At 38.6% G+C, this 259,895-nt stretch overlaps 3 protein-coding genes and 7 pseudogenes across 5 annotated transcripts; 2 read left to right on the top strand and 8 right to left on the bottom strand.

The window, feature by feature from the left end:
- The first annotated feature begins 11,343 nt into the window (after positions 1-11,343).
- On the top strand, positions 11,344-22,561 carry GGH (gamma-glutamyl hydrolase). The gene is made up of 9 exons (XM_053467230.1): positions 11,344-11,608; positions 15,595-15,709; positions 16,544-16,594; positions 18,259-18,343; positions 19,674-19,812; positions 20,240-20,346; positions 20,912-21,002; positions 21,224-21,361; positions 22,122-22,561. The coding sequence occupies exons 1-9, from the start codon at positions 11,344-11,346 to the stop codon at positions 22,238-22,240; spliced, it is 1,110 nt and encodes a 369-aa protein (XP_053323205.1). The 3' UTR covers positions 22,241-22,561.
- Positions 22,562-31,501: 8,940 nt separating this feature from the next.
- Positions 31,502-201,708, bottom strand: NKAIN3 (sodium/potassium transporting ATPase interacting 3). The gene is made up of 6 exons (XM_053466574.1): positions 201,355-201,708; positions 110,794-110,931; positions 109,877-109,957; positions 78,578-78,775; positions 40,033-40,093; positions 31,502-32,159 (listed from the first exon to the last, which is right to left on the bottom strand). Exons 1-6 carry the CDS (start codon positions 201,406-201,408, stop codon positions 32,146-32,148), a joined length of 546 nt encoding a protein of 181 aa, XP_053322549.1. The 5' UTR covers positions 201,409-201,708; the 3' UTR covers positions 31,502-32,145.
- LOC128498182 (uncharacterized) lies at positions 129,625-129,743 on the bottom strand (annotated as a pseudogene).
- On the bottom strand, positions 129,895-130,013 carry LOC128498170 (uncharacterized; annotated as a pseudogene).
- Positions 130,118-130,236, bottom strand: LOC128498242 (uncharacterized; annotated as a pseudogene).
- LOC128498194 (uncharacterized) lies at positions 130,388-130,506 on the bottom strand (annotated as a pseudogene).
- On the bottom strand, positions 130,661-130,779 carry LOC128498254 (uncharacterized; annotated as a pseudogene).
- On the bottom strand, positions 130,928-131,046 carry LOC128498230 (uncharacterized; annotated as a pseudogene).
- On the bottom strand, positions 131,194-131,312 carry LOC128498267 (uncharacterized; annotated as a pseudogene).
- Positions 201,709-213,606: 11,898 nt separating the features above from the next.
- On the top strand, positions 213,607-256,441 carry LOC128496778 (aspartyl/asparaginyl beta-hydroxylase-like). 3 transcript variants are annotated; one of them, XM_053466568.1, is made up of 20 exons: positions 213,607-213,910; positions 231,137-231,283; positions 233,121-233,165; positions 233,781-233,849; positions 243,710-243,790; positions 246,128-246,199; positions 246,713-246,772; positions 247,579-247,650; positions 248,199-248,774; positions 249,245-249,274; positions 250,230-250,280; positions 250,611-250,664; positions 251,158-251,181; positions 251,549-251,584; positions 251,668-251,703; positions 252,272-252,307; positions 253,093-253,143; positions 253,923-253,961; positions 254,695-254,739; positions 256,003-256,441. In XM_053466568.1, exons 1-20 carry the CDS (start codon positions 213,871-213,873, stop codon positions 256,008-256,010), a joined length of 1,572 nt encoding a protein of 523 aa, XP_053322543.1. In that variant the 5' UTR covers positions 213,607-213,870; the 3' UTR covers positions 256,011-256,441. The 3 variants fall into 3 exon arrangements, with proteins under 3 accessions (XP_053322543.1, XP_053322544.1, XP_053322545.1); XM_053466569.1 differs by lacking the exons at positions 243,710-243,790; positions 246,128-246,199; positions 246,713-246,772; ... (11 more) ...; positions 254,695-254,739; positions 256,003-256,441 and adding exons at positions 237,989-238,033; positions 239,249-239,293; positions 240,854-241,197 and having other exon boundaries at positions 213,640-213,910; XM_053466570.1 differs by lacking the exons at positions 233,121-233,165; positions 243,710-243,790; positions 246,128-246,199; ... (12 more) ...; positions 254,695-254,739; positions 256,003-256,441 and adding exons at positions 237,989-238,033; positions 239,249-239,293; positions 240,854-241,197 and having other exon boundaries at positions 213,646-213,910.
- Positions 256,442-259,895: the final 3,454 nt, after the last annotated feature.

Genomic DNA, 259,895 nt, shown 5'->3' with positions numbered 1-259,895 from the left:
GTTTTTTTTGTCAACATTTTTATAGCCATGTGTATCATTTGTAACTGATTGCTTGCCTATTAATATTTCTTGCAAGGAAAATACATTATAATTGTTTTATATGATGTAATATACACTACCATATTCCTGACGGTGCCTGTTTTTACAGATTTTTTATGTAATTCTATGCAGATCTAAACAATGGTGCAGTTTAGAGGTTTTTTTGTATTTTTAATGGATATATTTGGTAAAACAGTTAAAATATTTTAATATCTGAACAAAACTGTTTCTCCAGTGCAGGAGGCAATTAACACAACTTCTAAAACTAATGTTTAAGCAAATGTCTATAACATGAGTTTCTTATTCTAACTAAAATTCCAAGAGAAAAATGTTGTCCTGTATAATAAATAAATTAAAAATGATTTTGTATTTGATCATTGCATTGGTATTGTGCTGTCTAACAATGTTAAATATCCGACTAACTTTTGTTGGGGTGAACACGTTGGGGCGCTGTACTGAATGAACTTTTTTTAGTTTAAAAAAATAGAGCTTTTGAATAATTTATTAAAGCAAAATTCTTAATTTTTTAGTAGAGCCCCTAAATGTATAGCAGTTTTACTTCACACTGAAGGTGGTAAAGGCTAATACGTAGGAATGTAAACATGTATGGGTTAAGCATTAAGCTATCCTGAATGTAAGACATGACCAAGGAATGAATGTTCTTATCTGCTGTCAAATTCTATGCTGTGGTGTGTAATCAGACTAAATAGTTAACCCTATGTTCATGGGACACCACTCACAGGTTCTGTGTGTGAATGAAGCAGCTTTCCCAAGCAGTAAAAAACGGAGAGAGGCAGAGTGACATATAGGGTGGGTCATAAGGCATTTCTGGGGGGCAGAGTGGCATATGGGGGGGTATAAGCCATATCTGGGAGGCAGAATGGCATACAGGGGGTATAAGGCATATCTGGGGGGCAGATGTGCATAACTGGAGGGCAGGTTGGCAAATAAAAGCAAAACATGGTTTACATGGGGAGTTAATATCTACTAGTAAAACATTTTTCCTATAGGATAGTCTTATTCTATATATTTCTTTTCCTAAATTAATATTCATATTTTGGGGGGTTGTCTTATAATCGAGCAAATACGATATTATTATTATTGCTTTTATTTATATACAAGTTTAAAGCTGTTACGGTTTTATGGAATCTTCTAGTGCTTTAGAGTAATTTAAAATTCACATAAAATGTGTCTTTTTGTAACATTATGACATGTACTGTACCAATATACCCTGTATTTAGATATTTTCATATAAATCCATGGAATCAAATTACATCTCATCTGTCTGTTAATGTTTTCTCATCTATACATACCAGGCTGGTGGAAATAGACAAAAAACAAATTTAGTTTAGTCTAATGGAAAAAGCCCTTCGATCCTCATCCAAACCGAAAGGGCAAGAAACAAAATTCATTGTCAGAAAACAAATGGCCTAAAAACTAAATTAAAGATTTGCCCATCTTGTTTTGGTCAATTTGCACAATTCTAATTTTGCCAGTATAAAATGTGCACCTAGAGGCGCTCAGGAAGTAACAGAGGTAAGTTTTCATATGTAATTCTCCTAAAAATAAAACATATTTTACACTCTATCAGATTTCATGTGCTGTCTGTTTTTTCTACAAACATTTCTGTAAACCAATGTCATATCGTAAAAAGTAAATCATATTGAGACATTCCTTAAAATGTATCCATTTGCCAAAATGTCATGTTATTTTCTGCCACGAGACACTAGGTGAAAGGATCAGCCATTTCTCCACACAAGCAATGAGAGACCACATTGCATCACGTTAAAGCACAGTCTGTTTTACTTCAGTATGTTTTTCCAAGTAAAATACACTTGTAGCAGTTGGGATGTCCACATCAGACCCCGATTTGAATGTGTCCTTTTTAAAAACGACAAATGCTATGCAGCAGTAGAGTTAGAGGGACGCAGCAGTAGAGTTAGAGGGACACACCAGTCAACATATGCCCTTAATGCATTTGACAGCTGTGTGGTCCATTTTGCAAATGCATGGGGCGATTCTGCAGAATCCCCTCAAATGCATTTGCCCCTTTCCCCACCCCTACTTAAATGCTCCGCGGAGGTGCACTCAGCTGCATGGAAATCAATGCACATAATGTATTTGGTGCTGGCTTTGGTAAACATAGCGTAAAGCAGTCTGTTTACACCCCTGTACGCATGAGTAGGGCTGCAACTAACGATTATTTTAATAATCGATTAGTTGGCCGATTATTTTTTCGATTAATCGATTAATCGGATAAAAAAAAACAATATTTAATAATTTAATGAAATGCCCTGCACCCACATCCTGCCCTGCCCCCACCCACACTCTGCCCCATCAGTTTCCCACCCTGCAATCATATTCTCTCTCTCTCTCTCTCTCTCTCTCTCTCTCTCTCTCTCTCTCTCTCTCTCTCTCTCTCTCTCTCTCTCTCTCTCTCTCTCTCTCTCTCTCTCTCTCTCTCTCTCTCTCTCTCCATACGTACCTCCGCTACCGAATCGTTCCACTTACAACGTTCAACCGCAAAACTTTATTCAAATCTTCATCGTTGACGCGCGTCACATCCGTCATTACGTCATTACGTCATTACGTAACTTCAAGCAGACGGACACTACAGAGCTCTGCAGCGGGAACGCTGGCGGAGGTAAGTGAAAGGAGCCGAGCGCTCCAACGACGAATCGATCACTCGATTAATCGATAACGGAAATCGTCGACAACGATTCCCGTTATCGATTATTATCGATTCGTTGTTTCAGGTCTACGCATGAGTGAAGTCTTCTTATTGATTTCAATGAGAGTACTTTCCTGCCACTGATTGGGTGCTTAACCACTTAAGGACCAGGCTGTGTTTTACCTTTCGTACCCTTTGGGACCGAGGCTGTTTTAACACTTTTGCGGTGCTAGTCGTTTAGTGTGCCCACACAAGTTATGTGTTGTTTTTTTTCAGGACAAGAAGGGCTTTCTTCAGATACCATTTGTTTGATCATATTATCTAACTTCCCATAAAAAAAAAAGAAAAAAACATTTTCTGACTTCTACCCGAAAAAAATCTTTTACCCAAAAAAGCTAATGGAAAAACCTGCTAAATAGATTCTACTATTTGTCCTGAGTTTAGAAATACCCAATGTTTTTATGTTTTTTTTGTGCTTTTATTGGGCAATAAGTACAAGTAGCATTTTGCTATTTCAAAACAATTTTTTTCCAAAGCTGGTCATTCTGCCTCATGTGCAATTTCGGGTATCTTTGAAGCTGGTCAATGCAATTTACCCCATCAAACCATATAATTTTGAAAACTAGACACCTCAAGGTATTTCAAATGGTAGTATTTAAACCCTTTCCATGCATGAGATTCTACCACCAGCCTTTGGCACAGTTTGTGATAGTTTTGGTCAGTCTGTGCCTATGCCCTATCTTTGAGCCTGGCCACTTTTTTTTTCCATATTTTTTTTCCCCATTTTTTTTTTTTATATTTTACTAATCACATAGCGATTAGAAAGCTGTGCTCTATTGACTTGCATGGTCGAATACAGTACCTTTATTCAATCTGCAGACCCTCTGGCGAACTTTTCCAAATTTTTTTTTTTTACAGGACGCGCCGCCATCTTGCGAGTGGCAAAATCACTCGCAGTGGCAGTTGTGACCACTCTCCGGAGCAGTCACAGCGCATCCTGGGGCGAGTGTTCAGTGTCACTGAATGTCTCGTGATCGGGGCATTTTAGCAACACCATTGAAGTTTAGGAGGTGATCTTTGACCGCCTCCTAAACTTTTAAAATGGGCATCCGCCGCCGTACAGTGTATGGTGGATGTTGACACCCACAGGGAGAGGCCAGATATGGCCCATGATGCCAATCTCAGTGTTGCTGAATGCCTCAACATAGAGGCATTACAGCAACACCGTTTAAGATCGTAGATCGCTTTCTAATCTTGTTTAATGAAATGACATGTCAGGCACGTCATAGGTTGTTAAGTGATCGTTTTTTCGTGGCGTGGTTGACCAGTCAATGGAAGTTAAGGGGTTAAGCTGTCTCTTGAGTAAAGTGCTACATGCATGGGTTTGTTGGGTTGTTTGGGGGTAAAAATCAGAAAAAGGAACACCGGCACTCCATGAAGACAGAAGTAATCAAATAAATGTATAATAATATAAGAATATCTTTTATTTGGATGCTTGATCCTATATATATAAAAATATGATGAAGAAAAAAATTATATAAAAAATTATACAAAAAAAGAAATGAACAAACTAAAAAGAGTACAATGAATATCATACCAGCCGCAGAAAAAGAGAGACCACTTGGCGGGTTTCGCCACGTTAATCAAACATTTAGTGAAAATAAGTGAGAACCACCTGATAATGATAACAAGAATAGGTCTAATAATGTTTGTTCATTTCTTTTATTTGTGTAATTTTGGATATATATTTTTCTACATCATATTTTTATATATATGGGATCAAGCATCCGAATAAAAAGATTTTTTAGATTATACGTTTATTTGATTACTTCTGTCTTCATGGAGTGCTGGTGTTCCTTTGTCTGATTGATATCAGTGTTGGAGTGGATGCTCCTTCCTGCTTGAGCAACCCTGTGGGATAGCTGCTTTTGCCTTGCTTTTTACTGATATGGTCTGAGCTGGCCCTTTGTTTGTTATGTATGAGGGGGTTAAAGGCTACATTTTGGACATGCTCAATTCAGTTTTTCAACTTGAAATTGATATTTTAAAAATTGTATTTGGGATAACTTTGAAGCTGGCCAATGCCAACAAAATATTTTTGAAAACTAGACACCCCAGGATATTTCAGATACTGGTATTTTAACCCTTTCCATGCATTAATTTTACCATATAATAACGTTTGTGGTAGTATTTTTTTGTTTTCTTTTCACACACATTGCAATTTAGCCCCTGGTATAGGCCACAGCCAATATGTATTTAACAACAACTCCTGAGTACATTGATATCACCTGTGCATTGGTTTGTTGGGGTTAAAAGGCCACATTTGGGAGGTGTTTTTTTTGGGGGGTTGGAATTTTGACATCTGGTCCCATGTCCTATTTTTAACCTGGCCAACTAGATTTAACCAATCAAATAATACATTTTTGAAAACTAGACACCCCATGGATATTTCAAGTGCCAATAAGTTTAACTCTTTCCAGGCAACGTTTTTGTGAATTATAGTGCTAATTGTACTACTCGCTCATAAAAATAAATGTGATTCTGGGCCCTGATTCTATCTGTTGAGAGCTGGGTTATCCTAGCCCTCCATCTGTGAAGGATGAGAAGTGCTCAGTACAGTATACTTGGTAGGCTGTGCTGGCTAGTTCCCTTGTAAACAGCCATTGAGTAGCAAACCATACCCCAAAGGGTGATTTCCCCCTGTATTTGTGAGGGGGGCTGCTGCCACCAGGATTTACCACCATAAGTATTGTTGCCTTATACAAACACATCATTCACATAGACTTCTAAATTAACAATGTTTAAACTGGGTATATTGTTTATACTTAAAAACAATGGGTATTAACAGATAGGAATCATACTGCTGTTTATAAATTGTTTACTGTACTAGTATGTAAAAATAATTTGCCCCCTTTTGAGATCTGGTTACAAAAAGTGAAGGTAAATTTTTTTAAAAAATCAAGTCCTACAGCTGCAGTAGTGAGCTGCCATCTGCTGGTGTAAATGTGAAGTACTTGAAAAGTATATTTTTCTCAAGTAATTTTTACACCCTTGATGCCAGGTGAAAAGTCAGTGAAGAATATACTTGTAATATGGCAAAATGTGTGAGAGACAGCACATGCCGATAGGTGTAGGATAGCTGCCTGGAAAGTCCAGTGGCAGGCAGGTCATGTTACTTCCATGCACATGACTTCTCCTAGATAGACTCACATGTATGGCAAGCCCCAGCAATCATCAGAGAACAATTATTAGGGAATGGTGCAACATGACTAAAGAATCAGAGATAGGCAAAGTGTCTGCACCAGTGTCCACGGCAAGGTTTGTGAAGGTCCACAGAACATCATTAAATTGTCCACCAGAAACTATTGTTTAGTTTTCATTTATTATTTTATTTATTTATTTATTTATTTATTTCACTTTTTGAATTGAGAGAAACTCTTAACAACAATACCCCTGGCCAGTTTAGCCCAATTTTATCCTACCAACTGTACGCTCTCAAGTTTAATTTGATCCTCAGTATTGTTATATGTTCAGGCCAAAGGTTCATAGCCCTATGTCTATACAATATCACTCATAACAAGTCCATCATTCTACAGTGAGAAAGATTATTTAAAAGTGAAAAACACTCAAGACAATTGCCAACATAAAGCCTCCTCTTTCAAAAAAACATGGCAAAAAGGCTTAGGTCTGCAAAGTTGCATCTGGACAAACCACAAGACTTCTGGAACAATATACTGTGGATAGACGAGACCAAAGTGGAGATGTGGAGATGTTTGGCCAAAATGCACAGTGCCACATTTGGTAAAGACCCAACACAGCATATCCTCACAAACACTTCATACCAACTGTCAAGCACGGTGGTGTAGAGGTGATGATTTGGGTTTTTTTCCAGCCACAGGACCTGGAAACCTAGCAGTCATTAAGTCGACCATGAACTCCGCTGTATACCAAAGTATTCTAGAGTCAAATGTGAAGCCATCTGTCCAACAGCTAAAGCTTGGCCAAAATTGGGTGCAACAGGACAACAATCCCGTGCACACTAGCAAATCTACAACAGAATGGCTGGCTGAATAAGAAAAGAATCAAGGTGCTGCAATGGCCCAGCCAAAGGCCGGACTTCAACCCCATTGAAATGCTGCGGCGGGACCTTAAGAGAGTACGCACTATTATTTAATAACTTGTAGAACCACCTTTAACAGCAATACCTTAAAGTAATCATTTTCTGTATGGCTTTATCAGTCTCTCACATTGTTTTGGGGGAATTTTGGCCTACTACTCTTATTGTTGCTTCAGTTCAATGAGGTTTATGGGCATTTGTTAATGCACAGCTATCTTTAGGTCCCTCCACAGCATTTCAATCGGGTTGAGGTATGGACTAATTTTTTAAATTAGTTTTTTGGTAGTTTCTAGTGTGACCCCAAAACGTTATTCACTGCTACCGCAAAGTAACACTTAAGGTTTTAAAAATAACTAAGGAGGCTTCAGTGACCCCGGCAATACTCAAACTCTGGTGTGATCATGCCCCCCATGTTATTTCAAATGTACAGGTATAGTATAAAGTACTGATAGCTAGATGATCCACTGTTATTTCTTAGGCCTTGTTTAACCTATTTTTCCTATCATTCTGAAGGTCACACTGTCAGTACTAAGAACATCTTCATGTAATGATTCTACTATAGAAACACCATATTTCTCAAATCATGTAAGATTTTTATGGCACCCAGGACAGGACATCTGGCATCCTCTGAAGATGCCCTGCTTGGGTACTCCTTGTGTTCCACTGATGGGCGTAGGAACCGGGGGGGGGACAAGGGGGACAGATCCCCCCCAGCAACTCATGCGGTAGGAACCCCCCAATAGAAACGCCGCAGGAGGAGAGAGAGGGGGGCCGAGCGGTCGTTTTCAGCAACCGATCGGCGTCCTTCTGTCTCCTCTGCTCCCTGCCGCCACCTGCCTCAACGCTGCCCCGACTGCAGTGGTGGGAGCGTGAGGCGTCTGTCTCGGTGCCGAGGCTTTACGCAGTGAAGCTGCGCGTATCGCAGCAGAGCAGCGAGACAGAGGCCTCACGCTCCCACCACAGGACTGCAGGGTAAGTGAACTACAAAGGGGGGCAGGGAGAGGGTAGCTAGTGAGAAGGGGGGGTAGGGAAAGGGTAGCTAGTGAGAAGGGGGGTAGGGAGAGGGTAGCTAGTGAGAAGGGGGGTACGGAGAGGGTAGCTAGTGAGAAGAAGGGGGGGTAGGGAGAGGGTAGCTAGTGAGAAGGGGGGGTAGGGAGAAGGTAGCTAGTGAGAAGGGGGGGTAGGGAAAGGGTAGCTAGTGAGAAGGGGGGTAGGGAGAGGGTAGCTAGTGAGAAGGGGGGTACGGAGAGGGTAGCTAGTGAGAAGGGGGGGTAGGGAGAGGGTAGCTAGTGAGAAGGGGGGCAGGGAGAGGGTAGCTAGTGAGAAGGGGGGTAGGGAAAGGGTAGCTAGTGAGAAGGGGGGTAGGGAGAGGTAGATAGTGTGAGAAGGGAGGGTAGGGAGAGGGTAGCTAGTGAGAAGGGGGGGTAGGGAGAAGGTAGCTAGTGAGAAGAAGGGGGTAGGGAGAGGGTAGCTAGTGAGAAGGGGGTAGGGAGAGGGTAGCTAGTGAGAAGAAAGGGGGTAGGGAGAGGGTAGCTAGTGAGAAGGGGGGATAGGGAGAGGGTAGCTAGTGAGAAGGGAGGGTAGGGAGAGGGTAGCTAGTGAGAAGGGAGGGTAGGGAGAGGGTAGCTAGTGAGAAGGGAGGGTAGGGAGAGGGTAGCTAGTGAGAAGGGAGTGTAGGGAGAGGTAGATAGTGTGAGAAGGGAGGGTAGGGAGAGGTAGATAGTGTGAGAAGGGAGGGTAGGGATGGGGTAGATAGTGTGAGAAGAGAGGGTAGGGATGGGGTAGATAGTGTGAGAAGGGGTAGATAGTGTGAGAAGGGGTAGATAGTGTGAAAAGTGTGAGAAGGGGTAGATAGTGTGAGAACGGGGAGAGGGGGGTAGATAGTGTGAGAAGGGGGGTAGATAGTGTGAGAAGGGGGTAGGGAGAGGGTAGCTAGTGAGAAGAGGTTAGGGAGGGGTAGACAGTGTGAGAAGGGGGGTAGGGAGAGGGTAGCTAGTGAGAAGAGGTTAGGGAGAGGTAGATAGTGTGAGAAGGGAGGGTAGGGAGGGGGTAGATAGTGTGAGAAGGGGGAGAGGGGTAGATAGTGTGAGAAGGGGGGAGAACGTGGGGATCTGATGGGGAGAAAGTGGGGATCTGATGGGGAAAATGCTGCCCCTCCAGTTTTTTAGGGGTTCCTAAGCCCATGGTTCCACTGGTTTTATAATGGGGTCTGGCTAGATTTCCAGATAACATTTATGACAGGATCTGGCCTAAGAAAAATATATATTTTTTCTTATTCATGTACTTGTTAACCCTTAAAGAAAGGCATTTTATATAATTACATATACACACATATATTATAAAATATTAGGAATATATGTACCTGTATAATACACTGTTATAACTGTTTTAACTCAATTTTGTAGGATAAAATTAAGTACTTGTGTATGGTATGCACTCACTAGGTCACTGGCTTATAATCAATATGACAGATCAATGATTGGTGACTTGAAGAGTCATTCATCAGATAACTTATTGAGTTAAAGGCTGTTCAAAATAAAATAAATATTATAAAATAAAATTGTTACCGCTATCAGTTCCCTTGCAAGTGACAAATTTTGGCCACTGACATTGATTCTTTGTTACTCACCCCAATTCACAATTTCATGCACCGTATTTGCTCGATTATAAGACAAGGTTTTTTTCAGAGCCTGTATTATAATCGGGGTAGTCTTATAATCAGACCTCAAATAGAGGTCTGACTATGAGACTAAGATCCAGATCCCCCGCAGCGCTGCTGGGGACCTGGATCCTCCTGTCTGGTAACCTCCCCCCCAAACTTACCGGTGCTTCTGACTCCCCGGTGTGTTGTCCGGGAAGCGTGTAGACATCTACACGATTCGCGTAGGCAACTTCCGCTGCAGCCGTGGGTGCGGTTAGCAGCGGGGTTGTCTGCGTCCAGTCAAGCTCTACGAAGGTGCGATCCCTAGCCGTCCGTTCATACCACCTCTTCTGTCTGCCCTGAGCTCTCTGGAGATTCTCCTTTACTAGAGTCGTGTATCTCTGGAGCCTATCTTGGAGTCCCAATACATACGTTCCTTCGCAGTGTTCGAACCCTCCGGCCATATAACAGCTCGAAGGGGGAGAACCCTGTGGACTCCTGCGGGACTTCCCGGTAGGCAAACAAGAGATGAGGCTGGTGGCGCTCCCAGCACTTGTGCTCTGCGGCAAAGGTCCGAAGCATCTGCTTCAGAGTGCCATTAAATCTCTTGCATAACCCATTGGTTTGCGGATGGTACGGGGAGCTATAAAGGGGCTTAATACTGCGCAACTTCCAGAACTGTTGGGTTACCTCGGCAGTGAACTGCGAACAGCAGCTCCTGGGGATACCCCACCTGGGAGAATATTTGCAACAGCGCCTCCGCTATGGTTTCGGCTTGGATGTTGCTTAATGCTACAGCCTCAGGGTACCGGGTGGCATAGTCCGCCACGGTGAGTGTAAATTTCTTCCCCGTGCGGCTTTGCTTAGCTAACAGGCCAATAAGATCTACTGCAACCCGGCTGAAGGGTTCTTGCACTATGGGCAGGTGCCGTTATTTATCTTACAGATGATCCCCTCTCTTGCCTACCCGCTGGCAGATCTGGCAAGTGCGGCAGTAGTCCCTAATGTCCCCGGAGACTGGCGGTAACTGCCAGTAAGGATGACTTAGAAGAAATGTAGGGAGCATAGGCGATGATACTGGGGAGAAGTAGCGAATGAACAGGATGGTCGGCAGTGATGCAAAGAAATACAGACAAAGTGATAGTCCCTTCTGGAGGGGCCGATAGATCTAATGTGCTTACAAGGAGGAGAGAGACGGGCATGAAGAGCTGTCAGGGAGTGTTAAGGGGAAAGGTGCTGCTGAACACTGGGGGATAGGGAGTAAATAAAATAGACATGTAAGAGATAAAAAGAAAGGTAGGGGGTACGCCAAAGAAGGAAACAGAGAAGGAGGTTGCAGGTTATATAGAGAGAGAAAGAGAGTAATTAGGAAAAAGAGAGGCAAGAGGTATAAAGAAACCAGAGAGGGAAAAAGGGAGTGAGAAGGAAGGAAGAAAGTGAGTGTGGGAGAAACATAAGAAAGAAAGGGTAGAGGATGGAGAGAGGAAGGGAGAGAAGAGAGTTATACGTAGAGACAAAAGAGAGAGGGGAGCCAGCTGTTTCATTAACAAAACAAATTGGATTATATTTGTGAGGCAACATAAAGTCATCAGACTAGGCAGAATATGGATCATAAAATCAATAATACAGACATTTTGGGTTAAACTACCATACAAAAAAGGCTCCCGGTAATGGCCCAGCAAGGTGCAGTTGCCCCACGTCCCTTGGCCAAGCTCAGCCTAACCGTTTGCCGCCTCAGGTCGGCCTATGTAAAGCCAGCGGCTGTTATCTGTGCGAGCAGGGTGGGGGCCTGTGTGGCTGACACACTGCTAGGAGGAAGTGCTTTTTCCAGACTCCATTTCTCTTCCTCGGTTAGTGACATAGCAGGGCTCGCTGATGCAATGCGGACTTTTTGGTTGTGACTTCAGGAGGAGGAGGGGATGCCTCGTACCTCTCTGTCACACAGACGAGTCACCGCTCTCCGGCTGTTTCTCCCTCCACTGGCCGGCAGGATTAAGGAAGAAGCAGAGGTGTATTAGGCACTTAGCCGTCATGGGCTCGGCTGTGTTGCTGCTGCTCGGCGCTTTGCTGCTGTCTTCTAGGTCCCGGGCATCATTTCTATATGGCAGCGTCCACACTGCAAACCCCAGACCCATCATCGGTAAGAGACCCCGGGCATAATGGTAACAGTCCCGCCAGGGACCCGCGATGGGAGGTGCTTGTGGCGTAGACTATGATCGCAGTATCTGCTGTCTGCCCTGTCATTTACCACCTGTTTATAGATAAGATTCTGGGTGAAACTGAATGTCTGTATCGATATAGTCAAGGAAATGTGAACGATGTGTAAACAAACACACCCGGTGGAACACCTTCTCAAATATTAGCTGCATTGGTAAACAATGACTAGAGATCCTTCAAGAAGAATCTGCTTTTTAGTCACAGATAGACATTTTGTTTTCATTAGCACATATTACAAAAAGCTGTTGTAGTGGCTTTATTTATTTTTAAACTGTACTTGTTTTTGTCTTCAGCTTTAACAGCAGGAGAATTTTCCAACATGTCATATCCTGACATCAAGTTGGTGTCCTGACTAAATGATGTCATCACTTTCGCTGGGTGGCTTCCATATGTTTGTGTCATACACAACAGACATTAGGCCGAGGCCTTGTGACATCATATGTAGATAATTCAGCAACAGGGGCATGGGATTGAATGCTTTTATCCAATGAATGGATTGATTACCTGGAACAAAAGGGTGACAAGTTGTCTTCTATAACTTGGGATTCTTATTAAAAAATATACCATGCAGGAGGAAATGGTTCTGATTTAATATATCAATTAGTACAGCTTTTTCACAGTTTTGTTTTCCATATTTTAATAATGTAATAGAGTAGTTTTATTTTAACAATTAGAAAAAGGCCTGAATGTGAAGGAAAATAGGAAACATCTAGGATTCTTTATGAACACCTATGATTTCAGAGGATCAATAAGTAGAAGTAACACTATTACCCGCTTTACTTCATAATAGCTAAATGATTTTTTATATCACACTCCCAAAACCTAGACAATGTGGAATCTGGTCTTTTTCATGCCTTAACTGTTTTTCTGTTGTACCTTTTCTTTTATAAAGTAAAACTGTGTCGGTTGCATTTGGTAGAAAGGAAAATTTGGAAGACTTTGTCTAACAGAACTATTACTGGGTCGGCGGAGCTAGACCCAGATGGCAGATATGGTAAACTAGATGGGTAGGATGTGTACAGGTGTACACATGTTGGCAAGCTTCCAAGTTCCTCCCTCTCTTGGAGAACCAGTGATGACCTGCCCATACCATCACCGCAGAAACCTGTTAGACAGGCTTGGTTAATGGTGTGAGCAAAAAGTAGAGGCTTAGTAGCCCTGCATTTGTGACGCAGGTAACCGTGTCTATTAAAAAACCCATAACTGTTCCTTTAATAATCGTTTATGGAGAAAAGCTTTTAGTAGGACACTCAGTTGCCTGAAATTACTCAGTGGCAAGTAGATCATCTGTAAGACTGTGTTTTTGCTCATAGATGTAGAACCTGCAATCTAACTTCACAAAAATAATCCTTATCCCTTGGCAAGATGTGTTGAGCATATGTATAGAAATATGTGTTTCAGCAAAGGCATCCAGAATTTTTTTTCAAAGAACAGTGTTAAGAAACTACTACTTACACTGTTGTTTAGTCGATATTGGCACTTTTTCACTGCTTTTATTTGTCTTCTTGGATGGATACCTATTTTATCAGCGTCATACATGCCTCACGCGAGCACTGACTCACGGAGGCTGCTCATTTGTATATGCCTGCTACTTTATTTCTCTATAGTTTTGCACATCAATGCACATGTATGGTATGGCAAAATGTTTGCTTCACATGTTCACTTGCACTTTTTCTTGTATGTGTGAAATGTATTTCTGGGAATTTTTGCGCTGGAAAATGCCACAGTAAACCTGGGTCCCAAAAGCCTCGGTAGTGCATGGGTGGGATGTGCAGTTTTGCTGACACCTCTCTTCAAAGACTTCAGTGGATTCAGAGGGTTTCCTTTAGGCCTCAGCTTCAGAGTAAGGAGTGCTACCTCAGAACAAGAAGATTGGGGGTCTGGTTTTCGCTGTGGACCTACCACTTTAAAGCAACTTTCACTGACCTTCACATGACTAGATACCACATGACTGACAACAATAGCAGCTTTAAGGCCTACAAATAAAAGAGCTTTATTAGATGGAAATGAGTATTCTTTTATGCTAAACTACATTACTGTTTATAATGTTAAAATAAAAAAAAACACATTTGTTTTTCTATAGATATTCCCTTTTTTTGATTTGGAGGGCATAACAGATGCTGGACCCCCATTTAAGGAAAAATATGGGGACTGCATTTTTATATTAACTTGCAGAAGTTAAGTTGTAATATTTTGTATATTCACCCTTGTGTTTGCATTTCTGTGTGTATTAAGAATGACTCACTCTCTGGTCTACATTTAGGTGTTCCTTCCCTAATCCCTTCACATTTGTTGTGTATTTGCAGTTGATAAATCTGGTGCTAATGTTGTATGCATGATCCCATGCAATTATATAAACTACGCCCAATCCCAATAAAGAGGGTTCTATTGCATTCTGACTGGTGTGTCATGTCATGAATGATGGTACGGTACTTTGGGAGACTCTTTGTCCGTGGAGGTGCACCTTTACTCTGAGAACCAGACTGACTACCCATCTTGTAGCTGGCTTCCTCCACGTGAAAATCAGCAGTAACGGCTGGGAAGTCCCGCTAGGTCCCCTGGTTCCTTCTACACTAGCGGCAGCTGTGAGATCTGATACTCGTCCCAAACGGTCCAAACCACGACCAACAGAGTCCCGATGGACCCCCAGTATCCCCATTAATGTTACCGAATAGACGATGGACTCACCCTGAAACAGTTAAGACAACAAGACAGTAACACCACTAGGGTTGGCGCACTCAAGATGGTGGACGCTGTTTTCAAAGAAGAGTCCCATCTACTTCAGCAGATTGAATTACTGTGGTGTAGGACAGGAGAACCCCCACGAAAGTGAGAAGTAGTTGGATGTGGGATGCCAGAACCTCATTCAGAGATGCAGTCTGTGATGCCGAGATGTGGGACGCCAGATCCTCATAACCAGTGGCCAATGGTAGTAAAGGGATGTGGGGCGCCAGAGCCTCATGCCCAGCAGCAGTCAGAAGTGCCAGGCTTCAGGGCACCAGAGCCTCATGCCCAGCAGCAATCAGAAGTGCCGGGATGCGTGATGTCAGAACTTTATACACAGAGGCAATCTAAGATGCCAGGATGCAGGGTGTCTACCTTTGCTCATGAACCATACTGAACAATAGATGAGCTAGTTTCCTTAGTTATAGCAGAGCTGGCCCTTTAGTGTCCTGTCCCTGATTTATTCTCAGAATCAATTTGTCCTCAGTAAATACACATTTTTGTAGTTGGAGTGGACTTAAAACAGTGGTTTGTTGATTAATGGGTGGAATAGGCACAAGTCAGTGGCTGTTAAGATCGTGCTACTTTGCTTCCCCTAGTGCCTTTATAGTAATATATCAATACAATTCTTATTCTGTATTATTGACAATAGAGCCCTATTTATTGTGTGCCAACCATGCAACCTACTGAAAAAGTGGACGCATTATGATTTATTAAAATAAAATAGTTGAAGATAAGCGTTATGCTTGTTTTTTTTTTTTTTTCTAAAATAGTATCTCTACAACAGGTCACAAAGTTTACAGTCTTTATGCACTGCAAACAAATACCCTCTCCATAGCTATAAATTAGCTGCAGTAATTATGTGGTAACTCACTAGTAAAATGTTTATCTTTCAAGGACTTGGCATAAGAAGTGACTTTGTATTGCTGGAAAAAGTTTGAACAAACAGTTTGGCACTGAGAATTGATTATTTTTTTGTGTAAATAAAAGAGAATTTTCTCAAGCATGAGATGTTATGTAGTTCAGTAAGTCATGAACTGGCATTGGTTCTAGGTGCTCTCATCACAGACAGTAGTATTTCAAAAACATCCATAAAAGTTACGTATAAAACGAAATGATTATTATATTCTGTTAATGGCAAAAAGCGTATATTTTTCTGAGGCTAATTCTCCATTTCCATTACAGGGATATTAGCACAAGAGACCCACTTTGAAGAGTTACAATCCTATGGAAAATCATACATTGCTGCTTCTTATGTGAAGACACTAGAATCTGCAGGAGCAAGAGTAATTCCCATAAAGTAAGGGTGCGCTTCAAGTCATTCTAGACAAAAAATATTTACATTACTCACCGGAAAACTCGGATGCACATTCTGAAAGTGTTATACTCTTACATTCAGACTTTATCACAGCACTTCCTTGCAGTAGTCATGTTAATTGTCAGCCAATTTGTATGTAAAGGATTTTAGGACAGGGCACCAAAGTGCTAAATATCTCAAAGCATAGAAATTGACAGCAGATAAGAAGCATTTGGCCCATCTAGTGTGCATGTTTTTCAGGATAGCTTTATACCTACCTCACACATGTTGAAATCCACTCGCTGTGTTAGCATACCTGGGTTTTCCCAGATCTACAAAGTTCCCAGATAGATGTATTAGCCTCTACAACTTCTGATGGGAAGTTTTGATATTTTGTTACCTATACAGATTCAATGTTACTTTGCCATTTCTTTCATTCATCACATTGCTTATTATTACTATGATGGATCTGTTTTTTGAGAGTAGTTGTTTTAGTTATATAGAAATTGTTCTTACTATTCTGCTGTGACAATAAGCATAGTGGTTTAGTGAACAGGCTATCATCTTTATCAACAATGAAAATCTGTCTTAAACAGAAAGCACATTTTATTCTTTTATTTTCCATGTTTTTGTCGGGCTGAGTGCACTTAGTATTTTTATTAAAAGTTGAAGAATGAAGATATTTATTCTCATCAGAATTGAGAGAACACAATACTTGCTTTATTTTATGGTGTGTGGTAAGTCCACTTGAAGTGGGGTGTAGCACTGAATAATTATATTGCATGTGTGTGTGTGTGTGGAACTACCTATTTATATTTTACCATTATCTTTTTAAAGGCTTAATCTTCCTGAGGAAGAGTATGTGGAGATATTCAATTCCATTAATGGGTATGTATTGAAATCCATTTTCACTTGATTGCAGATAGATTTATTTAATTTTGCTTTGTGAAGTCTTCCAGAATTACATTGCTATTTTTCCAGAATGTCTTGAAATACTTGCCGTTGGAGAGGGATGAATGAGTACCCGTGTATTTTATCGACTCAAATTACTTCTAGTTTACCTTGTAATAAAGAATACATTCACATTGTGCATACCCTATTATCTTGTAATTCTTCTAGACAGATGTTGTCCCTTCAGAATAGCTTCTTTTCTGCAATTGGCAAGTATGACATAAATTTGTTTATATTTTCTATGGTCATTCCTACTTGCCAGACAAGGCAAGTGAGCTTTTTACTTAGCTAGCACTATGCAGATGTACAGTAAATTATATTGTGATCAGTTGTGTACAGTAAATTATATTTAGTCAGAGGTTGAATAATAGAAACTCAGGGGACCCGGATCCTCCACTCTGGCAACTGGTGGGGGTCTTTGCAATGCGCGCAGACAACCCCCGCTGCTGCCGGCACTTCTGCCAGGGCTTCTATGGAGCGCCGGCATCACATGAGCTTCCAGTTCTCATTCATAGAAGCCCCGGCGGAAGTGCCGGCAGCAGCGTAGGATGTCTGTGCGTATTGTGCAGACCTTCACCGGCTGCCCCAGTACACACCAAGGAATCTGAAGCACGGGGAGAAGTCTTGGGAAGCACTGGTAAGACTGGCATATGGGGGTATAAGGGCTTTCTGGAGGCAGAGGGGCCTATAGGGGGTATAAGGCATTTCTGGGGGCAGAGTGGCATATAAGGGGGTATATGGCATATCTGGGGAGCAGATGTGCATAGCGGGGGGCAGGTTGGCAAATAGGATATAAAAAACAAAAAAGCATTTTTCTCAATCATAGTTTTTATTAAATATGAAAAAATAGTTTACATGTGAATTAATATTTACTAGTAAAACTTTTTTCTTATAGGGTAGTCTTATATTCAGGCTTTTTTCATAAATCAATATTGAAATTTTGGGGGTCGTCTTATAAGCAAGCAAATATGGTAATTTAGCAAAGCATGAATTTCCAGGATAGCTAAACATTTCAACTTCACTATGCCTTATGAACACCAAGACTCGTGTGAGCTTCTCCAGTTTCGAAGAGCTTGGTTGGTTTTGTATACTATACATGTACTGTTGAGATTTTACATGTTCAGTTTATTAACCAGTGTTGGTCCTTCTTAATGAATAGTGAAGGAGCTGAGTGGTTAACACACTTGCAAAATTACTGAATGGCCTTCATGAAGTCCAAATCTGAATTGATTTATGACTTCATCTCAGATAGTCCTGCTTTGTGGTTTTTATCACACATAAATAGTTTCAAGTCATATTTTAATGATGTCCAGTAAATCCCACAATGGATCTGCACGTTTTTCTCTGTATTGATTAAGGAGTTTTTGTGTTTCTGTTGTTATGTAGTCACAGCTCCTTGGCAACATTGTCATCCTAAAGTTATGGTTCGCAACATTTCTTTATATTCAAAAATGTTTAGAAATTGTGGTTTCAGTTGTTTTGGATAATTGTTTTCTGTCTCCATTCTGTCTAGTGCATCATTGCAGTTTTTCTTCAAGTTGTATACCTTCTTTGAAAATGTGTTCTAAATGCTTTGCTCACATCGGACTTGTTACTTTCAGAATTCTTCTCCCAGGTGGTGGCGTTGACCTTATACACTCCGAATATGCTAAAGTGGCCAAAATATTTTATGACTTGGCGCTAAAGGTAACACGTTGTTCAAAATCAGTATCTATGTGTACTATAGAATTGACCACAAGTGAAACATTCAATTTTCTTCTTTTAAATTTCACCAAAGAACAATATAAACTTAAAAACTCTGAGCCAAATTTCTCAATCTCGCTATTATCAGGTTTAAGTCTCTATTTAGTACATGAAAATGAAACTAGACATTTTGTTTTTTGTCGTATTTTAACTAGCCTTCCCCCATGTGAGCTAGATTTGTACATGTTACTATTTTATTAAGGCTAGGTTTCCACTTGGGTTTTTGTCCGGCGTTTTTTTCTTGATGAAAAACGCCAGGAAAACTGCCAAGAAAACTGCCACTGCATTTACCTGCGTTTTGGCGTTTTTTCTGCAGTTTTTTCTGGCGTTTTAGCCTTTCTGTGGAAATTGCTTTTTTTGACCTTAGGCAGTTTTTCCAGCCTTTACAAGTTAGAAGTTTCACCCAGCTAAAAGGGATTAGGATAAATGGCAAGTATCTGCCCTCTCCTGATGTCATTTACTTGGTAGACCCTTTTGTCTCTTTTCTGTGGTTTGTAAGGCATGCTTTATTTCGAATGTCTGCTCCTCTGGGAAGATTGGCCCCAAATGATGGTGCAAATTGTTTGCTGTTGCTTTTGGCACGCAGGATCCAGTCGCGTATCTTTGTTTGTAATGGCATGTTTGTTCCAAATGGTGTAAAATTCAATATGAACCAGTCCAGGACTTGTGTGAAACTGTTTGTTTTCAGCCTATTTCTCGTAGGACACACAGATACTGGGTCCATCCTCTGCATTGTAACTGTGGAAAAAACGCCATAAAAAACGCCAAGGCAATAAACCCACATGGCTTTTTCATGGCGTTTTTTCTCTCCCATAGACTTCTATTGGAGAAAAAAAGCCAAGATTTCTTGCAAAAAACGCCAGAGTGTCAACATGCTGCAATTTTTGAAAAACTGCCACAGAGCCCAAAAAAGCAGAAAAACGCCAAAGAGGACTGAAAAAACGCCAAACAGAAAAACGCCAAGTGGAAATTGCATTTTGCGATTTCCTATTGAAGAACAGCTAACATCTGGCTGCAGCCGTTTTTCACAAAAAAAACGCCAGGTGGCGCTATTGGCGTTTTTAAGTGGAAATCTAGCCTTAGTGTGATCCTAAATTATAGCACAAATTGCATAGTATTGTCCTTAAAGGTACTATCAGGTAATTGTTTTATTTACATATTCCTTTTGCATGGTATCATTTTCTTCCTCTCCGTGCTTGCCTCTACTGAAAGCAGGAAGCATACTTAAGCTCAAGTATGGTAGCACTTTAATATACTTTTTGTTTCCGTCTAGGCCAATGACAATGGTGACTATTTTCCTATCTGGGGCACGTGTCTAGGATTTGAAGAGCTAACATACCTTACAAGCGGAGAACTATTGCTGACTCTGACTAACACCGAAGATATCTCCTTGCCACTGAACTTTAGTCCAGGTAGATACTTATACCTCTTGTGTTTGTTTTATGATTCATGAAAAAGTGTGTACATGTGTGTGTACAAATTACATTTGGTGTGGTGGAAAGTGTTAAACTTCCTCATAACATTAATTAGGTATAGTTTGGGTTATAAGCTTGATATAATTCATCTTCACATATGTTCTGGGATTTGCAGGACTTTATGTTTACTAACTGTGACACAATTATTACCTGTACCTATATACAATAATTTATTTATATATATGTACATTACTGTTGTTTTTATATGCATTGATTTATATTATGATAAGTTAAGACTTAATACTTAGCACTTAAGACTAATACTTTTTATTTAAGCATGACTTCTAATGTGCATTAGTGTGTTTCACATCTAATTGTTTATTTTTTACCATATAATACACTTTTATTTCTTTATTGATTCTAGATGCATTAAAAAGCAAATTATTCAGCAATATTCCAACAGAATTATATAATGTTCTTTCCAAGAAACCTGTAACTGCCAACTTTCACCACTGGAGCCTTTCCATGAAGGTATATTTCATAAATCTATTTATCCTACTACATTGCACTTCGTTCAACTCAAGCACTTTACACCGTTAGTGAATTTGACACCTGTCACTAAGTAACTTTTACATATTGCACCTAGTATCCCTAATTCTTGTGCTAGATTTTAAAGTGCAGGCCAACCCTATATTGTACTAGTGATTTTCCAGTGCAGATGTTTGGAGACAGGTGGATGTATTTATAAAAATATGAAGTGCTTAACAAAGAGATGAATTTTCAGTTAGCTGTAACCAGGGTTCATTAACTATTACTGCCACATTTCACTTTCTGTTTTAATTTGAATTCATAGTAATCACTACTGGGGTTTTACACCTCTCTCTTAAACTCTGCCTAGAGGTATGCAAAGTAGTGTTTATTCAGTAAAGTAGTTGGCCGAAGAGTTGTAGTTTTAATTCATTGACTTCATTAAACATAACAACATTTGTCTTTCATGAAACAATGAGCTGGCCCTGAATAATGCATATTTCAGTCAATGAGCTGATTTTCTTGGAATCACCAGTAGTTTGACTATAGTAGTTTTTGTTCCCTGCAGAACTTTACAGCCAATGAGAGACTGAAGAAGTTCTATAATGTTTTGACAACAAACACAGATGGCGTTGTGGAATTTATTTCTACATTTGAAGGTATTTTTGGAAAAACCAATACCCCCAATATAATTATTATCGTTTATATTATACTTCAAAATGTGAAAAAACTTAAAGGAACAATTCCTGTCAGCATAAAATACACTGTTGTATAGAGTCATGCAGTAAGCCTAGTCTCCAGGCTTACTGTATGGTTGCCTCAGTGTCAGTTGTGAATACAATTTTTAATATGAAATTTTACTGCCTGATTTCTTTTTTAGCGTACCATTATCCAATCTATGGAGTCCAGTGGCATCCAGAAAAAAATCCATTTGAATGGAGGAAAACATCTGACATCTCGCACACAGCTGAGGCTGTGCATGTAGCGTTTTACATGGCTGACTTCTTTGTCAATGAAGGTTAGTAATACAATGGACTATATACAAACTTTTTTTTTTATTATTATTTTTGCTTTTCTTTTTTATTAATATTTAGCAATGTGAGTTAGAGAAAGAAGTCCAAAATTATATAGCAAGGATTTGTGATAAATGTGTAAATTAGTAAAATGTTTCAATTTGGAAACATGAAGAAACATTAACTACTGTACATAAGGAACCTTGGAAGCATAATTAAAACCAAATGAACAATACTTGTGTGGGCAACAGTTAAGAAGAAATACATTTAGCAAAACATGTTTACAGCAGATATGCTGTATACCTTACAGTTTTAAGACTTCAGTCTATATTCAGGTCAACAGAGTGCTTTAAAGTACCGGTAAACCATAAAAAACATTGAAACATTAATTTTGAAATTCAGAAAGCAGCTTGTACTTTTAACATTATAGGCTACTTTTCCCAGCTGAAACTGTCTGTGAAAGTTGCTGCTCTTAGTGGTTTTTAACCAGATTTAACTTGATTACTTACCTGAGAAATGAATGTGTTTTGTTCCATGTTTCTGTTCTGGAGACTAGCTTTGGCATGTTGATTGTATCTCGGTACACCTAATTCTTCTTGTATTAAAAATAGGTTTGGCTGTTTCCTCTGCAAAAACGTTGTTAATACTTGTTAAACAAAATTGTCTTTGTTAGGGTAAAGCAGGTTATGCAGTTGTTTACCTGTTTATTACACCTTTGGGACATTGTCATAAAATATTCATTCAAGTGTTTTAACTCTTTTACAGCGAGGAAAAGTTTACATACGTTTTCAAAAGAAGAACAGGAAAATGAAGCTTTAATCTACAATTATTTCCCAAAGTACACTGGAAATATATCTGTCTTTGAGCAAATGTATTTTTTCTGATGTTTTAAATGTGCTTTTAATATAGTAGTGCAAACAATGCTACGCCTTTGTTTTACATTTTTTATTATTGCTAAGTGTGAAAATAATTAAGATACTTTTTTGCTTTTCTGTGAAAGACCATTTATTCCAGTTAATAGCCAGGCTAAATTAAAAGCAGCATACAATTTAATGGCATGTATAATGACACCGAATGTAAACAAGTCAAAAGTTTATAGGGTACACCATGTTGAATGCTGTATATTTCCTGTGGATATTATTTATTCTCTATCTTCTAGTCACGCTTGCAAAACAATGCCAATAAATATTACTGTTTACTTCCTCGCTTGCAGACCCCTCTACAGTTTTCTGTCAAAAGTGTTGGCAATCAATCACGCAAATTTATTAAAAAATGTATATATATATTTATATATACTATGTATATGATTTAAATGTTTACATCTATAAAATTGGCGTATGTTTATTCATTTTGTTTATTTCTGCATAGTACACCTCTACCCTGAATGTTCTCTGGTAAAATATTTTGGTTTTACAGTAGTATAAAGTAAGTTTAAAACAGGGGCATACAAATTAAAAAATGTAACATGCAGTGAGTAAAGCGATCATTTTTACAAACAAAATTCTTTATACAAATGAAAAGAAGGTCTATTGGCCTTTGCTGCACAGCAATGTATGTACTGTCAAACCTTGCAGCATATCCAAGGACGCCCATACCATGCCTAAATTCTTATTAGTAGAACAATAAGCAGACTAGATTTGGACGTATTTGGAAGTAGTATGTTTGAGCAGAAGTAGAAAAACGTACTCCGTAACTATAGGAGTGAAGATCTAAGTGAATCTGTTGTGCTATGTGGGCAAACAACCATGTAGGCATTCAATGTTGTGCAATACCAGATGGATGTCTAGTTGGATATGACATGTAGAGTTGAATCAGAGAGGGTCTCCAGATTTAGGGGTCTACTCCTAAAATCAGGTTTTATGTATTGTTCTTTGTGTGTGTATTTATGTTTTTCTGCTTGCCAGAAGGGATGGGTCCACCATTATGTTTGACATATATTTAGATCATGGTTAAATGCCTATCCATTAAGATTCAAGGATTGATTTTGCCCTATAAACAGATAATTTATGATTTCCTTAGAAAAGAGGCTATTAACGTAGTCTTTTTAGGAAAGATTGATAATTTGGGATGGGGTGGAAGACATTTTCCTCTTGTCATTCAGGCCTGCTTGGTGGCTATTGTCTTCTCTAGCTCTATACAGTTAGAGATAAAATTCCAGGATAATGAGGGCAGATATGTCACAATAGTGCAGAGTGTAAATAACGTAATTTATACTTTAGTAAATGTCTACCTTACAATTTCATTTTTATCTAAATCTGGAAAGAGTTGAAAAGATTAGAGATGGTATCATTGCTATAGACTTTAACTGTTTCTCTAACCCAGTGTTGGATAAAAATTACCCAGTGGTATGGATAAATCTATTGTCAAACAGGCAAGACCTTTGAATAATATTAACATTTAATCTGTTTGACGTCTGGCACATATTTAACCTGTTGGACAGGGATTTTACTCATTTCTCCAGAGTCCATCAATCATACGCTAGGACTGATTTTGGATTACACTTTAATTAAACAGACAATAAAAATCCATATGAGTCATACTATCTGTGCCTTCGGCATCTATAATGTCTATGTTTACTAATACAAATGCTAGAATTGTGGGAAAGAATCTGTGCTCTGGTTCAACCTCAGAATCGTTACCAGACAGGGTTATCCCCTATCACCCCTTCTATATATCATATCAGTTAGCTTTAAATATAAGATACAGTATCCAGATTAAAGGATTTCCTCTTGAACATGAAGATTTAAAGTTGTGTTTTATATGCAGATCATATCCTGTTTAATCATGTTTCTTTAAGACTCCTCATGCGTGAAAGAACATACTACAGCAAAGTCTCCAAAATGTAATTCTAACAAAACTGTTGTACAATTTGAATAAACTATATAAGCAAGTGCAAAATGAAACAAATTCTATAATTTTAGTCATTCCATTAAAGACTTTAACTATTAAGCAATTACATTTTCTAGTAATATTAATAGAATTATGGAAATTAGGTTTTTTTAGCCCTAATCATACCAATAAACATATGAAAGAATGGAAATGGGGTAGCATAAACATCCTTAAATATTATGTTCTGCCCAAATGGACGTGTCTCCTTCAAATTTCATCTGGAAGGGAAAAAAAAAAAAAAAAATTTACTAGTTTTCATGGTTGAGATTGCAAGTTCGCGTAGGGAGGTACATGTTTCCCTCACATCAATAGACAGAAATACCTTAGAGACATAAGAGATCAGGGTCTTCTCTTGAGGCAACTTATTCCAATTTCATAAAAAAAAAAATAATGTATCTGCATAATTTGTTTTAATGATTGACTTAATAGAAAACAGTATTGAGGATAGTGTGCTAAATAACTGGAAGAATAGAGGTATCAAGTAGTTAAAAGATCTCTTGAAAAACCTTTGTATGAAATCCTCCTAACTAATGCAAGAATACTATAATCATACTGTCAAATTCAGAGATTTTATTTTAAATATCTCAGAGTGAAACATTTTCGGAGGAAACATACAACTATACAAACAAAATAGTGAGACAGCTTCACTTGAACGTACAGTATCTTTTGCCAGGAAAAAGTCTACAAAACAATTTTTAAATGTGCCTGTCTACAGTACACTAGCAATTGCCAAATGGGAAAAGATTTTAAAAGATACATGTTCCCATTGGAAACTTCATGAATAGTTCGCAACCTCTCTCTTGTAGAAACACATTTTAAACTAATGAGTAAATGGTAGTTAGTAACAACCAAGCTCAAGAATATGGCGGAGATGTGGTGAAGTTGTGAGAAGGTTAAGAAGCTCTGGGGTATTCCTTTGACCTGTTTCATAGCTACTAAGATTGTAATAGCTAGAGATTGGAAAATAAATCATCATTTTCCCCAACAACTTTTATGCAACCAATTATTTTTTAATACAAAATGTAAAAAGGGATGTCAGTCTAACAATTCTTACCTTTTTCCATGAGGACCACCAACTCAATCCAAATGATGAGGCCCGTGAAGGCTGACATTTTTTTCTTGGTTTGGTGGATCCCTTGTACATAGAAAATGTGCATCTCTTTACATGATTTGAGTACAGGATATACCTCATTTTTATTTTGTTTGGACTTGAGTTCTTTGGTGAGCACTGCAGCCTCTTTACTGCTTTTTGGCACTTTAACCTGGGTTGCGCTCACCATGTCACACAAGAATTTAGCTGGTTCAGGCATATAATGGGGGTAACACATTTAGTTTTTATTTAATGTAGTGACGTATTAATTTAGTTTAACAGCAGAGCCACCTAGTGGAAAAAAGTGGTAACTGTACCACATATATAATTTGCATGTATTTTATACTGACAGATACCAAAACAACAAAAATTTGCATACTTAATGCATCAAGGAGGTTTTAATATAGACAGGTTTATGTCCTAATGTTTTGCTAGTAATGATTTATAATGGAGTTATTGCCAAAGCATTACCCTAATCTTTTCTGGTTTGTCTGTTCATTTTTTCAGTTTTCAAACCTTTTTGTGGGATTGAGGAAAATTCAGTCAACAACTTTCACTTTAAGAAGGATCAATTTATTATGTGAATGCGAACCATTGCAAGAAGGAAAACATTAGTACCATATGCAATCACAGTAATTAATATAAATTCATACATACCTGAGAAAGGTAGAATGTAGTATTCTTAGAAATCCATATAACGTTCCCAGTGGGGACAAATATTTAGAAAAGATATTGGGGGGACAAAAAACAGGGAAACAAGCTTGCATACCTTGACAATATACTTGGCCCAGATTTCTCATGTCTTCCTGAGGAGAGTGCTTTCCAGAGGCGGCAAGAGTAAGGAGTACTGGTTCCAGTTTAACTATCATCTGTCCACTTACGAAGAGTCCACTGGGGATGAGGCCACTGCAGCTACATTTCCAATCAAACTTGTTTCCAAGAGAGGCCTAAGAATTTACAGCGATACCTCACAGGTGTTGGATAAGATGGCTGCATAGAGGAGAGATATGTTTCACAACTTGTCTTAACAATTGCAATTAAGCTAGACAAGAGGGCATCAAAGTTAACCCTATAAAATCAGTATGGAGAGAGGCAGGTTAGACATATCAGGTGAAAACAAGAGGTTAAAGCAGGGGATGGTGGATTAGATGCAATATGTTTTTACATATATTTTAAATACTACACATAAAAAAACCCTCCAGACTGTAAAGTACCTTTTGCATGAGATATATCACTAAGCACACTTTATCACTACCAAATGTTTTCACTATTGGTCTTTTTGTGTGGTTGAGGGAAACAGCAGTGCTGCTGGTGTGTGGCCGCTGAATCAGTAGCAAAAAGGGGGAGATCATAATCCACAATTTAAACTGGTACCAGCAATACAAAAGTTTAAAATCATTTTTTACTATTTTTTTTATTTTATTTCAACCTATTTATGGTTAGTGTAAAATAAAAAAGTGTCTCCACAATCTGACACAGCAGCAGTAGGGTACGTAATGGGGGGCGGTCTGCCCTGGGTGCTGCTCATCAGGGGGGTGCCACCATGCTGGCACCCCTCCAGAGACGGACAGTAATGTCTGCCGCTAGAGGAGCAGACTCGGTGAATCTAGGGAGCGGGAGGTCTGTTAATGCAGATCCTGCTTCCTTGCGATGCATGTAGCAACTGACAGAAGAAGAGCCAAGAGGAAGAACGAAGAGAAGGAGGAGGAAAAGGAGCTGTACCGGGAAAAGGTAGGAAAACATTCAGTGAGAGTGAATTAGTAAATGTGGATTAGTAAATATGGATTAGTAAATGTGTGAGAGTGATGGGTGTTATGCTGGACCCTGTACCATTGCCATTCTTGTTCATTATATAATTATGGGAGTTATGCTCTAACGTACATCATAACTCCCATCACTATATACTATGCCAGACATTACATGAATATGAGTATGAGTATACGAATGAGTGAATTAATGTTTATGAATGAATGTTTGTGTATGAGTGTGCGTGATAGCACACTCATAAGTGTGGGGGGATAGCATGACATAGGGAGGCTGTAATCACACTCCTATCATGCCCAGATTCCAGCATGTACTGGCAATTATGCCGCACAGTTGTGCCACACCAGTGCGGGGAACTCTGATCTCTGACAGCCGGGGAAGGTCTGCGCGATGGACGCAGACAACCCCTGCTGCTAGTCACACCTCCTTCCGGCTGCAGCGTAAGTTGTCTACGCGAATCGCGTAAACATCTACACGCTGCCCCGGCTACACACCGGGGACTCAGAAACACCGGTAAGTAGGGCGGGGGGTCGAGACAGGAGGATCCAGGTCCCCTGCAGTTGCATCTCATAGTCAGACCTATTTGAGGTCTGATTATAAGACGACCCCGATTATAAGACGAGGGGTATTTTTCAGAGTATTTGCTCTGAAAAAAACCTCGTCTTATAATCGAGCAAATACGGCATCTATATTTGTAGCCCTTCTGTCTATGTAAAACAGTGTTCAGCAACATCTCCTGAGTACAATGATACCATCCATGAATAGGTTTGCTTGGTTGTTTGGGGGGTAAGAAATCACATCTGGTCAGTCTGCACCTATGCCCTATTTGTGACATCTTTGAAACCATATTTGAAAGAATATCATGAAATAAAAGTTTTCATTTTTTTTATTTCTCAGTATTGTGAATTTAGTATACATTTTGTAGCCATAATGCCATTAGCGTTACAGCTCACTCTTTGATCCAATATTACATTTTAAGTTAAACAGTTTTGATCAAATATTCCAAGTTTTGTTTTATATTTGGGTTTTTAAAGAAAATGACTGAAATTTCCTACACAGATCACCAGGTGGCAGCATCACTTCATATAAATTTGTCTTGTTAAAAGTTCTATTTACAGCCAGTTGTGCTAAAAGTATCAAATATTTATGTTTAATGAAAATTCCAGTAACAAGTTATTACTGAAAAGATAATCAAAATCTGCAAGCAAACAAATCTTTAACAGCGAAGCTTTTTCAGATATAGCGGCACATAAAAGGTAAATGATTACAACATATACTTGTGAACAATTATGTCAGTATCTCATTGTGGATTGGAACTAATATCTATTTTGTTTACTCTAGCAAACCCATTCCTTAAAACCAGTATGTATTAGGACAGAGTTTCAGCTGTCACTCAATGCTTAGGGCCTCCACTACATTACTGATGTCTATTACACACTATGGTCTCATCACTTGGTCCCCATTTACAAATGGAAACTTCATTTTGGATGTCACTGTAGGAGAGTGTTTGGGTTCCAATGATCATCAATCAATGTGTTTTAATATAAGGACAGAGGTTGTGTTGCACAGCACCAAAACTAAGGTTTTAGAATGGCAAATTTTTCTAAAATGGAAAGATATGCAGATAAGCTTTTGTTGACTTGGTCATATTTAAGAGATGTACTGCGAAAAGGAGAAGAGCATTGCTTTAAACTTGTTAGAATGAGAGTAAAAGAAAACCAATGTGATACCCCGCAGATATGGCACAAATATCTGGTTCAGTTTGCCAATGGTTTTGCCTGGACACTACAAAGTACTTTTAATAACTTTGGGTGTCCTGGAAAAACCATTGGCAAACTTATTTAACCAGTCAGTATTGACAGGAGTAGTTCAAGGAGATTGGATTTTGGCAATTGTGGTATTGCTTTACAAAAAAGACCAGTTAGTCTTATGACATTAGTTGGCAAAATAATGGAAACTGTGCTAAAGGAAAAGTTTGTTCAATATCTGGATGTAAATTGATTCTAAGAATAGAAACAGCAAATTGAAATAAGTCTTTTGACTGGGTAAAATAATTGAGTAGAGAACAGCTCTTGATATAGGCACTGTCCACCTATAAATACACTGAAGCTTTTAGGTTTAGGTGTTTGGGACACATACTTTTTAATATTTTATTAGCAATATTACAAATGATCTTAATGGTAAGGTATGTATTTTTTGCAGATGATACAACAGGGTAGACATTCATGGTGGACCAAATTTAATGTTGCTAAATGTAAAATAAGACACTTAGGCAACATATAGCACTGAGGGGACTGAGTGGAGAGTCATTGACAACTGAAGATTTTGAATGTATTACTTAGGACTTCAGGTAAGCAGCCAGGGCAATAAAGCATTGCAAATAGCAAGCATGGTGCTGGGTTATAAAGCTGGAGGTATAAGGAAGAGGGAGGTGGTTCTGCCACGTTACAGATCTCTGGTCAGAACACACCAAAAGTAATGTGTTCAGCTCTGGAGACCCCATTTCCAGAAGAGTAATGACATTTTGGAGAGAGATGGAAAAAAACAGAGACGTGATAGAAAAATGTAAATGCTAACAAAGTACAAATTGTAAGCTTATTACAAAGGAGGAGAAATGCTAGAGGAGGTCATAGTCTAAAACTAAAGTCAGAGGTTTAGATGTAATTTAAGGAAGTTTTATTTTTCTGAGAAGGTGGTAGATAAATTGAACAGCCTCCCATCAGAAGCGGCAAAGACTAATACTAGAGAGGAAATTTAAATGGGTTAGGCATCTATCAGCTATCCTGAATCTAAGACAAGATCAAGGAATGATTAAGACCTGAGTCTTGCATCAGGAAAAATGGGCAGACTAGATAGGCTAAATGGTTCTTACCTGCCATCAAATTTTATGTTTCTATGAATGAATTGAATACCAATGAGCAAAAGAAGCATTACCAGTTTGTTTGAAGGACAACCTTTCAACTGCAATCAGTGCAAGCCTATCACAAAAGTAATTGGGTTGTCACCCTGGTGTGACCTGTAAAAACAGCTATGATCAAGAATGCCCTTCTGGATGCACTTTGCAAGGGTTTTCTTTTAGCAGCATCAACAATAAACAACCAATTTACATGACTTAATCACAAAGATTCATTATCATAAGCAATTTATAACAAATAAATGAATATGGTCATATTGGCCCAAAAGAAGTTTGGCCCAACAAGAGTCTTTAACCAAAGGGGATCCTTTTTATCGAGCCACATAGAAAACATAGTTACATATACTCAGAGGTCTCTTCTAGCATCAACAAAAAATAGACCTATTTGGCACACCTTCAATGACTCCACGTTGTAACAAAGGAACCATAACACATATAAAAAATAAGTAAAGTGCAGAAACATACACACTATAGAATATGTTAGAATCAAAATGAATAAAAAAGATCTTAGTGTGCGCACGCTGGAGCCCCACACTAGACACCCCTTTGTTGTCAATCAGTAGTAAAGGCAGTTTGCTGCTATAGTGTAGTGGAAGCTATAGTGTAGCGGAAGCTTATTTCAAAGGAGACATTTTAGAATAAGAAACTATAGTTTGAAACGAGAGTGTCTGATTTTTAGATTGTAAGCTTATGAGGGCTAGGAACTTTGTGTAAATGTACCATAATGCTAGATGGCAAGCTCACTTGCAGGGTAAATTAATATTTGTTATGAATGTTTTTAACCACCCCATTTAAACTGTACAATGCTGCATAATTAGTTGGCACTTAATAAAAAATAATAATAACGATAATAATAACAATAACAACAATAATAATAATAATGTAAGAAAGTTTTACTTTACTGGGAGGCTGGTAGCCTCCCATCAGAAGTGGTCGATGCTAATAAGTAGGGTATATAAACATGAATGGAAATACATAAAGCTATTCTGAATGTAAGACAAGACCAAGGACTGATTAACGTCTGATTCTGTACAGCAGGTAAAATGGGCAGACTACATGGGCTGAATGTTTTTTAACTGCTGTCAGACTTTATGTTTCTATATTCCTGGAAATTGAATTTACAGCAATAATCCACTAAATATATGTTAGGGTCTTCAACATATTCTGACAGCATTAATCATGGCCAAGTTATTGGAGTGTTTAAGCATTTAAACTGTACATAGAAAGCCTATTTAGTACATTTACATTAATTTAGAAATTATGTAGTCAATGCTTTCAAAAAACACTCTCTGGGTATTTTTTCTGTGCTGCCAACGACTCTCTTTGGGAGTTTACAAAATAAGAATAAATACCTTTTCAGCAAAACTCACATATTAGTATAATTAGAGAGGAATATTTATTTTTACATCTCATATACTGAAACATCTAAAATGTCCACAACATTGAGCCAGTGTTTTCTACAAAAAAGACAATTATATTATAAAGTAATCTATTGAAAATGTTTATTTGAATTTGAGGTGGGAAACACAAAACAAAATAATAATAGTAATAATAAAAAAAATGACTTTTTAAATATTTAATTACGAAAACTATTTATATACCACAGATACTAAATATCATAATTAAGAACACATGTAAATCCATGTAAAGAATGGATAACAGCACCAGTTTCTTGTTATTTGTATTTATAGTTCTGTATATTTTTACTGTTCCACATTTTTAACTATTGGTTATTTTTATACATTCTGGAAGCAATCACCTTCCGTTACATTAACAGCAATTGTGTGAATAATACACATTTTGTTTCACATTATATCTAAGTTTGTGAAGAAGAAAAAAAAATGCCCAACTTCTGTACCAAGAAAACCCTTACACATATCCATTGGTTTCATGCTGCACATTATAAAAAAGAACAATTCAAAAAGTGTACAGTTTCAGTGTCCAATTAAATTCAATACTGAAAAAAGCTCCATCCAGTAAATGAAATAGGGAGTTGTGATTTTAAATAGTGTCTCCTGCAAAATATGCTGCTGAATCAGGTTGTAATCGTTGAAAAAATGTGATCTCTTCCATGAGATGTTTTTTTCCAGAGTTCAAAAACGCCACTGAAGTTCTTTGTAGCACTACCAGCTTCATTTATGTCGACCTAAAGGATGTAAAAAAATGCACATTAACAACAGAAAGAAAAACTATTTTAAAACTAGGTTTAATGGCACACCAGAAACAATAATAATTACAACTTTGTATACAAATGGTTTAATGTCATTTTTTATAATGTTCTTAAAAAGCTTGTTCCATCGATTATGGGTTCCCTCGGAGATTAATAGGAAGACCCGCCATTTTCTGGTGTCAGATTAATTTTTTATTTTTTTTAATAGTGTGCTGTTTTCTTTTTTTTCTACTTTCTAACCTAATATAACGTTTTCAGGCAGTTGTATACATTAGTATGTGTCCTATGCCCAATATACTAACCCAACATCCTGACTCCATATTATACTGCCTGTTACAAGCAATACAATGACCCATTACCTAACCAGACATTCTGATTAATGAAGATCTATGGAGGAAGGGACTACTTAGTACTGTCTATGAAGGAAGGGACTACTTAGCAATGCTGTCTTTCATCAGGTCCACAGCCGGCTCATGATTTCCTTTGGACACTGGTAGACATGTGCAAATCTTTTTGTTCAACTAATTAAATTCCCTGCCCATTCCGTTCGATTGAAAATTCAAGGGCATTTTTAATTTGGGAACATATTTGTTACCCTGTGCCCGCATTCACTCTCACTACCCTCCACTTCCGCTTCATGCCGACCACTTCCACATCTTCATTTTCTATTATCTCTTCTCTTCTGTCTTCGATCTTTAATCTGCTATCTTCTTTCTCCGTCCGCATCTCCATTGACATAACCCGTCGAGGACTTTCAACAAAATGATGGTGCTTGTGGTGATGTCTTCTCACCAATCCTCCAATCAGGGAAGAGTATGTGACTGAAAGTGCCAATTGAGGGCAATATAGGGGAGCTTGTGGTGACATAATCTCCCTGATTATCCAATCAGTGGAGAGGATGTCACCACAAGCACCATCATTTTGCCCTCATGTAAAGATCCCGCCAGGTTATGTTTCCATAGATGCGGAGAAAGAAGCTAGAACGGAAAATAGAGAAGAGAAGGGAGAAGATGAAGAAGAAGATGTGGAAGCGGATATGGTCAGCAGAAGCGGAAGTGGTCGGCAGAGAAGGTAGAGAAACATTTAGAGAGCAAGAGAGAGAGAACGGGAATGAGTGTGAGTGAATGTGGACCCATTCATTTTGGACGGTCTGGCCTTGTTTTCGGTGCTTCGTACGAACTGCGGAATGTACAAAAATTTGGTAAGTTTGCAATTCATGCGAATCCGAATGGACAAGTTTAGAGACCGGGTTGGAATGAAAGATATCACTATAATTATATGAGTAATGTGCATATTTGAGAACTTCCCAGAATTGTCCCCTACTCTGAGCTTGCCTTCTCAGGAAGCAGAGTCTTAAGGAAGCAGGCTAAAAGGAGGTGGAAGGGGATCAGGGCACAACCTAGGAGGACCAAATACCACTTTCTTGCCCTTAAAAATACTAAGATGTCTAGTACTCATTTCTTATTTTTTCAGCATCAAAACAAAATCTTAGTTCATATAGATGGTATGTGTGCTGCCAACTTTTGCATGCATGGGACACACAGCTTAGCACATTTGTATACTTCTAAACTTCCTAGGGTAGTCTATCCAGAGCTCCCCTTCTTCTGGATAGTGGCTTTTTGAAGGGGCAGGAATGGTCATTCCTAAGAGCAGGGCTAGCCCCAGAGAGCCTGTAGTTAATGGATAGTGGACAAAACAGACTATGATGATCACACCGATCAGCCATAGCATGACCACTGAAAGGTGAAGTGAATAACACTGATAATCTTGTTATCATGGCACGTGTCAGTGGGTGGGATATACTAAGCAACAAGTGAACATTTTGTCCTCAAAGTTGATGTTTTAGAAGCAGGAAAAATGGACAAGCTTAAGGATCTGAGTGACATTAACAAGGGCCAAATTGTGATGCTAGACGACTGGGTCAGAGCATCTTCAAAACAGCAGCTCTTGTGGGGTGTTCCCAGTATGCAGCGGTCCAAGAAAGGAAAAGCAGTGAACCAGCAACAGTCACAGACGGCCAAGGCTCATTGATGCACGTGAGGGGCCCATGTGGTCAAATCCATCAACCGTGCTACTGTAGCTCAAATCACCAATATTTATGAAAATGCTTCCTTCCTTAATATAATTCCATGACAGTAAAATTTAAAAGCGCTTAATGACAGTGGTTGATCAGTCCTTATTGTCTGGCTCAGTAAAGAATTTCTGCTTTCCTTACTCCCACCTATGACTGAATCAAGCAGAACTATATAAATCTGAATGTTTTACCCTTTTAACTGTGAAAAAGCCTAAAGCACTTTTATCTTGAACATAATTTTAGAGGAAACAGCATGACAAAGCACCGATTTCTGGCTTCTGGGAACAAAATTAAATAGCTTCCTACTTTAACTTGTTGACATATGGGCAGACTAGATGGGCCAAATGGTTCTCATCTGCCTTCAGATTCTGTGTTTCTATTTTTGTGATTCTATTAAAAATTATTGCTAGAAAATGCTGCTTTAGCGTCCTAATTTTTTTCAAATATTTTTATCAAGACTTCTAAATCGATTGGTTACAGGCCTGCAAGGAGAAAGGCAAAATGCTCTATGTACTGCACAGTACTGTAATTTGTTCTCTTTTTCTTTGTGAATCGTGTATGTGTATGAGTGAAACAAGGGAGGACTTAAGTTGGCTCGGGCAGAGATATAAGTCAGAGACATTTTTTAAAGTCAATACATAGGCTTTTACCACTTTTCTAATCAAGGGGTGTTTATCACAATTTAAGCAAACATGATCAACCAATTGGACATCTGGCTGAGCTTCAGCCCACCCCTGATTCTTGTGATGGGTCTGTAACGGTGGAACACCAATCCCACTGTAAACCCAAGAAAGAGTTAAATAAAAAAGAAACCATCTTAAAAAATGTTTATTAATCATATAAAATGTCTAATACGCTGCAAATCACCCTGCTACACATGGCTCTAGAGATCCCCAAATACTTAGCATTCCATTTGTAAAAGATGTTCGCCCCAATAAAAGCTATCAATTTTTACTAAATATTCCATTTTCTCTTGGGCTCATATTGTAATATCTAGGATTTCAATGAAAGTACTGAGAGTGAATGATAGATGGAGATTTAAGAAACCACACATTCAGTTGATATTATACGTATAAAACAATTATTCTTCAAATTTTTAATATATACACATAAGAAGCTGGACAGAAGTCATCACGCACATTGCCTAACACCTGTACCCACATGGAACCTTAACCACATTTTCTGGGAACATTGCCAAAAATGCTATTTAAAGCTTCTGACTCTAACAAAAGTGATATCTTCTACCTAACAATCCTACCCAGAAAATGTGTGAGGGGGATGGGTGACTCAGCTACAGCAGGGTTAATGAATCTTAAAAAAATTTCAGAGGTTTTCCAGTCATTAAGGTTTGTTTCATTGGGGGCCCTCCTCCTTATCAAAGATTTGTACAAAGCATGAAATAACCAACATTTGTTAACAATCTGAATGCACAAGTCTTGTTTTTATGTCAAAAGATCTACCTTTATCAATAGGGAAAACAAGTTACACACAACTGAAAAGGTCATTCTGCCTAAGTGGCTGGCTAACAGGATTTGAAGAATTATCTTAATCATTTCAAATGTTCAACTGTTTAATTGAACAATTATTCATAATTCCTTCCTACCTAATGAAGATTCAAGCGTCAGAGCGTTAACAGACTAACTTTCAAAATAACTGAGCTGAAATAGTAATTTAAGAAAACCCTCCATAATTTTATTGGAACATTTGGAGATAACTACACCATGTTGGAACAGAGCACAATCTTACACCATCTGGCACAAACTGAGATACTGTTTACAAATATGTTATGGCCCATCAACTTCTCACTAGAGCATAAGATTTTATTTTACAGGACTGATGAAATTATTAATTCATACACACATCCAGAAAAGCAGATTTTTACACAATGACATCTGAGTAAAACATTCTATCATATGTTGACAGCAGAAGAATGCAATTCAGAGATGTCTTATGGATTTGGGTGGCCCTAAGCAAATTATTCAAGTGGTCCCCTTAAACCCAGATAACATCCCAAATCACTACCTTGGATAAGTTTCATGAAACTGAAAGTAACACAGCCAGAAGGGCATTGGCACAAAAATCGAGAGCAGCAGGCCCAGACTGGCCATCTGGCACACCATGCAAATGCCCAGTGGGCCACTGGTTGACAATACTCCAGCACCCGATCTGATGCTGCAGTGTGCAGCCACTGGCTGGAAATGCCCGGCCACATGCTACGGGAGCAAAAGGTGGCCACTTGCCTTAAAGTGCCAAGTGACTCGTTATCTCCAGTTCAACCCTGCAGTACAGCATCGTTATTGCTTCCCTTCACCCTCTTGCATGTCCTCTGCCTACTAACCTATTTAAAATTCATCCATATTTTTTGTTCTACTTAAATTTTAGTATTATTTCAAAACAGTGTGGAGATTTTATATAACAATAATTGTGTATGCTTTTTTAAACTTTACTATTATTCTTGTATTGCTACCTGCAATGAATAGGATTATTTTCGATCTAACAATCCTTTCTGACTTTTACAGTTTATTTGTAATTACCTAGAGCCTAGGAATTGTGATACATTTCTAGTTGTTATTCTTCAATATATAATAGCTTTCCCAGGGGCGACATTTTCTTTTGTTTTCTTTAGAATATAAATGATTTGGGTAATGCAAGACATTTTAAGAAAACATTGCGTGTTAGTGTGAATTTGTATTCTTTAATTTTAATAATAATAGTAGAAATCTTCTCCATCAGTATAACAACAGTTCTTAGATTGAATAGAAATCTGTGTTTGCAAAAACTATTTTTGTTTGTTATTAAACAAATGAAGAACGAAAGGAGAATTATCAATAAGCATTGTCTGTAGACAAAACATGAATGCATACATTTTTCTACAAAATTGATTAAACCGTAAATTCCACAAAAAAGACTGATGGTTTGGAGTCTATGTGTTTCCATCTAAAATCAGATTAATAAATGTTTACAACATATCTGTCCAGAATACTCCTACCTATCTCTAATCAACAAAAATAATAAATGGAACATTTTGAAACTACATAAAGAATTGGTTACATTTATTTATTATTCCTTCTGTGTCTTCCAATTCTGCCAGCATTTTTTCTAGAGGACTTTTGTACCCTTTAGTTATCTGACATAAGGAGAAGGCAACGGTAGATTGAAAGGGTGTACTTATTAGTAGTAGGAAATGCATATTGTTTGCTGTTTATATGTTTCTTAATACAATAGCTGTCTTTTCCACTGAACCTAGAATCCCACAGGGAGTTAATTCTACCTTCACAAAAAGAGAGGATCACCTGGTCTTCTTGAAATTAATTATAGCATTCATTTCATTTATAACTATCTGTTAATGTGTTTTTGCATGGAAAAATCAGTTAAGCATCTCAGGGGAATCAACAGATCCTACAATTCCAAGCCGAAGCCAAGTGCACTATGCTTCCAACTCCTGTTTAGTTTAAGCAACTAACTGCTGGATTAACATTGTGAATAAGAATCTATGTTAGGGTTCTTCAAAACATTCCCTATAGTCATCAGTTATTAATGTTAATATCTGGTTATTTAATCTGGATACGAGATAGACATATTGATAGTCAAGCCTCTTGTCCAGACTTATATACTGCAGTATATTGTGCCTATCCAATCAGAATACATAATTAAGAAAAATTGTGTATATTTATGTTTTCAGAGGCCACAATGTGCTTCTTTAACAATCATTTTCTCTATCCACATTAAGATGTGCTGTTATAAAGTAGCAGCTCTTGATTTAGAGCAGCCCAGTTTATATCCAATAACACTTGCATTATGTATTTATAAAAAGCTTTAGCTATGTATGTTATAAGATGTTTAGCCTTTATCTATTTGAGCCCCTGCTGATGTTGTACGTTTGCCCACTGACATGATCAGTCTATAACTTTAATGGTAGGTTCATTTGAACAGTGAGAGCTAGAATAACAACAAATAAATCCAGAATAATGCATTTTAAATAAGTTATAAATTGATTTGCATTTTAGTCAGTGAAATAAGTATTTGATCCCCTATCAATCAGCAAGATGTCTGGCTCCTAGGCGTCTCTTAAAGGCCAAGACCAAAGAGCTGTCCAAGGATGTCAGGGACAAGATTGTAGACCTACAAAAGGCTGGAATGGGCTACAAGACCATCACCAAGCAGCTTGGTGAGAAGGCGACAACAGTTGGTGCGATTATTCGCAAATGAAAGAAACACAAAATAACTGTCAATCTCCTTCGGTCTGGGGCTCCATGCAAGATCTCACCTTATGGAGTTTCAATGATCATGAGAACAGTGAGGAATTAGCCCAGAACTACATGGGAGGATCTTGTCAATGATCTCAAGGCAGCTAGGGCCATATTCACCAAGAAAACTATTAGTAACACATTACGCCATGAAGCACTGAAGTCTTGCAGCTCAAGAAAGCACATGTACAGGCCCATCTGAAGCTTACCAATGGACATCTGTTTGATTCAGAAGAGAACTGGGTGAAAGTGTTGTGGTCAGATGAGACCAAAATCGAGCTATTTGGCATTAACTCGCCGTGTTTGGTGGAGGAGGAATGCTGCCTATGACCCCAAGAACACCATCCCCACCGTCAAACATGGAGGTGGAAACATTATGCTTTGGGGGTGTTTTTCTGCTAAGCGGACAGGACAACCTCACCGCATCAAAGGGACGATGGATGGGGCCACGTACCGTCAAATCTTGGGTGAGAACCTCTTTCCCTCAGCCAGGATATTGAAAATGGTCGTGGATGGGTATTCCAGCATGACAATGACACAAAACACCCGGCCAAGGCAACAAAGGAGTGGCTCAAGAAGAAGCACATTAAGGTCCTGGAGTGGCCTTGCCACATAGAAAATCTGTGGAGGGAGCTGAAGGTTTGAGTTGCCAAAAGTCAGCCTTGAAACCTTAATGTTTGGAGAGGATCTGCAAAGAGGAGTGGGACTAAATCCCTCCTGAGATGTGTGCAAACATGGTGGCCAACTACAAGAAACGTCTGACCTCTGTGATTACCAACAAGGGTTTTGCCACCAAGTACAAGTAGTAAAATTTTAATCAAATAAACTTACCATTAAAATTATAGACTGATCATGTTTTTGTCAGTGGGCAAACACAAAATCAGCAGGGGATCCAATATTTTTTCCTTCACTGTATGCATGCTAATGCTAAATATTAATTCACACACGCATGCTAATACCATACACTAATACCCACACACTCATGCTAATGGCAAATACTAACACACACGCATGCTAACAACCTACACCGACACAAACACACACTCGAACGACATATGCTTATACACATTCTCATGGCTCACGTATATGCTAAAACCATATAGTTACACGCATGCACACCCTGCCATCATAGAATTACACACACACTCAGTCTAACACTATACACTTACACATATATACACACACACTTCCTTTAACACTATACGCTTACACATACATACAAACATATACACACACACACTCACTCTTTTTTTCATGATCACTGCATGATCTATTCTTCTGTGTATTAATTCACTTGATGAAATTTTAAATGTGGCATTTTATAAAATAAATTTGTGTATCACACTCTTGTCCAAAAACACAATTCACACAATTTATATTGTTGGCTTCCGTGTTAAATTCATCCAAAGTTTACACCTTTTTTCCCCTTTTGTTAAAACCTAACCTAATGTGTGAAGAATGACTGTACTTCTTTGAGCTGAATAGCCTTTACTAATGATAATTCCACATGAAATGGAGTAGTACTTACAGATGTCCTCTTCATCTGTGAAAACACTGATCACATAACAGGCATACACAAAACCAACGAGCTGTGTGGGGACAAGAGAAAGAAAACTCTGTTAGTAGGTTATCATTAAAGAGGTATTCACAAGAAGCATATAGCTCTACACAGCATTTTACATTTCACTTGGCATGAATTGTTCATATGTTGGTAACAAATTTACAAAAAGAGAAGCAAGATAACTTTCTATAACAAGCACATATTTGAAAGCTGTTTTTTTTTTTTATTCTATAGAACTTCTTTATATTACCTGTTTTCACAATGCATAAATAAATCGGTAGAGAGATGGATAAGGTACAATATGAAAGGAAGCACCCCATAGCGCCCACAACTATACCTAGGGGCACAACACATGCCCTTATAGGCATTAGGTACAAGGGACCCCTAGGTTTTAGGCAGTCCCAAGGCTTATTGGCACATATGGGCCCTCTGAAATTATCCATAATCTGTTAATTATGTTTGCATTTTTTTATCAATATCACTATGTCTTGATGTTATTGATGCATCTAATTGCATTTTTTGCATAAATTATGATATTTTCTTTCTAAATATAATTTACTCTGTTTGCCCTGTGACCTTTTATTGTCATATTTTGTTATTTGAATATATTCTGGTGATTTATTTTGCTTTTGTTTGCATGATTAAATCATTAAGCATTCAAACATATATGTTATTGGTGCATAAATATGGGATTTTGACCTATATTGTCCTTGAAGACTTAATTACAAGCCAATCCAGAAACTGCAGCATATGGCATTTGATATATATCAGCGTGTTTCAAATATCACAAGTAAAGGGAATACATAAGTTTCATTCTGGAAGGTTAATACTTTACCATTTAAAGACGCAGCATTAAATTGTTCCCAAAGGTAGTGTATAAAAAATTAATCTATTCTGGAAGCGCATTCTTCTTCTAAAATACTCATTGGTCATGGACAATTTTGTGCAAAATTCATTGCACTGGAAAATAAAGAACATTTTTAACTTTGTGTAAGAAACTCATAATTCCCAGTATGTGTATTTATAAAATGTCCTTTAGATTTGCCCCAATACCTTCTGTTTCTGCTTTAATATGTTATTTTTACGTACAACGCTATGTAATCTGTTGGTGCCATATAAATAAATTATAATAAAATGTCGGTATGCAAACGTTTCTCAAACATTCTACAGCAGTTTAATGAAGCAAACCTAATTCTCTACTGGCGTGTTTCTCACTGAGAATTATGAAGAAGCTAATGCAATGGCTGAGAGCACACAAGGCGCAGGGGAAGCAGAATATGCTACAAAGCCCTTTAAAATGTTGAAACATTATGTACACAGGGCCCATCCAGAAGGACCAGAAAATATAAAAAAGTGAAGGAGACAAATAAAGGTGAAGTGTTTGATATTAATCAGAATTTAACACCATCCTGTAAGGGTCCTTGTGGATCCTGGACAATAACAATATATTTACTGCCATTGACTTTCCTTCTACAGCTGTCTGCAACCATAGCTTCATACCTAGACGCTTCCCAGGGCAGGCTACTGGAGCTCTCACTCTTTTGCAAAAGTGGCTTCAAAAGGGGGCGGGACTCTCTGCTGCATGGGAGGGACTAGCCCCAGTTTTGGGTAGGAGGGAAAGTGGGCGGGGTGTGAATAAATATTGCGCCACCTACCCTAAGAAGTGACCTGGAGACCCAGGGAAGCAGTTCTTCACAAAAAGACTCTGAGTGGAACTAAGAGAGTTCCAGGTTTGGTTCTGACAAAGGTCACAGGCTGGCAGCAAGGTTTACAAACAGTAGGTCAAGCAAGGGTCAAAATGCAAAAGGTCAGATAGAATAGCAAAAACACACTCTCTGGGGCAAGATAGCTATACAACCGTGTAAAAGGGCAGGTCACTTTATATATATATATATATGGAACCCCCTTATTACCAAAATCAGATGAAAGGATGAGGTATCCCTTTAAGAGGTGTGCACAGGGTGCGAGAGCTAGAGGAACAGAAGCTGATGCTGCTTCCTTGAGTTGAGTGATGGGACTGGCGGAGTATGACACCTCCAGCGAGGTGCTACTGTGTAGTGCAGGGCATGGGTGCCGACAGTCCACCCCTTTGTTACATTGCCTGTGTTGTCCCCCACAAGTTCTTACAACTTTGTAGTGGTCTTAAACACAAAAAAAAACGTTATTCTATTTTGTATTTCAGTCATATTAGCAACATATATTTTTTGTACTATAATCTTTCCAGTGTTATTGTTTTTAACTTATGTTTTCCAAGTAATCTTGAAATCTTTTACAAGTACTGTAGTTGAACTGACACCTGAGATTTATTACATAAAACTGAGCTGGGATTTCCTCTAGGGTGCTAAAAGTAAGAAAACTCTCACACCCTCTAAGCTCGAAACAAAACTCCATGCAGAGGATAGTTTCCGGTTCCCAGTATACTAATCAAAATGGCTATCCTGACAATGGCAAAGACAGTACTCTACTAGGTTCACTACAGAACCTAGCCACAATGAGGAAAGTATCAGGCGTGCATGAATCATTTGCATACTTACTATCACACTCTGGTAGATGCCTACTTATTGTTCGTTTGTGACACCAACTACTTTATTCCTCACTATGATATCTATTCAATAACTTTAGTTTAAGGTAGATAGGCTAATGCAATAATGAGTATGAATAACTGACATTTTCTGAACATTTAGTAAGCAGGTCTCGTTACCCTAACCCTAACCTCTGAATTATTAAAAGTTACCCTCTTAGTGTTTTCTTTGGCGAAATTGGCATGTGATACATCAATGTTGGAACATATGCCCCATTGAAGGCCTGATAAGTGAGGGTGAGCTGTGCAGTGAAGGTATGAGCACAGATAAATAGGTAGAGCTGGCCAGAAAGTAGGGTAGGTCAACTTCATGTCACCCCCCCAACAAGAGACTAAAGAGCCTCTAGAGAAAATGCGTGGATTACCATGGGAAAGTGGAGAACAAATTGCCAGAGGCTGACTGACAGCTGCATATCACATATATCATAATAATTATGCAAGATGAGTTCAAAATTTCAAACTTTTAATTCAGTAATACTAAAATATGAGTTTCCTACTCAGGGCTCTTTGTTATAATGAAAATAAATAGAATTGATGGACAAAATAGTAAGAAAGTGACACACTTTTTCATTAAAACAACAAACTGATTTGTTACAGTTCATTTTATATCATTACTTGCTGTGTTACTTTGTGTTATTTTCTTAGTGCTGTGTCCATAATTTCTATTTATTTTCGCTGTAAGAAAGGGTTAGACTAGCAAAGCTGGTATTAGCTGGATAAAACATTTTATAGATTATTAGCTATTATTTATAATGGCATTGTGAAAAAAAACTTTATATGACATGACAGGTGATATGGCTAGTTGATGTAAGTTACATTGAGAAGAGTTCCTCCTGGATATATTCAAATGATAGCATATAAAAATGCAAATCTGATTAAGCAACATAAGGCAACAAACAAAACAGTACTGCTTCCCTTCTGCTCATCCAAAGTGCAGACTAAATATTTGAATACATTTATACAAATAACCCTAAAAGATAAAACATATATCACAGATATGTGCATCCAGACATATCCATTCAAGTGATTGGCAAGTAGTCAATTCCCATTTCCTTTACAGCTGACCCCATTAGCTTGGAAGCACAGAGATGGAAAGGCAATGTAAACCTTGTTTCTTGTTAACCTTCTTTAAGTATCGAGAGCTTCGAGGTTATTATAATTACTTTATAGGGTAGGGCATCAATAGCAGTAAAAAGATCTACATGAAATTTAACTCTATGGCAAACCATTTACAAAAAACGTTCCCTAACGTGCTCTGTTATGTTTTATTTTCAATATAAAATGAAAGCGAGAAAGAGTAGGTTGTGTCATCAGAAGCATGATGCATGTAAAGGTATTTTTTTTGCACTTCTGTCACTTTGTTTTTCACTTGGCTAATACCATTTATGTCTGTATACTTCTTGTCAGGGCCCTCATACTGTACAAGACATTTACTGCTCGACCTAGTGCTGCAATGTCTTTTGCTTACCGTACTAAATTCTACAAAAATTTCCAGAATGAAATGAAGAAACAACACTACATAATTCTATCAGTAAATTCCACAGTGACAGCTCCAGAAAGCAGTTGCTCCAACTCCATATGTCTGCTCAGCATTTTTTTTTATTTATGTTTCTTTGTTTATTAAGGACAGCAAAAATAACCAAACGTATTACACATTATACATTTTTAAGACCTTTTATTCAATTCTTAGGTATTGCAAAACTATGAAATTATAATCTTGGGTCTTCAAAAAATCAGGAACAGCAATATACTGGTAAGCTGAGATTTTATTTACAAGTGAACAAAATAAATATCCTAACAACAAAATAATAAAATAAAAGGCTAGCTCCCAGTTGGAGCACTCTCTGACCTAAACTGGTTTAGAATGAGCAGCGTAAATGTCCCATCCAGGGCCGGCCCAAGACAAAATGCCGCCTGGGGCGAAGTTTAAAATGCCGCCCCCCCCATTATCTACCCTTCCTCTCCCTGCCGCCCCCCCCCATTAGCTACCCTTCCCCCCCTCCGTACTAACCTTTCAGCAGTCCTGCGGTGAGTCTCCCTGCTCTGTCTTGGTGCCGGCTTGTAATGCTGAGCGCCGGAAATGACGTAATCTTCTGGCGCTCAGCATTACAAGCTGGCACCGAGACCGAGGTAGAGGGCTCGCAGAGGAGAGAGTGAGGGGCACCGAGCGGGTACTGAAAACTTGGTAAGTGAAAACCACTCGGCGTCCCTCTCTCTTCTCGGCTTTAAAAAAAAAAATAAAAAAAATGGCTTGGGACGGCAAAGTGTCGCCCCTTCACAAGTGCTGCCTGGAACGGTTGCCCCACTCGGCTCCATTGTTGGGCCGGCCCTGGTCCCATCTTTATCTGCCGTCAGACCCAGCTAACTTCCATCAAAATCAACAGAATTGGTCTTTCAACACCAAGCATGGATCTGTAGTTGGATCAGTCTCTCTCTCTCTCTCTGTCTCTCTCTCTCTGTCTTTTTTTTAAACTCTCAGCATAAGTTACCATGGTAAAAAAGTGAATTATCCACTTTTAATATCCAGAGTTACAAGTGAAAATAAGAGATGGCGTGAAAGCCCTGCACGTCTTTTTAATCTAATACTGGTGAATATTGTAGCACACTTGCTCGCGATATATTTTAATGTTATCATCACAGTAATTACTGCATTCCATCTTACATTCCCTGGGCACGTTAATACAATATTTATGCAGACAAATTGCAATTGTGTTACCTTTCAAGCCTTTTCCGTAGCCATTAATATTGCAGCACTTCAGAAAATCTATTCAGTAATCATGCTAATCACTAATTTGTTGCAGTTATGAGTAGGGCTTCATTCTGCTTTCAAGTATATTTAAGCTTATGGTTTTACTGCTACTATTAATGGCAAATTACTGTGATCCAGAAAATTATTTTCTTAACAGTCAACAAAAAATACTTTCTTTTTAATAATAGATTTGGACCGAATATCAGACTTGCCGCTCTCAGCGGAAGCCAGACTCACTTGCAGAGCATAAGTACAATAACATGGAGATTTGTTTTTCTTTTTTTTTTGTGTGCTTTTTTATGTCCTTTTATTTGCCAACCTGTCCCCCAGTTACGCACATCTGCCCCACAGCTTCCTAATCTTCACCCCAGATATGCCTTATACCCCCCATATATACCACTCTAACCTCCCTGATATGCATTATACCCTCTATATGCCACTCTGCCCCCGGATATGCCTTATACCCCCTTTATGCAACTCTGCCTCCCTGATATGCCTTATACCCCCTATATGCCACTCTGCCTCCCTGATATGCCTTATACCCCTATATGCCACTCTGCCTCCCTGATATGCCTTATACCCCTATATGCCACTCTGCCTCCCTGATTTGCCACTCCCTCCCAGACTTGCCTTATACCCCCAATATGCCACTCTGCCCCCCAGATATGCCTTATACCCCTCTATTTGCCAATCTGCCCTTGATATGCTTTATACCCCCTAAAGGCCCCACCAACTTACTGATGCATCTCCAGACTTGCCCCATGCTCCAGACTCCCTGGTGTCAAGTGGGGGCAGCCGGTGGACGGCGCTCAGTCATAAAAGCCCCAGCAGAAGTGCCGGCAGCAGCGGAGATTGTCTGCAGACGTCCACCGGCTGCCAGACAGGAGGATCCTGGTCCCGTGCAGTGCTGCAGGGGATCTGGATCTTAGTCTTATAGTCAGACCTCTGAATATAAGACGGGGGGTCTGGAACCACCAATCATGTAGCTAAGTAAACACCTCCTGGAAAGGTATGTACTGGACTACTACTAAAGGGTAATAGAAAACTTCACAAATCTGCATGTCTTAGGACTTGCTCACAGTCAGTTAAAACCTGTTGTTTAAAAGGCATGGCAGGGAAAATGTTACTATTGATTTTACTTTATTTGCAGCATTATCTTGCAGCGATTTAAAGTTGATATCATTGTTCTGTTTTAATCTTTCTCTGTCACCATTCCTCATCTGCTGTTCCACTCCATTGGCTCCCCATCAAATCCTAACTTTTGACATCCACTCCATTGGCTTCCCATCAAATCCTAACTTTTGACCTACATAGCCCTTATCATGTCTGCTATATCCCCCTATATCTAACATCCATTACTTCTTCTCATTCCCATATTCAGGATTTCCCCTATGCTGCACCCCTTCTCTGGAATTTGTTACCCTATTCCGTCAGAATGTCTCCTTCGTACAGGACTTTCAAAAACTCTCTTAAAACCCACCTTTTTCAAGCATACAACCTTCCCACCTAACAATCTCAGCCATCATCCTAATCAAGCCATCTGAACGACCAACAACCTCTACAGATCATCTGAACCCTTTGAACTCCTCCCCATCCCAGCAGTCCTCTCCTACTGTTTGACCTGCCCCTCACCCACCAACTAGATTGTAAGCTTGCAAGAGCAGGGTCCTCTTCTCTTTCTGTACTAGTTTGTTATTGTGTATGATTAAATTAAATAAAATTATTTTACTGACTATTGTAACAGTGCTACGGAATCTTATGGCACTATATAAATGTAAAAGCAAACACATACAGATAGTGGGGTCTACTAATCTGAATGCAACAAAAGAAATTGAACCCCTGTCAATGTGTCATCTCATAAAATCAAATGAAAACGTCTTAAAAATAAAACTTCTTAGTGCATATTGCTTCCATATAATAACCTATCCTCATTGAAAACCAACTGGTCTTTGATTATTCGGACAATCATAAGGTACAAATTCTAAATACTTAGGGGATCAGCCATTGTTTTCTTTAGAGGAGACTAATGGCAAGTCAACCCCCATCAGAAACAAGTCACTAGGCCAATCTAAACAAAATATCTATAGTCAGGTAGCTCAACCTAAATCAATGGATCTACAAGGCCATTTCTGCCTAAAGGAGACCTGCAAACACACAACCCAATACATACTATGTCACTCTCTACAATGGCTTCATCAAGAAGAACATTAACTCATGTATCTCTATTGCCACACATTGGGAACACCTAAAATTTTAAGGCCCCTGCATTGTTGGGGCCTATGTGATGTCTCCATGTTACCTTTTAGACCATAGGTAGAATGCTGAATTGCTTATTTAAACTTAAGACCTAAAATTTTATATCACAAACAATATAAATATAATATTTCCTAAAAATTTCTGTTTCATCTTACAAAGTAAGGTTATACATTTGTTTTTTGTATATCTATTTCGAGCCAAGCAGTACTAGATTACAGTTTCAAATGCATCAAATTACATTTCTTTAAATCACAAGACTATCTATCAGGGAATAAGTTGGAGTTTTATTGCTACAAGAAAAAAAAAATCAATCAACGTCTTCAGCTGCAAATCTCTTTGTACTCTTCCCACTTAACTATAATCCTTAACATTTCCAAGTGAATCATTTTAGAGGCCTATGTTGTTAAAACACTACGTGGAATGAATGATGATGGAAAAAAAAATACAATGCTAATGTGTTTTGGAAACCAACAAGGACAATATTAAAAGTAAACAGAAAAACTGTGGTGCATTTAGAAACTCTTCTCTTTAAACTGAAACAATAAAATCATTATTGTAAAAACATTTTAGATGTCTTCTTTCTTGCTGTAAGCTACAGTTTCTCTTCAACATAATATATCCAGAATGATCCCCTAGCAAAATCAGTTCCCTACAGCTGGTCTGGCCATGTGGGTTTTAGAATCTCCCCCGGAGCAAGAATTCATCCAGCATCTTGGAGCTTTTTGTTACAAAGATAATATTAAGCAAAAGCAGACTGTTTTAACAAAGTATAGCCTCCTTGCTATCTACAACACCCCACTGAAACAGCACCATATCTGGGAAGTCTCTGCGTTGGATCCAGGCTCTCTGGGTGAAGCCCTGCTACCCTGGGTCTTTGGGCCAGTTTCTTAATTTTTCTCAGTATACGTGCTACGTGGCTGTGTCTATTCTTCGTCTACTTTCCCACCCACAAAAGGCACTCTGCGGCTAGCCCACGGCCACATGCAGGACTAACGCTGCCCTGCGGTTAGCGCCACAACACAAAACCGATCCCCTACCGAAGTGAGAGCTCATGGTAGCCGGCCCTGGGAAGTTCCCAGGTATGAACACTATATAGTACTACAGGTAATAACCTTGTCACAGAGAAAATTGGAGTGTGTTACAGGGAACGTAATTTTTTCAAACTATTTTAACTTTTTTGATTGCTTTCCAAAAAGAGACAAAGTTTGCAGGAAAATCGATACAAATCAATCTATTATTATGGGTATATTGAAGCTGTCTATTTATTCATTGATTGGAATTCTATTGTTAAAAATGTTGAACTAGAGTTTTGGTCATCATAGAAACATTTCCACAGCAAAATAAATGTATGCCAAGCTTTTTTTCCCAGCCATGCACCACCGTATCAGGCAACTATGGGAATGTGGGTTTAACCCAGAGTCTCTGGGCGAAGCACTGGTCCACGGGTCTCTAGCCTAATTTTTTCTTCATGGTAAGGCAGCCATGTTTGGCCACAAAAGTCAAATATTCTGTCAAACTAGTGTCCTCTTAATACCAACTGCCTCCAACAGAGTGCTGGTAACATCTGAAATTAAACAGGACCTATACTCAGGTTCCATCAGACATTTGTTAGTGGGTTCACACACCAGAGCCTTAGAAATTTTGCATTTTAGTCACTAGCTTCTGCTGGGCAACCCATCATTTTTTAGAAACACGTTGATATTATCTTACACAAGTTTAAATACAACTAAATAATTACAAACAATTTGGTAGCAATAAATATAGCTTAGAATTGTCTAGGATCATAAAAGGTACATGCGATAAAGGCCATAAGATAGGACTACAGCGCGTAAAGTAATTCCATATTTAACTAGTTGAGTTACAACTAGATACATTATCGTGCTCTCTTTGAACAAATGAAGTTAAACTCTGAGAAAACCACAGTAAAGCAACCTCAGTTAAAGATATACTATAGATGAATAGGGATATACTGAAATATGTATACATATAACCAGATCTAACCAGATTTTATCTACATAAAATAGATTCAGTATAGCTTCATCTGCCAATTTTCTGTGCCACCTGGAGATACCTTCCACAACTGTGATATGTGCAATAATCTGATGAACATGTATATGTACTTGAATTTACATTTCAGTGCTTATCGCATTGTCTGTTATAACCCGAAGCAAAAGCTGCCAAATGTATTCCTTGGTTTCTCATAAAAGACAATTGACGGAACTATGATGTGTATGCAATAAAAATCACTGTCACTATATAGTTGTGCTCAGTTTACTAAGGTGTCACGCACGCACATTTTAATCATCACGTTTATAGGACAGTTCCTCTTCACTTGGTACTATTCACTACCCAGTGGGACAGTTACTTGGGGCAGCCTGACAGTTCCTAAAAACCAGTACTGTTCAGTAAAAAACATGACAGTTCCTTAGTATGGTTAACAACAAATGGTGAGGTGGCTGCGTCATAGTAATCCAAAATGAAGATACCAAAAATGTCCAAAACTAAACTAGGGGTGCAGGCATTATTGTGCAAAGGTTGGGGCAGCTCCAGCCCAACTACCTCTTCCTCTGCTAACATACCCCACCAAAATGTCCAGCTTTGGGCACCTGAAATGCCTGACGGTATGGGAAGGTACTTTTGTGTTGCTTCTGATTTAATGATCATTTAAAAAGAATAAATCCACAATTCATGCTTTTTGGGTAATCCATATATTTATGACTCTAAATGTACGCATACATTTACATATAGCATATTACTGTTATGTGTGTCATATTTTGTTCTGTCATTTGATGTGAGATAACATTATGATAATTATGTTATTTTGTTTGCTCTTTCATGAGAGATTTGCTACTTATATTGGCTCCTGTTGCTTAGCAACAACTTCCTTAAGATTCATACTCTTTAAGTTTCCTTAAGGTATTTAAGCAAGCATCTGTATATTATAATCTTCATGAGCTCCCGTATGAGGTCCTAAACATTACATATAATTGTTATTGTTTAAAGTGGCCCCCAGAGGCCCTCAGATCACTTCTTATAAATTGGGCTAGTGTGCCGTAGCACAAGAACACTCACTTAGCACCAATCACCTCTAATTCAGAATGTTTTATTTAGATCATGTGGAGCATTTTTCAGAAAATCAACTTTCAGACTGACAAATTTGTTGTTGCACCCAATAATTCACTTAATATGTGTCATTGCTTAATATCAGCGGATGATATTCCTAAATAATTTCTTATATCCCCCTGTTCAATGCTATTAATTAGGGACCAAATCTTGCTAATGTTTTAGGATTTCGTTCATGAAAAGAATATTTGTCTTGGAACCTCAGACTTTAACACTTCTTTTATATTGAGTACTTGAGAGCCTCTTTTCGTTCTCTTAACAATAATGAAGTAATTCTGCCTTGATAACCAGAATTTATCATCTTGGGTGGCTATTTTCAGTATGCATAATCAGCAGGCGATGACGGGCGGCCCTGGCTGATGGCTGCTATGTTCGTGTAGGGTGCAGCTGAGGATATCCACCCGCTAGCCCCACGCTGTGGAAACTTGATCTGCTGATGGAGCAGCACACGGAGAGTATTTGACAATGTGGAAATGTATAAACATTCTATTAACCATTGACACTTGCAGCATTCACATATCCTTAGAACTCTTTATGAATGTATCAATAAATTGCCCCGTGCCACATGAATCACATTTTTTCATATATATGTCATTCAGAAATACTGTCAGCATTATATATATATATATATATAGAGAGAGAGAGAGAGAGAGAGAGAGAGAGAGAGAGAGAGAGAGAGGTATCTCCAGGTTTAAACTTTGTATAAAGTGGGTAAGCCAGTTCAAAACACATTATATATGAGTAAAAAGCAGGGGAGGGCTGGCAGCCTAAGGCCTGGGGGGAAAGTCTAGTCAACTGGCCCATTGCACCATCAAAGCGGCTGCGAGCGACATTGAAAGTGGCCGCTGCGCGGCAGTCACTCCACCAGCGCCTAATGAAATTAAAGTGGCCGGCGTGCACACACCGCATGCCTTAGCTCTTCATCACACCCCTTTTAAGACGTGGGAAGAGGAGCTGAGGAATGGCCGTTGGGTCTGACAGCCGCATGATGCAGGGGCGTACCTAGAGTATTTGGCACCTGTGGCAGACCCTGTATGTGGCACCCCCCCACACACACACATACACACACTTTAAAACTGCATAGTTTCTATGGTTAGGCAAACATTGACAGGCGTACAGCAAAATTGTTAATATTATAAACTTAGGGATTACGCAGCACCACCGTCAATGTGTGCCTATACATTGAGCCAGACACTGACAACCCCTATCACTATATACTAAGCCAAACATTGATGTGGTGTAGGCTTACCACTTTAGTGACTGGCATAGTATATAGTAGGGATGCACCGAAATGAAAATTCTGGACTGAAACTAAAAATTCAGCATTCACTTAGCATGATAGGAGTGTGATTGCTGTTATATATATATTAATACTGTCATTGAATTATTCTGTCCAATAAAAGTGTTAACACACCGAAGTTGGACCAAAAAATAAGTTATAACAGCAATCACACTCCTATCATGCCTAGGCAGCCACTACATGCTGGAATCTGGGCATGAAAGGAATGTGATTACGGACTCCCTATGCCAAGCTATCCCCCAACACTTACACATCCATGCTATCTGAAACCCTCATTCACAAACATTCAGCATAACACCCATCACTCTCACACACTTACATTCAGCATAACACCCATCACTCTCACACACTTACATTCGGCATAACACCCATCACTCTCACACACTTACATTAGGCATAACACCCATCACTCTCACACACTTACATTCAGCATAACACCCATCACTCTCACACACTTACATTCAGCATAACACCCATCACTCTCACACACTTACATTCAGCATAACACCCATCACTCTCACACACTTACATTCAGCATAACACCCATCACTCTCACACACTTACATTAGGCATAACACCCATCACTCTCACACACTTACATTCAGCATAACACCCATCACTCTCACACACTTACATTCGGCATAACACCCATCACTCTCACACACTTACATTCAGCATAACACCCATCACTCTCACACACTTTCATTCGGCATAACACCCATCACTCTCACACACTTACATTAGGCATTACACCCATCACTCTCACACACTTACATTCAGCATAACACCCATCACTCTCACACACTTACATTCAGCATAACACCCATCACTCTCACACACTTACATTCAGCATAACACCCATCACTCTCACACACTTACATTAGGCATAACACCCATCACTCTCACACACTTACATTAGGCATAACACCCATCACTCTCACACACTTACATTCAGCATAACACCCATCACTCTCACACACTTACATTCAGCATAACACCCATCACTCTCACACACTTACATTCAGCATAACACCCATCACTCTCACACACTTACATTAGGCATAACACCCATCACTCTCACACAATTACTAATCCACTCTCTCCTACCTTTTCTTCTTTCACTCTCACCTTTCCTCCTCTTCTTCTTCTTCTTCTTCCTGTCCTGTGCACTGAGAGCGGAAGACGGTGGGCGTGGCTTCAGTGTTGTGCGCCGGGATTTGACATCAAGTCCCGGCGCACAGTCACAGTTGCCGTGCGCACCGTTTCCGGAGGCGTGCCGGCATGGTGGCAGCCCTCAGATGAGCGGCAGCCGGGGCGGACCGCCCCCCCCCCCGCCAGGTACGCATGACGGCCGCATTCAATCCTGCTCGCGGCCGCTTAGTTTTTAACTTTGCGGCCGCAGCCGCATTGAATGCTCATCTGCCGGCTGTCCGTCCGGCCCACCGGCCCGGATTTAGGGCGGCCTGGGGGGCAATTGCCCCCCTGCCCCCCGGCCCAGCCCGCCCCTGGTAAAAAGTGTGTATTTACCATTTATAAATATAATATAAATATGATTAAAAGTAACATACTGTATAAAATTGTCAAAAAGAGTAAGATACGCGAAACGAACAAACTGAATAACTTATATATGTGTTAAAAAGATTTTAAATTTAATGAATTTATTTCATTAAGTTCTTAGGATATCTAATAATCAAAACAGCAATTGATTTCCCGTTCCCGACTAATTTCCAGAGACGCTTTGGTTCCCATTTTCCAGTACACGTCGCTCTTTCTCAGAAGGCTTACAAAGTTTCCATCCCTCATTCCAAGTTTACAGTGCTCAGCTCCCATTAAGGTGAAAAAGTTAACATCACCTCCTAGGCATTTCTGAAAGTGTCTGTTCACCGAAGATCCTCACATCATTGCAATTGATGTCTGAGACATGCTCTTTAATCCTCTCTGTAGTGTTCTACTTGTGCGACCTATATACTGGATCTTACGCTGTTAACACAGAACACAAATCCCCTCCTCTCCCAGAATCGGTAGGTAGAAAACTTGAGGTTAGAATATTATTTAGGGAACATGCCTTGCATGTAATTAACTTGATACTAGTTTTACCATTAAACATAATGCAAAGTTGTTGTTTTTTATCAGCTTTCAGAATAGGTACATTTTTTGGACTATATCCCTTATTTTGCCAAATGCTATGCTGTAGTCCATCACAAAAGACAGATAATCCTTTCCATCACACTCACTTTCCATCACATCCTCAGAGATGACCATTCCGATGTATTTAACTTAATCTTTATTAGCTCTTTGTTTTTTTTTATTTCTTCCTGTTTTAGAAGAGGCTACCCTAACAAAGTGGGCCTATTGTTTACCTAAAAGCATACTTTATCGATTATCTTTAGAGGGTAGCCTCGAACAGTCTCACTCGTAAATTCACTGCCTGTCTTTTAAAATCAGAATTTAAGGAGCAATTCTGCCTCAGGCGTAAAAACTCTCCTACAGGGATATTACGTGTTACATGTTTGGAATGGCAACTAGAATAAAATAGAACCGTATTGTCAGCTGTGGACCTCCTATATCCGATAGTAATAATCTCACCCTCATAGTTACAAGAGAGATTCACATCCAGAAAGGATATATTATCCAAGGCAAAATATTAGAGTCAAATAATTGTTATTAAGGAATTCTATATATTTTTGATGGGAATTCTCATCACCAGACCAAACGAATCACAGGTCATCTATATATCATGCATACCAGACAATATATGATCCATAGGGTTTAGCATCCCCAAAGACATTCCCATTAACCTAGGAAAAGCTTGGCATATTCACACAGGACTCCGATACAATACTTTGCATTTACCGGCAGAGGACAGAAATGACCTGTTTGCTTATTCAAATATTTTTTTACTAAACTACAAGGTCCGATACCCTTTTACAGTAGCACCTGGCAATTGCCTTAACTCTGCTAATAAGCCATATACCAGCATGGTGAGCTGTTCTTAACAGACTTTAAGGAAACAAAGCCCCTCCATCTGTTGCAAATTAGACTTTCCATCCCTTGAGTACACAGCACTCAAATTAATAACGCAACTTTAAGAAATTATGTTTCTCTGTATAATTATATGTGTAATTCCAGAGTATATTTGGTAGTTAACATTCTTGTGAAATATAAGCATAAGAAATACAACAAGCGTCATGTTTGTCCTTATTTTGGGCTAGAAAGCCACACGAAGCACTGTAAATGTGCCTGTAAATGTTGTATTATCACATTTAGTCTTTGCTAATAAAAATTCTACATTTTATTCCGCTTCTTTGTATATAGTTTATTGACAATGGCCACAGTGGCAGTTTACAGCTGAGAGGTATATGAATGTTTTAGCAACATATAATTATTCATAAGCATAATTACATAATTATCACCCAGCAATTCCAGCTTAGATCTTCAAACAACACAAGTGATTTTTTTTTAAATTGAAATAGGAATGTGTGCTTTGCTGTATTATTTTAACTCATAGAACTGTTAATGAATAATAACTGATATATTATTCAGGAAGAAATATGTTCAGTATATCGGACTTCTCCAAGTTGAGTTTGAAATTGGATACTAATACTGTAGGCTTCTTTTTGAAGAAGTGTTCTAGCTGGGCCTCTTGATCCTCAATGACCACCGAGTCCATCAAAATGTACTCATTAAGCCTCCTAGCGGTGGTTGCAGATGGAGGTGCATGGACCCACAAGGTTACCAGTGTGTGATCCAACACGGTTGATTCTATCTCCGTCCATGACAATGAACCCAAATAGTAGTGCTCCACAAACAAGGCATCTATTCTGGAGTAATCCCTCTCCCCTGGATGGAATGCCCTCCAACAGCCCAAAAGCCTGTTTTAATGCAGGAGGCAATACAAAGGGATTTGTCTAGAGATAAGGACCTGGATATTACAGGTGAAGTCAATTATTCTTCAATTTGTAAGACATACTTTCTTTCTACATTTATTCAAAGTATTTTTCTTTAAATGAGATGTATTATTACTACAAACAAAAAATATACTATAATAGTATGGAGGGTTATTTTTACAGTTTACATTTAACTATGATATTAATTACTAGCAGAGTTCTACAGAATTTTTCCTTTTGAAATTGCATAGTAAGAGTTGCTGTAGGATTTTCTTATTGGTAAAACGTGATGTTCCTTGAAAGATAGTGGTAACATACTCTAGAGATTCCACTACGGAACCTTTAAACGCATTACACCTGTTTTAAGAAATGCTTCCATTCTATGTCCCTTTAAATTATTTTGATTCTTTTGTTCCATTACAACGTTTTGACACCTTCACTTATTAACAAGGTTGGGAAAGAACAACAACATACCATTAAGTGAGTTATGCAGAATTGAACTATAGGGTAAATCCCAAATTATATTTATAAACAAAGAAAACATAGCTGTTTTTGTTGGTACCCATGCACATTCTTATTTTGTCCCATCTATCAGTACTGATCATAAACACAATATACTGTTCATATCAATTTTCATGTTTTGTACACAGCTACAGAAGAACTAACTAACAATATTGCTATATTAGAAACTTCTACATGAACCCCAAAACAAAACACCCATGATAAAATGTCTATAACATGAAATAAAATTTAGCTCAACATTTTTCATATATAATATAGAATATATATAATAATAATACATATTAACGGCACATATCAGAGTCACAAATATATATGCTGTGCACAAAGCATTGTGACGCTACAGAGGATACGGTATTAAACGTCTAAGGAAACATAGAATAAAGACACATAATCATTTAGAATAAAGACACACAGACAATCTCCATATAAGTTATTCAAGCCACAGTCTGAGTGTTCAGAAGGACAGGCTGAAGACTGAAGGTGACGGGGTGAATCTCAGCTGGAGCTTTGAACTTCAATGTACAATATGATTTGATCAAAGCACCTTTTTGTGTAAAGTCTGAGGCTTTCTTAGAAAACTCCAATATTTTTTTTCTCTCGGATACAGAATCAATTTCTATATGATGTGGCTTCTGCCATTTAGCTGAATCCTCTTGAGACAATATATAAATATATAAAACAGCATTTCAGTCAACAAGACTGCTAAGAATTCTCCAGAAACAGAATTTGACAGCAGAATTTGACACCATTCAGCAAATCTAGTCTGCCCATTCTTTCCCTGCTATCATAGCCGGGGGGAAAAAAACACTATCCTTCTAGTCAAACCAAGCAAACGCATCAGTCAAACACCACATCAGCCAAATACTAGGAAGTAAAGCATTAAATGTGAAGGGTAATTTCCAAACCTTGCACAAAATCCACCCATGCAGGATCATTAACGTGTACAGTATATGATGGCTGGAGTGTCCCTTTAAAGGCTTTACCTTTTTTTTTGTTATTTTTAATTGATTCAACTTTCAGGATACATAATAAAATTCTATTCTAAGGCTTATGTCTTAACTTGTTTAATATAATAGTTTAATCAGTAGCTGGGTCAAAAGCTGGTTGAAAGGGTTGATAAAAAAAACCTTCTTTAAAATCTCTAAATCTCTTTAACAACTCCAAAGGTACTTACCCGCCTACACTAGCCATACTACCCTTTGGCACACTAAATGCTTCACGCAGCATATTTGCAGCATAGTCCAAAATACTGTATATTAATGACTAATGGTACATAAAGCGTACCAAATATCAGAGCCCTATGTATTCCAAAATATATTAACCCTGCTGATCACATTCCACCCTTTTCTTCAAACTGATCGGGTGTTTGTGGCAAAGCTTATATTTTTCATTAAGTAAACTTTGTAAGCTTGGCTTTATGTTTTGGTACATGTAACTAAAACATATGGAATAGAGGCAGAATTTATGTAATTTACACTTCGGAGTATTTCCTATTAATCAAATTAAGTTATGTAGGTGTACTTACCAAAATCCTTAAGTTATAAAACTCCAAGGTGAAAAAATAAACACTACAAAACAATAATTCTCCCCCTGCATGATGGCAGTGGATTGCTGGTTTCAACGGTACATGCATATATTCTGACAGCAGGATCAAGTTGATTAAGGACAAATTACATTAACTAATTAGTGGTGCCAGGGTGCAATATTTCTTTGGTGTTCCTTATAACTAAAAACACATACTAACAAACAAACTCGCAAGATACATTTACACTTAAATACATACCCTCCCTCCTTTCCCTTGCGCCATTAACCGTAGGCCTTGACATGCTATACACTGACACATAAACTCACTCTAGTATCATACACTAACAAACACAAACTTACACCAATGCTAACACACACTCACGCTATTACCTTAGACTAACATACACAAACACTCTAACATCATACACTGACACTTGTGCTAACACTATACATTAACACCCATGCTCTGACACCACATACTAACAATCGTACTTGTACTAACACCATGCACTAACAAACACACACAAACACCATATAATAACACACACCAATACTAAAACAGACTCATGATAACCACATACACACACACACTAACACCATGCAGTAACACATACATACACATGCTAACAGAATGCACTCACATGCAAACACTATATGATTACACAAACATGTTAAAAATAATATACTCACAAACATGCTAACACCCTAATCTGTCAATAATAAATCTAAATATAACAGAAAATAATAATACATAATGTACTCTAAGAAGTGGTAACTGGGTGAGAACTGATAATACGTGTAATACCATTAACTGCTGTGGGGCAGTAGAAATCAAAATAAACTTGTCCACCTAGCCTAAAGTACATTCCGTAAAAGCAGACTCCCTCCTCTATCCCTGCTAGAAACAACTAACTCAAAATGTGAGAAGACCTCACTGATGCTTGTCTTTAAGATTCTTTACATCCAAGCATCATGTTTGAGGAATATATATTTACAAAATAAAAAGAGTAGGGATATACTTTGTGCTTAATCAAAATAGCATATGGGCATATTTTTATTACATATATTGCATATTATCATATATTATTTCTGTTTTATTTCTGTTATAAACATGGAAACCTTACAGAATAAATACTAGCAAAGAAAATCACACATAATGCCACATGAAAAAATGGAATAAAGTAAAAAATAGGATTTTAATAGTAAACCACTGAATAGGATTCTTACCACATGGCTCTGCTCAAGGGAACCACTTTTGTTATTATTAGATTTTATCTTTTACCAAGCAGGCAGTGCAAAATCAAGTCTTTTGAATCAGCGCCATTATAGTAAAGAAGACACATAAAAAACATTTTACTGCCAGTATTAACACAATGAATGTATGACAGCTTGGCACCCTCTAGGATAATAAGCACCTTGTATGAAAACTGATTTCACCACAACCTTGGCTCACAAAAATACTAGTACTACTATTACAAAAATAAAGTCATTGTTGTAAGTCTGTATGTTTACAACAAAGCACTACCAATGCTATATTTATCCAAGACAATATTCTGAAGGTAAAATATTTACAAATGATCATATATTTTGTCAACTAATACATCTGAAACACCTCTGTTTAAGGAATTTATTAAAAATTGAAATGGAAAAAAGTACTACATATGATTACTACTAACTACATGACAGAGCCATTAGTATAGAATTCTACTGTTAATTCACATACTAATGTACATAACACAAAGTATAACTTAAAATACACTAAAAACAGCCACTTTGCTCGAAAATGACCTCAAAATCCCTTTAAATGTTTCACCGAAACAAGAGTTTTAGAGTCTTTGACTTTATACCACCCACACAACGTAGGATGTATCAAATAGTTTTCATTTGCACTTGTAGCGAAAACATTTGTTCCTTCTAGAATGCATGTATATGTTCATTTAAAAGTGCTCTGTTATAGTGCATCTTCCTGTCATAAGTGTCACCTCTTAATGATGTCTTCTGGTGAAAACGGATTTTTTTCTGGTAACTCTTAAATTCGCCTATGGAAGACTGTACAGAGAGTAATGTGTGTGTGTGTGTGCTGATTATTTAACATCTTCAATGCTGGACCGGAGTATAAAAACCTCCATTGACCCCAAGTTCATAATTGGCAGTATTTATAGAACATTTACTGCATATAACAAGAAGAAGGAGGGCACCATTATTTCCCCCTTTATATTATTAGTCGATCTTCATTGGTGATTACAATTTACATAGATATTGTTTATATGCATTTGTACAATAAAAATGTGTGTTGTGTTTTTTTTTTAAATTATACTTTTGAAGCAATGCTGGCACATGCTAGAGGCTAGGGGTATAAATACGGAAAGGTAAAGGGATACGCCAGCCATCAAATGCACTTTAACAACCCTTTTACATTTTCATGAGGTCCCCTTGCTAAGGCAAAGTGTTTTGAAGAATCCTTCCATATGCATTTGCCTTCTCCTTTACCACTCACTCTTTCCCATGGGATTTGTTCAGGCAGACACATGATATACTTACAGCCAGTTACAAGAGGTAACCCCTATGTGCATTCATGGAAAGTGTTCCCATTAATTTCAATGATTGAACCTTTCTGCCACTGCTTGACTACTTCAATCAGTCTAACAAAAATTCTCATACTGTAAAAAGGGTTTTAAAAATAACCCTTACAACAGTGGCAATTTCTGTTTAAAATACATTAAACACGGGCAGTTTAGTTATTTATTTATATTGATTGATTGATCACGTAATTATCCCCTAAGCATGCATGAGAAGTAAACATCACAGCAAGGGACAAATGCAGATCATCGGATCAACAGAGAGAGACCGGGTAGGAGCTAATAAGTAAGTGAACCACAATAAGCCTTAGTTGCATCTCATGTTATGAATGATGGCATTGTTTTGTTTTAAGATGAAGGTGGCAATTTTTCTTAAACAGATTGGATATGAGGAGTGAATGAGGGGCTTGAGTCAAGGGTGACCCCAAGACAGTGAGAGGGTAGGGATGGGGTGATGATTGCAACATTGACATTGAAGGAAGGACGTTGAAGGAATGCTAGTATTAGAGAGGAAAGATAAAAAGTTCCGTTTTGGAGACATTTAGGAATGATTTAGACATCCTGTTAGAAACAGAGGCAAGGCGGTTAGTTACACAATTTAAGAGGGATTGAGAGAGATTGGGAGGAGATAGGTAGAGCTGAGTGTCATCAACATACAAGTGGTACTGAATGCCAAATTATTAAATTAGTTTGCCAAGTAAGGTAGTGTAAAGTGAGAATGGAAAGGATCCTTTAACTGGCCCTTGGGGTACACCAACAATTGCTAAAGGTGTGATACGAATAGTAAGATATGAACCAGAAAAGCGCATTGTCATGAAGAACAAGACTGTAAAGACTTTGAAGGAGAAAAGGTTGGTCCACAGTGTCAAAAGCAAACAACATCCAGAACGGTTGGCAAAGAGTAGTTGTCCTTGGATTAAGCAGTTATTAGTGTATTAATGAGTATTGCGATTATTAGGCAGCTATCACATTTAATCGGGCAATGAAGGATTCTCATTTGTGGCTGGTAAATCATATTTATTTGCTCTGTGCATTGGCCGTGTTAGTTTTACCTTTTCAAGGTGTGTAAATTAAGTTTTGACCATTCCCTAAATTTCTAGACTTACTTTTTGTTCACCTGACTGACTGAAATGTACCGATTTAACACACAATAATTGTCTACTGCCCCCACTGAATCCTTGAACTGCAGATATTTCCATTTCTTTTTGGTTAGAGTAAGAGTAACTTAATGAAGATCTCTACACATTTATAGTGCTAATTTGACTTTAATTTGTCAGTTACTTGGATCTGAACTGGATACACAGAGGTTTGCTTTCCTTTTATTACGTGCAGTGGTTTAGACTTGGAATCAGAGTTTGCCATATTGTGACTCTGAGTTACATTTGCTAAATGCGTACATGTCTTTGAGCAGTTAGTGTTCATTATTCGTATTTGTGACCAGAGAGCTGAATCATTTACTGTTGAGCATGTGATGTTTTTTTCTTGTAAAACGGGTCATCGAATCTAGCCCCTGGTTGTTCTAATCCCTGGTTGTAATTTTCATGGACCAGATATTTAGTAATTAAGTGACTGTTATAATTAGTAATAATATCTTATTTTATTGTTTAATACATAGCACAGTTCATCGATATATTTCCCTAAAATATCTTTCATGCTGAATAACTTAATTACATTTTCTTGATTCATTTTAACGTCCCTGACAGGCCTGTCATTTCATTTTTCTTCAATAACAAGCAGCATTCTTTTATTAACACTGAATGAGGCTCTGTGCTGGTATTTGTTAGCTTGCAGGTGTAAAGGAGACCTTATTTCCCTACGCATGAAGATGAAAGTTAGTTAAAGTTTCCAGTGTATAGTCATAGTATTTAACAGCATACACAGAAGCAAAGGTTGGAATACAGCACTTAGTAGTGAGATGGTGCACGAGCCAGGGCACCACCAAGTCCTTCAATATATCCAAAATAAAGAAGCAGAGGCTCAGCACCATTTGAGTGCTGAGCCTCTGCTTCTTTATTTTGGAAGTATTTAACAGTAAACATCTGATTTTAATGATTGACTGTAGACAGGGCCGGACTGGGACTGAAAAGCAGCCCTGGAACAATTTGGAGACCAGCCCCATATAGTTTATCTCACGGTGAAGCTCTTATACCCACACGCACCCCTTATACACACCCGAGTCACACTATGTGCCATTCTTTTTATCTCATTATTTGTATTAAAATGCCAGAAAGCAAAAGTGTTAAAAGGCCCTAATAAATGAAATACATTACACATAATGGGATCAAAACATTTACTACTGCGAACATTTTTAGATGAAAGAGTTCCATTTTATTCAGTGGAACAAAACACTGATCACATTATTCTTCACGATATTCTGGTAAGAAACTTTTATTTCTTTATTAATTCATGTAGACTATTTTTTTCCATATTTAATAAAAGCTATGATTGAGACATGTAGGGGTTAAAAGGCATATCATGGGACAGAGTGGCATATAGTGGGTATAAGGCATTCATGGAGGCAGAGTGGCATGAAGGGGGTTAAAAGGCATATCATGGGGCACTCTGCCTCCAGAAAAGCCTTATGCCCCCTATATGCCACTCTGCCTCCCTGATATGCTTTATACCCTCCTATATGCCACTCTGCCCCATAATATGCCTTTTAATCCCCTATATGCCACTCTGCCTCCAGAAATGCCTTTTACTCCCTATGTCACTCTGCCTCCAGAAATGCCTTATACCCCCCATATGCCACTCTGCCTCCCTGATATGCCTCAACCCTCCTATATGCCCCTCTGCCCCGTGATATGCCTTTTAACCCCCTTTTTGCCACTCCACCTCCAGATATGCCTTTTGACCCCCTATATGTCACTCTGCCTCCAGAAATGCCTTATACCCCCCATATGCCACCCTGCCTCCCTGATATGCCTCAACCCTCCTATATGCCACTCTGTCCCATGATATGTCTTCTAACCCCCTATATGCCACTCTGCCATATAGGAGGTTAAAAGGCATATCATGGGACATTTTTGTTTACTTTATATGGCAAGCCGATCCAGCTTGCCATATTAATTAAAAAATAATATATGCCACTCTGTCCCATGATATGCCTTCTAACCCCCTATATGCCACTCTGCCATATAGGGGGTTAAAAGGCATATCATGGGACAGAGTGGCATATAGGGGGTATAAGGCATTTCTGGAGGCACAGTGGCATGAAGGGGGTTAAAAGGCATATCATGGGGCACTCTGCCTCCAGAAAAGCCTTATGCCCCCTATATGCCACTCTGCCTCCCCGATATGCTTTATACCCTCCTATATGCTCCTCTGCCCCATGATATACCTTTTAACCCCCTTTATGCCACTCTGCCTCCAGATATGCCTTTTGACCCCCTATGTCACTCTGCATCCAGAAATGCCTTATACCCCTATATGCAACTCTGGCATATAGGGGGTTAAAAGGCATATCATGGGACAGAGTGGCATATAGGGGGATATAAGGCATTTCTGGAGGCAGAGTGGCATATAGGGGGACACACTTACATACACACACATGCCGATTTTTTTTGTTCTTAACAAATACAAAAAACATACAGTACAAAAAATACATTATTTTACTCACCTTCTACTTCTCTTGACTTCTTGGCAGCTGCACACCGTTCTCTATGCTGACAGGATGCCACTGACCTGACATCCGGTGCTGCAGCAGTCTGAGCGCGAGGGGGCGGAGCTTCCACCTCACGCTGCTCCCATCGTTATGCAGCCATCAGACTGCTGGGAATGTAATCTAAACGGCCGGTGCGTGCTGATGCCGCCGGCCGGAGCTACTTTAACACTTTTTTTTTTATTATTCATATGGTAAGCTGGATCGGCTCGCCATATAAAGTAAAAAAAAAAAGTATTAAAGCAGAGGCGGCCGGCGGCATCAGCACGCATCGGCCGTTCAGATTACATTCCCAGCAATCTGATGGCCGCATAGTGATGGGAGCAGCGTGAGGGGTGAAAGGTCAGTGCGAGGGGGCGGAGCTTTCACCCCTCACACTGCTCCCATCACTAGACGGCCATCGCACACGGCTGCTGGGTGCTGATGCCGGCCGACCGCATCAGCACCCAGCGGCCGCTTTGATTAGATTTCGGGCAGCCTGGGGGCAGCTCAGCGGCTGTCTTCATGGCCGCCCAGCCCCCGGACCTTCCGGCCCACCGGGAAATTTCCCGGTATCCCGGTGGGCCAGTCCGGCCCTGACTGTAGAGGTGGAAGAACACTTTCGCTCAGTCTAAAAACTGCATGAAAACATGCTGAAACTTCTGTAAGAAAATGTGTTCCAACAGTTACAACATACTGTTTAGGTCACAACACACACATGTGTTCCAGAAGCAGGTGTGTTACTAGGTCTCCAAAATATCTCGAGCCAGAGCCAAGGCACATTTGATAGAAGGGGAGGAAAGAAGCTCACATGCTTGAGTGGACATATAAAGGTTTAATATGATGATGCCAACAGAGCCGCCCTTAAGTGTTCTGGCGCCCTGTGCGGACTACTCCTCTGGCGCCCCCCATGCCAAAAAAAAGAAAGGAAAAAAATCTCCCCCCTCTGCCCCTTCTCACTGCCTTGCCCCCTCTGCCCCTTCTCACTGCCTTCCCCCCTCTGCCCCTTCTCACTGCCTTCCCCCCCTGCCCCTTATCACTGCCTTCCCCCCTGCCCTTTTTTTGTTCCACATGGTTGCCTTTCTACATGTCTTTTTGCCTCTTACTGCATCTTTCTGTTTTTTTTTTCTCTCATACTAGTTCTTTTCACATTAACATGAGTAAAATTGAATTATTCAAGAATATTTTATATAATAGTGGCTACAAAACTATTTACTGCAGGCATAAAACAAAATAATATGCAGAAACAAAGGTGTTATGGTGAACGTTACCTCTCTAAACTAAGGCATTTTGTAGACCCTTTCACAGAATTGAAGTAAATTTTAATGCAAATTATTTATACAACAATAATTCATAAACTACCAATCATACTCAGTGGGTAATACGATAATATTAAAACAGATTCTTGAGGAATACAATTTACTCATATAGAGTTTAGACTTTTAACTCTGGAAGTAAACTACAAAAATATCATCAAATTATATAAAAAGCTTTACACTTATCTTAAAGAACTAAAACAATTACATTACTGTAGATGTATTATAATATACAGTATATGCTGTCTGCCTTTCTGAATCTGTAACATAGTCTTGAGACTAATGCCTGGGTAATAAACCTGAAAGTTATAAATCATATCTGTTTACTTAGTTGAAATGTTGAAATCCAATTTCTGCACTTTATTGAATTAAAAAACAGCACTATTTTTAAAGCTACGGTGCATTATTAGTTTTTGGCCATTATTGCATTTTTTATTACTTCGCCTGACAATCAAAGAAAACTCTTACCAAGATTTAACACATTATTGTATTTATATGTATGGCTTTTAAAAAAAATTATATATATATATATATATATGTTAGGGTAAAATGAGGACTAATGGCTTTGCTGATCATCGCAGGATCAGCTTGAAAAGCTAGAAGCTTTCACCCTTTAAGTACCTAGTAAGGGGCTAGACAGTGATTTTTATTGTCCACCCTTGTGGCACCCAAAGGTTGCTTCGGAAACTCGGGACTGTGAATCAGGGAAATATAACCCCCAAGGTTTAATAAAATACTCCCACTCCACTCACAGGTATATCTTGACTAGGTGATGACCTACGTCTGTGCATGTCGGGGAACCTTTTTGCTCAATAGAGTGATCTACCCTCAGCTATGTGGAAGAGGAGCTGCCGCCTCACTTAAACCTCCCCAGTTATGAACTGGTGCCCTTGGGCTAGGTGTACTAACCCAGAATACTTGTCATTCACATTCAAATTACTCATTTAAGTTGATGCATGTTTCAATTATGCAAGTGGTAGTTGAGTTAGAACTTAAGACCCAACGCATTTGCAAACAGGATGGTGCATAAGTGCAAAGGTGTGGGTAACTTCTGTTCCATAGAATACAGAAACATAGAATTTTACAGCAGATAAGAAACGTTTGGCTGATCTGGTCTGTCTATTTTTCTTACGAGAAGACTAAAGCTTTACTCAGCCCTTAGTTTCATCTTAAATTCAGGAACATTCAGGAAGGATTTATGTTCCATTTATCTACCACCCTCTCAGTAAATTACACCCTCTCAGTCTCATTACACTTAAACCCCCATCCTAGACCAGTCTTTGCCCCAATATATGGGTGTGTGTGTGTGTGTGTGTGTATATATATATAAATATATATATATATAGATAGATATAAAACAACAAACAAGGAGGAAAATATTAAATATATTTTGAATATTTCCCCTTGAAAGCCATTATACTAGTAGCTAAAATGAAATGGTATAGCCAATAGCACTGCCTTTCAAGAAGAATTAGATCAGACTAACTTGGAAAATAATTATAGTAAATGGAAATGTAGAAATACCTACAAAGATGTAATCTTAATAAATTATAGCCCCATGTGGTTGAGGAAAAACACTAAGATACATGGTTAAGTCCATGAAAAATATCAAAATTCACAGACTGGGATATTTAAGCGAAGTATATCACTTTTGTAACGGATACCACCTGCTGCTTGGAAACAGTAAATTAAATTTTGCTTGAATATTAACCTTAGCTTTCCTTTTTTTATTAATGTTTCATTTTATACAATAGAAGGCTTTGAGGTGTCCACTTCTTCATGCTCATGTCTCCAGGATATCACCTATAGTGTACCTTCACAATTGTTCAGAGAGCCATACAAATCTATGCTTTTTATATCCACTACCTGTGTTCTTAAAAAATCACTCATTCACCTGAGATCTCCCTATGACCCTTAATACAATCAAATCATCTCCTTTCCATGCAGTGCCTCAGCTTTAGTCCCTTTCTCCTTTAACCTCCTCTATAAATGGTAGGCTCGTTCTTTATTGCTCCCTTTAATGCATTATTATTACTATTTGTTGAGTTATATAGCACCATCATATTGTAAAGGGCTGTACAATGTATTAATTTGTACTTACAGATACAAAAAGTAAGGCATAGGAGGGCATTATAGAGAATGGGGCAGCCACTGAGAAGTCCTGTATACATGCATGAGAGGTAGAGTTCGAAACAAAGGGCAGACTATGATCATCCGGCAAGCAGAAATGTCAGGTAGGAGGGTATTTGGAGAGTGAGGAGATTTAGGTAGGGGAACCACAATGAATCCTAAAGTGTACAGGGAACCAGTAAAGACACTTACAGAAGGGAGTTGTGTTTGTAGTGCAACGGAATGTAAGGGGTCAAGATGGATATGAGATAAAGCAGCTAAGACAGAGTTGCAGTAGTCGAGACGGGAGGTAATGAGTGCATAAACAAGAACATTAATTGCATCTGCTATTAAGAAGTGATGAATGGGGTCAATTTAAAAAAAAAAAAAAAAATTGATGTGACGGGTGAATTATAATATGGTGACACTAAGACAATGAGCATGTGGGAAAGAGGTGAGGACAGTACCAATGAAGTTGAGTGAAATTATGGAAGGGATGGTAGCGCTAGAGGAAAGGAATACAATAAGTTTAGTTTTGAAGATATTACATTTTAGAAACAGAGGCTCTGCAGTTAATGACACGATCTAAGAGGGAGAGAGATTGGGAGAGGATAGATAGATCTAAGTGTCAATGTGTTTCACGTAACATAAGGAAAGCCTATCTTGGTTTGATCGATGGAACCTTACCCGACGAGGCACTATCCTGTGAATACCCACATTGTAGACAGGGATGAGACCTATAATGCATGGACCTATAATGCATGGTCAGAACACCCAGCCAGTAACAGCACCAAGTAAGCGAGGTAAAGAGACAAGCTTGGGTCAGTAACAGATAGAGCAGTGAAGTTAGAAGACGAGCCTGGGTCAGCAGTGGGTAAATAAAACCAGGCGAAGTACCACAGAGCAGATGTACAAATGAGACAGATGAACAATCTTGTGTCAGAACTAGAATAGCAGCCAGAAATGAGAAGGGAACAGGGAAAATGGGAGCTAGGAAGAGGTGTATGATTTAGGATACTGTAGGATTGAGGATTGGGACTAGAACAACTAGAACAACTGAGCAACTAATTGAGGAAGCCAGGGCCCTAAATACTGTCCTAGGAGGCACTCCTACCAGAACTGGGATGCGATCCCTTTAAGAGCAAAATACTGCCAGTATATGTGCATGTGTGCGTAGTGCTTGCTGCAAAGCACAGGAGAAGGAGACTCACTGACATCTTCTCACAGCTCGTGCTCGTCAAGGGACCATTTGAGGATGTCGAGGGACCTTAGCCCACTGGTCCCCGTGGCAGAGGTGAATGTAGGTCCTGACACATTGGCATACAGGTGATACTGAAAAAACAATAAAAGGGGTGCTAAAACTGACAGTTGGGGAACACCAACTGAGAGGGGAAAAGATCCAGAAAGGGCTTCTTGTCCAACACCACTGCCTTACCTCACAAATTGCCAAAAACCTTGCTCCAAAATCTTGGGAAAGCCTTCCCAGTAGAGTGGAGTCTGTTATAGCTGTAAAGAGGAGCCAACTCCATATTAATGACTATGATTGTTGAATAGAATGTCCAACAAGATCATATAGGTGTGATGGCCCGACACCCACATACTTGTGGTCATATATTAACAAAAGAATGTGTTACTCAGGAAAGAATGTTGCATTTTTTAATTATGTAGTTGTAAAATTGTGTCAGTATGTGAATTTTTGTTGATGGTAGAAATTTGCCAACTGTTAATGATTTTTGTGAAAAGTAATATTGCAAGCAAAGAAATTAGATGCCAAGTGCTTCTCTCTCGAGCATATGCTTGAGCTGTAGATATATACTATATATATATAACCATTAGATTTTAGTAACCTGCACTGTAAATTTGAGATGATATTCCAAGAGCTTTAGTTTTGAACAGTCTAAGTTTCTATACTGTCTACAGACCCTGTGTACCAATGCTTGTAACTGGTCTTTCCCACTTTTGTAAACATGCTCTATAAAATAATATAGTTTTTTCACAGTGTAGTGAGCAGATGCAGCTTACACAGTAATACAGCAAAACATACAGTCTCTAAGCAGTCTCTAAGCATTTTGAAGCATATGAAGGAAGGGAATTATATCAGAGAGACAAGATAATGATGAAATAATATTACTCCTCTCTGTTTCACCAATTCTATCATTGAGAAGTACAATAATCAGCAATAACAACCGAAACGGTCTGAGCTGGAAGTCATTATTCACACATGAACAGACAATCACAATGGCAAGTATGGGTATACAGTACTATATTATTGATGCACAACCATTCAAACCGTGAAAATGTACTATTCACGCAGTAGCAAAAGTGTCAGAACTCTGTTGGCCTCAATGCTCCAGCATGATCATTACCGTGAAACACAAAAGGAATTATGATTATACCTGTTGTTCCACGATCATCTTTCTTTTTTGTAGAAAAGCATCTTTCAAATGCCTTCCAAAATGTGCAAAATTAATTCAATTAAGTAGACCTGTGCAAATAGACCTAGAACGATTTTTCGTTTAGGTTTTGGTCTGTTCTTTTTCGGACAACTGCCATTCTAACTGCCTATCTAAGTAGTAAGTACTGAACTATAGTAGGAGAGTTACTATATATGCTAGGGAGTCTCTGCTATTAACTGCTGTCATTTTATGTCACTGAATGTATCTTTTTGTAACCAGAACTAATCAGTTTATCAGTATGCAAGCAGACAATTTTAGAATAACTATACTGTTATTGCTATGAAATTACACTCAGCTGTCTGTGCTCACGTGGCTTGAATTAACCAATCAATGATTGCTTTAATACTTAGGCTACTTTTATTCCATTTTACCTTTTCACAATAGTGAAGACCAGAGAGATGTCTGCGAGCATCAGAAGTGCTATTATCACCAAAGATAATACTGTCTTGGCATCTCTGTTTCAACAGTTTGCAGTGATATTAAGAACCTCCTGAGATGTGATGGGAAGGGGCAAATGGGTCAAAAAAGCCTTTGAAGGTTAGTGGAAATTGTATAAAAAAAACACCATGCAAGATATCGACGCAGCTAAAGATCGACCAGGAGTGATGTTTCAACACCTATTATATGCCTCATACAAAACTAATAAGGCCTTTATGGGCGAAGGAGGATTTCACTGCTGAAAGCAATACATAAAGGTACTGGAGGCCTTTAGTGTATTAATGGAATATGCCAGAAGAAGAGACCAAGCTTGCAATCCATTGTGTGTCCGTTAGCCAATAAAGGTATCATCTTTACCACATTTGCTTATTAGTTCATAATTAAGATTATCTTATTTTTAGCTTTGTATTTTTAGATTAGTTTAAGGGGAGAGGAGTCCCTTTCTGTTAGGAATCTTCCCATCTTAGGAATTGTATAAAGGTAATACTCACGTAAGAACATTTTAGAATCATGAGATATGTGTACATTTTGTTTTTTACCAATATTTTATGTAAGAAAATAATTAAATAGCATAAGATTTTTTAGACTTAAATGCTTTATGTTGCAGTTTTTATAAGTCAGATGTTCTTTTTTCTGAGAAGTTGAGACGGGTAAGCAAAAACTTGTGGTATCTCTAACTTAGACCAACCCTCCAAAAGTATGTCATATCCACTTTTGTTTTTGACTATTTTCAAAAGCATTTTGAAATCTACAATCAGCGCTATTCTCATTTTATCTGTGTGCAAGTTGCTGAGTGGGCCTGGCTTTACAGAAAATAACATTGTTCAATAAACAGTGATATCACTTTTAACCCCTTAAGGACAATGGGTGGTCCCTAATCCCATTGAAAACAATGCATTTTGAGCCCGTACATGTACGGGCTTTGTCATTAAGGGGTTAAGAGTACTTGAGACTGTTGGATGATTCACCTTAACACATTACAAATTAAACACAAACTAGGCACCCTCAGAAAATTAATTAGGCAGTAGAGGTGCGGGTTACATCTTAAGAATTAATCTCATATCCTTGAAATTACCTTGAAACATGTTTACAGTCACTGAATGTGCTATACGTTAAGCATTAAACTAATTAGAAGGCCAATTTGTGTTACCAAAAAACCATGTTTGAGCTAAGCGGCTCCAAGAACACATTGGACGGTGATATATGAAGAACCCTTTTCTTAAAAATTGGAGAAAAGACAATCTTTAAAAAAAAAATTCTTGTAGAATAACCAATGCTTGTTTCGGCGGAGCAGACCCTCCCACCATATTCCGCAGTACTAGCTCAGCACATTGAAGTACAAATTATTATATTAAAGAATATCTTTTTTTATGGGAATGGAGGTGGCTAAAGCACGCTTAGTTACAGCCTTTATGGGAAGATAAACTTAAAATTTTACCCTCCTGTATTCTCCATTTTTAGGTAGTTTATCCATTGCTGTTCCTTATCCAAAATAACAGATGGACTATTTGAATCACAATATAGTATTGGGGTGGTAGAGTGTGATATTATGTCAGCTTCTTTTGGGTCTTTTTCTTTCAATTTATGAATTAACTTAATTTATGAATATTTAATCGGGTAAGAAGTAGGTCTTCCATGGTATCATCTGTCCATAGAGGGGAATCCGTATTCCTAGTTCTATACCGGTTATGGAAATACCACAGCAAATTCTTTATCATGCCTATTCTTACACCCACAAAGTCCTTTGATATTAATAGGTTAATTATGGGCTGTCACTGTTTGTGTAAAACATATTATGGAACATATAAAATGAAACATATAAATGGAAATACTACTACATAATTTTTTTACTTCTATCTTTATTTGCTTATGACACCGTGTTCAATATATATTATATCAAAGAAAAAACTGTTATTTCCATTTCAAAACTGCTGAGTGGTGAATTTCAAGTACATTTATTGGAGAATATGGTAGCTTTGTTTCATCAAGAACACTCCAGGGTGCTCTTAAACTTGGGAGAGTAAGTTAATTGAAAAATATTTTGTCTGGTAGACATATGTCAGCACAATAAAGGGAACAATATTTTAGGAGCAATTCCACAGTAAGACCAGTATAAACTAAAACCAACATTTTTTTTAGAATCCATTTGCATGTTTAATCAATTGCACGAAGCTTTTAGATTAAAGTTTGTTTTCCAGTTTATACAGATGGTAGGTTATAGCGCTTTCATGTGTCTGTGATTTTCCACATAATATACCTTATATGAGATGATGTAAAATGTGGTCTTTCAGCCAAATTTGAGGAAGATACAGAAGACTCATTCTACTGTCTGAACTAAAAGCATGTGTTATTAGTGATGTATCAATCTATTTACAGTAAGAATAAAGATAATTCTGCTATTTAGTTTGGGTCCCTGGGGTGGAGCATTTTGGAGAGAATGGTCGGCCTGTGCTCCACTCCATAGTTTACTTGCAGCAGGTGGGGAGTCCAGTCCAGGTGTTCAGGATCACCCAGGTAGGTAATCGCCTGTTGGCAATGAACAGCAGGAGGTTGCTACAAAGTTTCCCTGTGAGGGATTCAGTGAAGGAGGACATAAGCAGCAGAGACACTACATTTCTCTCTACAAGAGTCTGCTGAACTATTCCTTACAAATAAAATGGTCTGTGCTTTATTTTGTTGGCAGCTGGTAAAACGTCCAACTATAGTCAGTTACAAATGTTAGTGCTCAGAGAGCAAGGCTTTTCTTTTGTTTATTTTATATTTATATTTTGTTTGCCAGGCCTTATAATAAACAGGACTGTAATTTCTAAAGAAATATAACCTCGTGTGTTGTTTCCAACGCTAAGACTATGCGGCTATATAATCCCAGCTCACATAATATATACACACACACACACACACATATATATATATATATATATATATATATATATATATACACACACACACACACATATACATATATATATATATATATATATATATATACATATATATATATATATATATATATATAAATATATATATATATATATATATATATATATATGTATATATATATAAAATACACATCAATCAGCCATAACATTATGACCACCTGCTTAATATTGTATAGGTCCCCTTTTGCCACTAAAACAGCCATGTGCCATCGAAGCATGGACTCTACTAGACCTCTGAAGGTATGCTGTGGTACTTGGCACCAAGACTTTTGCAGCAGACCCATTGAGTCCTGTTAGTTGCGAGGTGGGCCTCCATGGATGCATCCTAATGCCATGTGTTCTCCAGGTAAGTGAAGCACACGGTCATCCATGTGATGTAAAAGAAAACATGATTCATCAGACCAGGCTACCTTCTTCCATTGCTCCACGGTCCAGTTCTTATGCTCGCGTGTCTATCGTAGGCTTTTTCGACAGTGGACGGGGTCAGCATGGGCACCCTGACTGGTCTGCAGCTACGCAGCCCCATGCGCAACAAACTGTGATGCACTGTGTGTTCTGACACCTTTCTATCAGAACAGCAATGTGAGCTACAGTAGCTCGTCTGTTGGTTTGACCACACTGGTCAGCCTTCACCACTTTTCTTTTATCGGACCACTTTTGATACTGACCACTGCAGACCGGAAACACCCCACAAGAGCTTCAGTTTTGGAGATGTTCTGACCCATTTGTATAGCCATCGCAAATAGGACCTTGTCAAAGTCGCTCAGATCCTTACCCTTGGCCATTTTTCCTGCTTCTAACACATCAACTTTGAGAACGAAATGTTCATTTGCTGCCTAACATATCACATCCACTATTATTATTCACTTCGTCTGTCAGTGGTCATAATGTTATGGCTGATGGGTGTATGTACTAGACTTGTGCATTAGTATTTGGGAGAACATAAAAACGAACATGAATGTTGCGTTTTCATGGTTTAAACCGAATAACGAATGAATGTACACAAATAAGAAGACACACAACACAAAGAATCTTCGTTTCTTCGTGTTTGTCTTTGTATATATACTAAGCTAGCCTATTAGTTAAGACAAAATACCTAAATATCTACTAGCTAATCTCCCTGGTCCATTCCAAGTCGTTGCCTCTAACCTATCTTAAATCTTCAGTAGTATAGCAGGAGTAAATACAGGAATCTGTAGGATCGTGACAGGATTTAAAGGTCCGTAAGAGCGACTTTATTGGTCACTCGCAGGGGGCTCGTTTGGCATCAACCAATGAAGAGCAGCTGCCTTTGCCATTCACATTAAAGAATGAATGGAAAAGGGCAGCTGCTTTTCATTAGTTGATGCCAGATGAGCACCCTGCAGGTGACCAATGATTCGCTCTTACGGACCTTTAAATCCTGGCCTTGGCGCCATTTTCCATTCATTCTTTAGTGTAAATGGGAAAACTCCCTTTTCCATTTATTTTTTTGTGTGAATAAGAAAAGCAGCTGCTCTTCAAGGAGCTGCTCCTCATTGGTTGATGCCAGACGAGCCTCCTGCTGGCGACCAATAGAGTTGTTCTTACGGACCTTTTAATTTTGGCACGATCCTACGGATTCCCCTATTAACCCTACTATAATAAGGAAGACTTAAGAAAACAAAGTGAAAAATTAATATGAAGAACGTATATACATATTCCCCCGAAACGAACACAGGGATGAGCAAATATTTGTAGAATATGAAAAATACTTTCTAAACAAATAGTCTATTGGTATGTGCTATAAGCAAATGTGACTGCAGTCTATTTGTTCGAGGTGGGTAATTGAAACATACACCTCTTAGAGCAGGCATGTCCAAAGTCCGGCCCGCGGGCCAATTGCGGCCCGCGTTCCGGACTGATACGGCCCCCAGGTGAGCCACGGGACTTGGCGTCATCAGCCGGCGCAGGGAGAAGGAAAGCGCGAGATTTGGGCTTTCCTTCTCCCTGCGCCGGCACACACAGCCACAGGGGCATCGGATGAAGAAATTGTGTAGGGGAGGGTTAGATTTCAACCCTCGTCTACAGTAACTTTAAACAGGGTTGAAATCTAACCCTCCCCCAGTAGCGTACCGAGCGGGGGTAATGTCCGCCGCTGGAGGGCAGGCTCGCAAGGGAGCGGTATCGGAGGTCTTTAACAGACCACCGGCTCCCTTGAGTGATTTTAAGCCGGTTCAAGGATTTCCCTTGAACCTGGCTTAAAATCACTCAAGGGAGCCGGAGGTCTGTTAAAGACCTCCGATACCGCTCCCTTGTGATCCGCGCGGCAACAGCTGTTGTGCGCCGGGGATTGTTGTCAGATCCCGGCGCACAACACTGAAGCTGCGCCCACCGCTGTCCGTGCCCTCTGAACCCCGTGCCCTCGGAAGAAGAAGGAAGAACTGAAGAAGAAGAGGAGCGAAGAGCAGGAAAAGGAGCTGTAAGGAGAAAAGAGGAAAGGTAGGAAAGCATACAGTGAGAGTGTATTGGTGTATGTGTGTGGATTGGTGTATGTGTGTGGATTGGTGTATGTGTGTGGATTGGTATGTGTGTGGATTGGTATGTGTGTGGATTGGTGTATGTGTGTGGATTGTGTATGTGTGTGTGGATTGGTGTATGTGTGTGGATTGGTGTATGTGTGTGGATTGGTATGTGTGTGTGGATTGGTGTATGTGTGTGGATTGGTATGTGTGTGTGGATTGGTGTATGTGTGTGGATTAGTATATGTGTGGATTAGTATATGTGTGTGGATTGGTATGTGCGTGTGGATTGGTATGTGCGTGTGGATTGGTATGTGCGTGTGGATTGGTATGTGCGTGTGGATTGGTATGTGCGTGTGGATTGGTATGCGTGTGGATTGGTAAATGTGTGAGAGTGATGGGTGTTATGCTGTACCATTTCCAATGTATTTTTCATTATATAATTATGCTCTAAAGTACATCATAACTCCCATCACTCTATACTGTTCCATACAGTGGCAGAGCTGGGAGACCGAGGCCTTGCACCCCCACCGCAGGACTCCTGAAAGGTAAGTGAACTTCAAAGAGGGAGAGGGTAGATAGTTAGGAGGGGTAGATAGGGAGAAGGGAGTGAGAAGGGGTAGATAGGGCAGAAGGGAGCGAGAAGGGGTAGATAAGGCAATCATACTCCTATCATGCCAAGTCTGCGAGTGCCTCCTGGAATCTGGGTATGCCTGGGCATGATAGGAATGTGATTGCTGTTAACAATTATATATATATATATTGTTATTTAATTGTTTTGTCCTATTTTGGTGTGTTACTTACTTTAAATAAAAGTGTTAGATTTTTTTATGGTGTGTGGGGGGGGTCATATTCAGTTTCGGCCAGGTAGTTTTAAAGTGTGTGTGTGGGGGGGGGTGCCACATACAGGATCCGCCCCGGGTGCCAAATACTCTAGGTACGCCCCTGCCCTCCCCTACACAATTTCTTCATCAGATGCCCTTGTGGCTGTGTGTGCCGGCGCAGGGAGAAGGAAAGCCCAAATCTTGCGATCTCGGACGTCGCTAGATTTGGGCTTTCCTTCTCCCTGCGCCGGCACACACAGCCACAAGGGCATCTGATGAAGAAATTGTAGGCAGTGGCGGAACTACCGGGGTCACGACTGCGACCGGGCCCTGGAGTTCTGCCAGTCAGTGGGGCCCAAGGGGTGCCGAGCGGTTGCTGAAAACGACCGCTCGGCACCTCTTGGGCCCCCCTGACTGACAGAAATCCAGGACTCCTCTGCTCGCCGTCGCTGCCACCGCCGCCTGCCTCTGCGCTGCCCAGAGTGCAGTGTTGGAAGCGTGAGGTGTTTGTCTCGAGTGCCGGCGCTTCACGCTGAGCGCCGGCATATGACGTCATATGCCGGCACTCAGCAGTGAAGCGCCGGCACCCGAGACAAACGCCTCACGCTCCCAACACAGGAGTTGACAGTAAGTGACCTACAAAGGGGAGTAGGGAGGGAGTGGGTAGATCGTGAGAAGGGGGGGTAGATCGTGAGAAGGGGGGTAAGGAGGGAGAGGGTAGATCGTGAGAAGGGTAGGGAGGGAGAGGGGAAATTGTGAGAAGGGGGTAGGGAGGGAGAGGGGTGATTGTGAGAAGGAGGGGTAGGGAGGAAGAGGAGAGATTGTGAGAAGGAGGGGTAGGGAGAAAGAGGGGAGATTGTGAGAAGGAGGGGTAGGGAGGAAGAGGGGAGATTGTGAGAAGGAGGGGTAGGGAGGAAGAGGGGAGATTGTGAGAAGGAGGGGTAGGGAGGAAGAGGGGAGATTGTGAGAAGGAGGGGTAGGGAGGAAGAGGGGAGATTGTGAGAAGGAGGGGTAGGGAGGAAGAGGGGAGATTGTGAGAAGGAGGGGTAGGGAGGAAGAGGGGAGATTGTGAGAAGGAGGGGTAGGGAGGAAGAGGGGAGATTGTGAGAAGGGGGGTAGGGAGGGAGAGTGGAGATTGTGAGAAGGGGAGGGAGAGGGGAGATTGTGAGAAGGGGGTAGGGAGGGGAGATAGTGAGAAAGGGATAGAAGTGGTATGCCGTTTTCAATAAACTTTGCATAAAATAGTTAATTTGCATTTAATTTTAATGGTTCAGAAAATGTCAGGCAAAATGGTCGGCCCTCGCACATGTTCACTTCATCAAATCTGGCACTCTTCGAAAAAAGTTTGGACATGCCTGTCTTAGAGTATAACTATTTTTATACCAAATGTGACAGTTAATGTTCTTCACAAATAAACTGCCAGTGGTGGTCTTGATGCCCACAGTTTTGTTAGCAAGCCTTAAAGTAGGTAAAAGTTGCAGAATCCACCCCTATGATAACACTGTTAAAATCAATAAAATACATTTTTAACCTTACAGATTCTCTCACTTCAAAGTCTCATATTATCCAAAGCTCTTTCAAGAAGAATTTATGCAAATTTCCCTTCTGCCTCAAAGCTGCAGCTTGAGAAACGCTAGGGTGGGAAGTGAAAAGGTCTGCTGTCATTTGGGCAAGCCATTTCCTAAAGCAGATTCATTCATCGTTTGGTCAATGCATCAATGTGTTCATGTGACAAATATATATATATATATAATTATATACAGGAGGATTTTAGCAGAAATTTACTTACTGAAAGCAGTATTTGGACAGCACTGTGGATGACTTCCAAGTACTGAAACTCAATCATACAATTTGTCACTGAGATAAATGAGTGGTCTCCAAGGGTCCTGCTTGCTGGAGGTGGCACAACTTTCCGTACGCAACCCGGTCCATGTTCTCTCCACCATGAACGATGGATGGAGATGTTAAATGTCATGAGATCTGTATCCTGCAAAGAAGATTTAAAGAAACTCAATATTGATTACAACATTCCATTGCATACCTATTATTCCATATATATTGAGTGATAGAATATTAAGGCTAGTATCGTCTAGGCAGAGTCGGATTTAATAACTTTTGGACACAGCTTGGACATTGATTACTTTATTTGACATTGACCATAAATGTTGTAAAGGTCAAGATGCTGCAAAACAGCTTGTGTTATTCCCATGACTATAATTATACTAAAAAGTGTTGATGAAAATGAATAAGCATAATCACTTTTTTTTACTTCATATCTTCATAACTATGGAACCCCTTATAAATCTTTAAAACATTTAGTTACCTGTAACTTTTGATGTTAAGATATAAGATAAGATCATGTTCATTATATATAAATACTGTATATAATGTGTCTGTATAGCTACCTCCCTCAACTTCTACTTAGTTAATCCACCTGTAGAAACTGTCATAATGAAACTCTCCATTCTTTTTATAAATTTCTGCTAACCACTTTATTTTATGTTTATGTCATTAGATGAATTATTGTATTTAGGATGGTCACTTTATGAAGATCACTATGAACAATGCTAAGCATCGGCTGGAGAGATAGAGTGAGATAATCCAAAACACCAGGGATGTATCTAAATTCAAGCAACCATAAAAACACATCACCTTTAGATCCCTTTTATACTCTTTAGGCACCGTCTGATTTTTTGGGGCAAATCTGTGCCCCTCCCTTCTAAAAATTAGAACTTGATGTTACATTCATAGAACAATTTATATCCTAGGGTGACCAAATATACTCATTTCCAGGGGACAGTCACTGGATAACCACAAAACACATCTCTGTTTATTATTTCAGGTTTTACGGGACAATGACTGTTGACCTTTTCAAACTCATATTGTGTGTTGGTGTTTTATATAATTGGGTAACTGAACCGAGCATGGCCCGTGAGTCGAAGCTGCATCTGTCAAGGGAAGGTTAAGTATGCAAAAATGCTAGTTACTATTGTTAATATTTATTACATCATACTTAGTGATATTTCAAAATAATATATTAAGAAGCACTTTTCCAATGAGGCATGCTTATGTCTTTAAAGGTTGAACGAAGATGTTTGAGACACTAAATTAAATATTTGCCACTCTTACTTGACCTCTAATGTCTTATTTCGCAAAATAGAATCACTAGCATTCTGCGTGCTGATAAAAGCTAAACCACAAATCAATAACTGCAGGCTTCAAAAATCAATTTGGCATACAAGCCAAAGCTTGGCTCCTCTTTAACTTCTTGGAAACCTCTGTAAAAGATGGTAAGATGCCATCAAAAAATCTATTACTGCATGAATTTATTATCATTTACAGGAATTTATCGGAGAGAAATCTACACGAAAGTTAATGGGAAATGGAAGCAATGAACCTCATAAGGTGGCATAACAGTTAATATTACATATAACTAACAAGACATAAGATAACCTGGTGTGGGTAGTTTAAAAGGGGCATGTCATCTCCCCAGTGCTTATTCCAACGGAATTAAGTACAGAGTCTTAGGTTAGGCACTTACCAAGTATCTGTCAGCTTGAGCATACAATAAATTCATTTTATTTATTTGTTCTTCGAGTTTGTCATTTATTTAACAAAAAAAGTTTTGTGCATAAAGCCAAGCTGCAAGCCATTACTTAAATATGCTAATATCAACATTTCTACTTTTAGGGAATGCAATGCATCATAATGTAATATGGTGGGTGGCAGCAGCATATTTAAAACCCTTTATTTTTCTTGTTCTGTGAAGCTGTTTTTTATTAGCAAATTGGTATTGGCACTGCAGATACATTGAAACAACTATAGTATTCATTATTCATACGCGAACAGGCTAGTGTGAGAAGATCAGAGGTGGCATTTGCTGAGTATTCAGGTAACATTTGCTTTGTGGTTACTGAAATGTGGATACTCAGACCTGCATTAGCCTTTTTCTTGGAGGCATTTGATTGCTTGTCATCTGATGCCAAAGGCAAACATCTTCTCTTTTTACAGCAGGTTGCACAGTTCTCATAACAGACTTTTGGATTTCAGATTTTTTTTATGTCTGGAAACTGTCCTAAAGAGATTTTTCATTTTCCTTTTTTTGTTTTATCCTGCCAACCATAACATGCAAGATTTGGTCTGCTAGGAGGTCTTCTTCTCTTGCTGTCCGAAAGCATTACATAGATAGAACGTACAGTGCAACTAGCTGATTTAAAATTTTGTAATATTACAACAAAAGATAGGAAGGCCCTCAAAAAACTGCAGAAATAAATGTATTTAAGTCTGTGAAAAAGGTAGCTCTTGATTTATAAATATTATATATAAACATATACCACAAAAATCACTCAATATATGTTATTATTTAGTTGATAGAGGGGAACCATGATGCTTACAAAATAGATTAAAATAGGTAAACAATAGGTAATATAGGCAAGGGCTGACACCTTTGGCACACGTTTACACAAACTTATACACTCACGCTAAAACATACACTCACATAATAATAGAGCCCTTCAACAAAAACTCAATTGAAGTGACACTTCAGCCATTATATGCAATCTAGTGCATGATAGCTGAGTGGTACCTTTAAATGTTTACATTGTTCCTCCTTCAAATGTAGAATTTCCTCATGTACATTTGCTCCTTTCTCTCTGTATGAATGTAAAATGTATGTACAAAATAAAAAAAAAGAATATTCTGCTAAAAAAACAAGAAAACAAACATAATAAACATGAACTGTAACCTTTAACCCATTTATGTCTCTTTTGATTACTTAGGATGTATTAGTTAGTTCAAGATTTTTGAAGCAGCAGTTAATTTCATACTCTTCCAAAATAATTATAAAAGAAAAAAAATGTTATATGTCACCATGACATCACAAGCATTCAGAAGATACAAGAGAGATACCAAAGTGGATCTCTAACCAAAGGTGGGACAATACCCAACAAAAAAAAACTAAACAATAACAAAAAAGGACAAATATTAAAGCAATAAAAATATATAAGTAAATAAATACTAGACTTGTGCATTTGGATTCGTATAAAACAAATTGACTGTTTCGTGCATTTGTACAAATCTTTGAAAACGAGGGCGATCCCTCATCCCTAAAACATACACTCACACTAATTCTGACATACTTACTCATAGTCAGTTAACACACATAAAAATGCATGCTAACACACTCAAACACGCACATATATACTATCTCTCTCTTTCTTTCTTTCTTTCTTTCTTTCACTCACTCCCTTACCTTGAGCCTCGCGTTACATGACCCCACTGTTTTCCTCCCTTTACAAGTGGCCTGCGCCCCGCTGCCCCCCAGGCCATCCCTGAATCTACCACAGATTAACTAAAGTATCAGTTTTTGTAGCCCTTCTTTCAAACTATTTTGACTTTGCGGCAAAAGAATCGTCTAACATTCTCACTACAGAAGAAAATGGTTGAAAAAACATCAATTATGTGGCAAAAAGCTCACAATGGAGCCAAATACCTCACAAAGTTTTATGCAGTTTACACAAATTATTCCTATATAATATAGGTAAAATAATATTCTTTACATGGTATTTTTATATTGTTTTTAGTGCAATTTCCACATAACAAAGGAGATATGAGGCACTCTAGCGTGTGCATTTATCCATTATTTCACATGAATGCACAACATATACTCTTGGTTCGCAGAACCATGTACTATGTCATACAATGAATGGGCCGCTAAGCTGATGGATGTCAGTTGTGATTGCAAAAGCGTAGTTTTGTGCACCACTTCAGTTACGAGTAATACAAATAAATCGAAAGACAAAAATCCCATACAGGCATGAAAAGAACCTTACCTCATGTACAAAAAAGTCAGTGAGCTGGACAATCCGTAGGTATAAAAAGTTACTTTTATTAAGAAATGAAATAAAAAGTAGAAGATTACACCAAATGACACAGAACACAGGGCAAATATCCCTCAGCAGAGTGGTGGTTACTTCTGACGTGTTTTGTCCAAGATGCTGGACTTTTTGATAGATCAGTGTTTGTAGAAAGTTCTTTTCATGCCCATATGGGATTTTTTCTTTCAATGTATTTGCAATATGATGTCTTGAGGCATTGTACCCAGTAGACAGCATTTATTACTGTGGAGCTGCTGCACTTCATGTTAAATTAAAGTAATACAAGACATGAATTTCAAAAATAAGAAATTTCAAACCCACATTTCAAAGACAATCCCCTGCTTCTCCCTTCCCATAAGGCATGGAAGAAGAAGATCGAGTCACCCTCAAATTGCAGTAGCGGTATACTCTATATCTGCCATTATTGAGCAACCCTGCCTTCGAGGAGGCCAAAGCGACATGGGTCTTACATCTATATACTAATTTGCAGACTGCACATAGCTCTCAATGCTGTGCTTACACCAGTGCAGACATACATTTCAAGGCCTGAATATAACATGATTTGCATACCTTCAACTCCAGAGTTATATAACCTCTGTTACTAAACATTTTACACAAACACACTGGAATAATGATTCCGATAAAATAGAGGTGGAACTCACTACATTATTACATTATTACCCTATATAAATGATCAACACTTCATGCACCTCAATGGAGCATGTGGGGGATTGGAGCGTTGGTCAACCTTTCTACATGAACTTGACAAAATTGACATCTATAAGGCTGTCTTGCAATGGGGCAACATGCTTCCAATGGCCTCCTACACAGAGATGTTCTATAAAACGGTACATGATGCATAATTAACACCTGACAGAATGTTTAGATTGGGTGTGAGGGAGAATGATTGCTACCCCGAATGTGCATCTCCTAAGGCCAGGGCCGGCCCTATAATGGGGCAGACTGGGGCAATTGCCCCAGGCGGCACTTTAGAAGGGGCGGCACTTTGCCGCCCCAAGCGCTTTTTTTTTTTTTTTGAAGCGGATGAGAGAGAGAGAGAGGGGCACCGAGTGGTTTTCGCTTACCCGCTCGGCGCCCCTCTCTCTCTCTCCTCTGCGGCGAGTCTCCCTGTTCGGTCCCGGTGCCGGCTTGTAATGCAGAGCGCCGGAAGTGACGTCAATTTCCGGCGCTCAGCATTACAAGCCGGCACCGTGGCAGAGCAGGGAGACTCGCCGCAGGACTGTTTAAAGGTAAGTACCGGGGGGGGGGGCGGCGTTTTAAACTTCGCCCCAGGCGGCGTTAAGTCTTCGGCCGGCCCTGCCTAAGGCACATTTCTTTCACTGTTTTTGGCAATGTCTGTGTACTTAAACCTTTTGGTCACAAATTCGTACGCATCTCACTATAAATAAAATTGCTAACTTCACACTAACCCAAAAGTTAGCATAAAACAACCATGGGACCAGATATCTGTGAAGCTGATTCATATGAAAAATATCGTGCAATGCTGGATGAGACCACCAACTCTCACTATAGTTAAATCCAAATGATATCATTTGCTCTGCATAGATTGGGTGGAGGCTACACTAGCTATAGAAAAAATACAAATTTTTACTATTTGGGGGAGTTAAAATAACTCCTTCGATGTTGAATTGCGGGTTTTGGTGAATACCATCTTTTAATATACCTCATAGTACAGCCTGTAATTATTACAGCTATTTTAATACCCAACAACCCATAATACATATTTTAGATTTCCTACACTTCGACTGGACTGGAGCGTCATGACAATGGGTGGGGTGCGGTCCTATTGGTTTATACTTTCTTTTCTCTGAGACAAAAAGTATGATGTTAACTATAAAGGGAACATAGGATACTCAGGTTTTACTTGGTTGACATGTTGTTTCAGTTTTCATGATTTATCTTATAAATACAATGTACTCTATGCTTTACAGATACAGTATGCAGTCCATTTTTCATCTCTTTTTATATTTATATAATATTGATAGTTGAAACCTCAAGGCCCTCCATATAACAAGGGTTAACCTAATTAAACTTGAGGGTCAGTTCACTTGCTTTGGGAGAATTATTGTATCATAAGAAAAGATAGGACATGGCACACAGTTGTAATGTTTTACATTTATTGGTCGTCACCGTATCCAATTGTATAACCATGAAAACTGCATACTATGGAAAATAATACAAATGTTTTGAAATAAAAGTGTGTTTGTAGTTTGTAACAGTAAAATATCTGCATGTACTAATACAAAGTCAAAAGGCTTTAGTGCCTTAAATCTGATTAGTTTTCGTTATTCACTCATTAGAAACTGTTGAGTAGATGCAATTTGAAACTGCCTTGCAAAAGTGTGTTTAACTAGGGTTAATCCCATTGCCATAAAAGCAAAGGCTGTCAAATGTAATGACCTATGAGAGCTTTGATTCTCCAAAGGATTCATATCGATTTTTGCCACAGAGAAAATCTTGTACAAGTCTTAGAAACTAGAAGTACTTTTAAGATGTGTTTTTATTAACCATTATGAGGGAATGTGGCAACATGGAAAGAAGTAATGTTCAATCTTAATTTGCTGATATTTTTTCCAGTTGTACCAATATATTTTACTTAATGGTCAGCAGATATTTTTTGCAAAATTAGTATTAGCACATAACACAATAACATAATAACAGACCCCTTCAACAAAAACTCAATTGAAGTGACGCTTCAGCCATTATATGCAATCTAGTGCATGATAGCTGAGTGGTACCTTTAAATGTTTACATTGTTCCTCCTTCAAATGTAGAATTTCCTCATGTACATTTGCTCCTTTCTCTCTGTATGAATGTAAAATGTATGTACAAAATTAAAAAAAGAATATTCTGCTAAAAAAACCAAGAAAACAAACATAATAAACATGAACTGTAACCTTTAACCCATTTATGTCTCTTTTGATTACTTAGGATGTATTAGTAAGTTCAAGATTTTTGAAGCAGCAGTTAATGTCATACTCTTCCAAAATAATTATAAAAGAAAAAAAATGTTATATGTCACCATGACATCACAAGCATTCAGAAGATACAAGAGAGATGCCAAAGTGGATCTCTAACCAAAGGTGGGACAATACCCAACAAAAAAAAACTAAACAATAACAAAAAGGGACAAATATTAAAGCAATAAAAATATATAAGTAAATAAATACTACACTTGTGCATTTGGATTCGTATAAAACAAATTGACTGTTTCATACATTTGTACGAATCTTCAAAAACAAGGGCGATCCCTGATGAAACAGATTGCAAAATTTGCCTACTATAGATGAGTTTTGTCTCCCAGTCACACATTTTCTGGAACAGTGGCCAGTAATTACAAAAAAGTTGCTTTATCTGGAGTCATACAGGCTTAAACAAGTTATGATTAGCATTTTTGGCAACATTCTAAGAAAATGTGGTTAAGGTTCAAAGTGGGTACATGTGTTAAGCATTCAGAGCCCAATCAATCTAGTAGGTCCTGCTTTTTAAGTATTAGCAAATGCAAACTCCACAGGGAACAATCAAGGTCAGGGTGCAAAAGGTTACCTACTGCAAAAGAAAAAAGGGCTTCTGTTGTTGAAATGCCAGACATTAGAAAAATCCTATCTCAGATCACTCTAAAATTAAATTTTTAGGAATAGCTTTAAAAATCTCAAGCAAAGTACCAATTTATATTACAAATGTGCAAAGATGAGGAAAAGAAAAATAAAGATCTCAGGGGTTCTGTGGACCACAAGTTACGTCTAGTGGGAAGCTGTTCCGCATATCACCAAGTCATCCTAACATTAAGTACATTAAGTATAACTTTATTTTATTAAATAAAAGTAAAAACCTCAGAAGGACCGTAATTAACATGCAACTAGCAATAAACCATTTCAGCGTCTGTAAATAAAGCTGTGCATGAATTTACCACTACAGACAAACAAGGCTTATAATAATATTTAGAGAAACTTCTATTGCACTACACCCCTTCTCCTGTGTTTTCTATGCATCAGTACCCTGCCTTGCATACTGACTTGCATGTAGAAAAGCAGCTACATAAGGTAAGTAAGCAGGTGGGGGAGATACAAGGCAGGGGTAGGGTGAAGAGGCACAGAGAAGACTGGGGGGCAGAGAGAGAAAAAATTTTTGTTTCTGAATTTATAAAAGCACCCAAATTTATAAAAATGCCCCACTACAAATTTTCCTAAATTTGCCTAACTGCTAATTCTAGGGGCTTCATCGGATAATTAAAGATAATAAAATACTTTGTTTGTTAAAAAAAAATGTGTGTTCTGTCTATAATTCCATAATTAGGCCCATCAGAATTTTCAGCCCCAGGCACACAAATCCTTTAATCCAGCACTGCCATTGTGCTTATTGAAGTGATTTCCTGGGTGCAAATGATAAGAAAAATCAACAGAGCAAAAAAATGGAGCTGCACTAACAGGTCTTGCAAAAAAACCAAAATTTTATATTAAACGGTCAACTTTTTTATTAATCAGATTAAGGTGACCATAGATTCACATGTTCTATATGCTGTTGTATTATTTTTTGAAGCTCAACCAATTTTATTCCATTTTCTGCTGCTTTCGAGATTTATTGATTTAAAAAGCTTTTATGAGTTCATGAGTAGATATGATTTACAGTGTAAAGTCAAAATGAAAAAAATGAAACAAGGTATCAGATGACAAGCAATCAAATGCCTCCAAGAAAAAAAAAGGGCTAATGCAGGTCTGTAAATCCACATTTCAGTAACCACAAAGCAAATGTTACCTGAATACTCAGAATAGAACATGCAGAACACAAAAACATCAGAAATGTTTTGCATCACGTTCGACAGAGTATTACATTTGTCGAAATAATGGGTCTAGTTCAATGTGTCCCATAAAATAATAATAATATAAAACTGTTCACACTGCAACACACCAATTAAAATTTGTTTTAACACTTACACTCCTAGAAAGAAATGCCACATATACCAATTTTATTATACAATAATCCCACTAAAAATACCCTAAATACCACCATGCATTAAATCAAGACACAATATACATTTTTTTTCCCTGTATGTACTTGCGCCCCAACGATTTACACAATATACAAATTACAAGTAAAAGTAGGAGACATGAACATTTTTTGTTTTTTTTGTTTGTAATTATTTCTTGCAACAGGCTACATCATATCATTTCATGACACATTTAACTTCTTAAAACAACACAGTTAATGAAATGTCAAAGTCAATGCAGTCCTGGTAGAGTTGGGACATTGTGTCCACAGGGTCAATCATGGCACTCTGCGTGTACCTCTGAAGCACTGGTTCCTGCATGTGCCTCTTGAGATAAATATCCATGTTATTGTTTTAGATGTGGAGAGGATAGTTGCTGATGCTGGTGATATTGGCTTTCCTAGGTCCTCTGGCAGGTCTCCTGGAACAGTTTGTTTAAGGTTATGTGGATGGGAGAAGGAGAAGACTCTTGGGCTCCTCGCATCAAGTTCTTCTCTTTTACATGTGAACTTGCAGTGGTCTGGTTTTCTGAAGATGCAGCAGGTGTTGAGAGGTGATGGAATGCCAGCAGCAACCAAAAGTAATACTGTTATAACCTAGGCGGTATCCGAGAGGAAAATCCTTGGGACAGAGCAGTGACAATGGGCCCAAGCTGGATGTGTAATAGAGCTATGGTCCATAGATTGACAGGTGCTAAAAACGCAATGTAGGCAGCAATTACTGTGGTGCTAGTTGCTGTAAATATTTTCCACCAACTTTCACTTACACTCTTAGCTCAGTGAATACACCTGTCTTTCTGAGCTATTGTTGAAGCGTGCCTCGGCAGTCATTTCTAGCGGAAGGCTTTTCATCTGTTCTATGTCATTATTTTTATTTTAAGACAAATTCAAGATAAAGACCATCACAGGCCATTGTCAGACTACATGATATTTTGGCATCAAAAATACTTAGCAATATTGTGTATAACTACAGGTATACAAGGGAAATTTAACAAATGAACAAAGGTATAACAAAGCCCAAAAATTTTTGTAGTTTACTTTATCACATTTTCTTTTACTGACCTACTGGTTTGACTCACAGTATGAAATCACATACTACAAACATATATTACCATACAATTATAAAACGTTTAGTCAATCATGTACTTTAATATAAAACACTTAATTTATGTAAAACATTAAAACAGGCTTATAAACCATACAAGCTTCCAGCAAAAGGTCACCTAAAATGTTTTGTAACAAAATTCACTCAAAGTGTTGCACAGTACTTTGTGGACAAAATTTGTTGATCCTCCTTGCCTAACTGCTCTATTTCCTAAGATATACCATCTGACCAATATTAGACATCACTGGAATATGTACAGAATATGATACAGTATTATATAATAGTGATATGTATTTCCTTATAATATAGTGACTAAAATGATCTCATTCACGCATGATCCTCGTAGTAAAGGAATCAACCAATTCCTGGTAGTGAAGGAAATAACCAATTAAATTATTTACACAATAACAATTACACAAAGAGAAGACATTTCTAAATTCTATGAACTGATACTTAAATGTGAAAGTAAGACCTTATAGTAATGTTTCTGTGTTATATCCATAATGACTACTTGTTACTTTCATTATGAATGCCAGGTAAAACAGCAAAAAGGTGTTTTTTTCTTCCTCAAGAAATGACAAATTACATTCCCTTCAAATAAAAATATTAAAATAAAACTAAAGCCTATGAATAAAAGTACAACAGCACTATGGAGAGAGTAAAAAAGAAAACATATCAATGATTTCTACCCCTGGGGAAATTATGTTTGCAAATGTATTCTCTGCTTTTCAAACAGCTATAATTTTCATAATATATTGGTTTAAAATCAAGGAATGAATTGATGTTCAAATTGATCTTAAGATATGGATTTTATAGGGTATCAATGTCACAGTAAGCACTTCATGTAGTATAAAGACCCTATCAGTGACAGCAAAGAAAAGTGAATAGCACAAAAATAATTGTGCCTCTATTCATTGTCTCAGAATCATATAATACGTTTTGAAGCAAAAAATAAACAAAAAAAAGAAATATCAGATCTTTTCCTATTTTTCCAAGCTAACAAAACTTAATTTCCCCTCTAACTCTATGAAATTACAGTCAGTTCTTTTATCCTGCTCTGTGGAGGATATTTTTTGATAGATGTTTTACTTAGATGGAAATGAGAAAAAATAGTACATTTATTTTTGGTAGGAAAAAAACACACAAACACAACTGCAATTTTACTTTTACAAATATATACATGGAATGAGGAACCAATTTTATAGTCTTTTGCTGAATACCAGAATGAATTCCTATAAAGATCTAAAGGGTAATTCATTATTACAATAAAGTCCTTTTTTGTACTTCTAAAAGTATGGTAGTGTAATTTACTTGATGCAGACAAAAAATGGAAAGGTGTATTCCTGCAATGCTGCTATTAGCAGGAGGGAGTGTCCTTAATTAATAGCCAAAATAATCCATTAGAGCCTAACCGTGAGCTGTGTTACTAAAGCTCTGTGCTCAAAACAGGACTGTCTTTAATACAAGGATAAAGTTTAACACATTTATTTTAGGGGGTGGCTACTGGTGTGGTAGGAGGCAGGGCTTTACTATGTCACCTAGTGTTCTATTGAAAGCTATTTATTTACCTAAGGGGTGAATCTCTGTAAGGGGCTATGGGCTAGCTGGGGAGATCATAGATCTCCCTCTTACCAGCCCAAAACTAATGCAGAGCACTGGGATATAATGCCATATCCCGGCACTCAGAATCAGCGGCATCCATAGAGGGGGCCGTCCGTCCCGTTTGCCACTCACTGCCTCACCACAATCTGTTCCTGCCCCCCAGTCCGGCACTTTGTGAAAAAACTTTGCACCGCCCAAGGGAGGCAAGAACTGAGCGTGGTCACGTACTGCAAGCTACAGACTGTGCAAAGAAAATCTACTGTTGAGCTGTGGGGAGTGAGGGAAGGAGGGAGAGGATAAGGGGGGAAACAGTATAAGTGTTTGTGAGCATGCATGCATGTATGTATTTTTGTGTGTGAGCATGTTTGTGTATGAGCATGAATTTGTGTGTGAGCATGTTTGTGTATTTCTTAGCATGGATGTGTATGTGTGAGCATGGATGTGTTAGTGTATAAGCATGTATGTGTAAGTGTGTCAGCATGGATATGTGTGTGTCAGCATGGATGTGTATATGGGTGTGTTAACTACGTCTTTTAGCATCACGGGTGACAACTGGAGCAGGAGTGGCAACGGAAGCGGCCTGAACCACAGGCTGTTGAGGGGTTGGAACCAGATGCGCAGTGTTAATAAGGAGTGTTTGGAAGGCTAATGCAAACTGGTCCATGCGCTGGTCCACCAGGTCCAACTTAGAAAATATGTTTGGTACCAGTACTTTCTGGAATAATGGCCCTTGTGTACTGTAAGGGACCAGGAGCCAGACACAGACAACGTAACAAAACCAGAAGACGTCATATTTAGCGTGCTATGGGTATTGTCATCAGCTGAGTAACCCTGATAGTATCCCTCTCTTAACAACTCCCCCCACCACAGGAGGGTCCAGGCTTCTGGGGAAAAGTGTACAACACCTGATAGTGCCATTCAGTCCCCCATTCAAGTGCAAACCAGGCCTAAACCTGCTTAGCTTCCTAGATCAGGCATATTCACAGTGGCACAGCCATAGAGATCAGCCAGGTAACCCTGACACCTGGTTAAAAATGGAAGTCCACAGCTGCAACATACCTTGTGCTATCCCAATTCCCCCCCATGCCTTTTGACTGGAAAAAATGTTAATTTAAGTGTGTCACTCAGATATCATATGCATTAAGGTGTATATGATGGCTCAAGCGTTCCTTTTTTGTTCAGATAAAATGTATTACATTACAGTTCTTTATAAAGCACTAGCAGAATCCCTATTTCACAAAGACATATTAGTACGTAACAAGAGGGCGCACGCTTTTGAAATCTTACAATTTATTGGATTGTAAAATTATGGGATACATAACAAATTTAAAATTATTTTATTTTTCAATGTATTATCTTTTTTATTCATATGATATAATTCTGAAACTTTTTTTTGTTTTTAAAATTTAACATATAACATATTGTAAGCGCTTCCTATAACATATCTGAAAGTGAGAGAAACCTTAGTCTTGCATGCTGTACATAGAAGTGGCCTAAAATGCAAATATTTACAGATTTTGCAAAGAGTTAACAACTTAATGCTTCAGGTTAATATTAAAATAGTCAAAATACCACTCTCTTTTATTATATTACAAATCTTGCCTATGAGAATGGAGAGATTGTTAGCTCAGCCTATTATTTAAATGATGTTTCTCTGCTAGCTTCAGGCATTAGCCGCTGCATCTTTAGTGTTTTAAATATATGGAGGAGAACATATGAAAAGAAACATAAGCTTCTAAAGAGCATAGATGTAGATTCATGTTACATTAGGCCTTTCAAATAATAATCAAGGTGCTTGTTCCACTGGCAAAATATTAATTGTTCTTTCTAGTTTGTTAAGAAAACTTAACAACCTATTAGTGTCCGCTTTTGTGTCACATGACAATTAAATGTTTCTAGAAAAAAAAAAGTTTGGGAATGGTTTGCACAGTGAATATTACAAAGAATTATGTTTTTAGTGGTCCATTTAGTAAAAAAAATAATAATAAAAAAAATAAGTGGGATGGCAACTTGAAGATCAATTAATTTTAGAACATTTTGAAAAATTCCAGATATAACACTATTATAGCTTTTGTGTACTGCAGCTTATAAGCACTGCATGATACGCAGACAAGGAAAACAAGACAGTAAGTGTAACTATAATTAGGTTGTTGGTATGACATCTGCAAAATAATTTAATTATGTATTACCTTCCCAGGTCAAATTAACAATATTGTAACTATGCTGTTACACAGTTAGTATTCTCATTATTGTAGATGGGAATTACATAATTATTCTTTAATCCATTTACTATGGATTTCTCTATGGTTAGTTAGCTGCCATCTTCTGGCCCTTTTTGGTAATGCACTTATCACACATTTCCTTTGTATGTAAACCACACCCCTGCTCTCTAGTAATGCACTTCCTGTATCATGGCTGCTTGTATCTGCCACATGTAACAGGGACACATGTATTCTGCATGCTAAGCTAGGAAAGCATCATCTTTTGACCGCATAATACTGAAATCCATTCATTCTGCTGTATTCAGTTGTTTGTTCTACAGAATAAACCAGCTCTTGGATGAAAACCGGTATTGGTGAGTTCAGCTATCTGACAAGGATTGCCCGCAGTGGTTATATTTGCTTATTCAGGCCAGGCATAGAGGTCTTACAAGGGATAGATCGCTATCACAGCAATCGGAGTCAGAATAGTAACTTTTATCACAGTTTTATAGCTTGGATTAAAAACAAATCCTGGAGAGTCCAGTTTTACGCAAGTTTTCGTTCAAATTATTTTGTCCTATGATATAATAGACTTGAAATATACACAAGATCCTAAAACAACTAGCTATCTAGGAATGGATACTGTTAACAAAAATGTTAATGCATTGAAAACATGATTTAAGTTCTACCTCCTCTTGAATCTTTGGATAATTAATTCATCAGAACATAGAGGATTAGGTTAATTGGGATTAAATATAATATTAGCTTGTTTATCTGGATGCACAACATAATTTCAGTTTTATACTATAATTCATTTCAATTATATCTGTAATTTGCTTTCACCTGTGGATTTTAAAAGCACATGGTTTAGCATAAATTCACAAATTTGCAAGTGAAAAAAGAAAGGTGTTATCCATCACAGTCTATAAAAGGTCAGAGTACATGTTTTTCATTCTGCATTTCAAAATAATTGTGAGATGCACAGAGTATTCTTTACGGGGAATCTTAAAGCAACTAATTCTTGTAATGATTTGCATTACAAAATTGTCCTGAGATTTCTAAATACATTTCTTTATTATTTCTTGTATTATTGGAATATGTTGATGGACATTGTTTTTTTTTTATTCAATCATAATTTGATTCAAGGACCAGTGGTCAACAAAACCATTTATGGTGGTTCTCGGAAATGCCATAAAAAGTGTAGGTTGCCTTTATTAAAATGCTTGTATGTACTATATATAGAAAAGAAAGCAGAACCACTGGGAATGGGTCATGAAGTAGAACATTATACCTTGCATTAACTTAAAGTTGTTATCGTACATGTTTATTTTTAGCATCGAAAATTTCCGTAGGTAAGATGTCATAAGGTTTCATACTTTTATAAAGTGGTCCAAGACATAGCATTTGACAATCTTTGCTGTGTTATGTTCTAATGAGTTAGAACACTGCTGGGGCACAATGTAAGGATTTTTGTACTTTAAGTCCAAAGACAGCCTAATTTAAAGTTAACGGGGAGCTATAATGTTCTAAATTTTAGCACATAGCAAAAACACGTCTACTGATTTTTTTCCAAATGATGCTTAAACGTTGCCACAAGGTTGTGGCAAGTTCTAAAGATACCATCCACTTATAAGAGGAGGTTGGAATGTGAAAATGGTAAGACACTGATAAGGAACTAAAGCTTCACACTAAAAGGTCTGTGAAAGCCACAACAACCCATTCACGGTTTAATGGCCTAAATAGGACTGATGTTGTTATGAAAACTTAAACTAATTCAGAGTCTTTAATGCATCACAAAGCAGTGTTTCACTGTTTGAAGTAAGGGTGGATAAAATACATTGCACTTCACTTTCACTTTGTGAACATCAACTCTCACATTTGCTAGTGCTTTAAATGCACAAGAAATACATGATCCTTTAATTGCCTGGGGTTCTATATAATATTGTTTCAGATTACCCATAGATCACTTAAATAATCTTAGTAGTAGTGACATGGCAATTTTCCCCTTAATATTGTATTTATCTTGTATATCAAGGATCCCTCAACCCCAAGTATATACTTATGATCTACTACAAACATGTATATAACATGTTGAAAAAAAGACATTTTAAGGATTAATGTGTACTTAAAAATTTTATTTTGAAGTTATGTTCTATGTGTATAGCTTTCTAAGGAATAGTTGAGCTAGAATCTGTGTTGCCACCCTTTGCTGAGCTCTTTCCTGGACATTGAGTGGTTGAGCTTATTATTTTTATTATTACCTTTTATTTATTAAGTGCAAACCAATTACGCAGCATTGTACAATTTAAATGGGGCAGATACATAACAAATATACATTAAATGGGGCAGATTCATAACAAATATACACTAATACATACAGACACATCAGGAGTTGAGAACCCTGCCTGTGAGCTTGCCATCTAGCCTTATGGTACTTCTTCTTGGCAGGAATGGTGTGCTTTTAGTGCCCCACTTGTGAGCTTACAATCTAATGAGTAGTAATTGAAACAAAAGGATGGATGAAAGATTGTTACAAGTGATAGCAGTGATTTTAACGGAGACAGCTAAAATGTTTGGTTTAGTAGAGAGAAAGGCAAGGAGAGATAGTAGATAAGAAAGAAAAGTGAAAAAGTAAATGAGACAGGAGAAAATAAGCGCATATAGCACAGTGAGGAGTAAGAGAAGCGAGAAAGAGCAGAAAAAGTGCCGCCTCTTCAAAAGTGCCGCCTGGGGCAATTGCCCCACTCTGCTCCATGGTAGGGCTGGCCCTGGTTTAACCCATAAAATGTCTCATTCACAAGTGCAGAGATCAGAAGGAAGAATAAGTGGGACAGGGTACAATCATAGTGCACCAAATGCTTTAAGGTTCACAGAGTGTATGAATAGAAATAACATGAAATGTGTGATATTTTAATGTTGTTTAAGTTAAGATTTCAAAACACATGTATGTACAACACTGAGAATATGATAGGACTATTCTAGTTTTGACATTAGTGGTAGATGTTTTTTTTATTTATATAGATGTCCACACCTCTGTTACACCAAATGTTTACCTTTTAACAGTACATAAAAGTAGCCTTATTTAACTGATGAGTTGAAGTGATTATATGATGTAACAAAAAGCCACAGTTAAACAAGACCATTTTAAAATATTAATTCTCTTTATTGCTAGACTTGGCATCTCAACCTTAGAACTCACTGTGTCTATTTCAGACAACTTTAAAGAAAAATAAGAAGAAATATTATTATTATTATTATTATTACTTTCAATTACTGTTATTTCTGTAGGCTAATCCATGACTTTAAGCAATTTTCTCATATTATGACAGGCATAATTAATTGTCCGTCCTTTATTGCTATAACAGCTTACCTCAATTGAAGCAATTGAAAAAGCATCAAAGAAAATGGCCAATGATCAAAGACTTATTGAATTCCTAGCCACAAATGAGTACTTCAATATATTACTAAATCAATACATGGAAGAGAGTGAATTTGATTTCCTATCTTTGGAATGATGCCATGTACTAATTGTTAGAATTACACTTTCCTGTGTTTGCCTGTGTTGCCTGTATCCAGTAGGCACAGTCACTGTGATAGCCTTTGAACAGTAACTTATCTGTGTAAGCACAATGCAGGATGCGTTATAAAAATCACATATTTTACAATATCCAAAGTTTTCTATGCGGATGATTTGTAAGTAAAATTCACCTCCTAAAACAGTTATTTAATATTATTGTGATGTTATCTTAAGGCTGTCCCTGCTTTCCATTAATGTGACGAATTCTGGATCAAGAATTACAAGTACCTAACCTAAGCAAATCATTTTACTACTGGTACAGAGCTATCAAACGTCATTCATTAAGGGAAGTATAAAAAAAATATAAGTACATGGGGATTACTGAGATTGAACAATGTCAATGGGAAAACTGCTCAACAGCTCTTATGTTTCTCCATGTGAAAAATTACAAAGTATATATATATATATATATATATATATATATACTGCATATTTATTGATTTTACATATGGTATGAGTGCTTTAATTGTCAAGGTGCATAGGCATGCAAGATAGCCTATCATAGATGCCAACACCCCCAAATTATTCAGCACAATCGAGGTGGCAGTCCCCCCCCCCAAAAATCAATTTATTGTGGCTTAGCATGCACGTATTGAAACGATATGAGGTGGGCAGTTAGGCTGCTTAAAATTGTTGGCATAAAAAGCAATCATTGTATTTCAAAACGGGACAAAGGCCCCCCAGGTCTTGCGAGAAAATACGCATATGTACTTTCTACAACTGTCCATGGTGGTATATGTTGGACATGGCTTTACTTAGGATTTGTGATCTATTGATATTTGTTGATGTGATTAAGTAATGCATTTAAAAGAACATAGATAATGTAATTTATTTTTTTGCTTCACAGATTATTGTGAATTTCAGGTCTGCCCTTTATTGGTTAATGCCAGAGGAGGCCCCTGCCGGCTATCAATAGAGTCGCTCTTATGGACCTTTAACTCCTTTTCACTTCGCAGGTGGCGTTTCGCTGTCAGGAGTTAAAGTTCTGTATGAGCGAGTCTGTCATCAACCAATGAAGAGCAGCTGCCCTTCATTGGTTGATAGCAGAGGAGGCCCCTGCCGGCCACCAATAGAGTTGCTTGTACAGACCTGGCCCCAAATGGCATAAAATGAAGAAAAAACAAACACGAAGAATGTACATGAATATTCGCCCAAACTGAACACAAGAACAGGTGAATATTCGTGGAATACGAAGATTTTGTCCCCCCACGAAGACGGACACAAAGACGAACACGAAGAGTTGGCCAGCGCCCAAGTCTAATATTAACCCTTTCCTCAACAATTTACATCAACATTCCTTCATCACACTTTTAACTCTTCTGCATAACAATCCTCTTCCGGGCACTATAGAGAAACCCGAATGACATTCCTTTGCATGCTATCTAATACAAGATCTTATTGATCTTTTCTATTTGCAGAACAACAACTATAGTTCTATAATATTACAACTAATATCAATTCACTCCCTGTTTTTTATGTGATGAATATCAATTACTTTTAATGTTTGCCCTTGAAAGCACAAGGATGGATACACCTACAAAGATGCTGTAAAGTTAGAAGAAAAGAAATAAGGTTTTCATAAAAAATGAAAAATGTATAGTTTAAAAAATCTTTATTTCTTCAGGTTGATTCAAGCATATATGACATATAACACAATTTATATTAATGACATATAACACAATTTATTTTCATTTCCACAAATGAATATGGTGCTACCAATTCAGTATTAAATGAGTTGAAATATAAAAATGGCCAAAACCTGAAAGATTTAAAAGCTACCAACTATAAACCTGTATACAACTCAGTTGACCTATGCTTGTTGACAAAATTACTGCACCCAGGCATTTCTCATATTCCAACTGGAATACTTAGAATGTTTACAAACACCATTGATGGATGCAAAAGCTGTGGCCAATTAGGGGACTACTTTTACAAATAGTTGGCATGCCAAAAAAATACTCATACTTGACTTAAGAGATGGAGACCAACATTAAAGTAGGGAGCTATGCCTCAAATGTTAATGAGACAAACAGTTTTGATCTGCTTTGCTGTCGGTATCTGCAAACGAATACATGGAAGTCAGCCCCTGCCATATGCCAATATTAGTGTGCATAATGCAGTTCATATGCTATATGACCAGGACTGGACTGGGAATATTAATAACTACCAGTCCCGTACTTCATGCTGTGATTATTGTGCACATGGCACACATGTGAAGTGCTAGCTCCAATATCTGAAAAGAACACATTTGTAAATGTATATGAAAACACATTTACTGTGGCCCATGACATCATGTAATGGGCTGGGACCAACTGGGAGAGCACTGGCATAGTCTGACAAATGTGAAAAAGTATGTTATGTATGAGATTAACCATTTTGAGGTTTCTTTAAATACATTACTGAAAACAAAGTTCTTTAAAACACATAAATCACTTTCACAGTATATAATAAAAAGTGATCATAAACTTGTATCGCTCCTAAAATATTTTTTAGAGCTAAACATGTAACCAGGAGGTTGAGGGAGGGGGAAGTATGTGAGCATGAACGACCAGAGAGAAAGAGTGTGTATATATGTATATACACACTAGATGGACAAATCCATTAACATAATGGGACACTCCTATTAATTATTGAATTCAGGTGTTTCAATCAGACCCATTGCCACAGGTGTACAAGCACCTAGCTATGCAGTCTGAATATACAAACATTTGTGACAAAAATGGGTCGTTCTGAAAAGCTCAGTGAATTCAAGTGTGGTACTGTGATAGGATGCCACCTTTGCAATAAGTCAGTTAGTGAAATGTCATTGCTGCTATCACATGGTCAACTGTAAGTGGTTTTACTATAAAAATGAAACTGGAATGGGGATTATGAGCCAGACAATCTAGTCCAATATCAGTGCCTGGCCCCACAAATGCTTTACTTGATCAATGTGCAAAAATGCCCACAAAAACATTCCAAAATCTTGTGGAAAGGCATCCCAGAATAATGAAAGATGTGATAGCTGCAATAGGGGCAATGTCATACAAGTCCCTGTTGGTGTAATGGTCAGGTGCCCCAATACTTTTGTCAATATAGTGTATGGTGTTAGATTGGGGGTATGTGAATCTATGTATGTGTAAATTGATGGTATTAGAGTGCATCTGTATGTATGTATGTGTAAGTGTAGACCTGCCCCTGATCATCATCATTCTAACCCACAATATAATTCATTCCCATCCCATACCACAATCATTATCCCCCAACCACCATATTCATAGTCCCATCATCATTATTCCTCCCCACCATCATTTCCATCCCCCACCATTGTCACCTCAAATAGCACCAAATACGGCACACATATTTAAACACACATTCTCACACTAACATACACTTTCACAAACTAAGACATACATACATGTGTTAAACACACTAACACTCACATTCACACAGACTTATACTAACATACATGTACGCATATACACTAATGCTAACACACATACACATTCATGCTAAGATACTCTCCCTTTAACACACACTTAGACACTATCGCTATCACACACAGAAACACGCTAACACATACATACTCATGGTTACACACTTATATACATACACACTTATGATAATACACACACACTCTAATACAAACTTAAACATTCATGCTAACACACTTACACATGCACACTCATGCTAACACATACTCATGCTAACAGGAAAGGTGGCCAACCAAGAAACAGTCTTGCCTTGTATATAAGAGCTCTATGACTGCAAAATTAGATGAGACTAATGAGTAGTTTAACAAAATATGGACCACAATGGTTTAGTAGCAGCATATAAGATGATAAGCACAATTGCTCTAACTGAAACAAACAGGAGCAGACTGCACTGCTCTTCTAAACTTGATGTAACTAGCTAGAGACAAAGTACAGAGAAGATGATCCAACATACTAGAGATAGAGATCATGCCATATGGACCTCAGTCAAACATACCTGACCATAAAGTATTTTCTAGTACAAGAAAATATATCTAAGGACTTGAAAGCTTATGTAAATAGTATAATATTTTGCCATAGAGCACATGGTCAAATTTTTGTACAAGTTACCATACACACTAACACTCACCATAACTGGTTGAGTAAGTGGTGGTGCTGTCATATAACAGTGTATTAAGGCTACAATAGAACGACTGCAATCGAAACCTTATAGCTGCAAAACGGCTTTCTTTTTTTTTATCAAATGCCCATGCATGCTGCAGGGTATGTAATATACTCTAAAATTATTTTAATTTCATTTTATTGCTTGTGTAAACATAGATGATGCCATATACTTTCCCTATAGTGGCAATCAATATCCCATTTGTATACATTCTCAATAAAAAGGACATTTTAATATATACCAATCTGGCAATTTAAAATTATTTTATCGGGTAGGAGATGGGGGGGATTAGGCAGAAAGTAGAACATCCCCTTCTGATTCTGTTGAGCACTTGGTGAAATGTTTAATCTCCAGACATGTTGCTTTCAACCTTAGCAGGTAGTTTCTTTTGTGTATATGGAACTAAAGTTAGTATTACAGAACGCAGTTTTAATTCAAACATTTTACAGAAGATGACACAATCAGTGAATTAAAGAAAATAATGTTGGGGCAATAACAATGTTTATATTTTTTTTCCATTGGACTCGCATCTGAATCAACAGGCCCAGACACACAAAATTTACAGACATGATTTATATATAGAACTCTGAATTAAATGTACTGTGACAAATGACATATTTACTGCCAATAACTTCAGCTTTGTCAAAATTATTTACAGTTGTATGTTTTCTATCTTCATCTCTTTCTCTTGCTATTTTAAACAAGCATCTTTTGTTAAACCAGGAACGTGTGACAATTGACTGAAGATCATCAGCTCTTAAACTATGCCATAGAGAATGTATTATATAATGTGTCAACCTGACATTTTAAATTAAGAATATGCTGTTCGTTTATGGAGACAGATTTAGTCTTTTCTGTAAATTGCAGCTTGTGGTATTGAAAAACACTGTGGATTGCTGACAAGGGACAATGTCTCTGACTGCAAGGATAACTTGACTTTTACAACTTAACCATCTCTTAAATTATTCATGCATATTATTCGGAGTTTATGCAGTTTGACAGCCATTGATTCCAGAGAGCTCCTGTCTGCATTTTCCTGAAAACATAGTTTTTCTGATAGGAAAGGAAGCATTGTACAGGTTAGATATAAAAGTGAATAGGCATGACAAAGGCATGGAGGACACTAGACAAATGTGACTAATCTGGTTAGATGTGGTATGACTACTTGTCTGCGGTATTATTATTCTCACTTCTTGATTGGGTAAACTGAACTTAAAAACTAGTGACACATAACAATGTTTTTTGGACAAATTAAGCAAGAGGTGAGGAAAGCCCTGCTCAAAGAGCTTAAAATCTAGGAAGAGGTGGCAAATATTACACAAAACCACAAAAAAGTACAAATCACATAAAAAACACCATTGTTTGAGGTGGACCAGGTACACAAGTATATCTCATTTTTAACACTGATTAAATAAATGATATCACAGGATATAAGTACAGAAAGTACAAAAGTGGGGATATGAAAGGTGAGGCCAAGGTAAAGGAGGAGAGTTAATCTGTCAGTTTCCAACCCCATGTTACCATCAGGGGAACCACCCAGTTCCAAAAAATGTAAACAATTACCAGAAGCTGTTAATGCATACCTAAATTACTTTGTGTATGAAAAAACTCACAAAAGATACTGCCATATAGTTTGAAAAAGGCAGGTGGTAGTGCATGGAAAGAGTTAAAATATCAACATCTGCAATACTATGGGGTGTCTAGTTTTAAAACATACATGGAGTATGGGTTAATTGAATCGGCCAGCTTCAAAGATGTCCCAAAAAGTGCATGAAAGAGGAATGACCAGATATCAAAATTCAAAACTGAAAAATGCACACCTCCCAAATGTGGCCCTTCATCCCTCATATACTCACATACTGACAAGCCTATGCATGGGTGATATCACTGTACTCAGCAAATGTTGCTGAACACATATTGTTGTTTGGCAGTGACATATACCAGAAGCTGTAAATTTAAACCTGAAGTACAATGTGTGTGAAGAAAACAAATGTAAAACAATTACTACTGCAAAGTTTGACAAAGGCTAGTAGTAGAATTATTGCATGGAAAGAGTTAAAATAATAGCATTTGAAATATTCTGGGGTGTCTAGTTTTGAAAAATATATGATTTGAAGGGGTAAATTGAATTGACCAGGTTCAAAAATGTCCCAAATAGGGCATAGACACAGGATGTCAAAATTCTAATTTAAAAAATGCACACCTCCCAGGTGTTCCCCTTTAGCCATCAAACAACCAGGCAAACATATGCAAGAGTGGTATCACTGTACTCAGAAGATGTTGCTGAACACATATTGAGTTTTGTTTGACAGTGACATACACCAGAGCTATAAATTCATACCTGAAGTACAATGTGTGTTATGCACAGAAATGACTACCATACATTTTGACAAAGGCTGATTGTAAAATTTGTGCATGTAAACAGTTAGAATACTAGCATTTGAAATACGCTAGGGTGTCTAGTTTCCAAAAATATATGGTTTGATGGGGTAAATTGAATCGACCAGCTTCAAAGATGTCCCAAATGAGACATGGGGCAGGATTACAAGGTTTGAAAAAAATAGTTTTGAAATAGCAATGCTCTACTTGTACTTATTGGCCTATAACTTATTAGAATCTGTGACGGAAGCCTCCATCACTGGGGCCATTGGAGAAGCCTGACTGCCGGCCTCCTCCCTATTGACTATGGGCCCTGGGTTTGTAGAGACTTCTGTGGCTACCCCCAGCAGTATCCTCTCATCACTGGCTGAGGGGATTATCTCCAGCAGACAGCCAGGGTCTGCCACCAGGGAGTGACCGCCATTGTTTTAGTCTAATGTATAAATCAGTCTCCCCCACCTATTGTATTGTTAATCCCGTTACTGCCCCTGTTGTCTCTGGGAGGCAGATTAAGGGGGTTGTTTGTGTCCCAATATCTTGTTTTATGTAAATGTGTTTTGCTGGATATATCCAGCCCTGTGTGTCTAAAATAAATCAGTCTTCGTTTGGTTTTACCCTACACTGAGTCTCGGCTAGTGACTGGGGAACCGGGGAAAGTGTGTTGTCCCAGGCTAAGGGAGCACAAGACAGCGGAGGTAGTCGGTCGGACTAGCCAGCTCCGTGACATTGGTGGCAGCGGTGGGATTACTTCTTAGTCTGAGGGACACTTACTTTCTACCGGGATTGACCGACAGGACGGCAGACTTCGGTCGCCTTGACGAGGACATGGATGTGGTATCAGAATTCCAGGGGCTGCTGCGGGTCATCCTCTCCTGCTACACCACTGCTCTGCCTACAGAACAACACCAGAACCTGAGGCAAGTGGTTCGACGGTCAGTATGGCAGAGGGCTGTTATACGCCGGGGTCAGTGTCTTCCAAGCTCCGAACAAAAGATTAGAGACCAGCGGGAACTACGGATGCCATTCCTGGGACAGCAACCCCAGGAGCAATGGGTATCCGAATTGGACAAGCTGGTCCAGCAGGAGGTGGAGCTGGAAGATCACTATAGGGATCTGCAGTGGTATACAGAACAAGCATATTGGGGAACTGCGAAAGATTGTTCTCCAGAGGGCTATGACTGCGGTGGCCCTGGATTATTATGGGATAGTCTGCAGGAGGATCCGGACTTCGGCAGTACAGCGGAGTGGCGGATCGAGGACATCCGGGATTTCAGGGAGTGGGACCTCCCAGATGCACTAGGACTCAGAGGTGATTTAGACTTTTTAATTACACAGGAGTGGGAACTGGAGAAGGCGTATAAAAAACTGTTCGAACGCGTTCAACAGAATGCCCCAGTGTCCAGGGATTGTGTGGATTTTGTGGATGTGATTGAGTGGTCAGCTAAGGATGTTGACCCAGGCGGGGTGGATGGGACTGCGGTCTCCACCCCTGAGTCAGAGGGATACTGGGCAGCTAATCCAGATCCGATACTGGAGCTGTGCGACTTTACACCACAACCAGATGCAGAGACTGGGGATTTATTTGATTTATTGTCTGAGGATGTTAACCCAAGAGGGGTGGATAACACTGCGGTCTCCACACCTGGGTCCTCAGAATGCTGGGCAATCTGCCCAGATCCCTTAGCCCCAGCTGAAGAGCTGGCAACAGGGCAGAGCGCTGCTGGCTTCTGCCCCCCACCTGCAATGGCTACAGGGAACCAGGGAGATGCGGCAGCCGGCCCTTCTCCCCAGCGGCAGATCACATGTCCGGGAGCGGAGGAAGCGGTCCTCCCTCCCCAGCGGCAGGCCGACCCAGAAGATTCCCTAACCCCAGCTGAAGTGCTGGCAACAGGGCAGAGCATCGCTGGCCTCTGCCCAGCACCTACCAAAGCTGCAGGAATTCAGGGAGATCCAGCAGCCGACCCGCATCCCCAGCTGAAGCAGGGAGGTGGAACAGCCGGTCCATCTCCCCAGCGGCAGAACCTAATTCCGGGACCAGATCAACCTGAACTCCCTCCTCAACGGCAGCAGGAGCACCCGGGAGGGGATGCAGGAGTTATTCCTCCACAGCGGTACACGGGAGATGGCGCAGCCGGCCCATCTCCCCAGCAGCAGCAGGAGCACCAATTTTGGGAGGGCATTAATGGGCCAAATAAACTGACTGACTACGGAGTCAACCCGTTTGGGGTCTCATCCTATGTCAGTCCAATTCGAAGGGGGAAGAATTGTGACGGAAGCCTCCATCACTGGGGCCATTGGAGAAGCCTGACTGCCGGCCTCCTCCCTATTGACTATGGGCCCTGGGTTTGTAGAGACTTCTGTGGCTACCCCCAGCAGTATCCTCTCATCACTGGCTGAGGGGATTATCTCCAGCAGACAGCCAGGGTCTGCCACCAGGGAGTGACCGCCATTGTTTTAGTCTAATGTATAAATCAGTCTCCCCCACCTATTGTATTGTTAATCCCGTTACTGCCCCTGTTGTCTCTGGGAGGCAGATTAAGGGGGTTGTTTGTGTCCCAATATCTTGTTTTATGTAAATGTGTTTTGCTGGATATATCCAGCCCTGTGTGTCTAAAATAAATCAGTCTTCGTTTGGTTTTACCCTACACTGAGTCTCGGCTAGTGACTGGGGAACCGGGGAAAGTGTGTTGTCCCAGGCTAAGGGAGCACAAGACAGCGGAGGTAGTCGGTCGGACTAGCCAGCTCCGTGACATTTGTTATGCACAGAAATGACTACCATACATTTTGACAAAGGCTGATTGTAAAATTTGTGCATGTAAACAGTTAGAATACTAGCATTTGAAATACGCTAGGGTGTCTAGTTTCCAAAAATATATGGTTTGATGGGGTAAATTGAATCGACCAGCTTCAAAGATGTCCCAAATGAGACATGGGGCAGGATTACAAGGTTTGAAAAAAATAGTTTTGAAATAGCAATGCTCTACTTGTACTTATTGGCCTATAACTTATTAGAATCTACTTAGCCAGATGTTTTATTAGCCTTCGTAGACACATAAAAAATTGTTCAAATAAAGTCAGAAAAAGTGTTTTTTTTTAATTTTCACTATATTTTATGATTTTTTTAAATAGTAAATTAGATGATATGATTGAAATAATAATCTAAAAAAGCCTTTCTTGTCCTGAAAAATATATAACTTGTGTGGGTACACTGAAGGAGAGATAAGCAAATTACAGCTAATCACAGGCACTGCAAACCTGTTAAAAAAGCCTCAGTCAAGAAAGGTACAAAAATAAATATACAGCTTTGTGTCACGACCACGGTACAGGTTCTGGAACCGCGCTGCAGAATCGGCGCCTCCTGGTGGAGAGAGGACGCACTGCCACCAGGGCACAGGAGAAACAGGCTGTTCACCACCGAGAGTAACGAGTAGGTGAAACACAGGAACAGTAAAATAAAAAATAATAAAGGTATCCAAAGGGTCAGGCAAAAGAGTAGTCGGGGTCACAAGCAAAGGTCAGGGCAGACAGCAACACAACGGAGGTCAGGTTCAAGCAGGAGTCAATACCAGAGAGATAAATCAGGATACAAACGCTAGTGTAGGCAAAAAGGCACTAACACAGGCAAGGGTGTAGTGCCAAATGAGGGTTTAAATATCCCTCCAACCATACAGATCCTCCTACCCTCCTAATTAGGGGGAGGAGGAAAAATAATAAATGTGGCTTTAAGAGCGACATGAATATTCAATAGTTTAGCTCTCACAGCGAAGAGGCGCGCGCCCCGTCACGATCCCTCGAATTCGCCGGGGACGCACGTCTCTCAGGAGGATGGACCCGGCGGCAGCTCACCGCAACGGCACGAGCGGGGAGCCGACCGCGCGGGCTGCGTCTCGGCGTCCCTGCCGGCAACACGACGGGAGTGGTAACACTTTGTCCTTAAGGGTTTGGAGTGTCAAAGTTATACATTAGGGTTGCCACCTTTTCTTCAAATACTGTATTTGCTCGATTATAAGACAAGGTTTTCTATTCAAGGTCATCTTATAATCAGACCTCAAATAGAGGTTTGAATATAAGACTAAGATCCAGATCCCCCGCAGCGCTGCTGGGGACCTGGATCCTCCTCTCTGGCAGCCAGTGGACATCTGTGCGATGTGCAGTTTAACAGTGCCACAGCATCTCTGTGCCGAAACAGCTTAACAGTGCCATAGTTTTCCCCAACCGCATTGTCAGCTGGGAATTGCTAATTGGTTTTGACATTGTTTTTTCTTTATTTCTCTTTTTATTTACTTTTTGTTTCTTCTTTCCTCTCCCCACCCCACACTTGACACATTCTTATACAGAATTCCTTAACTGGAGCTTACCTGGCTAAAGACTTTAATTTCACTAGTTTTTTCTGTGACTGTATGTTCATGTAAAAAAAAAAAATAATCTCATATAAATAATTATATACCACAAGGTGGTTTTACTTCATTATTTTCTGCATATTTTATGCTCTACAAACTAATCCTATCTGTTTATTAAAATAAAAAGGTCTACTTTAAGATGATTTTTGTTGTTGTGCAACATTCCCTAATCGGTTTAACTGTTGAATATTCTATTGTTTTCAAAAATGATAATTAACAAAAAGAACCATTTGTTGGCAAATTAAAATGTGTGAATTCAATCTGACAAAAAAAAGCCAATGGAAGAACAGTGTGTTAAGTAAACTTAACACATTTGATAGTAATATAAAATAACACAAGTAGTAAAGTAATGTGTACCATTCCAGCTAGCTAAGGAATTGCTATAGTGTATTTTTCATTATTTTCCAACATTTAGCTCGAGGTATTACTGTCAACAAATCAAGTTTTATCGATTAGTCTGTGATAACTGTTTGTCCTAATGATGTATTACATCAACTAAAAAACTGGACTATCCAAATCAGTGTATGGTATAGAGATTTGGAATCTGTCGTTTGAAAGAAACAGTTTCTAGGTCAAAAAGTCCAGTGGTAACACCCCAAAGTACATTTGTAGGTAACATTCTATATCAAACACACACATATACAGAAACAGAATATATAAGTCTATTAACAGATCACAGAAAAGCTCCAGTCAGAAAATGTTGTCGTAAACCCTTTTTACTCTAGTGGCTATATGAAAAAAGACAATAACAACTTTATCCAACAAAATGTGGTTTCTAGCTTGTTGTGTATAATGAGAGTTGACACAAGCTTGATGGTCACAACTTGTTCTACTTTGGTTTAGACAATTAAAACTGGCGAATTGGAGTATTGTTCTTTTAATACAACCAAATGCTGTTTAGTTTTGTCCTTTTCTCCATTTATCATATCTTGAACAGCAGCCAATCTGATAAGCAGGGCTTGCATCTAATTTCAGATTAATAGATATTTAATTATGCATTTAGAGCTTTGTATGGCATATCTTTGGAGACTAAATTTCCTTTCAACCAGAAATACAGAAAATGTGCAATTTGCAACTGTATTGATATTAGACTTGTGAGGTTGGATTGGTACAAATGTTCGGTTTAACAAAATTCACCAACTTTCGTACCAATGTCCAAAAATAAGGACGTTCCCCCACAAAACAAACGAAAATAAAGTAGAAAGCTCTGAAATGTCATTATTTTTTCATCCTCACTCACGCTGTCTCTCAATGTCACCCTGCCTTCTGCGCCAACCGCTTCCATGTCCCCACCCTCTTTTCCACAGCTATACTTCTTGCCTTGCCTCTTCTTGTTCTTCTGTCTTTATTCCTGGTCGACTTCCCCCAACTATCCGCTCCATTGACCTGGCATTCTAAAGAGTTTCTATAAAAGGCCACAGCCTTCATGTGCACCCTCTCCACAGATTGGAGGAATCCGGAAGAGGCTCTTCCCTTTTGCATAAGTACTACACTTGCCCAGAATAACACAGGCAGATCCACAAAGTAGGAGAAGTTTGTGGTATTCTGGCCTCTTGGAGTACTTCCACAAAAGGGCAGAACTACAGTGCCCACCATGGGGACTGCCTTTCCCTCATTCCTCAAATCGCCCGAAAGAGTGTATGCGTAGGCTATGCTTTTTTTTTTTTTTAAGAAGCCTTAGGGAGGGCTGGATAACACAGCGGGTAGTGAGGAGACGCAGATGAGAAAAAGAAGAAAGAATACAGAAGAAGCGAAGAACAAGAAGATGCAAAACAAGAAGCAAAGCTTCTGAAAAAGGAGACGGAGACATGGAAGCGGTTGGCGGAGAAGGTAGCAACAAATTTTGTTTCCAATTGAAAAAGCCCTCCAAATTTTGTCTGAACCGAAAGGGCAGGAAAGAAAATTCTTTGAAAAAATACGGACCAAAAATCAAATGAAAACATTGGCCGTATCGTGTTAAACCAAGATTCCCTTTTACCTCATACTCTGCATTTTCACTTTCAGTGTTTTACATGTTTTTTACTCATGTCATTTATATTCTGAAAAACATGGTATTTTAACACTAGAATATTTAGTTGAGAACATCTCCAGACAGCTCCAGATGGCTTTACAAAATGTATGAAATCACAGCATCTGATTGACACCAATAATTATCTATCAGACGCTTTGTTTATTTTCTGATAGAACTCGTTCTTGCTCGTTATGTTGTTCCTATTTTTGCCACACAAAACGTGATAAACACTTAAATAGGAAACAAGTTCCAGACTACATTTTTTTTACTAAATTAACATTCTCCCCCTGATTTTAAAGCATAAGAAACTCTTTATCCTTTGTTGGAAAATGAAGCGCTTATCTCTTATACGTTTTATAAAGATAATTTTATAATTTGTTGCGATAAAAACATATTATAGAAACACTGACCTTGATGGACGTTAAGAGTCGTTGGGCCTGTCTCGATTGCCCATTTAAGATTCATCCGGAAATGAATCTCCACATTCTAATAATGAGTTTACGAAGGATATACATTCAAATTTAAATCCGGACAGTACAGTTTAGAGATAAAATTATACCAGCGTACAGAAAAATCCAGTAGGTCCAACAATAACACACGTGGTAACATAAGTACTCTTTTTTTCTGTGAAAGTCTGGAAAGGACTATCTTTCTGCACATACAGTAAATATTAAATGTCTCCACCTCAAGGTCTTTAGTGGTATAATATTAGGTATTAATCATTTTTGGTTTGTCTGGAACAAATCATTTCCATGTAGACATTCAATTTGATTAAACAAAGACCAAAAAACCTTACCTTTGAGAGTCCTCCCAATTCCAAATAAAAACAGATTATGAAAACATTCCATGCCACCCAGAATGCTGTCCAAATTGTGTACTAAATGACAGAATAAGAAAAGTTTAAGGGCAGGGGTGGTTAATGCTAAATCAGTAACAAACTGATAGAAGTAATAGAAAAAAAATACATAATGAATCCATTCAACAGGACAGGTTAAAAAACAAAACATTTTTTTAATTCTTTCTCCTATTATTTTTAGTTTATATTATCACTATTCTGTTATGGATTGATACTATCAATTGTCCCATAACCTCATGGGAGTATATACGAGTATGTATGATTAAGGGAATGAGTATCTGTAAATGAGTGAATTAATGAGTATCTGTGAATAAGTGAATGGATGAGTGTTTTTGAATAAGTATATGAATGAGTGAATGAATGTTTGTGAATGAGTAAATTAATGAATATGTGATAGCATATCTAAGTGGGGGAAGGCCAATCCCATTACATTACATCAATATGCATTAGAAAATCAGGAAAAGATGGACATGGATGGTGCGCTGATTCTGTGGCGCAATGGGCCACTTGACTAGGCTGCCAGCCCTCCCCTGCTTATGTCTGCCTAAAAAATTTCTGCCTGGGAAATTTTTCTGATGCAGTATAACTAACTTGTGTCTTGCTGCTGTGCTTAGTCTTGCCATGTTGTATGACTTTTGATATTAGTGAGGTTGTTGGTTCCCCGCTTAGTTTTATTTCTCCTACACAGCTGTTTCTGTTTTTTAATGATTGTGTTTCAAGCTACATATTACATTGATCATTAGCACCTACATTTCTTACAATTTTCCACACCTTCCTAAAACGTTTTAACAGTACGCTGTATATATACACATACAAGCACACACACAACAAAAAAGGTAAAATTAGCTTATACTTACAACTACAATGTATCGTGGTCTATATTGTATTGTGCCAAATAGTCCTAATATCACAACAATTATATGAAGAAAATTCCCAAGGATTGGTGCCCACTGGTAGCCAAGAAAATCAAATATTTGTCTTTCCAATGCTGCCAACTATTATGAAAAAACAACAGAAAAAAGACAGTTAGTTCCTGGAATTCACTCACATGCTACAGGGAAAAATAACACTATTGTTTAGTGACTGTTTTACTACATTATAAAACATCTTTGGTGAATTCACTTTATTCAGGAATTTGAAAAAGAAATATAAAATGTAAAGCAGCGTATTAAATATTAATGTTTTGTGCGGTCTTGTGGATAGTAAGAAGTGCAGGTGCCAAATTTCTCACTGTTTTGGGAATATGACAGCTGCCTTAGGTTCATATTCAGTCAATTGTTATCCATAAAACACAGGTTATTAAAATTAAACGCATTGGTGCATTTCTTCAAAAATTATAGTATTGCGTTTTATTTTCTAGAACCACAATATATCTCACATGAATTTCTTCCAAGCATTAAATCACTTAGAAGGTCTTGTTTTCTGCTCAGTAGTTTTGTAAATCCCTCATAAATTTTTCATTTTTGCCAACAATCCTGCATTTCCCCAGATAAACTAGTTTGTTGGGGTCTTGGCCTGTCAAATTTAGGTCTGCCACGGCTGGCTAAATTCTGGTATATGAGCAGGGTTCCGCAGCGCTGCATAACCTAGTCCACTTTAGACTCCACTCCATTTGTCCTGGGACACCAGGAGCCAAAGTTGGCAAACTTATTTTGAAATATAAACTACAGTAATCATGAGAAGCCTTAACATTAAGTGTTGCCTTTAACATCTAACTCCACTAACACTAATAAAAGTGGGGCACCGGGATATGACATCATATCCTGATGCCCAGAAGTAAGGACAGCGGCGTGGGGTATACGGGCAGACGGCACTGCCCTGGGTTAGGCCTAGGGGTATCACTGGTGCTAGGTCCCCTTTTTAAAGCTCAAATACAAAATAAGGATAAAAAAACACATCTCCACAAAGCCTGTTGGCAATTCATGTCTCATACTTTCCAATGGCATACAGAATTATACAAAAAATAATAATAAACCATAAACAAGTAAATAATTATATGTAATCACACTCATGTTCCTGATATATAGACATTTTAGCTCTTACTGAGGTAAATGTAACATAGGTCAAAATCTGAATGTTAAATAACCAACTAATAAGCAAATCTCCTGCTGTTCAGATTGTATGCTGCTTCTACAAACTTGTCAAATAAATCTCAAGTATCTTTCATTTACAGTTTTTTCTGCTTTCCAGTAGACTTTTAAACAAGGTATATGGAAGTGTTTTGCTTTAAGAACAGAGAGGCAATTGTGATGGATCAGGCTGACAATTTAATTGGCTTAAAGCAAACCATGGTTGTAAAACAATGTATAATAATGCATCTATAGACCATTTATCAGGATAGTACTTCCAGTTACCTTGTGGAATATATTAGAATAATACATAAACACAAAATACCCAAACTGAAGATCAGGAAGGAGTCACCCACAAATATTACATATCCTGATTACTGTATGTGAACACACCACATGAGAGAAGGCAGAAGGAGATGTACTTATTCCAGTTCCAATGACACCACGTCTAAGGCAGTATCCTTGTTCAGAAAAGGATAAAACAGTAGAAAAGGTTTTCTGCCTACAAAAGTCATGTTGGTTTTTAGTTGAGCCTCTGGGTACTGTTACATTTTATTTATAGAGCAGAACTCTGTAATACTGGTATATTATATTTTCATCATAATCTACCAAAGAGATATCTACTTGCTGTGAAGGGAAGAAAAAGGAGAGATCTATACTGTATCACATAATTGAATTCTGAACTTAACTGCAGTCCATGGTCCTGTACCGTATAAATTGTTCAACTGCACAATTACGTGTGTTCTTGTTTAGTCTTTTTGGTGATTCAGTGGTTGTTGATACTGTATGTTTCAGTTTGTCTGCTTACCTAGTATTAACATTTTAAATAGCATCAAAATTAGATACTATGGCAAATTATATCACACTGAATTAGAAGATTTTTTTATTACTGCACCCAGTGGTGTACTTAGGGCGGGGATGGTTCATTCATCAGGCACACAAGGCATGATCCAATATTCTTCACAAAGGGCCAGTCTGACCAGCCCACTGTGAATAATTTTGGACTAGCTCATGGAGGCAAGAATGCAGCAGGGTCACATAATGTGAGGTTATGTGACCCTGCAGTTAAACCTGAGGCTGCTCACACATGTGCGAGCAGCAGAAGAAAGTTGCGCAGAGTAGAGTAGGGAGGTATGCATGTAGGGAGGTAGAGTAGGGAGTATGCATGTATGACTGTATGTACATGTCACGGTTCTATGCTAATTTTAAATGAGAAGCCATTCCTCCCTGTGTCAGGCTGAATCAGCTGATTGCTAACAAGCAGTCTTGAATTCCCTGTGTCAAGACCGACTCAGCTGATGTCTTACAAACTGCCTCCTAATTCCATAGTTACCCACCTGGCTGCTATCAGGAAATTCCTTTCAGGCTTTATAAGCAGCCAGTTCCATTTAATCTTTGCCCTTGTGTCTCTTCCGGATTCCAAGTACATTATATTGTATCCTGTATTCCTGTGTATGACCTGGCTACGCCTGACTTCTCTTCTGGCTCCTGATCCCTGGCTATTGTATACTGACTTCGCTGATCTTCATATTCCTGAACCCGGCTCTTCTGACTACCCTTCCTGGCTACCGAACCCAGCTTATGTTTTGGACTACGATTCTGTACTTTGCATTTGCCTTATTAAAGGTGTCATTATATTTTACCTTTTGTGTCTGTCTGGTTCCTGGTTCCTTACATTACAGTAGAGTTAGTATAAGTTAGTATAAGTGTTTGTGTGTGATCATGTATGTGTATGTGTAAGTGTGTATGATCATGGATGTGTTTGTAAGCATGGATGTGTACGTGTAAGTCTGTGCGAGTATGAATGTGTAAGTGTGTGAGCATAGATATGTTTGTGTAAGCGTGTGTAAGCATGGATGTTTATGTGTAAGCGTGTTAGCATGAAGATGGATGTGGGAGCATGGATGTATATGTGTGCAAGCAAGAATTGTATGTCTGAGAGGTAGTATATGTTAACATGAGTGTGTAAGAGCAAGTTAGTGAGTATGTGTGTGAGCATGTGTGTTGACATGAGTGTGTAAGTCTGTGCAAATGTGTGTAAAAAAAATTGCCAGCGAATATGGGAGTTAGAGGCCGATGGCGGTGCCAAATGTAGGATCTGCCCTGGGTGCCAAATACTACAGGACTCGACAAATCCCAGGCGCCAGGTCGCCATGGCGACTCAGAATTTTGTCCTGGCGCCTAGGTGTTTGTCAGCCTCTTACATCCACACAAAAATGCCCCCGCGTCACCACACAGGGGTGGGGACCTGACACAACATCCCCCTGCTGCCTGATCGCTCCATGAGAGCGACAGGGCAGCGGTAACCCCTTCAATGCCGCGATCGCGGCATTTAGGGGTTAATTCCCGTTTTTCCAGGGGCTCTGCTGCTGGTGGTCTGCCTGCAAGCCCAGGCAGACCAGCAACAGCAAAAACGAGCCCCCACAAGCCCTTTGATGACTCCTGTAGGCATGGAAGCCTACAGCAGTCATCAGAGACTCCCCCCTGCAATGGCTGGTCTATAGACCAGCAATTGCTTCCCAGCTGCCAGAGGCAGCTTCAGTGACAGGGGGAGAGGGTTCTTTGGTCTCCACATGAGTGTGGAGACCAGCCCCAACACCCCCCTGCCGCCCGATCGCTCCATGAGAGCGAGACAGTGCAGCGTTGACCCCTTCAATGCCACAATTGTCTATAACACATTCGTGGCATTGCAGGGGTTAACATTTGTCCCCACAAGCTTGTGGGGACTAAATATCAGTCAATGCTGTGCTCCAATGGAACATCAGCATTGAAAGCGTTAAAAAAAAATATATATATATCCAAAAAAATAATTTAAAAAACAAACAAACAAACAAAAAAAAAACAGCACTGACCTGAAAGTCCAGGGTACTTCCAGGTCAAATGCTGTGAGTTTAGTAAGTGGGCTGATGATCAGATCACTCCTAACCAACTGTTAGTTTAAAAAAAAAATTCTGGCTCCTAACTTTTTTAGCTGGCGCCTAGAGTCACAACAAATTTGTCAAGCCCTGAAATACTATATATATATATATATATATATATATATATATATATATATATATATATTTATATATACATATATATATATATATATATATATATACATACATACAGTGTATGTTATGCATGTTAATTTTAGAAATTAACTAAATCTGTTAATGCTTATTACTGGATACCTTGTGCAGACTGTTGTGCTACCAGTGTATCTTTGCAGTCCCATGTATGTCTTTTGCATATCTTTTAATAAACTGTGAATTGTTAAAAAAACAAACAAACAAACAAAATAAACTATGATTACTGGGTCCCACACATCCTTAAAATAAAGCACAGAGGATGGCCGCCTCAGCAGTAAATGGTGAGGAAAAGCTGGAGTATTGGCTTTGGTCAGGCAAAAGGCAGCTTCCCGCCAAATACGTCACTGGCTTTAGGTTAAAATGATTTGCTGCAAGATATCTCTGTCCTTGTAAGCTGTCAGAGGCAGACCCCATTGTCTATGTATGGTATACATGACCATCAGGATTGCAAAACAACACTTACGCTTCTGCTCTAAAGAAGTTTATTTGCAGTGTCCAGTAGACTTTGTCTTGGGCTTACTTTTGTGTGTTTCTTGATCTATAGCCTTCTGATTCTAGACCTAAATCAGGGCCGGCCCTATAATGGGGCAGACTGGGGCAATTGCCCCAGGCGGCACTTTGCCGCCCCACGCGCTTTTTTTTTTTTGAAGCGGAGGAGAGAGAGAGGGGCACCGAGTGGTTTTCGCTTACCCGCTCGGCGCCCCTCTCTCTCTCTCCTCTGCGGCGAGTCTCCCTGTTCGGTCCCGGTGCCGGCTTGTAATGCAGAGCGCCGGAAGTGACGTCAATTTCCAGCGCTCAGCATTACAACCCGGCACCGTGGCAGAGCCGGGAGACTCGCCGCAGGACTGTTAAAAGGTAAGTACCGGGGGGGGGGGGATTGTAGATTATGGCGTCGGCGAAGTTTAAAATGCCCCTCCCCCCCGACGTCGGCGGGGGGGCGTCGTTTTAAACTTCGCCCCCCCCGACGTCGGCGGCGGGGGGGGGGGCGGCGTTTTAAACTTCGCCCCAGGCGGCATTAAGTCTTCGGCCGGCCCTGACCTAAATATTACCAAAAACAGTGTATCATACCATATATCATATAGATGGATCTCTATACCCCAACAATGGAGTTGTTGGGTAAAGATTTTCAAAGTCTGTGAAATATAGTCATTGTTAAATTAAAGAAGAAGAATTAAACAAATGAAAACAACATACAAGAAGAGCTGGTATTAAGAGCCAGGACCAGACATCATCAAATTCTCCTTCTTCCATCACATCATCACATCCAAAGGACTTGGAGAAGTCAGGCATGCCATTAATAAAGATTATGTTCATTTATGTACCAAAGTAAGTATCAACATATTGTGTGATTCCGTGCAATGGAAAGACATGACATACACATACTGTAATTGCTGACATTTTAGACACACTGGGATAAAAATTGAAAAGAAACCCATCAAAACAGTTAGCAAACATGGTAACAGACACAAGGAAAAGATGGTGATCAGAAGCAGTAATGGCCATTTTAAATGTGTTCCCTTTAATTGTGTTTGACTTTGATTACCACAATGTCCATAATAGTTACTAACTGGCATCTCGCATTGGAACTAGAGCAATGTAAATATCATTTACTTCTCTAGAAGACTCCAGATTTTTGCAACCTATGAAAAAACAAAAACATATCAAGATCCCGCTCTTCTTATGCAGTATGGTGAGTGATAACAAGCCCATTCGAAGCTACTATGAGCATTTAACTTACTCCTGGGCGATTTTAATATTAATGTTACTGTGTAGCTCAACTGGGGTTTTATTTAGATTTTAGTTTTAAGCACGTTATTTTACATTTGGAAAAATAGCTGGACTCGGATACATTTTCAATACCTTAACAAGCTTAGCTATTTGTTTGTTTAGTGATATAAAGTCAAGTGCAAGCAAATGATGTAGTCTCAACACGACACCTTAACGTGAGTAAGCAGTAACACTTTGATTTTATGTTGACGTTTTTCTTTTTATACAAAAGTATGTTTCTAACGAATGGTTTAAACAGAATACTTCACAGAGGGCTTTTGTGTATTTATTTACCAGAATAAAACATTTTATCAGAAAAAAACATCATCAGGATTAACATAAAGAAAATAACTAATGTCCCTGATGTCCCTGTCCAAAGCAGTTCCCCAATGTGGTTTTTCCCATAGCCACACTAGGCCTCTCCTTGCCCTGAGAGCACAGGGGACCTTCTTCTCTCCTCAACAGTCTCCTTAATTCTGAGGTTTCATTGGGTTTAAATGTCCGTGCCCTAATTTAGACACATTTTGTACCTTGGGCTTAGAGTGTTATACACTAAATGACATTTGGCTGCAGTGTGTGCTCAGGGTGCGTTTGTGTTGAGTTAGGATGAGTTAGAGTCCCTCTGTAAAGCAGAGATTTACGTGATTACACAGGCATGTGTTGTCACCCCAAATAAAATATATGCTCCAAAAAAAAAATAAAGACAGCTCTGGATTGGTTTGGTACTTATAAAACAAAATGCAGTGTAATATGTATTTCTGGAACATTTTAAGACAATGTGATTGTTCCTTTAAGGTTTAGTTATAATAATCAGTCCTTGGAAGCTTATACTGGCATGGAGTTGTTTATCACTTTACGCACAGAAAATATAATCTTGGAAAACACAACAGAAGAAAGCACTTTTCAAGCAACATAAAACACATGCTGAGTGAGCATATCTGCCAACAGTTCATGATAGGGTCATTACAAATTGAAGAAGTGACACAAACCTACTCCAAAAATAGACAATGATTAATGTATCTTATTTTTAATGGCAACAGTTACTTTAGCTTATAAATTCTCCATGTCTTGATACCTAAAAAATACCTAATTGACACAGCCCAGCCTAGATGATATAGTTAAGGCAAGCATTGTATGTTCCTTTCAGTTTAATATATAGTATTACACTTCATAGCAAAGTGAGACATAACGCAAGTGTAACTTAAAATATTGCCCATACAGAGAGTTATGGTCAATTGATTGTATTTTATAAAATAATGCTCCGTCCTACTTTACTGCACATACCCTTTGAGACTTTTTCCTATCATCTGTTATACCTGCTATATAAAACAGACTAATTGTTTTGTCAATCACTGGGCTGAATGTACTGTAGATATACCGCGGGTTAATCCTGATAAGAAACAGGTCCCTCGCTGGCTAAAATGGGATTGTTTTGTTGCACACAGCTCTACAGAATGATATTCAACAGTTTCCATCAGTTTCACTCAAAGATGAAGAGGGTGAGCCATGTACATTCTGTGATAGTTCTATCTTACTTCCAAGCCAACTGCTTGATTGAGTGCTCGATTTTCCAAAACAGGGAAATGGTACAGAATTGCAAGAGAAATTGTTAAAATGTATGGGATGGACAAAAAGCAGCGGTTGGACCATGGCCCCCTTTGGCAAATGTCTATTCTCAAGGGTCCATAGTCTTCCTCGGTCAATATAAAAAATGGAAATTTGATATAAACCTAAAAGTAAAGTGCACTGGTTTGGTGCTCTTTACTAAATTAGAAATGTTTGATCTATTTTAAATTAGTGTCAGAGCCATCTAAACATAACTATTGTATGTAATAACACAGCTTGTATGTTATATTTCAAATAAAACAAATAGCCAGGGAATTACTTTTCATTATCTGCTTTTAACTGTTTTGTATGGTTCATTATGTAAAGCCTATAGTGCCGGGCCACTGTTACATTTCTAGATGCATAGCCTTAATTAGACAAATGGGAATGAGTATGCTTTCATTGCTCCAAAAAAAATGGGCTATTTACTCTAATTGCATTGGGATCTCTTAGGTGTGTCCCAGGTCAAATTGGTTAGGCAGGATTTTCATATATATATATATATATATATATATATATATACTACACTATATATCTTATATAATTTTGTCCTTTTGGCATACTGTGTCTAAGCATGTCAGTGAAAGGGTCTCTAAGCTTGATTCCTAGCTGAAAGCTGGGCAAGTAAACACAAATAAAGGACTCTCGGTATTAAGGGAACTGTAAAAACATTTAGCTCTGTGCCTGCTGATATATTATTGCCTATAATATTATTACACTTTGTGCACTCCAGCCCATCAGCCGAGACCCCTGAGATTAGTAAGAGTTATTCTCTTGTCTGTAGCCACTACCCAAACACACTAATTTCATTTAAATGAAAGATTTGTTATAATAAAATGACACATATCCTTGCTTCTCAGGCAAAAAAAACCATAGCGAAAAGACATTTAAATCAGGGACAAGAAAGTGAGTGTTCCCTAGTCTACAAAACACACAATACCTATGTCATCCTGATGTTAATTAGAAAATCAAAATATAATTTGCCATTCTATATTATCAGATGACATTAAAAAGTGTAAACAATGTGTGTCAGCGTTTATTTTTGCTAAATCTCATAGGAAAAAACATGTTTGATATACGATATATAAACACAACGGTTACTGCCTAGAAAACTGCTAGCTGTACTTGAAGATTACCGTTTAAAAGACCTGTGTGTGTGGCATTTAAATAGCTTAGCTAAGTGAAACTATTTGCTTTACTTCACATCTTTGTTAAGAAGCTGTCTGGGCCAATCAGTGTCTGACAGACCCCTGGGATACAGGCTTGCGAAACTACAATTATCTTTACTTGAATGGACATTGAAGTGTGATTGATCCTGGTTTATCTGATAACATGTCAAGATCACAACAAGCTATAGTTGTTATATTTAAATAGCTCTTGAAATAATACGTTTTGCTTTCCAGTTATTTTGTATACTGTAGTAATATAAAAAAAAAAAGCCTAAAAGTGCGAGTGTATTTTTCATTAAAAGAAAATAGTTCAGGATAGTTTTGTTAGTATACACGATATATATGAAACACTGGAGAACAAAATGTAGTGGTCACGCAGAGAGAGACATACATTGAAAATAAGTTCTTAGATACAGCAAATTATTGAAATCAAAAACAGTTTATTAAATGTATGACCCTATGAGAGGTCCACATCGAGGTTCAGTTGCCACAAATAGTACAGAAATAGACTTATTCATCCATAGTGAGTATGCATTATAGTGTAAGAGAGTTATAGTGTTCTAGAGTAAGCCATAGTGATTATAGCATGTTGATGGGACATGAGAAAATGCCCTAGATCCTAGGGATCCTAGGTTAATTCTCATAGGAAATGAAAACACCCTGCTTGGAGTTATTGTCTTGATGCCCATCCATTACTGCAGCACTGCTTTTGAGAAGCCAGAGGTTACATTGTGGCATACATGTATAACAAACTATCCATTCAGTCAACGTGCAGCATGATTTAACCCATCCCTACTGCCCAGTCATGTTTTAATGCTGTAATATCGTGTCTAGAACAAGTTGTATGTTGTGAAGAAAGATGGCCTTTGCCGTGGAATGTTAATAATTTAGCAAAAATCCATCAGTTGTCCCCAGGAGTACTTTCCTGACAAGTATATTGAGTGTATCTAATCACATATTTCTAAAAATGTCCTTCAGTATTGTTGTGCTTAAGCCAAGGATTAAGCCAAGCTTTTTGGAACTAAATAGAGAAGCACTTGTCCTGAAGTCTGTGATTTATTATTTATTAAATACTTTAATATGTTTCTGTGTAATAATAAATGTAATAAAAATGTTAATTTTAATGAAATTCATATCACTCAAAAAGGAAAGCATGTTGTTAATGTCTTTCAATGTCATGGTAAAGATCTGTAATTAGAAAGAATCTACTGTTTTTTAGACTTGTACCTAATTTAATTGTTGTGGATACTGGCACGGCCGATTTATCTCACCATACAGCTCAACTAGCATGTGAACCAGACCAGAACCATAGAAACGGAAATATCTCAAACTACATGGTTGATGAAAATAATTTCTAACGTTAAAAGTAGAAACAAAAATTGTCATCAGTTATTAAACTACATAATGTCTTCAGCACCATGTCATGCAAATAATATTATACTGTGTTAATGAAGACAAATCTAAATAATGGTAACTATAAAGCTTACTTTTCACATAGGCATGCAACTGTAAGATATTGTAATGTACTGTATATCATCAAGGATGGACCCACAGTGGAGCACTTAACTATTAGATAATGCTTCTTTATCTGCAATGCCCCTTACAGAGGTTGCTTTTATAAACACTCTAGAGGATGAACCCCTGGATACTCTGTGGCCAGTGTGACAGTGTGGCAGATATGGGGGGCTTTAAAGGGCTTTCTGGAGGCAGAGTAGCATATAGGGGTTAAAAAGAATATCAGGGAGGCAGAGTGTCATATAGGGGGTTAAAAGGAATATTAGGGAGGCAGAGTGGCATATAGGTGGTTAAAAGGAATATCAGGGAGGCAGAGCAGCAAATAGAGGGTTAAAAGGAATATCAGGGAGGCAGAGTGGCATATGGGGGTTAAAAGGAATGTTAGGGAGGCAGAGTGGCATATAGGGGTATAAGGCATTTCTGGGGTGCAGAGTGGCATATAGGAGGGTTAAAAGGCATATCTGGAAGGCAGAGTGCCATATAGGGGGTATAAGGCATTTCTGGGGGGAAGAGGGGCATATAAGGGGGTATAAGGCATATCTGGGGGGCAGATGTGTATAACTGGGGACAGGTTGGCAAATAAAAACAAAAAATCCATTTTTCGCAATCATACTTTTTACTAAATATGAAAAAATAGTTTACATGTGAATTCGTATTTACTAGTAAAACTTTTTTCTTATAGGGTAGTCTTATATTTAGGCTTTTTCTTTTTTTCCTAAATTAATATTCAAATTTTGGGGGGTCTTCTTCTTATAATCGAGCAAATACGGTATATATCTATGGAAAAATTTAGAAAAGAAAGACATTCATGTGACACAGCCTCTTGAAACTGCCTATTGTAGATAACAGACATCTTCTTTATGGAGAAGCTTTTAATCTCTTGACAATTTGAAACCAATTGTAGTAATGTTGCACTAGTTAAACACTAGGAAGGGCAAAAAAGTCACGTATCATTCCCTTAATCTATAAAGTAACAGAAAGGAGATAAATGTGGCTTTGTTACTCCCTGCAGAACAGAGATGTTACTTTACATCATCAGCGCACAAAGCTGTGCCACTCAGACAGGATTATAACGCAAGGACAAAAGTTCTGTAGAAAAAATAAAAATGACAGCAGCTAACTTGATAAGGAATACAGATGTGCAGTATTTTAGGACTGCTCAGATGAAAAAATGAACGCTATGAACCTACATATTACATTTAAGCAACAAAGAATGAAAAGGATAACGCTCCTACACAGTATGAGCGGAGGGTTAAAACTGAAGGGAAATAATGAGATATCACCCAAATGGGATTTTAATCAACGAATTTGGGGAAGTGATTGGATAAATTATAGGTAAGGTATCACAGACCACCAAGTGCTTTAGATTCAGACATTTCTCTGCATGGGGTATTTATGCATTTTCAATGCAAGAAAACCCTGCAACAATCTGTTTTTCCCATGATTTATGAAAGCACATACTCCTATGTGTCCCTGTTGAGGAGGAACGATCGCTCTTTTGGACCTAATTCCTCGGCCTTCCCAGACAATTTGCTTATAACTTCAAACCACATTGTATTATGTTTTTTAAAGAGCGCCAGCAGAATCTGTATCACTATTACAGTTAACAATTAACAACAACTGATACTATATAATTGAGTAACAAATGTTAAAGAAAATGTTAAAACATACTGGTACAGAAGAATATAGCCTTATTCTTGCAATCTTACAAAATACTAGGAGGCTAAGCGGAAATAAGACAGTAGGAGGGGGCTGCTTGAGTAAGGATGATTTGATTGTAGCAAGGGTTTTGTGGAGAGGTGAGTGGCATGGAGATATTAAAGTTGTGACTGGAGGGAAACTGCAACACCATCTCCCGTTGCACTCAGCAGGTAACACATCTATAATCTGTTATCCCACTTGCACTAACTCCTCAGTATCGAGATGCAACCAGAATGCAACCCCGGCACCCCTTTCTTCTGCGCCCTCTGGAATTCTGTGCAACAACCTCAATACTCTCCACAATCTTTTCGTCTTTAACCACCTCAGTCTCTTACACTTACTGAAACGTGGTAAACACCCTCCAAAACTACCTCTCCTGCTGCTCTCTCTTATGGTGGGCTACACTACCGCCACACACCTAGACCTGAAGACAGACAAGGAGGGGTTATTGTAATCCCCCTCTCCCCCTGCTTCGCCTTTCAAAGTCTGCCACTTATTCCCTCCCTCTCCTTCTTGTCTTTTGAGATACACTCTGTCTATATCTTCTCCCCAAATGCCATGCATGTTGCAGTGATATAAACACCAGCCACCTGCAAACTGCTGTCTCACAATGGACCACCTTCCCACACACCATGATGGCCACCAAATTGACCTAGTGTTCTCCAATCTTTGCTCAATATCTCACTTCTTTTTGTCTGACCACGGTCTGTTAACATGCGGCCCTGATCTATAGTATGTGGCATGCACCGTATAAATTGTCTCTCTTTAAATACTCATTTTATGTAACCTTGTATGTCTTTCTCTTGCTGTGTACTGTTCAATGCTCTGTGTAATTGGAGAGTCTGCTTCTGTACTCCTGGCTTTCGTTGGAATGGGTGATTGCAGTAACAGGTACCTGTTTAATCTTGTCTCGTATAGACAGTCATGTTACTAGACTTGTGCATTCAGATTAATTAGAATTGCAAATTTAAAGAACTTTTGGTAAATTCAGCGATTCGTACAAATCCCTGAAACGATGTTAGACCCCCACACACACAAATTGGATTGGAAAACAAAGCAAAAAGCTCTAAATGTTCGTCTGACATTTATGGGCCCATATTCACTGACAATCTCACTCACTCTCTCACTCTGACACTTTCGTTAACTCTCTCTTTTTCACAGTCTTTAAATGCTTCCTTACCTTTTCTGCCAACCAATTCCGCTTCTGCCGACCACTTCCCCATCTACTTGACCAGGAGGGAACTTCTGCCAAAATGGCAGCATTTGCGCTCTCCAATCAGGGGGAAAGGACTTACTGAAAGCCTCATCATTTTGCCATAATTTAAAATTGGGGCAATATGGCTTTTATCATGAAATTCTTATCCCTGTGCCACCATTTTGTCCTTACGTGAACTTCCAACAGAATTGTTGGACTTTCAGTTACGTCCTCTCTCCGCATTGTCATTTTGCCAAAAAGCTCTTTCTTTGGAATATCAGGGGAGAGAATGTCATGGGAAGCGCCACAATAATGGTGGAACTTTAGGTCAAGTTATGTCCACCGATATGCGGAAAAGGATAGCAGAGAGAAGATAGAAGATAAAAGAGAGAAGATTAAAGAGATAAGATAGAAGAGAGAAGATGAATAACAAGATGTGGAAAAGGAAGCGGTCGGCACAGAAAGCAGGAAAACATTTAGAGAGCGTGAGAGAAAGTGAACAAGAATGAGAATGAATGTGAGCTTCGGGCAATGAATTTCATTCCAAATCAAAAATGTCCCTGATTTTCATCTGAAAAAATAACCAAATAATTTAGAGTTGTTTCTGGCGCATGTGCACATATCTGATAAGCATCCTCTGTTTTTGGTATTTTCTTATTGATTGGTGTGTTATGAGAATTATGTTTAACCCAGTATACTCTATTTAATTATTGAACCAATTAATTTTTTACCTTCCTTATCATTCTCATGGTACTCATCTGCCTCTCAGCTAATAATATACATGAACAAAGGCAGAATTTAAATACAATTCATGTGAAATGTAACAAAATACTAGCATTATAAATGTGAAGGTGAATTACAGTGGTGTTTCAATGTGAATATTGGGTCTCTATATTACTGTGATGAATGTATTATTATGATTTATTTAAGGATCACACTAAACGATTAAATGGATCATACATCTTTGCCAGCAGTATGGAACTCCTGATGTACAAATTTCTGTTGAAGTTAGTTTTGCTGTTTTTAAAAACTATTACGAATGGCATATGGATAGATCAACATCATTTATTCAAAATGTTATTCTCATTATCCCTTGGCAAAACAAAATGCAAATTTGTCGTGTGTAATGGTGTATAAACTTAGCACTTCCAAGTGTTATTTAATGTGTAATTGATCTCATTCTAACTACAGATGGGAGAAAGAACACAACAATAAAAAAGGCTAAGCTCATTACAATGACATGCTTTGTGTAAAATAACTATGGCCCCTACATGACAAAAGGGTAATTGTTTAGAAATTATTTATTATTGGCGTCTATTTTTATTTTGCAGGAATTCACAGGATCTATTCTAAATGCAGTTACTATGTACAATTGTAATACAAAATGCATTTGTATTAATATTATTATTATCTTTTATTTATATAGCACCAACAATTTATACAGCACTTCTTACAATATTATATTCAAGACTAGAATTGACAGACTAAGAAACCCATACTTTAGGTGGAGAGGGCCCTCCTCGCAAGCTTACAATCTTGAGGGAATGGGGTGAGGACAAATATAAGGAACAGAGAAAAGTGAGAGGTAGTGTGGTGGTCACATGGCTGTATCCAGGGACACAGTGCATTTTTTCCAATAATGCAGGAGATGGCAGCAGAGTTTTAGGAGAGTTTTTCATCTCATTGACTTTAATATCCACTATGATGAGCCAAACATAATGAGTTTCTGTTCTAGGAGTTGCTTGGTTGGCTCTCTGTAAAGTATATTTAAAACCCTTTCCTTACCAAGGCTTTTTAGTGCCCTATAAGGTTTTATAATTATGCTATATTTTTTTGCCATTTTTAACACATGCGGGTAGCTGCCCCTCATTGGTTAATGCCAGAGGAGGCTCCTGCCGGCGACCAATAGAGTCACTCTTACGGACCTTTAACTCCTTGTGCGATCCTATGGATTCCCATTGCCGTTAACTCCTGCGATGCTACGTAGACAAGAAAGGCCACAGCCAGTGACTTGTATGGGGGGGGGGCAGGGAAACTAGTTAGGAGATATTAATGATAATTTCGTGTAAGTTTACCCACCACCATATTATTTTATTCTCTATTCGGTTTGAACAACGAAAATGCAACATTCATGTTTGTTTTCATGTTCTCCTGAATACGAATGCTATAAATAACCATAATAATTGTGAATGCTAGTACGCAAAAACCTATACTAAAATATTTTTTTGCAATTTTCTTAGAATGTCCTCTAGATAGTGCCACTGTTGAACAATGACCCAATTCATGTTTAGCAACATCTCTTAATTACAGATATATCCCATATACATATTTTATGTTCTAGAGGGCCATATCCATCCTTTACATAGTACTCTATAGGGTAGTATTTTTTATACTTATGGTTGAAGAGGTTTGTTGGTAGTGAACGGAGAAGGGCATTATCATTTTTACATGCTAAGTGCTAGGACAATGTGATTTTCAGCCACAAATACTTATTCAACAACTCATTCACAAATACTCATTCATTCCATAGTTTACACATATTAATTCAAGAATAGGCATTCATTCACACACTCATTCTTATGTTTGGTCATAAAATATGTGAATAGTACTGTATACAGTAGATATACCATTAGATATACATGCTTGGATCATATTGTTTTTTTTTTAATAAATAACACAATTATTATTAGTAGTAGTGGTATTATCTTGAATTTATAGTTCACCAATGCAGCATTTGTCAAAGCATGTTGTTGAAAAAACATCCTTATAATTAAATGATTTTGTATGGAAAAGTGATTTCATGATGTAAATGACTGTTTAAAAATAGTGCATGTATGATTTACCTTAATAACATAAATTGTGGCTATTTTAGGTGTATATTGTCTGATAAGATGGTACAGACTTTTCATTAATTGAGTGTGAGGTCCTCCCCTGGTGAGAGGACATTACCAAAGGCGTCGCCATATTGCCCTGAGTTCACGCTAGGGAAAAATGACAACAATTTCATTGACATCCTGTCCCCGGTTGGAGGATTGAGGAGAGGACATCACCAAAAGTACCTCCATATTGCCCTGAGTTCAAGTTAGTGAAAAATAACAGCGCTTTCAGTGACATCGTCTCCCCTCGATTTTGGTGGAAGTTCCCGGCGGGTTATGTCCGTAGAGATTGGAGATAGATTAAAGACAGAAGAGAAGAGATGAGAGAGGAGAGAAGATAAAATATAGAAGATGAAAAAGAAGAAGATGTGGAAGCAGAAGTGGTTGGCAGAAGTGTCAGTGATTGTCAGAGAAGGTAGGGAAACATTTTGAGAGAGTGAACAAGAATGAGAGTGTGTTGAGAGTGTAAGTGAATGTAAGCTCACCTATTTTGGACAAAAATTCTGAAGCTTTTTGTTTCCTTTTTGTCCAATTCGTGTGGGGGTCGGGCTAGTGTGTGAAGGTATGTGTTTTTGTATGTGTGTATATAAGTATCTTAGTGGATATGTATGTAAGCATGTTAGTGTGTAGTGTGTAAGTGTTCAGGAAGGGCCCGCATGCCCCTAAAAAAACAGTCAGGTATGTCTACACACAACTCCATGTACAACAAACAATTTCAGACTGTTCACTCTTATTTTGGACTCTATTTGGAACCTATAGAATATTTATATATACTATAACTAAGCTTTTGTTAGTTAGCTGATCCATGGTGCTACTGTATGTGGGTTATGGTTGGAATACAATCTTCTAAATTGCGTGTATACATTGCATATGAAGCATTGTAATTATGTGTAATGTATTTTCAAATTTGCTAGGACTGAGGGTCTGCCAACACATAACAAAATGTTAAATGGAACTGTCATTCATTTAGCAACTGTGTTCCTGCACCATAACCAAATTCGTTTTGATGGAAAAATGCGGAGGAAGAGGAAAGCCTACATTTTATTCATCTGAAACATATATAAAGTTTGACTCGGATACCCTTCCAATCAGCAGGAGACTTCCATCAACAGCGCAACGGGAAATTGAGAAAGGTTAAAGCAACTAAATCACATAAACTAATTAAACAAATTGGCAAACAAACATCTGTTCTTCCTGGGCTACAAACAAAAAGTGTTACATTAAAATCTGTGAGAATCATTGCATATGAATTTCACAGTTACTGTTGTACTTTAACTTCCAAAGTAATTTATTAAAAGGTTAAATTCATACTTTGACTAAACTCATACTGATAACTCGTACCCATACCCTATTCGTCACTGTCGCTGATTATGTTGCATGACCAGAGGACCTGGAGGGGGCTTGGACTACATCTATGTCAAAAAAGTCAAATTTAAACCTCCTTGCAACACCTTTCCACATTATGTACAGTAATATGGTAGCTGAGATAATTCATGGGATTGGATGTGAGAGGACCCCTTCAAGATGCATGTGCCTAAAAGCCCACTTGTTGATCTAAAACATGATTCATAATATTCATAAGAAATCAGGAATCCACCTCTGAGAAACTGAATACACAACTAACTGTTGTCTGTTAATAAAGTAAAACAACATTTGTGTCTAGAATGGTAATTTCCTGCTTATAAAAAGACATTAAAATTATTAAAATCAATAATAAAAAGTAGAAAAATATTGTAAAGATGACCTTTAACCTTTTGGTGAGAAAAAAATGAGTAGCTGCAGACAAAATGATGATGATGATGATGATGATGATAAATACTGACTGATGACCTAGAGCAACTGCTACCTCTCTGCAGTTATGTTGAGATAAAACATAAATTAACATAACATGATGTGTCATTTAAGCATTTTTTTTACATAGTTACCAACGGTCAGGTAAGTTGTAGTAACTGGGGGCATGCTTGGCAGTGGGAGGCTGGGACAAAGATGGCTATGGGAGACTGGAGGCAAAGGCAAACTCTGTCCCAAATTTCCTATAGGCATCTTTGTCACTAAATAGCTTCCCATAGTCCCATGTTTAGTGACAAAGATGCCAATGGGAAACTGGGGGCAAAGGCAAATTCTGTCCCCAGATTCCCATAGGCATCTTTATCAGTAAACATGGGACTATGGGAAGCTATTTAGTGACAAAGATGCCTATAGGAAACTGGGGACAGGTTTAATTAATGGGTCTGTGTGTGTGAGAGAGAGAGTGCCTGAGTCTGTGTGTGTGTGTGAGAGAGAGAGAGACTGCCTGAGTCTGTGTGCATGTGTGAGAGAGAGAGAGACTGCCTGAGTCTCTGTGTGAGAGAGACTGCCTGAGTCTCTGTGTGAGAGAGACTGCCTAAGTTTGTGTGTGTGTGAGAGAGATAGAGACTGCCTGATTCGGTGTGTGTGTGTGAGAGAGAGACTTTCTGAGTCTCTGTGTGAGAGAGACTGCCTGAGTGTGTGAGAGAGAGACTGCCTGAGTCTGTGTGGGGGTCTCCCAAGATGAGGTGCTTTCAGGGTGGTAGGGCCAGATGTATCAAAGTGTTTTGTTTTACTCCTCTTCTTCTGTTGCTGCTGCTTGTCACACAAAGAGAATTATAAGCCCTGGGACAGGACAGAGAAGGTGAGAAGGTTCAAATAAGGACTTAAAGCTTTGATGATGATGACCAAGAAACACATGTAAGAAATCAAGAAGCCTACAACACCTGGTATTCCCAGATGGTCTCCCATCCAGGTACTAACCAGGCACAAGCCTGCTTAGTTTCAGAGATCAGAAGAGATCGGGCCCTTTCAGGGTGGCATGGCCACAGGTGTGAAAATGTTTTGTTTTACTCCTCTTTTTCTGTTGCTGCTGCTTGTCACAGAGAATTATATGCCCTGGGACAGGACAGAGAAGGTGAGAAGGTTCAAATAAGGGCTTAAAGCTTTGATGATGACCAAGAAACACATGTAAGAAATCAAGAAGCCTACAACACCTGGTATTCCCAGGCAGTCTCCCATCCAGGAACTAACCAGGCCCAACGCTGCTTAGCTTCTGAAATCAGATGAGATCAGGCACATTCAGGGTGGTATGGCCGCACGGGTGAAAGTGTTTTGTTTTACTCCTCTTCTTCTGTTGCTGCTGAAGGTTCAAATAAGGGCTTAAAGCTTTGATGATGAGCAAGAAACACATGTGAGAAAAGAAAAAGCGTACAACACCTGGTATTCTCAGGGGGTCTCCCATCCAGATACTAACCAGGCCCAACCCTGCTTAGCTTCTAAGATGAGACAAGATCAGGCACTTTCAGGGTGGTACGGCCACAGATCCGAAAGTGATTTGTTTTACTCCTCTTCTTCTGTTGCTGCTGATGTCACACAAAGAGAATTATAAGCCCTTGGACAGGACAGAGAAGGTGAGAAGGTTCAAATAAGGGCTTACAGCTTTGATGAGCAAGAAACACATGTGAGAAAAGAAAAAGCGTACAACACCTGGTATTCTCAGGGGGTCTCCCATCCAGATACTAACCAGGCCCAACCCTGCTTAGCTTCTAAGATGAGACAAGATCAGGCACTTTCAGGGTGGTATGGCCACAGATCCGAAAGTGATTTGTTTTACTCCTCTTCTTCTGTTGCTGCTGATGTCACACAAAGAGAATTATAAGCCCTTGGACAGGACAGAGAAGGTGAGAAGGTTCAAATAAGGGCTTACAGCTTTGATGATGAGCAAGAAGCACATGTGAGAAAAGAAAAAGCCTACAACACCTTGTATCCCCAGGCAGTCTCCCATCCAGGAACTAACCAGGCCCAAGCCTGCTTAGCTTCCAAGATCAGATAAGATCAAGCACTTTCAGGGTGGTATGGCTGCAGGTGTGAAAGTGTTTTGTTTTACTCCTCTTCTTCTGTTGCTGCTGCTTGTCACACAAAGAATTATAAGCCCTGGGACAGAGAAGGTGAGAAGGTTCAAATAAGGGCTTAAAGCTTTGATGGTGAGCAAGAAACACATGTAAGAAAAGAAAAAGCCTACAACACCTGGTATTCCCAGGGGGTCTCCCATGCAGATACTAACCAGGCACAAGCCTGCTTAGCTCCAGAGATCAGACAAGATGAGGTGCTTTCAGGGCGGTATGGCCACAGGTATGAAAGTGTTTTGTTTTACTCCTCTTCTTCTGTTGCTGCTGCTTGTCACACAGAGAGAAATATAAGCCCTGGGACAGGCCAGAGAAGGTTCGAATAAGGGCTTAAAGCTTTGAGAATGAGCAAGAAACACATGTGAGAAAAGAAAAAGCGTACAACACCTGGAACTCCCAAGCGGTCTCCCATCCAGGTACTAACCAGGGCCAAGCCTGCTTAGCTTCCAAGATCAGACAACATGAGGCGCTTTCAGGGTGGTATGGCCGCAAGTGCGAAAATGTTTTGTTTTACTCCTCTTCTTCTGTTGCTGCTGCGTGTCATACAGAGAATTATAAGCCCAGAATGGCATTTCTGGGGCAGAGTGGCATGTAAGGGGTATAGGGCATATCTGGGGGGTAATAAAAACAAATGCATTTTTCTCAATCATAGTTTTTATTAAATAAAAAAAAAGTTTACATGTGAATTGATATTTACTAGTAAAACTTTTTTATATAGGGTAGTCTTATATTCAGGCCTTTTATTTTTTTTCTAAATTAATATTTAAATTTTTGGGGGGTCGTCTCATAATCAAGCAAATACGGTACATTTTCCAATCTACACTGTGAATGTATTCAATATGGACAAGAACAATACAATGAAGTGGTTTTAGTTAAAACAGATTGTGTTTGTTCATGATTGTAACTTAGATGCAGATCATATCATATTTTAAGACATGTTTCTACATAAATTATGGTAATTCCAAAGGGTTCACTTACTTATTATTATTACTGTATTAAGGGACAATCCTATCACTGTGCATTTTTTAGTAAGTAAAACTGTTTTATATTAAGTTCTTTTCATGTACCAAGAGGTAAATGTAAATCAGAAAAAATGTAATTAAATTAATAATGGGGATCCTGTGCGTAGTTTTTTACTGTATTGATGGCTGATTTTTGTTTTAAAGCTTGATATGAAAAATAATATATTTGTCTGCCACATCCAAAAATATAACATTGCATTAATATGTATTTCCGTGTCTATTTTTCTGTTCTGTTTTCCCTTACCACACTCTGGTTTTGAGGAAACAAAAACCTTTCTAGCACAAGGACTTTTATTTACCACTTCATTTTATATGATGAGTCAAGCAAATCTAAACATATTAACCTGACCTTTTAAATGGCAATGGCTCCTAAAATGAATGTCACTAATATATTTTAAATTTCATCTGTTCATTGGCTGCCACAGGTCAGATCATCCAGGCTGTACATAAATAAAGGCTTCAGTGTTATTTACATCTGGTCACAGCTTGTGGCGTAACACAAACACAGCACATTCCACTGTCAATAGTTTAAAAAAAGGCTCTGCACGAACTAGCAGGAGTAAGGAATGAGCTGTGCCGATACGAAGGGGTACAGTCTAACTCACGGAACCAAAAGGTAAATCAAATTATTCTCAAGGGCACTTAGAAGGATGCAGCTAGAAACCACCCCTATAAATCAAAGAAATACTTAACCCCTTTGTTACCTTATGAATGTACATCCACAAAAGGTGTGGCAAGATTACCTTTAAGATGCACCTGTGGGTCCTGCATTTTTCACAGCAACAAGGATATCTCCCTGCTGCTGCACAGGAGGATGTCTATTGACAGCTCAGATCCCCCTCTGCCAGCACAATTGCATGATCAGACATTCCCTTCCAGTAGGCGTCATTGCTGACACTAACGAGAAAGCCGCTGGAGCACAGGAGAGACTCCCCTGCCAGGTTATTACAAGTATAGTGACCAATAACGTAAGTCCATCGAGCCCTGCTTGCTAATCACAATATCACTTATATATATATATAAGAACACCATCTTTGAATTCAATGGTTTTACATGTCAGAACTTAATAACAATCATCTGTTCTGTAGCAGGTCTAAACAACAGAAAACAATTCAAGTTATTGCTGCTAAAGGTGGTTGTACAAGCATGGCTTCTCCATTTTGGCACCATTTTTGTTGAATAAATCATGACACAGTGTAATATGTCATGTGTTATTGTTGTTATTATGTCCTCATATGTAAAACCATATAATTCAAAGAGGGTGTACTTTCTTTTTCACATAACTGTACATATATTTTAAAGCCCTAATATCCCATTGCTCTAGCAATAGATGTAAAAATTATAACCCCCCCCACTACACTCAAACTCCTTAAACAAAAAGTATTAAGAATACTACCCTATAGGGTACTAAGTAAGGGGTGGATAAACGCATACATAAAAAGATATGTGTGGGGGGTATGTCTGTAATCAGGGGATGTTGCCAAAAAAAATTGGGTTATTGTTAATCAGTGGCACCTACTGTGGAGAAGAAGTTCTTAGCAAAATAGCATTTTAAAAAAATAGTACAGGTTTTTACATGTTTCTATGGTTTTGTAAAAAAAAAGAATGTATAATTGTGTTGGTAAACATGGAAAAGGTGAATCTTGATTTAAAATGAAAAAGTATGGTATGTATGGCACTAAAAATACTCGGTAAGGAATGGGTTAGACTGGTTCTGGCTGCCCATCCGCTTGTATGCTTCTGGCTAAGACCAACTCTCCCAGTCTTAATTAAGGTAATGTATGAGTTTGATGTGTAAAGCCAATATAGTCATATTATAACACCACACGTATGAGTGTTATATATCACACTGAGTTTGTATATAGATTTTACAAGATTGAAGAGGTTTCATTTCACCAACATTGCTTTTGAAGGAGCCTAATTAAACAACTGTATATTTTCTTTCTCATAGATCCAAGAGAACTCTCACCTATATTTCATATCTCATAAAACAAATGCAAAATGTGGCTCAGTTCCATGATACATCAAATTGTGATTTGCAGCAAAGAGAATAAAACCGTCCCAAGCTGTGATCAAAATTACTAATGACTTTGGGGTTTCCATTCAGAATTGATTTTAATTTCTGCACAACCTAGAACGCCTAAAATAAATAATGACATGTAATGCTTTATACTATCAGCTTTATTAAAAAATCTATTGCACTGTTAAGCAAATTACCTGTCACCCTTGTTGCGGTACATTAAATTTTACATTAACAAGAAACTTGCTTGGTATCCTCTATCCCTGCAGCTAAAGCCCCAAGACTTGGCATTAGTAATTGCAATATTAATTTGGAGGTTAATGGACATGCAATGCCATCTGCAGTAACCAACTAGAAAAACCAGCCATTATAAATTAAGCTAATTAACACCCATTATCGTTATTTATATATTTACTTCAAAGGCCTTAAATATTAAACCCGTACTAATTATCTGTAGCTTGGGAAATTCACAACAAAGGATTCATGATATCAATATGTCCTTATCAGGTAATAAGGCAGTATTTAAATTTAAAAAAGGTACATAGAGCTACAATTACTGTAGTAACAGTTTGAATAATCTCACACTGTACAGTATATATAATTTGTACCTGTAACATATTGATTAAAGGGATACTCTAGTCAATGCATATTTAACTACTTTCTAAGTTGCTTCATATTCTTTCATCTAACCTGTAAAAAAAGAAAAGAAAAAAATAGATTTACCTTGAGGAGCAGCTGTAGTTCTGATGCCTCCTCCATGTCTGAGCATTTCATGCCATAGATTGGCTGCAGTGGTAAGTAAGATCTCTGATTGTAATCAATATGAGCACTTTCTGTACATGAGCACAGTGGTCTCATTAGACCCCCCCACACAGAGAATGAATTGAGCCAGCTCTGGAGCTGTGTGGCGGTGTGTATCTTATGTATCCTATATGGTGAATAGTTGGGGTATGGAAAAGGGGAAAATGTATGTGGGGGAATTTTGTAGAAGGGGGGGTCTCAAAACAATTTAAAGTGACTTGTCAGCTATCATATGCATTAACATGCATATGATGGACAGAGGGTCCCTTTAAGCACTAAGTACCCCAACAAAAAAACAAGTTGTACACATTGGATAGATTGTAAAATTCTACGGATTTTCTTGTTGCATGGACTACAGGATACAATCTAACTTTAAGAATTTGATTGAAACATTCTACAGAATTTGATTGAAACAAGCTCACATTTAGTCTGGATTGCTTCCTTCAGAGAAGTAAGCAGGCTCAGCAGCTTTACAATTTTTTAAGGTGGTTTTATGGTGGTTGCAAAGGCATATAAAAACAGAACAACTTTGAAAGCTCACAGTTGATTTGGCAACTAGTGAATTCACCAAGTTCTCCAAGAACCCAAAAGCTTTCACAAGCTCTACGAGTTTTTGCAGTGCAAATTGTGATGGTTTATTAGTACTATGTCTTGTCTGATGAAAACTTTTTCATTCCTTTTTAAAATATATACGTCTGTCTCTTCCATAAGTTCAATGAGTTTGTCTCCTTGTGCACCTGCACACAGCATGGCTTCAACATACAATAGGAAGATAATGTCTGAAATACAAAAATACCAAACCAACTTATCTTGTGTCTGAGCTGAGTAAGAGATGTATATTCAGCTCTACTTCTGGAAGAAGATGTTCAGACCTACATTTTACAGAGCCTGCATCAGCAAAAATTGAGCACTGCAATATTAATATAAAATAAACAGAATCTGATGTACCGTATTAGCTGAAAGGAATGAAATGAACAAAACCGTAGAAATACAATTATTTTACAGGATTGGACTTTGGGATGTTAACACTTGCCCTGCTGATCAGTTGTAATACTACCTGTACTTCTTTTACTTGCCTAGGTAGCAAGCCCCCAAAATGTTTTGTTACCTACTACATCCAGCAGAATATGTACCCAATGCACCCGAGCCAGTCTGTCCAACATAATTAGGTGTTTGATAACTGTGTGTATTCTTTGTTACTGGGCTGTATGGAAGACCGCAGTGTAGTACCACATTTTCTCCTTTTACTTACAACACTAGCTAGTGAGCATTTTATTACATGCTGTATACTTTTGTGATATTATCCTTATTCGCTACATGTAAGTAGAAAACTCATAGCTATGGCTTTTTTCTCATCTAAGTACCTAAATGTGAAGTATAATTGGGTGGAACATCAAAAGACTTGGAGAATGTTTTCCCTTTATGAATGAACCAGAAATTCTCAGCAAGCCCAACAAAAAGATAGTGTTATGTATCCCTAGTGTTCTTGGCAGAATATGTACCCAATGCAGTTTGTCTAACATATTGGGGATTTTTTCATAATGGTGTATATACTGCTTTAATCTCTTGTTATTTAGCTGTATGTAAAATTGTATAAAAAAAACTGCAAACATTAAGATTGTCTTGTTTCATAAAAGAATGATTAAATAAATGGGTAAACTGCCTTAGAGCAGCGTCCAACTTGACACAAATATCCCCCACAATTTGATAATAAGTGCTACACTGTGATATAATGTCTTGGCTTGAGTCATCAGAGGTCCAACTGAAATAGACATTAAAATCCCATTTTAAAATGTAAAATAAGTACATATTTATTTAGTGAAATAACCTTATGAAAGGAACAGCTTTAGGGCATCGTTGCATATTTGACACCTTAGTGTTTCGTAGACTCATCTATCATTTATGTTCTTTGCTAGGACAGGTTGAACATCGTTTTAACCTTTTATATATATGTTCCTTAAATATACTAAGGCTATTCTGTTCTATTTGCAATGAGCTGTCTGTGCCATCGCACACAGAAGCCATAAGTTAATAATAGCTTTGCACAATTTCTCATCTTTCCACACAAATGTCTTACGCTTTATCCTTACGGCTATCAATATAATTTTAATGACATGAAAAGCCATCGCTGATTTTTAACACTGTACAAAGACTGTTTCCTCCAGAAATAAAAAGACCTCAGAGACTCTTAAATTCTGTGGACCATATCCAGTGTCATTTATTTGCTATTATAAAGTCTAAGGCTGTCAGAATTGAAATGGACTGCATGAATGCATATCTTCAAAACAGAAAGCAATTCTTTTGAAGTATCAAGCTGTCCTCTTATAGTGGGGTTTATGTAATAAACAGTATGTTGTGCTTTATCTCACAGGGGAGTTGTTTCTAGTTGGGTTGACTAAATTAGCCCTTTCGGTTCTATCCATTAAAGTACTAGTGTTTGCAAATTTGCAAAAAATGTGGGTTTGCAGTAGCAAACTCGTGTGAGTCCAACTCAAGATTTTACTAAACCCATCTCACATTAGCACTCACAAAAAAAATAATGATTATAAAAAACTTGCATACAGTTGTGTGCAAGAAGTGCATGTCCTCATCTGCAACTCGCAAAATGTAAGCCTTACCCTCACATGACCTCACAAACAACTCCCAGATTAATGACTCGACTTCTTAGATAGATCCATTTGTGATGTAGTTAGTGAATAACTTTTTAATGAATAAACCCTGGTTCCTATTTTGATTAACAATATTGCCTTCAAAAGCAATTGGGTCTATTTATAAAGGAAGACTTGGCAGCAGGGTTTGCAGCAGGGTTGGCAGCAGGGTTTAAACTTCATCAGTAACTGAGTCTATTATTTAAGGTTGGCATGAACATGCTGTACATTTCCTCTGCCAAGGCTGGCACCGTTCGGGAAATGCACATCAGACTATGCATTGCTGCAGGGCAAAAAGAGTAAGCATGATATCACACATGTGAGTGTTGCTAGAACGCACTTCTAAGACCTAAAACCATTGCAGCTATTGTATGATATTTTGTTGTTTCCATCACGTTTATGCTTTCAGTTTGCATTGGGTCACTATTAAAATATAAACTTTAATTTTCAAATTAATGGGATAAATGTTATATTTGTTAGTGCCCTTTACCTCTCTTTATTCGTATTTACTTTATACTCATTACCATTAGTGTTAAGCTGTATCAATGTTGTGATGGGGCCCAAATAGTATCTGTGTTTCTGTATTGACATCATTTGTTCTATTTTCTAACGTATAAGTTGACAGAGGAGTTTATAGGAGAGTTGGGCTTTCAGCTCTGTGAATTTGCTATTATGAGGGGGCATCCCTGACATATGTCTCCAAAACACTGGCTGAGCTGGCTCTGCATAAATGGCCATCAAAGCTATTCTTGGAGACAATGATCTATGGGTTTTACTATTCATAATGTCAAGAGAAGGCAGCGAGACTTAACTGTGACTCTCCTGCAAGCTCTCCAGACAGCTACTTCTTTTTGGAATAAATCCCAAGGAATGTTTAATGACATAATGATACCACACCAATATCATGAGCTGTATATACTTCTAAGGGCTACAGAAGTGGCTTCTGCCTTAGGGGAAGATGTCCCAGCTGGCTATATGGTTTTCAGTTTGAAATTCTGCTGTATTCTCATCCCTGTCATGTATACCAGCTTTTGTTGAATCACATTTCAATAAAATCATACTATTTTTAATAATAAAATGCATTCTATGTTTATACACATACATATATGAATGAATTGAGATATATCAGTGCACGCTACTGACAAGAAATTACTGGGAAAACATAAGTATTTAGCGTAAGTCATGCACAATAGTATTATTTATGGTGTATAAAAAGATCTATTTTAAAAGACACTCCACCAGAGGTGGCACTATGAAATAATTGTACCAATATATAATAGTATCACACATGTAATAAAGTACCAATATATTTTTCCTGTCCTGAATTTATATTGTTATATATGCTGTTTACTTTGGGGATTCTCTTTTTAAGTGATATAGTAAAAAAACGATCAGTTTATGAGTAACATGAACATAAAACTCAAGATTCCTGTTGAGTCATTTTATTTTTATTTGTTAGTGTTTTGCAGTGGTTGCCTCAATTAGACATTTGGGAGATGAGGAGATGAGTTGGTTGATAATCTTTAAATGCCTATTCTTTCTTTATTTGCAATTAAATCTTTGAAGTGTGTGGTTAAATTAAATTCTTTGCTTTAGAGATCGGCATAAAATGTAGGTTATTTAATTACAGCGTATCATTTTCCAATTGAACACAAGAATAATTAGCATAACAAAAGTCATTTTATAAACAATACGAATGGATCTAGGTTTTTGACCATAACTAGTTATTGATAACCTTGATCTACTTACAGAATCACGCAAGATAAATGTCAAGACTTTTTCTTATGATGGCAAAACACCAATATGTCGCAAGGTAATAAACTGAGGGGAACTATAGAATCACAATTATCAATTTTATTACAGACAGGAGGCTTCATATTATGCATTAAATTCCTTCTTTACTACTTCAGCAGCAAAATAGTTAAATACAAAGTTTGGTGGAACAAATAAAAACATCCAAACTTGAAAGACACAATAGAACACTGAGTAGCCAATCAGCATGCAGTAGAGGATATGTAGGTGTAGGTCCCCAACTAATCTCCCTCTTTCTTGCTGCTCAGCTGCACAGATAAGTACCAACTGTTTTTTGCTCTCTGAATTGTATTTTTTACCTCAGTTATGTGGTTTAAAATGCTTTAATTTATTTTCTAATATTTGTCACTACCCTCTGGCTGTTTAATTTCATCCTGCCAGTGGGTGCATGCGCACACGTTCACAGGTGTGCGCGCATTCAATTATACAGTGTTGCTGTTTTTACCAAATTGCTTATTTTGGGTGTTTATACTATTCCCCTCACCCCTACATCTATCATACCCTGTTTGCGCCAATTTCTGCTGCGTTTTCGGGTCCAGCGACTGCTTTCGTTTCTTTGTCAGTTTCATTTCTATTCCACTTTTCTGCTGAAATCGCGTGTGACGTCATACGTCTCGCGGGATTTTGGCTCTAGCTGGTTCTCAGCTAGATTCCCGCCCCCTTTTCACCTCAGCTTACCTCAGGAAAGCTGCACATTGTTTCAACAGCTCCAGAGTGTCTCCTTTTGTTGCTGTTTTACTATGTCTTCAAAGGAACTGAAAAAGGCAGGTGATATGCCCACTCCTGCCTCTATTCCTACACCTGGTTCAATTTCTGAGGCCCATATTAAGGACATCTGGGATAATACAGTCTCAAAGTCTGTCTCCACCGCGGTGGTTTTGGCCATGACTTCAATGCAGGAGTCATTGGTGAAATCTATAGCCTCTGCAGTATCCCATTCCAAACCTAAAAAACACTCCAGGGATAGTGACCCTAGAACCCCCTCAGACCAATTTTGGTCACCTGAGGAGTCGGAATCTACTTTAGCCATAGGCATGAGGAGGTCTGGGAAGGCCACCCAGAAAAGGAAACACTGCTTTCCTCTATCTTCAGACTCCCCCAAACGCGCTAAAAGCCGTTTACATGGGAAAGAAACAGACTTATCTTTGCGCTCTGCGCATGTGAAAGACGTGTCTGACACCCAGACCAAATCTAAACCCTCTGCTCGTGAGGAAGGCAAACGAGCTCAGAAGGCCCATTATAGGAGGAAGCCTGATTCCTTCCATACCTCCTCTAGCAGTGATTCGGACTCTGAAATCGTTTCGCTAATAACCGACTCCTCATCCTCATCCGATTTGTATTCAGACTCCCAAGATCATAACGATCAGCCTGGAAAAACTGAAGACTCTATTCTGGATGCTAAGGGGTTCCCCTTTTTCCATCCAGACCAAATAAAACATCCCCGCTCGGCCGAGTGGGTACCAACTGCTGTCTTCACACTCCTGTCGACATTAACATACTAAGTGGCTGGATGCAAAGGGCAATTTGCTTCCTGGGCAACGCCAATTGCGCTATGTCCGCAGAGCGCAGACGAAGCATCCTTATTAAAATTGACCCGCAGCTAGCCCATATATCCAGTAAAGAACCAGGCTCAGCTGCGGAAGGTTGTTTATTTGGAGAAGCCTTTCTCAAGGACATTAACAAATATGTAAATGTTTTCTCCAATCTGGACAAGGCAAATGCCAGTCTCAAGAAGGTTTTCCACCCAAAAATTTTTGGCAGGGCTGGGAAAAGCAGAGGTCGTTTCCCCAGCCGTCCAAACCCTCCATACCAGACCTCTTCATATAACCCAAGCTACACCTCGTCTTATAAGGGTTATCAAGGAAACTCCAACCATCTCCCTTTCTTCCCACATCGGGGAAGACCCTGGAAAGCACGGGGCCATCGAGGAACTCCTCGTGGAAGATCATCTTTCAGTAAGTATCACTGCTCCCCTTTCTTCCCCCAACAGGCTGGGGGGGAGATTATTACATTTTTTCCCTATCTGGAGTCGTATCACAAACGACTCTTGGGTTCTAGATACAGTAAGGGGTTACCAAATAGAATTCATGTTTCCCCCCTTTCAGGATCAGCTTCCCCATCCAATTCATTTTACCCAACAAGACACTTTGCTGATCCAAGAAGAAATCTCAGGCTTGTCCCACAAAGGTGCTATTATTCAGGTCCCTCTAGACTCCCCTGGTTTCCTGAGCAATTTGTTCTTGGTAAAGAAAAGGGATTCCGGCCACAGACCGGTTATCAATTTACGCACTCTCAATGCCTTTGTGAAATACAACCATTTCAAAATGGAAGGAATTCACCTCCTTCGAGACCTTCTCATTCACAAAGATTGGCTCATAAAGATAGATTTAAAGGACTCCTATCTTACTGTACCCATTCATCCGTCCCATCAACCATTTCTCCAATTCCTCTGGAAGAATACGAAATGGCAATTTACATGCTTGCCATTTGGGTTGTCTTCTGCACCATGGTGCTTTACCAAATTACTCAAACCCGTAGTATCACTACTACGCAGCAGGGGTGTCAGACTCATTATATATCTAGACGACATCCTTATAATGTCTCAAGACCTAGAGACCATCTCTTTTCACAAATCTTGGACAGTTTCCCTTCTCTCAAACTTAGGTTTTATCATCAACAGGGAGAAATCCATTCTATCTCCAACCCAGGAAATAGAATTTCTGGGATTCCTAGTCAATTCACAGTCCGCTACACTGAGTCTTCCTCCAAGGAAACTCAAAACCATAAGGAAAGAGATTTCCTCTATTCTGAACAAACGCCTGATCTCTACCAGATCCCTAGCTCGAGTAGTAGGCCTTTTGTCAGCCTCTATCCAAGCTATTTTCCCTGCTCCCCTCCATTATCGAGCACTTCAACGTTTGAAGGCTCAACATCTCCGCAATGGTCTGGGATATTCAGACGAGATTTCCCTAACCCCAGACACGGAAGAAGAACTACGGTGGTGGCTTCTCCACCTTCGCAGATGGAATGGAAGAGCAATCTTCAGCTCATTCCCAGACATAGTCATAGAGTCCGATGCCAGTCGTTTGGGTTGGGGAGCTCGTTGCGGCTCAATCTCCACCGGAGGGAAGTGGTCCATAACAGAACTCAATCTTCACATCAACTGTTTGGAATTACTGGCAGGGTTTTTCGCAATAAGGAGTTTTGCGAAGGACAAAACTCATTGTTGCGTTCTCCTCAAGATGGACAATATATCCGCGGTTCAGTATGTGAACCGTCTGGGGGGGACCAAGTCCAAACTCCTAGCAGATATTACCAAGACCTTATGGCACTTCTGTCTAGAGCAAGACATCTTTCTCAGAGCAGAATATCTGCCAGGGCTATCCAACACCATAGCGGATTGGAACTCACGTTTTCTCACAGATTCCAGAGATTGGAAACTGAATCCCTCAGTTTTTCTGACCCTTTCAAGCCTTTGGGGCCCATTTGCCATAGATCTGTTTGCCTCGAGACTCAACACTCAACTTTCCCGATTCTTCAGCTGGCGACCAGACCCGGAAGCCGAAGGCCAGGATGCTTTCCTTCAGGACTGGTCAGAAGGGATCAACTATGCATTTCCCCCCTTCTCCATGATCTCCAGGGTTCTCCTCCTTACATGCTCCCAGAGAGCAGTCCTGGCCCTAGTTGTTCCATGGTGGCAAACACAACCATGGTTTCCTCTCCTGTTGAGTATCCTAATAGATTTCCCGAGGACCCTTCCTTTCCATCAGGACATCCTCCTCGACCCAGCAGGGAACTTCCACCCTCTGGTCCTCTCCCACCAGTTACCCCTTGTGGCCTGCCTAGTATCAGGGCAGCACAACTTGATCCAGAAATTTCAGACTCGGCTAGACGTATCCTTTCCGAAACCTGGGCTCCAGGTACCAGAACTAATTATGGATCTGCCTGGAAGCTTTGGTTACTTTGGTGCATGGAACGGGAGGTGGATCCCGTACATTCCAATGTAACCAACATTCTAAATTTCCTTTCATCCCAGTTTGACTCTGGTAAAGCTTATCGTACCATCAATGTGTACAGATCGGCTATTTCCTCCAATCACGCTTTCATCGATGGATTTCCTTCAGGTAAGCATCCTTTAGTATGCAAGCTCATGAGGGGTATCCGTTTCAAACGCCCCCCTCTTCCTAAATACCATCATACATGGGATGTGTCTATTGTATTGAACTTATTGAATTCCTGGGACAATTATGACTCTCTCCCTTTGAAATTATTGTCATTTAAACTAACCACTCTATTATGTCTCATTTCTTTCAAAAGGGTTTCAGATGTCAGGGCTTTAGATATATCTCTTAGACAATATGTACCTAATGGTGTTAGTTTTAAAATCCAGAGACGTACTAAAACTGGTTTACAGTCTGTTTTCTACCCTTCATTTCCACATCATCCGTCTCTTTGTGTTGTTGCTTGTCTCAAAGCCTATGAGCTCAAGACTACATCTCTTCGTAATGTCTCTCTTCCTCAGCTTCTAATTTCCTTTCGTAAACCTTTTCTTCCTGTCTCCTCGGCTACTCTCGCTAGATGGGTCAGAGCCACTATGTCTCTGGCGGGCATAGATATCTCTGTGTTTGGAGCTCATTCCTCCAGAGGTGCTATGTCAACTAAAGCCTTCCTGGCTGGTGGTTCTTTGGCTGAGATACTCAAAGCCGCAGACTGGTCCACTGACTCCACCTTCAAGACCTTTTATTTTAAACCTGATACTCACATCTCGTCTGTGGTGTTGTAATTTTTATATCTAGCTTTAAACATGCATAATATGAAGCCTCCTGTCTGTAATAAAATTGGAGATTTTCCTAACTTGCAGTGCAAGAAAATATAGATTTTATTAACGACAGGAGGCGAATATTATCCCACCTCATTAACCCTCCCTTTATGTCATTTTCTCATTTCAGATTAGTTTATTCTCATCGTTCTTTGTTTTGGAAGTTTGTGATTATCGTCCAGTCGGCAGCGTGAAAGAGGGAGATTAGTTGGGGACCTACACCTACATATCCTCTACTGCATGCTGATTGGCTACTCAGTGTTCTATTGTGTCTTTCAAGTTTGGATGTTTTTATTTGTTCCACCAAACTTTGTATTTAACTATTTTGCTGCTGAAGTAGTAAAGAAGGAATTTAATGCATAATATTCGCCTCCTGTCGTTAATAAAATCTATATTTTCTTGCACTGCAAGTTAGGAAAATCTCCAATTGTTTTCATCCTTGTTCGTAAGATACTGCTTCAAAAAAAAAAAAACTAACTAAAACAAAATCACACAAACTATTTCAATGTTATTGATTGTTTCAGTCAGCTTTTGCGGAAGAACTTCAGGTAAGGAAATTGATAAAAAAGAGTTATTTTCTTTAACCATGCATTTTATATTCCATAGAGATACAGTAAACCAAATTACATACTTGGAAACTAAAATTCTGTTGTAATAATGACCACTAACAGATGTACCGGTATATCTATTTTACAATCAGCAGTCTAGATCTATATATTTGATAGAAAGAGGGGCACAGACAGCTGTCTTTTATTCAGTAACACTTTATGTATAAGGAAATTTGAAATATTGCTTGCAGTCAGGGCTGGCCGAAGACTAAACGCCACCTGGGGCGAAGTTTCAAATGCCGCCCCCCCCGCCAACGCCGGTACTTACCTTTAAACAGTCCTGCGGCGAGTCTCCCTGCTCTGCCACGGTGCCGGCATGTAATGCTGAGTGCCGGAAATTGACGTCACTTCCGGCGCTCTGCATTACAAGCCGGCACCGAGACCGAACAGGGAGACTCGCCGCAGAGGAGAGAGAGAGAGAGGGGCGCCGAGCGGGTAAGCGAAAACCACTCGGTGCCCCTCTCTCTCCTCGTCTTCAAAAAAAAAAAAAAAAAAAGCGCTTGGGGCGGCAAAGTGCCGCCCCTTCTAAAGTACCGCCTGGCACTTTAGAGGACTATTTTAACCAAAATGTAAAACATTATTTTTTAATTACAGTATTTGCTCGATTATAAGACGACCCTGATTATAAGACGACCCCCCAAAATCTGAATTTTTATGAAAAAAAGCCTGAATATAAGATGACCCTATAGGAAAAAAGTTTTACCAGTAAATGTTAATTCATGTAAACTATGTGAACAATTTTTTTAAATGAAAGCTATGATTGAGAAAAATATTTTGTTTTTATTTCCTTTTTTTTCAACCCCAGTTATGCACATCTGCCCCCTGGCTTGGCACTCTGCCTCAGAAATGTCTTGTACCCCCTATATGCCACTGTGCCCCATGATATGCCTTTTAACCCTCTAAATGCCACTGTGCCCCATGATATGGCTTTTGAAATAGGTGTAGGGGCACCATGACTGGGGAAGGAACGAGGAGCACCCCATGACCTAACAAGGGGTTAAAATATTGGTTAGATACATACATCCTCTGTGACTACTTGGCCCCTGTGTGAACTTTTGCCCCCACACTCTGAATGTTCAGGAACAGGAAGAGGGGGAGGGCACTGGGTGTCATCAACTTAATAAATTTGGGAACCTGCTCACAGATGAGCTTGTAGGTTTTTTAAGTAGGCGAAATTCCCACCCTCCCTTCCCTCTTTTTATTTTGTTCTATCGTCTTGTGTGGCGGTTGGTGTTTATATTTTGGTCATTGTTAATATGTGGTTGGCTGGTTCAGTGCTTGAGACAACTATCTAAGGTATGGTTGTACTCGTGGTGCACATGCCTCAGGGCGGAAGTGCAGAACACTCCCTGGGCGCCTTGCTCAGGTGATACGTTGGGTGACGTGTGGTTGCTGGGCTTTGGACGCCGGCAGCCTCTACAGGTGACGTGGTTTGTTACGCCCTTACCAGCCCTATAGATATACGGTGTTATATGGTTGGCTTGTAGCCAAAAATTTGTGGTTTATAACGTTTAAGAAATATGATAATGAGTGTCACGGTTGGGGCATAATACTGGGATTTTGACCGTGGCCAAATTTATCCAAAATCGAACAATAAAGCAATTTTAATTACATACATTGTCTATGTGTCTTATTGGGGGAATGGGGCCGAAGTTGACGATACTAAGGTCATGCCTTATGCCTTATAGCAGGCTGTGGAGCTTTAATTGGTTGCAGCCATGAAATCTGTTGCTCCAGTTTAAGGGATTCATTGACCTAAATGCTGCGAAAGGTAATGATTTTGTAACAATAAGAACACAGTCTAAAGTGTTGAATTCTTGTTTAAAATATAAATATAGCTTAAATGTGTTAGTCAATACTCAATTAAGCCGTAACATGTCAGCTATTATGATTTTTACTAGAAAACTCCTCATTTGTTAGCACATTAATAACAATATAATTGACAGTCAATTGCAGTTAACACAATGGGTAAGCTGTTTTCAGACATAATAATTGACTTTTATATTACTAACTCATTGTTGAAAAAAAAAGGGTAACAAAGAACCTATGTAAAACAGTGAACCAAATTAAATGGTGTCATTCTACCTAAAAACAAAATGACCCCCCACTGAAATATAAAGCCAAGGACCAAATAAGGTCTGAGCCTCTACATCAGAAAAAATGAGTAATTTCTAATAATTCAGTAAATTATATATTTTACCCTACGGATTAACATCATTGGATCTTCCTTTTTGTTTTCTTTTTCATTTTCTTCCAATAACCCTAGGAGGGAAACATTCATTGGATCTTTCTATTAACCTTTGCTGCTCTTTATTGGACAAAAAATTTGGACATTTTTTCCATGAGCTAAGTAGTATTAGATTGGACTTAAATATCTATTTATTCTATGTATTATTTATCCTATTTATTTATTATTTACTCATATATTGACTTATTTATTTCAATACTTTTTTTTAGATTTCATTGCACATTTTGCACATGAGCATTTATGATATCAGAAGTTTGGATATACATATATTTATGGATATATTAGTACAAATTGATTTGCACATATGTTTTACTTATTTGAATCATTAATTTATTTGCACAACTTATTTATTTGCATATATTTGTAGTAAACATACCTGGGAACTCTCCGGGTTTGACCCGGTGATCTCCGGGTGAAGAACCTCTTTTCCGGGTCAACACCTGACTCCTTCGGGTCACCGGAGCGGGGTCTATCTCCTTTAAATGGGGGTGTTTTCTGTGATGTCAGCAGGACCGCCCACTGACATCAGTGGGACCACCCCCGATGTCAGCAGGACCGCCCACCAATGTCAGTGGGCAGTCTTGGCTGCGCCCCGCAAGGCAAGGCTCCGGGTAGCCGGAGATCAGGAGTTCCAGGTATGGTAGTAGATTTATATCATACTGCACTTTAAGATAGCACAGGCTGTATATTTTTTTCCTATTTTCATTACAAATCTTTAGGGGTTACATTTTTGGTGGAACTCCTGTCTTCTTGCTGCTTACAAAGGAGCTGAACTCTATTTTTTTTCTTAAGGAGTCACAGAAGGCACAGAAGTTTAACTGAGGATTCCCTGCACAGTAAAGCAAAATATGGATTCAAAATAAAAATGCTAAACTGGCCCTATAACATGTTATGTATGTAACTGTAGTGCAAAGTCATACAATTGGAACAATCAGCCTCATGATGTTACATTTTTGCAATAAATTAATTTAAACCATTTAAGTACTAATTAGCTGTAAAAGCAGTGCTCCACGTCATTCTGGGCCCAGAACAACAAACCAATGTATACAATATAAAAAATGCTAAACAAACAAACAGCAAAAAAAACCCATATCTGACCTTCTCATTTCTTTTATAACCTTCTGCAAGCCTGGAGGCAATCTACATTTTCCATTTTATAATACTCAGTATGGTTCTGTATTAATAGTTCAGTCATACCGCTGATAGCTGCGCCCGAGGCAGTATGTAGAATTCTTAACTCACAAGAGTAATATACCATGCATGAAGAACAAACAAGCACAAATGACTTCTACTGCTTCTGCTTTGCAAAACTTTGTTGTTGATTTATATAACTCTTTGTATTGAAATATAGGGTGCAAATATTAAAAATAATATATGTTGCAATCACTTGTAAAATATCTGGTGACCACTATTTCACTTTAACCTGCCCTGGACAGTATATTTTATTGATTTATAGAATGCTTTTTAAGCATCCTGTGAAGAGGGTCGCACATATATATGTTAAAACAGAAAAGGAAAAACTATAAAAGCAAGTCACACTAGCAAATGTATCAGTACCTCCAGTACTAGCAAGCATATCAGTGCATTCTCAACTCTCTTTTAAATCAGAAGGAAGAACCAGTGTGACTACGATGTCAGGAAAAGCATTTTACCCCTTAAGGACCGGTCTGTTTTTTTTTCTTTTTGTACCCTTCATGCAAAGGATGTTTTAACATCTTTGCGTAGCTCATATTTTAGCCAGGAGTTTAAATGTCCGTATGAGCAACTCTATACGTCTGCCATCAATTGGTTGATGGCAGACGACCCCCCTGCTGGCGACCAATAGAGTCACTCGTACGGACATTTAAACTCCTAATACAGCAACTTGTCCGGCAGCTCATTAACGCTTCCGTCAACTCCTGCGATGCCGCGAAGACAAGGCAGGCTAGATGGGAAGGGACCAGGGAGATTAGTAGACGAAGATGAAGACGATCATGAAGATTCTTCGTGTGTGTGTGTCTTCGTCTACGTTTTACCGCCGCTCTCTTGTCTTCTTCGTGTCTTCGGAACGAAAACGCACTCTTTGGTGAAAAAGTTGGGGAAAAGCAATTTTTCTGACTTTTATATGAAAAATATTTCACTCATCTACAAAAGCTAATGAACTTGCTAAATAGATTCTAAATATATTCTACAATTTATCCTGAGTTTATAAATATCCAATGTTTTTATAGTTTTTTTAAAGGTTAAAACCAATTCAATTTACCCCCATGAAATCATGCATTTTTCAAAACTAGACATCCCAGAGTATTTCAAATGCTGACATTTTAACAATTTCCTATAAAACAAATCCTATGCACTATTCTACTACCAGCCTTTGTCAAAGTTTGTGGTAGTAATTTAGTGGGGGGGGGTTGTTATAAATTTACAGCTCCTGATATATGTCACTTCAAAAGAACCCCCCAATATGTGTTCAACAACATCTCCTGAGTACGGTGATACCACCCATGCATGCATATTGTCAGATAATTTGGGGACTAAAAGGCCACATTTGGTACATGTACAATCCAGTTTTTCAACTTGGAAGTTTGACATCTGCTCCTTCTGACCCCATGTCCTATTTGGGACATCTTTGAAGTCAGATGATTCAATTTTCCCCTGAAAAACCATATATTTTTGAAAGACACTCCAGGGTATTTCAAATAGTGATATGTTAACAATTTTCATGCATTAATTCTACCACAAGCCTTTTCCAGTTTGTGGTGGTATTTTTTTCCCCAGAAAAATTGTACTACAGGTATACATGTACAGCTTCCGGTATATGTCCCTCCCAATAACACCCCAATATATGTTCAGCAACATCTCCCAAATACAGTGATACCACTCATGCATGGGTTTTTCAACTTGGAACTTTGACATCTAGTCATCCTGCCTCTGTGTCCTATTCGGGACATCTTTAAAGCTGACCAATTGAACTTACCCCGATCAAAGCATATTTTCTTTTTAAACTAGATACCCCAGTGTATTCCAAATGGTGGTATCTTAACTTATTCCACAGAATGCCTTGTTATCAAGGAATTTCAGCAACACTGTTCAAGCTTAGGAGGTGATCGTTGATTGTATTGTATATGGTGGATGTTGACGCCACAGGGAGGGGCCAGATGGGGTCCCTGGAGCAGATTTCATTGTTGCTGAGTACCTCGGCATCGAATTATATTCTGGCTCCTACACTGTATGACCTTGGCTATTCTGACTTTGATCATGCTCCTGCCACAGTCTGGTAGTTGTTATGTTCTATCCACAGACATAGGTTTCTGCTGTTGTCTGCAATGCTCTTCTGCCACAGGCTGTCGTCTGCAGTGTGCCCCTGCAGACGACATTTATCCAGAGACTCATACAAAAAAGGTCTCCCCTGTCTGTGGATCTAAACATGGGTCTAAACATGGGTCTAAAAAAATATCTGTCCCTGCACAAGGACTCCTGTTAGGCCTGGTACCCTCAGTTGTGATGAGTACAACAAGCCTGGGTTACGAGATGATCAGACACTTTTGGTGAGAGGAAATAATATATGCCACAAATAATAATAATGATCCCTGGTGAAATGTGCAATATCCATAGTTCCCATACCTTAGAACAGAAAGCAGTAGCATACTGAGTCTTAGGAGGCATCTCCTCAGAGCCCCATCTTAACAATTTCGACCTCTTGTAGAGTAGGGGCAGAAGTTTTTTTCCACACACTCACTGGGAAGCTAAAAGAACAGTCACTATAAGCTTGCACTGTACATGAATTACCCATGTATAGCAAAGCAACCTTAAGACAGGAGGGAAAATCCAGTAAATTTGTCAAGATGGAAAATACAATCCTTCCAAAAATGACCTATTGAGGGGACACTAATTCCAAATGTGAGCTATGGTACCTGTAGGGCCACAGTGCTCCCTGCATCCCCTAGAGACTGATGGGAACAGTGTATTAGATTTAACAGGGACCATGTAGCAGTGGGATAGCACTTTTTTGTTAAGCTGTAATTGCTTCACATGTCTAGAAGCCAGCCTCACGAAAGTGCCATGGACCATTGTTCTTCAGAAAACATTGCTCTTGTCACGCATGGCTTCCTTATTGACAAAGGAATACCCAGTATTGCTAAGTAAGAAAGAGAAAACACTTTTTAACATAAGCTTACTTTGCAAACTTTTCAGTTCTGACAAATTCAGGCATGCATCTTAAAACCTCATTGAAATACCAAAGGTCTCTTCCCCTTCATTCCTTAGAAATGCAATTACAGCAGTCTTCTGTGATGATGCAGTTCAGCAGATAATTCAGTTACACTTCCACCACAGGTGGCTTCACCTGCATTTATCATTGTCTTCTGAACATTAATCAGGTAAAAAAGGAATTGCTGTGAATTTAAATAATTAATTCCAAATCTCTCTCATCCTTAAATAGCATTGGCAAGTATAATCGCGTGTAATCTCTTTGATTTTCAAAAAATGCATACTGCACACTCTGTATGCCGTATCCAGTCTACTAACTCCTAGTTATTGTAAGGTTTCTTATTGAGCTTGCCGCACGCAGAAATGATTTAATCACAAAGTACTTACTTTTAAAATTGTGCAAGTAATTAGTATATAATTCAGAAGGAAAATAATCAGTCATCTCTTTTTTATGCACCTGGTGTTTCAATATATTGTAATAAGTGTATCAGTTTTCTTTTCACCATTTGTGTGCAAGAATTTCATTTCATGTAAAGTACTGTAATTTGCAGGAGTGACGTGGAGTCAAACCTAGGAATTTCACGAATAAACTGACTTTTCAAATAGTAATCCATTTAATAGACTATCAAATGCATTTTGTTGTAGTGACAAACTAATGATGTCAATCAAATGGTTCTAATAACTGTCTTACTGAATACCACAACTTGTCAGTAGGCAGGAGCATGCTCTCCTAGGTCAACTGTATTCAAGAATGGATTTAAACTACGTTATAAAAGTCAAAAAAGCGCCTATTGTAATGCTCACAAGTCATTAAATAACAGCAGAATATGGAGCAAAGATCCTGACCCTTCATTCCAAAATCCTATGATTGGTGTCAAAACCAAGAGACACGGGGTCAAACAGAAGAGTACCTATGTTATAAAACACATTTGTGCAGAGTTTTGTAAAATGATTGCTGTCCTGCATAAGAAATTCATTAGAAAGGTGGTTTGCAAAGTCTTAAAACAGATGATAGTAGTTGGAGGGTACTATCCCTTTCGTGCTCCAAGTGTGTCACTACCTATCCTAGTGGAGTATCCAGAATTTATGAATTCATTATACATAGATTATGCTTGGGCCCATAAAACCTTATTGTAATTTCTTCCTCTGGGGTTTATTCATAAAGGTCAACTGTTCACAAAGGTGTCACATTGACAGTTGAGTTAAGTTGTTTAAGTCAATGCAATTGAGTTGGCTAAAATTAGCAACTCATTTATTCATTTAAAGTCGACTTGAGTGCCAATTAGCAGCACATTCCAATGAATCTTTCCTGGAAAATTAGCACACTCATCAAAACAATACGGCTTCTGTCCAGATTGTCTAAATCCAATTGTGGCTTGAGGCCGCTTTGCTAAATAAGCGTTAGAGCTGTGTTCAACTAAGGAGTATGATAAATGTGTCACAATAATATGAGTGTATTAATACTTTATAGTAGAAGGTATGTAACCCATAAAGATGTAAGAAATCTAAATATATATCTACACATAATTTAAAGCCTTCAAAAGGTGAACATCTGAGCTGTCACATTGAGGCAAATCTATAATCCGAGACTTAAATCTTTGTTCCTCAATAAATTTAGTTCAAAAGGGTTTTTTTAAATGAACATCTTTTTTGGCACAGCTGGTCTTTTACTAGTGTTATCAAATTGGGTCATGGGTCAGAGATAACTGACTGATTATGCAGGAGTACATTGAGGATCCTGATCGCCACTAGGGCCAGATTTTGCAAAAGAGGGACCTGCCACCTTAGATCAGTATACTTTACACTAGTGCATAGCAAGCAAAATTGATTTGGCCAAAATTTTTGTTTTGTTTTTGATACATTTGTTTCCAGACAACAATTTTGTTTTCTGACCATTTGGTTCAGACGAGGACTTTTTATTCAGAAATGAACTTCGGGGAGGGGGTTTTTCCAAAGGGGGAGGTTCCTATCACCTTCTGGACTCACCTTTCACTTACATCAGCAGCATCTCAAGATTTAGGAAGAGATCCAGACTCGATCAACTCCTCCTGCTCTTGCTCATAATCTAAATCTAGCTCATTAACATTGTTGATAACCATATTCTTTCCCACTTGTGCATAAGGCAGAGAAAGACCCATTTGTGCTGCAAGGATTCATCTTCCCTCTTCTTACTTTCTTCTGGCCAAACATAGATCTGCTGCTATCATCTGCCTGGCCATCTTTACTCTGGGGAGTTAGAAACATTACAATGATGGCGGTGCTTGTGGTAGTAGCAGTAACAGTAGCAGTTGTGGTGGCACTGCTAGTTATGTTATTCCGTGCTTCAGCATAGAATACCTGGTACTGTAAATGTGTTTCAGGAACAGTATTTTAAGAACTAAACCACTGTGCATGCATGCCCAGTCCCCTGCCCTACCTAATTTGTCACCAAAATTAATCATACAACAACCCAGCGAGTAACCCTTAAGCAAACCACTATACCTCTGCAAACAGACTGGACAAGGAGATCTCCATAGCAGGGCCTGACTGGGACTGAAAAGCAGCCCTGGAAAAATTTGGAGACCAGCCCCATATAGTTTATCTCACGGTGAAGCTCTTATACCCACACGCACCCCTTATACACACCCGACTCACACTATGTGCCATTCTTTTTATCTCATTATTTGTATTAAAATGCCAGAAAGCAAAAGTGTTAAAAGGCCCTAATAAATGGAATACATTACACATAATGGGATCAAAACATTTACTACTGCGAACATTTTTAGATGAAAGAGTTCCATTTTATTCAGTGGAACAAAACACTGATCACATTATTCTTCACGAATTCTGGTAAGAAACTTTTATTTCTTTATTAATTCATGTAGACTATTTTTTTCCATATTTAATAAAAGCTATGATTGAGACATGTTTGGTTTTTATTTCATTTCATTTGACAACCTACCCCCGAGTTATGCACCTCTGCCCCCAGGCTTGCCACTCTGCCCCCTGATATGCCTTCTAACCTCCTATATGCCACTCTGCCTCCAGAAATGCCTTATACCCCCTATATGCCACTCTGTCCCATGATATGCCTTCTAACCCCCTATATGCCACTCTGCCATATAGGGGGTTAAAAGGCATATCATGGGACAGAGTGGCATATAGTGGGTATAAGGCATTCATGGAGGCAGAGTGGCATGAAGGGGGTTAAAAGGCATATCATGGGGCACTCTGCCTCCAGAAAAGCCTTATGCCCCCTATATGCCACTCTGCCTCCCTGATATGCTTTATACCCTCCTATATGCCACACTGCCCCATAATATGCCTTTTAATCCCCTATATGCCACTCTGCCTCCAGAAATGCCTTTTACTCCCTATGTCACTCTGCCTCCAGAAATGCCTTATACCCCCCATATGCCACTCTGCCTCCCTGATATGCCTCAACCCTCCTATATGCCCCTCTGCCCCGTGATATGCCTTTTAACCCCCTTTTTGCCACTCCACCTCCAGATATGCCTTTTGACCCCCTATATGTCACTCTGCATCCAGAAATGCCTTATAACCTATATGCCACTCTGTCCCATTATATGCCTTCTAACCTCCTATATGCCACTCTGCCATATAGGGGGTTAAAAGGCATATCATGGGACAGAGTGGCATATAGGGGGTATAAGGCATTTCTGGAGGCAGAGTGGCATAAAGGGGGTTAAAAGGCATATCATAGGGCACTCTGCCTACAGAAAAGCCTTATGCCCCCTATATGCCACTCTGCCTCCCCAATATGCTTTATACCCTCCTATATGCCCCTCTGCCCCATGACATCCCTTTTAACTCCCTTTATGCCACTCTGCCTCCAGATATGCCGTTGACCCCCTATATGTCACTCTGCATCCAGAAATGCCTTATACCCCTATATGCCACTCTGGAATATAGGGGGTTAAAAGGCATATCATGGGACAGAGTGGCATATAGGGGGGTATAAGGCATTTCTGGAGGCAGAGTGGCATAAAGGGGGTGAAAAGGCATATCATGGGCCACTCTGCCTCCAGAAAAGCCTTATGCCCCCTATATGCCACTCTGCCTCCCCGATATGCTTTATACCCTCCTATATGCTCCTCTGCCCCATGATATACCTTTTAACCCCCTTTATGCCACTCTGCCTCCAGATATGCCTTTTGACCCCCTATATGTCACTCTGCATCCAGAAATGCCTTATACCCCTATATGCAACTCTGGCATATAGGGGGTTAAAAGGCATATCATGGGACAGAGTGGCATATAGGGGGGTATAAGGCATTTCTGGAGGCAGAGTGGCATATAGGGGGACACACTTACATACACATACATGCTGATTTTTTTTGTTTTTAACAAATACAAAAAACATACAGAAAAAAAAATACATTATTTTACTCACCTTCTACTTCTCTTGACTTCCTGGTAGCTGCACACTGTTCTCCTCTATGCTGACAGGATGCCACTGACCTGACATCCGGTGCTGCAGCAGTCTGAGCGCGAGGGGGCGGAGCTTCCACCTCACGCTGCTGCCATCACTATGCAGCCATCAGACTGCTGGGAATGTAATCTGAACGGCCGGTGCGTGCTGATGCCGCCGGCCGGAGCTACTTTAACACTTTTTTTTTATTTATATGGTAAGCTGGATCGGCTTGCCATATAAAGTAAAAAAAAGTATTAAAGCAGAGGCGGCCGGCGGCATCAGCACGCATCGGCTGTTCAGATTACATTCCCAGCAATCTGATGGCCGCATAGTGATGGGAGCAGCGTGAGGGGTGAAAGGTCAGTGCGAGAGGGCGGAGCTTTCACCTCTCACACTGCTCCCATCACTAGACGGCCATCGCACACGGCTGCTGGGTGCTGATGCCGGCCGGCCGCATCAGCACCCAGCGGCCGCTTTGATTAGATTTCGGGCAGCCTGGGGGGCAGCTCAGCGGCTGTCTTCATGGCTGCCCAGTCCACGGACCTTCCGGCCCACCGGGAAATTTCCCGGTATCCCGGTGGGCCAGTCCGGCCCTGCTCCATAGTCATCTAGAACTGTTTTGTGTATTATTATTTTCCTGTTTCTGTGTTAAGTTAACCATTTTTCCTCTCTATCAAGTGTGGGCACTCCTGACCTCTGTGACATTCTTATGCAGAATATTTGTTTTTGGCAAAATATATTTCATGCCTGCCTTCTGTTAGGTCTATTTTATTTTATTTTATGTTCTCTTTTTCTTCTCCATCAACACCTGATCTCCTATATCTGCGCTCTTACTGCCCCTGACCACTCTAACAGTATATTTAACACTCTCTCCTACAGTCATCATAAAGCATGCCACACATTCATCCATCTTCCCACAATTTTGTTGGCTCTATATAAACAACTAATACTAATTTGTTTGGTGTTTTCCAAAAATAAAAGGTTTTGCTGGTAGTATGCCGGTAGTATTACTAAAGTATTTAAAAAATAAATAAATTAAAAAAAGGAAAAACCTTTCCAGTAAGTCAATAAAATGAACTATAATTGTACAACTTCCACCCCAGAAACTTTTCTGAACTATACTGCTTGACTTTTGCAGTCTGTGGCTGCTGATAACAAGTTAAAAGTGCATTGGACCCTTATATGTCTATGCTTGTGCCTTCACCTTATAAATGCTGATTGACCATAGTGCTGTGCTGTTCATTACTTCCATTTGATCCCTTGTAGATTGCCCCAAGTTACTCTCTGGTCTCCCTACACTGTTTGCTTTACTTCCTATTTTACTTTGGGTTACATTATGTTGCAATTCTTTTTATATTTTATTCATCCAAGTAAATGTTCTCTGTGCCTTTGATTAATAATTCCAGTCTCTATCTATAATAGGTGATCAAGTTCAGTCATCTCCATTATTCATTTGTGCCAGACCACTTCACCCATACCATGGTTCAACCATACCATGTAGAGTAGTAGTACTGTATTTCTTGCTGAGATCATTAAAGTGAAGCAGAAACAAAATGAAGCATATGTTTTGCTCATCCATAATACTTTTTTCTAAATCAGAGTTTCACAGCAAGGGCTTTAGCTTTTACTTCATGCAAAATGTGATGGACCAAAAAAAATCAATACTGGTCTCCACATGATTCTATTGATTTTAGTAATTTTCAAGGAAAAGTAACATTTTCACTGTGTGTAACAAGTTTCAGAGTCTATGGGTTTTTTGTAGCACTGCTTTTCTGCGTTTTTGTGTCTAATTTAATAGCACAAAGCACAACATTTTAGTATTCTGTAAAAATATTCTAAGACATCATGTCTGAGTCACTGTGTGGTATGATGCCAATCTACTATGACTCATTGTCATTAGCAGGGATTTGCAAATTACTTTTTTGGAAACTACTATATTTTTTTAATATAAGGCTCAGTCTCAAAAAGTAACCTATTCTTAGTTTTCAAGGTCAATTTCATATTTAGACCTCTACACACAAGTTTTCTTCTGCTATCTAGGGGGCTTGCCTCTTCTACATAGAGCCAACCGTTGTCTGTCTAAGCCCTGGAGCACTTGGGGAACCCGGATGAATGCACACTCAGTCAGAGAAGCTTTCAGAGGTCCTAAACATGGCCATAATATAAAAGCGTGCTAGCGTAGTGAAAATTTGCTATAAACAGAGAGGATATGCAGGTAATGGTTTTAGATTTCGTCTCATAGTAGCCTAATATTCAAGCATCTTTTTAAGTCTAAAATATAAAAACTTCAACTACATTAAAGCTGTGTTGTAACATAACCGAATAAGAGTAAGAATTGAGAAAACACAAGTTGAATCAATACGTAACAGTGACATGGCCTTTGAAATGTATTCTTATAAAAAGGGCAACTACATACCTAACAACTTATTTTATGCAGAACAGTTATGATTTCCAGGTGCTTTTCCTGCCAAGCTGCCCCACTGTCCTGCTTTTGTGGGCAGTAGTAATCATGGGTCAGCTGGGAAGATCAGAAGTTTTACCATGACTGGTCCAGGTGCTGTAGACCACAGCCTGAAGCACACAAGCAGCCACAATTTCGGCATACCACAGCTTAAGCAGATATCCCTATTAAAAGTTAATTTTAATTAACTAAATTGTTAATTTTTTAATTAATTGATACGTTTTATTTAAAACTACTTGTTTTCAGACAAGGATAAACAAGGCAGCTCTCAGGTCCTGGAGTTGCGTATCCCTGTAACAGAACATCAAAGTCAGCCTGGACTTTGTTTCTTACAACTGGATCAAAGGTCTAAAAAAGTAGTTCTCACTCACTGATTTGCCTCACATCAATAATAATTAACAGATATTTTTCTTTTCAAAAGGCAGAGCTGCCCAGCTTATGTTTTTAGAGGATTTATATAATTTACATATGGCTGAGAGATAGAAAAGTAGATTGTTTAATTTACTCAAGAAATTACTTGATGCAGTATAACTGATACACTAGGTAGGGAGAAGAATCTGCAGATAAACAAAGATGCTACAGAGGAACATCTAACAAATGTCACATTTAACCTTTACTTCTATATTCTGTTTTGAGGGATAGTATCTATGTTTCTCGTAGGGCTGCAACTAACGATTATTTTAATAATCGATTAGTTGGCCGATTATTTTTTCGATTAATCGGATAAAAAAATGCACTTTTTTAAAATTTAAAATAATGTAATAAAAACCGTACAATTTACACTTTCATCTCTTTATTGCAATGGCCTCTCTCTATTCACCTTCTTATTTTACTGACATAATAATAAAAGCTACAAGACCCCAAACACAGTGTTTCTCAAACTAGGTTTTAATACAAAGTTATTAGTAAATATTAATTCATATGTTAACTATTTTTCATATTTAATAAAAACTGAGAAAAAAAGCCTTGTTTAAATTTTTTTTATTTGCCAAAATGCCCCCGGTTATGCACATCAGACCCCCGGCTTGCCACTCTGCCCCCATATATGCCTTATACCTCTTATATGCCAGATTCCACTGTGCCCCCTGATATGCCACTGTGCCCCTGATATGCCTTATACTCCTTATATGCCAGTGATATGCAACTGAGCCCCCTGATATACCTTTTACCCCCAGATGTTTTATGACCCCCTGATATGCCTAATATCGATATGCCTTATACCCCCTATATGCCCCGAAATTCATAATACCCCCCATACATCACTATAACTCACCCATACACAACTTTGGCTCCTCCCCCTCCCATACACCACTCTGGCTCCTCCCCCCCATACTCCACTCTGCCTCCTCCCTCTCCCATACACCACTCTGCCTCCTCCCCCTCCCATACACCACTCTGGCTCCTCCCCCTCCCATACTCCACTCTGCCTCCTCCCCCTCCCATACTCCACTCTGCCTCCTCCCCCTCCCATACTCCACTCTGGCTCCTCCCCTCTCCCATACAACTCTGGCCCCTCCCCCTCCCATACTCCACTCTGGCTCCTCCCCCTCCTATACTCCACTCTGCATCCTCCCCCTCCCATACTCCACTCTGCCACCTCCCCCTTCCCATACTCCACTCTGCCTCCTGTCAGCAACGGATCTTCACTAGACAAGGACTTTCACTGCAGCTTCATAGAAGCCACAGTGTAAGTGAAGTGCAGTAACGGAGGCTGTCTGTGCGATGCAGACACTCACAGGCTGACAGAATCATCCTCTCTGTCAGCTGGTGGGGGTCTGCATCGCACAGACAGCCTCCGTTACTGTCAGTAACGGAGCCGGGTAGAGAGGCAGAGTGGCGTATGGGAGGGGGATTAGGCAGAGTGGCGTATGGGAGGGGGAGGAGCCACAGTGGTGTATGGGAGGGTGGCTCCCATACACCCTTCTGACTCCCCCCCTCCCATACACCGCTCTGCCTCTCTACCCGGCTCCGTTACTGACAGTAACGGAGCCTGTCTGGCTCTAACTAAACATCCGGATACCTCTCTACAAGCCTACGGTCTGGCACAAAGCAAAATAACAGGTTTTGCATGGGTAAAGCTTCATACCTGGTGGGCTGCAGCGCTGGCTGTAGCTGCTCCATCACTCAGTTTCTCCTCACCCTGCAAACTTAACAGCCCTCTCTTTTAAGGCTTCCTCCCCAGTAACGAGCTTAGGAAGCCTCACCTGAGAGCACCTGGGTTTGCTACCATGCCTGGCTGAGGAAACCAGGTGAGATATATATCCCATCAACCACTCTCCCATACACTTTACCACATATTCCCCCCGTCGACTCCAGACCAGAGGTCTGGACAGCGTCAGCAACCATACAGTACACCCTGGACAACGCATCCGCATTCCCATGTAATTTCCCTGGTCTATTTTGCAAGGAGAGAAACCATCTGGTCACTCTTGCATTTCTCTCCTTATTCTGTTTCATCCATGCCAGAGGAGCGTGGTCAGTCACCAACACGAATTCCCTGCCCAGGAGATAATATCTCAGGGACTCCAACGCCCACTTGATAGCGAGACACTCCCTTTCCACTATGGCATAATTTTCCTCGGCTGGGGTCAGTTTCCTACTCAAGTACAGCACTGGGTGTTCTTCCCCATTAACCACTTGTGACAAAACTGCTCCCAAACCTCTAGCAGACACGTCTGTCTGAACCAGAAATGGTTTCCTAAAATCAGGGGAAACGAGCACTGGCTGGTCACACAGGGCAGACTTTAGACTCTGAAAAGCCTTTTCTGCCTCGGGGTTCCACTTTACCATCTCTGACTTACCACCCTTTGTTAAGTCTGTCAATAGTGTTGCCATTGAAGCAAAGTTGGGCACGAACCGACGGTAGTACCCGGTTATGCCAAGGAAAGCCCTCACTTGTTTCTTTGTTATTGGCCTAGGCCAGTTCTGTATCGCCTCAATCTTATTGATCTGGGGTTTAACCAGCCCCCTACCAATGATATAACCCAGGTATCTTGCTTCCTCCAGACCCACTGCACATTTTTCAGGGTTTATGGTTAGGCCTGCATCACTAATGGAGTCTAACACGCCCTGTACCTTACAGAGGTGACTTTTCCAGTCAGACGAAAAAATTACCACATCGTCCAGGTAAGCAGCGGCATAATCACGATGTGGTCTCAAAATCAGATCCATCAGCCTCTGGAAGGTAGCAGGGGCCCCATGTAACCCAAATGGCATCAGGACATACTGGAACAGGCCCTCTGGAGTGGAAAAGGCAGTCTTCTCTTTAGCCTCCTCAGTCAACGGTATCTGCCAATAGCCCTTTGTAAGGTCAAGTGTTGTGATGTACCTTGCCTTCCCAAGCCTCTCAACCAGTTCATCCACTCGGGGCATGGGGTACGCATCAAACTTTGAGACCTCATTTAATCTCCTGAAGTCATTACAGAACCTCCACGTCCCATTGGGCTTTGGGATTAGCACAATGGGGCTTGACCATTCACTAGTGGATTCCTCAATCACACCCTAATTCAAGCATGCGCCTGACCTCAGAGGATACCGCCTCTCTACGTGCTTCTGGTATCCTGTATGGCTTCAGGTTCACTTTACTGTGAGGCTCAGTTTTAATATGGTGTTTTATGAGGTGGGTACGGCCAGGTAGGTCCGAAAACTTGCGTCTGTTTTCCTGCAACAACTCCCTCACCTCCTGCTTCTGGGTCACTGACAGTGCCTCTCCTATTGTTACTGGGGGAACTGGTTGCCCCACTTCCTTGACCCCTGCCTGGGTCGCCCCCAAAGACTCCCGATCTTTCCACGTCTTGATCAGGTTTACGTGGTAAACCTGGAAGGGTTTTCTCCTGCCTGGTTGATGGACCTTGTAATTCACCTCACTTATCTTCTCTACAACCTCATAGGGACCCTGCCACTTGGCTAAAAACTTCCTTTCGACGGTGGGCACTAAAACCAGGACCCTGTCCCCAGGATTAAAGGCCCTCAACCTGGCAGATCTGTTATAAATTCTGCACTGGGCCTCCTGTGCTCTTTGCAGATGCGTTTTAACTATAGGCATCACTGTCGCTATTCGGTCCTGCATCTGAGCCACATGTTCAATAACACTTTTATATGGGGTGGCCTCGGTCTCCCAAGTTTCTTTGGCAATATCTAACAAACCCCTTGGATGTCGGCCATAGACTAACTCAAAGGGGGAAAACCCTGTAGACGATTGGGGCACCTCCCGGATAAAGAACATGAGGTAGGGTAATAGACAGTCCCAATCCCGACCATCCCTTTCTACCACCTTTTTTAGCATATGCTTTAGGGTTTTGTTAAACCTCTCAACTAACCCGTCTGTTTGAGGGTGGTACACTGAGGTACGGAGGAGAGCGATTTTAAACAACTTACACAGGTCTTTCATGACCCGTGACATAAAGGGCGTACCCTGGTCAGTAAGAATTTCTTTAGGGATCCCCGTGCGAGAGAACATGTAAAACAACTCCCTAGCAATATTTTTGGAGGCCATGTTTCTTAAGGGTACCGCCTCTGGGTACCGGGTAGCATAATCCAATACAACCAAAATGTATTGGTGTCCCCTAGCAGATTTGACAATGGGCCCTACCAAATCCATGGCAACTCTCTCAAATGGTACTTCAATGATGGGAAGTGGTACCAAGGGGCTACGGAAGTGTGGTGTTGGGGCACTTTTCTAGCATGTGGGGCATGACTCACAATACCTTTTTACTTCTTCATACACCCCAGGCCAATAAAACCTTCGGAGGACCCTCTCTTGTGTTTTATTAGTCCCCAAGTGCCCCCCAAACACATGGTTATGAGCTATGTCCAGCACCAGGTGTCGGTATGGTTTTGGCACCAGAAGCTGTTCCACAATTTCCTTGTAAACTTTGGTGACCCGGTACACTAGATCCCCATTCATGGCAAAATGTGGAAATTTCTGGTCAGCTTCGGGTTCCTGTGGTACCCCATTTACTACGGTGACATTTGCCCGTGCAGTTCCCAGAGTGGGGTCTCTCACTTGCTCGGTCCCGAAGTTACCCCGAGACATTTCTAAATCTAAGACCTGTTGGCCGGGTAGGGAAGTTTCTTCTTCTTCCTCCCCAGCTAACACCTGCAAGGGGAAAGAATCTTCACTATACATTTCAGGTGGGCCTACATCCTTTTCATCATGCCCCTTACTGGCATCATTGTTTCCAATGGCCGTCTCACATGACCCATTACTTACAGGGAAGGGTACAGACTCTGCCGGAGTTTGTTCCCCAGCTGCAGAAACATTCCCCCCTTTTCCACAACTCCCAGAACAATGGGAAATCGCGGCCTAATATAACCGCATGCATAAGTCTTTTTACAACTCCGACTTCGTAGGTCACAGTTCCAGATGGGGTCACCAACTTAATGGGGGCCACAGGGTAAGCTACAATATCCCCGTGGATGCATAGCACTCTTATGTGCTTGTTCGGCACGTAGTCCATAACCACAAGGCCGACCCGAACCAAAGTCACCAGGCTACCCGAGTCCAAAAGTGCCTTCACGGAGCAGTCATTTATTTTCACCATACAAAAATGTGGCTCAGTCTCTGACTCTGGAATGGCTGCACAAACAGGTTCTGCAAATAGGGACTGACGCCGACTAGCGTTCCTGCAGGAACTCCCTATGTGCGGCTATGTGTCCCCACTCATGGCACCTCCAGCACTGGGGGGTCCCTGGCCTCTTTAGTAGGAAGCCCTTTCTAGGACTGTGGGGCTGTGGGGCCCCAGGATTTCAGGATCAGTCCTGTGCCCTCGCCCAAACTCTAGAGCCCTGCTCTCTCTCACATTTTTCCATACACCTCCAGCTGGAACTCTCTTACCCAAAGATGTCGCGGGTCTGACGGTCTTGGAAGGTGTTGGTGCCGCAGGGACCTCACGGAGGAAGTCCTCGGTTGCTATGAACCTTTCCACCATGTTGACAAGCTGCTCAGCAGTTCTGGAGTCTCCATGCCCAACCCACCGTTGTAGCTCCGCCGGGAGGGCGCGGAAGTAGTGGTCCACTACCACCTTTTCCACAATCTGGGCTGGTGTAGTGGACTCTGGTTCCAGCCACTTACGTACAAGATGAATAAGATCATACATCTGGGACCTGGCAGGCTCGTCCATGGTGTATTTCCAACAGTGGACTCTCTTGGCCCGAACAGCGGGCGTAACACCCAGACGAGCAAGGATCTCCATTTTTAGTTTTGTAAAGTCCCGGACATCCTGCTCCCTGAGGTCATAGTAGGCCTTTTGCGGTTCACCAGTCAGAAAGGGTGCAATCACGTCTGCCCACTCTGCAACTGGCAGTCTCTCTCTCTCCGCCACTCTCTCAAATACGGTGAGGTAGGCCTCGACGCCGGGCGTCATTTTTTGTAAGCCCCGCTGAACGGCCCTCCTCACATCAACAGTCTCAAGGGGGCTTGCCTCCACTCGTTGGGGCTGAGTCACAACAGTCTCTTTGAGCGCAGCAATCTGCTCCATTAACAGGCGATTCGTTTCCTGTTGTTGGGCCATAGTCTGCTGTTGCGCATGTTGCTGGGCTTCAAAAGCCTGCTCATGTCTCAGGTTAGCCTGTATCAGCTGTTTTATCACCTCCTCCATTGTGCCAGTTGGGCCTTACAGTGCTGCAGCTTTCACTCAGGACATATGCTTCCAGCCCTTTAAATGTCCACAAAATTCAGATGCAGTGTTTTGTCATGCCGTTGCTCCTAGCACAACTGTGCCCGCATTCTCCACCAATTGTAGGGGACAGCTCACGCATGGGGCGGCAATGACAGTCTTCACATAGGTTTCAAACATAAAAGGTGTTTATTTAGATGCTGTAGGCACAGAGCACCTTGTAAACAAAACAAACTCTAAGCCTGTCCGGCTCTAACTAAACATCCGGATACCTCTCTACAAGCCTACGGTCTGGCACAAAGCAAAATAACAGGTTTTGCATGGGTAAAGCTTCATACCTGGTGGGCTGCAGCGCTGGCTGTAGCTGCTCCTTCCCTCAGTTTCTCCTCCCCCTGCAAACCTAACAGCCCTCTCTTTTAAGGCTTCCTCCCCAGTAACGAGCTTAGGAAGCCTCACCTGAGAGCACCTGGGTTTGCTACCATGCCTGGCTGAGGAAACCAGGTGAGATATATATACCATCAACCACTCTCCCATACACTTTACCACAAAATATATATATATTAGTATATAGCAAGTAAACTACCATTACAATTGGTTTCATCTACAGCAGAAACTCTTTACACTGTTATAGCACATAAAACAGATGACGGTTTGTGGGTTCATATAATTGGCCAGATTTATCAAGCAGTACATTTTAATGTGTATTGATTTTTGTTGAATTTGTTACTCTTCGCTTGCTGCAAGATACATTAAAATGATTTTAGCATTTTGCTAAGGGAGAAACACTTGAAAAAAATCACAATCGCAATGAAAGATTCTTAAAAGTCTTTAGGCATTTCACAAGCATAAGAAAAGATAATCACAAAAGGAATTACTGGCCACAGTTTTGGCTAAGGATAGATCAACCTCATTTTTTGGTCAAGGTGCTGGTTTCATCCCCTCTGTATTCTTTGACCATAATGGGCCCTGAAAACACATTGAATACATTCAGGTATAATAATGGAAAAAAAGGACTTTTCATTTAAATAGCCAAAATTATTTCTCTAGAATGCGATATAAAAAGGACCAAAGGGACATAAAATACTGGGACCTTAAAGGAAGGGAATTGCTTTTTAACAGTTTTAAGGTAGTTGGTATTAGATAAAACTTTATAACTTTATTTGTGGTCTAAGAACAACTGCAGAAATGCCAAAATATATCAGATTCTCAGTTCTTCTGCCACAACATTGTGTGTTCCTAATCTGGGTTCAGTGTGATCTTTTTTGCGTATACCTACCAGGTGCATATTTTTCAATGTGCACTGAACTCCATTGTAACACTAACGGTTTTCCATTTTACTGTAATCCAAAAAGACGCTTTGATGTTTCACAGCTATTTTAAATGATTCATTATATTTTAGCTTGTGAATTATTATTGACTGGTTTGTGTTCCCTGTGGGTCTCATCTTCTTCAGCTCTGTGACCTCGGTGTGAGTTAGATGGCAGATCTATTTATAATCTCCTCTTCTTCTGCTATGATTCATGCGTATTTTCTAAGAGTCTCTTATATATGACTATGGTTTCGCTGAAGCCTATCATAACATTGTTATGTTTAAGATACAAGATTTTCTATATTATCTATCTGTATTATAATATAGTATTGTTTCAAACAGTATATTACAGACATAATAGATAATATTACATAAATGATTTGTTACATTACAGCACCTATGTCGTACTGGCCAGATGCCTTGGCTTCCATAACTGCTGCTGTGCATGACTCTTCTGAAAAGTTTGGTAACCTTTTAGAATGCACTGTATATTTATCATAATTCCCAAATGCATATTATATGTTATATTATTGGTTGTCTCTTCTAGATGCCTTCTCATTCTAGAAGATGATAAGCAGTGCCTACCATTCACAACTATTCAGCCTGAATTTATTCTGCCATTAGAAGGAAATTGACATTTAGATTTCTGCATTCTGTAGAATAATTAACAAAAGCACAAGAATGTTTAGTGCAGTGTTTTGCAGAGGCATTCTATGTTTTATACTTAGTACATCATATGTCTAAAATGGTAATTCTCTAATTGGTTTTGGGGAAAAAATGAACAATTAAAAGGAGATTTTGCAGGAGTTGAACTCACTCTAATGATCCACCTTTGCTAATTTATCTGCTAGAAGGGCTGAACTGGTTCTGTATAATGCGTACTTCAATCAGTGAGGTGACATTCAAGAAATCGCTCTGATTTTTATTAACTTTTATTTTATTCCATGGTATTTCTTAATTCTAAGTAGTGAAGGAAGAAATACAACTAAAATAAATAATATGGGCTATATTTGAAAATAGTATCCAGCATGTCCCTGTGATACTTTCAATTGAATAATAGAGGGAAACTCGATGCCTTAAGTACAGCCTGCCTAAAATTTCATATTCTCATATAAACTCTTGGAACAATCTGACTGGGGTTTAATTTGTTACCCCCTGGGACAATATTGGATACCCTTGTATATATATAAATGTATTCATCATGACAGCTTGTTGTGTCACAAAAAGAAAAACAAACTAGACTAAAGAAAGGGGAGAGGGGAATTCACAAAAATACAAAAATAGGATACTGCTTCAGATGTTTTATCTGCAAGTGGTTTAAAAACACTTAAAACACTTAAAATGTAATCCAGTACTTTCAGCTATATATTAAATGTAATAGTTATTCCATTTGTTCTGTTGGGTTTTTTTTGTCTTTTTTTGCTGTCTTTCCTGCAAGGAACTGCACTAAGTGATTAATTCATTGTAGAAAGAAGGAAAAAAGCACCATGCAGAACATGTTCAGAACTGATGTAATGTCTCCAAAAAGGTGCAGCTATAAGCTTAATTATTATGAATCTTCAGGATGTTCTCATGACAGCATTCTCAGGCACTTTATTGTAACAATCCAGGATGCACATGTATTATTTTAATGCATCGTAACAAGGGTTAGGGTCCCATAGACCTATTTGTATTTTTCCATTGCTTTGTAATTAGTTTTTTCTCATTTGGAATTAGTTTTACCTTTTTAAAACCTACTCTTTGTTATTCACAAAGGTCTTGTTTCTTGCCATCCATGCCTGTCTATTCAGGACAACTCAGCATAACTCATCTTAAGTAGAAACTCTAGCCAGGTTTCCATCAATGCCAATGCCTGCAGCATCTTATTGCCCCTTCTACTAGTTTAAATGGAAAGCTTCAGAGAAGGATATTGATCAATAAAACAATCACTGTTTCACTAATCTCTGCGAAAATCAGACATTGCTTCTTTTTGATATTATTTTGTCTTTATGGAATACAAAGTTAAATAAATAAGAAATTCTGCAGAGAATATGTGGTTTTATAGTAAATGGAGTGCTTTTTTTTACTATTTTCCGTGACTTACGCAGGGATTCCCCAGTCTTGATATATCACAATATCACCAGAGCAGCCAACATTCCACACAGTCACATGTTTCTGCCTTTGGTCAGATCTTTACAAATAAAATTAGTAGTCCACTGCATAACAGTCTGTGAGCTAGAGCCCTTCACATATAAGATTAAAGTCTGAAGAATGGGTTTTGCAAAAGTAATTTAATTGCATTTAACCCATGAAGCATGGCTTCAAATATTCAGCTTGGCATATACTAGTGTACTGTAAATTTCAATACAAGTATGCAGAGAATTCCTCCTCTTTTTATATTACAAACTTTGTAGGAAAAATATTTCAACATTAATATGTATTATACATGTGTTTATACATTTTGTGTATGTTTGCTGGATGCTATATATATATATATATATATATATATATATATATATATATATATATATACCAGTATGTGTGTGCGTATATATATATATATATATATATATATATATATATATATATATATTATACATACCAGACACTTCATAATTGTAAGCTTTTTTTAGATACAGAACTTATACTGCATAATACTCAGAATTCAAATAGGTAATCAAGATATAGGCTATAAAACCTGAAATAATGTTTCATTTTTAAGACACATTATTGATGGCAGTGTTTGGAAATTGTTCACTCGGAGCCTCTAGGTAGTCATCCACATTAAAAGAATTATCTAGTTAACAGAACTGTATTTTTTTAATGGGTGTTGGAGTCCATTTTTCATTTACTGCATGCAAACTGGTGAAGACATTGTTTAGCAAATTGACTTTTGTTTCATCTTTTTCATGTTTTATCCTATTAGTGCTAACTACATACATGGTACACATAACATATTATGTAATGTACAGTTTGCCTTAAACTAGTTATCTATAAATATCTTAATTTTTCTTTTCTTCAATAAAGAAGAATTAATTTTTTTTATGGCAAGATTTTTCTAAGGTTTCCCCTGTATCCCCTATATCTATCTATATCCCCTATATCTAACTTTAGCCAAACTACAGAAATTGGCCTGACCTTCTACAGGGGAACATGTATCCTGGCTGCCTCTACTAAAACAAGGAAGCATTAGCCGTTAGACGTTTTTTTTTCGCTATACCATGCAACCTATTCTTTAAATGGAATATCCTTGGGGGAAACTACCAATGAGAAGGACTTAGGAATAACGGTTGACAACAGACTTGACAACAGTGCGCAATGCCAGCAAGCAGCTGCGAGGGCCAATAAGGTTTTGGCATGCATAAAAAGAGGTATCGATTCAAGGGAGGAGGATATCATCTTGCCTCTGTACAGGTCAATGGTAAGACCTCACCTTGAAAATGCGGTACAATTCTGGGCACCAGTCCTTAAAAAGGACATTATGGAATTAGAAAAAGTGCAAAGGAGGGCTATGAAATTAATAAGGGGATTGGGAGATACTAGTTATGAAGAGAGACCTTTAAAGTTAAAATTATATACACTGGAAAAACAGCGTCTCAGAGGGGATATGATAACATTAGATAAATATATGCAGGCCCAATATAAAGAGCTCTTCAGTGACCTGTTCATTAACAGAAATATACAAAGAACAAGAGGTCACCTCTGAGACTGGAAGAACGGAGATTTCATAGACAACAAAGGAAGGGATTATTTACAGTGAGGACAATAAAGGTATGGAATTCACTTCCAAGGGAGGTGGTGTTATCAAATACATTAGATGCCTTCAAAAGGGGCCTCAATATTTTCTTAGAAAGGCATGACATACAGGGTTATAAATAGAATTCATATTTTAGAGCTTCTTGATCCAAGGAGAAATCCGATTGCCTCTTGGAGTCAAGAAGGAATTTTTTTCCCCTGATGGCAGAATTCGAAGTAGCTTAATTAGAGGTTTTTTGCCTTCTTTTGGATCAAGAATAGGAAGGTTAGGTAAAAGGGTTGAACTTGATGGACTTAGGTCTTTTTTCAACCTTATGAACTATGTAACTATGTAACCATACTAAGAGTAAGATGCAGAAAAAACAAAATAGAATTGGTTCGTATTTGTGTGAGGACTTTACAGCGGGAGGTGGTAGTTAAGATGTGAGAGGTTCTTCCACAACATGAATAGCCACCAGGGCAAGATGTTCAATAAGGGAAATTATGAATGTGTCTAGAGTGCCATACAAACCAGGCAGCAAGGACATAGAGATAAGCCTAGGGTCCAAGAATTCCCATGAATTATACATCTATATTTGTATATGCGATCCTTCTGCCCCCATCTTCTCCAGCTGTCTTTCAGATCAACAGCAAGAAATGATATGGGAAAGGCTTGATGGACGCATGTCTTTTTTCAGTCTATCTAGCTATGTATCTATCTATATAACTGTGTTCCCATTTTCTTGGAAAATTTAGTGAGTATGAGTGTATTAGAACCCTAAGTGACATGATACTGTGTATACAAGTGGTTTTCAACTCCAAGACATAATTTCTAAAATTTTGGATGTCCAAATTTAGCATTTATTTAAATAATTGAGATGCTTTGGACAATTTGGATATCCCAAAAATGTGGCCTGTCGGAGCCCTTTAAGCTCTGAAATTGAAAACTATTGACACATAGAAACAGTAATTAAAGTATATGAATGATAATATTAAAAACATTATTATAGCCTTAGTTACATAATCAGCTATAAATAAGTAAAGCCATGCACCTTAGCAATATCTCTAACTTTGCACCCAAATCAAAAATGTCCCTATTTGTCCATTTCATTTGTTGCTAAATATACAACAGCATGCTATAGAATGTTCTTTAAAAAAAAAAAAAAAGACAGTTGCTCATGTTTCCATACACTGCAACCAACATAAAAGAGACTAGGAAAAGGCTATTATCCAATCATTAAATTTACTAGACATGGACTAAATGAAAGAATTAGAATTTGCTTCTATTAGCATCTGCTGGTAGACTTAAGTGTGAATCACATCATATTACAAAAAAACACACATCTCTAATAAAGTGAATCCAGGATGCAAATGTAAGCCATTTTATGTCAATGCAATGTACTAATGGTATAACATTTCTACATTTGGCTTATATATTTTTCACATTTATTTCTTTAATAGCTACTATTAAAATGCATTAAAAATCTCAAATAATGATGTGCAATGACTGACTGCATTTCTGATATACTAATCATATTAGATTCCTATCTAAACATGATATAGTATCTAATTACAAGACCCCTAAACTTTAAATTAAGCATAAAACGTGAAAAAATGTCAATTTGATTAATTTATTCAACTTTTTTCTATTTCTTCCTTATAGTACAATATCTTCTTTCCTAATAAGGAGAATGTTAAAAGAAGAGATACATGACTCAAAGGTTATATCTTACTTTTATTAGGATCATTTTATTGTTCTGCTTTATCTTCCACAGAAGAATGTGTCTAATAAAAAGAACGAACAGCGGTTTTCATAACGAGAACAACTTGAAGCAATAAAAATAACTAAAATCGAAATTGTTTCTAGCTCACCAAAGCTAATTTTTTTTTAATTTATTTATTTTTTTTACTGCAAATTAATCCATTTCAGGATAATTGAAGTGTTCTATTAAGCTTAACCTGTATATACATGCTTGTATATGTACTGAATGCCTCCCAAGCAGTCCTCTTTAAGAACAGTTTCACTTTTCTCTACTGAAATACCCCTTTTGTAGGAGCACAAAGGATTTTGTGCACAGATTCTGCACATATCATGTGTGTGGGTCCCTGGGGTGGAAGCATTTGGGCAGCAGGGCAGGCCAATGCCCCAACTGACTGGAAGTCCATATTGGTTTTGACAATCCAGTCCAAAACATTGATGAAGCCTTTAACAGGTACAGGTGATGGGCATTTTCACCCCTTCAAGCAATAGATTCAGTGAGACTGCTGAGTGTAGATTAGTTCATATGCGCTCCTAGGACAAGGAGAGGAATTAATAGAGGAACCCCTCTATTATTATTATTGGATGTTCAGGCTGGTCCACTTGGAGTTAGGCTTTATTTGATTTGGATTTTTCATGTTTTAATCAGAGTTTTTGGGCCTTATTTTCCTAAAGGACCATGTTTAAGATCCTTAGAAGTAACATGTATGGCCCTCAGCTACTGAGGTTTGTCACAGAGCTTAGAATGTTTGGTGGATATGAGTGTATCTCAATGTTCTAGAGCCCTAAAAGTCCTAACAATGTATACTTAAAAAAATGGGTATTTTTATATAAATTGTGCAAATACAATGAACTTCTCTTCTAAATGGCACAAATATATTTAATTATAAAAATAGCTGTCAATAAGGCACAGTCATAGTATGGCCCTTTCTCCCCGGCATCCATTTGTGTATTCTACTTTAGGTGGCCCTCTTTGGTCATTTCAAATGTTGGGAGGTGGTTCTGTGTGTGCAATTTACATGTAGTGGGCCCTCAGGGATTTTCTTAATTAAAAAGTTGCATTAAACCTATTTTTTTTTTTTACAGTTTCTGGGAATTTTCATCACTTGCGTTAATGTTATTGCTCACAGGACTGTCAACATTCCAGTTGAAATAACTTCTTTAGATTCCAATTTTCTGTTGTAATGCTCATTTTAGATTAAAGCTGATAAAAGAGAAACAAACCCTTCTTTTTTCTTTTTGACAATTTCATAAATCTAAAAGAAAACAGTCACACCTGTTTGTAAGGCTCAAACAATAATTTCAGAAACGTTTTGACAGAATACATCTACTGGCACTCATTGTACAGAGACATCAAATGTTTTGCAGTGACAAGTGACAAAACATAACTGCCTACACAAACTATAACAGTTTGTTTAACTTAGTTTAAAACTTTTATGGAAAAAAACAATACTTACCACCCATATGGTACAGTTTTACATTTCCAATTTCATAGTCAATAACTAGGACTGAGGTGACCCTCCGTAATGCATAGTTAAATTAATGAGGGGGCATTCATTAAATCTGTCCACGTTTTCTATGCTTTATGAAGGCCCTTTATCATGCATTATGAAGATAATGAAGTACCTATTTGGTACCTGGGCAGATCCTGTATGTTGTACCTCCCCAGACACACTTTAAAACTGCATAGTTTCTATCATAATATACTGGTGCAGACATTGACGGTGGTACAGCATAACTGTTATCATTATATACTGAGGCAGAAATTGACGGTGGTACAGCAATCTCATTCCTATGATGCCCAGGCAGCCAATACATGCCAGAACCTGGGCATGATAGAAGTGAGATTACAGCTTCCCTATGCCATGTTATCCCTCCACTCACTTACACATCCATGCTATCACACACACACACTCATTCACAAACATTCATGCACAAACATTCACTCACTCATTCATATTCATGCAATGTCTGGCATAGTATATAGTGATGGGAGTTATGATGTACTTTTTTGTACTCCCATACTTATATAATGAACAAGACATTGGCAATGGTACAGGCTACAGCATAACCCCCATCACTCTCACACACTTACTAATCCACTCTCACTGAATGTTTTCCTATCTTTCCTCTGTCACTGTCACTTTTCCCGCTACAGCTCCTTTTCCTCCTACTCCTCTTTGTTCTTCCTCCAGGCTCCTCTTATTATGTCTCCTTCTGGTGCAGTGAGCGCGGAAGGCGATGGGCGCGGCTTTAGCATTGTGCGCCGGGATATGACAGCAAATCCTGATGCACAGCACCAGTTGCCGTGCGCACCGCAAGGGAGCAGGATCAGAGGTCTGCATTAACAGACCTTCCACTCCCTTGATTGACTTTAAGCCGGTTAGAGGGAGATTCTTGATCTCTCCAACCAAGCCTGGTCCTCTAGCGGCGGACATTACTGTCCATCTCTGGAGGGGTGCCGGAGTGGTGGCACCACCCTGATTGAGCGGCACCCAGGGTGTACCCGCAAGGTACACTACTAAGGCTAGCCTAAGGCAGGAATTGTGGAACTTAGGGTAGGAGGATATTTAAGGTTGGTGGTCACAGGGGTAAGAAGCCATTTTGTTTAACCTTACCTGGTGTTGTTTGTCCCACCCTCGCTACCCTAATGTGGTTCAGTTTTTCGAGGGGTATTGCTGAATTAGTCACAGTTGTGGGCGGTAGCTTGCCAGGTATCCAAGGGGTTAATGTGGCGGTATGATCATTGGTGGTATTAACTGGTTGGAGGTTCCTTGCAGGGAGTGGTGCTTGGAAGCTAAGGTCTGGGATAGGGTTGGGTCCCCTACCAAAATTGGTGTGAGGTATGGTACCTGGATAACTTGGCAAGCTAGGTTGGTTTGGGTGAAGTCATTGTCTCTGTTAACACATCTATGTTTATTATTTCAGGTTTTAAGGGACAATCACCGTTAAATAAAATGGATGTGGCCTATTCAAACCCATATTGTGTGTTGGTGTTTTATTTAATTGAGTAACTGAGCTAAGCCTGGCCCATGGGTGGAAGCTACATCTGTCATAGGCTCCTTTAAACCAGCTCCTTTACACAAAAAAGCTGCACTATTCAAAATGGGTTTTGGTGGCCAATAAATACAAATCACCTTAATTTAAAAAAAAAAACAGACCCCTGTGTTCACAAGGGCCAACAATTCCATCTGCATTTGCAAAAGAAATGCTGCACGGAGAACACCTTTATTCTCAAAGTGATTGTTACTGAGAGCCAGTGGCATGCCACAAGTCATCTCGCCATGGCTCTAATACCCCCCTAACAATGATTCTGCAGACCATGGCTATTAAAAAACATGCATGAAAGTGCTTGGGAAATTTATTTTCAGACTAATTCAACGGCATCTGATACATACTAGCCACATTAAAATGATGCACATTTACTTTTTATTATCAGATGAAGTTTTTAGACCAACACCAATCAGGCCTATAATCATGAAGATGCTGGGTTTAATGGTGGCTTATTCAATCAGGTCCAATGAGTTGAAAGACGATTTTCCTGCTTACTCTTACATAAACTCATGTAAATAAACTCCATAGGCTAATTTGAAAGGATATTCTAAAGGCTAGTAGACATAAATGTTTTCAACAAATATGTTTAATTACAAGTGCTTTTATTATAGTGCAGATAATACAATATTTTAAGGCTTAGCCCCACACAGAGAAACAAATATAAGCATCATCTCTGACTTTACCACAAATTGCCATCATTCATTATACATTACTTAAGAACACGCTAGCCCTATATAATTAAAATATACTACTAAAAATAATATTTAATCAACAGATTAATGTCCCTGATACCCGCCATTAAAGAAGAATACAAATACAAGTAATGTAAAATCCATTCCACAGTGAAAACAGATCTAGGACACAATAATTGATCTAACTCTCTTATTGCATTTTTTTTTAATAATATACTTTATCAATACAAATAAGAACGTTTTATATTGATTGAACTATTAACAAACATTGTTTCTAATATATTTTTTTAGTTTAACAGAAACATGTTTTGCACCTTGCTTTTATAAATCACTATATTTGTTAGCTCCTGGTGTCTTAAACATTCATTATTTTTACTACTAAATTATAATTTAGAAGCCATGTTCACACTACTATATGGCTAGAGTGATTGGCGTCTGTCAAACTGAATAGGCTCTGAAAACTAAAACTGAAACATCCAAGTTCACTGCTTAAGTTAACCACAGTATGCTACCTGTACAACCGAGACATACTATGCCCCTGCTTGTATCTACCTTTTGCAGCTATGTAGGTAAACAGTAGTTGAAGAGTTAATTTTGATCTGCATGATTTAATATTGCTTTTGTTGTTCAACCTTTTAGCTTTTCAAATGCTCTGGCTTAGAGACAAACATTTGAAGAATGTTTTGCATCTAGAAAATAGAGCGGCAACATATAAATATTCAAGCCGATTAAAATTTCAAATTGAGTTTTATGAAAGTACATGACAACAGTGAGCTTAGCGAGATGTAACTAAAAAAATAAACTGATATGATAATAGGTCTATCTTCTCCCTATGTTACCGTCCTAGAGAGAGAATCATTTGAATCTGTCCAGCAGAACTACATCAATGGATACAGCTGATCAGCATTAACATTTCCATATGAATAGAAACAAACAACCTTTTCTATTTCCTATGCAGTCTATAATAAGCACTTAATGTACCCGGGATGAAACAAGTATTAAACTTAGCTTCAAGATAATTGTGTTTAAATTAGACTAGATCCATAGTGAAGAACAGCTTTAAAAAGTAGCTCATTTACCATAAATGAAAATATGATTTACAGGGTCAGTGGGTTATTAGATCAAGCTGGTTTGCTTTATAAAAAGGGAAAAAATAGTATATAAAGACCAATGGCTCATGTTATTCTTTTTCATTTGCATATATATTAGAAATCTTAGTACAGTATATATGTAAGCTCCCTGTTGCTCCCGTCATTTGTCTGTATTGGCGTTTGCATGGAACTGTATATTTGTACTATTAGGTCTGATCACAATATCAAAACAGAGATTCAATACATGTACAACATTCAAGTGAAAACCAATTTCCACACCCCACCATGCAAAGCTAATCTGACAATCTGTTTTCAGTAGGTGTTGTTTGTCATATATATATATATATTTATTTACTTTCTAATCCACCACACCATGAAACTATTTCAACCGGGCTTTAAATCCAAACCACAATTTGGTATATAATTGTCAGGCCCCATTCAGGCTGCGGAGCTGCTTATCTCTAGGTTCTAGGTCTCGCTACAGTTCCCCTTTTGCTGTAATCCATTCCTGAATTTCCTTATGCTCTGTCCTGTACTTCTGATTCTTTGATTCCAGTCTTGCTCTTAGTTTCAGCCCGTTTCTGTTATAAGGTGTGCCTCACTCATTTGTTATGTTTGTCTCAGTCTGCAGTCTCTAGGTATGTCCTTCTCTGTTCTGTGTTTAGATTTGCTGCTTAGTTTCAGCTTATTAGTGATTCAGTAGACAGGATTTAGCGCTAGGACCCACCGAATATTGGCGTAGTGGTGGGCTAAGCATACTATGGCGATAAGATGTGACTAAATATCCAATTGTTATAGGCTAGTCCTGTATTTATGTGTGTCAGTCTTTTATGTGCCTTTGCCCTCTTTTTCCTTATCATCTGAGAATTTCGGTTCTTCTTTCTTCTCCCCATGTCCCAGTTTAAGATTTCCCATCCTTGCTTAAAGGAGAAACTTCTGAAGATCCCGGCTCCTCACTCCATCCCTTGTGTGCCTTGTTTCCCGATGCTCTGTTGTGTCCTGTACCATGTATGTCTTGCCTGGCTATGTTTCTTGCTTGTCTCCCTGCTCCTTGTTCTGTCCCCGTTGCTTGCTATGTTCTCCTGTACTCTGCTTAGCTTCCATACTCCAAGCCTGCAGCATCCTGCACATTCGTCGGTAGAGTTATGTTGTGCCTGCTCCAGGGTGCCTGCAGGATACCACTTTGTTCTGTTCTGGATAACATCCGCTGATATTTCAGGGCCCTGGTGTGTGGCCGCACAACCCTAGATGCTCAACACCCTGGAGAGTGCAGTTGCCCTGAACCAGGTCCTGTCCAACTGCGCTCTTGCACAGTGACTCCTGAAATTCCATCATTGGGCTCTATGGGTCATTACTGTCGTCTGTACTGTTTGTGTCAATAATACAAATGCATGAGTATCTATTAGATTTTCTATGATGCTAAAGGTTTCAGGAGTAGGGAAATGTATTAAACAGGCAGTATATAGAATTTTTCACAATGCAAACAACTCCCAGTATTTATAAATCATTTCTCCAAATTCTCCAAAAAAAATGTAATTTTTTATTCCAAAACTGTCCTGCGATTAATTTAAGGGTTAGAATTTAATAAAAATGTTAACAGATTTAATTCACCCAAACATTTTCTCCTTTGCACGTGTAATTAAGCTTTATATATTTTCATGTTTGGGAAATTGACATTTTATTTGTGATAAAGTATTTTTTTTTACACATGCTATGACTTATACTTTGTCGGTCTCTATTGTGCTCCTTATACTGCTGCTTATTTCTCACTTAGATGTCTATGGTTAGTATTGCTTTTGACTTGACGAAGGGAGGTTTATACTCTCGAACACTCTTCCAAAGAATGCAATGTTAATTCAATAAAAAGTGTTATATTATGTGACTATATGACCTGTCATACAGGCCCCCAAGGTACTCAGAGATGACTCCAGCCCGGCTGTCAAACAAAGAGGTAGGAACTCCATTGTTTAACAAATCCCATTAATAGGATTGCTGCCAGGGGGATTAAAGGTTGGGTTGTATACATGTATCTGTTTATCTATGTTAATGCAGTTCTTTATGAGGCTATGTTTTACAACAATAAAATGTTTATTCTTGCTGTACTCAACTGAAGATAGTTGTGTCTACTTATTGGGTACACATAGCAGGGTTCCAATGTGTGCATGCTGGCTGGTGCTGGAAGTGTTTCTGGGGATAACAGGAGGATACTGGGTGATCTCTGGGAGTGACTGCAGCTCTCTTGGTAAACCCGTTACATTTTATATTTCAATTTCTTTTTAAATGTATTTTTACACATTAATGCCTTTCCAAGTAGTTTGCCTCACATACCTATATATTTATTTACAGTAAAGTACTTGAAGATAGGACTCTTATAGAGTGTATGAGTCATTCACATACACAAAACAGAAACACGCAGTGTCATTTCCCTACAATGCTGGATCGAAATGACATATTATACTTGAAATGTTCCTGCAGTTATAATGGCAGTTGTATTCACTTTTTGGACTATAGAGATGTGCAAAGTATTATGATTTAAACAGCACCATCATATTCCACAGCGCTGTACAACGAGTAAACGGGCCATCACAAGTAGTGCATCACACAGCAATTTGGACATTCAGAAACAAACAGTAAGGATTAGACTTGTGCATCGTATTTGGGCGAACGTGAAAACGAACACGAAGGGTGCATTTTCGTTGTTCAGCCCGAATACCGAACATGGCGACACACAACACGAAGAATCTTCCTGTTCATCTTCGTCTACTAATCTCCTTGGTCCCTTCCCCATCTAGCCTAGCTTATCTACGCAGCATCGCAGGGGTTAATGGGAGCGGAAATTCATAGGTTCGCAGTCAGGAGTTAAAAAGGCCGTGTGAGTGAGTCTATTGGTCGCCTGCAGGGGCCTCCTCTGGCATCAACTAATTGGTTGATTGGCGAACCTACGGATTTCCGCTCCCGTTAACCCCTGTGATGCTGTGTAGATATCGGGAGCGGAAATCCGTAGGTTCGCCGTCAGGGGTTAAAAGGCTGTGCAAGCGACCAATAGGCTCACTCACACGGCCCTTTAACTCCTTACAGTGCAACTTGGCCGGCAGAGACCACTGGTCTCCCTGCTCCAACAGTTAATAGTCCGTAAGAACAACCAATAAAGTCGCTCGTACGGACCTTTAACTGTTGGAGCAGGGAGACCAGTTATCTCTCCTGGCCAAGTTGCTGCACCAGGATTTTAAAAGGCTGAATACGAAGATTCCCCCCCCACACAAAGACGAACACGCAGACAAACACGAAGAGTTGGCCGGCGCCCAAGTCTAGTAAGGATGGCTTTAGTCAAATAAGCTTTTAATATAGGAGAAAGTGAAGGTTTATTACACAAGAAGTGCAAATATACATCATAAGTATTTGAGGTGGACAAGCAATGCAAATACAGTTGTCAGGATGGTATACACCATACATTTGCTTAGCTTTCCCTTTCACCCATGTTACCTGGGCAAAGTGATGTCCTAGGACATTAATCCTATGTGATCCAGTACAAGAGAGCCGGAAGATTTCTGTTCCATGCTACCCATTGTTTTTTGCACATATTGCTAAATGAGTGTAGATATATAATACATACAGCGCTCACATTCAATACTCTTCCTACTGGGAAGCCCGATTACCCAACAGCGGTATCTTATTACCGCATCATATTGCTTAACTATAAAATATGTTTTTGCGAACAAGTATGTACAGTCCATTTGCCAGTAATAAGATCAACTCTACACTGAAATGCTCTTACAGGTGACATTTAAAGGCTCTGAATGCATTAATTAGGGCTTGATATGGCTTTCACGCCATAGCAGGAAGTTAAATTACGTGAAGTAAGTTTAGTCAAGATTTTCTATTTAAAGTATTTCTTTTTTATGTTTTCCAGCAGCTCTCAGCATCCCTCAAATTCTTTTAACTTCATGAGACTGGGAGACAGTGTACAGAATACATCATGTTAGCTTTGTCCAAGATTATAATTGATGGGATGGCGTATTCCAGGTGATTGATGTCATAGACTGTAGGTGGTAGTGAATCAGCAACTGAAAGCTTTCATTCGTTTTCTAATACATTACTGATGCTTTTACATTAACATTACTGCTGTTTAACCCTTTGAGTACTTAGGCAAAAAACATTCTGTATGTTTAAACTGTATATGTACCTTACCTCAGATCTATGGTTTTTGAGTCCCCTGATGCCTCGTGTCATGTTCTTCAGGGTACAAACTACCAGTCTCGTGGGCACAGGACATATGTGGACTAATTCTTCATTATGATCAGCCAGACTCCTGAGACTGCCAAGTCTTACCAAACATCATCATGGAGGCCAACATTGACACTAGCTACAGTACCAGACGTTACCACTTCCAAACATATTCAATGCTATCTAGTTCAAATCTGCTCTGTATCTATAATGGAAGGATTTACTGTCAGTCAGTATTTATAAGATATATATCTTCCTAATGTGTTAAAATATTGACATTGCAAATCACTCAGCAGTCATGATGTGCATTTCTCAGAGTCTAAAGCACTATTTACTGAGGTCTGGACTCATAAAGCAAATGTTCTCATACAGCACTCGGAGAAAAGCATTTAGCTTGAATTGTTTGGTTCAGGAAGTTATCTGCTGATATATGGAATACCACTTAGTACAGGTAATATAGGATATTGTAATGGAACAATACATTTTCCAGTAAAGAGCACTACAAAGCACTATGTAACCTTTTTTCCAACTGAAATTATTAACATACCATAATACAAATAGAACTATATATTTTCCAACCTAGACTACGCAGTAATCATGCAACATTACAAGAGGCAGATCGCCCTAATCCCGTGCCACTGCTCAATGGGCCGGTTGGGGATATTGGAGATCTCCTTTGTAATCATCCCATTTACACTTGAGAATTCTGCACTGAACTGGCACAGTCTCCATTATATATCGACCTCCTGCATGTTCTTCTGATGCAGAGTGCCGAGCTTTGTCCCAGAATTCAAATCCTACAGTACATGGAATGCAAGGAAGAGAAATTGCCTAAGGTATTGCTTGGGTATGCTGCCCTGGGTCAGACCTACAAATAAATTCACAACTGTTAAAAATGATTGAAGAATGAATGACAGAATGAAGTTCTGTTTCTTGTCTTTTGTTAACATAAAAAAATCATTTATATGATTACCTTCTAGAACTGTCTGTTCACCAGGTAGTTTATGGACTGAATTTACCCATTTAGGATGTTCCTACCTGCCCGACCTACTCAATCCTTTACGTGTCTTGTGCTGCACACAAAGATTATTGAGCTGCGCCGACCAAGAAAATTATTGAACGGGCTGGCTCAATTCTTCTTCAAAGTGAGTAGGGGCGCCACAAAACCAGTAACTACCGCCAAGGTAAGCTAGTAAGCTTGGGACAAGTTGACATTGGGAGGCAGTTTGGGGAGAAAGTTGTTACCGGGAAACTGTCTGGGCACAAAGATGGCACTATATACTAACTCTTTTTCCGTTGGTTAGTTTATTAGGAGCGTCTTTCATTGAATTAATATTATGATACTACTTTTACTATAAGTACAAATTTTATACAACAATAAAGTGCGGTTGGTTATATGGATCTAAAAGCACTGGATTCTATAGAACGGCAATCTGCTTGTCACCTTATCTCTCTGATAAATAACTATGGCAAAGTCACACCTTTATGTTACTGCAATACCATAATTGCTAGCTGACATTCATTGAATAATTTACACACTAAGATTCACAATTCTTCTCCACCATCAGAAACATGATGTTTTCCAAGCAAATACACTGCTCAAAATAATAAAGGGAACACTAAGATTACACATCCTAGATCTGAATGAATGAACTAATTGTATGACATACTTTCGTCTTTACATCGTTGAATGTGCTGACAACAAAATCAAATTTATCAACCCATGGAGGTCTGGATATGGAGTCACACTCAAAATCAAAATGGAAAACCACACTACAGGCTGATCCAACTTTGATGTAATGTCACACAAGTCACAATGAGGCTAAGTTGTGTGTGTGGCCTCCACGTCCCCGTATGACCTCCCTAAAACGCCTGGGCATGCTCCTGATGAGGTTGCGGATGGTCTCCTGAGGGATGTTCTCCCAGACCTGGACTAAAGCATCCGCCAACTCCTGGACAGTCTGTGGTGCAACGTGACGTTGGTGGATGGAGCGAGACATGATGTCCCAGATGTGCTCAATCGAATTCAGGTCTGGAGAACGGGCGGGCCAGTCCATAGCATCAATGCCTTCCTCTTGCAGGAACTGCTGACACACTCCAGCCACATGAGGTCTAGCATTATCCTGTATTAGGAGGAACCCAGGGCCAACCGCACCAGCATATGGTCTCACAAGGGGTCTGAGGATCTCATCTCGGTACCTAATGGCAGTCAGGCTACCTCTGGCAAGCACATGGAGGGCTGTGCGGCCCCCCAAAGAAATGCCACCCCACACCATTACTGACCCACCGCCAAACCAGTCATGCTGGAGGATGTTGCAGGCAGCAGAACGTTCTCCACGGCGTCTCTAGACTCTGTCACGTCTGTCACATGTGCTCAGTATGAACCTGCTTTCATCTGGGAAGAGCACAGGGCGCCAGTGGCGAATATGCCAATCCTGGTGTTCTCTGGCAAATGCCAAACATGGCTTGTGAGCATAAAAGCAAACTTACAGTTAACACATTGCAGCAAAATAGGATGGATGTAAATATATATATATATCCCATGAACAAACAGGTCAGCTAGACATTTAACTAAAACTCAAATCAAATTAGGCAAATGATTCCTTGCACAAAATGTTTCTTTAATTATCAAAATAGGAAAAAAGTACCAATGGCTCCGTGAGTTTTTTCAACTTTCTCTATTATGAATACAATCCCATTTTTAATAGAAAATATTCAGAATTTTGACCCTTAAACTTTAACTACACTATGTAATTAAAGTTTTTTCAGTTGCAATTAAAATTTGACACCCCTACAGTGAAGTAATCAGAAAGGCTATTAGACAGTGGTAATTAGAATTATATACTTTGATGTTTTTTTTGTTGTTGGTGCATTACATATACATAAAGACATGGAAAACAGCCAAGTAATGAAAATTGTAGGTATTGCCCACATTTGAATCTTTGCATTATAAAATAATGTTGTAATTTCAGTACATTATAATAGAATGATCTTCTCACGCAAGCAAATATATAATGTGCTGATGCAACAACAGTACAGCACTTTTAAACCTCTCTTTTCAATTGTGTTATAATTAGTCACAAAGGCCCTTTCAGAGTATATTAGAAAAAATAGAATGTGATATCGGGATATGAAATTGGGAGAAACATAATAGTCAAATAGCTTTTTTCTATTATTCTCCTCTATCAATTTCCCTATAATGGGCCTTTTTTTCAGAGTCTAATTTTCTAAGGATGTGTGTGATATCTGGTTGCAAATCCCTCATTAAAGGGGAGGATATATGTACATAGGGAATATGATCCAACACACTAAAAATAATTTATATAAGAAAAGCTTTTACTTATCAATGATCCAAAGTGATTACAGAGACGGAAAACAAGAAACGTGTAATATACAATGTAATATAAAGTCGGTAATATAACTCATTAGAATTGGTGTAGAGATAATTATGCCTTGCTCCCTTCATTTCTTCTCGATCTACCTCTTCATATTCTTTGTAGCTCCCTTTAGATACCTTTACCTACTCTACTCCATACTGTCACTTCTTCCTATTTGTATCCTTTTGTTTCTGCCTGCCACCACTTCACATTAAAATGGGCAACATATAAAAACATGTGGGAATTAAGGTGAAAAGCAGTCTGTTTGTGGAAATAATTACTGCCAAAAAAAGTGGGTATTTTCTGCCCACTGGCATCACGCCATATGCAATGTATCCTGAAGTGACAGATACTCCCTTTCTTCACCCTGCCATATGCTGAAGTGACAGATACTCCCTTTCTTCACCCTGCCATATCCTGAAGTGAAGGTACTCCCTTTCTTCACCCTGCAAATCTTCACACTCTTTTCCTTCTCTTTTATCTATCCATATCATTATGTTCATCTGCCTTCCTCAATCACAACTTTTCCTGCTTTTCTTCTTTAGTCTACTGTCCTGATATTCCTTCTCTCATTCACTTTTTCCCATTTCCTCTATCCTGTCACTACTGCCTACACTATTTTTCCTATCATAATCCCTTTCACTTCCAATCTTCCATCTCTTCCTTGATTTCTTTTAATCTGCATCTATCCTGTGTCCCCAAATCATGTGGCATATAGTAGCAATATAATAGGAAATATTCTCCTTGCCGTATAAATAAAACGTTTCTTAAGCATTATACAGGAACAGCTAAACAGGCCCATTTGGTTGCCAACGGAATTAAATTTCAGAATGAATGCATAGATTATACACAGCCTGAGGGATCTGAGGTATTTCATATGTTCCGTCTAATAGTTCTTAGCTAGAAAATGAATTATTTTTCTTATTTGTCAGCAAAGAAGCATGAAAGTGACCTTTAATGCTTACACACTGACATAATATCTACATTGGCAGCTATTGATACAGCATCTCCGGCAGTCATTTCAAAAAGCTGTTAAGCTTGAGGCGACTTTCAAACCTTGGTATCATTATTGTGTATACTGCTGTGGGAAATGGTGCAAAAGACACTAAAATGTAGAAATATCTATTTATGGAGGCTTTACTACAGCAAATGCGACATAAAAATACAAACGACCTGGTTCACAAATTATTTTGGCTTTAACTGTGCCCAGCATACACTTTTTCATATATGGTACAAAAGACAGTTTCATCGATGAAATGTTCCACGTGTGCAGATGTTGGAAAATATACTTTTACTATACAACAGAAAAAAAAACAAGTAGATATTCCTAAAAACATTTTGCAGGGCCTAAAAGGTAGTCACCAAATTGCCATAAAAATGTACTGCTTTACACCAGTGGTAAAATGTAAATATCATAACCCCAGGGCTGTAACATGGGCTTCTGTGGGACAGGCCGCTTGGTACGCAAGTGGACTCTTTCATATTTTTATTGCTAGTATCATATTAGAGATACATTTAAGATCAATTTTTATGCTCACAACAATGTGAGATTTTGTAATCAAGAGGATAATTCAGAAGCCTATGACTATATTTACATAAAGAAAATACTATTATACAAGTAATTGCAATGCAAGCATAGAACATACAAATTATACAGGTAAATATAATACATTCTATCGCTTTCCAGACTGCGACGATATAATGCTCTCAAGGGACTTATAATTAAGTATTGGTAGACAACAAACATATCAAGAGTTTTAAGTGTCAGCTGCTGCAAGGGCCAGTAAAATATGGGAGTTATTTCTTTATGTAAGGAAGATATAATGCAGAGATTGGGAAAGGAATAAGAAAAACAAGGCTAAAAATGTTGAATTTGTTTACACTATTAAAACAGATTCCCTAAATCACATGTTAATAATATAATGTCAAGGGTACTTTCCATACAATATGCATGTTTCATTATTTATTTTTTTTAAATGTAATTATAAGGTACTTACTTATTTTTAGGCTAAAGAGAGTAAGACTTTAATTTAATGCTTCTTACACATAGCGCTAATGGAATGAATATAATTTTAAGTCTTTTAGGGATTACAAGGTTAGAATGCTGGAAATATTCTGTTTGCTTGCATACTAGTTGAAACTAGCAGGTTTATCAGAGAGACCACATGCCTCAGACACCAGGAGAAAGTGTGTAAAAATAACCCTATCAATTGAATTCATTCCAGGAACCGCCGGCTCAAGCCTCATTAAAGTGGGACCGAATAGAATTACCCATTGTCAGGGTGCTGTAACGCTGGTCTCCGCTTCACAATCCTCTGCATCCAGGCATGATCAAATCACGCATCAGTCGACAACAGACCACAAAGGTACAAGTCTTTGACTATGTATGCTGTGCTTTTAGTCACCACCTGTCTCATTTCTACTGCTTTACCCACCTGTGATCAAATGCACTTTGCTAGCATCTTAGCGCTGCCAAAATGTGAGCTGCTGTGTGCTTCTCAACTGTAACCTCAGCATGAAGTACAATATATATTTTTGATCGAGTAAAACATAAGATTACCATTTTGGAGTCATGAAGGAATTTTTTCCCTTGTTGACACACAATTGGTAATTGCGTTACTAGAAACGGGTATAGCTTAACCCCTTCCGTACCGGGACGTACCTGGTACTTCCTGGTTAACAGTCACCGGTAGACCGGGACGTACCAGGTACGTCTCCTCCAAAAAACGCCCCCACATCACCACAATCGCGGTGATCGTGGAGGCGCTGCTGCTGCCGTCTGCCCAGGACTCCTGGGCAGACAGCACAGCCTGTCTAAACCCGCCCCCAAGCCTACGATCACTCCCACGGAGTGATTTTGTAGGCAGAAACAGCGATTGCAGAAAAATCTGCAATCGCGGTTTCAGCTGCCACAGGCAGCTTCAGGGAATGGGGGGGGTTGTTGAATGGGTCCCCCCACAAGTGTGGGGACCTGATCCAACACCCCCCTGCTGCCTGATCGCTCCATGAGAGCGTCAGTGCAGCGTTAACCCCTTCAATGCCGCGATCGCGGCATTCAATGCTGCGATCGCGGCATTGAAGGGGTTAATTGCCGTTTTGTAGGGGGCTCTGCTGCTGGTGGTCTGCCTGGAAGCCCAGGCAGACCAGCAACAGCAAAAACGACCCCCCAGAAGTCCTCTGATCAGTCCTGTAGGACTGATCAGAGAGACTCCTCCCCTACAATCTCCAGTCTATTGGAGATTGTGTCCCAGCTGCCAGAGGCAGCTTCAGGGACAGGGAGACAGGGTTCTTTGGTCTCCACATGAGTGTGGAGACCAGCCCCCCCACCCCCTCCCTTGCTCAGTTAACCCCTACCCCCCCTCTTCCTCAATTAACCCCTTCAATGCTGCGATTGTGTATGACCCCCCATCGCAGCATTGCAGGGGTTAATATTAGTCCCCACAAGCTTGTGGGGACTAAATATCAGTCAATGCTGTGCTTCAATGGAGCATCAGCATTGAAAGAGTTAAAAAAAAAATTAAAAAATAATAATAATAAAGAAAAATAAAAAAAATTAAAAAATAAATAAATAAATAAATAAATTAATAAAATAATAATAATAAAAAAAAAATAACAGCACTGACCTGAAAGTCCAGGGTGCTTCCAGGTCAAATGCTGGGCTGGGCTGATCCGATCGCTCCTAGCCAATAGGAGTGATCGGATCATTATGGCAGCCCATGGATGACCCTGCTCTACAAAGAGAGAGGGGTCATCTAGGTTAATTATGAAAAAACACAAATTATTAATAAATAAAAAAATCATAATTATTACCTGATCACTTGTCGGTGACGTTTTAAGTCGCTGATTATTGATCGGTCTCCCTGATTGATGTCAGCGGCCTAAACCTGTCACTTACAAGTAATCTGATAAAAAAAAAATATTTAAAAAAATGTAAATGCACATGTTCCAGTTTTGCCCTCATAGCTTCCTCAAAAAATGCATGAACCATGCATGTGAGGCCTTGTTGGAATCATGGGATGTTGGTGAACAAAATGTGGTGTTTTCTTCCACTGTTGCACTTATGCTGTGCAAGAAATTCAGTGCAACATTGAAATGTATGCGTTAAAAATGCAATAAAATAATTTCCCTGTGAAGTTTGGCAGACATCAGTGAAGAAATGGCTGGCTGAAAACTGTCAAAACTACCCTAGTTGAACACCTTGACTCGTCTACTGTTCATAAATATATACTTTTATGGGGTAATTTACAGTGGGGGGCTTCCAAAATGTCCCAAATGGGATATGGGCCCAGGAAACCAATTTCTGAAAATTCCAAATTTGAAAACTAAAATGCGCATGTTCCAGTTTTGCCCTCATAGCTTCCTCAAAAAATGCATGAACCATGCATGTGAGGCCTTGTTGGAACCGGGGGATGTTGGTGAACACAATTTGTTGTTTTTTTCTGCAGTTGCACATATTCTATACAAAATATAATATAAAATCTAAAGCAACATTGCAACATATGCAAAAAAAACATAAAAATACCTCAAAATTTGGCAGCAATTGGCGATAAAATCCCTGTTTGAAAAGTGTCAAAATGACCCTAGTTGTACACCTTGACTTATCTACTGTTCATAAACATATAATTTTGGGGGGATAATCAGTATCTGTGACAACTATTGCAGTTATTAGACTACCATGCCAAATTTGAAAAAAATTACATTTCAAAAACGTAATGCATGCCTTGCAATATTTGCCCTATACTGGTCAAAATAGATAAAAATCCTGGCCATGTTGGGTGGTTTCCAAATCAGGACAACTTAATGAATATATTTGGGATAATTTTTTCCCATTGGTTCAATGTGTGTACAATTTGTATGTATACAAAACTGTAAAAAAATGCTTTTTTTTCATTTTTTCCCCACTTTTTCCAGTTTATTTCAAACAAAACAATGTACTACCCAGCTTAATATGGTTTCAAATGAAAGCCCTACTTGTGCTGAAAAAAACAATATATGATTTGTGTGGGTGCACCAATTGATAAGAGAGAAATTACAGTTGAAGAAAGACATGGCAAAAACACAAAAACGGCTCTGGTCCTTTAGCGACACGTTAGTATCAAAATCCCGGTCCTGAAGGGGTTAAGGACCAGTCTTGGCATTATTATTATTATTATTATCTTTTATTTAAGTCCCAACAAATTATGCAGACATCAAGTATCCCAAATCAGGTTGGGGCACACTAATGCAGTCCATGAGGTCCATGACAAACAGCAGTTTGTGTTACCTGTATGCGTGTTCTTTTTCATCTGTCTGTGATACAGTAGCAGCACAGAAAAGGTTATGTGTTTTTTTAATATAGTAGGGAGCCTTGAAAGGGTCCCAACCAATAGGGATTGTGGGTGAGGGAGAGTTTTTCATTAGACTTGGGCCCGGGAGGTCATGGGGTAAAGGGGCATTTTAATTAAATATGGTGGCCATGTATACTTTAAATTAACCCCTTAATGACAAAGCCCGTACATGTACGGGCTCAAAATGCATTGTTTTCAATTGGATTTAGGGACCGCCCATTGTCCTTAAGGGGTTAAATATCTAAGGCCATAGGAGGGGGGTTAGGCTCTGTCTTTATGTGAAGTATTTTTAAGTTATTGCTCACGAGTGTGTTGCTTGGTTTGTTATTTTAACTTAGTTACCTTGTTTGAGGTCTCATGGGTTTCTGTTAACTAGTTGAGATTTTCCAACCTGCTCCACAATGAGAGAATTATTGTACAAATTGTAGCCCAGATTGTCACACCAATCCATTTATATAATTTTCCTTCATGCTACCTCTGGCTATGTTCCCATTAGTCTATAATCAATCTAATCCTTAGAGTACAAACATCTGTATTGTGTCTGAATATAACAAGAAACAGATGCTCAACCAAGATGGTCAGATGTTAGATCAATTCATTAAATACCACATTACCAAAGGCAAACAGTTCTGCGTGTCTACTCTACAGATAATTCCTACTTGTGCAACAATGTTAACAAGTATTATTATAGAGACTCATCTGGACCAACTTTTTTGGAATATATAAGTAGTGTGATTCTATCTACCTGAACAAGAAATCAAGGCTTAAGATCAGATTGTTACACTGTTTACCAAATGCGACCTATTCTTCTCTGAAATATATATAATTATATATTTAATCCTGTGATTAATGTTGGTTTAAGTAAACATACAGTATATTAATAATGTGTTTTCATTTGTTTTTGTTACATTATAGCCAATTTTTATTTTATTTTTAAATTCAATGGCAAATCTTGCACTGTGTAAAATCCCAAGTGGAAATAAAGAAAAATGTCGGCTTCCATCAACTCTGTTAAAAAGCTCTTAAGAATTTACTGTCTCTTTCAGAGACTGTGATGGCAAGACAAAGGTCCAAAACATGGCTTCCCAAACTGAATATTGAAATAGAATCATAATATGTAAATGTCTTTTATTTGGTTTCATTGGAGGCTACGCTTTTCACTGCATTCCCTATTATATTGATCTAACAATGTTCTTTCCAAAACAAATAAATAACAGAATGTTCTCTGTAAACTTTTATGTTATGTCAGCTAGTAATGGATGCCATATTAAAAGTAAATTGTGTACTATAGACTTTGATAATGTTATCCTTTAAATTGATTTCCCTTAGTTTTATTTATTATTTCCTGAACATGTATATTTTAGTATAGTATGATCTTGAGTATACTTATAGTGGATGATATAATATATAACTTTTTCATATATTGTTGATATAAAGTATCTATACATATTAACATACCTAAGGTCAGCTAATTCTTTTTGTTTAGCTTTCCCCCAGACATTTTGGGCCAATCCAGGCTTTGGGCTCAAGCTCACATTGGCTTGCCTAGCTAAAATAATATACCTATTCAGTGACAAAAGTTTAAAATAAGCAATTTTCAGTCACTTCATTATAGTGTATCTGTGATGTCATGTTGTGAAAACGAAAGGTAAGGTCACTTAGACCCAGGGAAAGTTCCCAGGTAACAATGTGGTTTGATTTGAAATTCCCAAATTTCTCATCTCTCTGCCTCTGATACTATTGTCTGAATTGATATTCCTTAAATTATTAAGGGGTCAGAATCTGAAACAAGCTTTATTTAAATTCTATACAGTTTCATTTATATAATATATGTCACTATAAAAATCTTCACGGGACAGTTTCTGGTTAAATACATAGAAACTGAGGTGACATTTTTCATTTAAAAAGCTATGTATGAATTATGCATCTTTTTTTTGATTGCTACATAACATTACTACAGTAAATTCGCAAATATACACTTTTCATACTGTGATGCTATATCAAATGATTTAAATTGTGTTGTTTTTCAAAGTGGCTCGGGGAAGTTATTTTCATCTGAACACCTTCCTCTCTACAAAGAAGCCTTCACTTACAGCCCTGCAGGAAATGAAAGGTACGAAGGGAAATTACTTCCCTGTATGCTAAAGTAGCACCGATAATTTAAAATATTTTAAGACATGTTTATATTTAGGGGCCTACTCATCCATTTTATAGTGTACCCTTTCATAAAAAAAAGAAATCTATATTTTAGCATAGCTAACTTTTCACGTTGGGCAATAAAAAAGCTCGAATAACCAATTTTGTTGTTCTTCCATGGGCTCCAATCCGGACAATGCTGGTTTCTACTGCATGAAGAAACATGCTTTATGTATAGTGATATTGGTGAGCTTTCATATGACATGGGCATGGCCGATTATCAATTACCCAATAAAGACAAGAGACCTGCTGGATTTTAAAACGGTCACAGATTTTATTAAAACACCTGCAACAAACATAAACGTAAACTTCAAATATGTAAACATATATTAATATCCCACAATTAGCCCCAGCTAATAACATCATAATAAAGTGCTTAAACAGTTAACGTCCTAGCTTACTAGGGCAGAATCCCCCGTGAATGCTGGCGCAGGCGTAAACGATGTTAAGTGCGCTTACTGGCGTCCTCCCTGCACGGTAGCAAAACCGACATGAACTCCCATGGGGAGTCCTGCATGTAGACGTCCGGCTTATGCCACCCGAGTTGCCATACCTCAGATGGCCAACTCCTGCACTGACGCCAGACCCCGATGGACCCCCTGCCATTCCCAGAACACAACAAAACAAGGGAGGGTGGACGGGAACTTCACTTCTGTATAACTTTCTAAAACTGAAAGGAATTCCCCCCGGTGTAGAAATAAATACCCCTTGGGAGGGGTAACAGATAACATTAACATAATCCTTATCAAAGGGGTCGTATTGGGCTACCACCTAAAAAGATACATTGGGCAATTTACGGCCAGCCCAGTCATGCTGGCCCCGCGTGTATGTCCCCTTCAGGCCAATACTACACATAGTTGATCCGGTGAGATGAAATGTTTCATCCCAATGCAATTTACCTAAAGCTCGTAGGCTTCTAATTAAGCTCCAGTGCCAAAGAAGCTTCAATAAGACTCCCTGCTGGCAGCATTTTTAAGGCGGTGGATCATTTGCAGTTGTACCCTTTAAGAACTTATTTAATGACATGATTTAAAATGTTTTCCATTAAAGTTCCGCATAAAAAAAGCAATATTTTACAACTAAGACCATCTTCATGGTGTTTTTCCTTCCTTGTGTTTGAAGAAGAGCATTTAATGAACAACAGCACAGTAAGCTGTATGCTGAAATTAAGATGATTACCAAAAATTACTTTAAAAAGGTCACTTTATGTTGAACAACACCTCATTTGCTTGTTTAATCTTTTGCTATAAAGCGTCTAGATAGATAATTATATTTAAATTAGCGAACCAGATAAATAATTTATGAAACATTCCACAGAACAATAAAAAAAGGACCCATCCTAATACCATATAATATTTATTTCTTATAACATTAATGCTGGCTATAGTTTATTTGAGCTTTAAAAAGATAAATGCTTTAGGGTAGTCTTCAATGTGAATGAACACCCTAGTGACTGTGGTTGCCAGCTCCTTTTAACCTACAAATACTCTATACTACAATGCCTGCCTCTAATATCTTGCATTATACAAAGGCTCTGTCCCATTATATCACAAAGTCAAATAATGCCTGTGCAGAGAAAGTCTTTTTATATTCTGTGAAGCCATTGTCCGGCGTGGATAATGCAAAGTAAAAGATACCTTTACAAAAGAACTAGATCATGTAACATCAGCTTGTGCCTTCTTTGATAAAATTCTTTATATTCTTCATATTCTTTGTGTTTAAAAAATGTGTAATCAAGTGTTATCTACTTTATCCTGGTTAAAATCAATACACAAATGTCTTTAAATTATGTGTTATGGTCATTCTTTTTCTTAGAATACAGCATTTTATCGCGATATCTGTGGCAAAGGTACCTAATATCACCTGAGCATGGATAGGGTGTGTGGACTGCCAGATACCGTACTTGCAAATGATAAATTATACATTCTATAATGTCTGAGCCTGTTCTCACAACACAATGTCGTACAAACTAAACCTCACAACTACATAAAAAATGTGCACAGTAGTGGGATAAAAGTTTTAAAATTCATCTGGGATTTTGGAGAGGTTGCTGTCAATTTAGCTAAATTGTGTTTTTTTATTTTTTTACTCTTATTTTTATTAATAAATGAAGTGTTTATATATACTGTATAGTATATATATATATATATATATATATATATATATATATATATATGAGTTTGTGTGGGTGCACTAAATGAGTTATATGCCAAACTAGCTCCTATCTTTAAAGTGTGCCAATGCAAATATATAATTGTGAAAATATAAAAGAGTTAAAATGGATCAATAACTTTCATCTTGGGTTTTTCATTGCAGTCTATGAAAAATTGGTATTTTATTACCAGGGAAAAAAACATCTCCGGTAATAGAATATGGAACCCTTGAAACCTCTGGCTTTTAAGCTGCTAGTGTCAACAACTCATGTGGCGTGCCAGTGGTTGCCTTTTCTATTTCCGAATGATGTTGCATTGATCATAAAGCCATTTGGAAAAAAAGGTAATTTGAAGCAATGAACCATTTCTCATGGACCAGCTTTCATCAATTTTTACCTGTTAATAAAAAGTAGATATGTACAGGAAAATCTATGAGCCCAATGTTTAAGCAGCTACCATGAAAAAACCCCCAGAATTAAACATATTGTAGCTCCTGTAATGCATAAAGACATTTTTAATCACAAAATATACGCAATGACTTATTAAAAGTGTACTCAATTTTAATATTGATTTAATTGGTGTAATTTGCCAATTTTGTTGGGTCCCCTCCAGTCTGGGTTGTGGTGAGGACCTAGGTTGTATTAACAGTAGACATGCAAATGGGCCAAAAACGATTAATTTGACTAATTTATCAGTTTGTTCTTAGCCCATTTTCGGGCAACAAATTTAGTTCCCTGCCCATTACTTTTCGCCTAAAATTCGGGGGCATTATTAATTTGGAAACAACATTTTTTGCCTGGTGCCCACATTCACTCTCGCTTACTATCTCTCATTCACGCTCTCTCCCACACTCTTTAAATGCTTCCCTACCTTCTCTGCCGACTACTTCTGCCAACCACTTCGGCTTCCCCATTTTCTTCTGCATCTTCTTTCTTCTCTTCTATCTTCAATCTGCTACCTTCTTTCTTCGTCTGCATCTCCGCGGACATAACCCGGCTTGACTCTACAGTTTGACTTTTTTTCTGGATTTTGCTCACGGTTTGCCCTTCAGTTGTGATGCTCTTTAACCCACGGTTTACTGACCCTGATTGTACCCTGCCTGCGGTTACCCCTGCAGTTACAGTTCCAGAATTACGGTGGCCTGAATGGGTCTACAAATGCAAACCTTGCTCTAGTTATATCATAAAAATCATTATTTATTATTTATCACAAATGCTCCCAGGTTAGCTTGTTTGGCGTGCTCTGTACTGATCGTCCACTTCTATTAACTTATTTCTATGCAAAGGTGTTGCACGGTGTAGACTTTTACTGCTGCATAATACTGGGATGAAATATGACATCTACAGCAAATAGAACTGGATGAACATCAGGAGCACATTTGCAGAGACATGACTTTATTAAAATATAAATTTCATGTTAACAGCTTTTAGCTAGAAGGCAGGGAGCAAGGGTTTTACTTTACAATAAAAGATAATCAATCAGTAAGTCATGTATTCAGTTTGAATATTTCAAGCATCAGCAATATGATTTGCAAAATAGGATTTCTACGTGCAAATCTTGCAATATACAAAAGCCAAGGTACCGTAATGACCTGATAAAGAAAAAGTAATGCAAATTCACTGCATTATATGTCTATATGATAAAGGTATACGACTAAAGTGCTCACTGTTAGTAGTGCATTACCTTTGGACTTTTGGATACAAAGACGTATCTAACGAGTTAATGCTAATGCGTTAGTAACTCTGTATAGTGTTTTTTGTTGTTTAGAGTTACAAACACAGTAAAGAACAAAAAATCTTAAGTAATAAGAGCCATCATATATAGTTAACACTTCTGGCAGCAAAGACGATCACAGATACAAAAGAAACACATATTCAGAATTTATATAAAGGCCATGATAATAACAAGGTGCTACAGAACAGAAGACTAACTGGGTGATACAGGAGATTTGTACCAACTATTTGTGGCTCCATGCCACCGTAAGCCTTTCTTGTTGCATTAGATTTAGTGTCGCTTGTAGTCTACCAGTTGTGTACTAAAGTCCTCTCCTTTTCTGCTCCCTGGCTGTACCAAAAGATATTAAGGGCTTGGTTACTGGGTTGTAATCTCCAAATGCCATGAGCTATTAGAAATATGCGTAGCCTTTCTCCTGTTAGATCATCAGTAAACGGGATCATATGGGTTGCACTAGTAGCTAAATTCCTATGGAGTTAGAGTTATTAAGTCACTTTATAGGAAAAAGCAATGAGTTTCCATCTAAAAGATCATTGCACAGTCTTCCGGCATTTTGTGCTCTCTCCAGATGGTTTCTGACCAAACTATATTTACAAGCAACATTTTTGGTTTTCTTTATGGCAAAGGAAGCCAATAAGTATATTAATACACGTAGATCTGTGTGCATGCTATTAGGTCAAATTAAGTAAACCCTGAACACATTTTAAAATAACGTGTCTCCCCTTTCATGATTTGGCCATTTTATCCATTATTACAACCTATTACATTAAAGCTCCTTTCAATAACCGAACCTTCTTTTATTTTGGCGGTTACAGTGAGGCTTGAGTGGGATAAAAAAATATATATATTCTCAAAGGACAGATTTTTGTCTCAGAAACACATTTCTCCTTTTTTACTTCAAGAGAAAACTGCAGGAATTTGCTTTCATAGTCAGTCAGTTTGTAATGCGCCAAAAATAGCCTTTGTAAAAAAGATAGTATCTTAAAGTATTTTACTTTGTATAATGCCACTAGACACACACCTTTAAACCTATCATATATATCATATAGATCAGTGTTGTAGGATATGATGTCTATCTACTTAAAACCAATAAATACTGATTACAATAATATCTCCATTACCTTTCATGTAGAACAGTATATATTTGCTATTCTTTCCATTTAACCGCACGGTTGAAAACCTTTAAAACCATTTGCATATTGTACTGTTAATCAGCTCATTTTCAATTTTTGGCCAAACCAAGTACCAGATGCACAACTCCACATGAAAGGATAAGCATTTATGTTACAGCTCTATTACTAAACATTCCTTTTATAGAAACAGTAAAAAGAATTACTCTTAAAGCAGATATATTGTTTGTGTCTGGAATACAGCGGTTTGAATCATGCCAGAATTGATAGTATGCATCAAAATAAATTTCATAGAACATGTATTAGCATTTTTAAATATATTATGAATTAATTATTATAAATACCATCTGCTATTTCATCAGTACAGACAAACATGTATGTATCTTCAGATCAGATCAGCATCGTAACTTGAACCACCTTACGGAAATCACTTGGTTACACATTTTGCAACTGATTTTTTTTATTAAAGAATTTACTCATTACTTTATACACCAACAAAAAAAGATGACGTTTAAGGGAGTAAAAAGAAGAACCAAAAAGAAGAACTCTGGATCCTCAAGTACAAATATGCAGTTTCAGGCATTTGCCAACAAATCTTGTGCTTGCTTACCTTGAAGGTATCAGTTGAACAAAAGGCAGTAATATCAAGAATAAATAATGCTATAAATGTGCCAATCCTTACTTAACTTATTACCCTGAATAAGGACAATGAGAAACCTAAATACATAATCTGTCGAGTTCTTCAGCACAACATAAAATCTGGAATTTGTGATTTTTCACTGGGGTATGCAGCAGCGCAAGTATTTTAGTAATATTTTATTACAGAAAAACAAAAACTGGTATGTTGCTTGCATAATTATTCAACCCCCAGGTTGTCCAATTTGGTTGATTGCCGTCTGTGGACCAAAATTTCTAATTCCTGTCACAAATTTCCAATGGAATTGGAAAGCAGGAATTTGACTGGTCCGATTAAAATATTCATCTGTTTTGTTCTTGAACTACTCCAACGTTGCTTTGGCCATGTGAGGTCAATGTCCTGCTTCAGTTTTTCATGGACTCCAGCGTGCTGTTTTCCAGGAGACCTCTTACGATCCCTATCCCCACAACATGATGCTGCCAGTACTATACTTCTCTGTAAGAATTATGTTTTGAGGCGTACGGCGGTATAGAGTTTGCACCACAAAGCTATTTGAGTTTTGGCCAAAAAAAGCTCATCTGACAAAAATAACCACTGGGGCTTGTTAATGGAAATTCAAGACGTGTTAGATGATATTTTTTAACAACTTCTTTCTTGCCACCGTTCCTCATAGACCAGTGTTATACAGCGTTTTTTATATGATTGACTGGGACACAATTACTCCACTTTCATCTACTGAACTCTGTAGTTCCTTCAAAGTGTCTGCATGCCTCTCTATGGCTTCTGTCATAAGTCTCCTTTTGTGGTGTGGAATTTTGAAGGACAGCCTTTGATTGACAGTGTCTGATTTGTTAGTGTCTGAGTTTGTCTATTGGTGGGATACACGACAGTCAACTTCTGTAGAATGCTCTATTTTCTGACCACTGATCCTTCAACAAAACAGTTTTTTCTTGAAACTTGACAACTTTTATGGTTGGTTTGTGGTTGGTAGAGGCGAATGGTAGGTTGTGTTCTGCCCAATTTCAGCACTTTTTGGAATATTACATTTTTAATATAAAACATCACACAGAACAACATTTTAGGACCATTTGTAAGTCAGTAATCTAAGAGGACTGATAAAATGTCAGAATATATTTTAGTATTATTATTATTGTTATCCTTCATCTGTTTTGGCACTGCAGGCTAGAATTAAGCATGCCATCAGACAATTTGAGGGAAAATATAGCAAAATTATTTGGGGACTTAAAAAAATAGTTTTGATGTTTCAAATGTTATAATTTATGTTAAATGTGTTGTATTTATCCATAGAAAAGCACATTTAAGACCTATGGTGAATTAATCTAATTTCAGAGAACACCACTGAGAATCACAAGCATGGTTTTAATGAGCAACATTTTCTAAAAGTAGCACAGTTAAAAACTATGGGCATAAGTGTTAAATGCTTCCATCTACAGATATATGTATTTAAAAAATGAATGAATATACTAAATATTCACACCACAACCATGACTGGAATTAGTTCCCATTCTTGTTGATTATTGAATACATTACAGGATACAGATGGTCAGAGGCAAGGATTGGAGCAGTTATGAGGATCATGCTGCTTTCTTATATATCCTGATCAGCACTGGACATCCATTTGTCACAAAAATGCATGCGCAATATACCTAGGTGTTAATGACATTGGTTTACTAGCTTCCTAGTGACAATATGTTGAGTAGGAGTAATTTATCTGGGGAAATCATTAGAAAAAAAAAATAAAAAAAAAATATATATATATATTATACACATATACACACATGCGTATTACACTATTTATAGAAACAACCCTATATATATATATATATATATATATATATAGGGTTGTTTCTATAAATATATATACAGAGATATAAAATATATAAATCTTAAATGCTGCAATTATACAAACACAGTTTGAATATAAAAGTATAAAAGTAAATAACTTTTTTGAAAAGTGAGTGATCCATTTTTGGGATTGTGTGTTGAATATTTGGATTTACACCCAGACATTTATTAGCATAATACCTGTAAATGATTCTATTTCCTTCTCTATGTTTATGAAATTAACAAACCCAGATACACAAATTATTACTATATACCATAAAGTCTACAGAACAGGGACCTTTTCTTATGGATCTATTGTACCTCACCAAAATGTCTGTATGACTACTGTACTTTTTATAGGACTGCCTTCTCTAATATACTGTATAGCATTAAGTACATTCTGTTAGCACTAAATAAATAAAAGCACGCATACATATATATAACATCTCAAAATGGAATGCTTTAATTCTGCTTTAGTTGTTATTTTTTTCTTCTGCTGGTCTATCGCTGAAAAGGATATTACTGCATTAATGATTAATACAGATAAACCGTTAAAGAAATTTACATTTTAGATGAAGATAGTGAGAGAGAGAAATATACCCTTGTAATTCTCTCTGTTGAGTCAATAAAGTAATATTTTCATGTTATATCTACACCTATGTGCATACACATAAATCTGTCTTTACAATGTTGTGCTTGCAATGACCTGCCATGGACAGAAGACAGAATAGGTCTCACTAAGTGGGAGATAAAAATATGGATGTGCTCTGAGCACTTTACAGCTAGTACCCAAATGGCTAACTGAAAAAGAATAAATCTACTATTTGCTTCTAAAATATAATGACCTTGCTGTAAAGTTCAATACAGTATGTCAAAGTTGTAAATCTGAGTGAGTGTTCATCATTTTGAGTTGTGCCAGACAGCATCAAATCAGTAGTACTTATGGTCCACAATTTTTGAAACAATAGCATTGCAACCCATGTACCTGCTGTAATTAAGACGCAGGATCAATATTCTGTTGTTTATTTGGTTGTTTTACATGGGACAGGTTTACCATCCTTAATTAATTCCTAATTAGTAAATTGTAGCACCATTCAGCAGGCTATTTCATAAATATCAGATGCAGTAATGTATCCATCCAGATGTTATTGAACATTTATGATCATCTTCATCATCCAGTTGTACATTGAGACATTTCATACAGAATGTTGTCCAAAGGCTACAGCTTTCCAGGGCTGAAACCAGCAGTCTGGGAAATAAAGCCCCAAGGTGCTGACTTAATATCACTGGGAATCATAAATTGATTAACTAGATGTATGGAGAGTGACTTGACATATCCACTGTTCCAAGGTCTATAAATGCTTTGCATTGTCCTTCTCACCTTAGCTGGATCTGTAAGGGTCAACATACCTTCCAGCGTACATTACTCCAATTAATAGGGAAAATGGGTTAAATGGATATTGCACTTTGACCTTCTGAAGCTGCCATGATTGGCACCAAAGTTTTACCAAATGGCCAAATCATGCAACTGGCACATCTCTCTCCCATTCTGTATTATGGTTGTTAGATCACTCAACACATTTTAATTATATATATATATATATATATATATATATATATATATATATATATATATATACACACGCACATATCTATTTCTATTTGGTTGAACATGAAGGAGACAAACAAGCACAATTCAACGTATGGAACCACAGAATGAACACCATGGCTCTTAAAAGCAGTAAGGAAAATGACATCCTCTTTGCTTGATTTATTGACAGAGAAAATGATTTAATAATCACCTAAAGGTGACAGCTTTTTAGCAGGCAGTTGGATCTTTAACATCACAAGCAAAGAAAACTGCACCTTTTGTGTCTTAACCACAAGGAAAAGCAATTCAGCCATCAATACAAAATCTTACCAGAACACCAATGATAAGATGCCTGCAGGATATATATACAAGTATTTCATTAAGGCCATAATCAAATACTCATGCCAAAAAAATAGCCTTTTCTTTGTGGGATGAACTGTATGGCAGATCACTTCCAGAAATAAATATGCATCAGTTTATTAAACTGGCTTTATACAGTCACACTGCCACAAGGTATCCCTGGCACTGCAGCAGCAGTGGACTAAAATCCCCATCATGCTAATGCATGATGGGAGTTGTACATCACAACAGTTGTAGCTGGAGTAACAAGGCTTGGCTATCCCTGTATAGTCTTGTATGGAGCTGCCAAGCCTGTGACACCTGAGGTCACTTTTGAGACTGGATTTAGATATGATGACAAATCATTAAAGCCACCAGTGCAATAATACCAGGCATGACATTCAATCGGATAGTCTCCCTTATCCTGCCAGTTGAACAAGATTAAAATAAGAACATAGTTGCAGCAAATGACAAGAACACATTAATAATATAGCACAGAGAATCCAATCATTTTAAGAGCAGCGAACCTAACATTCAGAGCCATCTTACGTTAGCACTAGACAAAGCAACATATCCTTCAAATCAGGGATTCCACTCCAAGTTCTCACTGTGGTGGAAGTGCTGGTAGGCAATCAATGCATTCTGCTTCTATTTTAAAACATTAATAAGATGATTGGAGAGAAGTGGCCATTTAGGTTCTACTCACCATCTGTAAAGAGCAGAGGAAAATCAGCGTGCATCGCCCAGTACAACAGCCCATGGTGTGAAGAAATGCTCACAGTGACCTGGGGTGCTGAAGTAGCGCTGGACAGCTCCTAAGGCGCAGCTCCACTTTCTTACGGCTGCTGCTGCTGCTGGAGGATTCAGCACCTGCAGGAACAGCCCAGCAGACTGTAGATCCCGGTGTAGAATTCCAATGATTCATTCAATAGAATCAGAACAAGGAGGCTACAATCCTGCTACGAAATCCGGATGAGTATGCAATAATCCCATAGAGCACCCCAAATACCCAAACACCAAATAAGAAGAAGCGCGGTAATCCAATACTCAGAGATCTCCTTTCTTTCTTCCCTTTTCCCCCGATTGACTTTTCTCTGCTTATGAGCCGGATGAAGGCTCTCTACTGCCATCTAGTGTACTAACACAGTATCAACTCCCCAAGGTTTTACAGCACCTTGGTGCCTTGTATGAAGCTTGTACCAATCATCAAATTATTATTATTAGTAGTAGTAGTATAATTCATTATAATAACTATTATTGTTGTTGTTATTATCTTTTATTTATATACCACCAACAATTTACATAGATCTTCTTGCAATACATACATTCAAAGGTTATAACCAAAGTATAATTTACAGAATTTCTGGAAATCAGTGTATATGCTTTTTTTCTGGTCATACACTTTAATACTTACTCAAAAAAAATGCTAATTTTGTTGTCAGTTATAAAATTAGATAAAGCCATCAACAAAGTGATAGACAGAACAAATATTAATAATTTTAGTTTTTTAGAAGGAATGTGTGTCTGTGGACAACTGTACATCCTGTCCAAAGCAGTAATAATTCTACCCAGATATATCATATAACAGTATTCACTTTAATTTGAGTCAATTTACAGCAATGCAAGCTTTAATGTGAATATAGTAGTTATTTTGAGATGCCGCTTTGAATGGTATATAGTAGGTTGTTACATTAAGACTAAATCTTTGGTTTTGAATTCTTACCTTGTTTCTCTCAGTGTGTTTCAGTAGGTTCTACTGTGAGAAGGGCAGCAAGACCTCACTATTTTATTCTACTCAGACAGCCTCAGACTTGCATCATATTGCAAATTTTCTTGTTCTTTTCTATTTAAACAACCTCATATCACTGTATTATCATTGGCATACTCTGTATAATATCCAGCTCTGCCATATTTAAACATATATACATATATAATCTAGAACATGCCAAGGCATACATACTCCCTGTTTGAAGCCAACTCAGTGAGCACAGGTGAATTAAAATTTTTCAGTTATTTTTTGACCCATTTGTTTTTGGGCAATGAATTTTGCTCCATGCCTATTTGGTTCAGCCATGAATTTGGGTGGCATTCTTGTTTCGGGAATTAAATTAGTTGCCTGGTGCCCACATTCACTCTCATTTACTCTATCTGTCATGCTGTCTAAATATTACCCAACCTTCTCTGCCAATCACTTTCGCTTCTGCCGACCATATTCTCTCCTATCGTCTATCTGTAATCTGATATCTTTGTCTACATTTCCGCGGACATAACCCGTTAGGAACTGGTGCTTGCGGTGATGGCCTCTCCTTGATCCTCAAATCAGGGAGGAGGACCTCACCGAAAGCTCCAATTGAGGGCAATATGGCGGCAATTGTGGTGACATCCTCTCCCTGATCCACCGATTGGTGCAGAGGAAGTCACCACAATAAGCACCATTTTTGCAGAAGTTCCTGTTGTGTTATGTCCGCAGAGATGCAGACAAAGAAAGAAGGTAGCATATTGAAGATAGAAGAGAAGGGAAAAGATAGAACAGGGGCATCCAACATGCGGCCCGCGTGAGAGCGGCAGCCAAGGCAACCGGGATCACAAGATCCCGCGGCCCTGCTACTTACCTGTGGAAGGGTCTTTTGTACTGCACAGATGAAGCGGAACCCAGCAGAGTTCACGTGACATCACATGACTCTGCTCCAGTCCTGCTTCCCCTTCTGTGCAGTACAAGAGAACGCAGAGGGAGTCCGCGCCCCCTGCTGAAGTCTGTGAGCGGCATTGAGAGAGCTGCAGTGCAGGTAAGGGGGTGGGGAGGGTGTTTGAATGAGTATGTGTGATTGAGGGAATTAATCTGTGAATGAATGAGTGTGTGTGTGATAGCATGGATGTGTAAATGCTGGAACCTAGGCATGATGGGACTATGATTCCTGACTCCTATCATGTCAAGTCAGCCAGTACATGCTGAAACCTGGCTAGCTGCCCCCCTTGTGTATTGATGCTGTCAGCAGTATGGGGTCTGCACATCACCTACAGCCACCCTGTACCAGCATGTACTGGCTGACTTGGCATGATAGGAGTGTGATTGCTAACAGCAATCACAGTCCCATCATGCCTAGGTTCCAGCATTTACTGGTTGCCTGGATAGCAATCACACTCCTATCATGCCAAGTCATATTGTAGAATTTTTTTGTCTAATTGTGATGTGTTACTTACTTTTAATAAAAGTGTGGTTAACACACCAAAATTGGACAAAAAATACAATAACAATATTAATTTATATATGATTGTTCACAGCAATCACACTCCTATCATGCCAAGCCAACCAGTACATGCTGGAATCTGGGTATGCCTGAGATTGCAGTGAACGAGTGTGAGAAAGTAAATAATAAAAAGTAAATATAAATAACATTCATTTTCATGGCAGTCCTTCATGGAAGTTAATACAGAATATTGTCATAATATAACTCATTTGCATCATAATACTCTTGGTTTCTGAATGCACAATGAAATGTAGAATTTAGATGTGCTTTTAGCTCTCCCTAGTGGTTATGGTTTGTAAATTCCATATGTCTAATGTTCTTAACTTTTAAAATGTAGAGTTTATGCAGGTATAAAAAAAACAGGGATCATAAGTCTGGCTAAAAATGCAGGTAGTAAGGCACTTTATTAACCTATATTTTGAGCTTTATATGAAGTAAAGTGCATGCAGACCGGCAGGTACCATAGATGGAATGGTTCTAAACAGGGCATAACAAGTTGTGCATAACAATTTTACTTAGAGAAACAAAAGGGTAAGGAGAGACCTGCTCAAATGAGAAAGTGATAGGATATATTACACAAGAGGCAAAAGTGCCACTCTTAGGTATGTACTGGCCACACAAGTTAAAAAGTAATAATGTTGTTGGAAATGAGTATTGTCCCAAAGTGGAAAAGAGGAACTAGGAAAGGTGAACTTAAGGAAGATGGGGAGCATTTACACATAAGTTCATAGGCAACCCGGAAGAATTGGGTTTTGAGGGATTATTTCAAGGACCAAAGGCAGGGGAAAAGAAGGGCATTCCAGAAGATTGGGGCATGCCTTGCAAAAGAACTAGAAATCAGAGCAGAGAACAGATGAAGATCATCGGATTATGGGAGACCACTATGAAGAGGTTTGAAAGTAAAAGTAAGGATTTTGAAATGAATCCTGAATTGTACAGGCAACCAGTGGTACATGAGTGAGGCAGCAGCAATGAGAAAATATAAATAATTGTGGGAAAGTACAGCTAATATTCCAGATTATTGCATTGTCAAATAGATCTCATTTATTAATATTCTGAAACCCAGGCAAGGTAAATGAGAACTATGTTTGTCTAGATTCTCTTTTCCCTTGATCCCAATATTAAACTTGTCCTCACAACTAGGTTCTAAATGGCCTCCCACTGCCCTATTGAACACAATTTAATGTAGCAACATCAAAGATGAGTCATTCTAATTGCAGAATGAAAAGTCAAAAATTAAGTTTCCATGTTGTTTCTGTGAACATGTCCATCCGTTTACTGTCTAGATCACTAATGATCTATGTGATCTAGTGATGGGTCTTTAATGACCCTGAGTCATGCAGTCTTGAATTATCTGGTTATTAAAATATATCTCAGTTATAACAGTGTAATAATAGGTAGCTTTTTTATTATTATTATGTATTTTGGTACACAATAAAGCATTTAGTTTAGAATTTCAGCTACAGTTTATATATTTGAACTAACTACAACCTGAGAACAACATTGTGAATTTAGTATAAGGCAGATTAAAAAAACTTCAGCTGTTTTAATCACAACTCAAGGACAAAAAGATTGTTAAGCTATATTCCCAGGCGGCAGGGATTTGTTTAGAGAAAAAGACGCTAGGAGCAATATTGTTAAGCTCTTTCTGAATTTAAATATTAATTACCTCAATAATAAAATTAATGCTCAAATTTTATTTTGCATACACAGAGATCACACACACATTTTTAAGAGACACTAACATATATTGACACTTACTCATTTAGATAAAATATTTATTCTTTCTGAGAGTGAGCCTATCTTATTTGCATTACAAGTCATTGGAAGCACTTGGGCAAATTACCTTTGAAGTGAATTAGTGTGCCGCTCTACCTGGACTATGTTCATATATATATTTATATAAGTCACTTTTAGGGATATTAAGCACTGTCCTCTAGAATGTCTCCAAAACAAAATCATGAAAATACAGTCTAGCTCAATTGGAGCACTAGCCTAAACGCCCACTAACTTAACTAAGCCAGGCTCTGGGAAGCCTCTCCCAAACAAAACACACAGATCCAGAAAGATAATGCCACACTTGGCTCAGGGATCCTCTCTCCTCAACCGTTTCTCCAAATCTGTCGCTAGAGGGAGTTTGCGTGTCTATCACCTGTACCTGATGCAAGCTTTATAAGAATCCTGGACTGGATCATGCAGACATCCGGTCTATTGCAGAAACTGGATTTGGAGTATTGCCCCACCCTACTTTCCAAATGCTTCACCCCAGGGACCCATATACACAATTCACACATTATCTGGGCATAGAATCCACACAACACACATCTCCCTGGGTCGTAGCAGTATCATATTTATATATATATATATATATATATATATATATATATATATATATATATATATATATATATATATATATATATATATATATATATATATATATAGTGACACACCAAGGAGATAATTTGGATTGTGTGCACACGTAGATGGTTTGTGGGTACAGCAATTAGAGACCAGGGTGGGCAAAGGAGCCATTCACCTTCATTTGAAAAAGATAGGAAGATTGTCCAGTCTGTGAGAGTTTGATAAAGCATACAAGAGATGCAAAAGGTAGACATCCAAGTGAGATTCAAATGAGTGGATAGGAAGTTTCCCTGTGCTCCTAGGGCAATAAGAGGCCCTGGAAGAATATCTCCAAGCCAAGGAATTACCTTCCTGGACCAATGTGTGGCTTCTGGGAGGCTTTCCAGAAGCTGGCTTAGGTGTCTGCTGTCACATGAATACATGAAATGGTTTGAGGTTTTAAAATGAGCTTTGTAAAAACAGATGATTTGACAGATTTCAATCTGTATACAATGGAAATATACTGCACTGTTTTATGATGTAAATATCTTTATCAGACATTCTAAACAGAGAAACAAATACGTTGTCTTTCATAGATAACAAAAAACTGCAAAAGGCAAGTGAATTTTATGATTAATATGTAACTTCATAATCCTAGGCACAAATAACCTTTCTGATAGCAAATGCACCCAAGGGGAATAGTTAAGATCTAAAAATCATTTTTGTGACAAACAGGATACAACCTACAAAACTGTAGTATAACAGTATTCTCAGGTGCCTTGTAAGGTACATAACTCCCTTGTATGGTACAAAAATATCTGGGTCTGTCTATTTACATGATTAACCAATATTAACTAATAATATAACTTATTAACTAATGCATACATAACAATAACAATACAGCCAACACATGGGGGCCTTCATACCAACCTACAACCACATTATCATTAAAGTCAATTTGTGGAGCATCCATCAGTTGCACTAATACAGATTTCTCCCATTAAATTGCAAAGGGACCATAAAAGATTAACTTGCAAGGAAAGGTCTTCTGGAAGCACCATTACATAAGATAAAAATAAATACTGCTCCATCCACCTGAAAGGTTCTCTCAAAAGTATATAGCGCTTAATGGTTCTATAAATGTAGAACCAGTTCTTATCAGATTCCAGTTTCCTGCGCCCAACCAACACTTGCTTGGTGCACAAAATGGAGAGCATAAGATTTTGTCTAGCCATTCCAATAACTCTTATAAAACTTTTGCGCCCCCCCCCAATCCCTGGACCATAGGCACAAGCAAAAGGAGGCAATGGCAGAGATCAAAATTAGTATCAGAGCTGAGGTCAACATCCAACATCCAGAATATCCAGGAACAAGGTCAAAACCAGGCCAAGTTTTATACCTGAGAAATCAGTCCATATTTGGAACACAGTACAACGGGCTTGACAAATGCAGAATCTGGAAGTCAAAAGGTCATGCAAAGTCTCTCAGAAACTTGTTTGCATAGGCAGTGAGTAGAAGAAGAGGTATGTTCAAAAAGGAGATTTGCTGGCTGATGGAGTGATGTTGTTCAGGTGTGCTGGCTAAATCATGCAGCTTCACTTTTCCAACACTGAAGTGCAGCACAGTTAAACCTATCACCCTGTTTTGATAAAAGCAAAATGGAGAGCATAAGCACAAAAGGAGAGGGAGGAAAACCCTTGAGCATAAAATATAGTTTTTATAATATACATCTTCAAATCTTAAAAACAAAAAAATCAAAGAATCAAAACCTGTGCACAGTTCTTGTACTCCAGACAGCGTTGGTCTTTTTTCCATAGTTCAAGGCTGGAGAGAAGACAGGGCTCTGAAGAGGGGGGTGCAATAATGACCGAAGAGTGACTTTGTGAATTTATGGTGTGTTAGTTTGAGTTAATGTGAGTGTATGGTGTTAGCGTGGGTTTGTGTTACTGTATGGTGTTTAAGTGTGTCAGCATACGGTGTTACCATGTGTGCTTGTGTTACTATATGGCTGTAGGGTCTGCGTGTGTTATTAGCAAGTATATGGTGTTAGGATGTGTGTGAGAGTGTATAGTGCCACTCTGCATCCATGATATGCCTTATACCCTCCTATATGCCACTCTGCCTCCCAGAAATGCCTTATGCCACTCTTATGCATTTAGGGGGTTAGAAGGCATATCATAGGACAGAGTGGCATGTAAGGGGTATACAGCATTTCTGGAGGCAGAGTGGCATTTAGGGGGTTAAAAGGCATTTCTGGAGGCAGAGTGGCATACAGGGGGTTAAAAGGCATATCATGGGGCACTCTGCCCCCATCATGGGACTGCCTGGTGTCTGGTGGGAGCAGCGGGTATTCCGCCGGAACTTCTTGTCACGGGTACAGGACCAGCAATGCAAGAACTTGGTATCATCCACCGGTTACAGGAGCAGAGCAGGATACAGGTAGCAATAGGCAAAAGAGTAGTCGTAACACGGAGCCGAGGACAGGATAATCATAACAAGCCAGGTCAAATGCAGGAGATAGACAGGAACGTCAAAGACAAGCCAAGGTCAAAAGTCAAAATCACGATGTAAGAAATTTAAAAAGCACAGCCAACATGCACAAGGCACTATCACAGGCACTGATCTAGTGCAACAGCCAGGTTTAAATAGACATATTAATTGAATTTCCCGCCCCACATGAAACGGAGTCTTGGAACGCAGTGTGGTCCCTATAAGAGGCCACACGGTCTCATCTTTGGCAGCCGGGGAAGGTATGCAAGTAGACAACCTCCGATGTTGCTGGCACTTTGACTGGCGCTCGGTGATAGACGCCGGTGGAAGTGCCGGCAGCAGCTGAGGTTACCAGACAGGAGGATCCAAGTCCCCTGCAGCGCTGCGGGGGATCTGGATCTTAGTCTTATAGTCATACCTCATTTGAGGTCTGATTAGAAGACAACCTCGATTATAAGACGAGGGAAATTTTTCAGAGCATTTGCTCTGAAAAAACCTTGCCTTATAATCAAGCAAATACGGTATTTAACATAACAATTCAACTTACAGAAACAAGGACACTTTGCCAAAAGTCAATTACCACTTGTTAAGCTTTTGTGACATTTCTAACAATAAATGTCCATCCTTGTTTTTGGAGTTATACAAATTACAGGTGCAAGCTAAGCATGATACTCTATTGCTATATACCCCAAAGTATATATGGCAAACAATATACTTAATAGTGGATTGTGTTCAAAAACTGATTCTGGTGCAAATTTAAAAAATTTGGTCTATCACAATAGAAACCAATGAAATGGTCTCATGAATACGAACATATAATTTCCCTGCTATTGTGACTTTTCAAACCTTGTACCAAAAGCCAAGGTTGAATTTTGCCTCAATATTTCTTCAAGGAATGCTTGATTCTAAAGAGTTTGTCAAGGTTATTCTTAACGGTCAAATAAAATCATAAACTACTGATCATTAAGGAATATCTGGCTGTATGCTTAATGGGACACTGCAGCCCTTATATGCTAGCTGAGTGCACTGTTTAAATGTAAGTGTGGTACAGATTGCAAATGCATTGGTAGATTCTGCAGAATCTACCAATTGTATCCATTTGGCCCTTTCCCAGCTGCCCATCCATTTCATCAAACAATAAAGGAACTCTGCATATTGGGAGCGTAATCAGGGTCATATTAACCTTGGGCCCTAGGCTTCTCACTGGATCATTGAGTAGTAGCATTTAGTAGGTTGATCTGCCCCACGGTTTTGCTGCCCCAGAGTACGTTGCTGGATTTAATGAATACACAAATTCACTCATTGTTCAAGAGGCAGCTTGGGACTTCTGAGTGTACCTTTAAAGCATTACAAAGCACTGCGCTTAGTTGCATTGAAATGTTTAATTCTAGTTATGTGACAGAAAAGGCTAAAAAGCAAGATAAGATTTTCTAAAACTCCTGAAAATGGATATAACTGTCTCTAGTACTCTTCATTTACCACTGTGCTTCTTTGTTTGGAAATATTGTTTAAATATTATCCGCCTTTAAGGCATGTCATAACAAGTTCTCACCCTACATACCACTGATCTCGCTGAATTACTTCTACAGTTGGCATTTGTTTCTGTCAAAAAGTTGCCAAACAGCTTGCCGATAAACAACAGGTATTTTCAGTTAGAGCAACAAAGGCGTTGTTCCAAGTTCTGCATGATGTGTTTGTAGAGATATTTTACTATATTAGCAAATAATGTTACTATTTTTACATACTCCTTTTGTTTCAATTGATCATTCCAGTTCTAACAACGGAAGGCTGGCAAAACAGGCAGTGGGCAATTGCCCCCTTGGGCTGCTCTGACTTAAACATTGTGGGTCAGCACCTGGAAACTTATGCTCACCGTGCAATTTCACGTGTATTAGCACTTAAATCATGACTGCGCCATTTCTGTCCTATTTGATTTCTAGGTATGTGTTTTAGAAAGGACTAGATTAGAAAATGATGAGTCTGTAGTTTGAAAGATATGTCTTTTACTGGATCATGTGGCTGGACTCCCCTAAATTCTGATATTGCATCTTCCTCCCCAAATGTATAGACATGAAATTTCATTCAAAGTGTCCACTATTTGCCATGATCCCTTAGTAAAAAATTGCATTATTACCCTAAGGTCCCAAAAAGATACTTTGTGTGATCTCTGTCTCTGTTTTTGAAGACCGTGCATGCACTCCAGGTGATTGCTTCTCCTGAAATGTTATTATTGCTAATGCTTTATGGCGAGCAACCAGTTTAAAAATAACACACAGTACATGAGAAATGTTTCCTCTTTCCTCGCCCCAGGCTATTTGCCGTGCAGAAGTGTTCAGAGAAGTGTTCTACTACCGTATGGTATACTTACCACCAGTCAAGCACTTTAATATCCATTCTTAGTTCAAGAGGCTGCCTAGGGGAGGATATTTTTTCTTTTATTTAGCTTTCAAATGATATCCTTTCATACACACACTCACTGTATGAACATTTCTACACACTCATTTGAGCGGTGGCCCTCTCCAAATTTTCTTTCTGTTATCCCAAATTCTTTTTGATGTACCAATGGCAATGCCGCTACATACATCAATAAATAATAGTAATTTAATATGAAAACAGTTGGGAGAATTAAAAAAATATCAAATAATTATAAATATGTTGTACATATGGACAAAAATAACCCAAATACAGTGCCTTGCAAAAGTATTTAACCCTCCCTTGCATTTTTCCTATTTGGTTGCATTACAACCTGGAATTAAAATGGATTTATATTTGGATTTCATGTAATGGACATACACAAAATTTGAGCTCTTCAAACATGTTAAGGAGAAGCACAGACCAGGGTTGGGTTATTAAGAAATGGAAAAAATATGGCACCACAACAAACCTGCCAAGAGAGGGTCGCCCACCAAAACTCACAGACCAGGCAAGGAGGCCATTAATCAGAGATGTAACAAAGAGACCAAAGATAACTCTGATGGAGCAGAGTTTTGAGTATCTGTCCATACTAGCACTTTAAGCCATAGATTCCACAGAGCTGGGCTTTAAGGAAGAGCGGCCAAGAGCAAAAAAGCCAATGCTTAAAGAAAACAATAATCAAACGCGTTTGCTGTTCGCCAAATCTGGGAGACTCCCCCAAAATATGGAAGAAGGTGCTCTGGTCAGATGAGAGTAAAATTGAGTGTTTTGGCTATCAAGGAAAACGCTATGTCTGGCACAAACCCAACACCTCTCACCACCCTGAGAACACCATGTGGGGATGCTTTTAAAGGGAAATTCTTGAGGGAAATCTTCCAGAGATTTGAGACTGGGACAGAGGTTCACCTTCCAGCAGGACAATGACCCTAAGCATACTGCTAAAGCAACACTTGAGTGGTTTAAGGGGGAAATTGCTTAGCCAAAAGCCCAGACTTCAATCACACTGAGAATCTGTGGTGTGACTTAAAGATTGCTGTACATCCGCGGAACCCATCCAACTTGAATGAGCTGGAGCAGTTTTACCTTGAAGAATGGGCAAAAACCCCAGCGGCTACATGTGCCAAGCTTATTGAGATGCACCTCAAGAGACTTACAGCTGTAATTGCTGCACAAGATTACAAATATTTTGCATCTTCAAGGTGGTCGGCATTTTGTGTAAATCGAATGATACAAACCCCCAACAAATCTATTTTACACGTACGTGTATTTCCTAGTGTATGAAAAGAAATCTGTATAAATAACTGAATGGGTCATTAACACGTGTGTTGCAACAGTGTACCACGTGTATAAAAGTAACTACCAGCAGAGAAAGTCTTTTTATCTCCAGGAGGGACGGATTTGTTTTCACTGCATGGTAAGAAGCACGTCTGGGGGAAGAGGTTGACTTTTTTGTTAACTATTGATATGTTCTTAGGTGACCGGGGAAACTACCCCTCCTGCCCCATAGACGTTACACCCTCGATACACAGAGTTATCACACAATCCTACTCCTACATTAAATGTGTCTGCCTTATCTACCCCCACCCAGACAGAGTTAATGTTAAATCATACGCACACAATCTTCGATCATTCATGCTCCTCATTGAGCGCCTTATTGGAATTGTTCCAGTAGAGTATTAACTCCTAGAAATCCAATAATGGGTTTTTAGATTGGGGAGTGTTTTGTATAATTTGGCTCTTACGCTTTCTCTGGAAAAAAAAAATCTGCGATGATCTGTGTCGCAATGATTTATGTCGCAGTTCTAAACAAACGGCACTGTTTACTTTATTGCCAAATATTGGAGCATCAGCATACCAAATTATCGCCTTTCATTCTAAATTAATAAAGAGACGGCTTGAAGCAGCCAATCCGTGGCAGGAAAGCTTTTCCACTGAAACCAATGAAGGCGATTACAGCGCATGCGCCGAGGCAGCGCTGGGGCGGACTGGCGGGAAGTATATCGCATTTATTTAGATACGTTCAGACGAATGTGCAGACTAGCGGGGGGAAGGGGAAACTGGAGGGCTTCTGCAGAATCCACACATGCATTTGCAAAACAGGGCGCCATGACAACCACAAAGATATAAACCACACTGGAACGCACATGATGGCGGAGTGTCCCTTTGCTTTCTGCTTTGTGCCCCCGCTGTGCAGTTACAGCATTGCATATGAATATATGTATTCTACTAGTAATGTAACAGCGCTGCGCACAGACGCCATTAACTATAAAGAGGGTTCTGCCAAACTGACTACGCGAACCTGCCCTGCTCGCCCTGATTTTCTTTCTCGCGAGATCACATCTGCTTCCATGTTGCCACGTTTAATAAGCGCTGGGTAGCCACGCCCCCTATTGTATTGGCCCCTGCTAGAGCTTACGGGGCGAGCGCTTCTCTCCGGGACGGGGGTTGGACTCTATCCCCTCCCAGTGGCGCTCGTCATTGGCTGAAGCCGCTGTAGGCCAGGAACAGGGCGGTCCAAACGGGCAAAGAGGGTTGGGTGGTCACGTAACGAAGCGTGGCTGGGTGCATCTACTAACTCAGGGTAAGGGAACCGAGGCATTCCTCAGACTACTGTCACCGCGCCGGTACGAGCCGTACTCTGCAGATACCCGGGGCTGCGCCGTAAATCACCATAGCGGTTCTGATTGGACATTCGTCTCCACATTTACATAAATCAGAACACAATCATGGCTCCCAAGAGATCAAGCAGATCGGGACCAAAAAGAGGTCAGTACGTCTCGTTAATCTAGGCTTTAACCCTTTGTATGTCTGTCGGCGTGTGAGCATCGCATCAGAAAACGCTTGTTATGCGCGGGTGAGCCGATAAGCATTGGGTTTTGGGTGTAGGTGAGACTTGCACTAGTAGATCGATACGGTCGTCAGCACAGTGATCACCGATCTCCCAATTCAAATGCATTCTATCCTGAACGATTACAATTCGGTTCCTTTTTCTTATCGAACACTGAGGAGTCCATCTCAGGATCCAAAGCTCTTTTGCAGGTGGAGGAATTTCCCAAATAATGTTTATATTAATCCCCATTAATGTCATATACAGCTTTAGTATTAACCCCTCCATGACTGTTTCTCTTAATACAGTGTATTCATTCTTCCTGGGCCCAGACGGAATCTAGAACCCCCGGTAATTGAATGAAAGTTGCAGTGCGATCAGGTGTAGCGGAAATCCCCTCCATGTGGCTCCCGGGATCCCTCCTTGTTCACGTGTCACTCTGGAGGGGGCTCTGGAAGTAAATGTAAGGAGGAGTTAGGGGCCAGATGTTTTCGATCAGCCCCCCTCCGTCTCCCCCTGCCTAGTGTAGTCTGGAGCTCTAAGCCCTGGGATCCAGATGTGATGAGAGGTTATTGAGGACAGGAGTGAGGAGCAAGCTGGAGGTGCGAGTGAGCGCAGCCATTCCTATTAACCTCCCACGAGTCCAAAGTGTTCTTTTGCTACAATTTAACCAGAAGAGCAGTTATAGAATGTGTAAAGAATACATTATGTCTGCCATAGGATAATGAACTCACCTTTATTCTAGTTCTTATCAGTGCTGACCCACCCTTTGCTTGCCATATACTCAGCACTGTATAAAACCACACAGATTCCTCTTAACTGGAAGCTCTTTTGTATCTTTACTTTCATTGGCTTCATTTAGTTTAAACGTTAAACCCCTTTTATGTAATCTACTTGCCCTCTCGTGACTGATTTAATCCTCATTTCGTATTAGTACAAGAGGTCATAATCTAAAACTAGAGGGTCAGATGTATTGGAAAGACATTTTGTTTTACTGAAAGAGTGGTAGATAAGCGGGACAGCTTCCCAGCAGAAGTAGTAGCAGCAGCGGAGACAGTGATGGAATTTAAATACGAGTGGGATCGGCATGAAGCTATTTTGAATCTGACGAGGCCAGGGCCTGATTGGCAGACTAGATGGACTGAATGGTTCTTATCTGCTGTCAAATTCTACATTTCTGTATCGCTGAGAGAAGAAACGCACTCCCTTCTAATCATTGTATGGAGTTCAGTGACCTTGGACGTGATATAGCTACCCATAAAGTATCACATATCACGTTAGAATGCGAGATAATCATCTGCATCCATTAGCATTATAAGAGGCGATTATTAGGCATAGGAAGTAATTTAAAAGGAAAAAAATAACCCACCAAATATTCTTTTCATACTTAATGAGAAATGTAGCGCCTTTCTGCGTAATGTTCTCAAGTATTCATCTATATAAATCAGTTTATGGATGTTAGAATTGTTTCTTTTCCCGAAAGCAAATGGCTAAAAGTGCAAGTAATTTTCAGATGAAATGAAAGCCGAAGTCACCTAAGTGGCAGTAATACACTGTTGTGTGGTTCAGTGCATCACAAAACAACACAAGCGCCGTGTAAGAGCTGATTCAGCTGAATCCAAGCTTGAATTGGACATGGGGCATTTCTTGTTCCAAAAACGCTGCCTCGTTAACTCTTTCATTTACCGAAGAAAGCCAGGGCAACCGTAAGATTTGATAATAATAATACGCTTTGGTATTTTTTGTTATTTCTTAAAACATATAGGAACATAGAATTTGATGGCAGAAATTACCCCCTCAGCCCATCTAGTCTGCCCATTTCAGCGACTCGGATCTTAAGTCAGTCCTTGGTCTTGGCTAAGATTCAGGATAGCATTCATGTCAAAATTCACTCAATTATAAGTTATAATGGTCTCTACCACTTCTGCCGGTAGGGTGTACCATTTATCCACCACCCTCTCAGTAAGTTATAACGTAAACACATGCAAGAACTCCAACATTCCATTTGATTTTCTTCATTTACATACATTAGAGGCAGGTTTATAATAATCAAATTTTAATGATTTTAAGGTTGTTGTACTGGGGAGGTCCTCATACTGTACAGAAGAGTAGGCTTGGGACCCAACAATTGGTGATTAATTTAATAGAACGGCATATGGGCCGCTAGTTATAAATCAGTGGCCTTATTTAGAAATGGTGCCACAAACGAGTATACAAAAGGCATATAAAGCAGACATTGCCTTTTGAAGTTGAGTGTCATTTGAGGACAGAAGGTGGACCCCTATTCTATAATCACACAAAAAAGACAAACTCTAGGCCCCCTACTTGTGGGGGCTACAATCCCAATCTCCCTAAGGCTGATGTTGATGCGGGTTGTAATGCACAAAAGCTCATGAGCCTGTTTTTATAAAAATTAAATAAACATTTTTTAAATTCATAAAAGTTTTATATATATTTGTATAGCAATAGGTGATCCCTGCATCATAGGTGCCTCTTTCCAGTAATAAGTAGAAAAGAAAGAAAAAAATATGCCTTTTCTATGTTTATGCGGTATTAAGGAAAATATAAAAACTGTTTTTTTTAATTTTTTTACTGGAAAAAGGGTCCCATGATGCCAGGATCACCCATTGCTGTCTGCAGGCATCAGAACACTGCGAGTGGGGGTCTGCTCCGCACCCCTGAACCCGCACACGTGTGTGGAAAGGGTTGCCATTGCACATTCCCAGTTAAAGACATGACGGCTGTTGAGAAGGGGGGCGCTGCAGGTCGGCTCGGGAGCAGATCGGCAGCCCCTATAGCACTTGCCAAAAGTTTTTCTTGGGTGGTCGCCAGTAGGAGACACTAGAGTTCCGCCGTGGCCCATTTTGCATACCGTGTACCATAGCTGTTAAGGGGCAACTTTTACCACAACTGAATGTATTATTTAAAACTACTTATAGCATGTATTTTTTATTTGTCATTCGGTGTAATTTTGGACGGATTCAGTTTAAATGTTTACCTTGTGGAAGCCGAGAGCTGTTTTTTCACCCTGACAGTAATTAATGGATTTCCTGTGTTCAGACATAATCTCCCGTCTTCTCACCCTTACAAACACCGCGTGAACCGATCTACAGAAATCGGCAGTTTAATCAAAAGGGAAGAAAGACGTTAAAAAGGAGAGATAATCACCAAGGGGAGCAGCGAATGACTGCCGGATTACCAAACCTAGACAGTTTCTATATTAGAGAATTGCTGGAGCAAGAAATGCCTACCCCTAGGGTGTGCTAGATTATACAGTACATGACAGCTACTTAGTATAGCACTTCTTAAAGTTGACTAGAACAGTTGTTTCAAGCAAGATTGCCTTATTTTCCAGATCCCAGTCTAAGACCTGTGATCTGGGACTGGAGCGATATACGGTCCGGAGTCACAAAGAAAGCTACAAGTGCAGCTGAGCGGACAGATTACCGTATTTGCTCAAATATAAGACAAGGGTTTTATTTTATTTTTAGAGCAAATGCCCTAGAAAAATACACCTTGTCTTATATTCAAGGTCGTCTTATAATCAGACTTTAAATAGAGGTCTGACTATAAGACTAAGATCCAGATCCCCCGCAGCGCTGCAGGAGTCCTGGATCCTCCTGTCTGGCAGCCGGTGGACATCTGCACGATGCGCGCAACCAACCTCTGCTGATGCCTGCACTTCATTTGGGGCTTCTATGAACGATGATCCATCATAGAAGCCCAACCGGAAGTACCAGGCAGCAGCGGAGGTTGTCTGCGCGAATCACTCAGATGTTCACCGGCTGACACCAGGGAGTCTAAAGCACAGGGAACAGGTCAGGGGGGAGGGGCATATAGGGGATATAAGGCATCGGGGGGGGGTGGCAAACAGGGGGTATAATGTTATTAATATTTTGGCGGCTCTTATAATCAAGCAGATATAAACCTGCTCATCTTGTACTATTGCTAACTTTGAGCCACAGGGATACATACCATAATTAATACTACATTGGATAAGTGTAATACTGTCCCGATGGAAAACTAGGCCAAGGTTTGCATATCTTGTTCTCATACTTCCCTTTTTTTTTTATCCAAAAGGTATGTGTAGAATGATAATGTAGTCAAATCTTACTGGCATTGTTTAATGTTACAGTTTATATTTACTTTTGTGCATTGAGTTCATAATTTGATCCTTGGGCTGCTAACTCCCTAAAATAATTAACATGAAAAAATGAATGTTGACACGCTTAGCAAGCAGCCAAGGGCACTGTGGCGTATGTAAAGTATATTGGAGAGAGAGCCCCTTGTAGCAGTGCTGCCCTAGGGCCTCGCCTGGCCTTTATCCACTTGTGGTATCCACACAAGTTCATTTGAGGTTAATCCTTTGCAAGATCTAGTTAAACTGTATGACCAAGTATATGGACAACCCGCCTAATTATTGAATTTAGGTTTTTCAGTCACACCCATTTCTAACAGGTGTATAAAATCAGCCATTGACAGTAGAATGGGATGTACTGAAAAGCACAGGGACTTTAAATGTGACGCTGTCATAGGATGCTGCCTTTGCAACAAGTCAGTTCATGAAATTTCTGCCCTGCTAGATCTGCCCTGGTCCACTATTAAGTGCTATTATTGTGACGTGGAAGTGTCTAGAAGTCACAACAGCTCAGCCGTGAATTGGTAGACCACGCTCAGAGTGAGGCTGTAAGGGCGCAGTGAAGAGGGTGCCATGAGGATCCCAGCAGGGTCACATAACATGTATTACGTGACCCCACGGCACCTGCTTCGCCGCACGCCCCTGCAGGGAGGCATAGAGTGCCCGATTCACAATGCCACAAGATGTGTGTAAAAGAATAGTGCCAGAGTCAGTATGTCTACTGGACTGGAGTACCAGGTTGAGTGTGCATAGTTTTAGGGTTTTTTTTTATCTGTATAGTGTTGGCCAGTGTGTGTATGTTGTTGGATGGTGTGTACATGTGTGTAAGAGTGCAGCGTTGGCATGTATGGTGTTTTGTATGTTACAGTATGGCATTAGCATGTGGGTATGTCAGCATATAATGTGTGTGTATTGGTGTATGGTGTTAGCCTGCGGGTATATGAGTGTAGAACGTTGGCGTGTGTTTTACTGTAAGGTGTTAGTGTTTGTGAGCATAAGACATTGTCATGTGTGTCTTTAACTGTATGGTTTTAGAGTGTATGATAATGGTTAAACATACAAGCTTGAGTCTTTATGGTATAATACCCCTTGGCATGAAGGGGTTAACAGTAGCACGTACTAAGAAATGCAGCACTGAAGAAAGGTGTGCTTTATGTTTTATTGCCCCAATAAATATCCTATAACTGCAGACCATAAGGTAATATATGAAAATAAATACATGGCTGGGGAAAAAGTTGACTTTTAAATTTGTTGACCATAGTTCATGTCCTAAAAACAACTATATATAATTTTTGTGGATACAGTAAATGAGAAAGAAGGATATTACAGCTAGACACAAATGCCACAGAAGTGTTGCTTCAGTCTTGTTTACAAAGTGTGCAATTTTTTTAAAAAAACAACCTGGTCCTTAAGGGGTTAAATAACCTTTGTTTGTTTTTTCTCTTTTTCAAATCTGTACAAACTGAAATAGTTTTTGTGCAAATCGCCAGATCTGGAGAATGCAAGAGAAAGGCAGCTGCTATTCATGAAGTGTTTATTAATATTTTATTTGTGGAAATTAGTGCTATAATTGCTCTAGTTTGGGTTGATAAATGCTTAAGATTTGTATTCAGACAGCATTATTTAAAATTAATTAAATGCTCTCCATAGCCCCGGTTTGGCTGCTTTGTTTGTGTGTACACAGGCAGCGGATCCTAAAGCAATATGGTTACATAAAGTAGCAAGAAAATATAAGTGAACCCTTTGAGATTAACTGCATTTATCTATAAATGTCTTAAAATATGATATGACTTGATCTAAGTTACAATAATGAACGACTTGTTTTAACTAATAGCACACAAATTGTATTGGTTTTTGTCCATATTGAATACATCATTCTAACATTCACAGTTTGGGTAGGAAAGAGTATGTGAAAGCCTAATCACTTCAACAAAAGCTAATTGGAGTCAGGAGTTAGCAAACCTGGAGCTACTTTAACATAAATTTAATTTACTATTGTTAAGAAGCATCTGCTGAAGTGAGCCATGCTTTACAAAAAAGAAATCTCTGAAGACTTATAATCAAGAACTGTTGATTACAGTTGGACAAATTGTTTATAAGTGAAGACTATTTAGTATTGTGGCTACTCTCCCTAGATGTGGATGCACAGCCAAGATGGCTCTTGCTCACTGAGGTTAAAAAAAGAACCCTAGAATAACAACTAAAAGCTTGAAGGAATAATTGAAACTGGGTAACATCTCTGTCCATGAGTCTACCATATTCAAAACATTGAACAGGCATGGAGTCCATGGCAGGACACCACAGAGGAAGCTGCTGTTCTCCAAGTTGACATTGTCTGAAGTATGCCAAAGAGCACCATGACACTCCACAACACTACTGGGAAAATGTTTTGTGGAGTGATGAAACTAAGGTTGAATTGTTTGGGGAGAACACACAGCACTATGTATAGTGTAAAAAGTTCACTGTATACCAACATCAAAACATCATTCCAATGGTGGAGGGAGCATCATGATTTTGCGCTGTTTTGCTGCCTCAGGACCTGGATGGCATCCCATCATCGAGTGGGCAAGAATTCCAGCACTGTGAATGTTTGGTTTGTTTTTTTTAGCTTAAGCACATTGTGATTGTCTATACTTGTGACTTAGATCACATTTTATTAACGATTATTGCTAAAAACTAGGTAATTTCAAAGGGTGGACTTTTTCTTGCCACTTTAAGTAGTAGTAAGTGATTTCTAACTCTCATTCAGGAAACTGTAACCACCAATCAGTGGGAAGACCGGATACTACTGAAGATTTAATGCTGTAGGATACTTACTTTAAAGGTACACTGTGCCAGAAGATGCTTACATTCAGGAAAACTGCTTGCCAAATATGCTTTCTTACTGACGTGTAAAAGCAAGCTTTTTTTAAAACATTGAATATGAATATTTGCCAAATGATGCTGTCTGTCTGACTTCACTTCCTTTGGCAAGTTAAGTTTTTATAAAATTTAGAATGTCTTAACGGAACAAACCTCTTATAGGGAAGGAGGTTCGTATGCTTTATAGCATAGTTTTGGAAAAAATGGTCTTTTAAGAATCTTGTAAGTTTTTTTGAGTTTAGTCTCGGAGAATGTGCAAGAAACATAATTCATCTCTATGTCACCTTTATTTTTAATAGTTTTGTTCCTTTCTATATGCAGCGACTCCTCACCTTCCGAAGTCTCCTCTCACAATAAATCGGACAAGCTGGTAATTGCGTGAAATGGTTTTCTTATGCTTTTTAGGAAGATAACACGTTTGCTAACAGTTTTTCTATTTGATGCAGATTTTCTTTGCATGAAGCCTGCTGCTCGCTGTTTATTTTTAATACTTTATCCGCAACCAGTAAACCACATTCCAAGTCGTGCAATGCTAATTGATGAAGCATGGAGTAAAAAGTGTGACCGTAGATTGAATTCATACCTTTCTGGTGCTGTGTGGAGTATTTCACGTTTATTTTGAGTATGAAATTAACTAGTGCAGGAATGACCCAGATTTTTTTTCAATGCTGCAATAGTATACAGGATACAATTTCCGTTTTACCTAGCCATCACTGTTTGGTCGTGTTATGTGTACTCAACCTTTCTGGAGATGCTTATAATTATTGATTTTAGACTATCACTGATTAAAAACATTTACTTACATAGACTTAAAAAAATTGTTTTTTATTGGTCCATTGGCTGGTTTCAATGCATGAATGAATAACAAATCTGAACTCTAAACCGGCACAACTTAAATAGTACCCTAAAGTCATTGGGGGAATTTAAAATACTATTGATGCAGTAGGAAAACTACTTGATAAATTAGTAATGATCCTCTTGAGCCGAAGCTGGTATCCACAGGTAAGTTACAATTATTATATCCTTGACATCTAAATTCAACCAATGCCCTAGGAAATGACAGATTCCTTAGTTTATCCATCCAACATGTTTCACCTCAGCAAAGGCTTCATCAGGGCCAGACGTATAATTATTATTTATTGTTTTATATAGCGCTATAATGCTCCTGAAGATGATTTGGGGATACCTGCCATGGTCTAACTGGACGGCTAGTTATATGTGTGTGTGTGTGCTATGTTAGTAGAAGATTTGATCGTTATTTTTAATAAGTTATAATTTAAATCAAATGACTATCCTACAAGGAATATATCAACAGAAAACTATAATAAACACCTGGTACTGATATATAAAATGAACAATTCATAATAGGATAACTCTGGTTTTCTGTGTGTTTATATTCAGTGTTTCCTTATGGCCACCTTTTTTAGCTTTTGTGTGATATCCTTGAATGTTGTCTATGTAGAATTAATAATTAATTGCCAAATTTAATTTTAAAGAAAAGTAAATTTGACATTTAGTGTCATTTATTTTTGTGTTTCAAACATTAAGTGGACAGAGTAAAGGATTAGTCACACTGTGATAACGCATGAACATCAAGGATCAGGTGTTGCCATGTTTGGTCCATTTTACAGAGCAAGCCAGGCTCCTCTTCTCGCAGAAATTCACTGCCGTTGGTCCTTCATAATGTATAATGAAGTCAAGGACCGAAACACAACTCTCCCTTTAGCGAATAGAGCCCATCACATTAGTGGAACTTTGTGTTTTAAGCAGAAGACTGTATAATTGTAAAGTTACCCATTCTGGGTCAAACTATTTAACACTTCAGCACTTTAGTGTTTTTTGTGCTTGTTTTTTAATACACAATAAACAAAACTTTGTTTTTCTACACCGTATTCCAAAGTGTAATTTGAATTTGCATTGACTGCCTGCCACTATAGTTTGGCAGATCCAGAGGCTGGAGTGAAGAAAAAGTATTCTAGCAGTAAACAATGATAAATACATTCTGTGCCCGTCCAGCAAGCCAGATTGTGCTGTGGAATGCAGCGTCAGTAATGTTCCTTTTGTTAAGGTGACACCTGGACTGCTTCAAGGCCTGTTTTTTGACTAACATGTTACACGCCAACATGCAGAGTATAATACCACCACATGTGTTGGCACACAATCGTCAAACTGCCATTCTGAATTAGATGCCCTTGGCTCCAAAAAAGGTGCTGTAAAAGGCGTTTGGGTGCTCTGACCAATGTGGTACCAATGGAGTACAGGTATGTACAATGTCCATGTGGGCAACATCTGACCACGTGTACCAGGCTCTCACAAGGTTATAATAGAGTTCAGAAATCCTGATCGGAGAATCGGGGTCAGGTAAACACTGACCCATAGACGCATAATTATGATTTTCAGCAGCTTAAGGTGTAGCCTTACTTTTGGTTTGCTGCCATGTCCCATATATAATACGTTCTCAATGTCCTGGTAGGAATGGATTCCACCGTGTGTTCCTTCTAGAGGAATTCATATGCTCAGTGCTATCTTATGTGCTTTGTCCCATAGTTACAAGTCTGAAAGCTCACCAGTGACTATATTTAAGATGATTTAAACATCTTGTTTGAGCTTCACATTAAACAAAATTTGATATTTTTTTTCTTTTCATTTTTTAATTAACCTGTTATACTGTAAGTCTGAGGAGGAAACGACATTGAAAAAAAATGGTTTGACGTGCAAAAGGCAGTGCTGTAAAATCAATTGACGGCAGGCCCGGACTGGCCATCGGGCACACCGGGCATTTGCCCGGTGGGCCGGGCCACGGCAGGGCCGCATTGACTTAGGGGCTGATGGAGCTGCAGCTCCAGGCCCCTACCCTACCAACTGCGACCGGGTCCGCCACTCTAAGGGGCCGGGAAGTCCCCACCAAGGCCGGCCTTACGGGTCTGCGGCCGCACAGGGTTTAAATTAAAACATCGGGGTTTTTTTTTACTTTATTTAACATGGAGGATGTTAAATAAAGTTGAAAAAAAAAACCCCGATGTTTTAATTTAAACCCTGTGCGGCCGCAGACCCCTAAGGACGGCCCTGGTGGGGGCTTCCCGGCCCCTTAGGGCAGGGCCGACCTTTGGGGTGTGCGACCGCACAGGGCGCCACACTCCAGGGGGCGGCCGCCACACTCCAGGGGGCGGCCGCTCATCAGGGGGTGCCAACTTGCGGCACCCGGCACCCCTCCAGAGACGGACAGTAATGTCCGCCGCTGGAGGAGCAGGCTCGCAAGGGAGCGGTATCGGAGGTCTTTAACAGACCTCCGGTTCCCTTGAGTGATTTTAAGCCGGGTTCAACCCGGCTTAAAATCACTCAAGGGAGCCGGAGGTCTGTTAAAGACCTCCGATACCGCTCCCTTGTGATCCGCGCGGCAACAGCTGTTGTGCGCCGGGGTTTGTTTTCAGATCCCGGCGCACAACACTGAAGCCGCGCCCACCGCTGTCCGTGCCCTCTGAACCAGGAAGAAGACAGAGAAGACTGAAGAAGAGGAAAAGAAGCTGAAAGAAGAAAGGAAAGGTAGGAAAGCATTAAGTGAGAGTGGATTGGTATATATGTGTGGATTGGTATATATGTGTGGATTGGTATGTGTGTGTGGATTGGTATGTGTGTGTGGATTGGTATGTGTGTGTGGATTGGTATATGTGTGGATTGGTGTGTATGTGTGGATTGGTGTGTATGTGTGGATTGGTGTGTATGTGTGGATTGGTATATGTGTGTGGATTGGTGTATGTGTGTGGATTGGTGTATGTGTGTGGATCGGTATATATGTGTGGATCGGTGTGTATGTGTGGATTGGTATATGTGTGTGTGGATTGGTGTATGTGTGTGGATTGGTGTATGTGTGTGGATTGGTGTATGTGTGTGGATTGGTGTATGTGTGTGGATTGGTGTATGTGTGTGGATTGGTGTATGTGTGTGGATCGGTATATATGTGTGGATCGGTGTGTATGTGTGGATTGGTATGTGTGTGGATTGGTGTATGTGTGTGGATTGGTATGTGTGTGTGGATTGGCATGCGTGTGGATCGGTGTGTATGTGTGTGGATTGGTGTATGTGTGTGGATTGGTGTATGTGTGTGGATCGGTATATATGTGTGGATCGGTGTGTATGTGTGGATCGGTGTATGTGTGTGGATTGGTGTATGTGTGTGGATTGGTGTATGTGTGTGGATTGGTGTATGTGTGTGGATTGGTGTGTATGTGTGGATTGGTATGTGTGTGGATTGGTATGTGTGTGGATTGGTGTATGTGTGTGGATTGGTGTATGTGTGTGGATTGGTGTATGTGTGTGGATCGGTATGTATGTGTGGATTGGTATATGTGTGTGGATTGGTGTATGTGTGTGGATTGGTGTATGTGTGTGGATTGGTGTGTATGTGTGGATTGGTATGTGTGTGGATTGGTGTATGTGTGTGGATTGGTATATGTGTGGAGGGGGTAGTTGCGGCGGGCTTAAGGGGCTCTGCGTTAATGCGGCCATATAGGACCAGTCAGTCCGGTCCTGACTGGGCCTATTTTAAGGTGGGGGCCTGGAGCTGCAGCTCCATCAGCCCCTAAGTCAATCCTGCCCTGCCGCGGGCCCGGTCGCAGTTGCTGCTTGCTCCGGCAACAAGGTAAGTAGGGTGAGGGAGGGGGGTGCAGTGAAAAGGGGCAGAGGGGGGTTAGATAGTGAGAAAAGGGTGAGAGGGTATAGATAGAGGCGGTACATATTGAGAAGTGGGGAAGGGGGTTACATAGTGAGAAGGGGCAGGTAAGATGAAGAGAGGGGGTAGTGTGAATGCGTATGAGAATTAATGAATAAATGTGTGGATGAATTGTGTGAATGCGTATGACAATTAATGAATTCATGTGAGGATGAATTGCTTGAATGATTTGTGAGACTGCATTAATGAATGTGTTAATGATTTGTGTGAATGATTAAATGCAAAGATGGTACATGAAGGGTGGGCTTTAACAATAAATAAATAAATAAATATGGGCTGCTCAGGCTTAAATGCCCGGGCCTATTTTTTGTCCCAGTCCGGGCCTGATTGACGGTATTGTTTGGAAGTAAACAATTTTCACCTTGGTAGCTGGAACTTTTGTATAAAAAGAAAACGTTGTGAAGTATGGGAAAGGGAGCGAGAAAAAAAACCCTCAACTATCACTCCATTAAATATATCAATACTTGGGGAAGTCGCTTAGGGGTAAACTCTGGGTGAAAGGGCAGATTCTCAGGATCACAGTCTGGAGCTGAAGTATTCATACTCTACAGTAGAGGTCTCCAAACTGCAGCACTTGTGGGACTACACCTCTCATACGCCTCTGCCAGCTTCCTGGCTGAAAAAAAAGAAAAAATGGTTGTGCACTCAACTCCCAGGAAGCTTGGTGCTAGCAGGAAAAAAGGGACAGCATAAACCCTCTTGAAGCACACAAAGAAAAGGAATCCCCACACTCCAAACAGCTTCCAATCTTTAGGATACTTTTATTAAGAGAAAGCAAAAAAAAAAAAAAAACAGTTTTGGCCAAACAGGGCCTTTGTCAAGCTTTTCTTTGTGTGCTTCTTGGCTGAAAGCATTATGAGAGATCCTGCAACATGTAGAGGGCCACAGTTTGGAGACCCTTGCTCTACAGTGATCTGCTGGTCATACTTGGGAGCGTTCTAAATGTGCAGACTGTTAAAATCTAAACTGTGTAATAGCACATTGAGAATATTCTGTGTAGTAGCTCACCAAATCTGTTACCCAAATGGCTCTAATACCTATCCTCATGGAAACCTTGACATGTAATTATTTAAAGATACACCTAATTAAATCGCCTGTATTCAAGCAAGCACATCAACTATAACATGCTGGTAGCAAAAGCAGCGAAATCCAGAGTTCTTGCCCCAGACTCTGGGTCAGAAACTGAGAGTTCCCAGATATGCTGATCATATCCAAGACTCCTAATTACTAATACTTTTGCTACCAGTATGTCATGTTGATAAACTTCGAATTCATGTTAATTTTGTTTAAATGACACATCAAGGCTTCTATGAGGACAAGTACGAGTCATTTGGGTAGAACGTTGGACGAGTCTTTATGCAGGATGTTTTTGCAGGATGGGCCACTAAAGGGTTAAAATTTAACAAGTCTCCAGGTCAGCTAATTTAGAAAGTTATTGGGTATGTGTATTAAGAGGCTGGGCAGACTAGATGGGTCGAATGGTTCTTATCTACCATCACTTTCTATGTTTCTATATCCTGCTTGAGTAATGTGATATGATTATCACAATGTATGGGGGCAGGGTGCAGCTTTTTTATTTCCCCCCATTGTTTAACGTGAACGAACAGGCAAATGGGACCGATCTCCATGCTGCAACCATTGCTCAAAAATTATTTTACGTATTGGTTTACCGGCCCGTCTTCACCATAACCAAACATGATTGCGGAGGCTGAGCGGTTTGCCACTGGAGCCAAATACAAAGTATGATCTGTATGCAAAAATATAAAAATAGGTCAGCTGAATTGCATCGGGATTACTGGCTCCCTGAACAAAGCCCTTGTTAGTTCATTGGGCTAGTTTTTGATGCCAAGAATCCAATTTTTTATGGATGGAAGTGGTTGATGTGCCTTAAATAAATCTAGCTTGATTGATCAAGCTGGAAATTCAAATAAAACTATGACACGTAGTAACTAGTATTGTTTCTCCACTTGAATAGTTTTAATAAATGTATAGAACCAAATTCCTTCTGCTTATATGCACATCAATATGCTAATCACAATACGCTCCTAAAATTGAAGAATCCAGTTGGAGAAATATATTACGCCTGCTGCATCATATAGCCATCTGCAAATGATGATTCAGCGACTCTGGAGGACAAACGGGGGAATGGTGCAGACCTATTATTTCCAATTCTAAAAGACTGTTATGAAATGGACTCATACACACATATAGTGGTTCCATTGTATAAAAAGTCTTACTCATGGGTTGGTATAATTCATACAACAGTGGCATTAGATAAATGACCCAGGCTGTCCTCTGGACCTGATTCCAGGCTAATTTTCTTTTGAAGATGCGTTCCTTTAGTATTTACTAGCTGCTCAGTACCAGTGTTAGAATGTGCGTGTATGTGTTGGCCACATACTCTAAAAATAGCCGTGCTGAATTGTCATCTGACGTTGGTTTTCTCTCTCGTCGTCAGATGGTTTAATGCGGTTAGGTATAAAATTTCTGCTGCGATATTTCACCATAGCAGCTAATTTTTATTTATTTCTTTCCTTGTAAGTATCTTATTTGTACTGTCTGTAGAGTAGCAAAGTGCGCAGAGGTCTGAGAAGCCTGGGTCATGACGCTAAGAAGTCGTATTAACGTGAGCAGACTTCATATGCAAACTCAGGATGTTGTCACATACAAAGACAGGTTTTGCAAATAAAGATGAAAGTTTGTTGCCATTTGCGGCATAAATATTAACATTATTACATTGCGTTCTGTGTCGCTTATCATGCAGTGAGCGGTGGCTTCTGATCTCCAAGAGGTTTCCAAATTGTAACTAGCCGAGGGTTATAGGCAGGTGAGTACATTTTAATGGATACGATAGCCGAGATCCATTAAAATTTTCATGTTCCTCCTAACTGTTTGCCGATAGAAGATGTGTTCGGCTGAACGCTCCTGACACGTGTGTGTGTGTGTATGTATTTATATGTGTGTATATATATTATATACCGCCAATCGGTGTGCGTGATTGCCATGGGAGTGCTTTCCTGCTGCTGACAGGTGAAAAGTCAAACTATGGAGGGATGTTCAGCAGCTCTGGAGTGTCTCGTTGCATTGCATGTCTGGGTTGTTTTTCATATTTATAGACTGAAATAGGGAGACATCCATTACCGTTTGAGGTTTATCAAATATTCACTAAGCAAAGCAAGTCGGTGCCAGGAAGCTCAGATAACTTGGTTATGCCTAACCTTGGATACCGGTGTTAATGGTTAGTTATCTCTACTATAATGTTAAGTTGATCGTTGCAGCTGTCTCCAGCTTTAAACTAACCCAAATATTGTCATGTGTAATAGTCGAGCCAAGCAAAGGTGCCGGCAGATTCCTGTCGGCCAGATCTTTGTTTTTTTGTTTTGTTTTTTAAGGTCGGTACGTGAACTGGTGAATAGAACCCTACAGAGAATGAAGGGATGTGAGATAGATTGTATATCCGGATTGGTACTCCTACTAAACTTACTTTGACTCCTGTATTATAGAGTTTTTAAAAGTAACATATATATATACATTTTTTTAGATAATTTTTTTAAATCATATTAACATTGTTGAAATATTATTTTAACTTCAGTTTAAATGAAATGCCAACTGAGCAGGTTTTCTGGACGAGTTCTGCAACTTTATGCTGAGAACTGCGAAAGCAAATAGATTGATTTAATGTATTTAAGCATTGAGCCGCGGCCAGCTGAACCCCAGCCAATCTGTTTAATTTACTCTTCAAATATTTATGGATCATATAGTGCAAAGCTAAATGAACATACTTTCCTTTGTCTTCTGGCAAACGTTAACTGTTGAGACTCTGGAATAGGGACGAGAGAGGTTGTCTTCTGACCCTCCGCCCTTCGGGTACGAACGCGTTAATGGTTTGCAGGGTACTTGTTGCACAGGGCAGGATTTCCATATGAGTGCTTGCGAGACTTTGGCTTATGAAGCCAGGAGACCTATAAATAGATATTTTTTTTCCAGCAGTCTCCGGGGTAGGTTTAGTTTCGGAATCTAGCTGACAACTGTACAAAATCGCTTTCGCCGCGGCTGGAAGCGGGGGCTGGGGTTTATTTTCGCCTTCGTTCTTCCATTGAGTATTATTATTAAAGCTGCCGATAACAAAAATTGTATTAGGATTTTCTGACGATCCATGGAAGTAACGGCTCTGTAACTATGGTTGAAGATACAGGTATGACGATATTTTTATGATGATATTAGATTTTTGTAGCGCTGAAGAAATAATTAACCAAGTGTAGGTTACGATAAAGGCAATGCGATGAGTTTGGCCTTTTAACCTCTTAATGACAAAGCTCGTACATGTACAGGCTCAAAATGCATTGTTTTCAATGGGTTTAGGGACCGTCCATTGTCCTTAAGGGGTTAAGTATAAATATACAAATGGTTTATATTACAAAAAGTATCAGTTTCCAAAATAGCTTGGATGCAAAATGCAATGTATTTAATAATAAACAATCTGAATGCAGTTTTTTTGCATGGGGGGGGTACGACGCAAGAAAATCTGTGAAATTTTTAGTAATCAAATCTGTATACGTAAGTGTAGTGAACCTCGTTTGAAGTTTAGGTGGTAAAAGAAGGTATTTATTGGGTATTTTTGCGCATGACTTTTAGTATGAAGCTCTATCTTGCTCTGTTCCTGTTAAGCTAATCCTTAATCCTAGGCGAGGTTGATGTAAGCAGAAAATTAAAATTAGCAGTGGCTGCGCTGGGGTTGTTGTGACCAAGTTTGTCTCCTTCATCAAAGTAGCGCTGATGAAATGAAATGTGCGCTCGTGTACTGCAGCTCTATTGCGAATAGGATATTTAGATAAAAACTATTGGCGTAATTACTGTAGTTATTTATATTTGGATGCCCGGATGGAAAAAAAATGACTTTATCTGTAAAATTGTTGAGCTTAGTGATGCATTTCCAAAAACGTCTTGCTAATAAAAACCTTTTTTTTGATCTGTTCAATGATATTATTACATTCAAGCAATACCTTTTTAAGATTTACCGGTACTTACCAAATAATGGAATTATGCTACCACTTTTTAGAAGTGGGTTATTGTATGACAAACTAAAAAGAAAATTAACTTTTTATGTACATAGGCTTTTGTTTCTTCGGTATTCGATGTAGATTTTATACTTATTTTGCAGGGTAAACATTTGTTTGACAGTTTGACCATTAAAATAATGGTGAGAGGGTGGCTTTCGATCAGCAGTTTTCCTTAACGCTATCAAACGTTTGCTGTGATAATCTGTGGTTTTTGGTAACGGCTGATAATTGTGCTGGGCTTGAGAGACAGCAACTGTAAATGTGTCAGATGGACGGATTAGCGCTCAGGAAACAACTCTGCTATATAGACTTTATATACATTAAATCAGACACATGTATTTTTGTTTAAATATGTTTCATAATTCCTCCCAAATAGAAACCAAACACGGAGGCAAGAATGGCAAGAAAGACGGCCTCTCCGGCAGCTCTTTCTTCACCTGGTTCATGGTGATTGCCCTCCTGGGCGTATGGACGTCTGTGGCTGTGGTGTGGTTCGACCTCGTGGATTATGAAGAGGTTCTTGGTAAGAATTTAAACTCTTAGGATAAATGGAAATGCTTTTTTAATTATTGCATGTCTAACCATCCAAAAGGCTCTCAAGCGGCTAGCAGTTAACATCTGATGATGTGGACTTTAAATCAAGATTCCCGATCTAGCTTGCGTGTTGTCCGAATGCATACAAGTGTTAAATTGGGAATTGGGTTAGTTCCTGGGTATTTTAAAATCAGCTGTGGTAGGTCCATGGATCTCACTATCCTTCGAGTGACGAAGTTAAACCCCAGAACCACAAACAGGCAAACGAGGTTTTATGGAAGATACTTCCACCAAAAGCCTGTATTACAAGGTCCTTATCACAAACATAAAAATGTAACTCATGGCAATGAGAAGCCTGAAGGCCCCAGTCACTGTGTAATAGTTATGGGCGAGTGTTCATGAATGCGCAGCCAACAATGAATAAATGGGTGAGAAATGGGGCGACGCTCCAACGATAAATCCAGATCATGTGGAAATCTTGTGCTATTAGAAATACATGCACAATGCCCTAATAATATCGCCACATCAAATCCTACCTATATAACTCAAATATCTAAAATATTACGTATATTGATGTACATTAAAATGTAACAAGTCTGAGAAGGTACTATAAGCTAATTTTAGATTTATTGTGGGAATGCCTTCCTCCGACGCTATTTGAATATCCTCATATCAACCCAGGCAGCTTATTAAAATAGTTGATATGATATAAATTGTTAATCAAGAACAGTCAGAAATCCTGGTTAATGTCCCTCTCGGCCTGGAGTTTAAACCTCTTGGTGGACTTTTTCCAACTACTACAAATTTCCCAAATTTCCTTCATTGAGAACTTCACGCTGTCTTTGGGCCCATTTTGTATTTGCTGGTGCTGCTCCTTTTCATATACTTGGTTTCTAGAGCCCAGACTCCACAGGGAATGTATACTCAATTGAATTAGTTTTATTATGTAACTTTTCCTGTGGAATATAAAGGCAATGTGGTATTTTTTGACTGACATTTTATTTAAAATATTCTGGTTATGTTGTTGGTTGACCGTGAAAAGTTGGTTTTAAATGGTATTTTGTTCAATGCCTATTTTATGAATGAAGTGCAATGTAAGATATACTACACGACTTTATCAATGGCAAAAAAATCACTTAATTGTATAAATTGTTTTTTATTTACTTTGACACGTTTTCAGTAAAAGTACAAGGTGGAATTAACTACCAGCTAATTAGAACATCTTTCAAAGTACAAGCATTGGATGCTAGTCATTAATTTCAGTTCTATTAAACATACAGAACATCACACTAGGGGAACTCTTCATGCCAAAAATGTTCTCCTTTGCTTTTTTGTTTTGTTTATTTGAATAATGTAATTTCTATTGACAGAAATAGGCAGTCAAAGACTGATAGAAGTTTATATCCGGTTAGATGCCCTTCTAGGTTGCTCTTTTTGCCTATTACGGCTTTATAAAGGTTATTGCTCAGACCGATAACATAGAGGGCCCTGAATGGCTTTATACTAGATATGGATGGGCTTGGTTTGGACCAAGTCCTCTGCTGACCTACATTCCCCAAGCAACACCCTGGAAAAGCTAACTTTGTTTAATAAGTTGATTATTTGGCATCAGAATATTTCATTTTTTGTTTTTATAATAAGGCCTATACATTTTAAGTCATTGTCCTTTCAAACCCCGTGCCTATAAATCCGCTTCGATCCATCTCTGAATTTGACTAGATTAAAGATTCTTTTAAAGGGTTGACTTTCACATATGGTTCTGAAACAATGTTTTGTTGATATTTGTGGTACAAATAATAGTTTCTATATTTTTATTACGCATGCAGCTAAAGCAAAGGATTTCCGTTATAACTTGTCAGAGGTACTTCAAGGTAGGCCGCAGTGTATAAACATTAAAATATTCTTCCATTCTTATCTTCTTCTAGAAATATTATACTTTGCGTACTGCATTTAACCCATTTCCTTTCATTCCTGATCTAACCGAGTTATAATATATATTGTATATATTTATTATCACTGTCTGTACTCAATGTATATGGTAACATGGTTATACTTTCTTTTAATATTCTCCAATAAAGACTGTTCACTTTTTTGCTGTCCTTTAAAAAAAATGTTTGTTTTAGATTAAGATGTGTTTTTATGGAAGTCACATTAAATAGTTCTATGAAATAGATCATATCAGTGGTTTGAATTATGACTATTATTACTACTCCCTAATAATATTTACAACCACACAATATAGAAAATATATGAAAAAAGCAAATATATAATAATTTATATTTATATTATACCCCAAAATGAATTGCTTTGGGGGTACCAAATGAACTGTGATGGCAGATAGTATACTTACTATTTACCCTTCAAAGTTTTTTTTCTTTACCAGGTATCCATGTGTGGAAATTCATTAGATAACGTTAGATAGAACCTGGCATTACGGATGGTTATTTACACATACTTACACATAGGGTTTGCTTTGTTTTATTTAGGAAAGCTTGGAGTTTATGATGCGGACGGCGATGGAGACTTTGATGTGGAAGACGCTAAGATTTTGCTAGGCAAGTACAGTTGCTTTGTTATATTTGAGTTGCTGGTTAATTTGCGGAATGTGGTTTCGCAAAAAAAAAAAAAGCTTGTTTTGGTGAAAATAGAGATGCGTTTGCTCATGTCATCAAATGAAAAGGTGTAGAGTGTTACGTGCACGCTGTGTTCAATAGGTTAACGTAAAATCTCCGGTATAAGTATATACCGGTATATCAGTAACTGAAATCTATGTTCAAAATGCATGTGTGTGTTTTTTTGTAAGTTTTAACATGTTTGATACCCGTTTCATAAACTGATTTTTATGTATTATGGTTTTTCTTAAGTTTGTGATTGTTTCTCATTATAACAAACACACAACATCTTGAGTTGCTTGACAATTAACATTTCAACATTGTAGCTGTTAGAAAAACAGGAAAACAGAAAATAGGAAAAAATTCCTCTGTCTAAATATTAATCGTTTCAGATTTTTCTTAGAAATAATTTATGATGTTGAAATGTGACGCGTACATCATCTCCATAGAACATTATTTTATTTTTTTCTGTTGTCCAGTGCTGTGTTCTTGTTTAGTTGCGACTAGTGTGTAGCATTAGCGTATTATGATGAGGATTTTTCTGAAATATGGATTTATCTGATTTTATCAGTTAGCATTACATTGGGTATACCATAGGAGCAGATGTCATGAACCAACAATTCATTGCATGGCAATTGCATGACCACAACTTTACTTTTTCATAAATTTAATTTAGCTACTCTTTGAGTTCTGAAGGTGACCGTTCAGTCTAAACATCTACATTTTGTTAGGTGCATGCCCTCACCCTAGATGATGGAGAGAAAAGCAAATAATAATTCTTATTTATTGATTTATATAGCACCATCATGTTCTGCAGTGCAGTACAATAGGCAAACGGTACATAACAAGTCCTGCATAACATAGCTTAAAGGAACATAGTACATGTAGGACCTGCTTAAACAAGATTACATTGATATTTCACAAAAAAAGATTATAGCAATGATTGATTGCCTATGCATTTGAAATACTGTGGACAATCAAGCTGTTCTCATAATCACGAAAATTCAATGTGCCTTCCATTTTCCCTACACCCACATTAACTGGAGGCACCTTTCGATAAAGCTTTGGGATGGATATGTTCATAAAGTTTTGGAACTGCCTTATCATTGTTGTATTATGTAAATGGCCACTAGGTGGCAGCACTGGTTAATATACAATTACATTAGTTTTGCTTTTGCATGCCCCAAAGTTTTAAATCCCTCTTTTAATGAATATCTCTATAGATGTGTTTTTATCAGCATTTTAGAGTCATAATCAAGATTTCTTCTAAAATTATGTTCTTATAATGTTCTGTCCAGCTGTGTAAGCCATTGGCACCTTTTAATGTATTAGTGTGCAAACAAAACAGGGCTGTATTAGATCATCAAGGATATGACCTCTGCTGCTGTTTATTCTTCTTAAACATTGTCCTCCAAAGTTTGACAAGTCTGCAGCGTTTCACGGTACGTTGAGCAACATAGAAAAGAAGCCATGTTTACTTTTTAAAAGCTTATACTGAAAGCATGCCATTAAAGTCTACTTCCTGAGCAATTCAATAGCCAAGCAGCAGACACGGCGGAATTACTGTCCAATGCGCTTCCCAACTTGCAAGTGTATCAAAGCCTATGGTGTCTCTCTGAGGATTATGATGTTGTGCTGAATTAGTACATAATGCACATTAAATTGCTTACCTCTCTGGCATTTACATTGTTAACAAGATGAATTGTGGGACATGTTCTCTTGGCACGTTATGGAAACTGTACTATGCGTTCTCTAATCCTGACTGCCAGTATAATACACCCTAGTACTTCCATGCATGTCCCATGATGCACTACTACAACAGTGTTTTATTTGTTCCTTGTGTTTTTTTTTTTTTGTTTTTTTGGTAGATTTTATAAATGTACATACCAATGGTCATGAAGTGATAACTATTTACACTTTGTTTCCTTGCTTTTAATAGTCACTTATAATGTGTAAATAAAAGAATATGACTCTTGCATCACAACTGGGCCAAGGGACTACACGACTCAATAGGCTTTTTTTATTAATGTGCCTTTTTTCTTATTAAATATTTAGTAAAAAAAAAAAGTCTAGCTTTTGGTATAATTCTGTAAATACTTGTAGTGTAATGTTTGAATGGATACTGTACACATTGACGCATCTCGCGGTTTTATTAGGAAGCCTGCGGAGCGGGGGAAGATGGTGTAGGGGGAGCCTAGGCGTTACTTGTGCCTTGCGTATTGTCGGCATGCTTCCGTGTATCACAGCCTCTCATTTTTTCATTTTGAACCATGTTCTTAGAGCTAATGTTGTGTGTTTTTTTTTTTTTATCATTATTATTTTTATTATTTCTCATTATTAATCATTATTTCTCCATAGATTTTGTAGCAAGTCAACTGGTACTTTCCACCCTTCTCACTTTTATCCTTCTTTCTGCCTAACTATTCCTTTTGTTTCTCTCTCTCTCTTTTTCCCTTTATTCTTGTGTAGGCCTCACCAAAGATGGCAGTAGTGTGAATACTGATTCCCTTGAGGAAGTCTTAAATATTTTAGCAGAGGAAAGCACTGATTGGTTTTATGGCTTCCTCTCATTTCTTTATGACATAATGACTCCTTTTGAAATGGTAGAAGAAGATGAGAGTGAAGGAACAGACAATGCTGAAACAACGTCAGAGAACGAAGGGGTTCAGGGGAAAAAAACCTGCGTCATTTTGGATTTGCAGAACCAGTAGTTCTGTTTTTTTATAGTTTTTTTTTTTTTAACTTATTTTTTTCCTGTGATCACCAGGCTTTGTATGTTTCAAGTGGTTTAATTTTCTAAGGTAAAACCACAAATTTGGGCTTTCCCAATATGTTATAGGCCTGTGAACACTGAGTTTGCGCACTTGCTACAAATTACTTGACGTATCCAATGCTGTAGAAAACAAAGTTATTAGTTTACATTCCCAAGAGTACTGTATCCAGGTCATTATTATGTTCCTCTGCATTAAGCAAAGTTCTTCATCTATTTGCCATAAAGCAAGCCCAAAGAAATGTGTGATACCTTTTCAATGGACCAATGTAATATATAGTCATATATATTGTCATATATATAGTCACAAGATTTCCAAACCTCAGGTCTCTTGTTTAAGTAAAGAAGAGAGGAACGGACAAACCTGTCCCACCATGTAGTATTAACACCACTCTCTCTACCGTTTCATTCTCCTAAAACTCTTCTGATATGATTATATAAGCTTCTTGTGCCTCTAATTTCCATCTATGAACATTGTGATAATTAATAATTTTTTCTGCATACAGTAACGAGTACCAAGATTAATAGCATATGTTATAAGTTGGGCCCCTGTTGAAGGTTGAAAAATAAACCTTACTCATCTCACTTGTTTCCAAGATAGACGTTATGGAAGTTATGTCTAGAAACGTTTTATTCTATGTACAAAAAGATAGTACATTCCATATACAATCAACGTGCAGCTCGTTCTTCTGGTACAATGAAGAATAATAATGGTTTACAAACCCTAGTGGACTATGTATTCATATCTGCTGTAGGAACCAACACCACCAGGATGCACTGGAAGGCTCGGCCTCTGTTTTTATAAAGAAACCTTCAGAGGAGCAACTGTGTGAAGTTTGAAAAAATAATTAAAAAGTTTCTACAACCATGAGAAAGCAAGGCTTAAGGTCTCTACTTGCTAGCACATTTTCCGACATGGCTGGTTTGAGAGAGTGCTACCTTCTTTTTTTAAAAGCTGTTGTTTGTATACACTCTTCCAATCTTATTTAATTTCAAATTTTCATTGCTGGATTAATTGTCGATTAGATGTTAGTACCTTTGGTCACATGCACTCTCTAAACAAATGAGCCTTATAGCATTACCTGTTTCTGCTTTTATCTTGTAACCCAAAGGATAGGATATCTTGGGTACTTCTTGAAGCTTTAATGTCTAACATACAGTATCTATTTATTGTACATTTGTATAAAATCAAGTATTGATCAAAATCAGTGACAACACCTAATTCTAAATAGTTGTTGAACCTTCTTTGTTTGTAGTTTTTATTTTTTCCCCCAAATGTGTTTTAACCAATTTTTTATCTTGTGAACATTAGGGCAGTTCACTGGAGGGATAGCTAAAACAGAAACCACAACTCCAGGTACATTGTGTAACGTAACCTGATTGTTTTGAGGCCAAGTGTTGCATGGCTTCTATTAACAAACATTAAATCTGATTTTCTTGTGGATTTCTTTACATTGTACGCGTGTCGCTGTATTCTTTATAGGAGTATTAATACTCAACAGTAACACAGTATTGCGAAAAGCTCTGTGCGTTCTCTATGCTGGCTGACTAGTAAATTGGAGGTTTAATGATTATAAATAAGAGTTTTTCATGAAATGATCAGTGAGTGCATAGCTTTTTAACAGCTGGAGCTGAGCTCCGTTCATTCATTGAAATAACTTATAAAGAGGTTTGACGCATAGCCTATAAAGACCCATTACTCCAGTCAGACACTAGATGTAATTAAAAACTTATACAACTCTTCAGGGTTCACCAATCCCTTATGAAAAATTACTGCAGTTTTTTCTGAAGTAATCCTGCAGTTTTTTGTACATGAAAAAACTGCAATAATGCACTTTTACTGCAGTATTACTGCACATTTACTGCACTTTTTTTTTAATATTGCAAACCTACAGTTGTACTTCAAAGTACTGTAGCTTTATTGCATTTGTACTTCCGTACAGAAATAACTGCAGTACAGTGAAGTACAAATGCAGTAAAACTGCAGTATTACAGTTTTTTCATGTGTAAAAAACTGCAGTATTACCTCAGAAAAACTGCAGTATTTTTTTTGTAAGGGATGTTGAAGTTCAAAGGACATCTCTGGTTTCAACTCATTGAGTTTATTATTAAGGACTTAAACTTGCATGAGTTACCTGCAAGAAAGGCTGTGCCTATATAACAGAGACAGGTATAAAAGATGTAATTGGTGTTGGTCGTTTTTATAATGCAATCATTAAGTTAAACTTCAACTCTCCTACAAACTCAATTTCCAAACCTTGCTTTTAAGAAGAGTCCTATACATTATGGCTTATTCCAAATAGGAATTCTGCTCTGTGTGTGATGCATGAAGCTAGGATTTGAGCATTCAGGTGCCGAGGCCACCCAACAACGGGAATTTTAAATAATAAATATATAATAAACAATATAAAATGGTTAAAGAAACTTACGGAGCTGAAAGCTGCTCATGGAAACCTTATTGGCCCATTTTTATTTAAGCGTACATTTTCTGTTTTGTATGCATGATTTCCAGCCATGTTGGCTCTTGTGTGCACATTGATTTTGTACGTTATTTTTATTATGTAAATGCCAGCTGAAGAGCCAGGAGGAGTAACAAAGACAAAAACCAAGGCACCAGGTACATTTGCATCCATTGTCAGATTTTGCTGATTGTTGAAAATCTGACGTTGATAGCTTAGCCTCGACTTAAATATTTCTTAACCGCTAGATTCCTCTTTTTTGCTCTTAACATTTTTATTTTTTTGTGATTTTGCAATGATTTTCGAAACCAGTAGTAATATTTAATAAATACTAATCTGTGAATTGATTTTTTTGCATTCATTTTTAATATATATATATATATATATATATATATATATATAATTTTTTTTTAATTTTTTTTTTTTAATCTTTTATGTGCCCCAGATGTGATCTTAATTTAGTTGCTCCATTGGACCTTAACATAGTCAAATATTAAATTACTATTACACATTCTTTTGAAACAAAAGTCACAAAAATAATCTCCTTCCAATGTTGTTTCTTAGACTTAGGGATACCTAGAAAATATGCACTGTGCAGGCTTGTATCAAGCCATATTGCCTATATATAATTTCTGGGTCTTATTTGGGGGATGACATTTCTTTTGGTTGGTTTTAATACAGGATTGTTACCATTAGAGGTGTGATGCTATTGCTTCTTCTAACATAATTTTTCAACAAATGTTGAATTGGCAAAAGAGGAAGAACTCGGTATAAGAACAATAACATTTTGGGGGAGCACTAGTAGCAGTGAGGGTATCTTGCCTTCAACAAGGACTTCCGGTGTCATTACCTATTGTATACAGGATATACTGGCCTTAAGAATATAACTTCTATAGTGTTGGTTTTCATATCTCATCGGTAATTTGTGACCTCAATTTATTGTTTCATAAATATGGATTCTGTTAGAGAAGACGCACTAACTCAAAAAGTGTCCTGCATGATGTAGATATCTGCTCATATGCATGGTCATGTCAATGCATGGAGAACAGCAGGAGCAGTGCCCCCAGGATGTTTTTTAATATAATCTATGAATGGTATTACACAGTACATGAAAGTATGTGTAGCCATTTCATCTAAACTTAGACACAACGGAATACAGAAAAGCATGCCCTGTGTTGGTTCTTATTGTCAAAATGTGCCTTTTTGTGAAAGCAGCCTATGATAGAGCTGAAGTTATGTGACTTGCATGCTTTGTGCTGAGAACGTGCATGTAAGAAATAGAAAGGATACAATTATCTCTATTTTGTGATGGCTTAGGAACTGGCAGTCCTTTGAAGCTTCAGCTGCTGCACGGGTATTATGGGAGTTGCATTCCATGGCAGCTTGTAGAGATGCCAGTTGCGTTTGAAACATTTCTATTGAGGCCGGATTGCAGTAGGGGTCATGTAATGTACTGTTCACTTCTTTACAACAATAACCCCACATATTTAATTATCAGGTCAGAAGAGTTTTATAAAATGAACAGTTTTTTGGGGAATGGATTCTATATTTTGGATTCATTGATAACACAAATTTACTTTGACACTGGAAGGATTTTCATATTTCCATCAGTGCATGGGGTTTTCTATTAACCATTTTCTTGTTTCATCCTGTTTCTGCAACCTTATTTGCTGACTGACATGACACTCCTTTTGTATTTTAAAAATGTAAAATACAAGTAAAAGAAGATCTAAAAGTGAAAGAGAAAGTGGTAGTCCAAACAAAGGAGCCTAAAACACAAGATACAAAAGAGCTTTTAAAAGACATCAAAGACAGAAAGCACGGTGAGCATGAGAAATCAAAAAAAGATACAGGGAAGGAGAAAAATGACAAAGAAGAGAAAGAACAAAGAAAGAAGAGAGATGAAAGACGCAGGCGAACCACCAGCAAGAAGACATCTGAGCCAAACAGAGAGAAAAAACTTGACAAAAGGGCATCCAATGATCCCGATAATGAAGATTAAAAAGAAGTAAGCTATAGTACGTCAATGTCTTATAGCAAAAATAAAAAGAAGAGGCACTTCTATGGCTACTCTCACAGCCTATTTTAATTTAAGGAATGCTTTGCTGAAGTGGCTTGAATAATTATTAAAAAAATATAGAGTGAGAAGAAAAAGCCAATTTGCACTTACTGCTTATGTAGTTACTTGACTTTTTTTGTTCTGTTTAATGATCTGTTTCAAAAGTGTACATAATGAACCATGAAGTGCTAAAAACGTGTCTGTGTTCTCTGCTAAAAGTCCTGTTTTGCAGTTTGGGGACTATCTTTTTTTTTTTTTTAATTATTATTATTATTATTATTATTACAAAGTTAATTTCAGGTTGTTCTCTGTTGCACGTCAAAGGTTAATTTGTGACCGGTAAAATTGCTTAGACCACTGACCTACTCATCGCACACTAGGTCGTGGTGATCACTGCTCTGCTTTTCTTATTTTAGTACTTAAGCATATGCAACACACATGCAAAAAAAGTAAAATCATCAATGCTAAAAAAAAAAAAAACAAACCTGTCCTTTTCATTAATAAATTATTACATGACTACAGACGGTACTGTTCATTTTTAAGGGACATGTATAAAGTGTGCTCTGGACTTTATGTGGTGGAACGTTTTGGTTGCATTTGGTCAGTTTTTCAGTTAAAATATAGGAAAACCACACAGGACTCGCATTCACTTTTTTGCTGATATTACAAACAAATCCATTTTTGTTTTTCATAGACAAAATTTTTAAATATTTTCATAAAAGCCAATTACGATTACAGTTTTAATGTAGATTTTTGTCCGTCTAATGTCAATGGGGTTTTGTATCGTCCAGTTTTGTTTTCTCTATAACATACTAGTTGTTTTTCAGTGCTTGTAAGCGTTATCCAAATGCCAGGCATCCATGGCTCCTAAAATTATACTGTGGTTGTTTTTCCACGGTTTTATATTCACTTCAAAGCTTCTGCACAAAAAGGTGGAAAACTGACTTCTAAAATGTTCTGCTTAGCCCGTCTGAGTCTGTCTATCTTCATTAAGCAGGTGAACATCTACGTTGATGTCATTTACATATAAATGTAATTTGAGGAAGTTTCAGTTTTTACCTAGCAGCTACTTAAAATGCATTGCGTAGGCATAAGGCAATCCTACATATAAGACAAGAACAAGGACAGAAAAAGGTTTGAAGTTTTTACAGACATATATGGGCAGGGGTAGGTTATCTGCCTTCCAAATTAAGTGTTTTTATTTTTTTTAAATAAATATTGTCAACAGCGTCTGTGTCCCAAACACCTTGACATTTATCCCATGTCTGAGTTTCTGATGGCAGCTGTTCTTTCTTTTACATTTCTGATTCAGAGTATTCGTAGTGTTTATCAATCATCGTTGACTGTAAGAACTGTATAAACATGAACAATTGTAGGTAATTGTTTGCAGCACTCTTTGGTTCACTGAAACCAAATTTTGATGACATGAGCAAACTGGGGTAGAACTGGCCTAGGTTAATTCATGTGTGTGTGTGTGTGTGTATATGCAGTGACAAGAACAAGTAATTAAACCCCTTTGGAAATGCCAGCATTTATGTATAAAGTTGTCTTAAAATATAATCTTCAAGTTGCAATAACGAACATACACAATATGTTTTAACTAAGAACGCACAAATTATTGTGTTGTTCTTGGCCACATTGAATACATTATTCAAACATTTACTGTGTGGTTTGGAGAAAGTATGTGAAACCCTGGAATAATCATCTTCTGATGTGAACAAGAATTGTTGATTTCCATAAAGCTGGAATGGGTTACATGGTAGTCCCAAGGAGTTTACATATTTGTACATGGAAACCATTTAGTGCTGTGGCTCCTGTCTGTAGAAGCCACGATGGCTCCAAGAGTAAAATAATTCTCAATGAGGTAAACAAAGAACCCTAGAGTAACAGCTAAAGGCTTGGATGAATCATTTGAGGAGATAATTGACTAGTTTATCAAGGTATGTCAGGGTTGCTCTCCACCAGCTGAAGCTCAGTAGAAGCAGGACGATGACCCTAAACACCGAAGTAACTCTTCTACAGAATGTTGTATAAAAAAAATCCACCATTTTGAGTGGCCCAGTAAGGATCCAGACCATAACCCATCAAGAGATCTGTTCATACGTCCTAAGACTATGGGTGAGCTTAAGCAGTTGTGTAAAGAACAGTGGTTTAAAATCCCCCCTGAATGTCGTGCAGGTCTGATCCGCAGCTACCGGAAGCTCTTGTGTGAGGTTATTGCTGCCAAAGGTGGTTCAGCCAGTTATTAAATGCAAGGGTTCCCTTACTTTTTCCACCAGGACTCTGAATGTTTAATGGGTGTGTTCAATTAAGATGTGAAAGTGTATACTTGTGCATTATTAGCTTAGGCATGTTTGTCTGTATATGTGACTTAAATGTAGAGCAGATAACATTTTATGAATAATTAGTGGAACAATCAAGGTATTTCGAAAGGGTTCACTTACATTCTCTTGTGTATGTGTGAATGTATATTTTGACTCTGCTTTAATAAACCTCTTATAACTGGGAAATTCAGGACTGAAAGAAAGATCAATCTTAGAAGAACCTTCAGAAGACTCTGAAGAGAACGGCCATCTAGAAGAGCCAGTCCATTCAGGTGAGATGTTGCGAGTACTACATGCCAAACGCTCTCCTGGGGGGAAAAAGCACACGTTGGACCTTGTACAGTTCTGCCTTCTGAATAAACACGAGTTCTTAGCTGTCAAATATACAAGTATCTTGCTTAAAGAGTTGGCTAAAAAGGTATATAATAAGAAACATTTAACAGTGCTTTGTGCATTTAAAGGTAATTGGTGCCAAAGATTCCAGTTGTACAGATATTCAAAGATGCCTTCCAGCCATCAGCTATGAAGGAGACAGTCTCTGAATCACAAATAAAGACAGAGAACCTTATTTGGCAATATTTATGAAGTAGAAGGATTGTCAATGATTACTACTTAGGGCTTTACTAAAAGTGACTTTAGTGCAAGTGGTTTTATCACTATAGCAATGAATGGAACGGCCAGGTGGAACTGCTCAAGCTTTTGCACCAGAATAAATTTTATGCATAATCTTCATTGTCTCTTTGCGAAGGGTGTTGACGTGTTTATATTCACATCTTCCAAATGTATACCTTATTACAACGAAGGGAGAAAATCAAATCAGCTATAACATTAACAATCCTAAGACATACTCTGCTCTTGGGCACCTAACATCTATTAGGAGGTTTGGTGGGGGGGGGCAATTAAAAAAAGAAAGCAAATTTAGAATTCAGTAGCCTGGAGATGTTGATGCATGGGGGAAACCGTTTCAGTACATGGTGAAAGACAGGAAAGATGAGGCTTACTTTTACATACATATATATATTTAAATTTTAAGAGATAAGTCTGAATTAATAATTGATAATAAGACTTTTACATCTATCTAAAATTCTTGTATGGCTAGCTAGATCAGAATAATACATCTGCATGGGTCTTGATGTTATAGCTATGAGGTTTCTGCAGTGCATACAATTTCACATAGTCAGCTATCTGTAATCCTATAACCATGCCAAAGCCGGAAGTCTGACAGATCCTGACGTATAATGACTACATTTGGCTTGAGTCACCTATTACAAATGGATCTAGCAACAGAGTAAAGTACGTGGAGCCCAAAGTATTACATTAATCTTGATATGTCAAATATTTTGTGCTAATGCACAATTAGATCAACCAATAAATTGCTATTTAAAGTGAATACATAATACATTTTTGTTCCGACACGCAGTAATTTACCTGTACCCCACTGCTTTCAGCCAGAAGGTGTATTGATGTACCAGTTCTTTAAGGCGACTGGAAAGGTTCCGTTCCGTACAGTCTGTGAAACATTTGAAAAAGTATTGTACTGCTGCAGATAAAGAAAAAATGCTAATTAGTTACACTATTCAGATACACTATCTGAAATATTGCAGAAGAAAAGTTTGTGTATTTATACAAAGATAATTTTATTTCCATAAGCCCTATTTTTAAAGGCTCTGCATTGTTCCTGTGAGTAATTGACATTACAGTAAACATTTTGTAATGCGTTACGTGTTTCTCAAACTATCATACATAATATTATGAATGACTTACCAGACTGCCTGAGAATTTTTCCATTCACCACAAGGAGCTAAAAATGTCCAGGCCCATTCATACACCTATACAAACACTGGCCAGAAAAATAATTCTTGTATGAATGACAGTAACTCATCACAACTTAAATATATTGTTGACTCACCTGTGCTCCGCAATGGTACACTAGTAAGAAAAGCCCCAACTGTGTACAGGTGCGTCAACAATATATTCAAGTCATCAGGAGTTATCTTTGTTGAAACCTTTTATGGAGTCACTTCACTAAGTGAGTTTAACCCTAGAGTAAATGCCTAGGATATGGGGTTGGCCAAGTAGATACGGGATGTCCCATGCCTTGTGTCACTTTAATCCCTCTTAAACCATATCTGAAATTGTTGGGTAGTGAGGATCAGCTGCTTAGACATTTAGGTTTATGTACTAAATATAGTTGGAACAGGAGGGTTAGCATGAGTTAGTTGTAGTTTTTTCTTTTTAGAAAGAAGGCCAAATGCTGGCCCCATATAATGCATAATTCAATGGATTAAAGCACTTTTAAGAAATAGTATTTTACCAAAATGCTTTTTTTTTGGGGGGGGGGCAAATATGGACAGCATAATCTTAAACGTGGCTTCTATGAAAATATTAACGTTTTGTGAGGTTCTTTTCTAAATTTAACTGTCACAAAACTCTGCCCACCTTCTGTGGTCTACCATAAAGAAAATGACTCTGGCACTCAACATGTTAAAGGGAACAGTGGCTTGGCTCATTTTGACCGCTCCCTGATATGTGTATTAAATAGGAAATGTCATTTACCTTGTTTTTATTTCTCTTCTCACTTTTCTCCTTTGCTTCCTGATTGTGTGCAGATGTTATCAGCGATCAGGACCTGGCAGATGCCATGAATGTGATTCATGAGCAATTAAAGAATACGCAATATGGTACGACTGTGTTTCGTTACTGTCCAGGAAGACGGAGTTTACTTCAAGTTAAACGATAGCCTGAACGTATCACGTTTCATAAAAGCTAGTCTTTATATGGTGGATCCCCGTTTGGCGCTAGTAAATATCCTGTATCTCGCGGTAGAATACATGGTCGAATGTATGTTGTATTTTTTGTTTTTAATTAACTGCAGTAAATATCGTGTCAGTTCAAGTTCAACATGGGTGAATCAGCAGAAGACATTTAGTCTTTAGAACCCTTTAAAGAACTTGGCAATGGGTTCTAAACCGACAATTACTGCTACTAAATTAATGAAGGACAATAAAACAAGACCCCCAAGCATCATATGCCCTGCAGATCATTTCTATGCAATATCAAAAATTACTAAAGCAATGTGCCTTCCTAGAATAGCTTTGTTGTAAGAATGTTGCATACAGATGTAAGCTTTTTATTCATGTTGGACATTTGCAAAATCCATTAACATTAAAGGAGAATGCCTTTTAATTATTCAGATATAGATGACCAGGACCTTGCAGATGCAGTGGAAGAAATTTTTCGTCACTCCCATCATGGTATGATAATGATCACAATTAACAGTTTCATTAGCGAATACTATATTCTTGTATAGAACGTCATCCATTGTGCATAGAATCGATCACCTCCCACCATCAGCCCAAATTCGACAGAACAATGTGAAGAAGAATAAAATGTAACGTTTCTGTTGGTCTGCTTTAAATCCAGCCTCACCAAGGAATAATGTATGATAAAGTACTTTTGTGAGTACTGTGAAGGACTTATCTTTGGTAAAAAGGTGGCTGCCCCACCTCCTCCATGGTCCAACGACTCTCGCCGCTGATTGGCAGGAAAGAGCTCCCCTTAAAATGAATAGTTGCACTTTCCATGCGTGTGCCCAGATATGTGCCGATATATTTAACTGAGCCAGGGCTGGGGGTGACTGGTGGCAACGATATCACATGCAAATAGAAGTGTTTGGAGAAAATACACAAGGGGCTCCAGAACAATTTCAAGGGACCGCTCAACTATTGTATGCATATGACTGCTTGAGTGTCCCTTTAAACTGTTTTTTATTTTCTTCCACATCAACTCATATGTATATTGGGAAGAAAAAAAAAAATAATAATAATTTACCAGTGCCCAAAAGAATACTATTTTGTATAATAAGAAATTAAGAAAGGTATGCAATACTCCTAGAATACTACTATTCCATTATTGCCATGTTTCAATGCTCACAAGCTGGTAGAAGTGAACTAACGCCTCACTCCATTTTTTCCATGGAGTCCGTTGTTAAAATATCTTGTTGAAAACTAAATACACCCATGCTATTTACTCATCACCAAATCTTTTTTTTCACCTTCAGATAATGTAAAGGACTTAGACCTAGAAGACGCACTAGAGGCTGATGTTCATGAATCATTGCACTCTGTACATGGTATATTTTTCAGTTTTTTTATTTATTAAACATTAATTTATCTTCTCATACCTTGATTTTTTGCTATCTAGTAAAGAAATCTCAGACTCATTTTAGTTGTGTAATTGTTGTTGTTATGATTTATTCTGTTAAATGTCACATCCAGAATGTGTTAAACATTTATTGTATTCAACCTTATGGCGTTTATTTACTAAAGGGAGAGTTTGCAGCTGGAGTTGTGGTTTCAACTCCTTCACTTCCTCATTAGTTATGATGGACCGGCACAGTCGCTCAGTTAAGGGCCCAGCTGGTCCTATATAATGCATAATTCAATGGGTCAGGAGATTTTAGCTACACATTACACAGGGCCTGCAAACCACCCACTGGGGTTTGTCCCTTCATAATGTATAGGGAAGTCAAGGAGCTGTGACTCAGGTTCTCCTGCAAGCTCTCTCTTTAGTGAATAAATAACTACCTTTCATTTGAACCTGCATCAGAAACAATGATCTATGTATAATATGTACATAATATGTAAATAACAACATTTTTATTCTTTTTATAATTTTAAGAGGAACGCAGTGAGCCTGTAGATGAAGAACCACAATCAGAAGATGAAGTTATTTCAGATAATGGGGAAACAGAAGATGTCACTGTGGATGTCGAAGAACCAATAGTGGAAACAAGAGTAGAAGAATCAGCAACTGAATTAGAAGAACCAGTAGAAGAATTAGAGCCGGAAGAGGTTGAACCCGTAGAAGAGCAACATACAGAATCTGTAACCGAACCAGAGGAGGATGAGGTAGACTCAGGACCAGAATCTTTAGGCATACATGATGCCGAAGAGGTCTTGGAAACAGAGGAAGCGCCAGAGCAAGAAACTTTGGAAGTCACAGAAACTGGAGAAGCCGATGTAGAAGAAACCGTTTTTGAAGATGAGCCAGACATAGCAGCTTCTGAAAACACAGCGTCTGAGTATGAAGAACCTGAAGCCCCTGTTATAGATGACTCTGAAGAGGAAGATCTTAATTTGAATGAGAATGTGCCCGAATCAGAGGAGCCGGTCAATGAAGATGAAAACAAAGACTTTTTAGATGATGAAAATACACAAGGAGCTGTTGAGGACGAATATACACCTGACGATGCAGGTATTGTTTAAAGAAACAAAAGGCATTATTTTAACTAGAAGCCCCTGAGTATTGCATTACAAATAACTTATTCCCAGTGTAAAAACCTGACATCTCATGTACTCATGTAAAGGTGATCCTAGCAAATGATGAAACTAGTTTCTATTACCTACTATTTGTAGGTCTTTATAAAATGTGTTTTTCAGAATACTTCACAGACATGATGATTCTGTTAGTGCCACAAGGTGTCAGTAGAATATAATCTTGATACTATCACTTGTGTAGGTACATTGGACATGTTAGTTCACCAGCTTCATCTACGCATTGTGCAGTGGGAAGCAGCACTTATTGAAGAAGATGTTTTTTTGGTCCTTCATAGTAGATCCTGAACATCGTTAAAGTCTTTTGTAATAATGTTACTTAAAACATACCTCCTATGTATTTGCAAATATTACTCTGATGGATTACTTCTATTTTTTTTTCTGTTTTAGAAGAGGAACCCCAGGCCGATGAGCTTGCAGGTATGTAGATTAAGAGGAAGCATGGATTATATAAATAACAACAAAGCTCAAAAACAATGCACATAGAATAGTTTTAATTTGATATATTTTTGATATCCCTGTACAGCTTGGTGGTATGACACAGGCATTAAAATAGAAGAGGGCTGGCACCTTCTGGCCCGTAGTGGGCAGATAAAGCCAAGTGGCCCCTTCACCTCACACCGGTAACTAACCCACACTTACACATACACACTCATGCTAACACACACTTATGCATACACTCTCACATTTTTACATGTGATCACACAATGTCCAAGTCCGAATGGCCCTTTTTAAAGAATTTTAGAGCAGCCCAAGGTGGAAATTACCCCCAGTCCAACACATCCCTGTTTAAAATGGTCTGAATTAGTCCATTGCAAATAATCTTCCAGTCTTGAGTGATCAGGCACGATGAGCCTCTTTACACACATAATCAGCAATAATAAATGGGGAGGGCAATTGCATTTCATTAAGCAACTGGAGAATTCTTGTGTTACAATGGCAAGGACAAACGTGTAATGTAAACTTTAACATTCATGGAAATTCTATAGTGTAATTCACCTTCTTCATAAATCAAAATATACTTACCTTGTTTCTCTTGTTGCTGTATGTATGGGTTTCTGCTGTAATGTAACTGATTGTTTGTTTCAAAGATCCTCTACCATGTGCACTGCTAAATTGAATGTGATTTTACCTAAATGCAGCATTAAATGCCATTCCTAATACTGTAGAATGCCTACACCTTTCCCAGAAAGAATAGTTTAATCATTTCCAATTTTGTATTATTGATAGATATATATATTGGGAGCACTTAATAGTCATGTGACATAAAAGCATGTGACTATAATCATGGTATAGCAAAGTTCATATATTTTGGTCATATGCCCAAGTAAATTGCTGCATACAAATAATAATATATTATTTGTATCTTTTTTAGATACTCCAGAACCTGAAGAGGAGATTGAAGAGCCTACACCAGAAACACCAGGTACCAATATTTTCCCCAGTTTAGCTGATAATTCAATCTTCTTTAAAAATGCATTTTAGGTGATGTTTAGGTAACCACTATTGCTGTATTTCTCTTACCTAATAACAGTTGAATATTGCAGTAATTGGCTGCTTGCTTTATAAGATGCTGAAGTTGCAAGAACGTTTGCCAATTAGCTTTATAAGAGCGTCCGTCCTTCCGTCCGTCCAGCTGGGTCTCAAAGGATTTGGTATTGCGATGTTATTAGAGTATATGGGAAGCTAGCTTTTTCCTCCAAAGAGGTGTAACGTTTTCTTTAGCACCCCTGTAAATTTTCACTTGTATTTTCAGATACAGAAGCAATCGAAGAAACAGAGCTCAGTGACCTGGAAGAAACTCTCTATGGTAATAATCTCTTTTTTTTTTATCACAAGCCCACTATAACGTGCAAGCCCATCTCTGATGTAATCTGGATAAGTAAGACTTGAATATGAATTTATTTTTAGTTACTAATATTCATGAAAAGCACAAAGCAAAAAAAAGCAAGTAGATTAAAATTTTTTAACCATCCCCTGTAATTATATTTTTTATTATTATTATTATTATTATTATTATTATCTTTTATTTATATAGCACCAACAATTTACGCAGCGCTTAATACAATACACATATTCAAGGGGTCTGACAAGACGAGAATTGACAGACTAAGACAAACCGAAACCGATAGGTGGAGAGAGCCCGGCTCGCAAGCTTACAATCTTGATTATATGATCTAAAAATCATATAACATAGGCTTTAGATTTTTGTTTCCGCTTTTCTGTTCCTTAAAGATCTCATTCTGATTGCCTGTTGTTAATTAGCCAAATATTAAAACTATTCTTTTTTCCCCACAAAACAGATTCTGCTCCTGAAACAGAAGAAGGTTAGTGCATCGAGATTGTGTTTCCTTGTGTAAATATATAGATTTCCTTCTTTAAAAAAAAATGGTATATGATACTAAACCATTTTTATATATATATATATAATGGGAAAGTGAGCAAAAGAAACAAAAACATAATTTTTTTAATATTTATTTAAAATATTTAGCGCCCAATGCCTCTGCTTGGTTACGTTTTAGCATCGAAGCACGTCTCACAGTTGTTGATCAATCAGTGGATTTAACTTAATGCCATTTGTGGACTTTTATTAAAACAAGCAATTTGACTAAATCACGCACCATTATTTATATTTGTTATATATTGCGGCAACTTTAATTTGAGAATCCTAATTAGTATTTTTTTTTATATCTGAAGAAGTTCCTGTTGCACAAGAAGATTTAGAAAGAGGTAAGAATTTACCATATAATTTTTTGATACGATAATTTTGTCTTTCTGCCTGTAGTCTTATGTCTTTTAATTCTTCACTCCAGACGAAGCTCCATCTGAGGAAGAACTGTACAGGACAGGTGAGTGTATATTCAGACTCGCTGACCTTATTGTTACTCATCATACCCTGTTAGAACCGGGCTCCCCCAGCATTGTAGGACTTCATGATGTCTTCTAGTGAACCCCTGCATCTTTACCAGATTTGCCGTTGATTTTGAAAGGTTACGCTTAAGATTAGACATTGCAGTATACGAGGACTGGAGTTCTGAAGATGTACCCTATTATATGTAATCTGTAATCTGTAAACCCAGCCGATATAAATACTTTATATGAATTGATACTACAGAATAAAAAGCTGTGTATAGGAGTTGCGACAATACATGGGTCCAAACAGTAAACGGCTGTTCTTGGTGTGTTATTTGTTGTCTGATCCTCTACTTGTAAGTTATCACACTCCATATGGAGTCTGTTGAGCATGATACAGTTCGGTCAAGCCCATACACCAGCTTTACCATCACCTTTACCACCACCTTAGATATTCTTTTACCTGGTCCTCTTCTGTAGTTTCTCATGTACTTGTGGTTTGATCTTTTGCATGTTTTGCAGATTTTGCTCAATTGTAATATGTGAAAATATCTTGTTTTGCAGAAGAAATTTTGCATGCAGCAGAAGAGCAACAAGAAGGTTGGTATCTGTTTGTTCTGGTATCCTAAAGCCTTTTAAACTCTTGTGGGAATAGTGATCTTGTGGTGATAATTATTGTATGGAGAGCATATGTTTGGGTATTACAGAATAAATCTTGTTCATTTCATGTTTCTTGAGTGACTTGAAGATAAGATATATCGTATTTGCTCGATTATAAGACAAGAGCATTTTCTCTGAAAAACCTTGTCTTATATTCAAGGTTGTCTTCTAATCAGACCTCAAATGACTACAAGACTAAGATCCAGATGTGCATAACTGGGGGCAGGTTGGCAAATAAAAGGAAATAAAAACAAAAATTGCATTTTTCTCAGACATAGTTTTTATTAAATATGAAAAAATAGTTTACATGTAAATTATTTACTAGTAAAACTTTTTTCTTATAGTGTTGTCTTATAGCCAGACCTTTTCTTTTCCTAAATTAATATTCACATTTTTGGGGGTCGCCTAATAATCGAACAAATACGGTACATTTTCCACAGTTTTATGAATAAAAATCAAAAAAAGGTTGTTAGACACAGTGGCAAATTTTATATCTTAATCGTTGGATTTATTTCTAATAATTACTTGATAGAAATGAGCTTTGTGTAAAGTAGAACTAAATGACAATATACAAGTTGGCCTGGTATGTGTATGAATACTGGACTTGCACACTCATCACAATCCAGTCTGGTTAGCGATGGTACAGAAACAAAAGGTTTGCTTAGTTTGTTTTATACATTTCTATGTTTTGTCAGTGAAATTAACCATTTTTTTCCCCTGAACAGATGAGAGGTTGCAGGAAGAGCAAATCGCAGAGGAGTCAAATGAAGCAACCGGTATGCGCTATTTAACCAAAACTGCTTGCTGGGTTGTAGGGCAACAGACTGGGGATCCTCTTCATCCAATGGCTACAATAATCTTGCAGTATTTACATATTTTATGTGGAAAAACATAAGCTTTTTTTGGCTTCCATTGCAGACCATTTAATGATATAGCATGGCAACTTTGGTGTAAAATTGTGAGGCTGAGTCATTTGTGAAGATATGTTAATCATGATGTTGGAGCAGTCACCAAAGGGTTAAGCTTAGGGCCGAGCTTTTTGTTCAAATCACATACAGATACTTAGGTTTATTTAACAGTATTTTAGAATAATTTGCTGTTTTCAGTTGATCATTTCGATAAAGGCGTCCTGTGCTCTTTGTGGAACACCGGAGAGACATAAAAGATTCTCAGCGCAAACCTGTAATGGTTGACGGCTTTCTTAGGTGACCTTTTTAACGTTTCATGATGTCGCTTGATGCAACTCTCATCAATCTAAGTGTTCAGCTGGGTATAAATCCATAGGTCCTCCACAGATGTTTAGAGGATTTACAATACCCTTAAGCTTTTCCATACCTTTTACTCCAGTAAGGTGCTTAGAGCTTTAAAGTTACAGATCTAGAAACGGGCAATGTAGGTATTCATTTTCAGTATTATGCTGGCTATGGAAAAACTAAACGTTGCTAATGACTGTCGCCTGTGTTGAAACCGGCGGGTCTAGTTAATGCATGTGACGGGCGTAGCTCGTTGATGTTTTTTTTCCGTTGACCCTCATCATAGCTGTGTTTGTTTGCAGAAGCGCAAGCTGAAGATGTCAGAACAGATGATGTCAGAGGTATGTACAAACTAATCGTGGCAATGAGTACCGCATATCTCCCGGGTGTCCCTCTTTACGAGGGAAAGACTCTTTTTGGACCCAGGTCTTTCTGTCCCGGTTTTCTAGGGGCTCCGAACATTTGCTGGGTATGAGTGAATCGCAGTGAAACAGCCAATCATATAGAAACAACTTGAATAAATAAAATGCTACCTTGCCAAAATCTGTTATCAATTACTTAGTAGGTCCCAGACCCCAGCTCTATCCGTGCACCCCTAAAACATGTTCCTCTTTGGCCATTTGAAATGTTAGGTCAACCTTAAGCAATTGCGTTGTTAACAGCAAAACATGACATTATTATATAACATTTTATTTAAAGAACACAGGCAGGTTCTGTAGCTCAATAAGGAGAGGAGTGGAAATGATTACGTGTTAAAACAGACAATAACGTCGGCACACATTGAGGCTGGTACAGTACGGGATGAGCGCCCTGTTCTCATGAGTTTACAATCTGTTTAGAGAGCAATGAGTTGTGGTGAGCTGGCAAATTTTTATAGTAGGTTGAGATTAAGCTTTTAATCTCTTCTATCCTTTTATGTTCTCCTACATTAAAGGATAAGTTGTCCCTGATTTTATTTATTTATTTTTTTAAATATTCTTAAAAAGTTGATATGAAATAGTTTGTTTCACCTTGACCATTAGCCTGTGATAAATATCCGGCCTGGAAGATATTGAGACTATATTTCTCTTGCAGAAGATAACACATTGGCGTCAGAGAAACAAGTAGAAGAACCAGCAGGTAAATAAAGTTTTTTTTTATTTATTTATTTATTTATTTTTTTTTTACTGTGTGTATGTGTATATATATATATGGAAAAAAGATGCTTCAACAAGGTGGCAATGTAGTATAAAATGGGTTGACAACCATTGTGATGATTCAATCATTTCTCAAATGCAATGGGCGTAATTCATTAAGACCAGAACGAGGGTCACAAAAAACAGGCTAATAATATAATGTATTTTCTCACTATTTATATATATATATATATATATATATAATATTAGTGTGTGTGTAAAAAAAAAAAAAAAAAAAATTAAATATTTACATGTACGGTTTCTAATAATACCAAATCTTATTGATGTTCATAATAGGAAGCAATTTCCCCGTTTTGTATACTTGTTGCTCATGTCGCCCCTGTAAAATCAAGTAGTGTATATGTGTTCTTACTGTTTGCAGAGAGTTGTGCTTCTTAATGATCCTGTCTCTCCTATGTGTATAAATGTTGCGTGGTTTGGAGGTGAAACTCCTTTTACATTCTAGTGCTCGCTAATGATTTTCATCGGCAAAAGCTTGATTTCCGCATCTTCCTTTACCACGTTTTCTGGTTACCTCTATAATTAAAACCTCTAGTGATCATCTCCTGAGCAAACTGATTTGTACAGAAACTGCTTTGCAATTTAATTCATGATTCATTTGGTAAAAATACATGTTTATCAATGGCTGAATCATACAGTGTGATTGTGTATTGATTATGTTGCTATATCTTGATGCAAATAGTTTTTTTTAATGTGGATCTTATAAAACAAAACAACAACAAAATAAAAAAGTCTGAAACATCAGCCCGAATATAGAAAACGTTTTTTACTAATTAGAATGTATGTCCCTATAGTCTCCCAAGAGCTTTCTTAAATAAATATGTTTGCTGTTTGCATTGTCAGATGACGCTGGGCATGGTAATCATTTGGCCTAGCCATATTTAATTTCCTTTGGGCGCTGTGTTTATCGGAGGGGGTCCTAGAGCTTGTCAGCCAAGGGAAACCTGGTCAAAAGACAACTACAAAGGTCAATTTTAGTTGCCTGCGGCAATAAACAGAACAGCATGTCTACGGTGTAAAAGTTGTGCTGCAGTTCCCATTTGACGAGTTTGGTCATGGAACGTGACCGTATCACAAACATCAATCAGCCTGTTGGGTACAAATAGTGTTTTCCAATGTTCTGGCAAAAGCCATATGAAAATGCTTCTGGTTGATCCTTAATTTAGATCTCCCCTTATTTTTACAGATGCTTAAGAAGTTCATAACGACTGCCCCTACATCAGGAGAACCAGCCCCAGTCAAATTCTTCACAAGGGGAGCTGATGTTTTCATAGAAGTAAATTGCAAAGCAGTTCCCGGCATTGTGGGAGAGAACACTAATGTTGCAAATGGAAATCCTTTAGGGAACAATGTTTTAGAGGTTTCTATTTTTTTTGTTCGTTTTTTTTTTTTTTTTATATTGTGTTTTTAGTCTAGTAAATGCAGGTGTTTTTTTTTTCCTTCTCTCATTTCAGTTTAGACGAGTTCTGTGTGTCTATGTTCATTTGCACATACCAGGCTGTTGTTAATAATATATTTATAAAGTTAGATGTTATACCTTGTTTTTTGAGTACATAACATCGGTTTCTTTTCTGATAGGTCTCTTCCTTTTTTATTATATAACATTAACAACAAAAAATCCAAAACTGTAGAATATGGTCATTTGCTTCTTGATCATGTAAATCTGTTTTTGCCCTATATTGTCTTCTGAGATGTTTTCTTCTTAAACCACGCGTGACCACGTCCAACTTTTAATGGTTAATCATACTTCTAAAACTGTTTTTTTATAAGTATGCAGCAAAGAAGTGACTGTTTTTAGACTCCTCTATAATCCGTTTATAACAATGGAACACTTCCTAGAGTTCTGTGGACTTCTCTCTCTCATGGTCTGCGTGTCAGTCTTCTACGCATAGACAATCCATACCTTTTATTGGACAAGGCTATCGCAGGGCAATTTTATAACAAAAGTTAACACTCTATTATTAAAAGTATTTTTGTATTGATGATTTATGAATTAATTGGGCTGCTCGGTACTCAGGGTTATTAAGTATGGTATGAATGAGGTCTTCTGGCATTGAGCTGGAAACTAGGGCACCGTGTAAAATTACAGACAGACAATACATTGGGTAATCTTTCAACTGTGAAAACTAAACACTAATCACAGGTCATTCCACTTGGCTGTGAATAATCAGGGTTTTTCCTGATGTTTATTTCATTCCACAACATAAGCTATAGAGCAGGGGAAGCCAACATATAACTCTACCCTTAGTTGTTAGAAGCAGATTATGGGGCATTATTCCATAAGAACCGTAATTCTGCACGTTGGTTTTCCTACTGTCAATGTTCTTACACTGGTCTTCGGATTACTTTGTGTTGTGTAGATTTCCGAACTCATCTGATGCTTTTGTGTGTGGTATTTGCAAGCTAAACTTGAACAAATTACACCTGGTATTTTAGGGATCGATGGAGTAAAATGAGTATGTAAATTTGAATAGAAAGAATTATATTTGCTGTTTTTAATTAACACTTTGTGTTATAGACATAACTATCATGGGCCGTCTCACCCTAGGGTGACATAGAAAGCAATAATTTTCCAAAGATGTGATATGTTCTGATTTTGGAACCAACAACTTGGTCTGCATTGTGTGTAATGACAATTGTGTATTACAAAGCCATATGTGGGGGTGACGAAAGGGTTTTAATAATTTTAAAAATCTTTTTAGCAGAAATGGGTTTTCATCCTTGCTTAGCATACATTTGAAATAATCCTTTTATAGATGTGATTAAGTGAATAGTGACATAATTAATACTGCATTTTTGTACATGACAATCTTAATATAGTTTCTTTGTGATATTTAAGGATGCATCATGCTGTGATTCCAATTCTTCCTTTATTGCTGTTGTAATTCCATTCCTAATTTTTAAAATGCTTTGTGAAAGTGTGCCAGCCTTGATAAGGATATTGGGGGTTTTCAAAATGTACATTTCTTCTCTTTTGTATTTTGTCACAAATAAAATACAGAAGAGTAACGCTTGTTTGTGTCTCATTTAATGTTTCTTCATAATGTTATCTTTGCTATTTGATGTTAACAGCTTATAGAAGCTGTTCTCTCTTTATATGTATTGAACCACGGGTATATAACATCATCAGGTTTTGGATATGTGGGATCATATAAAAGCAGAGTGAATTGTTATATTTTTTTGTCTGCAACCCCTTTCGACGGCATTACCATCTGTTGTTCAGATCATTCTGCATCTGTTATAATGTGCTCTATTTTTTCTTTTCGTTAAGTCCTATGCCTGTGTCTTGATTGAGAACAGGTACGTGGATACAAAAGCCTGCATACATGAACTGATGGCCAGAACAGAATAAACCACTGCAGAAAAGTTTTTTGAAAACGTTTTAGTTTTAACCTGTTCTTAAAACAGCTTGAAGAGGTGCAGGGACTGGCTATGAAATTTAGTAAGAGGAATGGAACACCTTGGTTATGAAGAAGGACTGGAAAGGTTGAATTTGTTTGCGTTACAAAAAAAGGCATCTAATATAGAATTATACGAATAGATGCAGGGCAAAACCAGACACTCTGAGCTGTTCATTAATAGGACTGTACGAAGAAGAATCGGTCATCCATTACGACTTGAAGAAAAGTAATATCACCCAATGCAGCAAAAAAGAGTTCTTTACAGTAAGAACAAATATGAAGTGAAAGGGAACCCAAAAATCTCACGTGCAGACAGTGTGTAATAATAAATAGAAAAAAATACTGTTTGAAATCCCAATTATTCCTTTAATTCACTACCTGCAGAGGTTGTGCTATAAAATGCTGCTAAATACAGGATAGATGATATAATACGTTAAAGCTTGTTGATCCAGTGAGAGGTCATTTTGGAGTCAAGAAGAAGTTTTTTCCCCTTTTTAATGGCACCATTGGCAATTAGAAAAATATAAAAATCTTGGAAATTCGATGCAGGCGGGGGTTGTTTTATTAAAGCTTCAGTGCATAAGACAAAGAACCTGTGAGAAAGGCTCAACGCGTTTCGCTCCCCAACTGGTGCTTAATATTACGTTTAGACATACAAGTTTTGGTGCCAAAGAGGGACTGTCCACATGACATGATTGGCATACATGTAGATTTATTTTTCATGGAAAAAAAAACTAGGAAACTGCACAATTTATGTGTATCATGATCTTGCTATGAACCTTATAATTTACTTCTCTGACTTAAGCAAATATCAACCTGTTTATTTTACGAGACTCCTAAAAAAAAATCACCAGTTCTAGCATATGTTGTTTTGAAAAGCGATACTTTGAAGGTTTTTATTTTTAATTTCAATGGAAAAAGTCCAGATGCTCATCTGACAGTAGAAGAATAAAACAAGTTCTTTCCCTGTGCTTATTGTCAGTGTGTGAACTCCCCAGCTAAATCCATCTGCTGGGGTAAATATGGAAAAAAAATAATTTAGCAGATTATAAACAAATCTGGCAGATCTAGCGCATGCAAAACTCCAAACAACACATCGGTAGTTAAAGGAGACAAAAAGAGCAGTGCCTTGTGGTAATGTGTAGCAAAATCAAGAAAAACTCTTATTTGGGAGGATTTTGGTTTTTATCAATACCTCTAATACTTTAGAGGAAAATAGAAAGGTCTACAAAGGTATATTTGTTTAAAATGCTAGAGATTGCCATTAGTGTTTTGTCTTCCATAATGTAATGTGAAGGTCCATCATGGACATCATTGGGGATAAACTGGGTTCTCATGCTTCTTGAATCCCCGTCATCTCTCATTGGAGCTAGTTGTAAGTTCTGAGAGTTAACGCAAATAGTAATTCAGCTATCTTGCTGTATTGCTTGCGTAATATGGCAAGATATCGGCAAATCAGCCAATGTGAAATAATTCAATAAAGTATTTATATTTCTGTATAACCAAATCACGAGTAATGGTGCCTAATAAGTCTTTAGTCTGCAATGATACCTTTCAGCGGGCAACATAGAAAAAAGATGTAGCTACACAAGACCAGGACTACATTTTTAAATGATTACATAAACCTGCTGTTGATCTTCAATAGTTTTCGCATGGTACCAATATTCAAAAAGGGATC

This window comes from Spea bombifrons, chromosome 5 (genome assembly GCF_027358695.1).
Source record: "Spea bombifrons isolate aSpeBom1 chromosome 5, aSpeBom1.2.pri, whole genome shotgun sequence".
In the NCBI taxonomy this organism is placed as follows: Eukaryota; Metazoa; Chordata; class Amphibia; order Anura; family Pelobatidae; genus Spea; species Spea bombifrons.
The sequence above is the reverse complement of the archived record's forward strand: the minus strand, read 5'-3'. Positions and strand labels throughout refer to the sequence as shown.

Coding starts and splice junctions, on each gene's coding strand:
- GGH (XM_053467230.1), top strand. CDS start 11,344: ATGCAATGCGGACTTTTTGGTTGTGACTTCAGGAGGAGGAGGGGATGC. Junction 15,710..16,543: donor GCAAGAGTAATTCCCATAAA/GTAAGGGTGCGC, acceptor ATCTTTTTAAAG/GCTTAATCTTCCTGAGGAAG. Junction 18,344..19,673: donor TTTATGACTTGGCGCTAAAG/GTAACACGTTGT, acceptor GTTTCCGTCTAG/GCCAATGACAATGGTGACTA.
- LOC128496778 (XM_053466568.1), top strand. CDS start 213,871: ATGGCTCCCAAGAGATCAAGCAGATCGGGACCAAAAAGAG. Junction 248,775..249,244: donor ATATACACCTGACGATGCAG/GTATTGTTTAAA, acceptor TTTCTGTTTTAG/AAGAGGAACCCCAGGCCGAT. Junction 251,182..251,548: donor TGCTCCTGAAACAGAAGAAG/GTTAGTGCATCG, acceptor TTTTTATATCTG/AAGAAGTTCCTGTTGCACAA.
- NKAIN3 (XM_053466574.1), bottom strand. CDS start 201,408: ATGGGCTGTTGTACTGGGCGATGCACGCTGATTTTCCTCTGCTCTTTA. Junction 110,932..201,354: donor TCCTCTGCTCTTTACAGATG/GTGAGTAGAACC, acceptor TTTTCATAATAG/TTGGCAGCATTGGAAAGACA. Junction 78,776..109,876: donor AATTGGGAGGACTCTCAAAG/GTAAGGTTTTTT, acceptor TCTTCTTTGCAG/GATACAGATCTCATGACATT.